The sequence below is a fragment of the Anas platyrhynchos genome, chromosome 2, assembly GCF_047663525.1.
Source record: "Anas platyrhynchos isolate ZD024472 breed Pekin duck chromosome 2, IASCAAS_PekinDuck_T2T, whole genome shotgun sequence".
In the NCBI taxonomy this organism is placed as follows: domain Eukaryota; kingdom Metazoa; phylum Chordata; class Aves; order Anseriformes; family Anatidae; genus Anas; species Anas platyrhynchos.
In genome coordinates this window covers 18,979,253-19,256,163 of record NC_092588.1, presented here as the reverse complement: position 1 = coordinate 19,256,163, position 276,911 = coordinate 18,979,253, and the positions used below count along the sequence as shown (strand labels likewise).

At 36.6% G+C, this 276,911-nt stretch overlaps 1 protein-coding gene and 1 long non-coding RNA gene across 4 annotated transcripts; one reads left to right on the top strand and one right to left on the bottom strand.

Moving 5' to 3' along the window:
• The first annotated feature begins 68,867 nt into the window (after nt 1-68,867).
• Nucleotides 68,868-74,141, top strand: LOC106019064 (uncharacterized). 2 transcript variants are annotated; one of them, XR_001193616.5, is made up of 4 exons: nt 68,868-69,125; nt 71,364-71,439; nt 72,137-72,226; nt 73,675-74,141. It is a non-coding gene; the product is annotated as an uncharacterized lncRNA (long non-coding RNA). The 2 variants fall into 2 exon arrangements; XR_002405012.4 differs by lacking the exon at nt 71,364-71,439 and having other exon boundaries at nt 68,883-69,125.
• Nucleotides 74,142-86,410: 12,269 nt separating this feature from the next.
• Nucleotides 86,411-268,486, bottom strand: ANGPT1 (angiopoietin 1). Of its 2 annotated transcripts, XM_005025877.6 has the most exons (10): nt 267,730-268,486; nt 266,990-267,019; nt 188,185-188,340; nt 184,272-184,393; nt 173,248-173,480; nt 154,985-155,112; nt 149,391-149,492; nt 133,541-133,707; nt 100,182-100,312; nt 86,411-88,263 (listed from the first exon to the last, which is right to left on the bottom strand). In XM_005025877.6, the coding sequence occupies exons 1-10, from the start codon at nt 268,024-268,026 to the stop codon at nt 88,103-88,105; spliced, it is 1,527 nt and encodes a 508-aa protein (XP_005025934.1). In that variant the 5' UTR covers nt 268,027-268,486; the 3' UTR covers nt 86,411-88,102. The 2 variants fall into 2 exon arrangements, with proteins under 2 accessions (XP_005025934.1, XP_005025935.1); XM_005025878.6 differs by lacking the exon at nt 266,990-267,019 and having other exon boundaries at nt 267,730-268,484.
• Between the last annotated feature and the right edge of the window lie 8,425 nt (nt 268,487-276,911).

Sequence of the window (276,911 nt, the reverse complement as noted above, 5' to 3'; positions counted from 1 at the left end):
CATTACCATTATTTTAGCAATGTTAAGTCATTTTGTCTCTGAGTTAGAATACTGGGTTTGGGTATGATAAAATCAGAAGCAGGAATGTATTCAAGTAGATTTATGCAGAAGCAAACAATCAAATTTTAAGAAGCACAGAAGTACCATGGATCCAGTCTGCATCCCAGCAAGTAGATATAGAGCACGAAACACAGGCTTTTCCCAGGAGTACACAGCTGCTGGGTTCTGCTCCATTGTGCAAAGACCACTGCAAACATAGCGTTGAAAGTGTTAGAGAAATACTAAAACCATTTGCCTTCTAGATGCCTGTTCTTCCAAATTAAAATTGCAAACTGGCATTTAAGTCTTGTTTTATGATAACTGGGAATTGGCAAAGCATTGTAAAAAGATATCAGAAGCAGGCCATGTGATCTTGTTGTTATGTAAAGTTAGGGCCCTTCATTATTTTTATCAAATGCTCAAAGTGCCTTTGGTGTTATTTTAAAACTAACTATCTATTCTTATGAATGTTAGATAGCTCACCTGGGAGAGGTACCTACCATTTAGTCTCCAAAAAAGCCTAAACTGGAAGGTCACCCCTCTTCATAGGAACTGTGCTCACCTCTTGGTGTGTTTTGCCCCTAAAGCTAGCATATATGGCTATAAGGTGGCTGTGCTGAAGAAGGTGTTTCTGCACTCAGGAGAGTTTCATAGTGTTAAAGGATGGCATCCTGTTTATCCATTGTTTCAACACTCAGAAAAAGGGATGAATAAGTTGTTGTTTTCCTCAGACTGAGGTCTCTACATATAAGCAGCAGAAAAGTACCCTAATAACCAGGCTATACAACTTGGCTATACAACTTTGCATTTAATGAATTACTTTCAAATGTGAAATGTTCCTTGGAACAGGAATTTAAATGTTGGACTCAAAAGGGAGGTTGGCTTCAAAGTCTGCCTTTATCATGCTCCCAGCCAATCCAAAAGAGTCCAAATCTCCTGATTCTCATGTTAATGCTCCTATATTTAATGTGTATATATAATATATATATATGTTTATATATAATAAATATTTATATATGCACACACAGTACACAAATACATGTATGCATATAAATAAATATAAATAAAAGGGCACAATATCATCAGTGTCATCCTCTCCCTTCACTACATATTCTTAATTTATATGACTGGTACTCAAACATGAATACAGTGGTTAAAATTAGGCAAGCCAGTCTTTTCAGGGTCATGTTCTTAAAAATGTTTCCAAACCTTGCCTTTGTATATTTTCTGTTCATAAACAATACAAAAATATTGTTATGCTTAGAGTATGTCCTCAAACTCACACGTTTTGTAATGAAAGATAAGCACAGATTAGTTTCTACAGGGAAAGTTGCACTGTTTCCACTAGATCCTGTCAAAATAAAGTAAAGCCAAACCACTAAAAAGCACAATGTACTAATCAGATTAGTACAGTGTCAAGCTTTTGGTGTAAAACTACACACAAAATCAGAACAATGTGGTGATAATGTGATAGTGCTGCTGCTGTTACAAGCAGACGTATACTGCTGGTGCCATAAGAACATTCTATACACTGAAGGGCTGCCAATGCAGTCATGACCTTAAAATGTGAAGGTTTCATTAATGTGTTCCTTGAATCTGTAACTCTATCCCTTAGGAATTATCTTTCACTGACTGGAATACTGGCTTTCCATATGTCTGATTTCTCTCATTATTTATTGTAATTTAGCTTACCTTGAAAATAAAGATGAGAAAGTATTCCTGCCATACTCTTCTTAATTATAGTAAGTGGTTATTTGACAACACTATGCCAATAGCAAAGCATTTTGTTACAACACAGATTTTGTCATCTTTGCTAAAACTTTAAAGTGCCAAGATAATTTTTCACCCTTAATCTCCAAATGTCAGGTACTCTGGGTAAAAATCCTATATCCTAAATATATAGGATATATATCCTATATATCCTGGATAAAAATCCTATCAATAAAAATCATAACAGCAATAACTACCTAGTGCCGTGCACTTAGAAATTAAATTGGAACACATAATCAATCATAAAATTATCAGAGTTGGAAGGAACCCACAAGGATCATTGAGTCCAACTCCTGGGTCCCCAAAGGACGACCCCCCACCCAAAAAAAAAAAAAAAAATAAATCATGTTTCTGACAGCATTGTCCAAATGTTTCTTGAACTCTGTCAGGCTTGGTGCTATGACCACTTCCATGGGGTCTGTTTTGTACCTTTTGTACCTTTTGTACCTTTCTTATACCGTGGTGCCCAGAACTGCACACAGTACTCAAGGTGAGGCTGCACCAGCACAGAGTAGAGTAGGACAATCCCTTCCCTCAACTGGCTAGCAATTACATGCTTGGTGCACCTCAGGGTATGGTTCGCCCTCTAAGGCACGCTGCTGGCTTGTATTCAGCTTGCTATCAACCCTAATGCCACTCCCCAGCCCTCCCCCCCCGGATGCCTTTCTGTGGGGCTGCTCTCCAGCATCTTCTTCCCCAGTCTTTATGTATAACCTGGGTTGCCCCTTCCATAATAGAAAGTGTTTTGAAGGTTGAGAATAGAGAGGTATATAATTTGGACTTAAGATCTTTCTCATAATTTCGTTAATTTCCATTGTTCTTATCTTTGTCATGTTCTCTATATCAAGCCTTAGCAAAACAAACAAACAAACAAATAAACAAACAAAAAACAACAGCATAACTAGGAGAAAATATGGAAGGAATATACAATTTATGGAATATATTACTTTTAAAAATCAACCAGCTATAACACCCTGATAATTATCAGAAAGGTTAGCTAGAAATGCAAAATTAAGTTATTTAATCTCAGTTGAGGAACCTGAAAGATGTCTCCTCCCCATTCCAGACACATATCAATACACACTAAGTATATAGACACTTGTGTTCTGTGACTTTAGTTTACCTCTGTTTTTAATTCCACATTCCTAACCATTTTATGGAAATTGCCAGTGTCTTTCAGGTGAATGTGTCAGCTCCTTTGAGAAGGTGCTTATCACTGCCTAACTTGGTGCCATAAAAGGTCTATTCACAGCCATACCAGCTTTTACACTGTTTGACTTTTCATTGCCTTTTCATTTTTGCCTAAAGCTTCTTCTTTGTGTTTGTTTTGCACATATTTTCTTCCAGTGAAAGTGTTTATTCATCTTCAGTTGAAATCATATCTGATATGACTAGACAATACTTCTGGAGACAAATTCTGAACATATTTCTGTTGGAGATAGTTACTGCTGTCTAATTAAGAGATGTACTCATTGATGACTGAAAATGTTAGCTGTAATTTGTTTCTAAGAATGTTACTTTCCTGTTAAATGAAAACTATCTATAAAGTAAATAAATTCATTAGCTTTCACATTATTATTACAATGGACTGGAAGACACATGTCCTGGAAATCATGTTTAAAAGGAAATGTGAAAGATGAAAATGTTCACTGTTTTCTGTCCAGCTGGAATTATCAACTGTCATTTGTGCTAACCACAATGTATTTTGTGGGGAAAAAAAAAAAAGTTTCTGTACAAGATATCTTGGCATACATGGTTGACAATTCAAAGTTCTAAAAAAAAATCTGAAATATTTTATGTACAGGCTAATGAAATAGATTGGAAGGTCAAGCAGAGAAAGCTGAAATGGGTTTCTCCCATTGCACTACTTGACTAAGGGTATTAATGGAGTAAAACCAAGATACAAGACACACAAAGCTTTTGTATATCAAAACATCTCATTCTAATTCCTCTAAAAAAAAAAAATAATAAAAAAAATACACATTGTGCCCATATTACCTTCTGAAAAGGGAGTTAACATTTCAGTCATGAAAGAATCTGTCATTCTAGGATTGGAGGCTCTTTAATCCAGATATGAGAAGGTTCAGGGGGATCTTAAAAATGCCTACATAAAGACCCGATGAGGGGAGTAAAGAATATGGAGCCAGACTCTTCTCAGTGATGTCCAGGACAGAAAATTCCATTTAAACATAACAAAAAGCTTCTGTGTTTTGAAAGTGACCAAATATGAGCAGGTTGTCCAGAGAAGTTGTGAAGTCTTCATTCTTGAAGTTATGCAAAACTGAACTAGACACAGCCCTGACCAACCTGCTTTGACTGATGCTGCTCAAAGCCGGAGTGGCACTGGCCAAGCTCCAGAGGGACCACCAGTCTCAGCTCCATTTGGTGATGCTGGAGGCAAAGTGTCTTTGTAACAACTTGTTAAAATTCAGCTGAGGTAGCCTGTGGTTACAGCTGCATAAGAAAAATCTTTCACAATGAATTTGTGAAATTAAGAATTAAGAATTTCTGTTGCTGTCATGTTACTTGATGTTACTCTTTGTTCTATTTCTGATCATGTATCTTAACATGTATCTTACACTTCTGGTTTTATATTTTTACTGGTAGTAATAAGAAAATTGGTTTATTAAAAGAATTTAAAATCTTAAGAATGATTTAAGAAAGAAAATCACAGAATCACAGAATTTCTAGGTTGGAAGAGATCTCAAGATCATTGAGTCCAACCTCTAACCTAACACTAACAGTCCCCACTAAACCATATCCCTAAGCTCTACATCTAAACGTCTTTTGAAGACTTCCGGGAATGGTGACTCCACCACCTCCCTGGGCAGCCCGTTCCAGTGCCTAACAACCCTTTCAGTAAAGAAGTTCTTCCTAACATCTAACCTAAAATCTTAAAGAGAAAATCTTTTTTAAGTTACAGTCTTGTTTGGTATAAATTTGAGTGTGTGAGGGGTTGGGGATCGGGGCTGCTGAGCATGTTCCACAGTTTACCCACACCACCTAAGAGACCCAGGGGCAGCAGTTTTAAACTGAAAGGGTGGATTCAGGTTGGCTATAAGGAAGAAAATTTTCTCGCTGAGGCACTGGTGCAGGTTGCCCAGAGAAACTGTAGGTTTATATTCCAATATAAATATTTCCTTATTGGAAATATCCAATATTTCATTATTGGAAATATCCAAGGTCAGGTTTTATGGACTTTCACAAAGGTCTGGTGAAAGATGTCCCTGGTCTGGATGATCTCTGTAGGTCTCTTCCAACCCAAACCACCCTGTGAAATTAAAAAAGCTTTTGTTGATGCAAAAGAAGAATTCTTGGAATGTTTCCTTTCCCAAGAACAGCTCAAGACAAGATAATCAGACTGAGAAATCAATCTGTAAGAATTTTTGAGAAATAAATTGAATATAAGCAGTTTAAAGTGAATGTAGCAGTTTATAAAACTGCTACAAACTGTTATTTCATGAAATAAGTATTATTTTAAAAGTCATACAAGGTGGGAAGATTGGAGGATGAAAAGAATGGGATTTGCAGTATAATTTATATTACTGTAATATTTCCTCCTAAAAACAAAACAAAACAAAACAACAACAACAAAAAAAAACAGTTTAAAAGCTAATTTATCACATGAGAATCATATTCATATCTTATATACAAAAGGCCAGAAAGGATTTTCATATCTGAAATGTGATTCATATCATATCAGGCCTTGTTTCCATAGTAAAAATATATTGTATAAGAGACGTCATATAGTTTTTGCTACAGTTCTCTTTACAATATATTCATTTTAGATTCTTTAGAAGAGTGTTACAGAAGGATATTTTAAATTAATAGATGTAGTAGATTGCAAAGAAAATAATGCTGTTAGTTCATACCAGCGTATAGAAAGTGTAGAGAACATCAAATACATTCTAAAAGGAGACCAGCCATGCATGTCCCTCTAACCTCACACTGTCCAGTCCAGAAAAGTGCCTGATTTTTTTTTTTTTTTTAATTCTTGACCATTAACTTTGGATAGTTGCAAAGCATATGCTCCATGCATGTTATTTCTTTCCATGTTATAACTTTAATAAGATAGAGCCTTCCAGAAGATGAGAATGAATACCATACATTATTTAGAACTGTATTTGAAAAATTCCTGTTAGAGTAATACACTACAGAGTATTCCCATTTTTTAGGCCATGTTAGTATGTGCAGGAAATATAACACTTCACTGAGTTCCTTGCTTCTAGTGGTCTATATTAATAGAAGTGATCCTCAGATATTAGTAGAAAAGATCCCTGCATGTGGATATGCAGTCACTCATATCTTTTAATGTTTTCTCAATATTTGATGGTGCAAATTGTACTGGCATTGATCACTAAAAGTAATAGAAAAATATATATCATGAACGATCTTATTGATGGGAGATATGATCTCACATTTCAATTTACATTCTTCCTGCTGATCCTGTTGTCAGACGAGAATCCAGCACCTTGCCTTTACTAATGTTTTCTTTAATTTTAGCTAATGTATGTCACAGCTTGCGTATTGAGTTATATACTGGTTTGCTCTTGTAAGAGCGAGCACTGCTGTTATGCTGTCAACACCAGGTTTAAGAAGGAATTCCTTTGGTGAGTCTGCCTTCAGTGCTATGCCCCTCAAATTTGCAGTTCAGCCCTGCAGAGGGTTGTCTTGCTGGTTCAATGTCTGTACTTAAAGCATGACTTTGATTTCAGTTGTTTTCCTAATGCCTTCCACTTACTGAATTACTGTTTTCTTTATGGAGTGCCTTGGGAGGCCTTTGGAAATGATACATTTTTAATAAACATGTGTCTTGGGAGAGGGAGAGGGAGGTAGGCAGATTCTGTATACAAGTATTTAAACTATTTTGTGTGTGTGTTTGTCTGTGTGTCCTATAGTACCTTTGAAGATACTTCAGAAAATAACATTTTGTATGCTCTTGTTCCATGGCATACGTTTAAAACTAAAACAATAAAGAAATCAACATTTTAGGAAAAGTCCTACTATCTCCTCAAATAATATTACCATACATTTGTTACTGATTTTTCCATAATGATCAAAAATAGTTTCATTGTTGTAAATGAGAATTTACAGTGTATTCTGGACTTATTACAAGAACTGCTAAAGGGAGGTACTGAGATGACCCGAGCCATTTTCTTGAAGCTTTACTACTATTGAGTAACTCGATTATCCCACTTGAGTGCCAATAGAGCTTTTGTGCCAATCCACACCGTGCTATCAAGTTATTTTTCCCTCCCACATCTAATCTACTTTTCAACACCTGTACCAAAGCCAAACTGTCATGATGAGAGTCTAAAGGTTGGAAAGTGAGGGGGGTGAAAATTACTTAAGCATGAGAATATTTGGCACAAAGGTGGTAAGATAGGTCTTTGTGAGAAGCATACCAAAAATGCAGGTCATATAGAAGAGATTGGGACAAATTCTGCTTTCATATACCAACTAAACTGTGCTATAATTGGTAGGTTTCTTTGTGTAAGTGAGAGGAGGACTTGACTGAGAATTTATCTAATAGGTTAAATGTAAACACAGTCCAGTAGAGAACTGCATTTTCCAGACTAATCTGAAGTGCTGCTGGGAGTTAAGATATGTGTCCCTTTCTTATATTAAAGAAAATGAGTAGGAAAAATGTAATCTAATCATTTGCTGATATTTCTTAGAGGTGGGAGTAGGAAGAGGCTTTATGTTTCTTCATCTATTTATTCTACTTTATTTTTCTTCTGAACATGATTCTGTCTTCTCAGAAATACTGCTGTTTTGGATGCAGTCTCACTGAGCCTCTGCCCAGTGCTTAAACCTAATTGAATCTGAACCTTTCCAGATGACTGGGAGGGGAAGTGAAGATTGTTTAAAACTAAAATAATAAATAAATAAATAAACATTTTTTCTGCACTGCTTCTTAAATTAGGATCTGAACTCAGGTCAGATGGCCATCCTACCACACCTCCTGAGAGGACACAGCAAGGAAAGGCTCGTTCTTCTGTCGATGGAGATAGAAGCATTTTATAAGTGGTCTTGACACCAGATTAATTGATCTCTCTCCCTAGGTTTGGAAGAACAGTCAAGTTTGGAAGAAACTGTTTGGAACAGTCAGGTTTGGAAGAAACATCTATTATGGCAGGGTCAGAGAAGGGGTCTCTGGATAGGCTTCTTCCTGCCCCACAGTGGGGCCATCAAAATGGGGCCTCTGCCCATCAGCAGAGGGTTGGCATTTCCTACAAGAAGGATTGCGAGATTAGCTAAAATGGAACAAAACCAATATCTGATGAGTCTTTTTTCAAATGCACAAGATGAGATAGGAGGCACAGAGGATTAATCAAAGCTTCATCATCAGCTAGAACAGACTAACAAAATACGTGTCAAAGCAGAAAAGCCGTTTAATTGCTCAAAGATATAGTGTGGCCTGTAAGTATGAACTGATTTAGCACAGTATCCATTTGCAAAATTGTAGCACTAGTGTGTTTTTGTTGTTGTTGTTCACTGTTTTACTTTGCCAATATTTTAGCTTAGATATATAAAAATGGTTAAATTGGTCTAGAAGGGTATTGTACCCATTTTCTTAAAACTTAAATGCAAAATGTTTGCTAATAGCACAAATGTTTTACAATTATTTACGGCTGACAAATCTAACATGGCTTAGAAAGAGTACTTATATTCTAACTTGCCTTGTAAACTTCATTTTCACTTTCATTTATGCTGCCCATATGAAGATAGGATGATTGAACAGAGACATGTTTTGGCAGGATTTGACCTATGAAAAATATTTATTTATGATGAACAGCCTCTTTTTGATACTCCTTGGTGTATTTATAAGTTTGTTTTTTTTTTCCTTTTTTTTTTTTTCCATACCATTTTTTTTCCCATTTTTTCCATACCTCCACCACTGCTGCCTATTATTATTTACTTGTGGTAGCAGTAACAAGAATCAGAGCTTTCCCTGGGCACTGAAGAAGTGCTATATGGGCTCTCTGTCAGGACAATGAAATGCTGAAAGACGGAGGAGATAGGCACATGAGATTTCTGTGATGTATTCCATTATAATCTGTGTAAAACAGTAAACATGCAGGTGTTAGCTGGATATTTTATGGAGGACACTACATAAGTTCTCATTCTGCTCTGCTTGTAGAAACACTTTCCAAATTTCACTGTATTTCAAAGTTCTATATGTTGTTTTTTTGTGTGTGTGTGCCTTTTCCTTTTTTTCCTTTTTTCCCTTTTTCCTTTTTTTTTTTCCTTTTCCCCTTCACTTCTTTTTTTCTTTTTCTTTTTCTTTTTCTTTTTCTTTTTCTTTTTCTTTTTCTTTTTCTTTTTCTTTTTCTTTTTCTTTTTCTTTTTCTTTTTCTTTTTCTTTTTCTTTTTCTTTTTCTTTTTCTTTTTCTTTTTCTTTTTCTTTCCTGATTAGTGAGCTGGATAAATCACATTCAAGTTCAGAGACAGAGTTCCTGAGAACCGAGGTTGTGCAATTAATTAGAAGTTGAAGAAACTTATCTAGAATATTGATTGATGAGTGAATTCTGGACAGCAGGAGAGATTAATAAAACATTCAGGCTGATAACTAGAACTAACTAATGAATTGAAAGAGACTATTCAAATGTTTAAGTGTACGCATTCTTTCCTACTCCCACCTTCATATCTTTTTAATATATTCGTATTCCTCAGCTAAATTAGTGAATTACAAGAAAGTGTCATTCATATGTACATTTTTATCAACGGTGAATGATATCATTTTACTTTATTTTACTTTTTTTGCTCTTATCCCTTATTGTGTTTCAGTTACACTTAAATCTGTTTAGTGTCTACATAAAGATCATTCTTATCCACTATTTTAGTTGATAACACAAAACATTAAATATATTTTCAATGCTTTCAACATTGTTTTCAAAGTCTAGTTTAGAAGAAGTTCCATCTTCAGAAAGAACATTTAAGCCTCTAAAGAAACAGAACACAACTGCTCTTCTATTCTGATCTCTTTCTATCTTCTCTTCTGCCCACTTCTGCAAACATGAATCTGCAGGCATCTGGAGGAATCTTTCTTTATGTTTCTGTACTGAGTCCCTTTCCATCTGCTTCTGGGGAGTATAATGACTAAATAATTACATCTCAGAATACTTTGACTTCAAATGAATTAGCTTCTATCTCTCATTGATCTCAGCATCTGGGCAAATTTATTAGTGCTAGAGAGCTAATTACCAATGCATTAAAGAATAAAACCTAGAACTCCTAAGTTTTAGTGTTGATTTTGAAATGAAGGTGACTTTGTACTTCTATTTTAATTCAAAGTTATTTTTTTTTGACAGTAAATTACCAAAAGGAGGAACCATGTTTCTTGATCTTACTATAGATCATGAAGATCATATGAGATCAACAAATTGGTGGAAACAATTGGATTTTGAAGATTTAACATATCAAATGTGTTAAAACAATTGAATAATAGAATCATAGAATGTCTCAGGTTGGAAGGGACCTCAAAGATCACCTAGTTCCATCCCCCCTACCAAAGGCAGGGATGCTACCCACTAGATCAGGTTGCTTAGGGCCTCAGCTAACATGGTCTTGAACACCTCCAGGGATGGGGCATCCACAACCTCTCTGGGCAACCTGTTCCACTGCCCCACCACCCTCTGTGTGAGAGAATGAAAACCAGCTCCAGTATCAAGTACTTATATCTCAGCCTGTCATTGAGAGATAATAGCACCAAAATAGAGCAGTACCTTAGCACTACCTGTCAGTGAATACTGTGAGTTGTAGAGCTAAACTAAGATGTATCTGTTTTACATAACATACAGTAACAATGCTTCATATAGAAATAATTAAATTTTCTTTTTATCCTTTTAGGTGACTACACACATTATGCAAACTAGTTTTCATTGTAAATGAAGGTTATTCAATTTTACCTAGGTTCTTTTAGGTGAATTTTTATGTTATGCACCTGCCACCATTTACATGTCAATGTAAATTCTTGGTAAGTTCAGCACTTATAAGCAATTCTGTCTATCTCATAAATAGCTCGTGATGGTAAGATTGTTGTCCACACTTAGGAACGTTCTTAATGCTGGCTCTCTTGTTACTATATACTTAATACATATAATAGCATACTGTTAAGACACAGCTTCTGAAAAAGACACCTAGTGTGCTACCTTATTTTGTGTCTACATTTTTAAAATTTGTATATGGACTGTTTACTCCCTTAAGATGAATCAACTATTGATCTCTGGTTTGGAGCTTATGCTGTCCAAGAGGGACTTGTAACTTTATCCATAATGGGCAAAAGAGAATGAAAAAAGGGGTATGTTTCTCATTTTACATGCATTAGGGGTTGGATGGAAGCACAAGAAGTTGTATAGCATGTAAAGAGTATTGCTCATATCTATAGATTCATACATATGGTATTATTCAGATCCTTTTCATGATGAAAACGGTTCCAAATTTTATTGAATTTCTAAATGAGTTCTCCTCTATCTCTAGATGGTATTGAAATCTCTATCAGAACCAGACCAAGCTTCCCCTTTTTCCCCAATCTAACTCACTTCAAAAGACATTGCCAAGAATGCTTTCTTCCAGAATGCAAATGTGTTCATTCTACTAGGACAGATTTCATTTTTCCTCTTCATGGTACCATTCCACTTTAAGTGTGTTTTTTCCTGATTCACTACTATCAAGCAAAATGACTCTCTTAATTTCACATACAATTTAAACACTATTTTGTTCATGTCTAGATGTGGAGGTCTACTATCATATACAGATTACCAAGTACAACATATTTGGAAAGGCAGTTCACAGAAGTAATCCCTTATCTCTGAAATGCTCTGTTTCCAAGCTAAAAAGGTATAAAATGAGACATTGAGAACTATCTGTCTTTGGGAAGTCTGGTGTTCCCTGAACAGAGAACACACAGTGCACTGTATGTTCTAGGAGGTGCATGCAGGTCCTGACTACTCTGCACAGACCTCTTCCTCCCATCTCAAAAAATAAAAGAGTGCTGGAGAAGGGTCAGAGAAGGATGTCTGAAAGTGTAGAAGAACATCCATACAAAGAATAGCTTTGGTAGATTAGGACTTGTCAAGCTGTGAAAGAGATGACTGAGGGGGTCAAGGAGAGGCCTGTAAAACTGGGAGAAGAAGAGAGAGGAAGTTACTATCTTCTACAGTACAGGATCAAATGAAACTAGCATATGATAGGCTAAAACTTAACAAAATCAGGTATTTTATATATGTCGTGGTTTAACCCGGCCGGCAGCTAAACACCATGCAGCCGTTCGCTCACCCTCCCCTCTCCCTCTCTGGGATGGGGGAGAGAAATGGAAAGTGAAGCCCATGAGTTGACATAAAGACAGTTTAATAAGACAGGAAAATAATAATAACAAAATAATAATAATAATAATAATAATAATGATAATAATACAATGATAACAATAGTACTACCACTAATAATATGTACAAACAAGTGATGCACAATGCAATTGCTCACCACCCGCTGACCGATGCTCAGCCTAACCCCGAGCAGTCCGGTTCCCTCCCCCCGGCTAGCCACCCCTATATATTTTTTAGCATGACGTCAGATGGTATGGAATACCCCTTTGGCTAGTTTGGGTCACCTGTCCTGGGTCTGTCCCCTCCCAGCTCTTACTGCACCCCCAGCCTGTCCATTGGCAGGACAGAGCAAGAAACTGAGATGTCCTTGGCTTAGTATAAGCACTGCTCTGCAACAATTAAAACATCGGGGTGTTATCAGCACTCTTCTCATCCTAAGCCAAAACACAGCATTCCACCAGCTACTAGGAAGAAAATTAATTCTGTTCTAACTGAAACCAGGACAATATACCAAGTCAATTTACAGAACTATTCACCAGAAGTTATCCTCTATATCTTTTACATGGAAAAAAACATGAGGTGTGATCTGCAAAGAGACCCGTCCCCTCCCCCTCGCTCCCCCCAAGGAAGTCTGTACAACAGCTTGCTGGAGACTATGATGGAAAAAAATGAGGCAACATATTTTATGTTCTTTCCCTATTATATTTTTTCAAACTTTTTTTTTTTTTTTTTTTTTTTTTTTTCATTTGCCACTGTCAGGGGTCAGATGTTGGACTAACGGGACATGTTATCTGAACCCTTTTGGCTTTCATGGAACCATGAAACATCTGAATATGTCAGGCACCTCTGGAAACCACCTGGTCAGACCCAGGGCTGAAAGTCTGTGGCTGAAGCTGTAAACTGTGGTGCTTGTTCACAGGTGAATGAATACATACATGTACCTAGGCCCAGGGTATTGGGGCATTTTAAGGTGATTTTACTCCAGTCATTAATTAATTAATTATTAATTAATTTGATGTTTATGATCATCTATAGAGGTGTTTTTCTGAAATAGATCTGATCATGTCTCCCATTTACTGAATATCCTTCCACTGCTGTGGTCTCTGCAGCAATATTGCATAGTTCTTCATTGAGAGCTGTTTTGCTCTAATGCTAGAACAGCAGAGCACCTTTACAAAATCTGGGTTTCAGATAGAGCTTGCATATTGTCGCTTACTGAGACAAGGGATGTTATTATAGATAAAAAATAAAATCAACTCATTAAAGCTTAAAATAGAGATTTATTTTTCTTTCTTTCTTTTTCTTTCTTTCTTTCTTTCTTTCTTTCTTTCTTTCTTTCTTTCTTTCTTTCTTTCTTTCTTTCTGCCTCTATCAATTATATAATTTGGTGAAAATATTACATAAAATTAACTTGTTAGTCTTTTATATCAGCAAGTAAATACTAATGTTACAGGATATATGTCCAATTTTTTTAATCACAGTATTTCTTTTAATACTTTCATTCATCTTCTGGCACTATTTTATCCAATACACATCTATGGGTGATGCCTTCTGCATGGATGTAAGAAAATCTGTTGACATGAGATCTTCATTCCTTGCTAGTGAGATAAACCTCTCTCTGGAAAGCAGTGTGGTTGAAGGTGAAATTCATATTTTTCTTGTTTTTCCACAGGAATTCTCTCTTCTTTACAGAAGGGAGATTTCGCTTGAGATCTTCCAGTTTAATTAAAGATAAGCATGTGCATATGCAGTGGTAAATTAAAATGCCTGGAACAGATTTTAAGTTTAGGTACACTGATATAAATTGACAATATTAAATTTACTAAATCAAACAGTCCCTACATTGTGAAAAATGTACCAGTAACAACAGAACATCTTTTGTCTGTGTCTCTCAGTTTTAAGTGTCATAACAAAATATTATCTAAGTATAGCAAACAAGGCATACCTTTCTACATCTCTTTAAGCAGCTTCACTGATATTCTGAAACCACTCTTTAAAATTGTAGGTAAGTGATTTTTTTTTTCTTTTCTCTACTAACAGTTTTTCTAATCATTGCAGTGACAAGACAGTTATCAAATTCACTATGGTATAAGATCTTTCAAAATGTTTCAAGTTGTTTAATGAACTGACTTGGATTTCCATGAGCATTAAAATGAGAGAAGATGTAAACACCTTTCTGTTCAATCTCCATCAAAACAAAACAAAACAAAACAAAAAATACTTCATGAATAATTCTTTCTGATGAGCTTTGCCAAAACCAGATTGGAAAATGGACGAAAAATTATGTGCTGGGATGTGTAAATCTATGGCAACATTAAGAAACATTGTGTCTAACATCTGAATAGAGGTGAAATACCATTATTTATACACAGTATTAAGGCAATACTACATATCGCGTTTTAGTTCTTGTCACTGGCATAAATTTGAGTTATGTAGAGATGTATATGGTGAACTTGCTGTCAGTTTTGCTTTCCTCCTACTTCAGGATCCTTGTTACTCTCCACTGAAATTTTGATTAGCCTGCTGTCTACTATACACAATCTAGTGCCCTTTCCTGGGCCATTTTTCTTGCAGCCTTCAGTTGTAGTTTCCACAGAAAAGTATTCTACTTTGCTTTTTAAAAATAAATTTAAAACACAGGGTGGGGTTTGCTCTAAAATGATGATAATGTGTTGGTAATTTTTACATTTTCTGCACTACTTAACACAGTTCATTTATGCTGTCAATAGCTCTAGTAGAGAATAACATTAATGCTTTGGACTGCAGGGTTCTGAGCTCCAGTTTTTAAGTTTTAGGGTGTTTCCAGCTTGTAATGGTGTATTGCAAAGAAAAACAATACAGTAAAAATAGATAGCTATTGTAGCCAGCAACAACAAGTAAGTTTCCAATTTTTCTGGACCTAAGCGTCTATTTAATTTTATTCTAGCCAGATGATATGATCCTTCATTCTCCAAATTCTGACAAATGTAAAGAAATATATGAGAATGAGGTCACTGAGATAATGTACATTACCAGTAGAGATGGTCTAATTTGAGAAAAGTCTAAGCCTATGAAGAAAATGTATGCCAAGTCCAGGAGTGAGAAAACATTTTCATTAGCAATAAAAATATAGTCCCACTGTCTATTTGTTATTTCTCCATTGAAAAAATAGGATAGTATCTAATTTTAGTGATAAAAGCACATCTTCATATGGTGTAAATATGTTGGTAAGTCTGATTATTAAAACCAGATGAATATTTAGTCGCGTATTTTGTTCTCTTCAAGTGCTCTGGAATGAAGTGTCTACAGTAATCATTGCCGCAACTCTGAAATGTTCTTTATGTCCCTCCCATTTCAAGCCTTGGATAAATTTAGTGTCCAGAAAAGCAAGTAAAAATCAGCTCTGTCTCGTATTTAGTGCCCATGCAGGTGTCATGCAACCTTTATCTCAGTGTCTATCCAACTTTGGCTTGTATTGACCCACTAGTTAAAAATAACACTAGCAAAGTAAAAGGTGAGTCTGAAATGTTGGCAATAGCTAAAAATTGTGATGATACCATTGTGACATTATATAACTTATCTTTGGATGTCTGGTAAAATTATAAGCTAAATAGACTCTTTGTTTCAGGCTAAATATAAAATGCTTATTGTCCAATACATTCCCTAAGCTGAGCTCACCCCCAGCAGCTGTCTGCTAGCCAGTATTGACTGATAAAGTCCTCCACCTGGATAGGTCAATGCACTGGTTACTAAGAGGCTCCTGGCATTTTCAGGATTTCTTAGTAGAAATCGATTCTTTTGAAATTTGAATAAGATCTTACCAGATAAATATATGTTTCCAGAAGGAACATACAAAACCAATAGTCAGTGAAACAAGAGGTACTGTTTAAAGTAGTCATAGAAATATTCTAATCTGCGTAAGATAATGTACTGTAGGCTACAGATTAAATCATTTGGAAGTAAATGCATCATTCATCCTTCAGTGTGTCTATCATATTACAACCAATAGTGACAGCATGAGATCATGAACCATTAAAAATGCAACTTTAAAATCAAGAATGTGTTTACATTGCTGTAGTTGTGCATCCAGAGTGAAAGCAATGCAGCAACTTGAAGCTATGTAACGTAATTTGTTAAGATCCTCCCAAATCCAGACAGGTAGCCCTGCTGATGACTGTAACAGGAATTCAGATTTACTTTCCTTGACAAGGACTTAGTGACAAGTACTGGGGCAACTGAGGGTTTCAGATGTTGTAGATGTAAACCTTTTGCAAAAGAAAATATTTAGACATCACTCCCAGCCGCTCATGAAAGGCAAGAGGGTTAATGTGCTTTTTTGACTGCTACTAATGCAAATTTAATATCTTTTCTGATTACATATGTCCACAGGAATTTTGAATAGCTCTATCCCACGACATTATTAAGAGGTTGAATAGAGAAATGGCTACAAGAGCAGCCCCTTGTAGTCAGAATTAAAGATCAAACAGAAGAGGAGAAGGAGAGCTCTTAAGCAGGTGAAAGTTAATTCCCAAAAATGTGAACTTGCTTTCCTAACAGGAAATGAAGGTAATGACTCAAAGTCTAAATCTAATTTTAGTTACCTATGGTTGCATTTCAGAAATACTGAGCATCTAAGCAAATTATATCTTGTTTCAAATATGAATTAGATTTGAAACTCCGAGATTTTTCTTACCACCTTAAACAATTTCTTCCAGAATACTTGTGTACCAAATCTACCTCAAAAATAAATAAATAAATAAATAAATACATAAATAAATAAATAACCTTACCTATGTGTATTAGAAAACAAAACAAAACAATAAATAAGAACACACGCACAAGACAAATCTCTAAAAAAAAGACACACTAAAAAGAAAAAGTGAGGTAAATTTTCTTGTTCCAGCAGAACTGACATTGCTTCTGTGGATTAGGTAGTGTCATTTTCTATACCCTCACAGTAGAACCCACTAGAGAATTGGTCACCATCAAAGCTAATGTCATTCTACTCCTTTACAAGCTTTCACTGTGTGAGAGGAAGAGTGGTTCTACCTCATTACAAAGCTTTAGGGTCCCAGCAGCCCTGCTTAATTCTGTGCTCACAAGGAGTGATTTAGATTTGCTTTGAAGTTATAGCAGAACCCCATAATAGGAGACAACCAGCTATCATTACAGATTGGGAAAACAACTTTTATCCTAAAACAAGCCATCTTTCTTGTAATACTACACAAAGATAACAAAACTTTAAGGAAAAAAGCCTCATTTGGATTTTATCGAAGTCATATAAAAGCAGAAGGTGACCTTTCGTTTTTGGCTTTCTTTTCTTCTCCTAGCTCTTCCCTGAAGCCATAGTTTGATGGATCAAATAATTCAACAGCAATAATAACTAGACCACTCATCTGAACTCTTTGACCCATGACACAGCTTCCATTTTGTGAGTGCTGACACAGTTGTCTAAGTCCATCATGTGGTCATGGAAATCAACTGGGTGTTGCTTTCTGTTTTTGTTTCAAATCAGAGGAAAAAGGATTTTTAACTATGTAACTGATAGTAAAGTTTAAGCCAGGGGAAATGCATGGGCTATTTGTTGATACTTCTGAGAGAAATACATGTTGGCTTCATTCCAAAATGAGATTCTCATTTTTATTGGGTGCTTCTTTTCCTTTGGCTTCTTAGCTACATTTTACTAGCAATACAAAATCAAGTGCTGCTTTTATTTTCAGTAGGACTAGGGTTTTACCTCAAGTTCAACTCTCTAAAAAAGAATACTAGCAAACCTTTGGAAAAAAAACAGCTCTGAAATGTCTTGATGGACTATTGTAAGCCTGGCAGGGGAAAAATGAATTTAAGAAAATGAGAGAACATTAAGACAAATTGAAACTTGCATTCATATAATAATATAACCTCACTTCCAGGGTGCTGAATAACCAGGATGCCTGATGTACAATTAGAATGTCAAGTATTTGCTACCTTCTGAAAATCAAGCAGGAAAGATATTTTTGCCATATACTTCACAGGCCTTTCATGCACTACAGCAAAACTAGATACAGACCAGCACTTTAACTCACTGCAATATTTTCAGTACAATATTGAAACACTTCAGTGTATCAGAAGCAAAAATACTGAGCCTCTGAAAGCCAGGGGCCTTTCCATCAGATGAGGTGACAGTAATAAACCCAGGTCTGGCTTTCAACCCTGCCTTAAATAATGAGCAAAATCAAGCAATAGGTCACCTCAAATGCTTTCCAGAACTAAACTGCAGAGATATGCTGTAAATCCGAAAATGTAAAGAATTTCACTGTTTTATTACCATTGACAGTTTATAAAATGAAATAGTATTTGAAATAGCATTGTTATAGTAGTACAATATAGCAGTTTATGGTTGAAAGATTAAAAGCAATATCTTTTCCCCTCATTTTTGACAGTAACACCTATTTCCATTAGGAACAACTCTATGTGGCTATTTTTATCTTTGTTGATAAATTCAAAATCAGCTTCTTTCCTTAACAACTAAACCGTTTTGAATTTCATAACTAGAAAAAAATGCGACTGAGTGAATTTTAAATATGTTCATATAGTTGAATTCCTTTTTTTTTTTTTTTTTTTCTCAGAGAAATGTTATTTTCTCATTAAATCAGTGATACAAGATGAAGCATTACTTACATAAATTAGCTTTTTAAGCATGGCTGAAGGATGCAAATATATACTATGCACATAATAGCGAGGGGAAATCTCAAAGCTAGCCAATCGTCTTAAGTTAAAGAAAAAAACACTCCTTCAAAAACTGTTGTTCAGTGCCCCATCAGAATTTGTTTGATAAGATTTTTTTTTTAATATCATATATTCAAGAAAAGAAATCTTTACTCCACTATAGGAACTAATTCCGCGAAGATACTTCTTTTTTTTTTTTTTTTTTTTTTTTTGAATGATGTCTTTAGGTGTTGCAAACTAGCTAATGGTTGAATTCCATGTGTCAATATCAGTTTTTAAATACCTATGATTTTGTGTGTTTTGACAAACAATGAAAGCAGTATCTGGTGACTTTGCTTAAGAAAACTGAGCTTCTCTGCAAGATAATTTCTGACTTAGTATCATTTTCCATAGAATTTTAGAATATATTTTAAGATAATGTAATTTATGTGGACATTTTGCACTTGATAATCTAAAATATTTTAGGGTAAGACAGACTATAGTGCAATTAACTTAGAGCAAACAACTGGAGTTCTTGTACTCAAGCTTTATTTATATCTTAACAGAAATATATGGCTCCATAGCTTGGCAATGCTAGTAACATGCAGATGGGTAAGAAGAAGAGGTTGCCAAGCCCACTAAGTGAAATATATTTTTTTTGCAGTTGTACCAATGACATTTCATAGTCATTAATAAAGTATAATCAAGGACCATTACAAACTAGAACAGGGAAACACTGTAAGACAAAACCTTAGATAAGTGGCTGAATTAGTAATGTCACATACACACACACAAAAAAAAAAAAAAAAAACAAAAACAAACAAACAAAAATAAACACACACATACACAAAAGCAGAAATTTGGGGGTTACTCTTTTTATATGGTTTCAGTACTATTTCTCACTGATGAAAGATCAATCAAATCAAAAGAAAAAAATGACTTATCAGTAGTAAAAATAATATGTAATGAGCTGTTGCAGTTCAAAGTAAAATTGAAGCTATATAGGAAGATACCACATTCTTTCCTTTCTTCATTATTGTAACCTTAGATGTTTTCTAAAATATTCAAATGTTTACAAATGAATAAATATTTAAATATATATTTTTAATTTCTTTTTGTTTTTACCCACCCTATGTTTTAACTGAGAAAATAGTAGATAAAAATCTGTTTGAATCTTGTTTTCTATGTTATCTTTTTCAATCATATTTTGACTTTTTTTACAGTTTCAAGCCTTATAAGTTTGAAAATTGAACAACATGCACAGTTAGAACCAAAGACAAAAATAAAAATCAAATAACTCTCTACATCTGAGTCAAAAAATCTCATGGTTGTGATCATAAAGAGGAGGTGTCTGAGACAATGTAGTACATACAAATTATGTAAATAAAAATATTTGTCACATCATTTAAAAACTATGTTAATGTGGACTGAGAATATTTCTTAGTCTAAGGTACATTAGAGAATGTAATTTCTATCTAAGGTCACCAAATAGATTTAAAAATATGCAGGTTAATTAAACACACACACACACACACACAAATCTGTGTTTAAAACCATGATATTAACGTACTCTTTTGAGGAATACTTTTATGAAGGATTTTTAAGGGTTTCTTCATTTAAGAGTAATTGCCAACGAAAATGGTTTTGGATTTATCCAGTTAAAAACAAATACTTAACACAGAATATAAAGTTTAGCCAAATAAAGCACAATCAAGAGAACATTGGTATGAAATAAATCTTCTTTTTAATAAAACAACCCTTCAGTTAGGATTTTGGCCCTAATCCTGTCCTCGTTAAGACCAGTGGCAAATATCCCATTGCTTTTACTATAAAAAAGACTATAAAGTGTTTATGACATTCTGGTAATACTAGAAATGAAAGTAATCAACCTAGAATCTCGCTGACTGATAATGAGGAACAGAAATGCACTGAATTTGTCTTATGATGCTCAAAAACATTATCAGTTCTCAGTGAAAAAGAAATATAACTAATTAAGCTTGTCTTTTATGTGCTGAGAGTCCAGTATGTCTCTGGCGGTGACACAGGGAAGGTGAGAGATCTTGGAGATCTTTTGTCCTAGTAAGCACATACTAACTGTTCAGTAACAAATGTAGGCTTCATAATCACTTACTGGGTGATGAGGTGGTGTCCATGACATACAACAGTAGAAGATTTCTTGATTTTTATTGTTCTTTCAAAGTATCTGAAAATGTGTCAAGAGGGCTGGAAAACTTGGGAAGTTAAATCCAGGAGGTTGGAGGCCAGACGAGCTGACAGTCTGTGCTCTTTGTTGCCTGCTGAATAGGAATTAACGCAAGTTCCTGATGGAGGAAGCCCCTTTGTACTTGGCCTTGGAATATGGAGTCTTGAGGACACTATGGGGGGTGTGTAAGCACAACTGAGCTTGCGCTCTGTCTGGCTGCTCTGTTAACAGTTTTTCAGCTGGAAAATTTGGATTGGGTTTAACACCCCACCCCTGAGTTTGCAGAGCAGACTGCAGGTCACATCTGGCTAGTGCTGACCGTAGGCAAACTGAGCTGTGCTCACCTGCGCAGGGCATGCATGGTCTTTGCCTTCCACAACAGCCGATGGTAGCTGAAGCAAATTGAATAATCTTTAACTTTCTAAAAAAAAAAAACAAACAAATGCAAAGAGGAAGACAAGTAACAGAACAGTGTTGTATTTTTTTTTTGTTGTTGTTGTTTTTGCCCTAGACCATGTTATGACTATGGATGACCTTAGCAAAAAAACATGTTGATTCATGTTAGTAAAACCTAACACAAAGACATATTATTGAAGTTGTTTCTTATGAAGAGTAAGAAAGTCTATTTTATCTATTTTAAGATGAATTTATATTCAAACTATTCTGTTAGGAAAAGGAAATATTTTTCCCATTTTTTTTTAAAGTGCTCATGAGTTATTGCTTTGATATAGATGAGAGAAAATCCTTATAATTTTGGACTAAGTTGGGGATGCTCTTGAAATCTACATCTATTATACAGCAAAGTTTGTGAAAATATTTCAGCTTGACCACTTCTCTATGGAATTGACAATGTGTAAATCTACACTTGTAGCCATGGGGTAGAATGTTATAAATGAGCTCTGACAATGCGACTTGAAAACTGAAATGTCTGAGTCTGTACATGAGTCTGTACATGTTGTTTAATCCCAGAGTTTATAGCATTAGTCTTAACTGGTAATAAAAAACTTGTCTAATATCCTTCTTGACTGATCAACTCCTTGTGGTAAAGAACACAGATAGGAGGTTATGCATAAGAATGTCTCAGAATCATCATAAATCAAATGAATAAGTTGGGAAGTAGGTAACCTGAGCTTTTTTACTACCACACTTAATTCTGATTACATTTAATTCAGAAGCTCTACATGCCTATAACAGACATATTAAAAGATATTGTTTTGTTTTGTTTTTTTTTTGTGATCATTGGAATGGAGTGGTTTTATTTTTATAATGGGCAGGTAACTTAACGGAACACATAGAAAAATAAATGGATGGAGTGACTTTTACAAAGAAGCTGCGTAACTACATGTAATGAATTTACTTTAATTCCTTAGCTGAAGTAAATCTCATTACAAAAATCAAATGAGCTGTTTGCTGGATAAGGTGACATAGGTGACAAACAGTACAGCTTTTTAAAAACTGTTGCTAACAAACCTCTAAAACCTCTAAAAATGTCAAATTGATGTTTGCATTGAAATAAAAACAGTATTTTTTAACTTTTTTTTTGTTGTTGTTTATTACTGTATTTTTTTAACGTTAACAAACATTGAAATATAATATTTGTTGTTATCTTGTTACTTTCTGGTTTGCATTCATAGACTTGGGATGTGCCTGTAAGCTTAAGAAGTTGTTAAAACAAGCCACCCCTATCAGAGTTTGATAGTGACTCCTCAAAGTATATTAATCCACTTTGGTAACCACTGCTGCTCCAGCCATATAAAATTCAAAGTTGCTCACATAAGCAAATTAAACAGGTTTTAATTATCCCATGGAAATTACTTTTTTGTCTCTGGCACAATTACTTCTGTACAGTAATGATTTCAGGGTAATGATTTTAGTGTGCCAAAGAGACTTCCAGTAAAGTCTGAGGAAAAGAGGCCACTGAAGTCAATAAGCCCTGAATTAGGGCCTTGGATTTGGTTCATCTCTTATCCCACGGGTAATATAACAGTACTTCAAAAATAAATAAGTGGAAGTTATCTTTTAAATTAGAACAAAGGGTCAAGACAAATCTTTGGTTCTGTGGTAATGAATGTATAAAGTTCACTCAAAGATCTACTGTAGGAATAAAGATTAACAGTTTTCCAATAAAGTCTACTTTGTTTATCATAAGTTATAAGCAAATGTGCGCAGTCATTGTGACCGCCTCCATGTCAACTCTTTTTTTTTTTTGTCTTAGTAGACTAAAATTTCTTGTTCTTATGACGGAGATTTTGCATCTATGGAGGCAAAGGTGAGAAAGTGGCACAAAAAATGCTGATATCTAGAACCCTCTTACATTTTCTTCCTTTTGCTGTTTTTCAGAAAACATTACTGTGTGCTCAAGAGAATATATAAGGCCCTAAGGCTAAAAGTCTGAAAGAAAACAATATGTCACAGTAAATTCAGAAAGTGGTGCAGATCTGGGATCTGTTCAAACTCATGGGATGCTTTGTGGCTTTCAAGAGCACACTGTGAGCCTGTGAGTTAGTTACATGCATTGAGGATGCATAGGGTCATGACTATAGGAGATGGGCAGCATATGAGCCCATTCTTCTATCCTACCTCTTCTCATGGATTTCCCACTCAGAACTCCTGTTTTCTCCTGAACAACTTAAGGCCTGCTAGAAAAACCTGCCATAACGTTGGTAGCCTCAAATTCAAATGTTTAATTCATATGGACATCTTAAAACAATAAGAGGCTTTCAAATTTAATAATTAAATGCAACTGCATTGACTATGTAAAGAAAGAATGCGGATGACTTGCCATCAACACGGGTTCTTAGTATATTAGCGGTCCTAACAATGGAAACAGTGACTTCTGTAGCGAAAGGCCAAAAAAAGTCACTACTTCCTCTTTATACGAAACATTCCTGCAAATTAACATGAGAAGTTACTTGTGTTCAGAGAATGTTTAGAAATACAGTTTTGAAATCATTATCCCAGAGAATCCTTTTGCAAAGAATGAATCTTAAAACCCTTTCAGCTATTCATCTTAGAACCGTCAGTCTTTACTAACTTACAGAGGCCTTGGCCCAATATACGGATGATAGTCATCTGGGGTTAGTGTCTTTAACTGGAGTCCTGAGAATCCTTAACCTGAATATTAAGATGAAAGAAATATATGTGTATTCATTATGACATTAATTCTGAATAGCATTTCCATCTCTCTGATATTCTTTCTCTACTGAGATGATGACTGAGCTCTGGCCTAATAGAATGCTCACTGTAGGTTTTGGATTAAGCACGTCAGAATGGAAAATCAAAAAAAATAATACATATATTTTGGCTAATTTGATCTATTCTGTCCTCGATTTTTTTTTTTTTTTTTAAACTATTTGTGTCCAGATATGACTTTTCTCTGGTGGTTGAACATGCCTTCCAGTATTTCTGTATTATATGGATCTATACATGTAAATTTCACAGAATCATAGAATGGAAGAGGTTGGAAGGTACCTCCGGAGATCATCTAGTCCAACCCCTCTGCCAATCAAGATCACCTAGACCACGTAGTGCAGGATGGTATACAGGAAGGTTTTGGATAGCTCCAGAGAAGGAGACTTCAAAACCTCTCTGTGAAACCTGTTCCAGTGCTCTGTCACCCTCACAGTAAATAAATGCTCTCTCATATTCAGCTGAAACTTCCTGTGCTTCGGTCTGTGCCTGTTGCCTCTCGTCCTGTTGCTGGGCACAACTAAAAAGGGACTGACACCCTACCTTCAGATATTTATATGCATTGATGAGATCTCCCCTCAGTCTTCTCTTTTCCAGGCTAAGCAGGGCCAGTAGTCTCAGCCTGTCCTCATGCAGGTGTTCAAATCCTCTCATCATCTCAGTAGCTGTGCTCTGGAGTTGCTCCTATAGCTCCATGTCCCTCTTGTACTGGGGAGATCAGAACTGGACGCAATGCTCCAGGTGTGTCCTCACCAGGCCTGAGCAGAGGTGGAGGATCACCTCCCTTGGCCTGCTGAAAACACTTCTAAATGCAGCCCAGGATACGGTTGGCCTTCTTGGCCATAAGGGCACACTCCTGGCTCATGGTCAGCCTGCTGTCCACCAGGACTCTCAAGTCCCTTTCTGCAGAGCTGCACTCCAGCAGTTCACCCCCTCGTCTGTACTGGTGTTCAGGGTTATTCCTCCCTAGGTGCAGGACCCTGTACTTGCCTTTGCTGAACTCCATGAGGTTCCTCTCTCCAGCTTGTCGTGGTCTATGGCAGCACAGGCCTCTGGGGTATAAAGCTCTCCTCCTAACTTTGTGTCATCTGCAAACTTGCTGAGGGTGCACTCTGTTCCATCGTCCAGGTCATTGACTGAATAACACTGAATAACCATTGAATAACACCGGACCCAGTACTGACCCCTGGGGAACACCGCTGGCTATCATCCTCCAACTAGATTCCACACCACTAAGCACAACCCTCTGAGCTCTGCCACCCAGCCAATTATCAACCCACCTCACTGTGCATTCATGTATACATATGTATGCGCATATATATATGTATGTATATATGTACCTATATGTATACATATATATGTATACATATGTGCATGTAATATATATGTATATATATTTGTGTATCATTATTGATAATCTCTACTTGACTTAGTTATATAAAAATTGTTCCACAATTCAGTTCTGTTTTCTGTTTAGTTTTCTGAAGAAGAAGCACCAACAATCTAGCTGTCTGAAAATTTACCATGTGGTTTTCGCACACCTCTTGATTTCTTGTTCCCTATATAGCCCATGTTAACCAAAAAAAAAACTATTTAATATTAGCAATATATAATGTAGGAGGAGAATCTGAATCAGAGCAGATCCAAATAAATAACCCCTCAGCCCTAGAGCTTTTGAGTCTGTACCTGCATGGGAAATGAGCTGAAAGTGTTTTCTTTTCTTTTCTCTTTTCTTTTCTTTTCTTTTCTTTTCTTTTCTTTTCTTTTCTTTTCTTTTCTTTTCTTTTCTTTTCTTTTCTTTTCTTTTCTTTTCTTTTCTTTTCTTTTCTTTTCTTTTCTTTTCTTTTCTTTTCTTTGTTTTGTTCTGTTTTCTTATCAGCCATACAAAGTAGAGACTTCTGTCTTGAAAATGGAAGATGAGATGGTAAAATCATTTTCATGTGTCTGCAGCTTTTTACCTTCCTTGTGCTACCACAATTTTGGGGCAGCATTGTTTTTCTCCTATAAAACCAATAAGAAAAGAACATATGGGAAATGTAATACATCTTGGACTTCCTGAGGAAGATCATGGAAACAGCCTGGGGAATTAGAAGATGTACTTGCTACAAACAACACTCTAGAAAATACAGGTAATTGTATATAATAAAATAAAATAAAGTGGATATTTTTTTCTTATCTGTCCATGGTACACCCATGTGAAACAGTAACATACGGGGAGCAACCACTACTTTCACAGCAGAAAAAATCTGCATTCAAATACTTTCTTTAAATATAGAGGTTGTCCTTCTGGGTGAAGATAACACACTGTTGATAAAGAAACAGGAGGAAAATGAATAGTATGATGTTAATAAATCTTCTGATGGGGAAAAATAGGGTATCTCTTTCTGAAAAAGGTAAAATATGTTTCAGAAGCTTAGAATTAAACAGAATAAAATATTGCATTGTACTGTTGTTCTTCCTCTAAAATCTAGAGGCTTTGTTGTGGGACAAACTTCCAGCTGTTAACGGATAGTATGAAAGCTGTACGTCTGACTAGGGATGGAAGGATTAAAAATATGGGTTTTAAGTGATTTATTTATTATTATTATTATTATTATTTTCTCTCTGTCTTTTTTGTTTGGTTTATCTCATTTATTGTCTTTCCTGAAAACATTACTTTTTGTTATGTTTTATTTGTCACCCTCTTAAAAGGTCAGTTGTGTTCTCAGGAAGCACTTCTTCAAGAAGCAATTCCTTTTCAAGAAGCACTTTACTGTGTGGGTGACAGAACACTGGAATAAGCTTCTCAGAGAGGTTATGGAGTCTCCTTCTTGGAGATAATCAGAAGCCATCTAGACATAGTCCTGTGTACCCTGCTCTGGGTGGCCCTGCTTGAGCAGGAGGGACTGGACCAGATGGCCTCCAGAGGTCCCTGCCAACCTTAACTGTTCTGTGATTCTGTGATTTAAGAGCCTGGCCTTCCTCAGCTCTGTATATTGAGGGGCAATAATCGGCTACAGATGGAGGATTCATACTGATGATATAAAGATATGTCCTTGATTTTCCATTTATTTGCTTTTGTATTTTGTGCCTTTTCAGAAAGCTAAAATTTTTTTGTAAATATGAGGATCTCAGCTTTAATTTACAACATAAGCAGTACCGTGGTTCTGTCAAAAAACAAAAGCATGACAGCATATCACAAGCTTTAAAAAAAAATAATCAAATTTAAAAGATCACAGTATGTGTATATATATACATACACATATACACACACAGATATTTACATACACTGAAGTTTGGGGACATGTTTCATTATATTTGAATGCTTGGGCTTGGCAGTACTAGATATGAATCAAATCAAATGGAATCGAATACTTCAGTTGGAAGGCACCTTCAAAAATTATCATGTCCAGCTGCCTGACCAGTTCAGATCTAACCAAAATTTAAAGCTTATTATTAAGGGATTACTAAATGCCTCTTGAACACTGGCAGGTGTGGTACATCAACCTCCTCTCTAGGAAAAACCTGTTCCAGTGTTTGACCACCCTTACGGTAAAGAAACGTATCCTAATATCCAGTCTGAACCTTCCCTGGCTCAGCTCTGTGCTGTTCCTGCACGTCCTGTCATCAGTTCCTAGGGAGCAGAGACTGGCACCTTGCTCTGCTTCCCCTACTCAGGAGGTTGCAGAGAGCAGCGAGGTTGCCTCTTGGGCTCCTCTTCTCCAGGCCAGACAACCCAACTGTCCTCAGCCCCTCCTCATAGGACATGCCTTCCAGCACTTTAATCAGCTTTGTTATACTCCTCTCGATGCATTCAAACTTAACTGTTTTCATACCATGCAGCTCAGAAGTGCACACAATATTCAAGGTGAGGCTGCACCAGTGCTAAATATAGTGGAAGAATCACCTGTTTTGACCTGCTGGCTATTCTTGTCTAGCTTTGCTTCAATTTGTGTGGTTTTCAGGTCCCTTCAGATATCTTAGAAAACATAATATATTACATGTACAAACTGAAAAAAAAAAAAAGTAAGACATTCTGCAGATGTGAAAGGTACTTTAAACATTGCTTTCCAACAATTTAAGATAGAGTTTGTTGGTCAGAGGGTAATAGAAATTCCATTTGTTACTAAGAAAATGCTATTATTCCATTTAATATATCCACAGTTTTCAATCATTTAGAATATGTAATCTTAGGGCACTAAGAGGTCAGAAAACATGCACCATAAGCAAAGTAGTTATTTTGGCTGATACTACCTTAATTTGACAGAGCATACTTTTTGTTTTGTTTTGTTTTGTTTTGTTTTCCCCTGCTCCTTCATTGCAGTGATTCATCTTCTTTGGTGATTAAAAAAAAACGTAACTTACTATTTTTGTTGTACTGAAGATGATTCTATTCTAACAGACAGAGTGTCAAAAGCAAATAGCTTTGGCAGATATGGAAAATACATCACTTGCAAAGAATCCTAAGCAGAGGTGTTGATAAATATGTCAGTATTTGGCCTTCTTTCCAACACCTGTCCAGAGATTAAACAGAATGTAGTTTGTGCTTTGTCACTTACACTACAGTTGAATTGGGCCTTCAAGTGTAACTCAATAACCTTAAAATACACAGTAGATAAACACTAAATACCAGGCTATCAACAATTTTATTCTTAAATGGGTTACAAGACAGGATGCCAATATGACAATCAAGCCATCACTAAGACTGGCTATTTTATTTCCAAAGTAACAACTGGATATAATTAAAAACTATGATTCTCTCTTCTGTCACATCTAGTCATTTTTTAGGTCTCAGTTGAGTAATAGTGCTTCTCGCACCTCATCTTCTAGGTAGCTATTAGAAGTATGCCACTTTCAATTGCCAGATGTTCCTGTCATCAGCCTGACCCTGCAAAAAAAATTGTAAACTGAAAGCTGTCTCTTGTGATTTCTTCTTTTTCCTATGCAGTAGAAATGAGAGAGAGTGATGAGTGTTTTATGGGTCTGAACATATGAAGATTGTCAATTTATGACTACTGTTTTTATTTGAAATTTGCAGCCTGTCCTGGAGTTAGGTGTTGCTGTTAACGTTTCCCAAAACCGTGGGTATCTGTCCAATTTCTGCTCCAGCTCAGACTCTGATAAGAGTCTGTTTGAAGGACTCATGTTTTTCTGAGTGCAGAAACCCAGTCCAGGTGCCTTTGCTCATCACCAGATCTCCTTACATAGTCAGTACAGGTCAGTAAGCACAGTGATACAGAGCACCTGAGTCAGGAGCCCAACCCTCTGATCTTACTGCAAGTCATTGCCTACTTCCCATCTTTCCATTAGAAACTTCTACCAATGAAATTGTGAAGAATGACTGAGGTTAGAATCTAGCACAATCTTTGGTTTAGTTGAGATTTTATAAGGTCAGGAGAAAAAGCACTAGTGACAACTTGAATGTTCATTTATGTTAACAACAGGCTCTCTGTCTCCCTCTCCTTCTTCTGTCTCTATAATCTTCTCTCTTTTAATATATATAGGTAACTGTCATATAAATATATATGTATGTGTGTATAAAAGGACAATTTTCATGGTTCTTTCTGCACATGAACAGTGTTCTTATGCACTTTAAAAATCATCAGAAAACTTCTTTATAACTGTGATGTGAGTGGTCAAATCTCACCTGCATTATTTTAAAATAATGAAATGATTCATTTTGAATATCCTAATTCAATAATATTTTCCAGGGATATGTGCAGCGAACATTTTATTATTTTTATTTTTTTTACTTTTTTTTTTTTTCTTCCCTGGAGGGATTTTTTTCTGATTCTTTTATGCAGTTTGTACCTATTTCTTGTCTAGCACTGAATAAATTAACAGCTTGGTTCATTAGACTCTCTGGCAGTTCAGATCCACTTTCTCCTTACTATGGTCTGCACCTCTCAGACATGCTAATATACCACCCTAATTGGGGTTAGTAGCTTTAGTGTAAATTGCAGTCAATGGAGCTCTAACAGCTGAACATCTGCTCACAGCTTCTTTATGAAATAGCTGTAAAAGATAAACTTTAATTGACTGGAAGCATAAAATAGGTCTGAAAAATATTCACAATAAAAAAGGAGTTATTAAAAAAAATGATTTAATTTGTGCCATAAATACTGGATTTTGGAGTATGATTATAAGAATTCAGCTCATTTTATGAAGTAGCATAGACAAGGACTGAACATTGCCCAGAAATCTGGCTAACCTCCATAACTGTCAGAAATCTTGTGATGTTTTCAGAGGAAATTTTAGGAAAGCAGATATTGCCTGCTTTTAGTTACATAGCTTCTCTCTTATCCATACCACTTAATGTACATATACTGACATGATAGAAAAAACACTTCAACTGAAGTGTATTGCAAACCATTATATGTAATATAACATATTTTACAGACTATAATAGATATACTGGAACAGTATATCTATATACTGTTATACTCTGTATACTAACAGTATACTGTATACAGTATACGGTAACTATACAGTAACAGTATAGTTACTCTATATACTAACAATATATCTATATACTGGAAAAGTGAGTTTTTGTTCCTGAAAAAACAACCAACTAAACAACAACAACAAAAACAAAAAAGAAACTTTTTTTAATGTTTAATATGGAAATTATAGTCAAAACATATGCGTGGTTCTCAAAATAGTAGTACATTATTCTTATTTTCCAGTAAAACATTAAAACATGATGAAAATATTTGTAATCGAGAAGAAGTATTTGACTGAGAAGAAGTATCTTCAAAATATAATAAAATTCTACCAGATAATATGTTTTAGTAGCCTCAGGATTCAACTTGTGATTTTGTGTTTTCTTTTAGCATAGATTCTAAAATTAAATACAAGTTCAAGAGATACTCCATATAGTGATTTTACTGCAACATGCACTTGCATGTCTGGTTTAGCCCAGTAAGTATGATGCCAAAGACAATTATTCCCTTTCTGGAAGACACAGTAATGTGTGTTTTCAGGTTTAAATACTGTTAAAGGTTCACAAAATACAAAAATAAAAATAATATAAAAAAGTAGCAGACCCACTTCGGAAATGCTTTAAAGGAGAGGAGCACAAGAAATTTGACTGGATGCATTACCACTTCTCAGTCCCCAGACTTACGATACATTTGGCACTGGTGAAATCTTCTGCACAAAAGTTGTTATTTGCTGTGTGTGACATTTCTATAGCTAGACATATTAAAAATATCTTCATAAAGAATATAGACAAACTCTGACTGCATTTTCTGTCCTTATTGAATCGGAATTAGTTTTGGAAGAGTCGGCTAGTGTAGAAACCCTTGTAACAAATATGCATAGCTAATGTAAAGACAAAGTGATGTTTTATAGCCTGGCAGTGCATGTTATTCTAGTGGTTATGATTACTAACATTCTCAAAGTCTTGAATACTTCTCACAATGACAGCTTGGAAAGAGTCACTTTAGAAGTATAGAACTGACATCAACATTGAACATAAACATTTCAAAAATATTTACATATACATGTCAGTGCTCATGTCAGTGCTTAAGAAATGAAGAAATCACATATGTTAATAAATATAAAATATCTTTAAAAAGATATTATTTAAACTTGCAAGGGATTTTATATATGCAAGAGCACCTTACCTTCCTTAAATAAAACAGAGCAAGCAAAGTTTTCTGTTTTCTTCTCCCCTGCCCCCCACATTTATTTATTTATTTATTTTATTTTTGTACTGATAGGCAGAAGTTGTCTTGAGCTGGTCTACAAATACTTAAATACGAGTATTGAGTGAGATGCAGAGAATTAGCATCTCATGGAGCACAGTGGGCATGAGAAATCAGTGGCTATTCTATTGTATGTAAGGTTTTATTCTTTTCTTTCCTCACTGTATTACTTATTTACTATCTAATCACTGCCTTCAGGGCACCTAGCATTTTATAACCAAACAAAAGCATGTAGCGTTTCTGGTGAAACAGAAATAAAGATTACTCAAGAATGCAAAGCTGGATGTCACACAAAGAAGACCATGAAACCTGAAAATCAGCCAGCCACATTTCCTGGCATCCATGGTCCTTTTCCCCAGATAAAGATATTTGATAGTTATTTCCAGAATGTAAGTCTTCAGTGCAAAACTGCCTTCAAATCTGCTAAATTTCTACTGCCAATATTACTTTTCTTTTTGTATTGGCTACTGCCAGATTCACAGATTCACAACTTTTTTTTTTTTTTTTTTTTTTCCCCTGCAGATGTGATTTTTCTGACTAGTTTCTGCAGTGAGATTTATTTTTTGGCCACCTGCACACTCATGGCTGTCAATCTGGCTTTTTCTTAGCAAGTTTGCTCTACAGTTGAATAAAGAATTGGTATAGATTTAGCTGAAAATTACATTATTGCTTTCTTTGTAATTTTAAGTGCAACATTATCTACCTCAGTATTTTTATTCAAAAGATTTGAAACGTGATTGCAATTTACAGCAATAAAGTCGTTTGAACATCTCTGGCTCAGATTATCCTCATCTGTTAGAGTGATATTGTGTAGATAAAACTTATGGAAACAGCTGATTTAATGTACACTATTTATAGGTTGCCATTGCTGCCTTTTAATTTTAATCCTGTTCCCTAGTTCTTACTTCATCTGGCTTTTTATTATTACTATTGATGTTTTCTGTGCTTAACCACTTAAATAAAGACCTTAAAAAGAAAATCTGGTTCTCTCAACAAGTCTAAGAATGTTAACATTAAGTATTATTATACCTATATAAAAAAAAAGGAAAGTGCAAGAAATGCATTCAATAATTCACATAACATTTCTATAATTTCACATTACCATTTGCAATAAAACCTGTTCATGCTGTCTACTACTGCTTTCTATTACCAACGGTTCTAGTCACCATCTACATGATACACTAGGAAAATCAGAGCTAAGGAAAGGGAAAATACATTCCCAGCAGTATGCATCCACCTCTCCACCCACAAGTAAGCATATAATTCTCAAAATGTATAAACAGAATTGAAAAAAATCTGTGCTAAGTATGGAAATTCTTCCATATCACAGAACTTCTAGGTTGGAAGAGACCTCAGGATCATCGAGTCCAACCTCTGACCTAACACTAACAGTCCCCACTAAACCATATCCCTAAGCTCTACATCTAAATGTCTTTTAAAGACTTCCAGGGATGGTGACTCCACCACCTCCCTGGGCAGCCTGTTCCAATGTCTAACAACCCTTTCGGTAAAGAAGTTCTTCCTAACATCCAACCTAAAACTCCCCTGGCGCAGCTTAAGCCCATTCCCCCTCGTTCTGTCACCAGGCATGTGGGAGAACAGACCAACCCCCACCTCGCTACAGCCTCCTTTAAGGTATCTGTAGAGAGCAATAAGGTCACCCCTGAGCCTCCTCTTCTCCAGGCTGAACAAGCCCAGCTCCCTCAGCCGCTCCTCGTAGGACTTGTTCTCCAGGCCCCTCACCAGCTTCGTCGCCCTTCTCTGGACCCGCTCAAGCACCTCCATGCCCTTCTTGTAGCGAGGGGCCCAAAACTGAACACAGTACTCGAGGTGCGGCCTCACCAGAGCCGAGTACAGGGGGACGATCACCTCCCTAGCCCTGCTGGTCACAGTGTTTCTGATACAAGCCAGGATGCTGTTGGCCTTCTTGGCCACCTGAGCACACTGCTGGCTCATATTCAGCTGACTGTCCACCATCACTCCCAGGTCCTTCTCTGCCAGGCAGCTCTCCAACCACTCATCTCCCAGCCTGTAGCTCTGCTTGGGGTTATTGCACCCCAGGTGCAGGACCCGGCACTTGGCCTTGTTGAACTTCATGCAGTTGGCCTCAGCCCATCGGTACAGCCTATCCAGATCCTCCTGCAGAGCCTTCCTACCCTCGAGCAGATCGACACACGCACCTAGCTTGGTGTCATCTGCAAACTTACTGAGGGTGCACTCAATGCCCTCGTCCAGATCATCGATGAAGATATTAAAGAGGACCGGCCCCAGCACCGAGCCCTGGGGAATGCCACTAGTGACTGGCCTCCAACTGGACTTGACTCCATTCACCACGACTCTTTGGGCCCAGCTATCCAGCCAGTTTCCAACCCAATGAAGCGTGCGCCAGTTCAAGACAAGAGCAGACAGTTTCTTGAGGAGAATGCTGTGGGAAACGGTGTCAAAAGCCTTGCTGAAGTCAAGGTAGACCACATCCACAGCCTTTCCCTCATCCACCCAGCGTGTCACTTTGTCATAGAAGGAGATCAGGTTCGTCAAGCAGGACCTGCCTTTCATAAACCCATGCTGACTGGGCCTGATCGCTTGCTTGCCCTGCAAGTGCTGCGTGATGTCTTTCAAGAGAATCTGCTCCATGAGCTTCCCTGGCACTGAGGTCAAACTGACAGGCCTGTAGTTTCCCGGGTCAGTCCTCCGGCCCTTCTTGTAGATGGGCGTCACGTTTGCTAGCTGCCAATCAACTGGGACCTCCCCCGATAGCCAGGACTGTTGATAAATGATGGATAGGGGCTTGGCCAGCTCCTCTGCCAGTTCTCTCAGTACTCTTGGGTGGATCCCATCCGGCCCCATCGACTTGTGCATATCCAAGTGCCGTAGCAGGTCACCAACCAGTTCTTCATGGATAGTGAGGGCCACTTCCTGCTCCCCATCCCCTTCCACCAGCTCAGGGTACTGGGTATCCAGAGAACAACCGGTACTGCCGCTAAAGACTGAGGCGAAGAAGGCATTAAGCACCTCCGCCTTGTCCTCATCTCCGGTAAAGGATGGAGATTCTCCTTAGTCCTCCTTTTTGTGTTGATGTATTTATAAAAACATTTTTTGTTATCTTTAACGGCAGTAAACTCCATGATAACTCCATGAGTCTGGAGTAAACTCCAAAGATAACTCCATGAGTCTGAAAAGTGTTGGGAAACCATAGCTCAGGAATGGGAACTACTGCATTAAGTGGAAGGATAGCTCTGAAATCCATAGGGCTGAATTTAGATATTGGTATAATCAACAGCTTTTAGGCTACTCCTTTTTTCTAATGTCTCTGAGAAGGATATTGCTACAGAGGGTGATCAGCAGAAGGCCAGCTGACCACAAGCTGAGTTATTTTATAAATCCAAGGAGCGATCATGTCATATATCATGACCCACTGTAGTGGGTTAACGTGGCAAGGTTTTGGTAGCAGGGGGCCATCGGGGTGGTTTCTGTGAGAAGGATCTAGAAGCTGCCCCATGTTTGGTAAGGGCCCCGTTGCTGACCAGAGCTGAGCCAATAAGCGATGTTGTTTTGCGCCCCTGTGAGAGCATATTTAAGACAGGGAAAAAAATGCTGTGCCTCACAGCAGCTGGGAGAGTGAGAGGAGTGAGGAACAGCCTTGCAGGAGGGGGAGAGGTGCTCCAGGCGCCGGAGCAGAAGTCCCCTGCAGCCTGTGGTGAGGACCATGGTGAAGCAGGATGTCCCCCTGCAGCCCATGGAGTACCACGGTGGAGCAGGGTTCCACGCTGCAGCCCATGGAGGAGACCACGGTGGTGCAGGTGGCCCTGCACCGATGGAGGCTGCCACCTGCGGAAGACCCCTGCCGGAGCAGATTCCGGGCCGGACCTGTATCCCGTGGAGAGGAGACCACGCAGGAGCAGGTGACCTGGCAGGAGCTGCTGCTCGTGGGGGAGCCAGGTTGGAGCAGTTTTCTCCTGAGGAATGGACCCCATGGTACAGACCCATATCTGGAGCAGTTCTGGAAGAGCTGCTGCCTGTGGGAAGTCCACGCTGGATCAGTTCATAAAGGACTGCATCCCGTGGGTGGGACCCCACAGCACGGGGGACGAGAGTGACCGAGAAGGAGCAGCAGAGAAGAAGCGCTGTAGACTGACCATAACCCCCAGTCTGTTTTGCCCATTAGAATAATTACTGCGTGATCTTCTTGTCCTTATCTCAGCCTTTGAGCCCTTTTCATCATATTTTCTCCCCGTTCCTCTTTGAGGAGGGGGAGTGAGAGAGCGGCTGTGGTGGAGTTCGGCTGCCCACTCGAGAGGAACCACACCACCCACTTCCTCCTCTTTCCATATCTCCTCATAGATGCCTTTTTCCCTGTCCTCTGCCCCTGTTGACTTGTTTGCATGCCTGTGATTGAAGAGTAAAATCCCAGTCAGGGAGGCTATAGAACTCTCTTCGAAGCTTTATAGCATTAAAGACCTAGGCCATGAGACAGCATTCCCCAGTGAATACATGCAAACATTAAATTAAATTTTCTTTGTATTGTGTGAGTGGAAATTACCAAAGGGTAAGAAATACCCTGGTGAGTAATGTATTTGGGAGTATTTATTGGAACAGCCATTCTCCTGCCTTAGGTGCTCACATGCTGATGGGCCTGATGATATAGTCGATAGCATTGCTGGTGACCATTTTTGCTGATAAAGTAACAGGATTTGGGGCATTTGTGCTTTCCCTGAGATTAACATTTGTGTATTAGAGCATGAGTGATGGATCCCATGCCACTGGGAGAGTTCACCCAGCCTGTAGTATGCTCCTGGGACCAGGAGCATAGTTTTCCTCCTCTCTCTTGCACATCCCACCCCCACTCTGCCACTGCATGTGAGCAGGGATTGAGCGTTTGCCCTTACATGGTATGGAGGTGGCAGGCCGGGACAAGGGATGTTTATGTAGGTCATGTGACTCCAAAGCTGATACCCAACTCTTCCCTCGCACTCCTGTGATTAGTGGTTTTTTTTTTGTTTGTTTGTTTGTTTTTTTCCCCACACTCTTGCAGTCTTTTACAGGGGGTGTAAAAACACCACAAATGACATAACATTTCTATACATTGCAACATCATGATGTGACCTAGACTCAAATTTTGAGTTCACACTTCATGGCAAAACTTACATCATGTAATGATTTTTCCTGTTTTTATCACAACAGGTCACTATATAACAGATGATTAATTCTGGAATGATACTTGTGGTTATCAAACCAGTCACTAAAGCAGGACAGATATTTCCTAACCTTATGTCTCACTCTAAGGTAGTTTTGAAGAGCAGTTTACACATCTGAAAGGAAGGGAGAGATAGAAATTGCCATTGGCAAACATGAGTTATTCAATATATTTTAAAGGAGTGGGCGGCACCATGAAAATAAAAAAAAAAAAAAAAAGAAAAAAGAAAAGCAGTTTTGCATAGGTCTGTCATAGGAACTATCATTCTCTGTCTGTTACAGTTGTTTAGTTGTTTTCAGAATTATACAAGTGTTGATCCTGAAAATACACTGTGAGAGGTAAAAGTGTCAACAGCTTCTTGTGTTTGGCCCTAGATATCACATGGACTTGCGCTGGTTATTTCTTCACTTCTTCACATACTGATGTTTGCTCATATATAGATGCTCAGCAGGACAGGAACAGAACTCAGATCCCAAAAGGAAAAGGATTGTGACTGTCAACTTCAGAAATATCCCTGCAATGATTTCAGCTTACCTTCCTTCTTACTGAAGTCTGTTGCACTTCTCTTTGTCATGTGTTAGCTGTTAGTAGAGACTAACTAGAGAGACTGTAGAGAGACTGTACAAATCTGAAATGCAGTGAAACAATACAATGGTTCTTGTAGATTGTTAGTGTGAGTAGTGTAACTAGAACTTGTAACTTTATCATATAAACCACACATTTTATTTTATTTTATTTTATTTTATTTTATTTTATTTTATTTTATTTTATTTTATTTTATTTTATTATTTTATTTTATTTTATTTTATTTTATTACTATTGCCATTGTTGTGTTTATTTTTACAATTATCTAAGATCATCTTCATGTTCAAAGGCTCAGTCAGGATTAAGACCATAATGTGGTGAGCAGTGCTAAGGCACAGCATAATCTGTATATATGAGTATTCACATGGTCCTAGTGCCTTTCCTGAAGAACAACCTTTCCACCTGGAACGTCTCCTCTCTAAAAATAAATATACAATTCTAAGTAAAAATAAAGTACTGATTCTTCCAGTATCAAACATTTAAACTTAAAGGTCTCGAAATTTTAAAATTGTATAGTCAACTTTTTAAAAATACTGGGTGTTCACTTTACACATACAAGGCATTTATATACTTTCCCTAACCTACTTTTTTCAAGAACTTTTTTTTTTTTTTAACATTTCAGATTATTTAAAGTCTAACTTATTTTGTTGAATTTATAGATTCTTAGCATGGCAACAGCTAAAGAAAGATTAAAGCTTATTTTTAAGATGTATAGTATGTTTTCCTTCTCTACTTGGCCAAGGGGAGATTTTCAAATGAATATCTGTACTGAAGAAGAATCTATGATAGTGGCTTGATTACTGTACAGTAATCTATAGGTAATCAAAGAATCACAGAATGATTTGGATTGGAAGGGGTCATCTAATTCCAAGACCCTGGTCAGGGACACCTACCACTAGACCAGGTTGCCCAAAGCCCCATCCAGCCTCGTCTTCAACGCTTCCAGGGATGGGGCATCCACAGCTTCTCTGGGCAGCCTGTGCCAGTGCCTCACCACCTTCTGAGTAAAGAATTTCTTCTGAATATCTAATATAAATCTACTCTCTTTTAATTTAAAGCCATTCCCCCTTGTCCTGCCACTACACTCCCTGACAAAGGATCCCTCCCAGCTTTCCTGTAGGACCCCTTTAGGTATTAGAGGGCAACTATAAGGTCTCCCTGGAGCCTTCTCTTTTCCAGGCTGAACAACCTCAATGCCCTCAGCCTGTATTCACAGGAGAGGTGCTCCAGACCCTTGATCATGGCCATCCTCTGGAGTCATTTCAATAAGTCCATGTCATTCTTGTGCTGAGGGCCCCAGAGCTGAATGCAGGGCTTCAGGTGGGGTCTCATGAGAGCAGAGTAGAGGGGGAGAGAATCACCTGCCTCAGCCTGGTGGTCAAGCTTCTTTTGATGTAGACCACAATACAGTTAACTTTGTGGGCTGCAAGTGTATATTGCCAGCTCATGTTGAGCTTCTCAACATCCCCAGGTCCTTCTCCTCAGGGATCTTCTCTCTCCATTCTCTGCCCAGTCTCTATTTGTGCTTGAGATTGCTCCAGCTCAGGTGCAGGACCTTGCACTTGGCCTTGTTGAACTTCATGAGGTTTGAACAGGCCACTCAAGCCTGTCCAGGTCCCTCCAGATAGCATGCTTTCCCTCCAGAATGTTGACTGCACCACACAGCTTGGTGTCATCAGCATACGTGCTGAAGGTGCACTTGATCCCACTGTCCATGTTGCCAATAAAGATGTTAAACAGCACAAGTTCAACGAGTGGTCTGTCAGTGAAATCCACATCTCTCCAATTTAGAGACAAGGATATCATGCAGGAGACAGTGTCAGATGCTTTACACAAGTCCAAGTAGGTGATGTCAGTTGCTCTTCCCTTGGCCACCAGGGCTGTAACTGTATCATAAAAGGCCACCAGATTTGTCAGGCATGATATGCCCTTAGTGAAGCTATGTTGGCTGTCACCAATCACCTCCTTATTTTCCATGTGCCTTAGTAGTTTCCAGAAGGATCTACTCCATGACGTCTCCACGCACAGAGGTGAGACTAACTAGCCTGTAGTTCTCCGGGTCTTCCTTTTTAAAAATGGAGGGTTATGTTTCCCCTCTTCCAGACAGTGGAAACTTCACCACACTGTCACCACTTCTCAAATATGATGGATAGTAGCTTAGCAACTTCACCCACCAATTCCCTCCAGACCAGCAGGTACTTCTAAAGATGTCAGATCCCATGGACTTGTGCACATTCATGTTCCTTAGATGGTCTCAAACCTGATCTTCTCCTGCAGTGGGCAGTTCCTCATTCTCCCAGTCCCTGCCTTTGCCTTCTGGGACTTGGGCTATGCGGCTAGAGCTATAGCCAATGAAGACTGAGGTAAAAAAGTCATGGACTACCTCAGCCTTCTCCATATCCTGTGTGAGCAGATCTACCATTTCCTTCTGGAGAGAGCCCACAGTTTCACTAGACTTCCTTGTGTCACTGATACACCTATAGAAACCTTTCTTATTGCTGTTGACATCCCTGACCAAATTTAATCCTCTTAGGTATATGTTCAGGGTATAACATATTGAAGCAATATTTACAGTGGTTATCACATCAAATTTAAAAGGAGATTTGATATCCTGAGTGTCCTGGTTTCAGTTAGCACAGAATTAATTTTCTTCCTAGTAGCTGGTGGAATGCTGTGTTTTGGCTTAGGATGAGAAGAGTGCTGATAACACCCCGATGCTTTAATTGTTGCAGAGCAGTGCTTATACTAAGCCAAGGACATCTCAGCCTTTTGCTCTGTCCTGCCAACGGGCAGGCTGGGGGTGCAGTAAGAGCTGGGAGGGGACAGACCCAGGACAGGTGACCCAAACTAGCCAAAGGGGTATTCCATACCATCTGACGTCATGCTAAACAATATATAGGGGTGGCTAGCTGGGGGGGAAGGGGCCGGACTGCTCGGGGTTAGGCTGGGCATCGGTCAGCGAGTGGTGAGCAATTGCATTGTGCATCACTTGTTTGTACATACTATTACTTTCGTATTATCACCATTGTATCATTATTATTATTATTGTTATTATTATTTTTGTTATTATTATTTTCCTGTCTTATTAAACTGTCTTTATCTCAACTCACGGGCTTCACTCTCCATTTCTCTCCCCCGTCCCAGAGAGGGAGGGGGGAGGGTGAGCGAACGGCTGCGTGGTGTTTAGCTGCCGGCCGGGTTAAACCACGACAGCCTTTTTGGCGCCCAACGTGGGGCCCGAAAGGTTGAGATAACGGCAGATCTGATCAGAGTGTGTTAAACTAAAATTGGTGTAAGGAGGCGCCCAACGTGGGGCGCATGGAGAGTGAAGTAATAGTATGTACAAACAAGTGATGCACAATGCAATTGCTCACCACCCGCTGACCGATGCCCAGCCTAACCCCGAGCAGTCCGGCCCCCTCCCCCCAGCTAGCCACCCCTATATATTGTTTAGCATGACGTCAGATGGTATGGAATACCCCTTTGGCTAGTTTGGGTCACCTGTCCTGGGTCTGTCCCCTCCCAGCTCTTACTGCACCCCCAGCCTGCCCGTTGGCAGGACAGAGCAAAAGGCTGAGATGTCCTTGGCTTAGTATAAGCACTGCTCTGCAACAATTAAAGCATCGGGGTGTTATCAGCACTCTTCTCATCCTAAGCCAAAACACAGCATTCCACCAGCTACTAGGAAGAAAATTAATTCTGTGCTAACTGAAACCAGGACACTGAGTCTGCAAAGTTTTAGAAAGGGCCATGCTGCCTTGGAAGCATTGTGGTTCAGGACAGGAGCTGATTAGGAATTTTGTGTCACAAATTGAACACAATATTTTGGTGTCACAAACTGAAGAAGAAGCAGCAGATTTCCTATGTGCTCCAACTCACATTTGAAGTTGTATTCTGGCACTTGTCTTCATGTGAAGTAACTCCACAGATGTTACTGCGTTGCAGTTTTCAGTACAGATCTCCATGTATGTAGAGGAACAGACAATTATTGCTAGTGCTCCAGTAAGGTAGAGGCAGCTCTTTACACAGATCAGCTGAAGTTCAAAATGGTACTCAACAAGCAGCATCGTTCCTTTCAGGCAGACTCAGGAGTGACTCAGCTGTAGATACAGTATTAAATATTAATGTTTCTTTAGAATTGCTTTATATTGTAAAATATTGGATCTTCTAGAGCTCTTATTGATAGTATTCAATGATGTTATTTAAATATGGCAAGCTAAATTACTTTGAAGTTAATTTATTTGCAGTTTTCAAAAATATATCAGCTTCCTTTATTATTTTCTCTAAAATTTCATTTTTTTTCCCTTATGTTTGTCTTAGATATGTGGTTTTGATTTATTGCCTTTCCTCTTAAAAATAAAGTATTTCCTTGTTCACATTTAAGTCTCCATTTATCAATAAAATATAAATGTATTCCTGACATTTTTATTTTATTTTTAGTGGGATATAGTTTATAGCTTTTAATTTATTTCTCTTGGTCTTTTTCATCCTACTTAATCAACATAGTTTCATAGTGAATTTCAGTCTTTGTTGTAAGATAGCTTTTAATATGTTTGATTTTCCATATATATTTTTTTGTTTAATTTATTTTTTTGCTTCTCAAGTATTTTATAGGCTCTACACCAATGCTGATATTGTATTTGTTTTGGCTTAGAAGTTTCTAGTAATTTAAAGTCCCACTGGTAGGTCTCTAGGAGTAGACTTGTTTGGGCTTTCATGTCCAAGAGATGTAATCCATACTGCCTTCCTGCAGGCTTACTATCTCACAGATGTATGACAGTTGACAGAACTTCTTTGAAGATTCTCTGAGAAATTTCTTGGATTTGGATGTATGATGTAAGCCTAGTTTTGATTCATGTTTGTCATGTGAACTGAAAGCATTTCTTTTTGCATTCTACTTCCAGTAGTTAAGATAGTTTACCTGAAGTCAACATCCTTTACTTAGTTTGAAGTCAATCTATAAATAAGCTCAGGGTAGCTTGAAAGTTGGCCCAGACTCAGCCTGTGTTTTCAAAAAACACAAGTGAGCAAAGTTCGACATTCAGAGAAATTGACTGAACCTGTGAATCATTTATCTTATTTTCCCAGAATCCAGAAACCTTGTAAAGTCTAGAATTCTAGGATGGTGCTGTACCTGGGTCAGGGAAATCCCAGACAGTAGTACAGTCTGGGAGAGGAACACATTGAACGCAGCCCTGCAGAGAGAGACTTGGGGGTTCTGGTGAATGAGAGGCTCAACATGAGCCAGCTATGTGCGTTTGCAGCCCAGAAGGCCAACTGCATCCTGGACTGCATCTCGAGAGAGGTGATTGTCTTCCTCTACTATACCCTCATGATGCTCCACCTGGAGTGCTGTCTCCAGGTCTGGGGCCCTCAGCACACGAAAGATGTGGACCTGTTAGAGTGAGTCCAGAGGAGGGCCACAGATCAGAAGCCTGGAGCTCCTCTTCTACAAAGAAAGGCTGAGAGAGCTGGTGATGTTCAGCCTGGAGAAGAGAAGACTCCAGGAAGACCTCGTTGCAACCTTTCAGTACTTAAAGGGGTCTTATAAAAAGGATGGAGAAGGACTCTTTACTTAGGTAGATAATAAAGGTACAAGGGAGAATGGTCTTAAACTAAAAGAGGGTAGGTTTAGATTAGACATTAGGAGGAAATTCTTCACGGTAAAAGTGGTGAGGCACTGGAACAGGTTGCCCAGAGAACTTGTGGATGCCCCATCCCTGGAGGTATTCAAGGCCAGGCTGGATGGGGCCATGGCCAGCCTGATCTAATGTGTGGCATCCCTGCCCATGGCAGGGGGATTGGAACTAGGTGATCTTTAAGATCCATTCCAACCCAAGTCATTCTATGATTCTTTGATTTTACATCACTTTCTTTTTTCTTTATGTATTGTATTTTAAAGAACAAAAAGGAGTTGTTAATCATGGTTATGCTCCTGGCCCGGCATGAGACATTTTCCATTGAGTAGCCCAATATGCAAACACTATTTTTATTTTTTTTATCCAGAACTTGCAAATGCAGATGTCATTTATGTTCAGTGTTACATCTTAAGTGTCTTTACAGGTGCATGCATTTGTGTGAAATGGCTGAAACCTACTGTTATTCCCAAACTATTAATTTTAAAATATTTTGGATCCTTATTCTTCATAAGTCTATGAGAACACCAGATGACTACTACATATGAAAAACAATCTTTTAAATTCAATTTTGGATCACTGACCTTTAGCAGTTATTAAATCTTAATCTTGTCAAAATAAAATAATACAAATGTGATATTGAATACTCATTTATTTATTTTACTTTCAATGCATTTCACTTTTAAAATAGAATTTAAATGGAATTTTCCAGTTTTCTTATATCCAGTTTGAAATTTAAAAGGGCTACAATCTTGATGTTCTCAAAAATAATTTTTCTTTCCATATGAATTATAGTGTATGTATTTGGATTGTACCCATTCATCTTAACATTGGTTGAGCAGCACATCTTTTAACAATGACCGAAGTATTTAATACATTATAACAGCATTTTACAAATGAAGTTTTGTAAACTCCAGAATTTACAGGAATTCCTTCTTTCAAATTATGCTTTTATGCAGGATGTGTGAATAGTACTAATATTTTCAGTTTCTTCTGAGAAACCTTTTTGGTAAGTTGTCTGTTCCTTAACTTAGACAACCAGTGGAACAAAATACAATATTTGGTTTATATATATTATAAAATATAGCTTTGGTTTCCTTAAGTGTCAGAAATGATGAACCTACATGGATCCACTTCTGAGAATATATCAGAGATGTTGTATTTTAAGTACTATTTTATCTTTCATCTATCAGACATTCAGAATTGCTGAATGCAGGGGACAAAAATTCACCCACAAAATTTGATACTTTTAAACATCTCTAGTTCTTCTGAGTGGTTAATACTATTCTGAAGAGTTTACCTTATTATATTATCTGATTTTGTGTTTTCTTTTGATTTTTATTCTTATTGTAAACAAGGCTAAAATATTGTCCATTCCTCCTGATACAGTGGAAGAAAATGTAATGGATGTAATGGAAGGTACATAAAACTAAACACATTTGCCTACACACATAACTAGTCTTTTTTTTTTTTTTTTTTTTTACTGTATATTTTCTCTGTTCTTCATGCTAGGATTTTCTCACTTTTCTATCAGAACAATTGACTTAAATGTGTTGAAACAACAAAAAGCTCCATAAATAACATGAGCCATCAGATCGCTATGTGCATTTTGAGTTTAAGCTTTGCTAAAATAAGAGAGATGATCTCCGCTCTCTCTCACCTTTTTCTTCCTGTTGTTTCCCATTAAATGAAATTAAGGTAATTCTCTCATCTCTTTGTAAATAAAGTCCACAGAAAGAAATATTTGGTTACAAACCATGCAGAAGGTATCTCTCTCCCTAGATTTGAATGTGTCATATGATGTCACAGATCAGAAGTGTCTCTCAGAGCTGTGAATCACAGTAGTAGTGAATTAAGAGCTGCCAGGTACTGCTCCCAGGCTCAGCATCAATACCACAGAATTGCTGGAATTGTCTCTGGCACAGCCTTGGCCATGACCAACAAGTTCCAGACACAGTTTAGATCTCAGTACAGTCCAGGAACCATTCCCAGTGGGCAGTTTAAGTACAGCCAACTATGTTTTGAAGGGAAACAGAATTTAGTATGGACATGGCTATTCCATGCCAGCTGGTCCAGAGTACATTTAGTCTACAGAGATAGCTGTTTTAGGAAAATACAGGATGTTTCTAATGAAAACCAGACTCTTTTAACAGTTGTACTTTGTGTTCCTATTATGCAGATATTAATATTTTGCAAATGCTCCTTTCTGTTCTGTGATGTCTGATAACAGGATCAAGCCTGTATTTGTATATGAATGCCAGTTACCTGCAGGTGAGATTTTGCAACACCCACAGGACCAGAAATTTCACTAATCTCATGTTTAGAGCAATAGTTTAACAAGCAATGAGGAGACTGGAGGTATCCACCTTTCTGCACATATAAAGAAGCACAGTAAAACTGTGTTAGCTAATAACTGCACTTCCACCTGTTGAAGATGTGTTTGTAACACAGACTTGCTTATTTTTTGTGTGGACTGTATTACCATGTAATACCACATGAGAGCCAATGTTATTTTACTATATTTACTGTAACAGTTTAAATGGGAACAGACTTTAGGTAATATGAGTTACTCTTTGAAGAATGACATTAGTGATTTTCATTAATTTATAAGGAACAAATGTTACCTGAATGATACTTTGGCCAGATGACCGATTCAATGCCAAAATACTACTGGTGATATTACTGTAGGTCAATATGTCAATGTTAGAAATGAATTTTCAGGAATATTTTGAACATTAATATCATAAATATCACTAATATCATTAATATCATGAATATATATTAAAATTATAACAAATTATTAACTTAAAATTAAATACTGTATTTAATATTACACAGCAATTTTATATTGAATACTGAAATTTAACAGAATTCTGATATTATGACACTGAAGTCACAGAAAACACTGCCACTATAACAAACAAACAAACAAAAAACAACAAACAAAGCCTATCTTAATTTCAGCTCTCATGTAGGAATACACAATTCTTACCGTGAACTAAGTTTATCTGCAGAGTTTTGTACAGCATGTTCATGAATTTGCAGATTTCTCACAGATCACTGCTTGCAATATGTTTTACAATTGTGTAAGTTTTGTTTGTAAAGATTCAGGTACATTATATTACATTGTCATTATATTACATTGTTTGGCATTACCCACAGTTGTCACTGCTCATGTCTCAGATGACATATTTGGAATAGTATTGATGCAAACAATCCATGTAGACAATGCAGGAGACCACCACATATACTTCAGAAATGATTTTAAACATTAAGAATAATGTCTTGTGCAAAGAAAGAAGCGTCTTTATTATATGGACCACAGGATAAAGATTTTCCTGTTTCCCAGGATCCAAACCCAAAAAAAATGCTTAGGAAAGCAGAGAACTGGAGTCAGTGCAAATAATAGAATCACAGAATGGTTCCAGTTGATAGGAACCTTAAAGATCACTTAATTCCATTCCCCCAACCCCCCATGGGCAGAGACACCTACCACTAGACTAGGTTCATCATTCTCCCAGTCTCCACCTTTGTCTTCTGGGACTTAGGCTAGTGGCTACTACTTAGGCTACTTCTAGCCAATGAAGACCAGGGTAAAAAAGTCATGGAGTCCCTCATCCTCCTCCATATCACACGTGATCAGGTCTCCTGATTCCATCTGAAGAGGGCCTGCGGTTTCTTTCATCTTTCATTTGTCAATCAGTTATCTATAGAAGCCTTTCTTTTTGCTCTTGACATCCCTGGACAGATTTAATTCTAATAGGGCTTTAGCTTTTCTAACCTAATTCCTGGATGCTCAGATAATTTCTCTGTGTTCTCTGTTCCTCCCAGTCTACCTGATATAATGATATAGTCCTTTGTGATAAATGGTATAGTCCTTCATGATCTGTGACATGACTGTGATTTATATGATATAAACACTAAACAGATGATGGGTGGTTGCATGTTGTGATTTTTTTTTTTTATCTTTACCTGTCAGACGAACAGGTGAATAAGTTGAAGTTAATTACTTCTTATTTCATGAAAATTAAAGGCAAAATTGACACATTGCTCATAACAACAGCATCAAGGAATTGCCGGAACAACATTAAGTTTACATTACTGTCCAGAATTCATACCACAGCCAAAACTTTTCTAAATGCTGTTTTCTACTTATCATGTAACAGTGATTCATGTACTGTCCTTGCCACCTCTCTCTTTTTTTCTTATTGTCATCAGAAAATCTGCACCTGACAGTGTCAGTGTCATCAGATCAAGCACCAGGGCCACGGCTGCTCATCTGTCACTCTGAGACACTACTGTGATTAGAAGTCTAAAGTAACATTTATACCAAAGGTCACTTCTGCTGCAATAATCATGTTCCTGCCAACTGCTCTCTAAGAAACCAAAAAGAATTACTATTTGACAATGGGTCACATTTCACCTTGTTAGAAAATGAAATCTTCCTGATAAACAGAAACAATTGACCTGGCAGATTGCCAGTGTGTTATCCTTAAGGTAACGGGGAAACAGATATTTGGAAATTTAGTTATAAATGGGTAAGCTGGGACACAAACCACCATAACTCTTTACAGTGCACTTCCTCTGGGCATGTTGAGCTAAGTACCATGGACTAGTTCCAAAGCTGACTGCTGATTTGCTGAACAAGAAGGAGATAAATGAGTAGCTAAATGTTGCTTGCTGGAATACAGATGCTTGCACTGCCAAGATAACAGGTGCCAAGATGACTGAATGGAAACCCAACAGCCAAAAAGGAAAAGGAAAAAATATTTTAAGCTTTTCAACAGAAACAACTAATGTTCTGAAATCTTAAGTGTGACTTTGTAGTGAGAATTCAAACACCTGGAATTCTGCAGAAAAGGCAATCCATGCAGGAGTTAAATTAAAGATGGCTGATCAAGAACTGTTTATTCAGTAGTTTAATCTTATGTCTGTTCACCAAAAGTGGAATGGAATTATTTAGGGACATCAGCAACAATGACTACTTTCACTTCATCTGGCCTACAAGTTACAAAGTTTAACAGATCTGACAATGGACTCTCTGAATGGACTAGCAACTCTTAAATAAAAAATGATATTTACACCAAACTTGTAAATCCTAAACATAGCTGCCTATTCCCTCATTACAGACAACATATTTCTTGATTTCAAAACACAAGATTTAACTTGTTAGTGTGGGCAACATGTCAGAGTATTTGAGCTCAAAAGTAGAAGATAATATTTCATTCTGTTTAACACAAGAGTGCCACTTCTGGATGCTGTTGGCATGTTAATGAGTATTGTTGCCTCCTGTTGTTACTATCTTTTACTACCTTGCCATTTTTGTTTGAGGGATGGACTCGAACTTACTTTAACCTGTCTTTTTTAGCTTCACTGCACCATATGTTCTTGGCTGTTCTGACTTTGTGTTACTCCTGGTATGTGAAGGCAAGTAGCTTATGGTAATTTTATGGCTGTGCAGTACTTATGCTAACTCAAAGTGAATAAAAGTTCATTCATGCATTGCTCCTACAGAACTTTCTTTAGGCATAACTTTGGAGTAAATTCCCATAGGTTCATGTGGAAGTAAAACTACTTCTACAAACTAGTCCATTCTAAATTTCTTCATTTCTAACACTCATATTTGAAATGACAAGAGACTAATTTTAGTCAAAAGGCTCAATTATTGTCTTAAGTAATTTTTAAAAAGTGGAATAAATGCTGGATTTTTTATTTTTATGTTTAATTTTTATTTATTTTATTTTATTTTATTTTTATTTTTATTTTATTTTTATTTTTATTTATTTGCCTAGCTATATTACAAGGGAATCAAAGAAGTTTTAAATGGCAACTTTTTTGAAAACACCCTGAAAAGCAGAAATACAATGAGTTTCGATTGTTGAAAGCTAAATGCTTTTGTGGTCTTTAACACAAGATCGTATTCATAACCCAGAGTTAATTTTACTCTTAAAGAGCTGGAAAGATCCTAAGCACATAGTAAATGTTTCTGTGGAACAGGTCAGGCTACAGGTAATTTCACCCTGTGACAGCACAGAATTCTGAAGCAATCATCTAACTTTACCAGCCAGAAACTAAAGAGGGTTTGAGCAGTGATTATGTGTAGATGATATTTCTATCTTTTAATTTCTTATAATTTAATAATTTGACACTTTTCTGAATTCAACATAAAAAAGAACACTTTCTCCAAATGAAGATATCATAATACATATCCATAACTTTATGGTCATACAAAATTAAAAATTATAAAAATGAGTCTTCTTTTCATAGATACCAGATTTTGTATAGTGTCCTCTTGTTTCATCCTTAGTGGAAATGGCAGGGTGTTTTTTAATGTATCTGGGCTGTAGACCCATTTCTTTTAATTCTTTCCTTAGCAATTTTGCCCAGTATAGCCTAGTCCAAACCTTTCTCTTATACCATATTAAATTTGACCTTTGGTCATTTTTAACCGAGCAATGCATATTTAAGTATTTCAAAAAGCATTGAGATGTCCTAGCTGACTTTGTATTTAACTTCAAGAGTCTTAATGCAATGATTTCTGGGAAAGTGGCTGTAGGGGGCCCTACTTTAGCAGGGGGTTTAGACCAGATGACCTCCCGAGGTGCCTTCTAACCTCAGTCATGCTCTGGCTCTGTGATAGGACCTAGAACTGATCCAAGATTGCTCCTGAGTTCTTTCATGCTCAAATGTTTTCTCATCTGTCATACATTTGTTTGTTTGTTTTGTTTTGTTTTGTTTTGCTTTTGCTTTTGTTTTTTAACTAGTGATAGGTAGTAACTTGTATCAAGCATACATACTGTGTTACTTCCTCTCTGGACTAATCAAAACTCTAGGACACCAGTAAGTCTGCTCTCTAAAAAGTGTGGTGCCTAGAAATGTGAACTGGGAAATAAGAGTCACTCTCTTACACATTGTAGAAGGGATGTAGGTGTAAACAATAACTGTGAGAATTTTTAAATAGGAAAGAGGTGGTTTGTGAAAGAGCCAAATACAATAAATGTTGAGGTACAAATGTCAAGGCACACAATTTATGTAATGGAAAAAGGTATTTGGAAGATATTACAGATGAAGATCTTGTGGGAAAGACATACTTAGTTTTGTCCTCCAAACTTCTCAGAGGAAATCCTGACAAATATTTCAGAAGAAAGTTTTAAGATAGTCTGCAGCTATTCCCCAAAGTCTTATACAAGCCTCACAAGGTTAGGTAAAGAATTAAGTCTTATTCAACTATTGCCAGTTGTCATTTTAGTGTAATTGATTCAGTATGCAAACAGAGCCTGTACCTCATCTTATCAATAGCTGAAGTAACTTCAAGCTGCGTGGGCTTTTATCTCAATCTCACTATCATCTAATAGCTTCTACAACAGCTATCCTTTTCTGCATAACTTTTTTTTTTTTTTTTTTTTTTTTAATAACAGATTACTGAAAAAGATACCATTGAACAGAAAGTAACTTTCTTAAGGCATGTAAATTTTCTACTGTTTGAAAAAGAAAATGAACATATATAGCAGCTGCAATTCATTTGAAAAGGGAAATTCAACGCTCTGTTGCAAAATGCAAGAAAAGGTTGTTTGATACATTTTTATTGTTTACAAATTATTTAATATTTTGTTGCTCTCTTGATATCCTAATATCCTTGAGGAAATTAATAACTTTTATTGCCTGTGCTGCTTATTATGAACCATGTTTCAAAAGAACACAATTTTCAAATGATAAATATAGAAAAATGGTGTATGGCTACAAACATATGCATTTTTATAAGATGTAATAAGTCTAAAATGTCATCTTTATAAATGCAATGAAACTGTCAGTAGACATTTTATGTATTTATGTATTTTTCCTTCTCCCATGATTTGTGATCTAACTGATGGTTGCTGTTTGAAGGGAATTCACATGTATCGTGCGAGATGACTTTGGAATAAGCTTCTACTGTTTTGTTCTTATAAAATCAGACATGAATTTATATACTTGTTTTTTTACTTCTACTACAAAAGAACCCATATCCATTTGTTTTTAGTATTTTATCTAGACTAATCTCAGGGCTTTATGTAAGGGAGCATGAACCTTGAATCGTACAAGGGAACATGAATCGTACTTGTAACACTAAATGTGCTGTGTGTTTTTCTCAATTTAAAATTATTTGGTTTGCCTTTTGTTTGCTTTGGCTTTTGTTTTTAATATATGTCCCCTTCTTTTGTGTAAATCTCAATGTTCTCTCATGACTTGGATGTCACACCTCCAAATAATCATCCCCAGCAGTAAGTAACTATCCTTGTTAGTACATGTTCCAGGTGATCAGAGTGTGATGAACTGATATCCCAAAAGATCACAAGAAAACTCTTACTGACTACAGAAGGACTAAGCATTAGGTAATAGTAGTATTTCTATAGGCAACTGTATTCAGTAACGTGAGGGTCTGTGTCATGGCTGCCTATCCTAAAAATCTGAAATTGCTCAAGAAGAACACATCTGGTGGTCAAGAACCTGGATTACTCCTAGCTGAATCAAAGAATTCCTTGAACACAGAACCCTTGTAAATGTCACTTAATTTTTTATAGCACAGATCAGTGACAAGATGTTATGACTTTACATTTACATCTACAGAAATTTATGGAATTTATGTTCATTTAACATATAGTTAATTGTGGGAACAAGCAGGAATCCAACTAGGATTCAAGTGATCTGGGCTCAGCCCCAGGATATGTCACAAACTACCTCTGTGATATTAAGTGTTTCAATCTTTCTGTGGCTCAGTTCTCTATCTATAAATGTCAGCAATAAAGATATTTCCATCTATTCTCCACGGTCCTTGTTAACTCTGGAATTTTGGGGATATATAGTGATATACTCCTCATTTTACTTAGGTACCTTGTCAAGAATAATGTAGCACAGTTGTACACTGGAGGCTCTATCTATATACTATTGTGCTCTATTATAATAACAATAATATGAATATTTTGTTAGATTTCTTTTGGCTTTCTATTATTGGTTTAAAAGTCATGGAAAAAAAAAGCAAGGAAGAAAGGAAGGAAGGAAGGAAGGAAGGAAGGAATAGGAAAATCATATAAATTTGGCTTGTATCATATAAACAAACCAGGAGAGTATTATTAATATTATTTTCAAGAGTCACAAGATGTTTTCATTCTTGAGTTAAAGAAAAACAGACGTGTAAAACAAGCATTTTTATTTCACAAAAACTCTCTAAACAGTGATTTTCACAGACGAGCAAAGGAATCCTGCATGACATTCTATGTATTAGTCTGCCTGTTTCTATGTGCATAAAATATCTGGAATGGAGCAAGTAGTAAAGAAAACAGGCTGAAGTTTTCCATCTTGTGTAGCTGAACTGACTTCTAAAGAAGCATTCAGAAATTCTGCAAGTCCTTCTAGTCTAAACACAAGGCATCACGGAAAATTTTGGTTACAATTTGTAGAAGATAAGCAGTAAGACATGAAAGATGAGAGAGAAAGAAATAAAAAGCTTTATGATGAAAATTTTGGAAGCTTAACAAAGTGTTTCTTAATGATCATCATCAGAAGTAGAAAAGTCTGCCCAGAGGATCAATAATTTCCATACAAAATTTGCTGTCTGCCAATGCCTGTAATTCCCCAATGTGTGCTTAAATTTGGAAATTTTAGAAATAGGGGTCTAGTAATTGTTCATGCTTTGAATAATGACATTAATGGGTAGTAAAATCTTTATAAAAATCACTTCATCACCTATAAAATACACCAGTGACATAATGTTATAATTTTATATTTTAAATTACAAAATTTGTCAAAAAAAAAATTATATTTTTCAGTTAACATCTGTGTAGCTTGGGTGGGCAGGTGGGGTTCAGTAGTTTTTTTGTTTTTTTTTTTTTTTTTTAAACCAAAAATACTATACATTTGGGTATACTAAATACCAAGAGAAGTAAAGCGAAGTATTAAAGGACTCATTGATAAAGGCAGTTGACATGAGCTAGTCTGTAACTACTCATATTTTAGGAATGTAATGCTGTGCAAAGAGATATATAATGGTATTATATCAGTGAGGTTATAAATTGAGAGTGAAAGTGGTGCATTGCCTTTCCACTGGCTATTTGCACAAGGGCAAATTTCATTAAGTTTAACAGATATATGTGGGCTAGGACCATTGCCCCTTAGTTTCTTATTTTATTTGAACATAAGTAGGTAAAGCTGGAGAGCATCTTGCATCTCAGTGTCTCAGTCACTCTCTAAAGGTGCTCATCTCACCTCCCTTCCTCTTTCCATTGTCCATACAGAAGAGGTTCGTGCCTCTAACTTCTCTGCTTCAGGTACATAGAGTTAAATTTAAGGTAACTAAAATTCCATGTATAAATTTAAAAAAAGGAATATTTTGCAATATATTTCTTTTAGTTTAAATTGAACTCTTTAACTATATAAAGTCAGAATTTACTATTTATAAGCTAAATCCTTGTTTCCTTTAAATTGATATAAAACTGGAGAATGGAAAGTACAAATGACATGACTAGGACTTTTATCAGCAAAATTGAAAAATCAGCTTTTATTTTTTATTTTTCAGAGCCCTGTCATTAGGTGGAAGAAAAGGTAGCCATTTGTCAAAAAAAATAATACTTTTAACAAAATATCTCCAGTCTCTTCTTTGTTTTAATTAAGTGGACAATAGGGAAAAGACTTGTTTTCTTAAATTTCAAAATATCTTTTGAAGTAGTGACTGAAGACAGAGGCAAATTAAAGGGTGTTTCATATTTTTTGACTTTTGGCATTCTTCAGTTAAATGAGGACTTTCAATAACATCAGAAGTTGTGCTAGGGAGTTTGTAAGACCTGTTAAAGTACAAACATTTCCCATATACATGTATTTTAGTAAAAAAAAAACAAACAAAAAACACAAATACTTTAGTATGGAAGAGATGGATATATCCATCTCTGTATGTATGGATGCATAACATTCCCTCTGGAAGAATATCTTAAAATATTTCATTCCATAAAAATATGAGCTGTTTTTTTCAAAAATATTTTTTTGTGGAGCTTCATAAACTCTCCAGCTGCCAAGCAGCAAGGCTCCAACAGAATCAGGCAGCTTTGGAAATATTGACAACTTTAGCCTACAAAATCGGGGCAGATGCACAGATGTGAGCCTGGGAAATTGGGGAGCCCATCTAAAGTCCTTCAAAAGATTAGTGTGATCAGTTAGTGTGCTACTAGCCAGTTCCTGATGCCCTTATTTGCATATTCCAATGAACTGATATATTCCAATTCAAATTCTGACAGATTTCCTTTCAACTGGAAATCTAAGTAGAATTTAGAAGTCAATTTCACTTTTGTCATTCCCTCCCTAGTCAGAAAGACATCATCCTGGATTAAAATATTTTTAAAATAATTATCAGTTTACAAATAAATGTCTTAACAACATGTTTTTATCTACTCATTTTTTTTTCTATACATTAAAATCACATGGTGTAAATATGTTCCCTATTTCTTTTACATTTACATAAATTTATCCATTATCAACTTAGTTTCAGTCAGAAAAAAAAAAAAAAAAAAAACTTTTATAACCTATCACACTCTAGTAGTTACAATGGATGCATTTCTATAATAGAATTTGGAGTCTTAAGAAGCAGAGGTTTATTGTGAAATGTTGGCACACTTGACGCTTTTTTTTTTTTTAATCCTTAATGCTAAGTTCACATAAGCCTTTACTTGACAGTAGCATCTGGAGAGTTTTTATGTTGTTAAGTAGCTAAGATGACTAGTTTTCCACTTCTGGAAAATGTTACTTTCAGGGAGGTAAAGGATTTATAATAAGGGGAAAAAATCTAAGAATTATAGTATGAGCATGACATGTCTGTCTGAGAGTCCTAATTGCCAGACACAGAAATGCTGGCTCACACGCTACATCAAACCAAATGAGGAAATATCATTAAATGTAAGTTTAGAACCCCTATTCCCCATTTAAATGTTGTCTTTTTCAACCAATTTGAAAATGTAAGGATATCATGGACTGTAAGAAGCACTTGCCAGAATAAGAACAGGTGGCTTTAAACTAAACAGAAAAACAAGAATCCAGCTGTCTAACTAAATACGTATGAATTTAACAAATGCTAAAAGAAAGAAGAGATAATTGAAAGGAAAATGCTATTAAAAAATCTGTCTGTTAAATGTTTATTGTCTGGCCCCAGACCTAGGCCCACTCAGACATGCCCTCTGCAGGCTGGGGCACTCAACAGTAAGGTCCTTATCTCTGCTCTCTGGAATGTTTTTGGATATTTTCCAATACTTTTTTTTTTAATACCAAATTTGTAAAAAATCCGGGAAATCTTAAGCCAGCCATATTGAGCAATATATATTTTCATTAAAACATGAAGTGTCTAGCCCAAGGCAAATGGGCAGATAAATGTCTGAATGTAAAGCAATGCTCTGCATTGTAGCAGTATGGGATACCACAAACTAGTTTTCAATGAAACAGCAGTTTCATTGCTGTTGTACAGAATTCCACAAGTAGCTACTTAGGAATATGAAAAAACAAACAGCAAGAAATAGAAGTAAATGCTTTCTATGCATAGCAGACAGAGAGAGAGAGAGACAGAGACACAGAGACAGAGACACAGAGACAGAGACAGAGACAAAGACAGAGAGAATAAGATGAATGCAGTAGTGTAAATTTTTCCACTGTGCAGGTCCATCTGCTGCAGCAGAAATATTCTGTCAGAGCAATGTAGAAATCTTCATAGAAATAGAATCCTGAAATAAATTGACTCTCTCCTTCAAAGTGGGAAAAGTTTTCTTGCCCTCTTTGGCCTTATTTCAGTTACTGAGCTTATTATTCATATAAAACTGACACATAAGACACAGGAGATAGAAGAAACTATCATCTTCCTGAAGGAGGGAATGGAGAGGCCACCTCGGTTACTGAGTACATCTCAAATGGTGTTCTACACTTCCACTTAGACAACTAAAGAGAGCCTTTACAAAGGGGAGCAAAACCAGATGAGGAACCTAAACTTGCGTATCTATATATAGATAAGTGTGTCCACAGTATAACTAAGCATTATAACCTATGGCTTTCCATGGAAATCTAGTCAATGCAATCAGAAGTGCCTAGAGAGGCATTCTGTCAAACAGTCAGTGAGTGACATTCTACTTAGAAAAGTCATCTTTCCCCAGATCTCTGGACTCTGCTCATTCAGTTCACGCTGATGTCCAGCAGTCATCTGTCTCTTGTGACAATGCTTAAACACATGAAGATGACATCTTTTGGTCTTGTAGAGAATCTCCTTTAATATTTAGACCCCACTGGATTTCCTTTATGTTTAGTTCAAAGAGTTACATGTAGCCCTGTAACTAGTGAAACCCTTGTTTGTGGGCTACTGATATGCTCTACACTTAAGACAGAATGAAGGCTGTGGTTTTAACTGTCTAATGTCTAACTGTCTAATCTCTTCTGTTAAGGACTGTTAACTTCTGTTAACTGTCTAATCTCACTGTTTAAGGACTCTCCTGCGGTTGTGACTTAGACAGTGGATAAGCTGATGAGACTGCCTGCAAAAGGCTGGTCATCACTACCCAGATTCTCCACTCCTACCAGATTTATAGCATACTAGTAATAATTGCACACAGTGATTCCACTATGCCTGCCCAGAATACAACCAGGCACAATTTACAACAGTAGTCTTAAATGTTATTAAAAAAAATATATATGGTAAACCAGTTTTCTTCCTCTTCCTCCACAAGTAATTTCAGAAGCTGAAACTGTCTTGAAAAATTCAAATTAGAATTGGACATTAGTCATAAACTTTTTTAGGGTGGAATTGGGTAATTTGAATCACTTGCTTACAGACTAGTTAATAATTTTCACACACTTTTCATTGAAAACAACTGCACAGGCGGGATCAGTAACTCTGCTGTCACGAGTACAATTATAAAATAAACACAAGGGACAAAATGAGAGAGTGAGAAAATGAATTTGCCAGCTGGAAGCCTTAGGAAAATTATATTCCATGACCTCAGGAACTGTTCAGTGCAATTGAACCTTGTCTATCCTTGGCAATATATTCACAATAAATGTAATTGACTGTTCCTCTCTGAACTTTGGGACTATATGGAACTGATCCTGTCTATGAAGATTATACATTCAGTAACGTCTTTGCTTATGTGAGGTCTTTATTACCCTGTGTCTAATGTGTAGGCTGCAATGTGGTTTAGAAATATTGTACATATTTTGTTATCAAAGTTTCAGTTGGTATGGTTATTGTGGTGAAATTCTGTCTCTCCCTCTGCTCTTTCCCCCTGTTCTCTGTTTGTTCTTCCATCTGAATTTTTAATGCACTTACCTTTCAATATATATATAGTCATAGAATAATAGAATATCCCAAGTTGGAAGGAACCCACAAGGATCATTGAATCCAACTTCTGGCTCCATGCAAGACCACCCAAAAATAGTTCTCTTGTTCTTGTTAATTAAATTAAATTAATTAAATTAGTATATTCTGATATTAAATGGATGTTCTTTGCTGTCAGTGGCTTTCATGAAGTGTCGTCCACTAGTCCACTTCCACTGGGGAAAGGTTCCTTTTCCACAGTTATTTTTTATTTTATTTTTTTTATTATTTTTTATTTATTTTTTATTATTATGAAGGTATTTTCAAACAGAAACTAGAAGACAGACAAAAGCAATAATAAAATCTTTCAGCATATAATCCCCTTTCAACCTTTGCAAAATATATACAAAATATTCCCTAAAACAGTCATGAAGATTAAGCCAACAGAGTGTGTTTTCCTTTGAGTAATGGATACTGCTCCATTAACAGGCATACCAAACTAATAGCAATGGATTTGCATAAATAGCAAAATGTTTCTGGAGATGTACACCACCTATATTTTGGGGACGAGAAAGGGTAGCTCAGAGTGTGAGCTAGAACATCCTGGGCCAACCCATTGTAGTGAGTTTATGTGGCAAGGTTTGGGTAGCATCGAGCTACAGGGGTGGCTTCTGTGAGAAGAATCCGGAAGCTACCTTGCAGTAGATAAAGAGCCCACTGCTGGCCAGAGCCAAGCCAATAAACAATGTTGTTTGCACCTCTGTGAGAGCATATTTAAGAAATGGAATAAAAAAATGCTGGGCAACAGCAGCTGGGAGAGAGAGGAGTGAGAACCACCCCTGCAGACCCCAAGGTCAGTGCAGAAGGAGGGCAGGAGGTGCTCCAGGGGTGCAGTAAAAGCTTCCCTGTGGCTTGTAGAGAGGCCCCTGGTGGAGCAGGCTGTCCTCCTGCAACCCATGAGACCCACGTGGAGCAGATTTCCACACTGCCCCAGTGTAGCAGGTGGATGTGGCCTGGAGGAGGCTGTGGCCCATGGAGAGCCACTGCAGGAGCAGGCCCTGGGCCAGAGCTGCAGCCCGTGGAGAGGAGCCCATGCAGGAGCAGGGGTCTGGGGGGAGCTGCCACCCGCTGGGGACCCGTGCTGGGGCAGTTTGCTCCTGGTAGACGGGCCCCATGGTACAGAGCTGTGTAGGAGCAGTTCTTGAAGAGCTGCTGCCTGTGGGAAGCCCACGCAGGCACAGTTCAGGAAGGACGACATCCCATGCAAGGTACCCCACGAGGACCAGGGGAATAGAGTGACTGAGAAGGAGCAGTGGAGACAAAGTGTTATAGCCTGACCACAGCCCCCATTCCTCGTTCCCCTGTGCTGCTTTGAGGGGAGGAGGTGGAAGAGTGTGGATGGGGGGAAGGTGTTTTTGGTTACTTTCCTTTGTTTCTCAGTTCTCTTGCTTGTTAGGAATAGGCAATAAGTTTTACTATTACAGAATCACAGAATCACCTAGGTTGGAAGAGACCCCCAAGATCACCAAGTCCAACCTCTGACCTAACACTAACAAGTCCTCCACTAAACAATACCACTAAGTTCTACATCCAAATGCCTATCTCCCTTCTGAATTTGTTTGATAATCTCTGAATTTGTCATGATAATCGTTGAGTGATCTCCCCATCCTTATCTCAACCCCTGAGTCCTTTGCATTGTGTTTGCTCTCCCTTTTTCTTTGAGGAAGGGGAGTGAGAGAGTGGTTGTAGTGGAGCTTGGCTACTCCCCCGAGTTAAAACCACCACACCCATTGTGGTTGGAGCACTCCTGGAGCTTGTGTCTGAAAGGGGTCCTGTTTAGGTGCTCCAAGGTCACTCAGTGATGCAAACCAGAAAATATTAATAAGTGGGCACAATCAGGAGATTATCTTCAAGTGCAATCATGAGACAGATGCAATTCTAGTTATTGTTTGTGTTTCCCATGATTCAGGATGCCACAATTAATGTGCTGTAGAAGATCTGGCGATAGTGAGCAACACAGCATAGTACTAGAAACCAAGAGGGTGTGCTTTTAGAACAGGGAATATACAGGCTATCTGGAAGCTTCCATGTTGTTGAGGGAGCCAAAAGACACAAATAGCTAACATAGCAGAGCTATCCTAAAAGAGTTTATTTTCATATGGGCCCTCTAACAAAATGTATTTGATGTAAACACACTGCAAAGAAAATATTAATATATAGTACCAAAACGCTCGAACTTGGACATGTTTAAAAAGTCCAATTTTCCAGAAATGTCAGTCACTCCAAAATTTATTAATACTTTTGCAATACTCCATACCCAGAAACTTCTTCCATTTCATAAGTAATACAACCTTTGCTATATTTCACTTTGATGAAAAAGCACATATTTTATTTTGGTGTCCCAGTAGTAACATGAATTTTAATATGTTAATTTACTATCCAAGAAAGAAAATGAGGGGACTGAACCATGCCTCCCATGAAGTAAAATGGAATTAAAACTACAGTCCCATTTAGTTCTGAGTCTATACCACTAACTCTATGGACTTAACTGAATGTCCCAAGCAGGCATCACACAGATGCATGGAATTTTATTTAATTGGTGAGAAGATAAAGTTCACCTCTAGAGACCAATTTAGATAGTGTGTGGGCTGCAAGTCCAAAGCAAATGGTTTTGTGACTGAAAGGTCTGAGGAAGCAAACTGCTCCTGCATCTGCAGCAGCTGCAACTTTCCCAGGACTGATGCTTTCCAGCTTAAGTAAATTGCATTGCTGTAACCAAAATGAGACATACTAAAGGAATGAGTTATCATTGCTGGCTTTGAATCAGAGAAGACAGGATGCAATCCTGAAGCCAGTGGGAGATAGTAGCAAGCATTTATTGCAAACCCTGAAATACAAGAATATTATTACTGTCATAAATCATTTACAATATTTCTCAGCACTTTGTCAGCTAAATATCTACAAAGTAGGTCACACAAAACTACAGCAAACTTAGAATCATCAGCTATCTAGCTAGTATCCCATTCATTTGTTTCTCAAACTTGTTCCCAAGAGCTTATTGAATTTGAGATGTTTATATCCAACCAGTTTGGATTTAATAAAAGAATTTCCCAGAACTTTCAACTTCTATCTTTGTCATGTTAAAATTGCTTTATTTCCCCAAAGTTATTTTCAACTTTATCTGAAAACAAAGTACTAGTCTTAGGATGTTATGGCCTTTGTTGCAGAGCTGGAGATGTCCACAGAATATGTAAGTTTTGTAGAGTTTTTCTGTTCTCTGATGCCCTATTATTAATCGAAATATTAGTATTTGGACTCCTCTCAGCTAAATACAGATATTAATTCACATAAGACACCTGGTGTCCAACTGCTGCTCCAGTAGAGTAGTCCCTCCAGGAGACTACATATAGGAGACTGAAGAGTCTTTTCTGTTATAGTCAAAGTGTGTCAGGGAGAGAAAATATTTTTTTTTTGTTATTCTTGGAATTTTTTTCAAGAATGTGATTTTAAAATATCTCCTGAGAATTAGTCTTTTGTACTGGCTGTAATTTTTTTGTAATCTTTTGTAATTTTTCCATGCTGATGTGTCCTCTTGTAAGGCCAAGCAACCTTTGAGGACTGCAGCCTTGGTAAGGGTATAAGGGTCCACAATGTAACAGCAGGAGGAAAAATTGCTTTTTTTTTTTTTTTTTTAAAAACCTGATCTGCACTGAGGACTAGGACATAGTTTAACTTTTGTTTTGTTTTGTTTTGTTTTGTTTTGTTTTTCATCTTTGTATTAAAATTACCAGCACCTCACTTCTTTAAAATGGCAATCCATGGCAAACTTCTTTAAAAACAGCACACTGCTTCCAGTAATCTGCATGCAGTTTTACATAGCACAGCTATTGAAACATATCAGTATTGGGACTAACTCCAGTTGTTACATCCTTTGGAAGTATGTAAAGACTTTAAGCAAATATATTTTTCATGTGAGGCCAGATCCTAGATGTAAGCTGTCCTTTCATATTAATGTAACTCCAGTGATGTCAATGGAGCTGTTCTGACTCTGACAGCATGCTGAGCCAGCTCCCCCAGATGAGGTTCTTGGTGATAACCTGTGTTCTAGGTTATTTCCAGCTACTGCATTGCATTAGATTTCTAAATTGTTCATTTTAATTGTTTTTATTTTATTTTAGAGCTTTTTAAATTCATAGGCTTTTATAAATCTTACAAAGTTCTAAAAAACTGGAAATATTCTAATATTTCCAGAATGCTTGTACTTGTTGGTTAGTCAGTATCAGTCCTTTGTTTGAGCTGAATTTAACACAGTAGGTGACATACTGGGTCACCGTTTTCTCCATTAGAGCTTTCTCCTGGAATGAAATCAATACATGAATAATCTGGAGAAGAAATTATAAAACAATATGAAGATAATATAACTTAATTACAAATATACATGAACTTTTCTATCAACACTTTAAATGATTCTTATTATATTCTCTTTTCATTTTTGGTAAAGGTACAAGTCAGTTATTTTTAATTTATTCATACAACTTTGTCAATCTGAACTTGAGTGTCCAAAAATTATTTGGCTCTTGTGTTAGTTGAACATCTTGGTCCTAATGATGAGGGTATTCTCAAGACACTTCAAGTCTCCCAGCTGATGTCAGCCAACAGCCACTTAGGTCAGCCAGAAAGCTTTTTAAAGATGTACACAGAAAAAGCAACAATGGGAAAAAAATAACCACAAAGAACATCATGGGCCAGTTAAAGGAAGATTCCCATATGGGAAAGAAAATAAGTTTATAAGTATAAAAATAATTATACTGTCCCTTTTGAGCCCACTTTCATACTAACAAATGTAACAATGAGCCGTTGTTACGCTGAATTAAAAAAAAAAACTTTTTGTCACCAAAGTAGTGGTTCTCTTACCAGCCTGAGCAATTATACCAGTTTATCCAGTGGCTCTATGGCAAGAAAGAGATCATTGAAAACACTTTTTCTTTTACCAGACAGCCTACAACTTTTGCGGCTTTGGTGCTGAGAGAGATATAAAGGGAATGAAAACCAAGAGGCCTTCTTCAGTATGTTGGCTATTGTGTTGCCAAATCAGTCGTCTGTGTACAGTGTTAGTCTCTGTATCACTTGTGGCCTTTCCTTGGCTTCTGCTCAGAGAGTTTAGGAACCGTTTGTTGTTTAATAGAGCCCTCAGAGATTATTCTTGGAGAGAGTTCTTTCTGTAATCTAGAATACATTGACTGAAAATTCTTTTACAAAACCTTGAAGTAGGAACAATTGGATTCTCTCTTCCCCTACTAAATAAACATTGGGAAACAGCAAAAACAAATTTGAGGTCTACACCCCTAAATTTCTGTTTGTCATTCAGCCTGATGGCAATGCAGACTTCTCAAATGAATTGATGTTGTCATCACAAGATGAAGGTTACTCACTGTCTTGCAGAATTAGACAAATGATAGAGAACAAAATTTTGTGTCAAAAATAGTAGCACTGGCAACTTAACAAGAATTCATGTTTGAGACACTGCATGGACATACAGATAAACATGTATGTTTACAATTACTATACATTTGGCTGAGAGTCATACATTAGACAGTTTTACTTTTTGCAATGTAAGATAAAAAAAATGAAATCACTTAAAAATCTTTATTTTTTTTTTTTTTGTTGTTGTGAAAAAGACCCAAACTCTGCTGAAAATTAATTGAGCAGAAAATAAATATTTGTTGATTAGTAAATATGAGTGATTTATTTTGAAAACTTTCAAACAACTGTTTGCCATTTTCAAAATACAAATGCTTAAAAATGAAAAAAATGAAATGTTTTCATAAATTTCTGTGTGAAATTTTCTGCATTTTCCCCTTTTTTGACTGAATTTATTTTCCCAGAATTAACTCCAAATTAATAAATCATTAATAAATCTTTCCAATTGTGTCTTTGTGACAAGCAGATTTAAAATTAAATGCCAACATTAGAAATCCATGTCCATTAAATCCATACCAGAGTCCTTTGGTTTTCTATATTGATGTAGAAGGATAAATGAAGGCAATCTATTGAGACTACTTAATATTTTTATCAATAATTTCATTTTTGAATTCTGACTAATGTTGGTACTTTGGTGAGTTAAAAGCTAGAGAAAGACGTATCTCTGTATGACATAGCTGCAGAGCTGTCTCTGAGTGAATTAGCCTAGCATTAGAAAGTAGCATGGCTGTATCAATTACTCAGTTATGCTAGTCTCCAACTCTCTGTGGCACTACCCTGGGCATATAGATATATTCTAGAGTCCAAAATATTGATTTTTAAAATAATTTTAAAAGAAATGAAATACAGGTACAGTTTAAGTATGCTTTTTAGTGGAGTTCAAAAGCTTTAATTCAGCTGTATTTATGGTCTACCTTAAAGAAAATGTTGTTCTAGCAAATGAGTTTAAACAATAACCTTTGTAATTCAAAAGTTAGTCCTTTAAGTGTGATTAAAGGTATGGTTGTTTCTTTTTTATTTCTTATTTTCATTTTCAAACACTTATATGACCATTGTTAAATATCTCCAAAATGTATTTTGGTCAGAGCTTTCTGTTGTAAATCCAAAAGATACTGTACTATCTAGCTTTGAAAGGACTGTTTGAGTGTGTTATTTATTGTCAGTTTCATTTATACAGCATGAAAATAATATTAACATGCCATAGAATTCTGCAATTTTGCTGATCCATTTCAATTTTCTAAATTGCTCTGCAGGAAATATTAACTTTATTATGTTGACCCAGACTAAATTTGTCCTGAATCATGTATACCATTAAACTGAAGGTACCAGAATGCCACAGAATAATCTGGAAAAAGAAAACTTATTTCCTCATAAATGTCAGTAAAAGCCATTTGAGAGTAACAAAATAAACATGATTTACATATTCTGAGTGCTTAGTAGTTCAAATTGCTCAAAAGACTCCTCAGTTTCTCTGCCTATTTGTGAAAAATTATCCTTAAATTATATTGAAAACAGTGGGAAAATAGGCTTGAATGCCTCCAGAGGCCTTGCAACAGATGGATGCTAGATCAAAAGAATATGAACACTCTATTTCTCACCAGCTAAGACTCTTTCAATTTCAGTGGATCTTATGACTTCTGGGAAGAGCGTTGACTGCATGAACTTCTTGCATTACTGTTGAGGGACTCACAGGATGGGCCCTGGTCCATTATATTTATGAGTGAAGACATAGCCATGAAAATCTAGTGTTTGGTGTCAGGGTAGTGGGAACAGGAGCTTGGAAAACAAGGTAGGTGAAGGAGTGAGGAATCCAAGCGCCCAATGACACTGCAGCTGAAAGCCCAACGGACCTGCTCTGGAAAACAAAGAACCACGAAGCAGGGGGAGCTACTACTTGTGAGAGGAACAGAAAGCTGGACTATTTAAGGAGTGAGGTTCTCTCTTATTCCTGCCTCTGTCTGCGTCCTTGAATCTTGTGGCCTCCAAAAGATAAGGATATGGAATTTGAATGGACAGAGGATATGAAAATTGAGAGGAAGCTTTGGATAAGCTGAGGTATAATTTAAGTTATGGGTTATTTAGTCAACAGCCCCTTTCAATATCCAAGCCAACATCACTGAGAATCTTGATATGGTAACTGCTGTTTGAAATATGCCATCAAAAGCCAGCTCTGAGCACCCACATCCTTGTCATTACTTATCATGCATACTACCTAGAGAAACTTTAACAAGAACACAGTAGTCCTGTTGGTGGCCAATGTTGAATAAACATGATCCTTTGCCAATATAATCAATCCCAGATTTCATACTCCATAGGCCATGCCTCCTTTCAGCATCAGCATTTCCTCTTGTCTCATTGCACTAGTAAACTACTTGCGCCAGTGCAAGCTCATTTTCCTGCAGGACTGTGAGGTGGGACTCCCAGGGGAGTTAAAACCAATGCCTTCTTCATGTAGATGGCAACATAAACCCTGAATTAGAGCATAGGTCTGTGACTTCAGTGTAGTATAAATATATTCTAATGATTTATCATGTATTTGCTTTTCCATTTCACTTAAATAAAGCAGAACATTTGCTAAGCACACTCTGTAAATGTTAATATAAAATCCAGATGTCCATTTTGTCAGCCTACTGCCTTATACTGTATGTTTAAATATTGTAATTTGCTGCTGATTGGTTAGTTATTTCAGGGAACTACTTGTGCATGCAAGAGAGTGTATACTGTATTGCAGCTGCTGCAGTTAGTGGCCAGGTTCAATATACACACAGGTGAATGATTTAGGTTTCGAGAATGAAAAATAACACCAATATGTGTTGGTCTTTCACAGAACTGTGAACATATCAACTTAATATATGCAAATAGGTAATACATGAATATGCTACTGTTATTCTTTAAACAGTCAAATGGGATTTACTTTCATGTTTCAAGAAGTACTGCTGCACTGAGATGAAGCATAATGTTCCCAACTCTTGCCTCTCCTGCCAGCTATCTCCACTCCTGTTGTCACACGTTTGCAACTGCATTAAAGTTTCATCAGGGTGGTGTATATTAAGTTAAATATATCTAAATTATATCATTTTAAGCAAGAGAAAATTTGCCCTATGTCTCTTGTGCTGATGTTAAGTCATTCATTTTTCAAGTAAATTATGTTACTCATTTTTCATGTAATGGTCCAGTTCTGATGACTTTTCCTTGGAGAGGTTAATGTTGTTGACATTTCCAATGACAATTTTCCTGTTGGGTAGAAATGAGTGCTATTTACCATGCAGTTTCCACATGATTCATTCTCAAGAATGAAGCATTGCTCTCAAGGGTTCCAGCTGCACAGTAGCCACCAAGGCCAGTGCCAGTAAGTACAGTTTTTTATCTGAATTGGAGATGCCATCTATGGCAACTTAAAATTAATATTACATGGTAGTTGTGTCAAACATTTGCTATACCATGTTCTGTTCTTGCCTCAAAAACATGACCTTCACCCAGAGCATTCTAAACAAAAGCTAGGTCCTGCAGTCAAATACACCTCCACTGTTATTTGGAAGTGATGCTGGCACAACTTGATCTTAGTCTCAGATAAATTATTTATTCAGCAGTACGCCATATGAGGAAAGTTATGCAATACCTTATATCTTACGATACATTTTTAATGCTCTGCCAAATTTTGATCTTAGATATGTGTGAAAAAACTCATATTGCATCAAGTGAGTTAGTCAAAGCTAATTGCAAGAAATGTCATTAGGCTTTAACACATTGATGTCAAGTAGACTTGCACATGTATATCTAAAGAGAGGAAAGAATTTGCAAATTCAGGGTCAGATTGAATGATTCCCCACTGATTTTTATTTATTTATTTATTTATTTTTCTGGGCTGTTTCACACTGCAGAGTAATTCTGAGGTCAAATGATACATACTTGGTGATAACTATGCAAGGGACAATAAGTCCCTGTTGCAATAAGCTTTTTCAAAAGTAATTAACAATTTTCTGCTTTTGTCATGCAAAACATTTTGCTAAAAGAACTTTGCCAAAGTATTACATAGCTCCAAAACTATATCCACTCCATTTAAGACAACCCTTGATTTAAATCATCACTAGTGAGTACAGATTATTCTTTAAAGAGAGTACTCACTGGTGTAAATGGAGCAGGATTTGTTTATTTTCTTTAGAAATGGATTTTTAACTCTGCTTTAAAAGTAAGTAACTTTTTATAAAAGTATTCTAAAATCTATCTGAAATTGCAGAATCAAGAACGGATGAAGTTGGCAGGGACTCTGGAGCCACCTGGTCCCACCCCTGCTGAAGCAGGGTGCCCAGGACCACAGCCAGGCAGCTTCTGAAGGTCTCCAAGGTGGAAACTCCACAACCTCTCTGAACAACCTGTGCCAGTATATATAACTTAGAAGATAATAACTTGCAAGAACATAATAGATTAATATTAGAAATATTTTTAATAGTTGTTGTTTGTTGTTCCTCCTCCCTCGCCCTCCCAATTCAATTTCAAATTATTTCTATTTCTGATTAACAGCATTAAAAAAAAAAAAAAAAAAAAAAGGATCCCTGACTGTACCTTCAAGATTTTTGGTACATATACATGTGTGGGAGAAAGCTAGTTTTACACATTACTGCAACTTTGAGCTCACCTTGTTATTTGATCAACTTATTGTTCAATAGTAATCGGAAAAGGAAATCAAATGTTGGAAAGGAACAGAATGGAAAACAGGAATCAAAAACACTGTCACTGTGCAATGCTGTGGGGTTCTTACATCTTTAGTTTTGTCTGCATTTATGTTCCCTCCATCGGAAGGAGAATACTATAGCGGAGGAAAGAGAAGGAGAGCAAGAAAAGGAGGGCAAGATTGAAGTTTTGGATCAGTTTTTGTACTGTTCAAAACAAAAAAGGAACTTTTACTGCTAAGCAAAAGATAAAGGAAGGGATATGTAGTCCATTAAAATCAGGAGTGGCGTACAGCAGGGGATGATTTTTCATTGTCTTTCACTTTCCTACAAAAGCTGAAGTGAGTACCTTTAACCTAGAACACCAGAGATACTAAAAATTCAAATGCTGTAAAATGTGCAAACGTTTGGAAAAAATAGTGCGACAAAATGTGTAGGTAGTCATTAAATAAAAGACATTATCTCTTAGTGAAGAGGTTCTGGAGCTGCAAATTAGTGGAGTCAGTGGTTTAACCCTTTTTATTGCACTTCAACTGTTGACCACTCTCTATAGATATTACTGTATAGAAAAACAGAGTAGAGGGGTTTGACCTGGTACACTATTTCCTATGTTTACATTTAAAAAGTGTTGCTCAATTGAAGCCTTTCCCTGTAAATATCACTTGTCTAGGGGAGGGAGCAGTGTGGTAGTCTTCACAGGAAATGATACAAAGTACTGGGCCACCACTGCAGTATCACTCTGGTTTGAAATGCGAATTTAAAAATGTAAAAGAAAGACAACAATAAAATAACACAGAAGGTTTGATAAGATGAACTTATAAATCTCTATTTAAAAGATATTATTTTAAAAAAATAAAACTTTATCATATTTTCAGTCTTTGCAAGGGGATTAAACAGCACATCTGGGATTATTACGTTTGATTTCACTCATAATTCACCAAGCAGGAATGCAAAGTCTGCAGTGCTTGCTGATCTCAGAAAAGATTACATGTTATAAGGACTATCTGTGCAATGTTTTGGTCAGTGCAGCTGGATCCCTCCTTCTGTGCTGACAACACGCAAGCCACCAGTCAGGTACCACCCACAGCCTCTTAGAAAACCTCAGTGGCTGGAGGTCTGACTCAGCACGCTGGGTCCACAGCTGCTACCACTTGAGTGGAAATCCATCTGGGATTTAAATTGTCAAGGGCTTCCATCTCTCTGTTTCTCTTTCCCAGCAGTGGCTGTAGGTTTCTGTCCCTTGATGACATGATCTTCAGAGGCTTCTCCGGCTCTATCAGGATGATGCAAAACAATGCCATACCTCTTCTGGGGTGGTGCATGTGAGTGATGCATCTGCTTAATATGGGACTGCTGCCAGCCTGCTGGGTAGGTAGAGTCTTTGGTTACCTGCCTTTGGTTATCTGGTTACCTACACACTTTAACAAATACCTCTGAGAAATTGAGACACATTTGCAAAAACAACAGTTACACAGATTTTCCAATGATAGTGATCGCAGTACTGCATGGCAGAATGCAGTATGATTCTGAGACGCTAAAGGCTTAATACAATTACATTTTCTTTGTATATTATCACTTAACTTTTCCAGGTATCAGTGAACAAGTCTTTTCAGATTCCAAGATAACAGTATTAGTTACTGTTATTGACATGATAAACTATTAGCAAAAATTGTTCTCTCAATTTTGATTAAAAAGTAGTGGTAGATGAACAGAACTCTCATCCCTTCATTGGTTATGATCTCAGTATAAATTCAGCCTATTGACTCCAATTAGGGGTTTGAGATTTCTTGGGAACAGATGACATATTTATAACTCAATATGTTTGTCTCATCCATCTGTTCTCTCTTGGCAGGTTGTAAAATATTAGGGCACATATTGCCTTGTCTTTCTGTGTGCTGAACAGAATGGGGTGGGAACGGTTTCCTGCTCTAATTGGTATTTAGGTTTTTCCATTGTGTGAAACCTACATAATAGTAATTCACGTATGGCTTTTCAACCTTCTATAAACATATTTATTTCCATCCTCATCAAGACTCACCTCATCAGTAGAGAAAGACCACAAGCACTTTTGCAGATTAGAGCAGTATCAGACATGAAGTATTGGAACCTCTAAAAACTGGCAGTTTCCAAAACCATGCAGTTTTAAAGATGCATGGTAGTTCAGAACCTGATTGGTCATGAAATACATTTAGTGATAATGACTTCCTCAAGTAAGTCAATTAATGGATAAAGAAATTGTTAAATTTGCACAGATAGTTCTAATCACAAACTCAATCACTACAGGAATAGCCCTCAGAACAAAAAATGTATCTTTTTTTTCATCAAACTTGTTTCATAGTGTAATATATGTCACTTTTAACTGCTATAGCTAATGTAGGCCCATTAGACCCCACTACTGCATTTACTGTTGTTATTATTTATAATTCTCCATTTATGAAGTTTATTTTACCAACTGTAGTTATGTGGAAAATACAGGAGGTGTGGACATTCTGAAGTTTAAAAGCAAAGCTGAGGGAATAACAAAGTTGTAGAATATGCTGTAAATGCTGCTCCAGTTGGAAAGACTGAGAAGGCTCACAAAGCACTACAGGTTTTATGGAAATCAAATAAAAGATTAAAATATGTACTAACAGTCCTAGCAAAGATTATTAAGGTGTCAAGGGATGATATTGTTGACAAGGCATCAGGCCAAGCAATATTTGTCCAAAGCCGATAAGGATAGAGGGGTTAGAAATTGGAGGACCTTAAGCAGATATATTTTACATTTTTGATTAGTACAAGCAAGATCTCCAAGGACTGGGCCATGGTTAGCATAACCCCTTTATCGAAAAAGCAGCCCATGGATTTACTTAGAAATTATATGTCAGTGGCTTTAGCCTCATACGGGACAAAACTGTTTCAAGAGATCAAATAGAGATACCCTTGGAAAAATTGACAGCCTGAGAACAGCCACGTTCTCAGGAAGTGGAGATCATGCCTTAGCTGGTTGGAATTCTTGGTGGATATTATTACTGCAGAGGTGCAGGGTGATTTGCTAGAGTAGCAAAAATAAATAAATAATTTTCACTGTGGTTATTCAGGTATTTTGATTATATAAACATCTTGGATTTTTAAATCGATTTGGAAGACTTATTTTCTTCAAGAAAAGGTAAAACCACTAAATTAAATTAGAAGTGTTTCTTAGATTCTTAGGATTTCTAAATCACTACCAGGCTTAAGCCCTGCATTTAGGATTCATAGAATTGTGGAGGATTGAACACTGTGAAAAATAAATAAATAAAAGTGAAGAAGACTGTGAAGAATTTTTTTTCCCCTTGCAGTATTAAAACAAAGAACATTGCAAAAGTAACAGGAAGCAAAAAGAAAAAGTACTTTAAAACATTTTAGAGTTTCTCTAAACTGTATCCTGTCACCTGCAAGATCAAGCAGAGCAGCAGGAGGATAGTACAGTTCAGCTGAGTAAATGGAGGAGCATTAGTTTGGTTAACTTATTTTGTAAACATGAACAATGTTAAGTACAAGTTAAGAAAAGCTTACCAATGCTTTTGGGTAAGTAGGTTGGACATTAGAATCACCTGGAGATTAATGGTTTTGTTTTGGTTTTAGCGCATCCCCTGCTGATCTACTGGGATCAAGTGATTTCTTGCTTCCTTGTTAACTGCTGGTGGTGAAATATATTCAGGTATTTTCTTGGAGAAGTGAGTTATTAGATGATCACACAGGGAGGAGCTGTTGTAAGAGAGTAATGAGGTTATGGCTTCAAGAGTAACTTCTTCAGTAACAGTAAGCCTTGCAACTTGGATGATGGTTGAGATTTCATTATCACTACAAAATAGGTTAGACAGAAGAGTTAGCAAAATGAAAAAAATTTATATGAAAACTTTTCAATAGAACTTAAGAAAAGAGCTTTAACCATCTAATCAGATCAAATCATTTTATGAGTGACATAGCATCACAATAAATTGAAGTAATAACAGGATCTTCAAATGAACATATTCCAAATTACCCTAAAAAGTTCAAAAGGTCTTCAGGGAGGGAAAATGCTGGAGATTGTCATTCAAGGAGTGACAAATACATGTAACAGGAAGGTTTTAACCTGCAAATTCTAGTATTTCAGATTTGAAATGGCCAAATATAAAAAGCAATAGTATCTAGTATATTTATGTTATACTTTCACAGTGAAGTGTTTACTTATGACAGAAAATTAGGGTGGATATTTTCAGTTAAAGAAAATAGAATCTCACTTTTCCTTTAAATATATATGTAAAATTGTGCTATAAAACACAAGAGAAGGGAAGATTTAAGAGGACAAATAATTTTACTTCTTTAACTGCAATAAGGAGATCTACTTCTTGATTAATCCCTTCCCTCTCTCCCAGTTTTTTCAGGTTTCTTTGAAATAAATGTCTCTTACACATCTCTTGTCCAAATGGGTACTGGTCAATCATGAAAAATCAAGGGACTGAGAGGTGAGGATCATTAAGGATCATTTCTTCTCTCTTCTTTATGGCACAGACTGTGTTCAGTGTATGCCAGTTATAGCAAACTTGAACAGCGTGTTTTTGGCAAAGGCATTGGCTAAATGCAACAACTGTTGTTGAAGTTTTCCTGTTCAGCATTGTGTTTAATCTCCGTCACTGTGAAATCTTAGCAAGGTCCACTGTGTCTAGGGAAGCCACAATATCTAGGGGTGCACTCATATGTTCAAGAGCTATTTTGCTAAGTTTTAGAACTGAAATTGTGACTGCTAATGATTCTTATTTTTGTGATTGAGTCATTGAAATGTTCCCCAGATTTTTGATTTAACACTAAACATCTTTTTTTTGGCCTTGGATATATTGAAACAGTTAAGCTTGTGGATGTTAGTCCAGATGGAATTGAAACCAGATTTTTGAGGCAAGGAGTCTAAAGTAACAAATTATTGACATATTTAATTACTTCCACCACAGTATAAAATATTGGACAAATAAGTAATATAAATTCACAGCTTAGCTAGCTTTTGGAACAAAGGGAGGCCATGAATACTTTATGGTCAAACATGATATCTAATCACTCAACTAGCAGTACTTTGCTTAAAACTGCAGATGTAACTTTTTTTATTTTATTTTTAGATTAAATTTTATATTACAGTGTTGGTTGTTTTGTGTGTTTTTTTTTTTTTAAATATTATTTTTCTTTTGATGATCAAAATTTGGATGATTTCTTTTGTTATATGAATTATCTCTTATTACAGTCTGACATCTATTGTTATGGGGTGGAAATCTACAGAAAACTTGGCTTAAGTTATGCTGCTGTAATGGCTTAATTGTTATTTAGAACAGAAAATGGCAATGTTGGTAGATCAAAGTCTTCTCAAAACTAAAATGAATTCCTCGGATACTCCAGAGGTTTGTATCCACATTGGATCATATTATCTACAATTCTTACAATAATCATTTTATGTCTGTCTATAAACATAGAGCAGATGCAGGTTTCCCCTTTTCTTAATGCCCTTATGTATCCAACATCAGGAGGGGCTGGCTTAGTCAGTTTGCATAACTTTCTGCATCTAGCAGATAGCATACTGCTTTTTTAACCCATTCAAGAGCTGGTCTTTTGTTTGGTAAAAGCTGGTGAGAAATTCAGTGCATTGTCCAGACAATACAGAACACCAGAACTTTGTTCTGCAGAGTGGATCTCCTTTTTCCTTTGAATTAAGGGACGGTATGTTATGGCATAACTCTTTCCCTAGTTACGACAAATTTCATTTCCATGTGGGCTGCTCAATTAAAGGTGTGTTTGGAATCAGGTTTAGAGGCAATAGCCAAAGGGGATGTGCAGCAAGAAAGGCTTGTTGCACCAGCTAGAACTGGGAGAGGATTCCTGCTACTTTTTTTTTAAATTATTATTATTTTTTTTTAATTTTATTTTTTTCCAGGCTATCTTCTTAAGAGCTGCAGGATGCAGAATAGGAAATTGACTACATTTTTGTGGCTTACACAAATTGTAATTGCTCTCAAATCATGCGTTATTTTTGAAGAGGCTCAAGGAAAACAGTGTTTCTCCTTTGTGTGTTAATGAAGAAGATACACAACCAAAAACATTTTTACATAAAATTCTGTATTTGGTACTTGATCACAGTAAGGAATATTTCCTCTGCTTGGTTTATCACCTGTAGCTTTATGTGACTATGTCTCCAGCAGATTTGTCTCAGTTATGCATGAGCTACAGAGGTACAGAAATAAGAATGCACTTGAAAGTCTTTATCATGCCCTTATGTTAGTTAACTTATGGAGGGAAGAGGCAGGAAATGCAATTTTTCCCACATTTTTCTTCAGAAAGCCAATAATTGTCTCCCATTTATATTTAATTGTTGATTTCCTTAGTGAAATTGGAGGTGGAAACTCAATAAAAAGAAGTTTTCAACCATAACACTAATATATGTGAATCTTTTGTTGGAAACCCAAATACTTCATTCTGAGGTTTTAAGTGAAACCACAAATAGTTCTAAAAAGAAATCCCTCTGCCCTGAATATTTCTGCTTAATGGCAAATCTTCGGTGGAAATCCTTGTTCAGGATAAATAAAATAGCATTTAGTTTTTTTGGTTGTTCCATTTTCTAGTTTATTTTTTTTTTATTTTTTTGGTTGTTCCATTTTCTGAAGCAGCTCATATCACATAATTTACTTTAAAAAAAAAAACAAATGGGAACTTTATGAACAAAATCTAGAATATGTGTCAGATATTTATACAAAATAATTTATATGGTAGTATATTTAATGATATCATAGAAATTTCATAGGCAGTTGGTCAAGCCCTATGCAGTATGAAAATATACATTGCCGCAAAATAAATACTTTTTAGAAAGCTAATCAGTGAAATTTATTAACATTCCAAATATTAAACACCATTCAAACTAAACAAAAATTCAGGTACCATAACTCAGAATAAAGGATGAGAAGGAATATTCTTAAAAACTTGGTACAAAGCTACACTTGTACACACACAAAAATCTGGGTTCTGCACCATACTCTTCTTCACATAAATTAATTACTACAGTGACAAATTACTAACAATGGAGAAAAAAAAAGGCATATAATAAAATACAGCCATAGAAAATGAAACAGAATTTTGCAGATATGAGTTCTGACACTCAGGAATCAAAGGAAAGTAATTGTTTCATTTTATTTGAGAGATTTTATTTATCTATTTATTTATTAAGGATTCAAGACAAAAATTACATTTATTCAGCTAGGGGATGAACAGCTAGGGAAAGCTGTTAAAAATAATTGCAACTAGAGTTATTTTGCACTGTCTCCTGAGAGATAGCTTAGATATACTGCCACATATATTTTCTGTACACAGAGACATGCATGGGAAATACGTTTGCATGTATGAGACTGCTGCCTGAATATGGTATTAGTTATTGTAGGCCACCCACTACAACACCACATTGAAGTAACTCTTCACCACCAGCAATGATTCAGTTAACCTTTGATTAAACATAGGAATTTAAACTATGAAAAGGTCTGAAACCTGACACAGTCCTTTGACACCATGGTGTCTGTCATTAAAGATAACCCTGCATTAGGTACTGATTTCTGAAAATAGAATTAAACTACCTTGGTTTTCAGTCTTAACCCTCCACATTACCAAAGTAACCCTGCTGTGTTAGGAGTCTTCCTGAATTACTGGTTCTCCTTTTAAGCCTGTGTGGGAAGCACAGGGGCCAGTGAGCACAAACCGGGAAACCAGTCACCAGCAAATGAAATGACTGCCTGGGTCAAAGTGATCAGTGGACCACAGAAGAAGGAAAAATAATAACAATAATAAAAAAAAAAAAGACATCAAAATAGACAGGCAGACATTACTTTGCTTTTTTTTTTTTTTTTTTTTTTTTTTTCCCTTCCTCATCAGATCATCACCAACAGGCAGCACCACCTCTGCCTAATCTTCTCACTGTGGAGATTGTGTTCTGTCTTGTGTTCCTGGTAGGTAAGGCCTCTTTGCGAGCTTTGTACGTTTTTATTCCGTTTTAACCACTACATTTTGTTCCCTTCTTTCTCTACGCTGTTTATCCAAGTTGCTGAGAAACCTCAGTGGGAGTCTCCTGATATTTCCTCAACCTGCTGTTCTTTTCCTCTGTGCTTTGTTTTAAACACTGGCAAGCAGTGACATGGTTTCATTTTGCAGTGGTTATGTCTCACCTGGATATACAAAAGAAAATAGAGATGTCAGAGAAGCACAACTCAGAAGCAGGTTTCCACTGGAAAGTAACGTGGGGGGGATCCAAAGTTCATTGCCTATGAAATAAGAGAAAGTCTTTGGATTTACACCATTTTTGAGAAATTGCCCATTATTTTTTTGAGTAGGTCATTTGCTACAACTGAGCTGGAATAAACTGGATCTTGGCTGGGAATAGCCCAGCGACTGAATGTGCTGCAGAGACAGCTTTCACACCCCTAATCACCAGCAACACCGTCGAGGAGCATCACCCCATGACAAAACTGATTTTGGAAGTACAGTAATCATCTGGTCTGAGCAAAGCAAAAACTGGCCGACTGCAGATGAGTTCTCTAAACATGAGAACTGACCAGACTCTACAGGGGACAACACCCTCCCTAGCTTTCTCCAAGTCATGCCTATGAACCTGGATGCTGGAATTCCCACCAGCCTTTCAGCCTTTCCAAGCCATTGGCAAATAGTTACTAACTTTTAGAAAGAAAGACCTTCTTTTACCCCAGCAGAAGGCCATTGTCAGCCCATACTTTTTTGACAGTGCACACAGGAGTTTCATATCCTTCAACTACTCATAATAAACAACAAAAAAAAAAAGCTTTTTTTTTTTTTGTCCATGATGTATGGGCACAGGCCCCATAAAGTCTTCAAGTGGCACCTACTTCACTTTGTTCCAAGTGGCTGTAATGCAGCTGCAGTTTCCTCAAATTAAAGCCCATCTTGCATGTCTCTCTGTAGCTGAATTTCTAGTTCTTCTTTGCAGGTATCATGTGAAGAAACAGCCCAAAATTAGCAGAATGATTAGTTTCAATGGGACTGTTGAAAGTTTCTTTCTGAAGGGAGCTGTTTCTGGATCGTGCCCACATTAGCTTTTACACATGCATTTACAATAGGAAAAAAAGTAATAATAAATAAAAAAGACAATCTAAAGAAGCTTCAGTTTAAAGCTGAATGTAACAAGGAAAGACGGCAGGGGTTGACATGACTCCCTCAGGGATATCGCCTTTATGGAAGGAGGAAGGTGCAATCTTACCCTTGTCAGTGAAGCTTATTTCACAGGACTGAAAAGGGCATTGCATTTTGGCAGGGTCTTGCTGGCTGAGTATTAGTGATGTTTATTGTGTAATCATCGTTTCTGATAACAATGTGCAGAGCACTAAATGGAGATAAATACTTTGGGATGCATTGAGTAACCTGATATTTCCTTGTGGAATACCAAGTTTATCCCATCAATGACACTAATCTCATAATTCACTTACTGAGCACTAAAGATTTCTTTTACAAATTAGATCTGTTTGATAATCCACTCAACGTTTTGACATACTTAGTATGTTGTTGTTCATACTCCTTCCTGGATAACAGTTTAATATGGTGATTTGTAGATGACAGCAGGGGAGTCAGAAGGACGGATACTTGAGCTGAGTTTCCCCACGTCAGTTCCACGTCAGTTCCATGCAGGAACCTGGTGAACATCAAAAGCCTAGTTTTCCTTGCCTTGCAATTTTTTGTAAAACCCTCATTGAGTGTTATTTCTGACAAACAGTGCAGAAAGAAATAATACCAATTAGCCTTTCTTGACTATATTTTAGTGGAAAAAAAATATTATTTTAATTACATTTTGTTCTGGGTTAAAAACCCCAAATTCAGAATCCATTTTGATAGACACTGAACCTGAACCAAAGTGCTAGGAGATAAGGACATCAAGAGACAGTGTTAAAACCTGTGTTTTAAGCGTATGGCCTTAGTATGGATAGGGTATGAATAATTTAGTCTCTGTTGAAGTAGCTTCTTGGCTGTCAATGCAGCCACAAATGTTAGTTCCCTAAAATGGGTTTACATTGACTTAATTACCTAAATTCCCCTGCCCGTGGTAGGAATTTAGACACTAATCCCACAATTATAGATCTCCAGCTAACTTCTGCCTGAACTGCACCCAAAGTTTTCATTCTGTGAATGGCCCAGAGAGCAGGCTTGTTGTACATTAGGCCATTCATTTTCTCTTATTCATTAGGTGTGACATGCACTGAAAGTGCTGGTTCCCAGATACACTCTTAAAAGGGTAGACAGCTGGCAAATTTCCCATTTAAGAAATCTGTAGCAGTTTTGGTCTCTCTACACCAATGTAGCATTAGGATTTTTTATAAGGCAACAATCTGACACAGAGAACTATGTCCTCAAAACATTTCAGTGTCTAACTTGTCTAAAGGGGAAATGTCTAAACAGACAAAAGCATGTAAAATCATTCTGCTGATTTGGACCCCTTTAGATTAGTGATCCTGAAAACGGTTGTTTGAGTTAGTGCGGGATGTGGAGGCTGAACTCCTTCATGGCAAGAGATTCTTCTGACCAGAAGATGAAAAGTGGAAAGAAGGATAGTAGTCTCGTTTTCACCCTGGGGCCCCAAGCTTCCAGATTGCATGCAGAGCTGACAAGAAGTCCCATGGCCCAGCTACCGGGAAAAATGGTTCTTCAGCCATAAAGCCTCCATTCAAAACAACACTCCTTTTGGCACATGCTTCATAAGCCTGTTTTAGAGACAAGATGCTCAGACTGAAACCTGCACTGTGCATGTAACAGCACTGGGTCCTCCCTGCTGTACAACAGGAACTGTGCAAACCTGGATGTGGAGCTGGAGCAGCTCCTGAGCAGCCACGAGCACATTGGTTTTCATACGTGGTGCTTGTGGCCTGCTGATGAAGTGGCTTCCAGTTTTGTTTCATCTGTGCTCTTTTTGTCCTTTCAGAGCTGCAAAATTCACGCTTTTGAAACTCAAAGTGGACAAAAGGGTGCAAACAACTGGACTTCTCCGGCTTTCTAAGTATTGATTTACTTCTGGTTTCTGTAAGAAAATGACATGGAGTCCTAATATCTAAGGTTATCTGTGGCCTTCTGACCTGTGAATGGTAACCTCAGTGCGACTCTGGTTCGAACACTAGAAAGTGAAAGGTCAGAGAAACAAGATAGTTTATGTAGGGTAACAGGATTAGCAGTTTGGGCTGCTCTGGAGAAATTAATTTGAACCATCTTATGGCAAATATTACTCAGGTGCACTTAACAGAAAAAAAGGATTGTTGAACTCTTGAAAAGACAGTGGTCTTGTATTGCTAAGTATGATTCCAGAGTAAATAAAAGTACAAAATGAACTGATGATTTGGAGAGTTAAAACATAATATTATAAGGATATATTTTAATTTCCTGATGACTATCCCTCAAAAGTCAAAAGCCCTATTGCCATGTGATTTTTGTACCGTACAATAAAACCAGTGTGCGAAAGAGTAATTAAAGACCTTCAGCCCATTATGCATAAGTTGGAAAAATTTAGGCTGGAAGAACAAACTGAAATCTTGCATTTAAAACTCCTTTTTGTCTTGAAGACCATTTTAATATGGTTATGAAATATAATTTAATTCCATTCTTGAAGTATGGTTTTCATTTTATTTTTCAGCTTCTTTAGGCTTCCTGATGTGTGCTCCATATACTTATATATGGTAGAGTCAGATTTTGGTAAACACAAGGCTTTTTACAACGGTTTTGTGTGATCCTCTTTTTTCCATTACCTGTATTTTTGCTCTGTAAATATCACTACTTTCTTTAGGGAACTTTTGCACTGCTACAAAACCAATGTACTTTTAACCCATTTGGGATAAACTGAAAGCAGTGGGAGTTCAGTACTTTTAAAACCAAAAGCATATACCTGAATATATACTTAAGTTTAAACATCCATGCTGGATGTCCTAACCATTTTTGTTATTATTACTATATATTTTTTTTTCTTTTTCAGATCTTTCTTTACATGTTTACTTGATTCTAACAATGAAATTAACTTTGGAAAACCTTCCTTCTGAACCATAGATGGCAGCAGACAGCAGAAACTTCAGAAATAAGGGCTCCTCTGCATTTATGAGTACACTGTGCTGGCAAGATAGCTTGCTTTGTTGTAGGATGGGTTCTCTATCACTCTCTCCCCACACTCCAAGGCTATTTTAAGTATATCTTTTAACATTTAGGTTATACTTCATTGTATTAAGAATAAACGCTTTTATTTATTTTATTTTTTTTTTCTTTTCTTTGTGCTTACATGTGCAAAATATTAACCTGAATATGTTAGCATTTCCATATAACTCTCCTTTGATTTCCTGCCCTGTCCATTGACTTGCAGCAGTATCATTTAATCTACTTTAGGCAGTTTTGCTGATCTGGGCTGTGGGCTGTGGGGATTCTCAAAGTATCCTGAAAGAAAATCTGGGAAATGCTGGTGTTGTGGATTTCCACAAGTCTCACAATGGAAAAGATATAGTGACAAGCTCCTGACTAAGCTTCTGTTAATAAACCTATAGCCCCAGTCACAGAGATAAATTTTCCATCTTTTCATTTTATCCTGTTGGGAACTCAAAAATACTTGTACTTACAAGGCTATTTTTAATACACAAAGTCCAACGTATTTATTATTGTCTTTTCCCATGGCCTTTAAAACTTCAAACAAACTCCAGAGCTTTAGTAACACACTTCAAGCGAGTGAGCGTATTGGTCTTCTGCAAGTGAAACTAGACATCTACGTGCTTATGTGTCTATCTCCTCTTGTGGAAAACCCAGCATTTAGTGCAATAGCCTTTGGATAGTTAGGCTGTACTTAAAAAATTGTGACATTTACCTTGTATCATCTTCGGCTTGTGACCAGGCAGTCTAAAAGGCAGCACCTCCACTCCACAGGGGCTGCTTTACTGCACAGCCTGCGGTTGTGCAGAGGCAGCACCTTGTGGAAAAGTGCTGCCACTCGGCCATGCTCTTCTCCAGTCTTGGGACAGGAACCTTTTCTAAGTGAAGTGGGTAAGAGGAAAACTGAGGGGCTGGAGGACTCCCCACTGGAGATACAGATAGCTCTGATGTGCCTTCCAGCCAGAAAAAAATTGGGCAGCTGCTAGTCATTGGGAAGTGGTTGGAAAGGATTTACAGGACTAAGGATCTATGCCCATATGGGTCCAAGGAGTTCATTGATATTGATATTGATATCGATATTGATATTGATATTGATATTTCATAGAATCATAGAATCATAGAATATCCTGAGTTGGAAGGGACCCTTAAGGATCATCAAGTCCAACTCTTGACACTGCACAGGTCTACCCAAAAGTTCAGACCATGTGACTAAGTGCACAGTCCAATCTCTTCTTAAATTCAGTCAGGCTCGGTGCAGTGACCACTTCCCTGGGGAGCCTGTTCCAGTGTGCAACCACCCTCTCTGTGAAGAACCCCCTCCTGATGTCAAGCCTAAATTTCCCCTGCCTCAGCTTAACCCCGTTCCCGCGGGTCCTGTCACTGGTGTTAATGGAGAAAAGGTCTCCTGCCTCTCGACACCCCCTTACGAGGAAGTTGTAGACTGCGATGAGGTCTCCCCTCAGCCTCCTCTTCTCCAGGCTGAACAGGCCCAGTGCCCTCAGCCGTTCCTCGTACGTCTTCCCCTCCAGGCCTTTCACCATCTTCGTAGCCCTCCTCTGGACACTCTCCAACAGTTTCATGTCCTTTTTATACTGTGGTGCCCAGAACTGCACACAGTACTTGAGGTGAGGCCTCACCAGCGCAGAGTAGAGCGGGACAATCACCTCCCTCGACCTACTAGCGATGCCGTGCTTGATGCACCCCAGGACACGGTTGGCCCTCCTGGCTGCCAGGGCACACTGCTGGCTCATATTCAACTTGCTGTCTACCACGACCCCCAGATCCCTCTCTTCTAGGCTGCTCTCCAGCGTCTCATTGCCCAGTCTGTACGTGCAGCCAGGGTTTCCCCGTCCCAGGTGCAGGACCCGGCACTTGCTCTTATTGAACTTCATGCGGTTGGCGATCGCCCAGCTCTCCAACCTATCCAGATCCCTCTGCAAGGCCTTTCCACCCTCATTCGAGTCCACAACTCCTCCAAGTTTGGTGTCATCAGCAAACTTGCTCAAAATACCTTCTATTCCTACATCCAGATCGTTTATAAAAATATTGAAAAGTACCGGCCCTAAAATGGAGCCTTGAGGGACCCCACTGGTGACCGCCCGCCAGCCTGACGCAGCCATTTGTCTATGTCTATGTTTATTTATTTTTATTTTTATTTATTTTTCACTAGAGAGACAGATTCCCTGAAAGGACTGAAAGAAACCATTCAGAAAGGACAGCAATGGTGACTTGCTGTGTGAAACTTGCTATGCATGAAGGCAGAGCAGAATTCTGGAGACAAGAACTACTGCATGAGTCCAGATGAAGAATTTTGTTCTTTCTTCAGAACAAAAGCATGAAATGAAATTTTCAAAGAGAGTTTAAATAATCATATGTGGTGGATAAAAGATGAACTCTAAAGCAGAAGCTTTGAAATGAATAAACAAATAAATAAATAAATACAAATTAAAGGTTTGCTTCAAAAGAACAACAAGTAAAACATATATCCAGGAGTTCAGTTCCATTATTCAGAAGAAAATAAACCAGTGGTTCAACACTGTAGCTGAATGAGATCAGGTCTGAGTCTTAGTTTCCTTAGTTTCCTTGAGAGCAGACAATGATTCTAAATATAAGCATGAGAGGGCTGCAAAAGGATGAAGATCCACATCTTTTAGTGGAAGAATAAATATTATCCAAACCTGATTTATCTACTGGTGGATTCTTGTCTCATGCTAAAAGCATGAGCTGTTTCTCAGACAGCATATTAGCAAAAATTCCTGCAAGAATGCGTTGCTTTTTAAGTCTTGCTTTAGACTTTACCACATGTCAATATATCTCCATTGCACTGTAAATATTAAATAACAACAAGAAATTAAATTGCCACACTGTTCCTTTTAGGCTTTAGAAAATTAATTGGATATTAATTCTCCTCTAATAATTTATTTATTCTTTTTTTTTTTTTTTCTAGCTCCCAGAGGCAGAGACACCCTATAGTTTAGTCAGGTGTCATATACATTGGCATTATTATTCATGATTTTTCAACCAGAGAAAAATGCATGTGACAATGTTTGGGAAGTTATTCTGCATGAAAATACATTTTTTTGTCATCACATGTACTGCTATTTTTTAATGCTATTGTACTTTTACTATAATACTCATGATATAGGGTATGTCTGTTTTTCTTTTCTTTCCTGTTTTTTTTTTTTTTTTTTTTTTTTTTTTTTATCCTGCCATACCTTTCCATCCTTTTTTTTTTTTTCTTTTCCTTGAACTACCTAGAATAAAATATTACACTCATTAATTTATTTCATGTTTGCTTGACATTCATCTTCCTACAGATTCCCCTTTCTAATTTTACCTCATTTTCCTCCTTTTCCTGTGCATTCATCTTTGTTATTTCTCCATATTCTTTCTGTCAAACTGACTTCCTTCTTTTGCTGGCCTTGCACTCAGCTTCCTAATTCCCTTTCTATTCTTTGCTGTATAACCACTTTTTCACTCTTCAGTTCTTTCTTACCTGTCTTTGCACCAAGAATCTCCAATTTCCTTTTTCTTGCTTCAGAGTGTCTTCCTTCCTTTTTCTACCAGGCTGAATGAAGCAGATGCCTATGAGTTATTTTCTCTTCTGGGAACTTATTTGGGCTTCTAGAGGTGTGACCTGGCAAAGCATCCACTTTCTGTTTCAGTAGAAAGAATCATAGAATCATAGTGTTTCTCTCCCTGTCTGGAGGTTCCTCGACCAGGGTGCACTAGAGATTACATTAGTTTCCTCTGTTTTCATGTGTGTCTGTTTTCCCCTCCACAGTCTTGCAGAGAAAATGAGTGTCAAGAAGGGCTTCTATTCCATGGGTTTGGCAGGGACTGACTTTGTGAACCCCATAGTTCATGTTCTGGTTGTGACTCAGTGCATCCACAGGTCCTTTGTTTTTGGCTGAATATGGCACTTCCATTCCTGTGACTAAAATGAGGCAAAGGGACACTACCAAAACACAGGACTAGGTCTTCATGTGGCTTTTTTTTTTTTTTTGGTCATATTTACAGTGCATATCCATTTTTTAATTGAAGACACTGATTTGAAAAAAAATCACAGGCTATTTTTATAGTAATAACATTTGTTCTTGACAGAAATTTTAGACAGTGGAAGAATAAAGGCTCTCATTTCACTAGAATTTAGACACAGGTGTTATTTCCTTATCAGTCCTTAAAATTCACACAAGAGAAAACAGTGTTTTTCTAAAGAAAACTTTCCACTTCTAAAGTATTTGCTAGGGAGCTATCTTGACATAAACATAAGCAGCAAATAAAGCAGCATAACCCTCCCAAAGTTTCACATTGATTTGTTCCCTGTGCAAAAATGTAAAAAGCACACACAAACAAACATACAAAACACAAACAAACAACAACAACAAAAAAAACAAACAGCAAAGAATGCAGAAACAAATGAGACCCATAGATTCTGGCCGTTATGGGGAACCAGCAAAATCAGGTTTTGGATGCTCCAGAGGAGAAGGGACTCTTTACACTGTGTCACCAGTGTGGCAGGAGCCAGAGGAAATGCAGAGCTGCTATGTCCCATGATTAATACCTTCCCTTCCAACTCTTCTTTGTATTTCCCTTCTGTTCAGAACAGTACTATATCCCACTCTTTTTGGTTCTTACTCCCATATACTCCATGTGCTCTCTCTTTATCTCGCCTTACTCTCTTTATCTTGCCAATCTAGAACATTAAGTTTTTGCTGTGATTGCTGCTTCAGGTTTGTTCTTCCCAAAGAGTGCTGTGGCAATCCTAAGTGAGGTTGTTGATGGCATGGTCAGAGGGTGGTTTGAGATACTGGTTCTACAGAGAAATGATGCTGTTATAATAGCTGGAAGTTTTTTTTAAGGAACTGTGTCTTGTGAACCTTTTGTACAGATGACTATAAATGTACATTATTTGCTTACTTAATAGGCAAGTGCTGGATGCTAAGAAGCTTAGAAAACTGCATTTAAACTACATCTCCAGCCTTAGAGGATATTAAAAAATAAGGGTCTATATATGATGAAAACACACACTGATTTTTTAAAATTGTGTGTATTCTTTTTTTTTAAAAAAAAAAGAAAAAAAAAAAAAAAGAAGAAGAAATTTAACTGTGAAGGGTAAACAGTGAAATTAACTTTACTATTGGCCGTTGACTAATCTTTCAGTCTCTTCCAAGGCAAGTCCCATTTTATATGATAAAATTCAGAAAGACCATTTTTTTTTACTGATTGTAACTCTTCAATTCATGCAGTTCATGCATGTTCAACTCAAGGAGCAAAATGTGTTTTAAGAAAGTATTTCCCCAGGTTTTCAGATAGATTAGTCTGAATGAATGCAATAAACAAGTCCATTTATTAAAAAGTACCTGTGAAAATGGGGAAAAACTCACTACAAAGAGACATTAAAACTGAACCTCTGTAGTTTTAAAAGGCATACAAAAGGAGGAGGAAGTATTTGTAGTGAAGAAAACAATGGAAATTTGTCATTGTCATGCAACGTGATTGAAAAGATGATAAAAGAATATGTTAAAAGGCAAGAGAAATAGGCATACAGTTCTATTTGCATCTTTGCTAATGGAATTCAAGAAATATTTTCTTTTATAGACTATTGAATAGTTGTATGACATGAACTTAAGATGAGAAATACAGTTCCTTTATTTTAATCAAAGAATTTGAATAAAAAGACTGAAATACATATTTGAAAGGTTAGAAATACTGATTTCTGCACAAACTCTAATATGACTCCCTCCTTAGGCCTTAACTAAATTTATTAATATCTCTTAGAGGGAGAGATAGTGGCTGGTAAAATGTTGTCATCCTGTTACAGAAAGGCATTCTCAGAGGAAATCAAATCACGGAGTCTGCAATTTTAAAAAACGTTTTATTATAAAGGACAGGAAACCAAATCCACATTTTTTTTTTCCTTCAAACACAGATAAATAAACAGTAAATATGCTTTTGATTTTAAATGTGCATTGCCTTTTGCAATAGGATTTGCAAAATGGCATTTCTAACTTGGAGACTTGCAAAAAATATAACTTTTGAGAACACAGTAGAAGACGGACCACAGTTTTTGCACATAAATGAAGAGCATTTCAAAAAACTGCTGGAAAAGAAGACAAAACAGCTCTGTGAAGAAATTGCTGAGCAAGGAGTAGTTTGGTAACATATTCAGCAGAAAACAAAAAAAATTAACCCTTATGCAAGATTATTTCAAATATATATATAAATATGTACAAATACACACACACACACACACACAAAAAACCAAGATCTTCCCACTTAAAACTAAACAAACATCAAGTTGTAAAAAAACAGAGAGCCCTGTGGGCTTTGTGATTTTTAAGGAGGGATGCTTGAAAAATCCAAACAGTTTTTTAAATCTATTTCTTAAAAACAAAAATTAAAAATAAAATAAAATTTTTAAAAAAGGAAAATAAAGCAGTTACTTTGTTACTCTGTTAAAATCTTCTTTTAAAAAAAGATTCAGATCTTCATCATGCCTTATTTCAGGAACAGTTTAATGAATAAAATAAACCAACAAGCAGACAAACAACAAAATTATTACATTCAGGTTTTACATGTGATCTTTGTCCCAGTTTTATCAATGACAACGTTACTTTTAATTTCAGTGGGAGCAGGGCGAGGCTTTTCCTTTTATGTATTAGCAGAAGTAGAATGACCGCTAGATACTTTCCTTAATGTACTTTATTAATACGATTAATCATGAGGGACTATAATTGAAAAAGAGTTCTCTCTATAACTTCATTTCATGGGCCAACCAACTACTTTGTTGGTTGTTTTGATAGGAACTTTATCCTTACCAACAGCCGCATTGTGCATCTTGCCACACATTTCTGCAATATTTTAATATATCAGAATTACGTGTTATGACAGTGGAAACCTGTAAGCAGTCTTTTAAAGTTCCTTTAATATTTATACCCTTTTGTGGATTAGAACCCTTTGAGTAGGGTCAGGGCTACATGTACAAATTAAACAACCATTACAGGAAATATAAACATACTATTTACAGTTCACAATTCTTTATTTTCTATACAGTTCTGCTGAGTATTTTTAATAGTTGTAGCCTAAGCACTGTGTAGACCTGGCATGCTTCTGATATTCACAAAAATGTAATAATAAAGTGAAGAAACAAAAATTTAATAAAAAGTAAAATAATGAATGATAAATTGCGCACATGCAATGATACTGTAAAATGAATTAATTGATTTAAGCTATGCATTTATGTCATTTTTATATATCCTAACAGTTTGCCTTTCTGTGTTCTTTTGATGGAAATATTCCATGCAAAATCCCATATTTTCTTTAGGATAATATTTCACATTCTTTAAACCTTCCATCAATTTTCCTATGTGACATTCAGACTGCCTTTAATGAAAAAAAGGAAAAAGCTCAAAACACATCTAAGTTTGTTATCACACTATAAATCCTAGCTCAGGGATTATGCCAATTACCTCATTTACTTCCACAGAGCAACTGAAGAATTTATGCTTTTTACACTTACCATTCTTCATAATTTGACTCAGTTTATTTTTGAGAAATATGTCCTTCCAATATTTAATAAAAATAATTATTAACACAAATGATTTGATTCTGGGACATAAATTCATCATAACATAAATCCATCTGCCCATTCAAATTCAGTTCATTTAAGAAAAACAGTAATTGGAGTGGTCATCTTCAGTGCTTTAAAATGAGTTTTAAAAAAGGTGTCTTTATAATCCTTTTTTTTTATGTGTATAATGATTGTATTTCACTGCTGAAAAACTTTTCCTCAATGTACCATGGATGATATGTTTCCTATATTGGAATTCTGATGGTGTTGTAGAATAATCTGGTATATTTTCCATTTTTTAATAAAACATAAAAAAATAAAATAAAACAATAATCCACTGAGAAACACCAGATTTGGTCAGAATAACTGGATCCAGTTGTTCCTCTCTGGAAAATCATTGCAGCCACCTTCTTTGAAACCAAGACTCCCCATGTCAGCAAGACATGGGGTGACTGGTGGGGAGTTTTTGCAGGCTATGGAGTGATAATGAAGTGACTTTGCATCATCCCTACATGTTGTTTCCAAGAAGCCCTTCACCTTTTACCTTCAGACTGTGATACCAGTGCTGTCAAGAACAGTGGCATTCTGATTTTTTTCTTGGATCCACCACTGAATGCCTTTAAAAGTCCAAGGGTCGAATCATCATGGTGGTGGAACGCAAAGAGTAGCTGGGGCCTTTGAAGTAGTGCCACTTGATGCCATTGAGCTTTCCATGGTTTTGCCCAGCCATATAGAACATCCCATTGAGATTGGAGGGGCCACAAGCATCAAACCACCAGCCTGAAACCATTAAGGATAAACAATTAAACTGCAAATGCACTTACCATTTTTATTTTGTTTTATAAGTTTAGCTGATTAGCAACTTCTGACATTCAGAAGCTCATAAACACTTCTGGAATGTGGTGATGATGAATATTGCTTTCCTATTTCTATTATTTATTTATTTATTATTCTGTATTCAGCTGTGCTGGAGAATACACTGATTATTGACAGATCTGGAAAAGTATTTAACTCCTTCAGTTTGTATACACTGCATGTGAAGCAAGAATAGGAACAATAAAGGCAAATAAACTGCTTTGTGTGCTTAGACAATATTATAGATCACCCAGTTCATGTAAACATATCATAATAAGACTATAACTCATAAGTAATTTGCATAATTTCTGCTTGTTTGGTTATTTAGAACACAAGCATGATTTGATTTAATTTAATTTACCAGTATTTTTTCTGTTGCTTTAACTGTGATTGTTCTGCTGATCAGACAGTTTACTTTTGCTTTTAGGTTAGATATTCTTAGAAAGCATAAGCTGCAAGTACATTTGTGCTATGCTCTTACAATAATTACAATATTACAGTAACGCATCATCAGTATTCAGAGTGGTGTACAAGGAGATAGACTTTGTCTTTAAAACATAGATAAGACATTTTTAAGACTAAGATAAATTTTAAAACCAGACTCTGCAAATGAATGAAAGGACTAAATGCTGAAGACAAAGACAACACTATCGGACATCGATCTTCAGTCAGAATACCTATGTGCATGGATAGATGGTTTAAATGTTTACATGAGTGTGTATGTATTTAGGTGACAATATAGCCAACTTCAATCAAGGTAAATTCACTCCATGTACACTTTGGGTCAGAAAAGTCACACTCAATCCCAAATCTTCCCACCATTTTGGATGTAAAAACCTATATTAAATCTTGAGCTTCCTAAACCATATCTTGAAATGTGCTAAACAGAAACACTAAGAAAAAAATATTACAAATATTATTGATTGGTGTCTTAGGTAAGCTTAGAAAGTGCTGTCTTTTCCAGACACCCTACTCTGCCTGTTTTTTTCCCAGTCAGAGGTGCTTCCTACTCAATGACCCTTGATCTCCAGGTTCAGCCTCGTATATTTTATTCTACTGGAAAGACAGGACTAGAAATATCTTCCCCAGATGTTTTTTCTTCTAGACTGTTGTTCCTTCAGCTGCACTGTGAGACTCTTCTGAAAAGTGAAATGATGCAGATTTAGGGAAAACAAAACAAAATAAAAAACAAACAAACAAAAAACTTTCTTTTTGAGGACAAACCATCAATCTGGTTTACAGAATGCCTCCATGAACTGTTGTGTTAGCATAACTGAAGGTGAGAAGCTTTATCCCAACTGAGGAGTTGGGATAAAAAAGAAATGCAACAGCTCGGGAACTTTTAAACTGGAGGTTTCTGTCAAAGAAAATGCATGTAGAGCCATACCTCTACCTATGTGAGTGCTCTATTAGCATAGCACTGAAAATAATCCAGAAATCAAATACTTGTGAATATTACTAACAATTACAGAGGTTTTGCTACCATTGGTTATGACTGTATGCAGTGAATTCAAACTTGCTATAAGCACACCTTTGGTGTACAGCTGTGGTTGCAAATTGTATGCAAAAAAAAATTCATCTTGGCTTTAGACTTCTATAGTAGATGTATTTATGTCTTTAACTCATGGAGAAAATGGAACCAGTGGTGAAAACAGTGTGATTCTTCATATCTATTTTAACTATTTGCTTTAAGATGAGATTAATCAGTAACTTCTTGATTACATCCCCAAGATCTCCAATAATAAAAATAAAAAAATAAACTAGTTAACTGTGATGAAGACACTTACAGGTAGTGAGCAAATTCCACTCAAACCTCTTGTGTGCATTAGAATAGAAGAGCCCTGGGCTCTGCTTGCAGCACCTTTGTAGTATGATTTTAATCTCAGGCCTCCAAGAGTTACAGAGGTTATCAAACATAACAAAACAACAACAACAACAAAATAACATCAAAAATAAGGCAACTTTTCTTTCAGTTCCTGTTTCTTTTTTGTTTGTTTGTTTTGTTTTTCTGTTTTGTTTTGGTTTTCAGTATGAAAATCTGAAACATTTTCATGTTAAGGTGAATTTTAGATTGTAATAGGAGTTTGAATATTAAGGAAAACCCCAAACAATTTGAAACTTGGCAACATTGAGATTACAGAACACAAGCTGACAAAGATAAACTAGGTGATGTGCTGACTCCATTGAAGTTAGTGGGAGTTTTGATGTATATCTTGATGGGAAAAGAATTTTTCTCTTCCAGACCTTACAGGGTATCTATTTAATATAATGTAAAGATGCTTAGTTCATATTGAGAGAGGCAGAATGAATCCCCAGACTGCAAAGAGCTAATATTCCCAATGACAAGAATATATTAGCCTTGATGATGAGAAGCTCTATTTGTCAGAAAGATTTCTGCAGTTCTTTCTTTACAGTAAGACCTATAGTCTTTGTGAATCTTCAGCATAGGTCTTATGTATCCTTCCATGTAATACTGTTTTACTGAACATTTGCCTTTATGTTTTAAGGAAAATAATGTCATAAAGATTACATGGTGGCTGTTACTTTTAGTGGTTAAATGTTACTTTCTTTTAAAAAGTAATTTCAGACTGCGTATCATAGCATTGTAATCTGTCCAGGACCCCCTTTTCAGGCACCACCAGTAAAGGCAAACAATGGCTGTCTAACAAGTGGCTACTAAACTCTGCAGGTGTCACTGCGGACTGAAATGTATAATTGTAATTTTCAGTGCAGTTCCCCCTCTAACTTTTGCAAATGGAATTAACATGTTAGAAGCTCCTTTTAGACAATGTGCATTGGCATAGTGAATCCTCCGATTTCCTCATATCCAGCCTTTTATCTATCTGTAATGAAGACTGTTCTATATATTTATCTATTCTATATATTTATCTATCTATAATGAAGACTATTATATATATTTTAAGCTATATCCTACTACTATTGATATGATATTGACAGTGATTAGCCTATAAATCCAGTGCTTTTACTCTGTCCTTTGCATTCAAATCCATGTAACTTATATTTCTTAGCCTTGTAAAGTAATTTCTTAGATTTTGGATAATACTTTTTAAAGTATTACATAAAATGTCTTTTTTTTTAGAACTAACACTTCATAATGAAATCTTGAGGGAAGGATCTATGCCAGATATATTCTGGCAAACTTCTATTTTGATACAATTGACCTCTCTTTGATTACAATGATATACCTAAGGGGGTAATAAGCAAAGAAAGAGAAAGCTGTACAGCTGATGTTTTACTGTAACCAGAATACAATCTTGTAGAAACTTAAGACAAATTTAAACAGAGAAAATCTAATCCTTATTTTTCAAAGCTGGAACACAGATGCAGCTGGGTTCTGTTTATGGTGCTGGGATGAAGACATGGCAAGCTGTGCTAGTTACCAATTCATTCATCTTAAAGGAATAGTAACAGACACATAAACGGACATTTAGGTAAAAGGTATCCAGTGGTGCCCAACAAAATCTATGTTAAACAATGGAATGAGCTGAAGATGCACAATATTTAAAAACTGTTCTGTGAGGACCTACTCAAATCTCTTTTAAATAATTACTTTTTTTTTTTTTTTTTTCCAAAATCTTTTTAATGAGCATCTTTTCTTTTGGCCTACTATACTGTTCTTGTTAATGAAACTGTACAATTTTTAAAGAAGAAATTTCCTAATACTACTTTATGATGTTGGGTTTACTTTCTCCTATCTTTCAGCTTTTTCACATTTTTGTGTTATTTTTTTTTCTCTTACTTTTTTCTCTGGATAGCCGGGCCCAAAGAGTCATGGTGAATGGAGTCAAATCCAGTTAGAGGCAAGTCACTAGCGGCGTTCCCCAGGACTTGGTACTGGGGCCAGTCCTCTTTAATATCTTTGTCGATGATCTGGATGAGGGGATCGAGTGCACCCTCAGTAAGTTTGCAGACGACACCAAGTTAGGTGCGTGTGTCGATCTGCTCGAGGGTAGGAAGGCTCTGCAGGAGGATCTGGATAGGCTGCACCGATGGGCTGAGGCCAACTGTATGAAGTTCAACAAGGCCAAGTGCCGGGTCCTGCACCTCGGGCACAACAACCCCAAGCAGTGTTACAGGATGGGATGTGAGTGGTTAGAAAGCAGCCTGGCAGAGAACGATCTGGGAGTATTGGTTGATAGTCAGCTGAATATAAGCCAGCAGTGTGCTCAGGTGACCAAGAAGGCCAACAGCATCCTGGCTTGTATAAGAAGCAGTGTGGCCAGCAGGGCTAGGGAAGTGATTGTCCCCCTGTACTCAGCTCTGGTGAGGCTGCACCTCGAGTACTGTGTTCAGTTTTGGGCCCCTCGCTACAAGAAGGACATGAAGGTGCTCGAAAGAGTCCAGTGAAGGGCAACAAAGCTGGTGAGGGGTCTGGAGAACAAGTCTTACAAGGAGCAGCTGAGGGAGTTGGGATTGTTCAACCTGGAGGCTCAGGGGTGACCTTATTGCTCTCTGTAGGTACATTAAAGGAGGCTGTAGCGAGGTGGGGATTGGTCTATTCTCCCACATGCGTGGTGACAGGACAAGGGGGAATGGGCTAAAGTTGCACCAGGGAAGGTTTAGGTTGGATATTAGGAAGAACTTTACTGAAAGTGTTGTTAGGCACTGGAATGGGCTGCCCAGGGAAGTGGTAGAGTCACCATCCCTGGCGGTGTTTAAAAGACGTTTAGACGTTGAGCTTAGTGATATGGTTTAGTGGAGGACTTGCTAGTGCTAGGTCAGAAGTTGGGGTTGGTAATTTTGGAGGTGTCTTCCAACCTAGACAATTCCGTGATTTTGTGATACTTTGTGTGTGTGTGTGTGTGTGTGTGTCTGTAACCATATACATGTATATAGTTACTTTTCTCCTTACTCTCATGTAGTGCTCTAAAAGCTATTCATTCCCCATGAGGCCCCAGATTATCATAAAAATGTCTCAACACCAAATCAACATGTTTGGATACATGTAAAGGAATTGTTTTTCCAGAAGCATCACTTTCAGATATTTGTATGCATTAAAGGAAAGAGGAAAAGAACCAGCACCTTTCTTGGTAGCTATGAGGTAACATAAAACTGAAGTACCTGAAAGAGATACCTGCAATACTGGACACTGCAGAAAACACTAAACAAAGCAGTTCCAGGGCTGTAAGACAGTCTGACCCAAGAAACGCTCTCAATAAGTAAATATTTTCTGAAGTTCAGGAGATTTCCTCCCATGAAAAATCTTGTTTATTTTTTTCACTATAAGGTAATGGCTTTCCCAAGTAAGCATCAAGAACCCTCTGAATAGCAGTAAGATTTTAACCTCAGATATAACTTTTGGCAATAATTTCTGTGGGATATTTGAATCATGCATGTGAATCATGAAGGGTGGATATTGTGAGAAATATAGAAGAAAGTTTTTAAAGTGACTAATGCAGAGATAAAGAAGAGGCTTTCATGAAATGATTAAGAGAGTTTGTGCTCAGAAACACAGGTAGTTTCTTCAAGTCATCACCATCTGGCCTTCAGTTGCTTATTTGAACTGAGGAGAGCACTACAGTCTTTTGAGGTTAGCCCACTTCTAATAATTTGTTTGTATAGTACAGGCAATGCTATCATCTCTGTTTGCAATAAAAATCCTTAGGTCATAAAATGTATTGTCTAAACAGAAAGTAATTTAGATAATGCATTGCTTGTTTGAAAGTCAACTATACAAATAAACATGAATCACCCTTGTAGACAGTTGATCTTCTGGAACAGTTAAAACACACTGACACTTTGTGGAATCCTATGCTTTGCTCTTTAATTATAATTACTCTTGCTATTACCACTGAGAAGTTATTAAAATTCATGTCAGCTCTTTCCATTAAATAAATTTATTTTGAATAGTTCATTTTAAACAAGCTATCACCAGAGCAGCCTCACAGGCCTGCTCTTACTGTATCTTTGGTTGAATATGAAAGTACATTGAGATAATTTCCACAAATTCTTGCAAAAAAAACCCCTACCTAATAAATGTGCATTGCTCAAATGAGTGATGTTATTACTAGAAAATTATAATGGAAATCTTTTGGAAAGGTTTTCTGAAGTTACAAATATAATCTTCACATGGCAGAATCTTCATTGTCGAAAGTACCAATGTAAAAAGGGTTTTAGTATGCCAATGCTAACAGCTTTTGGCTTTGGCTTGTTGTATAAATTGTAGTTAAACATGTATGCATGTAAAATTATTTTTTAGTAACCTAGTGCTCATCAATCAAAAATGCACTGTAAATCTTGCTTGAATTGCAAGCTTACTAATGATCACTTAGCTTTGATGACAGGCTATTAGTTGTCTTTACATGTTAAAGGAATAGGTGCACAGTTGATGACAGACCCTTTCTTTACACATTGGTCTCTCCTCTCCCTCATGATTACAATGAATGTTTCCAAATACAGTAAGATCCAAACACAGTCTGTTCAATCATATCCAAAGTTTGAATTGTACATTTGTATGCCTTTATGGGACAAATGCATTCTAAGAAAAGCCAGTATCTGTCTCTAGGCCTTTGGGTTTGTTCATAAAATTTAGTGCATTTGGCAATAAAGCTAATAAGAAAAATTTCTAATACAAAAATATTTGAATGGTGTTCACTGATTGAAAGACAATTTATTTTATGAAAGTTTTTAATGTTTCTGAGCTTCTAATTCCTTTAGAGGAATTAGATGGTAATGCTTAGGCTATGTCTGAAAACTTCTTGGCTAGAAAACTGGATCCTGTTTTGTATGACACCTTAAGCTCTACGTGGAGCAACTTGACAGGGACCAAAAAAGTTAATGTAAAAGGAAAGGTTTAGGTTTGTTTAATCCAGAATACAAAAGACATAAAGGAAATGCTAACAATCTCAAATCCATAAGAAGTCTGCTTGAAAAAAAAAAAAAAAAAAAAAAAAAAAAAAGCATTTATTCTAAAGAAAGAAAAGCTATGGTTTATTCTTTCCAGTAATGTAGGACAGGACAAGACCAAGACAGAACAAACTTAAGTTGTCACAGATTTAGTTAAGACATCAAGAAAAGCTTTTTTATACTAAGGGTAACCAAGCTCAGTAACATATTGTATTGCAAGAATGAATCTTTATCATTAGAAATAATGAGTAGAGTAGAGTAGAGTAGAGTAGAGTAGAGTAGAGTAGAGTAGAGTAGAGTAGAGTAGAATAGAATAGAATAGAATAGAATAGAATAGAATTGAATTGAATTAGAATAGAATAGAATAGAATAGAATTGAATTAGAATAGAATAGCTAGGGAAGATTCTATCTTGGAGAGGAACTAAAAGAACTCTGGAGGTTTTTCTGGGCCTGTTTTTTATTGTTTGATAGAGTTATTGTTTATTGTTTGATTGGTTAGCCTAAGATTTAGCAGCACTTGATACTCTGAGGATTAAATAAGATTTTAACTGTCAGGACATAGGATGTTAAGTCACTAGCTTTTCACATCACATAGACAATATAGTCCTTTTATAATTCTAATAAATCACAAGCTAAAAATAACATGAAACTTACAGACTGATGAGCATGTTCTGATCTTCTAAATGTATAGACTAATATTTAAGTCAGTCACTGGTTGGTCATCTCCTTTATTACTATTGTCCATACTTAACCTTTATAAACGAAGGTTATAAACCTTTATATACAGTGATGCTTTTCTTAACCTTTATAACCTTTATATACAGTGATGATTTTCTTAAAAGTGCTCAGTAGCATTTCATTATCTAATGAAATACATCTAACATTTTTAACATAAATCAATCCAATTCCAGTCACTTATTATCTACATGGTGGCAATATTTTTCTATCTACAAACTGTTAGGTAATATAAATTATACTCTATGAAAGTTGTTGGAACATCTTCATGAAAACAACAGTATACAAAACCTAAAAATTGGTGCTTTTCTTTGTAAGTGGGCATGATTTCTGGGGTTCAGGTCAAAAACTTTCAAGTGTACTGAGGTACTACTTTCAAAGTTTTTGTTTCAAAAAATATGTAACAGAAATGGTGGGTTTTTCTGATTAGACTATATGTGGATAGAGTACTACATTTAGCCAAGAACTTCCCTACAAGACAGGAGAAGAGTCCTCTATATTGCTCTTGACGGAGGTTCATAAAATTTGCCACTTGGAGAAAAAAAAAATGCAGTGAAACAACAAGCAATAAATGCACCACTGTTTGGGATTTTCATTGAACATCATTTTACCAAACAGAGGAGAAATCCACTGAGGATTGCTAAATACATGGGAAATGTGTCTGACTCAGGAAGCCTCTGATATGCAAAATGTTGAGACTGGGAAAATACTCAGGGGAATTATCATCTATTTGTATTGTTCTTACGCCCATCCTGAGGCATCTGCTGTTGACTGCTGTCAGAGAAAGGAGACTGCAGACAGATGGACCTCTGTTCCCAGTCAATTAAAAAAAAAATAATAAAAAAAAATCTTTCAGTGATTCTATGCTGTTTCAATCTTAGCTAGGCATCTAGAAAGTCTCCCCAGCACTTTGGCAAGCTATTTTATTTCAGGCATCATGAGTTTAGCAATGTTGTCACATAACCATCAAAAGCAATGTTAATGCCTGTGTAAATGTCTCTCAAATGCAAAACAAAGCAAATTGCATTAAGACTTTTACTATGGGCCAAGTTACTGTAAGTCATTTTGTGGTGCCTGTAGATGATAGCACAAACAATTTCTGGGACTCAGTTGACAGGTGGTATCCTGGCAGGATGCTCTGACATGGCCTGCTGCCCACAGATCTTATCCAGAGATTCTAAGTGCTCTTCTATTGGCAATCTGTCTGAAGTACCTTGGACATCTACTCAGTGCTTCATTCTGATGAGAGTTTGTTACATTTTAACTGATGTATCTCTCAAAACGTAGTATGTATGCTCATTGGGGTACTCTTCTATTCATAACATTTGATATTATATGGAAATAAAAGCTTTTGTTCAGTTTATAGGCTTGAGATGTTACACCAGTCCCCGATGGTTATTTTCACAAAAGAAAAAGTGACACTATTTAACAAACTTTAAGTTTAAATGAAGAAATTATGTGAATAAATATGCCTTGTCTCCACTTAAATTAAACCGAGGTTGCTGAGTTGAAATTTTCCATGTTTTCCACAAAAAGTAACTAAAATATTTAACTACCACAAAAAGGTCACAGGATATAAAAATCCAGCTCAGGCATATACATTTGGAAACTATTCCCTAAAATCAACATTAAGATAGAGTCAGCTAGCAGAATATGGTTCTCAAAAGGACAAGGAGCTCACACACAAAATTCTGTTGATGCTACTCTTCCACTATTTAATTTTTTTTCTGAGGGAGAGGAAGGATGGAAAGGAGGAGTGAGAGAATATTTTTGATACAGAACAAATAAAACTGACAACTAGTAAGATCACAGAGAGAAATGTGTGTTTTCCTTACATTTTTATTTTCAGCCTTGACTATAACCATATCACAGTCTTGAGCTTCAGCTTATCTCAGCCTTTTTTCCTGACATAAATATATTCAGTTCACCTCATAGAGATAACGGGATCATCCGAACTGTCAAGATAGCAAGGAACCTGCCTTTAGATTTCATATCATTTATCATTAAAGTGCTGTCTGTGATGCTGCCAAAACTAACAGAGAGTCTGATATCTTCTGAAAAAAAAAAAAAAAAAGAAGAAAAAAAAAAGAGTTTTCCCAAAAACCTCTTTTGGATTGCTACTTTTCTTAATCAGTCTTTTTCTGTGGCACAAAACTGACATCTATTTGTTAAACAAATGTTTTGGTATTTAATTCAATTTCTGCTACTTCTCAAGGAATGAAAAGGTCTATTTCATGAAGCAATGCATAAGGTGTTTTTGAGGAGAAATCTAGCAGGGAGATCAATTTACATTTTTTTATGGCAATTTGCATGATTGAGGTATTTCTCAAAGTACTACAACTTAGTGTAACACAGCTGCTTCAGTCACCTTTCTCTGAAGCCTAGCTGCATCTCCTTTTACACATCAACTATGTGTTCTATTTGTGATTTCCTCACCCTTTGGTAATTCACCCCCCCTTCCACTTTATTCCTTTCATTTGCTACCAGTACATTCCAATATGTGGTTTTCCTGTTGATTTACAGGACTACTGCAGCAAAATATATGTGAAACTTGTGAAATGGTTGTTTAACAGCAGACTGACCTTAGCAGGGCAATGACCTGCCACAGAAGTCAGGGTAAGAAAATAAACAAAACCCTCAGCTCCCAGAATTAGATGTCTGGGAGTGGAGGTGTTTCCAGGCAGCTCAGATACATGAATGAGTCTGCACTTCACCACAGACACAACTCACATTTAGGAGATTTTCACTGGACTGTGACCTGCCCTAGAAGTGAAATACACTACTTTAGCATGATCTTTGAGGGGAAAGATCATCAGTTGTTAATTAAAATAAACTCTTAATTCCCATTGTTTGCCCCAGAACTAGTCAGATACCTTTGTTATACAAATGGGAAGGTATCATCTGATCACCTGTCTTCTAGAAAGTTTCCCACAGAAACTTCCATTAAATTGAAGTTTTCCATTTAATAAGATTTTAGTAGAGGAAGTCAGGAAAGTTTGAGAAGCAGGCTCCTTAAGGATTCTCCCAGCTGGGCAACTTCCAATTAGCAAAAAGAATGAGGATGTAGGCTGTGTGTTTGATGCAAATTTCCACTGACAGAAACACATCTTCTGTCAGCAGATAATAGCCTTAAGAGGCTCATATATGCCTGAATGTGGCCTGAGCTGGATGCAGTCACAGTGCCAGTAACCACAAATAATATCAGTTTAAAAGTCTGATCCAAAACACTGAATAACTTTTTATGCTATAGGTTTTTTTTTTTTTTTTTTTTTTTTTTTTTTTTTTTTTTTCCTTCCCAGGCATGTTAGAAATCACTGAGGGAGATTCTCAAAAGATCGGATGTGAAGATAAGGGCCTTTCTTGGTCATACATTCTAAGAACCAAAGAATCCTAATACAAGCTTTCTGCTCTAGTGTGACATGATAGAGATAAAAATGAGCTTGCCTCTTCATGGACTCAGAATAAGCAACGTTTGCAAAAGTTCTCACTCTTGTGCAGACCTTTAGGTATCTGTCTGGGGAGATAATGGATATTCCCCCTCCACAATGGAGGGAAATGATATTAATCATATTCACTACACTTGCTTGCAGTTAGTTTGATTTTGTACTTAAACCCATCCTAGTGTAACTTCTCTGTGCTGTTTTAAAAGTTCTAGAACAGCTAGGTGTCACAATTTAAACAGGGGGCTGTAGGTCTACTCTTTCACAGGTGAGTAAATTAGCCATTACATTAACTAATTAAATAGCTTGTATAAGACAAACAGAAAGCTTAATCACTGTAATTATTTTAATAATAGCATCACCCCCTAAGTGAACTTAAGGAACTTTTAAACTTTACCTTCTAATAATCTATTTACATGTCCTTTCTTCTTTTTCTGGGTGAGTCCTTTCCCAGTTCTCATAAGGATCTTCCCCCTTTCTTCATCTCTTAGTTTATTCTCTCTTACTTGACCTTTCTTGACTCAACAATAACACTAACCTTTCCCTCTTGAAATTGCTGCAACAGTTTCAGTGCAGAAGTATACTGACTGCATCTCTGAATAAACCCTTCCCTGCTGATAGGAACCTGGGGGTATTGGCACTACCACAACATACATAAAGAAAAGAGTAGGAGTAATAATAATAAAATGAATTTTCACACAATACTTACACATCCATGAATTCAACTTTATCCATGATTGCTTAAGGAAAACAGAGCAGATTCCTAACAATATACTACATGTTTTCAGAGTTGTACTCACCTCCAGTTAACATGAGAGCACATTTACACATGCAGTTGTCATTGTCAGCATCTTTTGTACTGAATTCAGCGCCATGTAGTATCAGGCTACTCTGTTTTCCAGCTGTTCCACTGTGACCTTTTAAATAAAGCCTGAAACAGCAAGAAAAAACAATCAGTGTCACCGAAAGGAACAATAAAAGATCGAGATCTCTTTCCACATGAGGTTTGCCTTGTATTAAGTACATTCAGAAACTTCAGAAATGTCTTGTGTTTTGGCTCAATCTCTTTGTTGTTTCAGGTGTAAAATGAGAAAATTTAGGGTTTTTCAATGTGTCTGTAGTAGGACATAGTCCCTGAGCTGGAGCAGAACTGAGTAATCCACACTGGAAAATGCAAGAAAGTGTAAGGAGTCAGAGACACAAAAGAGAATGAGAGGTGCCCAGAGATGTGGAACACATTGACATAATAATTGAGTATTTGAATAGCTGATCCCTTTACTATGTCACAAAACAGCACTTACAGTTAATGGCAGCCATGTTATTAATCCCTGGTCTTGAAAGAGGATTTCAGCACTTTCAGAATCTTTAATTCAACCAGTTACAGGACAAGCCAGCAACCCAGTTCTGCCAAAGCTGTCTCTGAGTGATGAATGGAGAATAACTAAGAGTCCAAGCCACAGAAGTCTTCATGATTTGCAATGCTAAATATTCCTTTCTGTAAGGGGTCTTGTCAACTAGCTGAAACCACAACCACGACTTAGGAACCTAATCCCAGCTCCAGGAAGTAACAAGAGCATTTGTGTTGTTCAGTGCTTTTCAGTCCAAAGTCAAATGTGCCAGCTGCAGGGATGTTGAGTGGAGCACCTCCGTCTCACCAGAGGAACAATAGGGGACCTGGGCCCGTCTGACCTTAGTGCACAGTTGCAGGGACGTACACAAGGAAATGCTGAAGAGAGAAATACGAGGTTGCATACAGTGGTTTTCCATGCCTCTGCAAAACCACTTCTGGGAGTCAGACATCCCCAGGAGAATGACACTTGCAGCAAAAACTAATTTATGCACCTAGCTACCTAAATTAGACATCTGACCACTGTATTCCTATTTTTTCACAAAATAGTTCTGAAAGAGAAGGGCATTTTTTGTCATAATAGCTTCACATGCAGGAAGGAGGAGACAGGATCTCAGTGTCTACTGGAGAAATAGGAAGCCATAATGCCTACATCCCAGGAACAAGCTCTAGTCATTGGGTCAAGAGAGGAGGGGAATAAGCATCCCACACCTATCTCACTGAAAATTTACAGGCAAGAATACGTCAGCCACAGGGGAAACTAAAAACATGATTTGATATCTAGTGGAATAGACCATTCCACTGAAAAGAAGGTGAGAAACATCTGTTCTGCTTCTTCTAGGGTTATGGAAGAGGTGTGAGTATGTATCTTGAATATCTAATGTAAAATACAAAAGGATCCATGGGAGAAGAAGTAGGGCTTAAGAATATGAAATGGGAGAGATGCCTCTTTCTTTCTGGGATTTAGAACTGGGAGTGCTGTCCTATACAATGCCTTCCCAGCTTCTCCATCAAACTCAGTGAAAAATGGTTGTGAGTCAGTGATTTTCGTGGCTGCCTCTTAGATTGTTCTTCAACTTAATCCAGTGACTTTGGATGAATAAAAAAGAGCAAATATCTTTACCAGAGTGCCATTCTTCCATTTGTTTAGATGGAAGATAATTTGCTGCAAAGTGGTCACATTGTCAACAGCAGAGGTAGGCAGCATCTCTAACCCACTCTCTTACACATGAGTAGTTAAGATAAGGGCAGCTTTCTGAGATGGGGAGGATAGTATGTTCCCTAGACTGATTTATATAAAACCCAGTCCTCCCACAGAACTTTGGGTATGGAGCCCTCCTTCTGAAAGGGAGGAGAAGGGGCATACAGCTACCATATGGAAGCATTCCTTAATCAAGTGCATAGATACTGATTTTGTTGTCTTGCACACGTCTGTGGATTCTAGATACAAATACAGCCAATGTTATTAAACTTGCCATGGAGCCGTTACAGAAAAGCCTCTTCTCAGTACCTCAGTGATGTTGTGTAGGAGATAGATGCTGAGTTACTGATCCATTTCAAGATGTGAAAGTGCAGATCTAATGTTTGGGGCTCTAGAAAGTCTAAAATTCACACTTTCAAACTGATTTAAACTTCATCTAATTTTCAATTAAATTCTTCCTTCTCGATCTTTAAAAATGGAAACAATAGCAGCTACACATGCTATTCATGAATATATTAAAATAAAAATGTATTAAGAGAACCATGAGAGCTATCCTTCCAAAGTAGTTATACCAGCTACCTCCATTTGATTTTAAATGGTATTTGTCACCTGATCTGAGCCTGATGATCACATAACTTTGGATTTAATCCTTAAAGTCAATTTCATATGTAGATAAGTAAATACATGCATACACATATAAAAAATCTTGGATTATATATAAAAGCTTTTGATAGCCAAATACTTTTGGATAACACAGAAATGGATAAGGCAAGATGTAAGCCACAATAAAACATCATGAAGTCTGTCAGAAGCTTAACAAGGAATGACCAAGGAGCAGAAATCCAGCAAGATCATTGCATTACTCTATTGTCCAGTCACAGTGTCAATTACCATAATTACCATGTTACTCTATCAAAGGATGCTTGCTTTAGACAAGATTACACTAAATCTGGCTCTGATCATTGTCATTTCTTTGTTCCACACAAAGTAAAGGCTGGAATTAATCACTGGAGTTTTGCCTTGTTTTGCAAGCTGTGCCTAATTTTTTGCAGAACAAAATAAACTTCCCTGAGGTTGTGTTGATAGAAAAATTACTTTGTCACATGATATCTACAATCTGATTTTGAACTGCCATACATCCTCACTATATCAGCAACACCAAAGCTCACAGAAGTCTCATAAAGTCAATACAGAAAGCAATAGCTGTTTACTTAAATCAGAAAGACAATGCTAGCCAGACCTGATTTTATTAACAATCAACACTATAAAACCCACTTAGTCTAATAAAAAATATTCTTATACTGTAAGAAAACAATAAAGAAATGAGCAATGTGTGATGGTGTGCAATGTTTTCCCCAAAGGGGTAGGGCATTAGGATTATTTACAAGCTCATACTCTTGCAATGATATTTTACAAACATTCCACTCAGCACAGATTTAGATCTTGCCAGTAATGTTTGAATTTCCCTCAACACCACTTGTCTGGTAGGTCTCCAGTGACTTTACAAGGATAGAGCTTAGGATAGCTCTAAACCTGAAACAAGCAACTGTAGTAGGCTTACCATACTGCAGCAGTGAAGAAGTGAGCCATGTTTTAAAGCAGGAATTCTCTTGCTAGGGCAGCTCTCCCTGAACAGGCATTGCCAAAAGTTAGGAAATAAGTAAATAAATACTGTAAAGTTGACACTACTTTGGGCCAAAATCAGGCCTGAAGTAAAAAATAAAACTGAGACTGAAGCAGTCATTTCTTTTCTTTCTGAACTTCTATTCAAGCCAGATGGATCAGAACCAACCTGATGTGAGATATCAAGTCTGCACACCACTGTCCTGCACTAGTGACTGATGAACCTTGTAGCTCTTGGCAGCAGTAGCTAACCTTAATATTTAGGCTTAGGTAAGTTTTTATTATTCTCAGAATAAAATTGGTAGGATTGGACCTTTAAAGTAAACTCTGAATAACTATAAGGACAGAATTGCCCTGCCTTAGAAAAGACAGAAATTCATGGTGGAGTTCTTCTTGGTTGCTCCTGAAGAAATGGGAAAGGAAGTTAAAACAAAACAAAACAAAACAAAACAAAACAAAACAAACAAACAAACAAAAACACTAATTCTAGACAAAAGCCAAGGAGCTACATTTCCATCATTCCCACTTGCTAACAGCTGGGAAGTTCTGAAGATCTGGGACAGCAGTAGAAATGCTACTCAGATTTACAGTTTTGGTGGGAAAAACAAATTCATGCTCAAATAAACTCAAAGTCTACCTTATCTGTGTACAGTGGAATTGAAATAGCAACAAATAAGCATTAGAGAATAAATCATGAGTTAACAGAAGTAAGAGAAATATTGCATGTGTATATTAAGTTTTGAGGCCATCTGATATCATTATGAAATTCTAAGATCACTATGAGGAATGCAGAAGCTGATAGCATTAATTTAGAGAACTTTCTTAGTTGATGTACTACAGGAAAGACAGCATATTAAAAAAAAAAAAAAAAAAAAAAAAGCAACTGTTACCTCTTATCTAACATGAGTGTTAGAAATTCCCTCTGCATTTTTTCCATGTGATTATTGTTGCAATGACAGATAGGATCTATATAAACAGATGGTGAGGAAGAACTCTCAAGCATATTTTGCTTTTTGCTTTTCACCATTCCTACTGCATGACACAACTCCACTATCTGTTAGTCCCTTAAAACCAAGGCAAAGTATATTGTGTGGAAAGAAAAGTTCTAAAAATGTCACACAAACATCTGTAGGGAAGCCTGAAAAGACAATTCAAATTTGCATTTTGAGTAAGTTTCCCTTTTGATCACCTTGATAATCTGGAATTCTTCTTTCAAACATAACAAGCTTAGCTGTGTTCACACCGTGTTTGATGAATTTAACAGATGAACCTGGAATAAGTCCAAATAAAGTTCAAAAACAGTTCTATATTTCTGGAACCTGCAATCATAAAGATTGCATCGTAGATAATGAGACATTAGAAGAACTAAAAAACAAGTGCAATCAAAAATTCTTGTGAAAACTTTGTGTGCTAAATTTTAATTAAAAATAAAGGAGATGGTTTCTTCTTTTGTATTGTATTTGCTTATAGAGCACCTAACATCAGATTTTTATTTATTTATTTTTTATTGGAACTAGTGAGAGCTTCCAGTCTAGGACTCCGAGAATTTAGGTATGATCTATTTCTTTCTGTAATGTCTGTGTCTTTAGATATCACTCAGTCCTTCATTTAAAGCAGTCTCTCAATGATGGAGTTAAGATGTCTGCAAGTCTCATCCAGCTTTTTTGGTGATTAATGCATACTTTGGAAATCAACAAAAAATACATTAGCTCACTGCAAACATTAGTAGTCATCATTAGGAGATGTGGAATACCACCTCAACTACCCCAGTGTTCATGGTCATTTTTATGAGTTAACATAAGCTCCAAATTCATAACTGCCATTTCCATTGTCATAGCAATAAAGATTTGGGCACAAATCATGATTGCAATTTACAAACACCAGTAATGGCCTATGTTTCTTAACACAGAAAAATAGAGAAAAACAAGATTCTCGAAGTAGGGTTTAAAAGATACAATATGATGAATGAGAAGGACATATCAAAAGCTTGCCTTTGGGAAATCTGCAGAGAGATGCCTCTGAATTCCCACAACCCTTTTGTCTCTCATTTAGTCTCAACAGATTAAAATGTTTCTCTCTGTCACCTGCTCATTCCACATGACTGGCAGGAAGGAATCCTGAATAACAATCCCTCCTCAAGGGAGGTGTTGTTAATTTTGATGGTAAGGGTCTTTGAACAGAATGGATATATGGGGATTGGAATCCTAAGCCTGTTTCCTGTTCTGAGCCTTCTCCTTACTGGATTTTTTTTTTTTTTCCCCAGTTTCAATAGGAGCAGAAGGTACCTAAATCTCAGCCCTGCCCTTAAACTGTTGGTTACTCCTGGAGTGTGGGAATATGTCTACACATGTTAATGTAAAAGTTCACATTGTACTCTGCATTAGCTGTGTGAAAGGCATGTTTGTTTTTACAACGCAAAAGACTATCATTATTTTGTCCTCTAGGTTTGAAGTGCCTGAGGCTGAAGCATTATTTAACTAATAACTAACTTGCATGTGATTCACGCTTGCTTAGGTATAAAAATAAAGGTAATTAAGAAGCAAAATAGATGGCTTAAATCTGCTATCCAGTAACGAGCTCATTTTGAGGTTTAACAACTCATTCTGTCAAGTAGTGGGCTTTGATATATATGTAATATAGAGCAAGATTATTTCCTAAAAATGCTTATTTTCTTACACTAGTTAACTAGTTTCTTACACTAGTTAACTTAGGCCAGAATGATCAGTGTGAAGTAGACATCTAAAATTTAGATAGTTTCAGTCTGATGAAGTGAAACCCATTACTAAAGACCCTTACTTAGATTAAGTAGAGCTTTATGAATTGCTATATTATTCAACTGAACTCCATTTGTGATATGTAGGCAATAAAGTCCCTTTATGAACCAAAGCCCATTGGCCTGCAAACATTTAGGAGGACCCATTAAGAGATTATTCTCAGGTCACTCTTTTATTTCTAGACATTAACAGTAATAATATTAAGTAAAAATAAATAAATAAATAAATCAGAAACAGAGAGTAGCTTTCTTTTAAGTTCATATTTCTGGTCAAAAATGCTTTGATTATTAGGAATCACGTATAATTTATCTATTGAATAAAACATAACAACTACTAAAGTAATATTAATTATTGTTGGCTCTTCGTAATTTTTCTCAATAAGCCTTTTCCTGAATACATTAGAAAACTGCATGAACCCTCAGTAACAGTTGCCCCTGAATAAGAAAAGTACCTTTATAATAAAGACGTATTCCAAATATTTAATGATAGATAATATACTGTAAAGAGGAGACAAAATCTAAATAATCATTCCAAAGAAAATCTGCTGTGGCTGAGAATCCTGTTAAAGATGAAGCTGAAGCTAACATGTTAACTCTCTGGGAGGCTTAATTCTGGTATTCAACTTTTTCAATATTGAATTTTCTCACTAACGGATAAAGAGAAACATCCCTTTGCACACATTTCTCAATTCAGTGGAAACATGGGCTCCTTGTTGGAGATGGAGCATGAATCACTTGTGGTTATTGGGTAGTGTCCTGAGAGACTGAATTGGGTTGCAAAGTGCAAGGCATTATTGTCAGTGCTTCTGCCCTTCAGATTGCAGTTAGATTGACTGGGTACCTATATGAATGCTTATAAGGGAAGAAGAAAATAAACTTTATTCCTAAGTATAGCCTACATTTTCAGAGAAAAATGTATAACAAGTTTTGTTAGGGCAGTGACTACTCTCTTTATGAAAGCAAAACTAACACAAAACCTAATGTTTCATCATATATTATAATTGTTTAACTATCAAGAACATAACAGCAAATGAGATCATTAGATGATCATTAGAATTAAATTAAAAGCCACTCTCAACTAAAGAAAATTACATGGGAGAAATTAAAACAGCAAGATAGGGTTCATTCACCACTACTCTCACAATCTTTTGAGGTGTTTCTAACCCATTTATATGAGTTGATAACTTTATTGATGCCCATTCCAGAATGACTGATGTAAAAGTATCAACAATATGAAGAACAGAACTGTCACAGCTGATGTCTGTCTGCAGAAAAACAACATTATTAACTGTAAAAGCACAGCAATTCTAAAGTCTTCCTACTCCTAAATTTAGACCAAACTGAGCAACAGTGCATGTAGTAAATTCATAATTTATTTAACTTTATTGCACTCCTAATAGAATTTGTAACTCTGCAAACAGTTGACACAGTGGTTCTGCAAACTGTCAAAAACCTGAATAATGGAGTAAGTAGCTCTGACAACTTGAACAGATTTTTAATTTGGCACTGAATATTCTTGCTGCCAGCACATGAAAATAATTTCCTCCCACAATTCCTTAAGAAAAGTGTAAAACAAGATGACCTCTGTATTCCTCCTCTGCTGCTCTGTAGCAATGACTCAATGTTTTAATTATTAAGTTTGACATTACTGCAACTCCTTGCCCATTCCCCTGTTGAGACAAGTGAAATGTGCCAGCCGTTCATAACATAAAAAATATTAATTCAATATATCCGGAGTAAGAACATATATCTTCCAGTTTTAAAGATAAAATGGTGAAATAAAATACAGAAGTAAATGTATTTGAACAGTTTTCCTTTATAATTGCCTCAGTACAGCCTATGGGACATCAAACACCATGTGGTAAGTAGACCCTTCTTGGGATGGCGCACTATTAACAGAAATCCTTGCTGTCTCTCTGAAGAGCTTGCGCTAATTTTAGGTTGTGTTTGAGCCATGCACACCTGACAGGTCAAAGGAGAGAAACCTGATAAAGAGGAGGCTTCTGATGATGCAGGCTGACATGTGTCAGCTAATAACTAAGCCATGAGAAAAACAGAGCTACACATTACACCAAACTAAGTTGGTGTAACATTACTAAGAGCCTAGTAACCTTCCCTGATGTACTGGATGTGAATTTATAGAAATAACAAATTTGTCTTTCCTATATTAAATTTCTTTAGTAACTGACTCAAGTACTATATTCTCTGGGACCAGGTAGAGTAAGCAGGGATAAAAAGATATCCAAAAAGATATCCAGACTTACTGCTACACAATTTTTTCCTACCACAAGGCGAGCGGCCTGCCATACTGCTTTATGCAGACAAATGGTGCTTTGTCACAGCTTACAAAAAACGTCTAAAAATATGTTTATTCTGGATAGTGAACAAGCAAACATATGCTTCTACTACTTGAAATACTTGCTACAGAAGCCACAGAAACAGTCTCTGCAGCAGTGTGAGCTAAGTTTGCAGCTGATGTCAGTAACATGGTGGTGATGGAGAGGAAACATACGGCAACACTCATTTTTGCTGCTAACAGGGACGGAAACATATTTAAAGGCTACCATGACAATGATGTGTTGAACAGAACTAATTCCCTCTACTCTAATCTCTCACCAAACACAGTGCAGAAGAGAGACTTTAAAACAATACTACCATTTTCTGTTAAAACTGTTTTTCATCACAATACTTATTAAAACAAAATCATCCACCATATTTCTTTTTTCCATGGAAATCTGAAACTAAACTTTCCAGTTATTAGAATTGTTACCTTCTTACTAATGAAAAGTTTAAATCTTGCTATTGTACCACCACCTAATTAAATGCTAAGATTTTCTGCTGCTACAGAAACTACCACTTTCATCATGACTCATCACTTTATAATGTATACTGTGTTCATGTAGAAAGTATAGGGACAATTTTCATTTTTAAACTTGAAGTAATTCAATGTGATCAATGTTTCAGACAAACATGTAAACAGTAAACATATTAGTATATGTTTACTATACTAATTTGTTATATATTACTATATAAATATATTACTATACAATTTGTTATATATGTATACAAATTGTTATGTTAGCATTATAGATAAATGAACTTCTTAAAAAATAAAATTCAAAGACAGAGGTTCTAACTGAACATTTGCTGAGGAGTCAAGCATAGCCAAGTTTAGAGAAATTTGTTTAATTTAAAATGTAAAAATATTTTTCACCCAATTTAACTATACTCCCTGGGTTTGGCTGAAGCCAACAACAAAAATGCCAAAACTGATTCTCAAGGGGATTTTTCAGCACAAAAATAAAGGGAACCTCCACAGAAACTCATATTTGAAAAGTTTTTAAGGTTTAGATAAGTAATCAGACATTCTGCTGCTTACCTTTACTGAATTGCTGAAACTTGCAATGTTTGTTTATTTTTATTTTAATGTTTACCATCCATTGAAGCTTTGGGCTCATTGGAAATTGTAAAGCTTTGGTATAACTGAGCATTAGTTTGAAATTTTATTTAGCTCTGAATTGATTAATCCTGCTTGAAAATGCATTTACAAAGACCCACAAAACTCTAGGAAAATTTAAATTTAATAATTCCTCCAAAATATGCTCGGAGTTCTAAACATCTCCTAAATATAGTCTGTTGAAATTCATGTGGGTATTTAATAATAGTGGATTTCATAAATCTATGCTTTCATTGTACTGAGGGTGATGTTAATTACCCACTGCCATCCACATGGGTTGTATATTATCCTAATTAGCTGTTTTAGATAAAATATAATGGAAAACTTCATGTATCAGCATGCTTTAAGTGTTAAATTTACTCTGATGACTACTGTAGAGATACTAGCATCTTGTTACCCTGAAGTGTCATTGAAAAATATCATTTACAGACCACAATAAAATACTTATCACATTGTTTACTTAATTGAAAAAAAAAAAAAAATAATCATAAGTCACTGAAAAAGTTACAAATTTCGTAGATAGACTTATCTCAAAGAATTAAATAAATCTTAATGAGATAGGTTTATGCTCAACAATTAATGTGTGCAAGTAGTATATAATAAATGCAGTTTTGTTTCTTCTGGCTGTTGTTTGTTTTTTACTTTGTAAAGAGTGTGCTTAAAATTACGAAACTATGGTTTTGATATAAGAAGGTTAAGTACCACAAGTCCATCTCTACAACTGAATTATTCTAATTCAATCTTTTCTATGTTTCATGCCATTCATGCCAATTAGGAGAGAAAAACTGTGTCAATGACATTTAAATGTGGCATTTTTTCTCCATTTGCAGTGAAGCAAAAGAAAATATAGCTACGTACTTTTTCTCCTCATTATTTGCCTGAAGCTACGATATCAGTAAAACCTATTTAAGAATGCTTGCTTATTAATTTATGAATTAATCTATTAATTCATAAATATCCTTTTACAAAATACACTTTAAAGTCCTAAAGGCCTACTGTTTAAAAGAAAAAAAAAAGAAAAAAAAAAAAAAAGGCATTATAGCATTATCTGTGTACTCAGCAATTACACATTCTCTTTATATACTGGAATAACAACCTACTGTGCTTATTACAAGAAAACTCAGGTTTATTCAGATGAAAGTCTTTTGTGATTAGAAAGTCATTGTCACTGTATTAGATGAGTTTTATATAATGGCTAATTCTCAAGGTTCCAAAAATTATATATATATTTATGTATATAATTGTATATATATTTATGTATATATGCATATACTACTACATATAACATGTACAAACTAACAAAAAATAAAAGTAACTTCCTAAATGTAGACAGTTCTTTATTTTACTGCACTTTCACTTTTTCTTTAACTGTGGAGGTTCAATCAAATGTTTGTACAGCTTTGCCTGCCTTAGTCTGCCTGAAACAAGTAACTGTCCTAAGGGTCTGGACTATTTTTCAGAACAGAAATTGATATTTTAAATAATAATGTCCCTTTTCTTAAATATTAGTCTATCTCTTTCAAGTTCCACATTTGTGATAACATCGCAGGTCACAAATCAAGCATTGAGATAACTAATTAACATTTATGTGGGCCTGCCCTGCAGGAGAAACAGAGATCAGGAGTAGTATACAGTATGAACTATTTTGTTTGCAATGAAAGCAAGCGGTAAGAATAAGATAGAGAATAGAATATTAAAAATAAAAGAGAAAACAAAGACTAGTACTGAGACAATGTATTCAGAATCCAGAGACTTTACATAAAACAAAATAGGACAATATCCTTGAAATAACTTGTGCTAAAAAATGCCATTGATTTGGTCTGTCTCCTATAAGGAGACCACCTCCTGTGAAACATTTACACTTTTACACAGTGAAAATAAAATGCTGTCACTCTGATCAAGAATCATGCCTGATATTCCTTCAAGTTGTGCATATGGGCTAAGGATGCTGGCTAAAAAAACAATGAGAGGAACACTACCTCATAGAATTACTGAGCTGAAATATCAAAACCGAAATTTTGTTTTTCTCAAAAAGTTTCTTTTTTTTTTTTTTTCTTAAATTGAATGTTGAATAAAGTGTAATCTCTAATCACCTTAAGAAATTATTTAAATACTGAATTGGAAATATCATCTAGATTGAATAAACTTTTTCTATACATTTCACAGAATCACACAATCACCTAGGTTGGAAGAGACCCCTAAGATCACCGAGTCCAACCTCTGACCTAACACTAACAAGTCCTCCACTAAACCATATCACTAAGCTCTATATCTAAATGTCTTTTAAACACCTCCAGGGATGGTGACTCTACCACTTCCCTGGGCAGCCCATTCCAGTGCCTAACAACACTTTCAGTAAAGAAGTTCTTCCTAAGATCCAACCTAAAACCTCCCCTGGTGCAACTTTAGCCCATTCCCCCTCGTCCTGTCACCATGCATGTGGGAGAATAGACCAATCCCCACCTCACTACAGCCTCCTTTAATGTACCTACAGAGAGCAATAAGGTCACCCCTGAGCCTCCAGGTTGAACAATCCCAACTCCCTCGGCTGCTCCTTGTAAGACTTGTTCTCCAGACCCCTCACCAGCTTTGTTGCCCTTCACTGGACTCTTTCGAGCACCTTCATGTCCTTCTTGTAGCGAGGGGCCCAAAACTGAACACAGTACTCGAGGTGCGGCCTCACCAGAGCTGAGTACAGGGGGACGATCACCTCCCTGGCCCTGCTGGCCACACTGCTTCTTATACAAGCTAGGATGCTGTTGGCCTTCTTGGTCACCTGAGCACACTGCTGGCTTATATTCAGCTGACTATCAACCAGTACTCCCAGATCGTTCTCTGCCAGGCTGCTTTCTAACCACTCATCTCCCAGCCTGTAGCTCTGCCTGGGGTTGTTGCGCCCCAGGTGCAGGACCCGGCACTTGGCCTTGTTGAACTTCATACAGTTGGCCTCAGCCCATCGGTGCAGCCTATCCAGATCCTCCTGCAGAGCCTTCCTACCCTCGAGCAGATCGACACACGCACCTAACTTGGTGTCGTCTGCAAACTTACTGAGGGTGCACTTGATCCCCTCATCCAGATCATCGACAAAGATATTAAAGAGGACTGGCCCCAGTACCAAGTCCTGGGGAACGCCGCTAGTGACTGGCCTCCAACTGGATTTGACTCCATTTACCACGACTCTTTGGGCCTGGCTATCCAGCCAGTTTTTAACGCACCAAATCGTACGCCAGTCGAAGCCATGAGCAGACAGTTTCTTCAGAAGAATGTTGTGGGAAATGGTGTCAAAAGCCTTACTGAAGTCAAGGTAGACCACATCCGCAGCCTTTTCCTCGTCCACCCAGCATGTCACTTTGTCATAGAAGGAGATCAGGTTCATCAAGCAGGATCTGCCTTTCATAAACTCATGATGACTGGGCCTGATTGCCTGCTTGCCCTGCAAGTGTCACATGATGACACTCAAAATAATCTGCTCCATGAGCTTCCCTGGCACTGTGGTCAAACGAACACGCCTATAGTTTCCCGGGTCTACCTTCTGGCCCTTCTTGAAGATGGGCGTCACGTTTGCTAACCGCCAGCTGACTGGGACCTCCCCTGATAGCCAGAACTGCTGATAAATGATGGAAAGTGGCTTAGCCAGCTCTTCCACCAGTTCTCTCAGTACCCTTGGGTGGATCTCATTGACTTGCATACATCTATGTGCTGCAGTAGGTCGCCAACCATTTCCTTGTGGATTGGGAGGGCCACATTCTGCTCCTTATCCCCTTCCACCAGATCAGGGTACATTACCACAGTCACAATAGCTAATTGAAATTGTGGGAGGCATCTTTAAAATACTTACACTATATTTTTTCTTTGTGAAGAGCTTTACTGTACAGAAAATAATCATTATTGACAGAAATGGTAATAGTCTACGATTAATTTTTCATCAATTTTGTTTGGATTATTTATACTTTGAAATTATTCTGTGCTAGCAGTGAAATCTTACATTTGTGCTCCTTTGGGCATTTACAGATTTTGTTTTTGAATTTTTTCCAGTGTTAATGACCCTCTCAAATCATACTTCAGCATTGCTATAATGTGTCTGGAAAGGAATGAGTTTGTAGCTGCCAACAGACTAAAATTTAAAGAAATAAGGAATAACACATTAAAATAAATATTTTGGGTTCTGCGTGAGATTTTCAAGATTTATGATGGGATTCATGTCAAGGGATATGTCCTTCCCACTGGGTGAATCTCAGAGGAAAATACAAATCTGTTTTTCTGGAACGTTATTTTCAGATAAATTGTTCATTAAGATTTCCATTCACTTACCTATGTTTGTTCAGTCCTGATGAAGAAGTCAGTTGACAGTTTATGAATTTCTACTAATTAGATTAATGGGGTTAATTTGGTAGCTGAGGAAAATGACATTAGCAAACAGTAAAGGATATTGAAGAATTGCTTTGTGGAAATGACAGGAAATGTAATTATTTCCAAGTATGGAAATAATATAAAGTTGTACTGAGGACAACATAATTGTCATTATCTCCTTCTTATCATAGTATATATTTTTTTTTATTTATTTATTTTTGCGTGCACACTAAAGAGTGTGCAACAGTAATGAAGCAAGAATGATTTGACCTTCAGTGACAAGTGACAGCTCTGGTGGCCCTGACTCAGCAAAGTACTTAGTATACGCTTAAAAAAAAAAAAAAAAAAAAAAAAGTGTTTAAATGCATCACTGAATCAGAGCCTCAGTCCACTTTGGAAAAAAAATAATAATAAAAAAAAATAATAATAAAGAGGAGGGAAAAGAGAAGAAAAAAGGCAAAGAGGAAGAGAGGAAGAAAGGCCTCCCTTACTCATATAGGATTATTTACATTGCAAGTATGACACTGAGTTTTGTTGTTTTTGTTTTTTTTTTTAATTTAAAGATTATGAGATAGAAAACAGGATGTAGAATGAAAATACATACCGAAGCATGTCCCTCCCCCAAACTGAATAATTTGCAACAGCTCTTGCTTGATCTGTTTATTCTTTATTGGCTCTGCCCTACAACATGCTATGCTCATTCTCTGGCCTTCTCCATTATCATACAAAGGTTGTACTTTCATTTTGATGGTAAGTACATAAGAAAAGGTAACATTTTAAAAGTGACTGATACAGAGTGTCTCTGTGCAATGTTTATAGTTATTTGAAAAATAAATATTAGCTTCACTGTTTGCTTGGTTTTCTGAATGCAAAATTTAGTTTAAAAAATGCCAAAATGAGTTATGTGGCACTAAGACCTCTGTAGAAAAATATAAACAGACTGTTAAAACATATTTCAACTCCCTTGGCGTCATTTGTGGCTGATAAACAGTCATATATGAGTGAAAGGTTCACTGACTGTCACCCATTTATGATCCAAGTTTTTTGCTGGTGCCACACTGACCAGGCTAACAGTGATCTGCATGTCTTACATTTTTTTGTTGGTTTCGTTTTTTCCCTAAAAACACAGGTCATGACCTCCTAAGAGCTGAGATTCAGAATAACGTTTCTCTCATTCAGATGTCATTGAGGTACATAGGGTTTTACTTCAATGCAACCAAATTACAACACTAATAAAACAAAATAGAATACAAAGGGTGCGTATGTGTTCAGGTCAAGTGTTATGAGCTGTTCCTGCACTAATTTAAAACTGACACATCAGCCTCTAGCATCTGATGAAACAGAAGACTGGTTTCTCTGTGGCACAAGACACATTTTTTTTTTTCTAGTTAGACTTCCAATGTTATTGAGTACCTTTTTCCTTTGAGATTATGAAGAAAATTTATTTTAACTTTGCAGACCAATCAACCAACAACAACCACAACAAAAAAAGTGCAGTGCGTCAGATACCAGAATAGTTCTGTACTCTGATGTTCCAATTTGATCTATTTGTAGGTTTATGTGAAGTTGTAGCTCTGCAGACATGGTGTATGCCTTCAGTTTTTGCTCTAACTCATCAACTGCACTGATGCTGTGGAACAAATACTGTATAATAAAACTTTTTATTACCTTCACTTCAGAGAGAGACACAGCAAAATCAGCTATGATTTTATTCAGTAGGAAAAACAAAGTAAAACAAAACAACAAACTCTTTACGACTGTTTTAGCTACTGACTCCGGAAAAAGCTGGGATGATCCCTTTCTCTAATTCTCTTCAAGCCTCATAGATACACTCTGCTTTTTAACTCCTGAAAAAAACAAATTCACAGAAAATAACACACTATTTTGCTGAAAATACAATAAATCAGGGCAGAAAGTTCACAGATTCAGGGTTGATAATGATAGGAAAAAAAAAAAAAAAAAAGAACCTAGAGTTGGTAGGCTGTGCAGTTGCTAACATACATTGGAGAATTTAACAATGAACATACTAGATTAAATAAGGGTCACTATAAGAATTCCTACATGTTTTTTTGCAGGCAGATGAAAGCTTAGTCTGTTGGGTCTCTGAGCAGACATGAGCTCATTCTGCCCACACTCCATCCTGGCTGGAAGCTCTAGTGTTGTAATAAGCACGACACTGAGCCCACTCAAGGGCAGGATATATTAGCTTGGGCTTGGTGCCACATAGACAGGTCTGTCCAGCTTCTGTTTAGCTCAGAGAGTGGGCAGAGAGAACCAACCCCTATGCAGGCACAGAAAATGAACATCACTCTGTTAGAAGCTCTACAGAGATTTCCTCCAGTCCATGCCATTCTTTGCTTCCACATTGTGGAGATTTTAAGTTTGAACTTTCAGCTAATGAAAGGTGAAATTAATCTCATGCCTGTCAGGGTGGGGTCCCATTTAGTAAACCAGAAAAATGTGGATGTTTCAGAAAGCTTTCCGAATTATTACTTTTTTTATCTGGAGATATTGTCAATAAAGCTAAATAAATTATTCATAATCTTGTCAAAAACTTTGGAGTCAAGTTCACTTTTATAGAAAACTTGGTCATCCACAGGAAGATACTGTCTAATCCTTTAAAGACACATCTCATTGGATGTATCCACATTCCATTTTTTTTTTGGCCTTGCATTTGGAAAAGTCAGTTTCTTCAGGTTTAACTAGAGTTATGACAAGAACAATGTACAGGTTAAATCGTTTGACCTGGACCTGTATCTGCATCTTGAAAATGCTTTCCATGCCATTATGTAATGCTAGGAAGAATGATACGATCATGGAATCTGCATTAAAGAAACCTAAATTTTACTGAGATACTTTTCTCATCACAGAATATCAGAATCACAGAATCACCTAGGTTTGAAGAGACCTCCAAGATCACCAAGTCCAACCTCTGACTTAACACTAACAAGTCCTCCACTAAACCATATCCCTAAGCTCTACATCTAAACGTCTTTTAAAGACCTTCAGAGATGGTGACTCAACCACTTCCCTGGGCAGCCTATTCCAATGCCAAACAACCCTTTCAGTAAAGAAGTTCTTCCAGATGTCATTTTACTTCTGAATTTTACTTTTACAGTCATTTAATGTTTGTGCCCTTGAACTCAAAGATTCATTATGTTGTAATGTTAAATCATCAGTGTACCAGTGATTTACAACCAGTAATGAAAAAGTCTAAATGCTAAAGTGTGATACTGTTTCCATCTATACCTTTGAACATGTCCTTCTTACACTTGGCACACAAATTTTTACTATGGTAATCAACATTTTGATGGTCACTATAAATATTATAGAATTTTAACACTTCTGGCATTATGCAAGACCTAAGTAAATTTACAGAAGGAAAAAGTAGCAGCAAGAATTCTCAAGTGCTGATTAAGAAAACAATTGTAACATTTAAAAGCATTTTTGTGCTATTTAATTTGTTATTAGAAACAGAACCAATTGAAGACATTACTTATGTCCCTGTGATGGACAGCATGAATTTAAATGCCATCTAATCTTGAAGATGTCTGTATATCCTACACAGCCTACTTTTGATATAAAAAAATTCCTCATAGGAACAAATACAGTGACAAATATGCAGAAATATCTCAGCTTCACAAGGTTCTTTTATTCAGGAACTGTTTCATGTCAAAGCCCGACTGAGAAAAAGAAATTACTTTGACTTGATGTTTCTAGTTTCTACAATATGCTAAATTCTACTCTAATACAAATATTCATAGGTTGAAGATCTTTGTAAATGTTTCATCAGAAGAGGATTAAAGACACACAGAGCCCCTTTTGCCATTGTTATTGGATAAGTGGGAGCTGTTACCTTGATGATAATGAAGTCCATTGGCACTAGGCTTTTATAAACATTGCTAAAATGCTTGTTTTACACTCATGCTTAATACAAACATATATGGATGGCATAAAGAAACAGAGGCTTAAAAAGGAGAAACACTGTACAAAAATAATTATTACTCATCAAGATAATCCTATCAAAATGACAATATTTTACATTGGAAAACAGAAAAAAAAAAAGCCATTAGCTTATAAAAACCCATTCAGCTTTCTCCTCAGTGCCCCTCTTCATGCTTTGCGTGTCCCTGGTAGCTGCAATATAGATGGTGAAATCCCCACTGAATTACAATATGTAAGTTGAACAAGTAAGATCACTACTGAGTTTACATATGTGTTTTTCTGCAAACATTTACATACATTAAAGACTTCTCACAGATTTGTGTGCATATGTGGCAGCCCTCAGTGTGGTTTCACTACAGTGTTCTTGCTTTCCATTATATTACTTTCAAATACAAGTCTAATATTTTTTTAATATATATATATTTTTTTTTCTGTACAGATAAATACCAGTAGTAGAGCCACCAGTAGTCTTTCTGCTCAACCTTTCATATAACAATTTACTGTTCCAAGTTGATACTCCACACATAACAGTTGTGGTTTCTATTCACTCAGCAAGAGAAGGGTTTTAAACCACAAAGATTCCCTCACAACGGTGATGTAACCAGCAACGTGTCCTACTGCAAAAAAAAAAAAAAATTGTTCAAGATTCGCTGAGTCTTGGAGTATAAGCAGAGTATATAAGCAAGTATAAGCAGAGTTGTTTGTACAGCGTCCAGAGTTTAGGGATACTCCTCTCTGTTTCATACCATATTTGCATCGTTTATCAAAGACTAGTAATTCAAAGTACAACATAGCCTGTGTAGCAGGGAGCACAATCTTGTACTTCCCTCTCCCACCTCATTGACAAGTGATATCTCACCAAGTACCTACCATCTGCTGAGCAGTGAATTCCTTCCTGAGTACTATCAGAGATTCAATGAAGAGCCTTTCCCCTTCAGTACGTATTGCTGCATTCTCTTGGGAAACAGTAACTGTGCTCTGGATTCTCTCTAGTAAATGAAGGGCTTAGCCCATTTTTATTTTTATTATTTTTTTTTTTTTTCTGAGTAAGACAGGACATTGTCTGCTACTTCCAGGCCATGGGCTGTGAATCATCAGTGGATATAAATGCCTTGCTATTTTCAGAATTTACTAATGGTTACTCTAGGCAGTTCTCTGCTCCACATGTTGCCTGATTTGGCTTTCAGTCTAAGGAGCTTATCTCTTCCTAGGCATGCAAAGAGAATTGAGTGTCCCAGTTAGGGTCCTGCAGTCTGTTCTTAGAGCCCAACAACTTTAATATTAGATATATAGATATTAGAAATAAAGATTTCATCTTATCCACCTGTAAGAAACCATGTCTGATTTGTGTATAAGTACTTAAATTCACTAAATCTAGGATGATGTTTAAGTCTAGTAGATTGTTACAAACTCCTTCTTTTTTTCTTGCCTTAAGTAATCAGTAGCTTGAATTTATGTGCTTATTTTATTGTAGATAAGCTTTTTGGGAAAATAAGGTACTTTTGTTCTTACTCGTGTTATTTATTTATTTATTTTTTAAAATGCGTGTAAATGCGTGTAGGAAAATATGTATGAATATATGAAGAAGAGTTAATTCACTTTTGGTGAAATAAGTATATCAATCTGGAGAAGGTAATTGGAAATTAACCAGTTGAGAAAAAACAAACAAACAAACAAACAAAAAACCACAAACAAACAAACAAACAAAAAAACAAAAAAAAAAAACAAGACTGAAGACAGCAGTAATTAGAGGCAGCTTGAAAGTTCTAATAATGAAAATTGACTAATAAATATTTATGTTCTGTTGATGGATAAGTGGATACACAGAAATGTTTTGGTCAGTTATGTTACATATACTCTGGGTAACTCACACTGAAGGCTTTAGTTTCGTCCGGAAAAGCAGGCTTGTTGTCAAACAGTGTATACCTTGTTAAACCAGTGAAATACTTTCCTAAAGTCTCAAGGAAAGAATCTCTCAGAGTTTATGGGATACCTTTTCTTTATGACATATCCTAGATATTGATGCATTATAGAGTTCCAGAGCTATCTGTGACCAAAGCAAGGCATGGAATGAAATATTAGGGGCGTTTAATGGTGTATTTTTACAGATACAGTCTGTAAAATACAAACTTATATTTTCAGAATTGTATACAGAACTGTATATAGTTGTATACATAATTTAATTTCTGTATGAAAATTGTACTATTTTCAGGCTGACCTTATGTATATGAATGCTCGTTTGGTGTTCCAAAAAAAAAAAAAAAAAAGGAGTATTTTGCAATTTTCTGAAATGCAAAAAAATAAAAAATATTGTGATTGATTGATTTTGAAAGTTGAGGAAGTCTGTGCTCTTCAAAGTATATTACTGTAACTGAATGTACAGATAGATATTCTTTATCAAAAGGGCCTGAAGACTAATACCAGCCTTCATTTGACTTGGGATTAGAATCATGCAATCATTCAGATCATCCAGTTCTAACCCCCCTGTCATATGCAAGGATGCTACCCACTAGATCAGGTTGCCCAGGGCCTTGTCCAACCTGGACTTGAGCACCTCCAGGGATGGGGCATGCACAGGTTCTCTGGGCAACATGTTCCAATGCCTCACCATCCTCTGAGTGCAGAATTTCTTCCTAACATCTATTCTAACTCTCCCATCTTTTAGTTTAAAACCATTCCTCCTGTCCTATCATTATCTGCCCGTGTAAAAAGTTGCTCTCTATCATTTTTACGAGCTCCCTTTAAGTATTGAAAGACTGCAATGAGACTCCCCAGAGACTTGTCTTCTTCAGGTTGAACATGGCCCACTCTCTCAGCCTTTCTTCATAGGAGAGGTGTTCGAGCCCTCTTTTCATCTTCATGGCCCTTATCTGGACCTGTTCCAACAGCCACATCCTTCTGGTGCTGGAGGACCCAGACCTGGATGCAGCACTCCAGGTGAAGCCTAACAAGGGCAGAGTAGAGGAGGACAATCACTTCCCTCCATCTGCTGGCCACTCCTCATCACTGGGAATGTAGCCCTTTTGGGCTGCATGCATGCACTGATGGCTTGTGTCAAACTTTTTGTCCACCAGAACCCTCAAGACGTTCTCTGCAGGGCTGCTCTCAATGAATTCTCCCAGTCTGTCCTCATGTCTGGGATTGCCCCAACCCAGGTGCAGCACCTTGCATTTAGCCTTGTTGAACCTCATTAGGCTTACCTGGGCCCAATACTTAAGCTTGCCCAGGTCCCTTTGAATGGCATCCATTTCTTCTGTTGTATCAGCTGCACCACTCAGTGTCATCTGCAGACTTGCTGAGGGTGCACTCGATCCCACTGTCTTTGTCACTGATAAAGATACTAAACAGCACTAGTCCCAAGACAGAGCCCTGAGGGATACCACTCATCATTGGCCTACACCTTAACATAGAAGCATTGATCACATCTCTCTGCCTTCAAGCCTATTATGGCAGGGTCATGGCTTCATGGCTGCAGCCCATGCTTTATCTTCTCTCAAACACAGCAGATAGGCACTAAATGGTGCAGATCTGCCTGTTACATAGTTTCAGGGTGATAATAAAGAATAATGCACCACTTCACAGACGGCCTATTTTGCTAAAATGAATCTGTCTTCTTTGTTCTTGGAGAGAATACAGGGGGCAAAATTCTTTGGTGATGGCAAATGCCCCCTCCTCCCCACCTAGTAACACACCAAAATGGGTGTGGGGCACGGGGGGAAGAAGTACACTACTGCCTTACCTACCATTCAACAGAGCCTTCTTCGCTTGCCCTCATGAGCTTCATCCCTCTTCTATTTATTTTCTTCATTCTTTCTTACTATTCAATTGCCTTTCACTATTCAATCATTCCTTTACAGTATTCACTGTACATGCATTCTCATTATATTCCTCCTTAACACAGAAGACCTCTCTCCATTCCTGTCCCAGGATAGTCAGGGCCGTGGCACAGTGAACTACAAATGAGCTTTATAAAGTTAGAGGTGGGAAATGATTGACTGTGGATAGATTGCATACATGAAGATTTATGAGGATGAAGTTACATTTTATTATTCACAAAATCCTCAAGAATATTTGCATCAACTTTCAGTTAGTCAAAGAAAATATATCCTTTCTGCTTACATTTGGAGATAGTGCATAGACTGTCAGTGAGTTTTAGTCACTGATATCATATAGCAATGATATGACACTGGCCTTTTTCCAGAAAGACTGATGGTTAATGGGCATCAGATTGAATCTCCACATTTGCAGTATTTCAACCTTACAGAATATCATTGGACTGAGAGTGTTCTTAAATAGAAAAATGATATTTCAGCCAGATATTTATATATACATAGAGATATTAAATCTTTGTTCCATATTATCTATTTTATACCATGGCTTGGTGAAAAAATGTTAAATATATTTTAAAATTATGTAAAGTATGTATACCACAGATATCATTCTGACTGTTGATAGAATTTTTGCATGGGTATTTCCTCTGAAGCAAACTTGAAAATTGAATTTTAAGCTTCCAGAGAAGCATGAATTACTATGGGTTCAAATTTTTATACCATGTCTATTTTTTTTGAGTAGATTTCTTATTTTCATATCAGGCTGGGGACTGGGCACAGAATTTGTGTTTATTTTCTTGCTTTGCTACAGATTTCATATGTGTCCTCCACTGTACTTTTTCTTCTCTAACTGAGAATGGGGCCTTTGAAAGTTTACTGTGATACTAGCAAAGAAGCTAAGAAGATGGCTCAGAAAAACTTCCAAGACAGGCTGATCCCCTGTTTTACTTAAATTACTGGAATTACTTAAATTAAAAAAGAAGAAAATTTTGCTTATGCTAAATGAATCACTGAAAAACCTGGGTAATAGCAAAGAACAACAATATTTAAAAGTGAAGTTTTGTACACTGAGGAGAGTAACACTAGCTTGTTAATATCCTGCTTGTGAGACAGCAATAGATTGCAGAATGTTTTTTAGAATAAATAAACATAAAACCAGGTGTCGCCATTAAAATCATGCTTTAAAAATAATATCTCCTTTTACCTATTGCAGCAATTTAATTGGTAGAATTTAAAAGGCTGTGCAAAAAAAAATGTTTTTTCTCCACTGTCCTGGTTTCAGTTAACTGCCGGCCAGGTTAAACCACGACATCCACTTTACTAAGAGAAAAGTGTGATATATTTTTTTTTTGTACCAAGTTCCAGCATTTGTTCAACAATGGTGATTAAATAAATCATTAAGTTCCATCTTAAACGAACAAACAAAATCAATATTCAAAAACTAACAATACATCAAGGCCTCTGGCTCCAGGCTACCTACCTAGGTTGCTTAAGAAATCAGACAGAGGTTATACTATTGCTGAAACTAAGTATACAAACTCTTAAAAAAGCAAGAGCTAAAAAGTCCACTAAAAACTCTCTGCGACCAGCTCCCATAAAGTTTAAAGATCACTAGTTTACATTGAACACCTGATCTGGTTTCCCAAATCAAAAACTGGAGAGAGACAGTATTTTGTGGAGTTTGGAAACTTTGCTACATAAATAAGTATGAAGCACAAGACCACATCAGTGGTTTGAAATTATTTGAAATCCAGTTTGCAACAAATTCTACCAACTGCTCGCCTTTGAGGACCCCGTAGATCTACATCTTCCCTACATAACTGATATTCCCCTGTCAACTTGCCTCTTGTTTATTATTGACACCTTAAGTCAATGGTCTCTGTTCATCCTGAGTTCTCACTTGTCTTCACCAAACTCAAAGTCCTGTCCACGTAGCAACATTGACTTTTCATTTAATCATATTCCTCCACGAATAAGACCAGATGTAATCAGTCTTTGCAGTGATGGAATCTTTTTTAAATAACAGAATGACTAAATACTAGAATACATTGTGATAGGGTATATTGGAAGGGTATATTTAATCTCTTTAAGGATTCTGAGGTACAAACAGTCTGGCCAATTTAATGTTTTATTTCTCCCAGTCTTCATACCATGCCTTGCTCCCCCATGCTGCTCCTGCAACATGAGTAGCAAAACCAGATGTGTGTGCAGCCTGATTTTCAGAATCACAGAATCACAGAACTGTAGGGGTTGGAAGGGACCTCAAAAGATCATTGGGTCCAACCCCCCTGCCAAAGCACGTTCCTCAGAGCAGGCTGCCCAGGTAGGCGTCCAGACAGGCCTTGAATATCTCCAGAGAAGGAGACTCCACAACCTCCGTAGGCAGCCTGTTCCAGTGCTCCGTCACCCTCACCGTGAAGAAGTTCTTTTGCATGTCAGTGCAGAACTTCCTGTGCTTTAACTTGCAGCCATTGCCCCTTGTCCTATCCCCACAAACCACTGAGAAGAGGTTGGCTACATCCTTCTGTCCCCCACCCCTCAGATATTTATATACACTGAGGAGATCCCCTCTCAGTCTTCTCCAGGCTGAACAGACCCAGGTTTCTCAGCCTTTCCTCATAAGGAAGATGCTCCAGGCCCCGTATCATCTTTGTGGCCCTCTGCTGGACTCTTTTCAGGAGATCCCTGTCTTTCTTGTACTGGGGAGCCCAGAACTGGACACAGTACTCCAGGTGAGGCCTGACCAGGGCAGAGTAGAGGGGGAGGATCACCTCCCTTGACCTGCTGGCCACGCTCCTTTTAATGCACGCCAGGATCCCATTAGCCCTCTTGGCCACAAGGGCACACTGCTGGCTCATGGTCAACCTGTTGTCCATCAGGACCCCCAGGTCCTTCTCCTCAGAGCTCCTCTCCAGCAGGTCGTCCCCCAGCCTGTACTGATATTTCAGGTTGTTCCTTCCCAGGTGCCAGATTCTACACTTGCTCTTATTAAATCTCATTTGGTTTCTTCCTGTCCACCTCTCCAGCCGGTCCAGGCCTCGCTGAATGGCAGCACAGCCTTCTGGAATGTCAGCCACTCCTCCCAGCTTTGTGTCATCGGCATACTTCCTGAGGGCAGACACTATTCCCTCATCAAGGTCATCGATGAAGATATTGAACAAGACCGGAACCAGCACCGACCCCTGGGGAACACTGCTAGTCAGAGGCCTCCAGCCGATCACCACCATCTGAGCTTGGCCAGTCAGCCAGTTCTCAACCCACCTTGCCGTCCACTCATCTATCCCACACTTTCTCAGCTTTGCTAGTAGGATATCATGGGAGACAGCATCAAAAGCCTTGCTAAAGTCAAGGTAGATTAAATCCACCGCTCTCCCCCCATCTACCCAGCTGGTGATGCCATCATAGAAGGCAACGAGGTTGGTCGAGCATGACTTCCCCTTGGTGAATCCGTGCTGACTACTCCTCATAACCTTCTTCTCGTCCAATTGCTTGGAGATGGCATCCAGAACAAGCTGCTCCAATACCTTTCCAGGGACAGAGGTGAGACTGACTGGCCTGTAGTTTCCCGGATCCTCCTTCCTGCCCTTCTTGAAGACCGGAGTGACATTTTCTATCCTCCAGTCTTCAGGCACCTCACCTGTTCTCCAGGACCTTTCAAAGATGACAGAGAGCAGTGCGGCAATCACATCTGCCAGCTCCCTTAGCACACATGGATGCATCCCATCGGGACCCATGGATTTGTGTGCATTGAGCCCACTCAGACACTCCCGAACCACTCCCACGTCCACCAGGGGAAGCCCTCCATTTCCCAGACTCTTTGTCCTATTGCCAGGGGCGAGGAGCCCGGGGGGAGTGTCCTTGAAGCAAAGGCTGAAGCAAACAAAGCATTCAGTATCTCTGTCTTCTCAGCATCTCCTGTGACCAGGACACCCCCCCCCATTCAGCAAGGGACCCACATTATCCCTAGTCTTCCTCTTGCTGTTTATATACTAGAAAAAACTCTTATCCTTTATCTCTTTTGCAAACCTCATCTCTAGGTGGGCTTTAGCCTTTCTCGTCATGTCCCTGCAGGCCCTGACAACACATCTATACTCTTCCCAAGAGGACAGGCCCTTTTTCCACATTTCATAGACCTTCCTCTTCCTTTTGATCTTATTGATGAGCTCCTTGATCATCCACACGGGTTTCCTGCCCCCCTTCCCTGATTTCCTGTTCTTTGGGATGCACCAATCCTGAGCATGGAGGAAGTGCTGCTTAAATGTAGCCCAGCTCTCACAAGCACCCTTGCCTTCTAGCAACCTATCCCATGAGATACTCCCAAGCAGGTCCCAGAAGAGGTCAAAGTTGGGTCTTCCAAAGTCCAGGGTAGCAATCCTGCTTTTAGCCTTACTTCCTTTGCCTAGTTCCATCTGGAACTCCACCATCTCATGGTCACTGCAGCCCAAGATGCCCCCAGCCTTCACATCCCTAACAAGGCCATCCCTGTTGGTAAAAACGAGGTCCAGGACAACCCCCTGCCTTGTCGGCTCCTCCACCACCTGCATCAGAAAATTGTCCTCAACGCATTGTAGGAACCATTTGGACTGCTCGTGCCTGGCCGAGTTGCTTACCCAGCAGGTGTCTGGGTAATTGAAGTCCCCCACGAGGACCAGTGCTCATGATTGTGAGGCTACTAGTAGCTGCTCGTAGAAGGCCTCATCGACTTCCTCCGCCTGATCTGGAGACCTATAGTAGGCCCCTACCACCATGTCTCCCATACCAGCCCACCCCTTAATTCTTACCCACAAGCTCTCCACTTGTCCTTCACCCTCCCCCAGCTGGAGCTGGGTACACTCTAATTGCTCCCTCACATAAAAGGCAACCCCACCCCCTCACTTCCCCAGCCTGTCTTTCCTAAAGAGGACATAGCCCTCCATGACTGCATTCCAGTCATGTGAGCTGTCCTACCACATCTCAGTGATCACAACGAGATCGTGACCCCGTGACTGAACACAGATCTCGAGCTCATCCTGTTTATTTCCCATGCTCTGTGCATTGGTGTACAGGCACTTTAGGGAAGCAGCAGGTGCAGCTTGTATTACCCTTGGGGGAATACAAGAAGAAGATACTGGACAGGGGATTGGGAACGCTACCTTCTCTGAGGAGCCCTCAGACAATCCTATGGGAGAGCTCACAAGTTCTTCCCTGTCTTCAACAGTGACAGTAGTGATGACTTCCCACAGCCCTTCTCTGTCACCTTTAGCTCCCCTCCCTTCCCCCATCAAACCTAGTTTAAAGCCCTGGTAATCAGCCCAGAGAGCTTGCTCCCCAACACACTTGCGCCCCACTTGCTCAGTTGGTGTCTGTCCATAGCCCACATACCCGGCTGCTCAAAGAACGGCCCAAGATCAAAACATCCAAATGGTCCAGACACCACCTCCCTCAGCCAGTCATTTACCTGTCCTGTTCTGCTCCTTCTATCTGCATCCCAGTCACCCAGCAGGAGGACAGAGGAGAACACTACCTGCACCCCAGTCCCCTCAACAACCTCCCCAGGGATGCAAAGTCCTTTTTAATATTCTTCATTTTTCTAATAGCAGCTTCCCAGTATTCAACCTGAATGACTATGAGAGGATAGTAGTCCTCTGGTTTAACGAGTCATGGCAGAGCCTTCCTAACATCTCTGACATGTGCCCCAGGAAGACAACACACTTCTCTGGATAGGTTATGTGGGTGGCAGATAGGAGCCTCAGTGCCCCTCAGTAAGGAGTCCCCAATCAACAGGACTATCCGCTCTTTTTTTTTTTTTTTTTTTTTTTTTTTGTCGGGGGCAGATGTCTCTTTCTGCTCTGAGTTGAGACAAGGGTCCAGCCCCTTGTCTCTTGCGGACAGTCTAGCCCTCTGTTCTGCATGTGTTCAATGGGGGCAGCCTCTACCCCTAGTCGGGACATAGGAGAGGGCTGCCAAGCAACAGCAGGGGCAGGGAGACCCCTCCTATCTGTCACCCTCAGAGACTCCCTCAGGCTGCCAATTTCTCACTGCAGCCCAGCCACCTGCTCGAGGAGTCCCTGAAGCAGGGCACACCTGCACCTGTGACAGTGCTCTCTTCCCTCATGGCCCAGATGGGCCTCCAGATTCCGGAGTTCCCCGCAGTCATCTGTCTGGACTGCCACCTCCCCCCTCAGGGGATCCACCTGGGTCCCCACGTGAGCCCAGAGGGGCAGCATCTCCTCTGTTTAGGTTGCCACCTTGGACCGACTGCTGCAATGGGTGCCCACCATGGTGAGGTCTAGGTTCTCCTCCCTGTCCCACTCGAACTGCCCCGTGCAAACTGCCTGCACTAACTGCCAAGCCGGTCCTGTTAGCGCGTCCTGTTTGCGGTGCTACAAAACCCAACATCAAACATGCTGTTCAAAACCCAACATCAGCAAATCTTCTTTCATTGACTAATGTGTAGGATTATAAAGTGTGGTGCCCAAAATTCCAGCACATTCTTACTTTCCCTGGTTAATTTTGGAGCGTCTGAGGACACAGGTCAGCATATAGCTCCTAAAAGCAGCTAACAACATTGACAGAGTATCAAGAGTGCACAATTTAGGTTCTACATAGGAAAAGAGGAGAAGCCATGTGGATTCTGAGAATCTCTTCTAACTTAATTTTTTATAGTTCCATGAATACATCTTTTGACTTAAATTAAGAAACACTGTACTAAATGGGAGCTTGTAAGATTGGACTCATCTTACTCTATGGAGATTTTACCTGACACAGGACAAGACTTGCAGAGATGTTCAGATAGAGTTTTCACCTTGTTTACAGACTGCCCTGTAAATCTTTTTGTGTAAATAAGAAGCCTAAGGATGTTCTAAAGGAAATCAATCACTTTGATACTTCCAGGCTATTGAAGCTTTCATGTGAGGTGCAACATCGGTTTTCCCGTTTCAGTTATTTATCATCATGCATTTGCTGTTTCAGTGTACACATTCTTATCTCAACTTTCTTCTTTGCAGTCATCATCTGGGATAAATAGATTTTATTCTGCAATCCCAGAAACCCTTTTGGAGCTGTCTCATTTTGAAAAAGAAACAAGTATATTTTTAATATACATGTGTTCAGCATTACTTTTTTTAATCATAGATTCTTTAGGCTAATAAAAAGTAGTAAAGAGAATACAAACAGCCTGGAGAAAAAACAGAACCCTCTGAAATCACCAATTGGGAGTAATCCAGAATGAATCGAACTTTGCAAAACATTGGGATTGGATTTTGGAAAAACAGCATGAAAATGATTATTCATATTTTCTTAGACATCTTTTAGCAGTTTTTTTTTTTCTTTCCCAATCATTTTCTAACTTACTCTATTCAGATGCTAGAACTAGAACCTTTATAATATTTTTTTGTGTCTTCCAAATGTATAGGTACTGCTATAGCATGCACAAAAAATGTTCAACTTTTTGAGCTTTTCCTTTCTTTTCAATAACTTTCCTCTGTTTCAGATTTCCTTGATCTACTGCCCAGACCAGATTGGAAATTTGTCTCTTTACTGGTTATTACTTCGTTAGCCTGTATTATTTGAAATTAATATAGAGTGCAGCTGGTCTACAATTACTTACTTTTGCAAACAGCGTTGAAGAAGCAATATTTAATGTGGGTCACCAGCAGAAAATCCTAATAGCTTCCAAAATAAAAGAGCATCTAATTTGTTTGGAAGAATAATTCCAAATTATCAGTCAGTGAAGTTTTGAAAAGGTATGCTGTTCTGTGTTTGAGGTATTGAAAGCAAACATGGCAAACGCCTGACTACTGACAACTGTGAAAGAAAGGCACTGCATGCAGAAGGTTGTGAACTGTGCTTTACAACTTCAGAGGGATTATTTAAATTCATAATGGCAGCTCCTCTGATAAAGGGAAAACAGTATCCTCTGAAGAGTGGCCAGCTGTTGAGGGCTCAATAATCAGGCTTTTATTTGGCTTCCCTTCTGGAGTTGCTTTTATCAAAGATAGTGATGCTGGCAAACAAAATAAAGTGCTGTTATGTCATAGATACATTTTTGTAATAATTTCTGGAAGAGCCCAATATAACTTTGTTTTGCAAAATGTCTGTTAGACATATATCTGTCTGGGTATAGGCCTAGTACATTTGTCAAGCATAAAAATTAATTTAGATTTGCATGTGTCTTCCAAATCCATATTTCCAGAACTGTCAGCCTGTTTCTTGCTTGTTTTCTTCAAATATTCAGATATGTATGAGTAAAAAGTATCAATGATTTCATCTGAAACTGCAAGGGCCAACAGAGATGGACAGAGACTTTTGACATCTTCATGTTTCCCTCTCTGTTTATTCCAGAATGGAATTGATTCCCTGTTCCCTGGACTGAGGATCTTCATTACTACCTTAAGGAGGCCATGCAGACAGCTTGAGCCAAGTACATTCTGGCCTTTAATTGGATTATGAAGCAGAACAGGAACCAGAACTGCAGTCACTGTTCTCAAGATAAATTCCTACTGAATTTTGTGTATATGTGACTTGAACAGGGGTAGCAGAATTCAGCCTTGTTTCCTAATCTTATATTTCTTTTGAGGCTTGCACACACATTCTGATTTAATTTCTGCACTTTTGAAATACACCCCTTTTGGTTTTTCTTGTTGAGGAAGAAGAAATCTTGTGGATCAGTTTTCACAATTGTTTCCACATTCAGAAAATATGGTTTATACTACCAAAAGATGTCCCTTTCTTCTAATGAAGGAGGGTTTATTTTCCTTTCTTGAATACCTCCCTGTTCTTATAGACATATTGGAGACCTACAGTTATTCAGGATGATTTTCCAGGGCTATGCTGATATCCATCAACATGTTAAATCTAATCTATTTAAGAAATCTACAAGAGTCTGTCTCAACAGCCATGATGGAGAAACAAATTCTATGCCCAAGTCCTTTAAGGGCCTTTTGGCCCTTAAGGCACAGATGAGAAAGGACGTATGAAGAAAGGTTACCTATTGGGCTAAGGCTTGCTATTTGACCTTGAAATTAACTGGCTCACAATATCCTTGTCTGTATGGTTTGGCTTACCGAAAAACCTAACATGGACTTGCTCACAGTGTATACTGAGAAAGTCACTGTCCCCTGGGGTCCCCCAGTTGTGTTTAGTAATTGCCTGGATATGTACTGTTTAGATCAGGCTAAAACTATTCCAGGAAAAGGAGAAGTGATTAAATATACATAGGCATATAAATATACATAGTACATCCTTTCTTAAGCCCATGTCCTGGTCCTGGTTTGTTGTTAGCACCTGAGGCAGACTCAGGTCACAGTACACAGCAGAGTTCCCAGGCTGTTGGAGGGAAAACAACACAGCTCCTCTCCAAAACTTCTTGCCTTTTCTTCTACTCTAGGCACTTCACATGTACTTATGATAGGCAGACATCCCTTAGGCATTTCCAAGTTGGTCTACTGTATTACCACAAGTGCAGCACAGAATTTTAAAAGAAAAGAAATACATTGCCATGAATAAACCCAGATGAGTCATGAATAGAAGAAATACTCCCTTAACATATGTGTAAAAATAAGTTAAATTTTCTATACCGTTCTGATCCCTAAATCATCCATGTTTAGTCCATCAGCCCTGTTTAGTCCAGAATAAATGTGAGAAAAAAATATGCTATTTTTTTAATGAATTCAACCATTTTAATTTACAGTCCTGGCAACTTCTCTGATTTTCACCATATTTTTTAAAGCTATGTGTAATTCTGTCCTTTGACACTTTTCCTTACTTGACAAGTGTTTCTCCCTTCTTTTCCTCTTATTTTTGAACATCTTCTTCAAATGTATAAGACACACATAATCCAGTTTTATACCGTTTACACTTCTTTATAGCCTTTGTTTTGAGAGATGTCCTATACTTGTTTTTACTCTTTGCTTAAGAGTGTGTGAGAATGATTGGTTCCTCCTCCACTTTCCTGAATCAGCAGAACCACTGAATCCTTCCTGAAACCTTAATCATTGCTTCCAGCAGCCTGTGTACCTTCATTATTGCAGAAGCTCTTCAGAGGTTCTTGGTGTTTGAAGAGAATGTCTTCAGGGTTCACAGTGCACACCACTGTACACAATCAGCTCTGAGCACCCATGTTCTTTAAGTCAGGGGGTAAGCAGGGAGTTGACAGGATATGTCTTATTCCAAAGAACCCAAAAACATCGAAAATGAGCCAGATAAATCACATCCTTAAAGTTCCCATTTCTCACCATGGAATTCAAAATTCAAGATGACTAGATCAGATGCAATTTTGTTTAAATAGCTTTAGATGCATCTCTAACTGAACCTGTTGTCTCATATGCTTCATTTGAATAGATTTGAGGCTCAGAATTCCAGTTTGTCTCCAGTAGTGCTTCTGCTTGACACACACTACCCAGAATATTTACATTTGTACTCTCTCAGAAGCAAACTAACTCATACCACTTCTCATATTTTCTTCTTAGAGTACCATACAGTCCATACAACCCTGAGCCATGTATTATGCAGTTCCAATTACAGAACAGTCCTTTGTGTGCCACGGGACAGCCTTTGCATTACATAGGAGCAAAGTTCATACAAGCTGCTTCTAAGCATAGCCTATGCTCTTACACACCATGCAGTAATATTGTATGACAAACTCAATAGGACAGAGATTCTATTTTGTGTCCCACCTGGGTAGATTCTTGTCAGCAGAAAGAGCCAATTGCTCTCACTTCCATTTCCGGAGGCTGTGCAAGGAGTGTGCAATAAGCATTTCTGAGAATGTTACTTGAATTTAAAAATCTGAGTATCAACCCAATTTCACACGTTGTGACTTGAATGTTTAGTTTTACAATGTATAGGTTTCTCTCTTAAGTCTTATTATAACTAAATGTGCTGCAATAATTTAAGATGGTTTCTTTTTGTGTTTCATTTTTCTTCTCCAAGGTCATATTTTTGTTCACAGGAAGTGGTGATAGAAAAAAATAACCACTTAGGCCATCCATATCAATTTTTTCACCAAGTTTTGTTGTTGTTTTTTTTTTTTCTTTTAATAATCAGACTCTGTTTCCTACTTTTTTCACCCTACTTTTTTCCTTAAAAAATGTTCTAAGAAAAAACATATTATTAGAAGAAATTTTAACTTCACACGACATTTTCAAACTATAATAAATGTTATGCTGTTACTAAGTCAAGACATTTGGTTCTGTGTTTTGTCTCCTCTAAGTAAAATCCAGCATTCTGTTTTTATTTTTCTTTTGCACTAAATTTTGGGTTGGAAATACCAGATATTCTAACAGCATTTTTTGGTATTTTTTTTTTTCCTATCTCCATTGTTTCACTCAACATTTCTGACGCAGAAATCTTTCAAGTTGTAATGAAGAATCCGTTTTTTTTTTTTTTTTTTTTCTAGTTAGTAAGTTACCTGGTACTCTCAGAATGTTTTAAAAGTTATACATTTTTTCAGCAGTTCTTCCAGTTAGTGTAATTAATTGTTCTCAAATGTGCCAGTTTAGTCTAACCTTCCAACTCTGAAAAATCAGATTTCAATTTTTTTTTAGCATCTTTTCCACTTTAGATGAAAATTATATTATGATCCTTTTACCAGGCAAACAATGAACAACATTTATCACTCAGCAGAGTCAAAAGAATTTTAGGAGATACTTACCTGTAATTCTGCTTTTCATTTCCTATGTGAAATCTGTCATACTGTGAATATGCCCGGTTTCCTTCCCAGTCCATTAATTCAATTCTTAGAGAATATTGCCTCTGACTCGTCATTGCAAAGATAAATTCATTCCCTAGCCAATGTTCACCTGATGGGCTACCAAAACCCTATAAAAAATGGCAAAATAAATAGATAGAATTAGTGCAATAGGTAGATTCTTTATATAATAATAAAATCATTATTGCATTTTTCCCTTGCATTCTAATTACTGGTCACATAGCACAGAAAGCTATGTGACCAGTAATTAGAACGCAAAGGTAAAAATGCAATAATGCACAGTCTGACAACCTCTAAAATGTATCAGTAAATACTTACCATGTAGGAGAAGAGTTGTGCAATTCAACTGATATTTTTAAAGGCAGTTGAGATTTTCAATTGAAAATTACAATTACAAGATATTAATAGTATGATGCAACATCCTTAAATGGCAATATTGAACAGTCAGCTTCTATAATACATTTCATATGATGTTAATATGACTAATTAGCATTGAGACACTTAAACCAAAACATAATTCTGCTATACACTATAAAAGGTTTAAAAGAGACTAATCTAGATTATACCCTGAATTCAAATTAGCTGTGATGGACAAGTCATGCTTTAATATCTGAAAAATAAATTAATGTACCTCTGCTATGACAGTCTGTCACAACTGAAGGAAGGAGGATTTTGGTTTAAAATCCTTTTCTGTATATAAGACCTGTTGGACAGGACACGGCCAGTGAAATATCCCCTGTTATAATATGTATTTCTCTCATTCTTAATCTGTTACGGGTTATATTGTCTAGGATTTTGTCTACTATAAAGCTTATTTTTCCTCATCCTGCTGAGGTGGCATAAGATATCTGTATGTGTTATTTCATGTTAAGATCTTTAACTTAAGGAATTAAGAATATTTGTATACACTATCCAAAGCACAGGAAACCATACTGTAACTTTATTTTCTAAGAACAAAAAATAAGCAGTAGTACAAAATTTAAGTTACTTAATTCTTCTCACATTTCATATATTCAGATGGTCTTATTTCCAGTTAAGCAAGCTATCCACTTTTCAAACATGGAAAAATCAAGTGTGACCATTTTTCAAACTGCATTCTTAGACTGATATTTTTGTGCATCTTCCAGGTTTAAAGTTGTATAAATTTTAATTAATATTTTACCATATTAAATTTAAAGTTTCTATTAATGTAATGAATTTCATTTACTATTAATATATATATATTATATTTATATATTTAATATATAATATGTAATACATGTATGTAATATTAAAATTACTGTTCTTTATAAACTATTACTTTAGTCATACCTGGGAACTGCTAGCTTCATTCTTTTGTCCTCAGTAGATATTAAAATTGCAATCTATTTCTGTGAAGATCTACTTCAACATGACTACTTCATGCTTATTCATATTTCTCAAGTTAGGATAAAGGAGAACTGGAAATTTGCTGGTTTGCCTATACTGATATCCCAATAATGTTTGTAGAAGACCCTTGTGAAAATTTCTTCATCGTATGAAAAGAAAGATTGGGTTATGTTCCTGTCTTTGACACAATTCACCCTCTGTTGCTAGGCTGTGACTTCCAGATATACGAAAGAAACAACAGAAAAGAACAGTAAAACATTTCTACTTTTGGAGACTAGACTGGATCCAATCTCAAGTATTTTCCCTCATCATTCACAATGGTACATTTCTCTCTGCAATAACAATTGACATTTTCTCCCACTTTCAAATCACAAATTAAACCATGTAATCTGTCATTAATTGATTCATTGCAATTTTCAAGAACAAATGTGAACATTTTCAGAAAGCATTTATTTTTTAAATGAGGGCAATATGAAAAGACTTCTTTTGGACTAGAAGTTATGGAAATATGTCTGTAAGAAACATTCAAAAGAAATCAACATCATGTAAGATGTTTTAGTCACTCCTAATGTGAGATGGAAACACTGAAAATATGGTCCTCTCTCTTTTGCTGTCCTCTCTCTTTCACTGTCCAGGCTCCAGCCTCAGCTAGTTGGGGCATATGAGGATGAAATCCTGCCTTCCTAGTAGGTGTGCTGCCCCTGTTTGAAGGTGCATCATAGCTAAGACTTTAGTCAAGCAAAGCACAGGTATCCTAGCTGCAAACTACTAAAGAAAATGAATTTGAAAACCTTGGACTGTGATGAGTTTCAGAGAAGACTCAAGCTGAAATATAGAAGGATACTATTATTTGGCATTTCCTTTCCTGCACATTCTTTAATTATGTCCTTATTTCTAATTGATAATTTCCTATTTAAGCCACTGTAAAATTGATTGTAGTTAATCCTGTCAAAATCTTGCTCTGACCATATCAGTCTCTCAGTGTGAGCCCTGCTCTTCAAGCAGGGCTCCTCAAGCTCCCCTGCTCCATAATGCTGTGTCTGTATCTCTAACCTACTGCTTTGATTGTATTTGCATGCATATTTGACTTTGTAAATACTTCCCTAAAATACAACGGCTCATTCCTCACCAGCATAAACCCTAAATGCAGCTAAATAGCTTTCAACATTTTATACTTTTTCCTTTTGTCCTTTTATAGAATCATAGAAAGGTTTGAGTTGGAAGGGACCTTAAGGATTATCTCATTCCAACCATGCTGGAACACCTCCCACATTTCATCTCCTTGCCTTATCTCTCTGCCCGGTGGCTCTCACACATGGTCATTCCTTTTCCAGAAACTTTGGCAGTGCCACACCAGAGCAACCAGTGGTTGATCTCTTATCAACATCTTTTGCCCGTGGCCACTGCCACTTGTCACAGAGGAACATGCTTTGCTGTGACTACCGTGGCAAGCAGACACTTTCCCCCCCTAAAATCCAGAAGTCAGAAGTTGGTTTATCATTGGAGCGTAGGTGTTTAAATGCCAGCTAAAATATATTTCTTTAATATCTGTATGGTTTCTTATTCGCAAAAGATATATTATTCCTATCAGCTCTCTCCCTTTAAAAGAAGATTTTCAGGAAATCCTTTCTCCCATTTTCCCAGTGCCAGCAAGCAGAGAGATCTCCCCTTTGAACTGTGGCTTTATTGAACTATATGTGTCTTATCTTATTTAGATTACAGCCTATTCAGGATGTAATACATGTGGCTTTTTAACATTATGTGTTCCCATATGTGTTCTATATAAACTCCAGACACCGTATATAATTATTCTGAAATAAAAATAATTTTTCTTCTTCACATGTACACTTTCTTCTCCCTTTTCTCACATGTTATTACACTAAGATGAAAATCTGTCACTAAGTGGTTTGCTCCCCTGACCAGAGGAAATGGAGTTGCAGCAAAAGAGAACAGAAGGAATATAAAAAGAAATATAAAAAAAAATATATGGGGAAAGTCACTACATAAGATACATTAGAAAGAGCTATATTATTGAAACTCAGTAGAAATTACTAGACTAAAAATATTCCTGTTTCATTTGCACTGCTGAATCCAACGAGTAATAGTTTTGCTTTACTGAAGACCAGCATTATTGAAACCAATTTTCATTAAAAACAAACAAACAAACAAAAAAACCTGTATTTTATTTCTTTGTCACGAGCAACTTCTTTTTAATTAAACTCCTTGCTGCTGCGAAACCAAGGAAGTAAGTGGAATACAAAAAGTAACTCTGAAGGACTAAGAATGGGCAGTATATTTTATTAAACACCTGATATGTCTGGAAAAGCAAACAAACAAACACGTATTCAGAGCTTTCTTAGGTCTAAATCAGACAGGATTAGTACATTTATGCAAAGCAAAGAGTTGAAAACAATAAAATTTCATTATGCCAAACTCAGCTGTTTACATCTTGCCTGCAATTTACTGCCCCTGTTTCAGATGTGAAGAAAGACTTGCATGGTCGCTGTAGTTACCAGATATTTGGGCTTACTTCAAAACTACACCACTTTTCTATTTTATATTTTACTTAGACTGCCACTGGTAAAAGAACACTACTACTTTACCTACTTTTGTGTGCAAAGGAAAATGGCATATTCTTCTCAAACAAACAAACAAAAAAAAAAACAAAAAGCATGAATTAATTTTTAATTTCTATTCCCAACCCCAAGGGTGGCATAGAAAATGGTAGTAAAAAAAAAACAGATCATGCCAAACTCTTGATTTTTCTTCAGTGTCCTTAACCTTCAAATGCAGCTCAGAATTTTATCTTCAAATACTTTTTTTTTTTTTCTTCAGCCAGAAAACTTAAGGAAACAAGCTAATGAAATTGTGAAGCCCACCTGACTGCTACTTTTGCACAATGCCTTTTGAACACTTTTGAGAATGGGATAGACAAACAAACATTCACAAACATGACGTTTAGCAAAGTTTCAGGAGAACTGCTGCCTGGGACGAGTAGCCCCAGGGAGAAAGGCTACCAACTACCAGCTAGTTCCAACTACCTCTATCAGCAGACACAGACTCACCAGCCAAGCTCAGATGCTTAGCACATATTGCCTCTGAGGGATCTTTAGACATCTGGGAGAAATTTGAGGGACATAAAAGGGGAACTCAAGCTATTGCCACAGAAAATCTTAGAAAGTAACAGATAAGGAGATTATTAATAAAGTGAATGGCACTTCTATGCGGTAAACAGAACAAAAAAATCCACAGAAAAGAAGACCTCATTAGTCTTACTGTTCATGATGCAATTCAGTAATCATTCAGTACTGAAAATCAAATAATGAAAGCCAAGCATTTTAGTTAACAGAACAGATATGCCCATACTGTTGCTCAACTCTGTGGGGCGTCAAGTGATAAGATGACTTCAGCCTTGCCTAAAACCATGTTTGTTAATTTCTATGGACTAGAAGTTTCATTTTGAGAGTAGCTTTGGGCATAGTGTTTTATCTTAAAAGTTAAAATTAGAAGCTACATATTCCTGACCCAAACCAGTCACCTGTCATTAAATACCTTTCTTTTTTTCCTATTAGATATCGACTCTGTCAACATACTTGTCTTTTTTTTATTACTTTTTTTTTTTTTTTAAATTTTTATTTATTCATATGGCTATAACAGATACTTCATGTTAAAAGCTTTGCACTTAAACTCAGGGAAGCGCATGAGGTGATCCAAGTTATCCTCAGCTATCAATCTACTAGGAGAAGGAACATCTGTATTTTGTGAATGTGTTTATAGTTAACTACATTTTATGTCCCTTTAAAACCCAGAGGGCTTTAAGTACTGTTCCAAAACTGCATTCTAAGTGACTAAGAGACACTATTTTGTCATTAGCTTTCTATATTTCGTCCATTATATGTTTCCAAGTACAGGGATTTACTCCTTAAGCTTTATATTTTATTCCAAAAAACTAATTTTGCTTTTCCATTAAAATCTGCAAAAGGTTTTGGGATGACTGGCAAACCAGACACTTTAAGTTCCCAAAAGAGTGGTTATCATAATAGGGAAAAGCCAGAAATTTCCAGAAGTTTTCAAAGCTGTCATACATTTTCCTCATTAACACTCTATGGAAGCTGGGAGACTGGTTGCATTCACTAATATGCTTTCTTAACTGCCCACCACTAGCCACAGGCAGGATACACAAATATCTACGGTGTATCTATATACACTGACCTAGCATAAATTATTTTCTTGTTTCATTTTATTTTTCACAAACTGGAAACATTTATATTTTTGCTGCTGATGAAAAACTGCATTATGCCTGTATTTTGGCCAAGTTTGATAAAAATAAATTGTTAAAAAGATGTAAAAGATCAAAATAAGTCAATGTTTTGTTTTTGCTTTTGTTTTTGTTTTAAAAAAGGAATAATCTGGTAATGCTTTGTACTACATTTAGAATAGATTGTTCTTGTAGACATGATACTTTCTTTGGTCTGAAAACACAACTTGTTTTCAGACCAAAGAAAGCAGAAATTATACATATTATTATACATATATGTACTAGGATGAAGCAAAGGTTCTTTACACCTACAGCTATATAGTAAATTGTTAAATTGTGTATATTCAGACACAATGCCCAATTGTTATGATAAAAAATTAAAAAGAAAAAAAAAATATTTTCCTGTTATATACATTAATGCATTTAGCACCCAGAATCATAGAGAATAGTACCATATTTTATAATATTTACTCTAGATGACATCCGGGTTCAATATCAGCTCATTTCCAATTGCACAATCATTAACAGAGACAAAAGTACTAAAGCAGTCATGAGTACAAAGAAGCTGAATTCAGTACTGGTTTAAAAAATGACCTGAAGAATTTACAGAGTTGATACTTATTCAAAAATAATAAGTAGGGTGCAAAAGAGTTTTATTAGGTTTGGCAAAAGCTGTGGGGGTATTCTGCTTGAATCATGTTACTTCAAGTTCATTAAACAATTATCTCTCTTACTTTATTTATTTTGTCTGATAATGTTCATAGGAAGCTTTGACTTTTTATAGACAAAACAAAATTGAAACCAGACACAGTCAATATATTCTATGGGTTCATCTCCTGTCAGACAATTCACTGAATAAAGCAGATAATAATTCAGTGTTTTAAAGCAGCAGTGTCTTCCAGAAGACATAAAGTGTATTCAGCTCCTTTTGCCTCAGCTGAGAATGTGGAATGGATTTTGTTTAAGAAGATAAATTCTAAATCATTCAGTTTATTTCTCCATTTCCATCATGTCAAATTATTCATTGTATATATATATTTAAATATAGAAATAACTTTAATTTTCCTCAAAGAATGAATGAGTTAAAGAATGTTAACTTTAAAAATTTAGTAAAATATTTATAATTATTTATATGAAATAGCCATAAATATTTGGTGGAAAGTTTTAAAAATATGTTTGGAAGCTAGAGGTACCTTCTGAGAAGACTAAAACAAAACTTAAGTTACTTTCAATTTAAATACAGAAACGAATGTCTCCACCAGTGTTCCAAGTTTGAAAAGTGCCTCTCGCAATCTTGTTCATGTCCTGCAGCAGTTCAGGTTGCAGCACTTCATTCTAAACCAAACGTTTCAGTAGACATACACAGAAGTTAAATTCACTTCTTCCTTTCCCTTTCAAACACACACAGTATCAGCAGTGTGTGTTTCCCATGAAACACACTTCCCAGCCTGCCCCATGAAGAAGAATCCCAGCATCAGAGCTCAGGTTTGAAGTGCAAACAAGTGGTACCTCTGGCTTGGCAATGTGCCCCAGACAACTAATTTTCCTCCAGTGATCCATATCAAACACCCAATCTGGCCCAGCCAGATTGCGCATCACTGAGGCACTAATAACTGAATGACACTAGAAAATGACTGACACCAGAGTTAAATAATTATAGCGCTAATATGACATGAATCCCAAGGTGAAGGACTGCTCTGGTGAGTCCCAAAGGGAACTGATAAGGCTGGAGATGCACCTCCCTGAAGAGAAAGCTGTGCCGTGATGAAAGCACACAACTGTCATTTGGAGACCAGCAGAGCAGATACCTAATGATCTCTGCTAAAACTCTGCTGAATCTTCAAATCGCTAATTAAAAGCAAACATGCAGACAAAAACCTCTCAAAATCTCACCTGGATGTTGTACAATAGCATGTCCATTTTTGGTAAGAAAAAAAAAAATCTTAATCTTAATGATGATATTCTAGGAAAGGTTGTTACCATGATTATGCTTAGAAATTAAGATAAATAATTGTTTAATTAAGTTGAAACATTGCATACAATTTATTAAAAGTCTTACATGTAAGGAATAACCTGCATGGTTCTATTAACAGACTGGAAGACTACATGGGCCTTATCAACATACCCTGATGGTGTAAAAGCACTGAAGGCAGAGTAAGCAAAAGTTCCAACACCACTCTTGAAACTGGTATTAATATTTGGTAATATTTGCATAGTAAAGACTGCTCAGTGTAACACAGTAACACAACTGTACTACTGTTAAAATAACACTTTATTTATTTATTTATTTATTTTTAATTTTGCCATCCAAAAATATTAAAAAATGTAAAGATGAGACCTTCTTTGGTAACAGCTCCATTGCCCAGTCTAGTGATCCAAAACTCTCTGGAACAAATATGATTTCATTCTTGCTCCCTTAGATGTAGTAGAAATGCACACTGTAGCTTAAGCCTTCGTCAGAACCCGATTACTTTCATGAACATGTTTTCATAAAAGTGAATAGTCTCTCATCATTTTGCTATCATGTCTGTCTCCACTGGACATGCTTTAGACTCAGCAGAAGCAGAGAACATGCTGGCTCTTTCTATAACACTGATGAAAGTAATAATCATCTGAGTAATAGTTTAAGTCAGAAGTGACTTTTTAATAAAGTAGGGTGACATGTAATTCTTTATCAAAGAGTTGTGGGTCTCCATGAAAGGCGTTACTCACAGAATATCTTAATGCACATTCCAGTCACTAAAAATCATTTCCTTATATTCAAATTACTTTGTAAATATTTCAAAGAAACAAATGACTTCCATGCCATATATCCCAGTCTCTTGAAGTAAATGGCTTTTTCAGATGCAGACAATTTGTAACTCATGACTTTGAAATGTACTATCATAAGGCATGTACTTGTGCCTATGTCACAGTTATTTGTATCTGAAGTGTGCCTTTTTTATCCCCTTGCACTCCTAATTCTCATGAGATTATCCATTTAACATAATAATTCTACTCCTCTCCCTCTCCCCCTTGCCTCCCATCTTGTTTGTTTCCATTACAGAAGCAGCACGCCTTCTGTCTTTTCTGAGGACATGTTTTCCCGAGCTCTTGCCTTTCTCACAGGTCCATCCTTTCCTCCATTTTTCAGGAAGAACCATGCTGATATTGCAATGTATTTTATATAATTCTTTACTTCCAGGGAAAAAAGTGAATTGGTTTCTGCAGAAAAAAATAAAGTAAAGTATAGGATGTGTCTCCAATACTACAGAGAGGTATATAGATAGACAGATGGATGGAGCACGGGTAGTTCTCTGAAGTCTCTCCTGCTTTCAGGAAACCTTTTATGTTCTTGTCCTAATCCCATATCATCTTCAAAATGCTTCATGTTCTATGATCCAGCAATTCTTCTCTTCACACCTGTTTCACTCAGCCACAGAAGGAAAGAGAAACTGTTCTGATGTGTGCTCTGAAGTCCCTACTGAAGCAACAAGTCCCTGCCTTGTTGCTGAGATGAAGAATAGAATAATTTGTACTTAGAGCAAAAATTTCTCACCTCTGAAAACAAGGCAAACTTATGCAAACTGCCAGTTGAGAATGGCCCATTACTCCTAACTACTTAGGCATAATTTAGGGAATTAAGTCAGACCAAAACTCCAATAAAAAATTAACATTGTGGATTTTGTGTCAAAAGTCTGTGTTCACACTTAGGCTATAGCTCTGTTCAGTGTGCTAGCACAGATATGGTAAAGGAGTTGAAGAAGGAGAAACTGAATCAAATGCAAGTAGGACCACCATCCTCTTAATCCCTTCTGTGCAAAACAGGGAACCACAGGCCTTCTTGGCAGAAAGACATAGGATATTATAATATCCTGTTAGCTAGTTATCAAGAGCAGCTGCATATCTTTGCCCTTGGTGTGATCCTTCATAGTCAGATGATTTTGGGGTAACAACAGTGGAGATGAAAATTTCTTCTAATACGAGAGCAGTCAAAGATCACACTTTTCAGGTGATGTATGCATGTTATGGTTTTGTTGCTTGGCTTATGCTTCCTTAAGTTAATGTCTGTGACCAAAAAAAAAAAGAAAAAAAAAAAAAGAAAATAAAAGATTGACTTGAATGTAGCTCAAGCCAAATCAATGAAGATGTTTTACATCTTACTGTTGTAAAACCACAGGCACGTTGGTAGCTAGGAATCTCTAGCTATTACATGTATCATTACAGATAGGTGAAGTTAGTCTCAGTAGCCATTGTTGTATTTGACATCCTGTGAAGCCAGTGAGCTACATTATATGCTTGCAATAGAACATACTATTTAGCTCACAGTAATTGCTTTTCTTTACCCTAAAGGGAAAACATTAGCATCAATTAAGATTCAAAAAATGTGCTTTCAACAAAATCATCTAATATGGAATAGTCACAGACAGAGCAGTGTAACCATCTCCAGAGCTGTTATTTGGTAGTATGTGAGCTCTGTTTCAAAGAACATGGGAATACAGAAACGTGTCAGTAAAATTAGACTACTGTATGAGTGGTGTAAAGATTTTGTGGCCATATCAAATCATAACAGCTTAATTACTGATAACCCACAAGAAGATGTATAATTTAGAATAACTAAATTTAATGAAACTGAGGACTACAAAATATATTTTTTCCATAACATGAGCATTCAAATTTATCTTTTTTATTTTTTTGTCAAGAACATTCTACTCAGCCAAACCATATGGTTTATATATTTTTTGTTTTAAAAATAAACACATCTACATCTGAAGTTGTTCTCCACAAAAATAATGGAACAAGAATCATAAAGCATACACAAACAATTTAAAAATGTGCCTTGTGCATTGCTTCACTTGAAAGAGAAAGTGATGAACATAATAATCTAATATGACAGGAAGGGGGCAGAGCTCTGTCTGTATTTTTTTTTTTTCACTGTTTCTTGTATTTGGGGAAAAAAGGAATCTGCGTAATCTGCGTACTCTTTGTAAATGGACAAAATTGCAACAGAGAAATATTCATCGTCAATTAATGTTCCAGAAGGGAACAGTACAACAGCTTGAGGTTTTGCCTCTTGGCTCAGGTCAAACACAGTGTTAATTGTGGTGAGGACTTATTTTTAGAAAGAAAAAAAAAATCAAGTTAATATTGCTACTGAGGCAATATGTAACAAAACAAAAGTCAGAATTCGGAGATAATTTGAAAGGTGGGCAGAAACAATTGTACCAAAAGTGAACATAGGAATAGCTGGAGACCACAAAAGGAGTTAGGAGACCACCTTCTAAAACAGGAGCTAGACACTTTGAAAATAAAAATTAAATGTAAGTGATGTCTGGAAGTTTTCAAAATGAACATGGCAGACAGAAGTAAAATCTTTGTTGGAGCAGTAGCTCTTGCTATGAATACTTCAGGCAGACTCAGAAGCCTAAATACACAGCTTACATTCAGACTTGCAAGGACTGGTGAATAACTTAACCATTAACTGGACTGCTGCCAGACAGACAGTCTCCAAGAAATTGGGAGAGACTTATCTTTGAGCTAGAACTTACTCACAGAAATGATGTGTAGTAACCATATCAAAAAGGTTTGCATTTTCATTTTCATCATGCCAAGAAGAAAATTAAAGATGTACTTACAATGTATAGAGGAGTTCAGATGTCTTTTAGGTAAGCATAAGACATGGTTCACAAGACTTGCTACACCAGTTATAGTTCACTGAGGCTCTGACGAAAGTCAGATTATTCCAGATAACATAATCCAAATGCCCACTAAAGCTGCATTGAGAAATATTTCCTGAGAAAGTTCTGATAACCACCTCTATGGTCCAGCTCTCATTAGGCCATGAAAAAGTCAAAATTATCCTGCTCTGGCATCTTACCACATAGGTACTATGCAGCTAAAGATCAATCTGACCCAGCATCTTTAAGAAGAAAAAAAGAAGAAATCCCAACACAAATGGAATGTAGATGTGCTTTTCAGGCACACACAGATGCTAGTGATGACTTTTAAGATAAATTGGCAGAACATTTGTTTTAAGCACTGAACTGGTGTTGGACTCAGATACTAATCAGGAACATGAGGTTAAGGGAGTGTGAAATTTACTGCTGTGGTTCATTCTTGCCTCAAAAAACTGAAAGAAAACCAGCTGCTGGTCACAAAGATAGGGGGTAGTTACCATAAAGCTTAGAAATGCAGCTGTGGATCTAATATACACTTGTGATCCCAATCTAGATCATGACATTATGAACGATTAAGAAAGTGATAGCTTTCTTTCATTAGAGAAAGGAAATGGCAATACTGTAGCAATAAAGGCATGCAGTACAGTTAAATACTGACATGCATGGGAAAAAAAAAAAAAAAGGCAAGGAAAAGGATTGCTGTGAGCTGGCCAAGGCATGCAATTTCAAATACCTACTGAGAGTCTTTACTCAATGACAGAAAGAAAGAAAATATTTTAAAGGTCTGAGGAAGACCCCAGCTGACTTGGCTCCCTAGAACCCCCCCTAGGAAACTGATAGTGAATGTTTAGATATTGAGCATGGAATAATTTCTGTGAGATTCATGGAAATTTTTAAACTAGGCATGCTGAAAGGCTAGAGAATAGGGAATCCAATATCCATCACCCAATTTGGCAAAAATGGAGACAATGACTGGGAAAGGTATAGTTATCCAAGAACTGAAAATCTGGAATTTGAGCAAGGAGTCTCAATAGCCAAGTTAGCACATGACCTAATACTTTGTTTGGATGTGATTATTGCTAATGACCGCCTAATAAAAGCCAGGAAACTGCCTTAGAAATTCAGCCTGTAGAAACCCCCTTTATAAAAGTGGCTCAGGTAAGCAACTTTTTTTTATTTTATTTATTTATTTATTTATTTTTAAAACATTCTCTTTCCAGAAGTCATAACTCTAATTCCCACTTCAAACAAGGAAGTATGAAAAATGGTAGAAAACTGCTTCAGGGTGATATTAGCTGCTGTTGTTAAAGGAATTACTTGATGCTCAACTTTAAATGTTTTTCATAAGAAACAAATAGTAACATGGAAAATCCACTGCAAATACTGGTAAGAAAAGGACAGGAGGAGGAACTCAAAGGTTTTCCTCTGAATTTCTTCAAATTTGTATATCTGAATATTTAAAAGTGAAATTGTTGAAGAGAATTTGTAGTCAGAAATGAGTTCTTAGGAGTGAATGCAAGAATTATACTGCATGGCACATGACTGAGGCCAAACATGAACAATACTGGTAAGCACTTTTGCCACTGAGAAAGAAAATGGCATCGCTAGTCTTGTATAGCAGAATAGAAGTGAATAAGAGATTTTTTATTCATCAGCTACTGTTTTAGGTACCAAAGAACGATTGCTTTTATTTTCCAGAGTAAGATTGGACACCTGTAGCAATGGAGCCAAAAGAAAAAGAAGAAAATGTCAATGCCACTATTATTGCAGTATCACTGACTTTCTGCTTATTCAAGTATGGATTGAGCTGTGTATTTCCTAATTTTGAAATATTTATAGCTACTTTATCTCTCTATCAATGTTTCCTGTGTTGGTGTCTGGAAAATTGAACAGAAACTCAGGTAATTCTATGTACACTGAGTGCACCAGCATGAAACTGAATAAAAGACAATGATCGTCTCAAAGACTGTCTGCAGGGTGAATTGGTGCTGGGTAATTCCTGTAACCCAGCAGTGCTGTCATTCACCTTTGCAGACATTATGCCATGTTGCTGAGAGAAGCTGTGTATGCCCCATCCTCGGAGGTGTTCAAGACCAGGTTGGATGCTGCCCTGGGTAACCTGATCTAGTGGGTGGCATCCCTGACCATGTCAGGGGGGTTGGAACTAGATGATCTTTAAGGTCCCTTCCAACTCAAGCCATTCTGTGATTCATTCTATGATACACCCTTTCTGAGTTACCTGCTATAAGGATCTCAGTTTCTAGTCAGAGAAAATGTGCAATGGCCTCCTAAAACCGGACAAGCCAGTAACTTCTAAGGGTACTTGCAGTACTGCAGTCTGGTGGCCTGAGTCCCAGCTCAAAAGCTATCAGTCAGTACCTGTTTTTAACTGAAAATTTCCCACAGTTTTCAAGATTCTTTTCCAATAAGAACCAAATGCACTTAAAGTAAAAGAACCCCCAGAGGCTTATTATTGTTGTTATTATGTTGTTATGATATTGTTTATTTCAGTTAGATTAGAGGCCCTAGTGAACTACTAGCAAAACAAGAATGTTTTAGCAAATCTGGAAAGCAATGTCTGAACTTGTTTGAAGAAACATAGCATCTCCTACCCTACTACCTCGCTTCCTTTGGAAGAAAGAGCAGGTAGATATGTCAAGAAGGAGCTATGATGTGATCTAATAAAACCTGGACACACTTTCTGAACAATGAGGAAATTATTACATCAGTGATGTTCTTGAAGCTCATAGTCCATCATATTTCAGTAATCTGCAGAGTTTCCACTGTCCTCCATCATCCAACATTTGTTTGTATAAAATATTCACAGCTAGGGACCTCAATTAGTTACTTTAGTAGAACGGTTCAGAAAGCAGAGACAAACCTATGTCCCAACTTATCTTATTACTCCTAGGATAATTATCAGTAAAAGTCCAAAACAGATCCTTTTTTGTTTGGTATAAACAAAGTATCTCTTATAAGAAAGACTATGGTATCTGTAAGGAAAAGCAAAATTAATTCAGACTGCATGAACCAGACAAAAACTTCATAACTGTTAACAGGTTCATACCATTGCAAAGGAAACTTTTAAATAGAAGAGCTGTTATTTTTAAGTGGTCTAAGAAAATTCTCAGGAGAAAATACCAGAGTAAATCTCAAATAACTAATGTAGTGTCTATAAGTTAAAACAACAGATATGTAGAGAGCAAGTTTGTTTGCATATACAAATTCTAATTTCCTTGTAAGTAAAACTAAGATAATCTTAAAATTTCTGGTTCCCCAAATAAATTATGTTTTAAAATTTATTTGACTCCAAACCAAAATAGAGTAGAATAGTTTTCAAATTTTCTGCTAACTTAAAACTCCAAACAGAATCTGATTTTTCATTCTTTATGAATTCTAAAAAATTGTGTTCAATTTTGAAAATAAATTCAAAAATATTTGTCATTTCAATATTATTTTTACTTCACATATATTATGAAATAGATTGCATCGTCTAACTTTCCATAGTAGGAGAGATCTGATGTCAACAACCCAAATGGCTAATTCTATCCCTGTAGCTTATATTTTCCAGTGATATACAAATATTGAAAACAAAGGATCCATAGAATCCAAAAGGACATTTTGGTGTTAAATAATCTGATTTTTTTTTCTGAAATAATAAGTTCCATAAAAGAACTTTTTCCCATATAAATTATTACTGATGTAAGATTGTTTTCTTATTAAAACATTCTAAATTCTATTTTCATATGGTGTTTTTTGAAAAACATTGGAAAAAAGATTTTCCTATTCCAAGCTGATAGCATAGTTCCGAAAATTTCATTGGGAATGTCACTGTAATATAAGCCAGTCTGTGGGGACTCAAAGAAAAAGAGAAGCTCCATCAAGAAGTGTGATCAGGGAGCAAATGAAAAGTTCAGAAGTTGTTTAGACTGGAGTAAAATTTTTTTGAGTTTGCAATGGGAAAATAGCCAGATAAAGTCATGGCATCTGTAATTTGGTAAGTTATTTATTTTCTTTTAATCCTATCTGAAGTATCAACATTTCCAGTACATTGGCTTGATTGGCAGAGGTGTTGTATGGCTTGGGATAGACCCCAGTAAAAGTAAAACTCTTCATTCCTATCTAAGATGCTCCAAGTTCTGAAGGAGCTCCCCTTAGTCAAAAATATCTATGCATTAGGAACATCATCACATCCTCATTACACCTTACCATCAAAGCACTTCAAAACTTCAGAAGGGCAGACAATGATATTCTTTACATGCCTGAGCATGACCTCATTTTAAACTCAGTAACTGATCTGACAGAAAGCCTACGTCATGGGAAATAATACCAAACTAATTGAGTAAAAATAATATCATGACTTTAAAAAAGTAACAGACTTGAAAAAGGTAGCTCATAAAAGACTACATCAGACCATTATAGACAGACCTATCAGCATAAGACAGTACTAATTGACAGTACTATTTGAAATGTAACTAACTGTACAGCTATTCCATATTTTTCACCTTACCATTTTGTATTCCTTCCAGCCTTTTTGGAAATCCAAACTCCCATCTTCTCGGTGCTGTATAACTGTCCATCCTCCTCCAGCTATTTCCATATTGCAAAAGACCTGTGCAGTAATAAAAAAAAAGAAGTGATACTTGCTTTGGAATTCTGTCATTTTAGAGGGGCGAAAATGTGAATAATGGCATTAAGGAAGTCTATTTTCCTATGGATTCATGCCTCATTCTCACAACCCTCATTAGAACATTCTGAGCTCTTATGTTCAGAGTAATTCTCCCTGTAAAGTTTCCTATTCGTTCAGCATATTGCACAAGAATATTTCCCCATCACCTCCCCCAGCATCCTCAGTTTTCCTCTTCACATTCCTTTTATGTTCCTTCTGTACTTTTTCTGCAGTTCCCCTGAAACTGCTGACTTCTTCCAAACAGAGGTGTGTTTTTCAGTGATAATAATGTTCCCTATAGTTATATCACATTCTAAGAAAGAAGCTTTAGGAATTCTTACAGGAAATACCAATTCAAGGAGTCAAAAATGTAGCAAAGATGAGATTATTCTGGTTTGATTTGCATTGTAATGTGTCAGTGTGTCAGGCAGTGTCTGAAAACACAGATAATTGATCTCACTCTAACCTGTTTTGTGGATGACAGAGAACATAGGAACAGACTCAAGTACAGAGGTCTTATCACATTAACACCTATGCTGAACCTCTAAGATCATATCCTGCCATCATTGCACTGATAAAATTCTAACTTTGATATTGAAAGTCTGTGTATTAAGGGTAATTTAACAGTTTAACAATTTTGCTGAAGCTTGATGTTAGAATATTGTGTCAATTGAAATCCATTAACAATCTTAAATATTAAAAACAAATATTATTATTTTTATTATTTTTCCACTAATTACATTATCTTTTTTTAAATTATACAAGATAAATTATGAAAAATTATGAACACTGCTTAGCCATTCACTTTTCTTGGTGTGTGGCAAATGATAGTACTCATTAGTATAGGACACTTGATTTTAAGACCCAACTAAGTCTCTCAGTGCTATTCATTGAAGCAAATTTTCATTCCCAGGTATTCATCCATCACATAATGGCACTGCAGCTATCCTAAATTTCATTTGACTGTGCACTTGTATTGTTATATTCACCTTTTTAAGAAAGATGTTAATATGTAAGAGGGTCGAAGAGGTGTCATCTACCTGCTTAGCTTCTGGCATTCCCATCAACAAGGCAACACTGGACAGTAACTTAAAGCTTTAAGTTGCTTTGCCAAATTGAAGGTTAGTATCCAATACAGTTAAATAAAAAATCTTCCTTAGACAGCCATATTCCACCCTCAGGCAAAACAATTTGAAGTATTTCCTAGTCATAAGCATTGTCATAGTAATCCTGTGCAAGTGCTTTTGTTTTAATTTTCTCTAGGCATGCCAAATGAAGTCCCAGTGTAGGTATAAGAAGGAAACAGAATATTGAACAGTGCAAGCATGTGAACTTGATTTAGAGAAACCACAAAAAAAAAAAAAAAAAAAAAAAAAAAAAACCACAAAAAACACAAAGGACTGCTTGACAAACTTCTTGGCCCTATTCCTCATTCAGGGAAGACACTGTGAGTCAAAACATTTATCTACAGGATTTATTTTTTATTAGACTGATTTATAGCGAGAATTTCTAAATGATGGATTCACTTTCCTTATAAGTCATTTCAAGCTGCTATGAATCCTCTGCCAATTTTTAAAGCATTAAATCTTCATCTGTATTAAGACTACTTATTTCAAAGATAGGAAAAAAAAAAAAAAGTGTAAGTCTTTTTCTATTCAAAAATATAACAAAATACCTATTAAAATACTCTGGTACTTTTTAAATAATATAGCAGATTAAAAGAGAAAACTGTATAGTGAAAGAAAGATTTACAGCAGCACGTAATTCACTAGCTTTCATTGTGTGGTCTGGCACTTTACATGGTGGTAGACGCAAACACCTGCCATATTAGCAGGAGTGCCAAGCTCCTTATAGATGTTTGCTGCTTATAGTTCTAGGCAACAAGTGTCCTGGACTGGCTTCTGTCCCAGACAAGGTCAGAGCACTCAACCATTAAACAACTTTCTAACATGTTCTGATGTTTAATCCTCTACTAAAAAAGAAAAGGAGGAAGAAAAATGATTTAGAATTTTTATTCATCTGTAGATTCTGAGTTTATCATCGATTAAAGAACACAATTTAGATTAAAATGTATCCAAAGCAGTGCACTACTGTCTTCCTTAAATGCATGGGTAAAAATACCCAAGCTATTGAAAGGCATATTAAGGCATATTAGATATGTGATTATTAGTACATATGGGATTATTAGTACATATGGGATTATTAGTACATATTTACATATGTACATATAGTACATATTTAAACTTTATGGATTAAATTATTATAAACGTTACAATAACCATTTAAAGATCAGAACAATTCTAAAGTAGACAAAAGGAGAGAGATTACCTCATATTGTACTTTAAGTGCTTGCACACTAGTCTGCATTGTTGGCCTGTAGCAACAAGCTCAAGATCAGCCATTTGTGATTCAGGGAATGTCTTTACTATGCAGATACCAAGGATGTTGGCAAGCATGCCAGAACCAGTCTCCACAGTGTATGTGGTCTGCATGTAGTTAACGGGCTAAAATTCTGGCAGATACACTCAGAGAAGTCATCAATGTGAAGCTGGTAGGCAGTCCACAGGCAGAAAGCAGGGCAGAAGAGGTTGAAGACTGAGTTCATGCCAACACAGAATTTTTGCAGAGTTGTAAGGATACAGCTATAAACACCCCACTACTAACATGACATTTTCAGTGCAGTTCACACAGAAATTAGTAGAAGTCATCCTTTTTATAACTTTGGAGGATGTTAGAGCAAGTAGCAAGAAAGTCCAATACCATGGGAAAATGTTATCAGCACTCCTAGAGCTGTCCCCTTGGCTTCCTTCAGCTCCCTAAACAGTGACAATTTCACCCTCACTGCCCCTCCCCTTCTCATCAGCCACTGTTTCCCCAGTAGCTGACCTCAGCTTTACGGGACACTGAGAGGACTCTTATTGCCTTTGCTGTCACTGTGACCCAAAGACAATCATCTGTCAAACACCATGAGGCATTGCACGCACACACACACAGACTCCAAAGTCAGCCATTCAATTAGCTTAGTACTTTAAAGCAATCTTTTTTTCTTTTTTTTTTTTTTCTTTTCCCCCTTTTTCTCTTCCCTTCTAAATAATGATAATAATAATAATGGAATATTATTAAGGTCCTTTTAAAAAAAATGATTCACTTATTTTTGATGCAGGGTTTGAAGACACTTTAAGCTAATAAACCGCTGAAGCTGAAGACATGAAAGAAAAATTGCAAGTTACATTTTTATGCATATAAAAATGAGGGATATAAATGGTAAGGAAGGTAATAAAGAGCAAAAAAATAGAACTGACAGTAACATTTATATAGAGGATGAAAGGATATTTTCTACTGAATGTCAAGATGCTAGTAAGTATCCCTTAGGAAATATAAAATGAAGGTCTGTTTTTGCAACACGAAATACAAAATTACTATAAATGAGATAGTTAACAGTGGTTGTGAGTATTACAGAAGGCAAGAATATATTAGGCCTCTTAAGACATGTCAGAACTGTACATTGCATTGTGATACTCCAGGTAACTAAGCCTGCTTTAAACATGTGAGTATGTCTCCACAGAATACCTATCGGGATATTAGTTTGGGTCCTGAAGTAATCTAACTGTGTCAGTATGGTGCTACCTCTGGGCTAATTAGTCCTGGCACAGTGCTGCACTGATGTGATTTTTAAGCTATCTCAGCTGGAATTAGTTCAGCTATCTCTGCACAGCACTACCTTGCAGAGTGCTAATACAACCTTAATGTCTGAAAAAACATCTGTTAAAGCAATCAGACTCCTCACTTGACTAACAGGAACATGCTCAGGATCAGCTCTTGCTGTGTTATCACTAGGGCAAGACAGAAACAGGTGCTAGCAGAAACCCCTCAACATACTCACACACATTCCCACATTTTCTTGCTAAAAACGGGAAACCTCCAGGAAAAAAATAATTCAATGATACTAGCTGATTTGGGCTGCCTGTATTGATTGATAACAGTGTCTGCAAATGGTGATATAGCAGAAACACAGAGTAGCTTCCATAGTGCCATTGTCTTTGTGTTACCAGTGGAGGATGTTTAGGGTAAATATACCAGGAGCATCAGTGTTGTAGTGCTTTCAGGTAACCGCTGTTTTTCCATGCAGTCCAACTTCTGGAGGTTGTCTGTGAACTTTAATAAGGCTAAGAAAATTCGATGCTAATCTGTATATACAATTCCAACTTTGATGTAACATCTTTGTTTTGAGTTGCACAGATTCTACAGAACTACTTTTATTCTTCTTCACCTGTTCAGTAATGTTTAAGAGTGTCTCCATATTTCATGTCATGTTTATTGTCTATTCATATTAATCAGAGCTGTATTGACCTTTGCTCATAGTAATCTCCCATCCTAATTAAACTCATGGTTTAATGAATCCTAATTCATTAGTAAACTATAATGACTTGACATTCACAGGCTTCCAAAGGCCTATAATAAAACCAAATTCACTTTAGAAATACATTTTAAATATCTTAGTATAATTATAAAATGCCTATAGAGAGTAATATTGGTAATATTCGTTACTGCCTTGTTCTGTTTGCAGGGTTCCTTCCCTCCTGTCTGGCCCACTTGCAGGACACTACTGTATTTTTCTCTTGGAGGTAAAGAGCTCATGGCCTTGTTGGTGGTTACTCCAAGTAGTGCTCTGCCAGAAGGACAAGCTGGAATTTCTCCATGTGTAAATTAGGTTTAGGCTACTCTTCCAGCTTCCTAGCCTCAACTGGCTCATACACCTTAGCCCCAAAAGCATTCTTAAAAAAAAAAAAGTCTTCTTTCATTTTTATTTTCTTCAAATATTTTGTTTTCATCAAAAAAAAAATCCCAAGGATCTTTTAAGAGAAGGACAAGAAAACGTGTTTCATCATTGCAAACATGGCTAATATTTAGCTTTTTTGTGTTCTCTGCAGCCAAATATCTATTTCCTACAAGAAAAGTACGATTTATATCTATATTTAAACCTACTCATTCTGCTATTTCTTTCTCTGCTACCAGATCATCTCCCTATAAGCTTCCTCATTACAGCATGTTGTAATAGAAGTTAATATCAAAGAAGAAAATAATAATTTTATGATAGAAGATAATAATCTTCTGTATGTTATTGCAGACTTATTTGTGGCCATAGTCTGAATCAACTAAACTTGCTGAGTGGGAGGAAGTGAGTCGGTTGTTGAGTGTATGTCAGAATTTAGGAAGGATTATCTGTCAGGGAGAAAGAAGAATGTCTGGAATACTACAGTTTATCCTCTGCTTTATTCTATTGTATTTTTTCAAGCTGGAATACAACACAGGTTATTTATATCAGTGCAATAGTTTGAAGAATGAGAACTTCTGTAAAGGTACCAAATGTTTTTTTTAAGGCCTGGGCAACATGACATTAACAAATAAGAAAATAAAACAAGTATTTTCCTTACCTTTTTAGGATCTGACACATTGTTAATATAAATAGTGTAGACCCCACTTTTGTTAAAACCAGATTGGTATACATCTGCACAGTCTCTGAAAGGCTTTTCTTCCTCCTTTTTTGCATTCTTAAGTAAAACTGCAAAAGAGAAAAATATGAGAACATAAGTTACAACAGCAATCTTAAGCATTTCTGTATCAAAGAGACTCACTTTTGCACATTGCATTCCTTTTAAACTTGCACAGTAATGACTATACTGTGGTCCTTCTACAGTCAATGTATTTGTTAAATTCTGTTAAAGAACTACTATGAAACTTTCAGACAGATGGCAGAGGAGGCACCAGCAGAAGTCTGTCACAATGCAAATAGCTAAACAGAGCATCCTGTCTACAGAGAGATGAACACAGTGGATTCCTTCTGAGTGCAAAGGTCTGTGGAGCTGCAAGTGTTGTGCCTGACTAAAGCTTTATCTGGGAGTTTGCCAAAGAACGCCCCAGCAACAGCATGTGGAGGTGGACAAGCATGTTCAGTGCTGTGATCTGAGACAGACTTCACCTGAGACAGCAACACAGAACCACAGAAGGAGAGAGCCTATGCTCTTTCTTCATGAAGTACTGCCTTTTGAGCAGCCCAGAGGTTGCGTTATTTGATTATCTGATTATCTTTTTTTTTTTTTTTTCAGAGAATTATTTCATTATGTTGATGTCTGCAATATACAAATTGCTAGGTACAACTTATTGGGAAAAAAAAAAAAAAAATCAGCGCTACTGAAGTCCATCACATTTAGTCTTTTTATGGCCCAGAGCAGGAAAACAATTAATATTAGAACACCAGTGCAGATCTTGATCCTACGTGTTGCAGACCACATATATAGTCTAGGCTGAGAAATCAAGAGGGCAAGTTGTTTGAGGATCCTGATCTTGAGCAGACAGGAGATACCCTGTAGAAAGAGTAACATCTGAGAGTGCTCCCTTCACTTTCACAAACAAAAGTAGCCTGACCCCACACGATACAGAAAGGATATGACTTCATTCCAACAACACATACTTTAAGCACATCAGTATTCCCATGGAAATCCATCAGTCTACTCAGATTCTTAAAGTTAAACATGTCCTTAAGTGTTGTGCAGGGCTCAGGCCAGCACTTCATTAATCCTACAATAAGGAAACAACATTTAAGTCCTACACACACACTCATTGTCTGGTGAAAACCTTTTTTTTTTTTTTTTTTTTGGCTTGAAAATGTGAGTTATAGATACAAAAGGGACTACGCCTTATTCACTCTCAATGAAGTGGCCCATACTGAAAATTTGGCGCTTAATGATAATGGTGTGCAAAAGAGCAACAGCCTTGCACAGCATGTGGGACCATCTGGGCCATAAGCTGGTATGCAGCAATGCCAAAGCTTTGCAGCTTGATATACTATCTCACCTTTGAACACTTCAAAGCAAAATATTAGCATGGAAAATTACTGCAAGATGAATTGACATTAATATCATTACACAGATGGGGAAATTGAGGAAAAGGTTATATGTTTTGCTTCAGTGGTTTTGTGAAAAGGCAAAAATGGAAAAACAATGAGAAATCCATTCTTGAACTGTAAGATTACCCTGTTCTCCAGGTACAGAAAAACAAAAGGCTTTTACTATGCATATGCTGTTTATTGTTTTTATCCAACACTGTCAATAAAAATAAAAACAGATTCACATACTAAAGTGAATTTTAATTAGAAAATCAACTTCTTTGAGACTTGGCTATATTTGTAAAAAAAAAGTTAGTGCTGGCTATGCAGTAGGTGACACTCTTCCCTGTGACATGGCATTGAATGAGGTCCTCAGCAAGGCAAACAACAGTGAACTCTCGATGGCGCTATTTTTTAGATAAGACATAAAACTGAGGCCTTCATGATTTGTGTTAATTAAAGATTTCACAGTACTTTTCTGTAAGCAGATGGCATTAGCATTAGTGGCCAAAGTCCAGCTTGAATAATTACTTGGGGCTGGAGCCAAAGCCTCGAGGAGTTAAAGCAAAGCCTCTCACTAATTTCAAGGCACTTTAAATTAAATCCATTCCTTCTAGCCTGAAATTCTCTAATACTGTTGTTTCAACTGCAGACATGAATTTCTCTTGTCTAAAAATGTATTTAGTTGTGCAGGGGCAGAGTCTTCATTTCCTTCAGTCTTAAAAGTACTTACATTTTAATATCTGTAATATACGTAGAAAGACCATGTTACCTCTTTTTTACCTCATTTTACCATTACATACACATTGCAAAAAAATTGGAAATAACTACTTAAGAGTCACTCAGGGATACTGAAATTTGAAATTGTTTTTTGTTTTTGTTTTGTTTTTTTAATTGAAAGTTAGACAAAAAAATCATGATTATCTCCCAAAGTTAGTATCAACTGACTTTTAAATCAGGTAAGATTTTAATTTCAGATGAATTAGAAGTAGATTTGAAAAATGATATTCTAAGGAGATTCGTATCTAGATAACATATGTAGAAACACAACTTTTTATTTTGCTTAGAGACTAGAAATAAATAAAAAAGTAAATAAATAAATAAATAAATAAGCCTGCTGTTTTAATCAGAGAGGAAAGTGACAAGGACAGATAAATGCCCTGTATATGCCCAGATCCTTCTGTCCTCCCAGTATCAGCCAGCTGAAATACCTGATGTATTTCACACAGCAGTTGTAGTAATTTCCCAATAATCTTCTTTTGCAGCAGTGGGTGAACCAGTGTAGCCAGGAGAAGATGACTTTCTATGGGTGCCTGTCATCCCTCCCTCAAAAGTTGGTGACCTTACTGGAAGGAAAGCTCAGTCCCTTGTGAAGCTGCTGCTGCATTGTTACAGATTGTAGCACAGTATATTTAGCATGATCAGCATAAAGTTCAGTTTTCCTTAATATATCAGACTATAATTTGCAAGAACAACCCAAAGTTATCAGAAAATTAATACCCAGGAATGTTACTGGTAATGTTCTTCCATAGTAGAATATGTTTTTTCTAAGGTTTGATATTGTTTTTCTAACTTAATATTCCATACAGTTTCCAGTCAGTTTCCAAACCACTTCTCCCTATCATTCAGGACTTTTTTTTTTTTTTTTTTTTTGACATTATGACATTACATAGACCTTGAATCCATTATACATCAAGTGAAGTTCCTGAATGTTGCACTGGCTGACATATGGCAAATGTGTAAATAAACATTAAAGGAGTAGTAAGACTAAGTAAGTAGTAAGTAGGAAGCTGTTTTAAAACAAAACATGTAGCCATCAAATGTCTTTGTACTGCTTAAACATCTTAATTGACTTTCCAGTTTTCTAATATTAGTTTAGCTTTTTTCAGATACAATGCTTACACCAAAGTTTTATGTATCTGAAGAAAAAGATAAGTCTATGTCAAGCACAATAATATCACCATTTTTTAAACCTGAATGCTTAGCCAAAATCTGGAGCCCTGGAGGACTTTTTTGTTTGCCTTTTCCGGATGAATAAACTGGAGATGAAGTAAGTCATGCTCCTTTAAAGCAATGATGCCTATATGTAGAAACCTGCTTCCCTGAACATAAGAAGAATTAACAAGAGAAATACATTTCTTCCCTTGCACATTCAAAAGACTTCTGCTTAATTTTTAGTCCAATAGTTTTCTTCCAGGCTACACTAACTATGTTTCACTACCTGCTGAATTATTTATTTCAGTTATCAGTCCTTTGGTTGCAATTGCTTTTCTCTAAGGCCCTGGATGATGAATCAAGCCCAGGCAATACAGCAGGTACCATCTGTAAATGCCCAGAGCTCTACCAGATGACTGCTCCCATGTAGGTTCACGAGCCCTGGCAGCGTGGCTGCTCTGTGGCATAACAGAAGAACAGGAACCCAAATTGATGGGGTTTGTGCTAACCCAGGAGCTGTGAACTGCCAGGGCTGAGCAGATTTTTTGCTACTTTTACTAAATAGGCATTAAAATTCGGTAGGAAGCTGGGGTTGGCACCTGAGGCTGAAGCCTCTTCATTTCTCTTGGAAAGGCTTACTGAAGCTTGCAAGTGAGAGAGAGTGCTGTGACACACAACGCCCTCTTCCCAAAATGATAGCCAGAGAAGTCCCATCACTGGTTGTTAGCTCTGATTTCATGCCTGATAATAAGTAACCAACTAACTGGTAAGAGCAACTAGCTCCTGAATTATTTAGTAATCTAAAGTCATCCACTAGGAGCATGAAACATTTTTTTTTTTCTAGCTATATGAAAATTATCTAATCTGATCTCTACCAGAAAAAAGTATTTCAAAATTATTATTTTTTTAATTTCTGATTATTGTTAAGAAAATGAAGTTGATATCTCACCATTTTCAAGTCTGTCAGATATTTAATGAAAGAACATTGTGGTTTGTCTGTAAGAAATAAGGAATATCACACTGCAGTTTATTATGTTGACTGAATCAATAAAAACATGCTCATATTACTAAATTGTTTAAAGACTGAAGTGCCATATTTGTGAAATCAGTTGAGTCTTATGTCCTCTAGCGATACTGCCAGTAAATGAAAGGCAGCTGTTGTTTTTTTTTTCATTATGGTGACTTAGAGAGATATGCAGAGATTTCTGTAGTGTCTTAGTTAATTATTATATGTTAATAATTTTAATGTTTTATTTACATAAATCTAATTTTCTTATAGGACTCAATAGTCACTATACATACCAAAAGACACTTTAAAAAAAATAAAATTCTTGTGCTTTTGAAGCTTAGAAAGAGAAGTCTTTCTCCAACATCTTATTGGCACGTATAACTAATCCAAATTCTAGCTGCTGTATCAGAAGTATCTGAGGTGAAAATTTCTGTCCCCAGATGAAGAGCTTCTAAAAATGAAAAAAGGTGTGTTTGTAAACTGATGTCTTTTTACCTACAGCTGCAGCATTCCAGATCAGGGTCATTCAAGGACTACAAAATGGCAGTTTCTGTCTGTAACCAGACTGCAGACCAAGTTTGCCTTAATCTTGTCATGGTTCCAGACATGTGGTGAGGAATGCTACACTTCTGTAAGATATCCCATATCTCTGACCTCTTTTCCAGCCATTTGGGTGCAGCTGCTCTGTACCACCACAGTTCTAGTTACAATGGCAAATAATGCCTGGCTTGCAAAGCATCAAATCAGGAGCAGTTTGCTAATGCTATCAAAAGGATGTCAGTCAAATATCCCCAGTGTGGAAGCCTGCAACATGGCCCACACATGTATATATGTTCCCAGAGTTAGCAGCAGGAGCCACAAACAGGGCTGACAGAGAAAGGGTGAAGATAATTTTTGTTTTGAGGAGGAAAAATATGGACAGTTAAAGTCACTCAGTTTTTGCTGATTTACAGCCAGAGGTATAGTGTAGTCTGTTGTTTCATTGGCCTAGTCTATCATACACCATCCTCTGCTTGAGAACAAACATTAAACTGCAACCTAATCACTGGTAGTGATGTCCAACTATCCTCTGAAACAGACAACCCTGTGATAATACAGCTTACAGTTCTTCAGTCTATTGCAAATGTTCCATGCACCAGAGGGAAATGCATGAAGCTGGAGGTGCTTAAACTCAGATTTGCTCTTCAGGTGTTGCCTACAAACTAAAATGAGAGCATGCTTGTGTCCCTGTCAAAAAGGATTTGAAAAGTGCATTTTCTAGTCTAGTCTATTCAGATACATAACATATACTATGTTTTATCCTCCTAAAACTATTTCTGGATTGTTAAAGCTGCTGATGTTACCCTATCTGGACAATGTGAAAAAAAAAAAAAATAATATATATATATATATTAGAAAACTTAGGTTCCTCTTCTCCTAAATTAAAAATACTGCAGTTATTTATATAGATAGAACATCAGGAGTTTATATTTCTTTTTATGCATTCAGCTAGCTAAGTAAAAGTTTAAAAGCAAATTTACACGTACAAAGTACCCAGTATAAATTATTATAGAGAAAGACATACTACAACCATCTGCTACAAAACTTACTCAAAGGTCTATATTGTACCATATTAACACAAGTCTGAGTATCATCATCATAAAAAAAAATAATAATAATAATTAATAAGTTTCTTCTGGTTGTCTGGGAGTCCAGCAGTCTTTTCCAACAAGTCATCTTGTGTGCATGCTTGTGTGCACACATCTGTTTATTGGGGAGTTGGGAGAAAGTTTAGGACTGGAGTTTGGATATATACGTTCCTTCCAGTGAAATATTCATTCATTCACCAAAGTGCTTTTCAAAGTAATATTTCTTTGTGAGATTGCTCTGAATCTGGAAAAAGAGTTGGCCAAAGGAATATTGGAGAAAAAAAAAAAAAAAGTTCATGTTGACATACTGGAATAAAGTATTTCTGTTCTGGGAACTAGACTATACAGATTTTCATGACTAAGGGAAGAAAAAAATCACATTCCACTGCTTGAAGCTCTTTCTTTTTAATTTGCGTCCACCCTAAAGCTATTGCTACAAAATCAAGTTTATAGATTATAAATTTGTGGATTATATATAGTTTATAAAACTGTTCTGTCCAGGCTCCTAATAATGGCAGATGAGTTGTGAGAGTTGCTGTGCTAGCATTGTAGATCCAACCTACCCATTACCCTGTCTCCAGCAAGAGGCCCTAAAAGTCATGGAGCTTCCTCACCAGCCTGCCCCCAGGCCTGGCCAGCCCAGCCAGCTCTGTTTCTTTCAGCAGAAGAGAACTCAACAAGGGAGCCTTTGCACATTGTTCCCATGTGCACAGAGGACATCACTGAGCTCCACCATCTCTTGGATTCTTCCAGGGATCTGTGGATTTTGTTGCGGTGACATCCATGGTGCCCCTTTCCAGTTCCTTCCCTGGATATTTTTGATCTTTTAACCCTGTGGCCTTCTGTTTTCTTATTATAATTACCTTTTAATTACCTGCAATACCTATTACATACCCTTATAATTACCCATTTTCTCCTTATTTTCAATTTCCTTTAGGTCTTTCCCTCTCCAGGAAGGCCTTAAGGTTTTGCAAGGGCTAATCCAACACCTAGCCCAAAAAGGAGACTTCAGTAAGAATAGATGACTGGGAAAGAGGATAAAAGCAGGAAAGCATTTCCAGGAATTACAGCATAGGATCATCCTCTGGCAGATATAATATCTCTATATTTAATGAACTTCAGATGAATTTTCTTCCATGAATTTCAACACCTATCATTTCTATATTTTCCTTCATTCTTCTTACTGCCTGAAGCAGCTCTAATATACTTATTGGACTCCATATCCTTCATCATCTTTTTTTTTTTTTCAGCTTTTTTTTTTTTTTTTTGAGACATAGGGTCCAACAGTTTACACAGCATTTTATCACATTACGAAATATACAGTAGTACATTTTTTTTTCTGATTTCCTTTCTGTTTCTTCTTAGTAACTTACACAATACTATTTTCATTTCAACCATTAACAGGCAAGAAGCACATCCTGTGTTTTTCACTCAAGATTTACTCGGGAGTTTACCTTGAATTTACATGGCTATTTAAGCTGGGAGAAAGCAGAACTATAGAACTCCTTCCTCAGGCTCACACGTCTGCTGAATAATTAGGTTGGGAAATGCTGGTCTTAGTGTAAGTTTTCAGAGTTTATGACAGTATAAGTAAACATCTTCTTTTATGTCTAAAGGAGATTATTACCCAGAATCAAAAAGCAGGATGTCATTTAAAGATGTGGTGTTGCTCTTCCTGTGCTGTTGGTTGTAGACTGTCTCCATAGCCATGGAGTGAATCAACTTAGACAAGATCTGGCAGAATGTTTGTTTTTTGTTTGTTTGTTTATTTGTTGTGGTGGCGTCGGGGTTTCCAGAAAATCCAGGGGGGTTGTTTGTTTGATTGTGTTCACAGAATCATCTAAGTTGGAATAGACCTCCAAGACCACCTAGTATAACCTCTGACCTAACACTAACAAGTCCTCCACTAAACCATATCACTAAGCTTTACATCTAAATGTATTTTAAAGACCTCCAGAGATGGTGACTCAACCACTTCCCTGGGCAGCCCATTCCAATGCCTAACAACCCTTTCGGTAAAGAGTGTTGTATTATTTTATTTTATTATTTTATTTTATTTTATTTTATTTTATTTTATTTTATTTTAAAACAGGCATATAATTCCGTTGGAAAAGCTCAATTAATTTGACTTATCCTGTGAGCCTACAATCACTAAATTGGAAGGATAAGTGGAAGTATTTTGTTTCCGAGGAGCAACAACAAAAGTAAAAATAGCCTTCTTGCCACCAGTCCCTAGCACCTCATACATACCACTTATTGCATGTGGGAGGTGCAAATGATTGCATGAACCTCTTTTAATACAACAGAGCAAAACTACCAGGCCATGCTGAAATGCATCAAGCAGGGCTAAGTAGATTCTGCCAGCATAGGAACTAGTGCAGTCTCAGATTCATTAGGAATGCTAAGGTTCATTATATACAAGAATTTCAGATCCACTTCTTTTGGGGGGGATGGGGGGAGGGCAAAGAGAAAAGGTGTAGCAAATTAGTTGCATCACATTAACATTTACAGAAAAGTTTTAGCAACTAATGGAATATTATATTTCTCTTTTTCCCCCCTCTAAGAGTCTGAAGTAAGAAAGGCAAATAATAGCAGCGCAAGAGCACTCAAGCTATCCAAGTACTTATTAAATAAATCACTTAAAGCAGAATTTCCCTCCTGTAGTGCTGCAGGAATTGACTAAGTCTTGGAAAATTATGTTAACATAGTGAGCTTTCACCCTCTCCTGGGCATAATTATTTACTACCTAATAAATTATCAACAGTTATCAAGTTTGTTTCCCAATAAATCCAGCCTTAGTGACTGGTAACAACAATAATACTTCGATTCACTGTGCATTTGAAAGGCATCGCTTAGGAATACCATAAAGTGGTCCTCATTAGTGAGCTGAAATAGAATGCCTTATGGCCCATTTACAAAGAGATAAAGACGCTTAATTATCCAGCTGCAATATAGTTCCTTAATAGTTTCTGCTTGAGACAGCAATTTTGTGAGTATCCAGCCATTCACTGAGAGATGAGAACTAAAGAAGTCTTACACAAACTGCTACAAGAGAGATTAAGCCACTGGCTTTGTTTAATATCTCTAGTGTCCATATTTCTTTAATTGATTTATATTTTTCCACACAGGCACCCTAATGTGCATTTAGTGTTTCCAGCTGAATCATGGTATTCTTAAAAAGAAATTTTTCATTAACAAGCCATTTGGTTGACACCAGCAGTGTTGTTGGCTGGTTCACATACGCTGATATCCCCTCTAGTATCTTTTGTGTAAGTGAGTAATACAATTTTCATGAAGACGAGTGAAGGGGGATTTAGGGACTGAGATATGCAGTAGGAATGAGAGTAGGTAAGTGATTTCAATATTAGCAATCAAAAACTGAAATGCAAAAACATATACACAAAGTGTTTTTTTTTTTTCAGCAGTAATAAATACTGATTTCTTACTGTCACCATCAGCAACCTAATAGGGATGAAATACAGGAATCCCAAATCTGTTTTGAAGAGTTCAAATATTTTCCCACTGGCAGAAATTTTAAATGATGTATATTTAAATTAACTTATTTAAATATTGTATCTCTGATAAACCACTGTCTGACTTGATTGTTACTTTACCATATTTTATTACATAGTGTAAATTGAAAATAAAGTTATGCTTGCCTGAACAATATATAAAAAATTAAATTAAATTAAATTAAAATAAATAAATAAAATAAAAACTAATAAATAAAATAAAACAAAACATTATGACTTCGAATATAATTGTTTTTTTAGTTTTAGAAAACAGCAATTATAAAATTAATTTGTCCCAATGTAGACACTGATCATATACATAGCAGCACTTCTTTAAAGGCAATAGAGAGAAAAAGGCACTTTCAGTTGCAATTCACCTCAACCTAAGACAATACATTTGAAAAAAAAGTCCTTTGCTGACTCTAGAGGAAGTCTAGACCAGATCTCTACATCTACACTGTTAATGTTAGGTGAGTCAGGGGAAACTGATTCCTTAAAACTATTAAGCTTTCTGGGCATCTGAAAAATGTGTATGAACACAGAAAGTCTCCAAGGGGAACAGGAAGTCTGTAACACATGAAAAACAAAAACAAAAACAAAAAAACACTGCTGATGTGTATGTTTAACGGAACACTTACACAACTGTACAAAGGCAACCCAGCCTCCAGCTGCAGCACTGCAGCGCTTCTATCATGTACTCAGCTAGATTCAGCTACAGCAAGGTTAAGGGGGACACCTCTTCCATGCCACTAAGTGAAAAATTAAGACTCAGTATTTCTCCACAGATTTCACAATACATATTTCACAAATAGAGGCAATTCAAAAAGTGGCATGCATCTATAATAGTGACAAGAGCTTTGTGAATTATGGGCAGAAATTTTTTCTTATAATAATCTTCTTCTATTTTTAGAGTAGAATAGAACAGTTCAGTTAGAAAGGATCTTCAGAGATCATGCAGTCCAACTGCCTGATCACTTCAGGGCTAACTAAAAGTTAAAGCATATCAACGAAGGCATCTCCAAAAGACTCTTAAACACTGACAGGCATGGGGCCACTCTAGGAAGCCTGTCCCAGTGTTTGAGTACCCTCACAGTAAAAATATTTTTCTCTACTTCCAGTCTGAACCTCCCCTAGTGCAGCTTTGTGCTGTTCCATTGCGTCCTGTCATCAATTACCAGGTCTGGCACCTTCCTCTCCACTTCCCCTCCTCAGGAAGTTGTAGAAGCTAAATGTATTTCTGCTATTGCTTTCAGATGTCTTTAAAACATACTATCACTTGCCCATAGAATTTCTAATGCAGGAAGAAGTAGAGGGAAACTGAGCAGATGCATATTTCTGTATTCTTGGACAAACATATCGTCAACCTTAGCTGTAGCTATCTGTCTTGTCACCTTTGAGAAACAAGGTAGGGCTTAATGACAAAATTAGGTAACTGTGTTCAGATTCAGGTGTGGCTGCTCCAACTTTGTCAAGCCTGTTTAACTGTGTTTTTAATTCATAAAGTCATAGAATCATAGAATGGTTTGGGTTGGAAGGGACCTTTAAGATCATCTAGTTCCAACCACCCTGCCGTGGGCAGGGACACTTCCCACAAGACCAGTTTGCTCAAAGCCCCATCCAACCTGGCCTTGAACACTTCCAGGGATGGGACATTCACAGCTCTTCATTGGCAACCTGTGCCCGTGCCTAGTTCTTTCCTATATCTAATCTAAATCTACCCTCTTTTCGTTTAAAGCCATTCCCCCTTGGCCTGCCATTCCAATCCCTGACATAGAGTCCCTGACAAAGAGTGCAGGAAAGGCACTAGAAGGCCGTTATAAGGTCTCCCCAGAGCCTTCTCTTCTCCAGGCTGAATAATGCCAACAATCTCAGCCCATAGGAGGCTCCAGACCCCTCATCATCCTTGTGGCCCTCCTCTAGACTCATTTTAATACTTCTGTGTCCTAGTGCTGGGGGCCACAGAGCTGAATGCAGGGCTCCAGGTGGGGTCTCACAAGAGCAGAGTAGAGGGGAGAATTACCTCCCTCACCCTGCTTCTATTGATGCAGCCCAAGATATGATTGGCTTTCTGTGCTGCAGATACATTATTAATTACTATTAAGGAAAAATAAAATAAAATGATTCAAAATTCACAGTGTCATATTTTTTTTTATTGCATTGTGGTATGTTATAATACCCTGGTAATACAAAATTTAAACTATCTGAAGTGACTGATATGCCATATTCAAGGTTCCTGCCTGGTGAGTTATGCTGCATCATGCTGGAAAATAAAAACAAACAAACAAAACCAACAATGTTAAGGATGAAGTACAAAAAGCAGGCAAGTGCTTAAGGAATGAAAAGAGATTGCTAGAGAAATGGTTACCTCAGAATATATCTCAAATGAATACCAGTATTATTTTCTCTGTGCACATAAAACAAAGAACTTTACATGTAATTTTCTACACTATCATCTAATGTGTTAAATAGTCTAGTTATTGTATTCCAATATATAAATGAATCAGTATAATACAGAAAATTTGCTTTGCTGAACACAGTTCAAATATTAAGATTTAAAATATTCTTTCAGAACACCTGAATCTGTAATTCTATCTTGGGATTCTGACTAGGATTTTTTTTCCCTCTCTCTCTGTTTTTAAAATACTGGCTTGTATTATATAAAATGTCTTTGAAGTCTTGCTAATGAAGTAGACCAGCATCTCTGCTGGGGTAATTTTCCTAATGTCAATGGAGTTTCCCCTGTGTCTGTAACCTTCAGGTCATTCCTTTGATGTTCTCATTGTATTCTCACTCTGTTCATTTCAGCATAAATTTTAACATTATAACAACCATATTCTAAGAAATGGAATAGACTACTTACAGTATAATGTCTTGAGTAAATTAATTGCTATGTTTTTTTAAAGTATGTATTCTATGAATACATTTTTTGAACATATGTAGAATTTTCTAAAATATGAAAGCTACCCATAACCCAGGAGATTTGAACCTTTTTAGAAATGTCAGACTTACTAACAAAGTTATTTACTTCATGAACTCAACAGGCACTTCTGGGGAGGTAAATTCCTAGCATATATGTGTATTATTCTGAGAACTAAGCTTAGCTTCTTGTTTGCATTCAGGAGGAAGCTAATGCTTCATTTCTCTCCTACTAGGAGGTCACAAAACCAGACATTCATGACAAAAATTTTTGTATTGTTCCATTACTCTGCTGAAGTATACAAGTTTAAACCAAACATTTTTAACAAGCTATGTTATTATGCAATCTGACAGACAATGCAAAACAACCTGTGAGAAGGACAGTAAGTGTATGATTAAATATATTTCCCCACTGAAATTTTAAATTTCCTTATGCTGTGGGTAGGAGCACTGGGGCAACTCTCTTAAGTTATGCAAATGCATATTAACCCAGTGGACATGCTATATCAAGTTTCTTCTACTGGACAAAAAAAAAAAAAAAAAAAAAAAAAGTATTTGAAAATACACGTGACTTTAGCCTGAGTGCATTTTGTGACCCTTGGCTTTAAACATAATTTCCCACTGGACCAATGAAATTTCTGAATCACTTAGTTTGAACTTGTGTATGATTCTTTGATGATGATCTTATCTGTTGCTTAAAACAATTTGTAGTGCATTCCTTGCAATTTTTTGAGTCATATTTTTATGACTGTCTAAGCAGCACTATATACACTTTTCACAAGTAATTTTTCTGATGTGGAAGCTTAGAAAGTCTGTCATGTACTATTTACTTTTACTATTATTTGATGATGACAGCAATGTGCCAAAGTCAATAGAAATTTTATTTTTCATATTTTGAAGTACTTCATGTAATACTAGTTATTAGTGAGGGAAACGTCAATTTGATTGGAGTTCTTAAAATTCTAGACCTTTACATGCAATCCCAAACATAGTATTTTCATCCAGAGAACTGCACAATCTCAGAATGAATAGAAACAAGGAGGTTATTGATGAGCAAATGTTTAGTTTACCCATTCATGTTTACAAGACTAAAATGGTTTATGCATTTTCAGACAAATAATCCTCAAAGCAGTATGAGGAATGAACAGTTTTAAGAAAATAATCACAAAAATTTAGATGACTTTTGAATAGAATGTAGTCTTTATACTACTCTTGTTATCTTCTATAGGTAAAGAACTTCTGCAACCTTGGAGGTTGACATTATATCTGTGGTTATTAATTAAGCCTTCAACTCAACATTTCTATTTCTTTATTCCTCTGCTGTGGAGAAGTAAATATTTCAGGCATTTGTCTATATTTTAATTTGCAGATTGCTTAATTTCTAAAATGTTTAGTTTTCTAACATACCAAACAATTGTTTCAATGGGAAGGCTAGTGTCTGAAAATGCATCTTTTTTTAAGAAATTCTATTTTAGAAATTTATTGACAGCCTGTCAAGATTGTTGTCCCTGCCTAAAAAGTACATAAACAATGTGACATATCTGTTTAGCCATAGACACATGGCAAAATGGAGAGAAGTGAGTGCCCATGGTATGCTGAATATGTTTGACGCTCTGTAGGCTTTGTGACTTTTAAGAGTTTCTATTTTTATGGATTGCACGCAACTGAAATACTAGAATCACTCACAATAGAAGAGAGGTGGGTGATATTTTGGAAACTGAACTCACAAAAAATTCATGTTTGACAGGTGGCCACTATCTCAAAATCAGTCTGTTCCAAAACTGACACTGAAAGTAGGATCCGGATTTTGTCTTTTGGTCAATCTACATTTTTAAATTTTATCCTCTGTCTTTTAATTATGTTTTTAATTATTATTATTATTTTTCTCTCTTCCTCATTTGCCTTTATGTACTTCAGAAATCCTCCTAACATTTTTCTAGCCATGGTTGATGTACCAAAGTAGATTATACTGTAGGGTTGTCATCCAGCAGTAGGGACTATGTTTCAGCTTCTCAGAGTTTAAAACTAAACTAAAGCAGTTTCTGGTCAGCCTTGTATCTCCACACTGGTAAGCTAAATTCATCACAGACTTCTAGCAGGTAGAATTCTAAAAGTGTTTCTACTTATTTAAATTAATATAAAAATAGATCTTATGATACAATGATGTCATTACTGGAATAAATTTATCTCACATTTTGTAATGAAAAAACAATGATTATCACCAGCTCGATTTCAAAAGTCATTCGGCTCTATCATTATTTAATAATAATAATTAAAAAGAAAATCAGTTCCATGTATTGGGAAAGTCTGAATACTATGACTTATGCAAAGGAGAACATAATTTTGTTGTCTGTGACTTTTATCTAGGGTGAGATTTTTAGGTGTCTTGATACTGATAATGGGTTTTAAAGTATATACACATACAAGTAAAATATACAGACCTCCACTTTTATGGTTGAAAATCCAGCAAAGGTACTTAAAGGCATTCACAAAATACTGCTGGGTTTAGCCACATTTTGCAATTCCTCTCAGCTCCTGTTTTCATCCTTGGTAAGTTACCCATCTTTGACAATCTGTCATTTTAGACTTGATGCCTTGCTTAGGCCACAATTCCTTTCAAAGATGAGTGTCGCCAATTAAAAACCTGAAGATTTTAACGCTTTAACAAAAGCCCATCTTTCATGGGTTCCTCTGCTTTTTAATAATTCAAAAATGTTCATCAGTCACAATGATGTCTAGAAACCAACAGTTTAAGTATTATCTTTTATCAATGGAAAATCTCAGTGTTATTGGCTGTCTCTCTTTTCTCTAGCATTAGTTATTTTGTATGTTTACATAACAGCATCCTACATACTTTCTTTCTCATCCAATAGTTCTGTTTTTTACGTCTCTCTCTCCTCATAAGGAAATCGTTCCAGGTCTCTAATTATTTCCATTATCCTATTCTTTTCTGGACAATTTCCATTTCTGCTATATCCCTTATGAAATTAAATGACCAATATTTAACACAATGTAAGACAGAAGTGGTGTCACTGATTTATGTATCACATTTTGCTATCCTCTATCTCCCAATAAATACCGATTCTTACAGAATATTTGATGTGTTGAACATTAGAGCACATGTAAAGACTTGTGCAAGATTAAACTTCATATTTTTTCTGAGAATCCAGAGTAGCTTCAGTTGCATTTCCCACGCAGATTCTTCCATTCTCAACATATACTTGCTGGTAGTAATTTTTATTACAATGCTTTATTATTTTGCCTTCATTGTCCTGTACTCCAAGATAATATTATTTGAACTTAGGCTGCCTGATTTCTTCTTCAGCTGTGGATGGGCTTGCCAAAAATATTGGTTAGCTTGACTTAGGTAGGAAGTGGAAACTTTTCTGCAATTATTTCTCTTTAAATTTTATCATAAAAGTATCCAATGAAAATTCTGACCATGGTAATTCACAAATTGTAATGGAGTCCAAAATCAAGAGTTCGAATTAGGCAAATAAAATTATATTTAGGCATTTACCCTGCTAAGTATTTTGACTTCCACTGTTCCTCAGAAATAAAAACACTAATGACAATTCAGGTTTTCAACCACTTGAATTTGGAGCCAGAAACACAATTTTAAAACTTTAAAACTTCTGAAATCCTCATTCAAAATCTTTATAAGAAGTAGCTGAGGAAACTAATTTTAGGAAAAATGTTTATTTTTATTTTTTTATATATATATTTTTTCATTTGAATCAAATTCCAAATAATTGGAAAATCTTTTTCTAGCTTTAAAAAGAACTCGCAGTATATCTCTGTATGAATAATATATCTTTCATACTGATATTAATTTTAAAATACTCCTGAGCTCTATTAGAACACCCTGAACAGAACATTGCCAGGTTTCTTTGCCAAAAGACCGCAAAACATAATAAAGGATTTGCATTGCATCACTGTGTTTCTCTACTGATATGAGAACAGCCCTACTATGAAGGATTTTATTTACTTCAGAATGCTGGGGAACTGTATAATAGAATAAGCAGAAGGGAATATTTAGAAAAAACATCAGGAGAAAAAAAAGGAGAAAAAAAAAAATGGAAAAAAAAAAAAAAAAACACAACAACGTAGTCTATCAACATGGGTCCATACATGAAACACTTCCAAAGGACGGAGATGTAATCCCCGTCACTGGAACTCTTCAGATTTAAGCCACACAAGTTGCATGGGAATATACAGTAGGGAGCAAACCCACACTGACTTTAGCTAAATAGTGTGAATGATAAAATATGTCCTTATGTCTTTTAAAACAAATAATGAATAACAATGCAGGTGAAAAGTATTATTATATTTTTAAAATTTTAAAATCATTAATAGCACTTAGAGCTCTAACATTACAATGAGCAAATGTGCTTCATGGAGTGCTTGGTAAGGTTTTACATAGACCTCTGTCATCCACACTCCCTGAATGACTGGCATAACTTATATGTTTATGGTTTCTCTCCATGTTTATTCTGTATCTTCTGTTAGAAGGGTTTTGATGGCTTCTTCCCAGATGTATCTCATTTTTTTTCCTTGACTTTCTTTTCTATTTTTAACCCACTACATGGCATATCAGGCACAGCATTTAATACCCTTTTAGCTGTTAATCTTAGCCTTTCCTCTTATATTCTCCCTTACACCTCTTCTTCTCTCTATTCTATTTAACTTTGTTAACTTTGCCCTGTTGTTTTTTGTTTTTTTTTTTTTTTTTTTTCTTTTGTAGGTATTGAATTGTTTTTTGTTTTCTGTTTGTTTGTTTGTTTGTTCAGTGTCCTGTTTCCATCCCTCACAGTAATCTCCATTCATCATTTATCCCCTTTTTCCATTTCCTTTAGTCCTGATGAACGGAATGTCTTTCCTGAGACAATAAGAAATGTCTTTTTCATTTGAAAACTAAAATCCTACATGAATTTATTTCTCAGTGTCTATAAGAAATGTGTTTACTAACAAAAGGAGACTTGAGGAGAATTGTCCTAGATGACTCGTCAACCCATTCTTTCAAAAGATGTTATTTCTAACATGTGTTTTTAGTGTGCCTTACATACTCAGAAACAAACCAACAAAATCAAGCAAGGCAGAAGGAAGAAATATGATCCCTTATTTTAAAAAAAAAAAACACACTAATTCAATAGAACAAATTTATTTTTTGAATGGCTACAGCATCATATATGCCTGCATCCGAGTACACAAAGTTCAAAACACATATACATGTATAGAATTTTAGGTTACTTTCCTTCATTTAGCACCCTTTTCTCTTAAGTGACTATAAAGGAAGTTTAGAGTAAATTAGATATAGAAACCTATGAATTTAATACCCATAGTTGGTCAGATTACTCCCAGCAGGAGGCAGATGCTCAGAGGAACAAATCAGTATTGCTAATGTGAAGCCAATGCAATTGTGGCTAACATCAGCTAAGGCCATGGTATACTCAATGATATTAAATTTAGAAAAACAAATATGAATGTTAGCAAAAGGGTTGGCCTCAGCACTGTCTGAATCTTATTTGATTTGTGGATTCTCGTCAGATTTGTGCATTCTCAGTTATAATCATAGAATCATAGAAGTATTTTGGTTGCAGAAGACCCATACAATGATCAAGGCTAGCCATCATATAACACTACCAAGCACACCAATAAAAATGTGCCTAAATGGCACAACCACACGTCTCTTAAGTACCTCCATGTCCTTTCCTTTTTGGAATAAGCTCATTTAGTTCTACCATTCTAAAAATACGGCCCTAGAGAAGAAATTTTCTAGTATGTGTAATGCTTTATAATTCAGCTTTCTTACCTCCTTCCTTGGAACAGAGGGTGATTAGCGTATGAACGGTATCCATCAGTTCAATCTGCTGCTTCTGCAGGACACTGTTATTTGTTGTTGCCTTGTTCAACTGTTTCTCTAGTTCCTGGATTATGTAGCTTTGTCGAGTGACCAAATTTTGTAGATTCTCTTTTTCCTCCTTCAAAGTATCCAGCTCCTCTTTATGCCTTTCCTCCATTTCTAAAATTTTGTGCTCAAGTAAACTAAAATGAAATAAAACAATTAGCCAATATTATTTCATGCCAACATATTTATTAATACAGAAAACAATGATACTTTATTTTCACCATAGAATTCAGTACATAAATTATTCATTCTAAAAATGTCACTTCTACTAATTCAGCCCATTGACTTTCTCCATCAAGCAGCCAAATATTACTGATCTCTAAATTTAAGATGTTTGCATACACTAGTACTTAGAACAATGCGCATGGAGTTATACTCATCCAAGTGCATGAGCATATGACCAGTAACACATTTGTATATAACAAGTTCATGTAGAAAAGCCAAAATTGGGCAAAGGAAGGAGAAGAACAGGGCATTGAAGAAGACATTAATGGTATTATGGATGGGTCAATAACGTAAAAGATAAATAAAAACATAAACTAAGGAACAGTTTGTGAAGGGCCTTACAACTGAATGGAAGAAGGTAAGTGTTAGGAACTGTGGAATGCCATCAAAGCATATGGAACCCACAATAAAATTACCATTTGATAGGCTGTGTGAAACTGGGAAATGATGGTATAGCATGTGAGTGGGATCTGTTTTCACATTTCATAGATAAAATCTGTCAACTGTGAACAATAATTTTTTTCAGGCCAGTGCTTTGACATTGTTGTGGTGAATTGGGTTTACATGGCAAGGTTTGGATAGCCAGAGGACTGTAGGGTTGGCCTCTGTGGGCCAAGCCAGTGAGTGATGCTGGTCAGGCCTCTGGGAGAGCAGATTTAAGAAAGGGGGGAAACAAACAAACAAGCAAGCAAGCAAACAAGAAAAAAAAAAAAAAAAAAAAAAAAAACGACAAAAACAAACAAACAAACAAACAAACAAAAAAAAACACTGCTGTGGAACATCCGCTAGGAGAGTGAGGAGCGAGAAGCAGCCCTGCAGCCCCCAAGGTCAGTGCAGCAGGAGGGCAGGAGGTGCTCCAGGCACGAAGCAGCAGGTCCCATGCAGCCTGTAGAGAGGCCCCTGGTGGAGCAGGCTGTACCCCTGCAGCCCATGGGTCCCACATGGAGCAGATCTCCACGCTGCAGCCCCCCCATGGGTGGAGGAGCCCCCGGTGGAGCAGGTGGACGTGGCCTGGAGGAGGCTGCGGCCCATGGAGAGCCCCTGCAGGAGCAGGCCCCGGGCCGGAGCTGCAGCCCGTGGAGAGGAGCCCACGCAGGAGCAGGAGGTCTGGGGGGAGTTGCCACCCATGGGGGACCCGTGCTGGAGCAGTTTGCTCCTGGGGGATGGACCCCGTGGGACAGAGCCATGTGGGAGCAGCGCTTGAAGAGCTGCTGCCTGTGGGCAGCCCCCACAAGCTCAGCTCAGGAAGGACGGCATCCCGTGGGACGGACCCCATGGGAAGCAGGGGCAGAGAGGGCCTGTGAAGGAGTGGCAGAGGCAAAGTGCTAGAGACTTGCCTCATCCCCTATTCCCCTGCTCAGGGGGAAGGAGACAGAATCGTGTGAATGAGGAGGTGTTTTTAATTTGATTTTAGTTTCTCACTGCTCTACTCAGTTCTCAATAAGTAATACGTAATAGGTAATAAGTTACATTAATCTCCCTTACACTGAGTTGGTTTTGCCCATGATGGTAACTCCCGAGTGATCTCTCTGTCCTTATCTCAACCCACAAGCTTTTTTCATCCTATTTTCGCCTTCTGAGGAGGGGGAGTGAAAGAACAGCATGGTGGTGCTTAGCTGCCCATCAATATTAAACAACCACAGGTGGGAGCTTAGCAGAAAGATTTTAATAATATTAGGTAAAGAAATAAATTCATCCCCTCTGCTACTTTCTTCTATAAGTAATTCTACTGTACGTGCCAAAAGAGGTGTTTCTCATGCCCGTAAACCAACCGGTGATTACAAACTTCCCAACAAACCACTTCCTGTCCAAGTTAGTCTTAGATTTTATTTATTTGCACTCTCCCCTACCTCTTTTTTTTTTTTTTACTTCTGGATAATAGATCAGTGGCAAATTGCCTGCATAATTTCAGGTCATTTAACCTAACTGAAGAATGTAATAAAATCCATATGGAGTTGTTTCTATTAGATATCACAAAGCCTTAATATGAGCTGTTACAAAAGATAACAATGCAAAGATTAAATTCAGGCCCTGGATTTGCAGTACAAGCTAGAGTAATATTATATATATATATATATATATATATATATATATATATATATATATATTTAATTAAGGAAACTAAGCAGCAAATCTCTCTCTGAAATGTTATAAATGTGGGACTTACATTACTTTCATAGATACTGAAGAAAATATACTTTGCAAGATCAACATACCTCGTTCTGTGAAAATCACAAGTATCTGAGAAAGAGGGAAGAAAAAATGAAAGGATGGGAATGGGAAACACTTTTTCTTGTGGTCAGCTTCATTCCCAAATGCAAGGGGAATCATGATATTTCATTCAAAAGGCTCATTACATAGTAACAAAAGCATAACAAGATTCAGTGGGCTGGAATTTGATGATAGAAGGTCCCAATATAAAACAAAGTTGAGATATTAAAAGCAAAGATAATAAATTACTTTAACACTTTATCAGACCTGTGGCTAATTTTTTCATCACTTAAACTCTAACATTAAACACAGTGCCTTTATATTCTGGATCTTTTGTGTGTGTATGTGTGTGTGTAAGTCTTTGAGCTTTGTTAGACTAATTAGTGCAGTTAGCAGGAATGGATGAAAATGTTCTGATGGAATTGTTTTTAGTCATAAAAAAATGTTCAACAAAATAAAAAGTTCAATGTGAATTTTATAATTTCAGCATTTTTATGCTGATATATTTTATTTTTTTAGCATTTTCATGGCAAATATATATATATATATATTTTTTTCTGATACACTATAAGTTATACTAATCAACTTTGAATAGGAACAAGGTGGACCCTGGGCACAGTCTGTGATAGAATGGGTGCTAGATGTGGCCACAGCACAGTGTGACATCCTACTTATTTAATATCCTTTTATGACAATGTTATCCATCTAGTGGACAAAGGGAAAGCAGTGGATGTGAGTTTTTTGGACTTCAGTAAAGCTTTTGATACTGTCTCTCACAGTATCCTGGACAAACTCTCCAGCATACAGCTAGATATATACACAATATGATGGGTGAGCAACTGAATGGCAGGGCTCAAAGAGTTGTAGTAAATGGGGTAATAGGGTAATAGTAAATCAGGCTTCTGGACATGCACTAACGGTGTTCCCCAAGGCTCAATTTTAGGACCAGTTCTCTTCAAAGTTTTTATCAATGACCTGGACACAGGAGTTGAGTGTAAACTAAGTTTGTAAATTACACTAAATTAGGTGGAGCCATTGAGTCTCTTGAGGATAGAAAAGCCTTACAGAGAGATCTTGATAGATTAGAGCACTAGACAACCACCAACCATATTAAATTTATTAAGAACATAAGAACAAGTGCTGGATTCTGCACCTGGGATGCTGTAATCTTGGATGTCTGTACAGACTGGAGGACAAGTCTCTGTGATGGAATCTGAGAGTTTTGGCTGATGGTAGGCTCAATATGAGTCAACAATGTGCTCTGGTGTCTGAACGGGACAACAGTATTAAGTGCATCGAGCACAATATAGCTAACCAGTCAAAAGAAATGACTGCCCCACTACACTCAATGTTGGTTTAGCCTCACCTAAAATACTGTGTGCAGTGTGGGGCTCCACATTATAAGAAGAATATAAAACTATTAGCATGTGTACAAAGGAGAGCACCAAAGACTGAAAGGTCTGGAAGGCATGATCAATTTGCTTGTCCAAATTGAAATTATTTCTATATCTGGATGATTTAATGTATAAAACTGTCTTTGACAGCCACAATATGCACATTGTGTTATTTGTTTCCCACCATAGCCTTCTTAAGACCACAGTAAGTGAACCCATGGTGATGACAGTCTTATTTGTAGCAACACTGGCCATGTCAAGTAAGAAGGAAGAAGCTGACAATGTTTAGAGCTTCCCTGTTTGGTGTCTACAGAGACAGACAGCAAGCAGATGTTTTACAGCTTTAGCAATAATACATCCTAATATTTATGAGTGGTGTGTCAACAACATGTGGTGGAAAGATGGGAGTGTCACAGCACTTGGTTCCTTTACAGTTTTCTATGTAGATTAAAAGTCTTGTTATTATAAACTGCAAAACTAAGCTATTTTAAGGAATGCATACGCATTTGTGCAATGATCTTTTCATATCCACAAATCTACAGCAGATAAGAGTAAGTCCTGAGGATAGGACCACTCCCTATATTCCTGGGAGAAATCTGTAACAACTGCATTTCATTTTGTTTTACTAAGAATCAGTGAGAAACCTTTGCTCAAAGCTCTAATGAACAAAAGCAAAAACTTCACATAGATTGGAGACGTTTGTACTGGCCTGTTCCAAAAGGAAGAAATCCTTAAACAGCATGAGAAAAGCTGTTCTTATAGCCTTTGACTATAATGTGGCCAGAATTCTTCATACGTATTATTGTTACATAAACACATATTGTAGCTCATTTAAATAATAAGAAGTTCTAGAAAACTAATTGATACATTTTTAACATGATGAAATCAACTACAGGGATGTTTAGATTTTTTAAATGGTTGTCAGACTACTCTATTTTCTCTGTCTTCTTTCCACATTGAATAATTTCTAACAGCCAAATAACACAAAGAATTAACTTTGCTGATTGATTTTATCAAAATTTTAAAGAGGCATTATGAAGGCAGATTCAAAGTGAAAATATTTCTACTAGTTTTCATTAACGACTGTTGCTGACATAAAAAACTTACAGAAAGCCAAAAGAAGGCTATACCAATTAATCAATCTGTAAACATTGACTGAAATTGTTGTACAACATTCTTTGATAATACTTTCCAGTAAAATGGCATGGACGGTAGTGATTGTCTCTTTTACTGCAAATTTACTGCATAATTTTCCTATGGGTTTGAAAGCATTACAGACATAGACAGATGAAGCAGTCATGGGAACTACAATACAATACAAATAAATCACCATTTACTAGAAGAATCGTACACACACAGAAATACATGTACAGTATTATAATGCAGCCTTCAATTTATGGGGGGCAAAATCAGGCATGTGGGGAACAGAATGAAGTTATGAAAAACAAATGTTATTAATATGGCTAAATATTATACTATCCATTGGACAATGACTCCTTCCTTGGAGTTATTAACTAGAATACATTTAAATACAATGAATCAACAACAAATACCTTTAATTTTCCTTGAAAGTAACCACGTGCCACTAGCTTGTTCAGGCTGGGAATATATTTTCAACAAATGATATCATAGAATCATTAAGGTTGGAAAAGACCTCCAAGATCATCTGGTCCAACCATCACCCTACCACCAATGTCGCCCACTAAACCATGTCTCTAAGCACCATGTTCAACCTTTCCTTAAACACCGCCAGGGATGGTAACTCCACCACCTCCCTGGGCAACCCCTTCCAATGCCTGACTGCTCCTTCTGAGAAGAAATGTCTCTTAATTTCTAACCTACACTTCCCCTGGCATAATTTGAGGCTGTTCCCTCTAGTCCTATCACTAGTTATCTGTGAGAAGAGGCTGACCCCCAGCTCCTCACACCTTCCTTCCAGGCATGCATTGTAGAGAGCAATAAAGTCTCCCCTGAGCCTCCTCTTCTTCACACTAAACAACCCCAGTTCCATCAGCCACTCCTCACAGGACTTGTGTTCCAGGCCCCTCAACAGCTTTGTAGCCTTTCTCTGGAAATGCTCCAGGACCTCAATGTCCTTCTTTAGTGAGGGGCCCAAAATTAAACACAGAACTTGAGGTGTGGCCTCAGCAGAGCCGAGTACAGTGGGACAATCACCTCCTTGGTCCTGCTGGCTACACTATTCCTAATACAAGCCAGGATGCCTTTGGCCTTCTTGGCCACCTGGGCACACCGCCAGCTCATGTTTGGGTGAGCATCAATCAACACCCCCCAATCCTTTTCCACTGCACAGCTTTCCAGCTGCTCTGCCCCAGGCCTGTAGGCCTGAGGTTGTTAGCCTTATAGGGTTGTTAACCCCCCATAGGGGTTGTTACCCCTATGTTGCCTGTATTAGGATATAAGCCAGTGGGATGCTTTGGTGCAACTATGCTGTGTACACCTGATACAGATAAAGCCCTCTGATAACACTGAAGAAAGCAGAAAGCTAGTACAGAAGTCAAAGAATAACTTCCAGTGAAAACTACTATCATTTTGAAAGGTGATGAAGTAGAGCATGTAGAAAGCAATCTCATAGCTCTCAGGGGAGGAAGGAAGTCTGGTTTAGACAATCTGCCTTATAAGGTACATAGTTTATTCACTAATCCATTCCAGACCATGGCAGTTTAAGATATTTTTTTTAATCTTTGTTTTCAGAGACTTCAGTTTAGACATGTGGGAACAGGATATAGACCAGATCTTAGAGATGGACATCTTTTGCATTAAAATAATCTTTTAAGAAATCTGGACTTATAAGAAATACAGACAAAACCATTTACTTTGTTGAGCTCTTCAATAAATAAAGACAAGGAACGTCACATTAGAAAAATTTCTTTGGCTGTACATACATGTTTTTCTTGAATTAAGTATGTATGGGAAGATAAACAGGTAGAGAACTTAAACACATTTGACTACAAGAATGATAATTTTCTCATTAGGATAGCTGCTTTGTAGTTGCTTTTATATGAGTGATTTTTTCCTTGTACTGTTATGTATTGACTTGGTACTTAAGTAGGTAGTCTTATTGGTTTAAGGACATTTGGAAAAAGAAAAAAAAAAAAGTATCCCCATATTTCTAAAGGCCAGTGAAATATTTGGTTACTGAGACTCACTTTTTGTGATTGAAATCACAAAAGCAAAATGGAAAAAATTGATTTATCTTTTTCAGTATATGCAACATTTGCAAATAAAACTCATATCCTCATCTTTTACACAGTAAAATGGTAATTCATCATTCTTTAGTACACACCTTAGGAAACAATTGTTCTTTTACTGACCATTAGTCTAGTTTGATTTTCTGCAAATTCAAGTTAAAACTTATGTTTAAATTTCACTTCTACTTCTTATTGCTGGAAGATCCAGAACTCATTTGACTGAATAAAAAGGAGAAATATAATGTAACAGAAAAGTTTTCACACTTGCATATTGACATAAGTGGCACACAGTAAGTTAAATGCATCTGGGTACACTGAAAAAAGAAAAAGAAAAAGAAAAAGAAAAAGAAAAAGAAAAAGAAAAAGAAAAAGAAAAAGAAAAAGAAAAAGAAAAAGAAAAAGAAAAAGAAAAAGAAAAAGAAAAAGAAAAAGAAAAAGAAAAAGAAAAAGAAAAAGAAAAAGAAAAAGAAAAAGAAAAAGAAAAAGAAAAAGAAAAAGAAAAAGAAAAAGAAAAAGAAAAAGAAAAAGAAAAAGAAACTCAAGCACTTAAGCAGAGAAATCTTTCAAGAAAAAAATTAAAATAGCTTTTAAAAAGCTCTTGTGGGAGAAAAAATGGCAGTGTAAAACACCACCATTTATATTACAGTGGGTGGGAACCCACAAGAATAAATTATTTATGGCATGAGAGCATTCAATAGAAACAAGATACTGGGGCAAATGTTACTCATGCTATGAAATATCTTTCACTTCAGGGGGATAAAAAGAAAAAAAATCGCCACTCTTCCCAGCAGAGGCAGGAAGCAAAGCATTTAAGGCCAAGAATAAATATATTTCTAGACCGTAGAACATGCATTGGTCCCCTGTTGATAAGCAGTGCTCATTTTATTTCAGGATACTATACAAATTACTGTAGTATATCAACAATCAGTTATTATAATATCTTACATTTCTTTCATCCAAACTCCATTTCTTTGAAAGTGATTAGGATCTTTATTTTATATGGAGGGAATTTTAGCACAAAAATAGAAATGATCTGCCCAAAGTACACAATCTGTTTTGATTACTTTTTGGATTATAACAGTTCCTGCACTCATTCCCACCTGCTGAAAAGAAAGGCTCTTTGCAAAACGTTTATAGTCCATATAGGCAACATGGATAAAAGGAGTTCTCTAATTTATTAATTTGAAAATGATGTTATACAGAGGGATTTTTATACATATATAATTTTGTATATCAATTTTATCCATTTAAACTGCAGACAACTACTGAACACCACCATCAGGCAATCTTTAAACGATGTTTACATTTAAGCAAGCTAAAATCATTGGCATATTCATTAACCTATTACCTCCTGTGATCTTAAAGATTTGTCCCACAGTGAAATTGACATACGCATAGTTGATTACAGGATCCTTACAAGACCAAGATTACACAGTTTTTTGTTAGGACTAGATAATGATACATTAAAATATGAATCATCAGCTGCTTTAATCATGACAACGTCCTCTCCCTAATTTTATCAGTCCCAAGGGCACAGATAGCAATGAAACCTGGAAGGTCTTTGCTAGGTTCTTCCTTCATTATAATGAAACACATATACTTATAAGAGAAACAACTGGATGTTGCTCTTTAACATACCCCCTCTCCTTTTCCTCCTAAATACCAAGCTAGACCATACTATCATGACACAGATCATTTCATCAAAATGTCAGTCAAGTCAAAGGTCAATTTAAGTCAAACTTAGTTGTTTACTGACATGGCTTTACACCCTGACACATTGCTAAGATAAATAAATTCAGATTAAGTACACAAAGCCTCACATAAATGACTCAGTCTCTTGATGAGTCAATAAAATTTTGATGCTAAATAGATTACAACAGCTAAAAATACAATCATTTACTTAAAAACAAATTTTGCGTCAATTCAAAATTGAAATAAAAAAAAAGAAAGAAAAAGAGAAACAAACAAAGAAACCACCCACAAACATTTAGGGGAATTATTTAATCTTACCCCTGTTTTATAAGCTGTAAACTGCCAGTTTTCATAACCAGTAGCGCTAACTGTATATTATTTTGCCAGCTTTTCAGCTAAACACATTTCTTTATAATGACATATTCTATTTGTCATTACTATGTGGTTCTTTGCTTTTTTTTTTTTTTTTCTTAGCAGCTTCATGGTACTGTTAGTCTGCTTCACATATAACCCAGGGCAAAGTCATTCCACCTCAGTCATTGCTGATTCACGTTCAGCAGCAACATTTTTGGCAAACCATCTGATCTCAATTTAACAAATCCACTACACCCTGTGCATGTATAGGCTGCTTCAGTATCTACCTCACATATAAAGTCATTTGCTCTATTTTAGTGTCAATCATAGCATACACAGGAAATGGGAACCTTAGTTCTGGTCAGATTTACACCACAGTTACTCTTTCTAGAAGAGAGCCTCCCTGCTTAAACATGGCTGTTACAGAGACAGCAATAATGTCAGCAGGTTTCTAGACAGGCAGCCACGAAAGCAGATGGCTTTATGCCACTGTATTGGGTGTCTGTGTCCAAGATTTGGACATGGGGCTTGAGGGTAGAAGTCTGATGGAGCCTGTGTAGGAAGAGGCCAGGACTGCCCTTGAGGCTGGGGCTGTCCTACATGTATGCCAAATACAGCCAGCACCAGCCATTTCCACAGCAGGGCACAGATGAGCCCAGCAGTGATGCTGGTGGTTCCTCTGTGACAACATATTAGAAAGGGCAAAACCACCACATGGCAGTGAGGAGAAAATGTGGAACAAACAGCCTTGCAAAAAGCATGGTCAGTGAAGAAGGAGGGGAAGAGGTGCTCCAGGTGCCAGAGCAGAAGTTCCCCTGCAGCCTGCAGAGAGTGGTGGAGGGGGCTGTCCCCCTGCAGTCCATGGAGGACACCACACTTGAGCAATCTCATCCTGAAGGACAGCAGTCCAAGGGAAGGACCCCTGTGGGAGCCAGGGAAAAGCATCACGAGGAAGGAACATCAGAGAAATTCTGACAGACCATCTCCCTGTGCACACCCTGTTCTGAGATACCAGGCTGCAATTGCAAGGATTTCAGGCATTAACAGAGAGGTGCCCAAACTTGGACTTTATACTGGTTCAGCCAGTTCCTTGTGGCACTACTTGTTTGGATGGTTTGGGTGTGCTGTCAGTGCATCAGCTGCTATGCACCCCAATTTAGGAGCTAAACTAAGCCTCTGTCAATGTATGAAGATAGCCTCACAAATGAATCCAGGGCCTTTGCGGGATTCATACAAATACTCTAACACAGAAAGGGAAACTTCACAGCTTGGTAAGTTATGTGCTGCTGAAGAGTTGGTGTACTGTATTTTTTTTTCCTCTCTTTTCAATTTCAGCATAAATCCAACGTGTTTATTGTTCACTTATTTTTTAAATAAAGTATGGCTCCAAGTATGTGATACAGAATGAAATGTTATTCTAAAGAGAGAGATTCCTCTTGGATCTTTGCGTTCATTAAATTTAGATTCTGAAGATTTTCAGCTTTGCATAGATTTTCAAATTAGTTGATGATCTCAAAATTTATTCTAGTCTGCTTAAAAACATGCATACAAGTTATCCTTATGTTTTTGAGTAGCAGAAGCTACAGTCATATGATTGAGCTGTCATGAAACAAATTGAGATATGAACTTACAGTGCAAACAAAAAAGCAGCAAAAATCAACTTGCGTTTGTCATAAGGAGCTAGTGTAAGTTCACACCCTAGCTCTTTTAACCATTGCATAAATATTACGTGTACTTACCATATTTGCTTCTTCTACTCCATTGGTTGCTTGAAACAAAGTATGCACAGACCACTTTATGATGAACAGAGAAAGAATTTAAGAGATCAGCTAGTCATTCTTACCTGTTCTTCTCATGAATTTTCAGAATTTCATGCGTCTGTTGTAGCAGCTGTTTTTCTAGCTTGTATGTTGACAGTGAATTTTCTAGTAGCTGAATTTCAAGTCTGGATGTTTGATTTAGCACCTTAGGGATAAATTAGAAACATTAATGTTTATATTGTCTTGGTTGTGTTTCTATAGCAACATAAACATTAATGTAGTCATTTCACTCTGATTTGATGATTTATCAGAAATGACCTTAATTTCTAAATCCTTTTTTAACATCAGCAGCTCAACTGGTGCAAATTAACTCAATCAAGCTACACTGATATGCAACAGCTGATAGTCTGGCACCCTGTTTGTTATAGAAAAATACTAGGCTAGCAGAAGAAGGAAAGGTGACTGCCAAATAAGCTTCATTTCACTGGGAAGAACAAGAGGCATGCTTCAAACATGCATTCCTATAAAGTATGCTTAAACCAGAAGAGTGTAAGAGCACTTGGATTCAAGCCAAAGTGTTGAATCTGCTGTTTTATAGATGGAGTTCCTACTTTAGCTTTCCCCTGAGATCTCTCTTGTGTAGTGTTGGCAGAAGTCTGGTGTCTGCTTATGTTATCACTACTTGCCCTCTTACACACATTTTTAAGAAAATGAAGGCTGTGATCTTAAACATTACTTTATGCAATTGTCTTTCACCTTAGGGTTGGTCTGTATTAATAGCGCACGTTTTAGTAGGTACATCAATCCAAAAGAAGATTTTCAACCAGATGAAAAGGAATAGATGCTAACTAAGTAGCTGAGAAGTGAAAAAAAAAAAAAAATCATTAATTAATGATGGTTGATTTTGTTGGTATATTATCTTTCATTATATTAAGTCTGGACAAGTATGTATAAAAAATTTTCATAGGTATGTGTACTAACAGCAGCTGATGTTCAGTTCCAGAAGTGATGACATGATTCCTCTTTAATGGAACCTATCAGACCTTTCTGGAAAGGCCAAGTATCAGTCTCATCATAGGATTATAGAGTATATAAGATTTTCTCATGCATGCCTAATAGGAATTTACATTGCAGAACATGAAGAGAAAAAAAAAAGGGTTCTCAATCTACATAGTGTCTTAATTTTGTCTGAAACTCTTGATGCTCACAGAGCAACTAGAATTGTCCTTTTTATAAAATACAGTGATTGAAAAAAATTGGAATTGATCAGTATGCAGCTCTTTTGTTTGAGATGGATACATTTGGAAGTGCCAGGAGGCATCACCACAGTTTCAGAGGGACCTGGCAGGAATTGATGGTTTACTACAAAGGTTGGCAAGGGTTAAAGGTGACAGGAAGGCACCTATAGATTTCCTAAGAGTACACATCTGTGGAGCAGCCTACAAGACTTCAGTGCAGTTTCAGGTGTAAAAGAAAATCTAAGGGGAAACAGTGGGATTTGGGATAGATAAGGATTTGGGAGGGGTCAGTGAGATTTAAGGAGCAGTAGGCTCTGTATCTCGAGTCCATCAGTCTCTTTTTTCTGGTATGAGTATTACATATTACAGGCAGTAATACTATAAGTATTACAAGTACTACAAGTGCTGAAAGTACTACATATTACAGGCAAGAGATCATGGCCTGTCTTTCTCAATCTTATATCCTGCGGACCTTCACATCTCTGCCAACATACTGTGTTTATGTGACAGCACAGGGGCTGCAGGGGTGGCTTCTGTGAAGAGTCCAGGAGCTAGCTGCTCCATGTTGAACATAGCTAGTTCCATGTTATTCCAAAAGGAGCCCACCACTAGCCAGAACTGAGCCAATGAGTGATGCTGGTTATGACTCTCTAATAACATATTTATGAAAGGTTAAAAATATTGTACAAGAGTAGCTGGGAAAGTGGAGTGAAAGAACTAACCCTGAAGACACCAAGTTCAGTAAAGAAGGAAGGGGAGTAGGTACTACAGGCACTGGAGCAGAGATTCTCTTGCAGTCCATGGAGAGTATAATGATAACACAGGTTGTCCCTCTGCAGCCCATGTAGGACTATGCTGGAGCAGTTATTCATGCTGTAGCCTCTGAAGGAGCCCGTGCCACAACAGGTGGAAGCTGCAGGAAGCTGCAGCCAATGGACAGCCAACGCAGCAGCAGACTCCCAGTGAGAACTGCAGCCCATAGAGAGGAGCCCATGTTGGGGCAGGAGGTCTGGCAGGAACTGATGCCTGTGGGGAACCTGTGCTAGAGCAGTTCACTCTTACTTTCTTCCCCTGTCCTGCTGAGGGAGACGAGTGGCTTAGTGGTCCCTTGACAACCAGCCAACATCATAACCCACCACAGCCATGCAACTGTCTACTCCCATCATTGCCAAAAGGAGCAATTCACCTTCTGGAGTCACCTTTACCACTCTTTTCTGATTGCCAGTAGAGCCAGGGACTACAAGGACTTTCTCATGCTGCTGAGAGAGTCAAGGTAGGAGATGCTGTCACTGAGTTGGAAGTCAGAGCCAGGACTGCAGCAAGGTGGATATCCACTGGTAATTTAAGCATCCTTTAAATTCTTCAGTTATAAGTATATATTATATAGAGAGTATAGATACACACATAAGAAGGCAGAAGTTGCTAGCATGGTTCCTCTACCATGAAGTTATTCCTCAATGGGAAAGTGAGACATCGACAATGCAAGTTACCTACTTGGATGAGGGAACAGCAAATGAGTACTCAACATGTATAACAATGTAGGTCTTTGGGAATATAAAAAAAGTTCCTACACCTCACTCACCTCACTTTTTTTTTACTTTTTTTTTTTTTTCCTGTTGAATTTAGATGCATTTGTTGTATTGATTTAGATATTCTGTTTAAATACTTTTCCTAACATTCTCATAAGTCAATAGGCCGTCTTTTCAAATTTGTGGTAATTAAAGCTTAACATGTTACTTTAGTTGGTCTACTAACCAAGATGAAGGAAAAAAAGGAACTTGCATAAGGCAGTGTAGCAACAGCTTGTACCTATCATTCCTAGCTAGAGATAATTAAAGCATCTGTCTTTCATAATTGCTGAAGTTTTTCAGTGTGCTGTAATGCAGTTACATAATAACATGGTAATGATATTGTAAACGTGAGTAAAAACATTATTATCTCTCAAGAAGTACACATGCTACTGAAACAAACCAAATATATGCAATGCATTAATTCTTGCACTTTAAATGAACAGTGAATGCATTTCAGCTGGTAACACACCACATTTTAGGAAGATCAAGAGGAACTCGTCAAAAACTGGGAAAAAAGTATGCATCTTAAACTGATAGAAGTAGTCAAAAAGCTGTACATATCATTGCAATGAGCCCAATATGAAATTGTACTCTGCAACATAGCAGTGATATGCTTGTCATTTGAACCAAATAAGTGATTTTGGTGCTAGGAATCATATGAAGATAGCTCTTTAAATTCATGCAATATCATACAATTTCAGAGTAATAATAGATATAGAGTGCTTTATAAAGAACTTGTCCCTCTCCACAGTGTAAAAGCTACTAATTTACATTACATTTCAGCTGGAAACATCTTGTAGAAAGTAAAGAAACTTCATAATAATAATAGAGGCAAATAATAATGAAGAAGAAAGGCTCTATTTTAGCCTGAAACTCATTATTTAACTTGACACTTGTATCATTCACAGTTGGTAACTGAGATAGTTATTTAAGTCAAATGATTTAGTTTCCTGGCCTGTCCAGCCTGCCTTACACACACAGAGCTAAATATGCCAACCAAATGAAATCAAAGACAGACACACATATGTGTCAGTCATCACTGCTGTTTGTACCAATAAACAGAGAGTGTGTATGTTTCTTGGAGCCCTGTGTTGAAAAGTTTTGTTTGGTGATTTATTAGAAAAGAAGGAGGATGGTGAAAGTTCTCTGCAATTAACAGCTTTTAGGAAACTTCTTCGGGAACATACCTGGGTTTCAACATCCGTGAGTTTTCTTGTCTGCTCTGCTGTCTGGCTGAGGAGGCTGGTCCCTATCTCGAGCATAGTGGCAGTGTGGTTCTGCACAGCATTCTGCTGCAGCTGTACCATCTCCGATTTCATGTTTTCCACAATGTAGTTCTCAAGCTGTAAAAGAGAAAGGGTTGTAGCTGTGGTATTTTTACCTGTTCAGGCCTTCTGGTGACATAAAGATGAATAGCTGGCATTCTTGCCAAAGGCAAAAATTTCAACATTTTCAGGGGGAGTTCTGCTGACCCTGTGACCAGGACACGGACCTGACTATTTGCGTAGCCCGTTCCAGTCTCTGAGTCCTCATGTTTTCCCAAGTATCACAGCCTGCTGGCTTGAGCTGTACCAGATCCTGCCTCCCTCCATGTATGTCAAAATCGTAACAAGTATTTCTGTATTTCCTTACTAGAAGAGATCTTACCTACCTTTCCTCACAGTCATTCAGCAACATGATTTGTTACTGGGTTAGATTCTCACATACTGTTCCACAGGGAAAGCAGCTTAGTGTAGCTATGTCCTCAAAATTGTAAAAAAATAAAGACAGTGTCATGGGAATAAGAGAAGGAAGGGAAGTTGTTGAGCAAAAGACATAGAAAGCTACTTTGTTCCTTTGCTTGTATTGTCTAAATACTGTTTGGCTTACTTTTACATTCAGTTGAAAAGAATCTGAATTAGGAATCTCTAAATAAACTAAGCACCCTCAAGGAAGGGACAATTTTTGCTTATGTTTGCTTTAGTTAACATAGGCAGAGTAATTTCCTTCTAGATAGTTAGGCCCTGGCTCTGCCATAAAAGATTATAAATCCATGACTACTCTACATTATGATGAGATTGTTTCTTACACATATAAGTGTTGTTATGAACAACGAAATCTTGCTTGATGTGCTCAAAAAGTACTAACACAGAGAAAAGTGGCTTGGGACATTGGCTGCGATACATTCCACTGAAATCAGCAAAGGTCATCCAATTTACACCCAATGAAGATTTGGTCCTATGTTTCATTTTGTGGCTGATCATGTGTTTTTATTGTTAGCTGATTCCAGACTTAAGCAACCGCTTTTTACCTAATAATTTTAATCACATTGGACTTGCTTCTGCAGCAGTAAGCATGTTTTGTTATGAAAGGTAAGCTGCATGGCTAAATAGTAAGAACCAGATGGAGTTGATTTAAAGACTGAAGAAAGCAGGAGTCAGATATACAGTGTGTGATTAATAGGAAGGGCTACTTTCATCTTATCTATAAGCATTCCTGTGCTGATGGGTAACTACTGTAGATGTTCTGATGAGCCACATCAGCTGAGATTACAAGAGATTTCTTACAAATTTGATCATTACTGTGCACCTCTTATTAGTTTTAAAAACATTTTTACAGAAGAAGAGCACTGCCACAGTGTAAGATATTTTCTGAATGACTAAATTATTTTTCGGTTTTGTTTGTTTCTTTGTGTGTGTTGTATTTTCTTTTCTTTTTTTTTTTTTTTTTTTTTTAGGCCCATTTTTGGAGAAGCACTTAATGAAGTGCTTAACACACATGATGGTGAAAAACAAAGTAGAAGTCCTACAGTTTCAGACCACAAAAATGTTTGCTTGAATTCTCAGGTGACCACTCTGGGCTAGAAACCTCCAGAGTGTTTTAATTGGTGGGGACAAGTTATTGTTGAATATCCTGATAAGTATTTAAATGAGAGTTAGCAGCCAAAGAAAACTCTAGGTTCTGCAAAACAAAGTCTGCAGTGGATGTCTCCATTTTTCCACTTCCAGTGTAAGTTCACTGCTTTGTTGTAATTTATTACTGAGATGTTACAGAAATTCAGCTAGTTCAAGGGAGATATTACAAATCTATCATATATCTTTTATCTTCAGAAATATTCTGCCTGTATCTCTCTTTTACATCAGATATTGTATTTTCTCAGATAGTGTATTTTCTTTGTTTCTTGGTGGTTTTATAACCAGTAACTTTATTTCTACATTATTGCTTGGTTGCAAATAATCCCTGTGGAAGAACCCCAGAAAACTGGATGGTTGCTCTTCTCCACACTCTGATTCAGATACTGGAACACCTGAACACGAAGTTCAAATTTCTCTCACAGCATTCAGCTCCTGATAAAACAGATGGCCTTCAAGTTCCGCCCATGATGAAATACCAACACATCATAAATTTCCTTATATCTGTTGTCTTTTTTGTTCTTTTTTTTTTTTTTTTTTTCTGTTTCACATAGGACCATAGCACATAAGTGTTGTGGCTGTGCAGTGCATAATTTGTTAGTCTGTAGCTTTCTGAAACTGCCTCACTTACTGTATGTGGGCTGTGTGATGCATGTGTGATATGGATGTCTGGGAAAACCCATGCAAAAATATAGTGGCTATACTTATTAAACATCAGAAATCAGAAAATTTCACACATCAATAAAAAGAAATGGGTAAATAGATTTAAATGTAAAAAGACAAAACATATTTATAATTCTAACTAAATACTTTGCTTGTTACTTTGCCAAAAATGCAGAAAGATTTACATTTGAAGTATATCACTGCATCTGTGTGGAGCTGCAGCAAGTTTTGCCTAGCAGGAACACAGGCAGAGATTGAGGCATATTGTAGTCTAGCACATTCCCCATGGTTTCCAGTCTTGGGCAATTGCCCTTGGTTACTCACCCCTAAAACACCCTGTGGTTTAATCTGAAACTGTCTCATTATAACAACAAAACTGATTTTCCTGTTACAGAATTACTCATTAAATGCTTTTGTAAATATTTGGTGTTCAGTAAACTGCCACAATAGTTTCTGTGAGCACATCTTAGGAGTACCAGGAGCTGTTCAGTCAGTCAGGGGAGAGTGGAAGGAAGACTAAAGTAATGTAGAGGTTCTGTTACATTAATTCCCTTTCCTTTCTTTGACCAATTATTTTAGTTTGCTTGGTAGTTTTATTCATTGCAATACTGGCCTTGCTAAAATCAATGACAAAATTCCCAAAGATGCAAAGATTCCACCTATTATTTTTATTGCAGGAAACCAGCATTTACTAGGTTCATTATGGCAAAGCACACAGTTTTATCTGAGCCTTGCCTCATTCAGAGGCTTTGTATTGAGTTTACTGAACCTTAGACTGAGCTTTCTTTGTGATTAGTTAACAAGGATATCATCCATTTAACAGGTGATTAAAAGATCCTTGAATGCTGGCTTCACAGAAAGTAAGTCACACACAGAAACCCATTCACAGGAGTAAATCTAAAATTGCTTAGGGTCTTAAGTCTTCTTGAAAATCTATTCATCCTAATAATTAAGTTAAATCAGTTTGTCCAGATATTCTGCATTAAATAGTAAATATATCTTTTCAGATTAATCTTTGTACATTTGTTTTTTTTTCTAATCCTTATACTACTCATACTTATTTCAGTTACTTTTTGCAAAAGTGAAACAGAATGCTTTTTCTGCATTCTTTACCCCCCATCTCACCCTTCCCACTGTATGGCTTTCTATTGTGCATTGATGTCCCTGTTATTAATTCGGCTGCATCTGCTTTCAGTAAGACTCATAACATTGTACAGGAGTTTTCAGTAATGAAGAATTACTGGTGGGATGCATAATAACGTTATAACATTCTCAGAAATAAAACTGTCAGAAGGTTCAGTGTTATTGTTTAATAAACATTCCAGAGGATTATGCATTAAAAGTATCTAGCTTTTTCTGGACAATGTTTATTGAATAATCTTCATAGAAACCACCCAAACACTAACAGAACTATTAAAATGGAAACTGCAAGTTAGTGCCTAAGTAAATGATAATGGTTTGTGGCAGATGGCTTATAAATAAAACAAGAGGTTTTTCTTTTACTTTGATCAAATACTGTTGGTCCCATGTAATTGTATCATAAGGTCTGCTATGATATCCAGATGACATTAAGCTTTCATACAATGCATTTGCACGAGAATGCAAGTTAAAGTAACAATAGACTGCTTTCCCTCTCTGACTATGAATCATATATAGCACAGCATTTGTAACAGTAGAAAGACAAGAGACCAGTGACTTTTTATAAGATGCTTTGTTGTCTTGCTTTACATACCAGAAGATGTACAATAATACTGTGCTAGCAAACAATGAAAGCTCATTTCTTCTTTCTCAGTTTGTCTGTCTGAGGGGGGATCATACCTCATACCAACAAAGTGCCTCAGGGAGTCAGGTTTAAAACCAGCATTTGCAGTAATATCGATAATTGTATTTTATAAATACACAAACAGCCTTAGTGGGAATAAGCTGGAAAAAAATCAAATATATGGAATACCATAGAATTTCTTTGAATTTTGCAGCAGCCAAAGGGGCTAGGAAGAAGTTTATCACTGAGAAAAATAATCCTATTTTTGTGGCTTGACCACAGGACACCTATTTACCATAGGATAATTCAGTTGGAAGGGACCTACAATGACCATTTGGTCCCACTGCCTCACCTCTTCAGGGTTAGGCAAAAGTTGAAGCATATTAATCATAAAATGGTTTGGGTTGGAAAGGACCTTAAAGATCTTCTAGTTCCAACACCCCTTCCATGGGCCAACACACCTCCCACTAGGCCAAGTTGCTCAAAGCCCCACCCAACCTGGCCTTGAGCACTTCCAGGGATGGGGCATATACAGCTCGTTACTGGGCAACCTGTGCCAGTGCCTCACCACCCTCAGAACAAAGAATTTCTTCCTTATATCTAAACTATATCTACCCTCTTTTAGTTTAAATCTATCCCCCCTTGTCTTTTCACTACACTCCCTGACAAAGAGTCCCTCCTCACCTTTTCTGTAGTCTCCACCTTTTCTGGAGTCCCCACCTTTCCCTTTAGGCAATTGGAGGCTGCTGTAAAGACTTCTCAGAGCCTTCTCTTCTCCAGGATGAATAACCCCAATTCCCTCTGCCTGTCTTTGTAGGAGGTGCTCCAGCCCTCTGATCATCCTCGTGGTTCACCTCTGGACTCACTCCAACAGGTCCACATCCTTCTTCCGCTGAGGGCCCCAGAACTGAACACAGTGCTCTAAGTGGGGTCTCATGAGAGCAAAGTAGAGAAGAAGAATTACCTCCCTCAGCCAGCTGGCCACGCTGCCTTTGAAGCAGCCCAAGATAGAGTTGGCTTTCTGGGCTGCAAGTGCATATTGCCAAGTCATGTTGTTTCTTCTGAACCAACACCCCCAGGTCCTTCTCATCAGGGCTGCTTTCAATCAACAAATCGCCCAGCCTGTATTCATATTTGGGATTGCCCTGGCCCCCGTACAGGACTTTGCACTTGGCTTTGTTGAACCACATGTTATTCTCATGGGCCCATCTCTCAAACATGTCAAGCTCCTGCTGGATGGCATTCCTTCCTTCCAGCACATCAGCCATGCTGTTCAGCTTGTTGTCATCCACAATCTTGCTGAGGGTGCACTTGATCCCATTCTTCATGTTGCTGACAAGGTGTTAAACAGCACCCATCCCAATACCAACCACTGAGGAACACTACTCATTACTGATCTCCATTTGGATATTGAGCTTTTAACCACAACTCTTTGAAATGCAGCCATCCAGCCCATTCCTTTACCACCAAATGGTCTATGCATCAAATCCATGTCTCTCCAGTTGGAGACAAGGATGTCATGCTGGATAGTGTTAAATGCTTTGCACAAGTACAGGTAGATAACATCAGTTGCTCTGTACCTATCCACCAAAGTCGTAACCTTTTGTAGAGGGCCACCAGATTTGTCAGGCATGATTTGCCCTTAGTGAAGCCATGTTGGCTTTCACCAGTCATTCATTTTGCATGTACCTTAGCATAGTTTCCAGGAGCATCTGCTCCATGATCCCTCCAGGCACAGAGGTGAGACTGACTAGCCTGTAGTTCCCCGGGTCTTCCTGTTTTTCTTTTTTAAATATGGGTGTGATGTTTCCCCTCTTCCAGTTAGTGGAAACTTCACTAGACTGCCACCACTTCTCACATATGATGGACAGGGGTTTTGGAACTTCATCCACAAGTTCCCTCAGAACCCACAGATGTAACTCATCAGGTCCCATGGACCTGTGCACCTTTGGGTACCTTAGCTGGTCTCAGACTTGACCTTCTCCTACAGTGGGAGTTTCTTCATTCTCCTAGTCCCTGCTTTTGCCTTCTGGAGCCCAGGCTATGTGGCTAAAGCGCTTGCTGGTGAAGACTGAGGCAAAAAAGTCATGGAGTACTTCAGCCTTCTCCATACCCTGGATGACCAGGTCCCCCATTTAATTCTGGAGAGGGCCCACAGAGCAAATGAACCATTGGTAAGCCAAAGTGAAAACTTCAGATGGCTGATATGCAAACTGGACTCACAGAAGAGACTGTTGTAGTATCTGGTATATGAAGCTTTCACAAAGAAATCATAGTTTATCAATTATACTTTAATATAATATCTGTGGGTTTCAATTCTAAAAGAAGCCCCAGGGGTAACCCAGCAACTCAAAATTAGCTGAACAAATATTTAAGAGGAGAATTGGCTGTAGAAAGTATGTTTAATCATTTTTTTTTTAATACAATATACTCAAACTTCTAGCCTTAAGGCAGAAAAAAAAAAGTTTTAATTTTTAAAACATTCCTTAATGACAGTCGTTTATTTGCATATTTATTCAATATTTTGTACTTGCGTTTCTTAACTTCTTACTTTCTGTAACATTGTGACTCATAATTTTGATTTATTACTTATATATTTTTTTATTTTAACCCTAAATCACAATGATTTATTTTTATGAATTCTATTCTAGCAGAGAAACAATGACTTGCAGAGTATATATATACTCCAAACCTCTTCATGCTAAAATGAAAATATGTGTTTCTGAAGGGAAATGTTCATACCATTATTTTTCCCAATCCTAGTCTTCTAAACACTTCAAAGATACTTTGCCTTTGTGAAGGCTGAACCATTGGCATTTCATGTTTACTATCTGGCTATAAAGCATAATTAAAAGAGATTTACAATAAAACTGCCATCAGGAAAAATTAGTGTATGATAATGCATGTTTAATTTATAGCCTGCATAAGATTTATATAGATTAACCGTGAATATATCTTCATATGTACGGCAGCACACCACTACAAATAACCACTACTTGTTTCTTTTAGTATGTGACCAGTGAAACCACAGCTGCATTCTTGGCACATAGAGGCCAAACAGTTCCATTCAGCTGAGTGATATGTTCTGTAATCCAGGTGACTTCCTCTATCCTGATACTTGTCCTCATGGTGGTTGAACTTGGTTTCACAGCAACCTTCACTTGTAACCTTTAGTTAAATAAAAGTTTATTATGAACGTAGAATAATCCTTCAGCTACGTAAATGTATACATACATAATGTTTTCCTTTCAGAAGAAACAAAAGGAAACCAGGACTAGACATTTTTGTCAGAAGAAATCAGGCATAACAAAAGTAAAAAAATATTTCAAAACACATGAAGTAACCTCTCTCCTGCATCCAGCATCAGTGAATTGTCGGCAGGAATTTTGTCTCTGGATCTGAATGTTGGATTTCAAGAAAGATATATATTATCTTGGGATAGTCTTAGGAAGATGAAAAACATCTATAACTCCAGAAGAATGAAACAATTAGGAATGCTTAGCTTAATAAAAAAACTAATAGGAAAGTAAATGACTACAAGGACATAAGGATGCAAAGAGAAAGAGAATCATCTGTTTTCCATATCCATGAAGCTGCAGTAAGTGAAGTGTATCTTTTGCAGTTAGGAGAAAACTTTTCTAAGAGTATAGGTGTAGTGGGTTTACGTGTCAAGGTTTTGGAAGCAGGGGGCCATAGGGGTGACTTCTGTGAGAAGAATCTAGAAGCTGCCCCATGGGCTGCACTAAGGGGGGGGGAAGGGGGGGGAGCAGTAAGGGCCCCACTGCTGACCAGAGCTGAGCCAATAAGTGATGTTGTTTTGCACCTCCGTGAGAGCATAATTAAGTCAGGGAAAAAAATGCTGCACCACACAGCAGCTGGGAGAGTGAGAGGAGTGAGGAACAGCCCTGCAGACGCCAAGGTCAGTGAGGAAGGAGGGGGAGAGGTGCTCCAGGTTCTGGGGCAGAAATCCCCTGTGGCCTGTGGTGAGGACCATGGTGAAGCAGGATGTCCTCCTGCAGCCCATGGAGTACCACGGTGGAGCAGGGTTCCACGCTGCAGCCCATGGAGGAGATCATGGGAGCAGGTGACCCTGCACTGGCAGAGACTGTGGCCTGTGGAAGACCCCTGCCAGAGCAGATTCTGGGCTGGACCTGTAGCCCGTGGAGAGAAGACCACACAGGAGCAGGTGACCTGGCAGGAGCTGCTGCCTGTGCGGGATCCAGGTTGGAGCAGTTTGCTCTTGAGGGATGGACCCCATGGTACGGACCCATATCTGGAGCAGTTCCTGAAGAGCTGCTGCCTGTGGGAAGCCCACGCTGGATCAGTTCAGCAAATACTGCATCTCGTGGGAGGGACCCCACAGCACAGGGGATGAGAGTGATTGAGAAGGAGCAGTGGAGAAGAAGCGCTGTAGACTGACCATAACCCCCATTCCCCCATTCCCCTGCGCTGCTCAGGGGAGGAGGTGGAAGAGGCTGGATGTTGGGGGGGGGAGGAGGGGAAGGTTTCCATCCTCTGTTTCTTGCTTCTCTAGCTTGTTAGTAATAGACAATAAATCTTACTATCTCCTTATGCTGAGTCTGTTTTGCCCATCACAATAATTACTGCGTGATCTCCCTGTCCTTATCTCAAACCTTGAGCCCTTTTCATTCTATTTTCTCCCTGTTCCTCTTTGAGGAGGGGGAGTGAGAGAGTGGTTGTGGTGGAGGTTTGCTGCCCGAGTAAAACCACCACAATAGGTAATAAAATACTAATTGGAATTATTCTGGAAAACTGTGGGAACTCCATCACTGGAGTTTTACTTTAAAAATAATGCTTTAGGTAAAGAATAGGCAGACTAAGTGGTATTTTATGGTTCTTCCTTATTTTTCATTCTTCTAATTATTATTATTATTATTATTATACTTCAGACCTATGCTTACAGACATAATATATGGGAGCAAACACTATAATAAAATCTTAACTGGAATGGGAAGAAGTTTGGAAAACTCATCTCTTAATAAAATTTTTAGAAGGAAGTCAATAAAAAAGAGGATTAAAATTATTTATTAAAAACAAAAAATTAAAAAAATATACTAAAATAAAATTATCTAAATAAGAGGGACTGTTCTGTGCAGACCAAATCAACAAAATCAGGGAAGTCACTGAGGATGTTTTCTGAATGCATGTTTTCTGCACCTCAATAGGAATGCAGTCTGCAGACCCATCTGAGAAAATATTGTGTGAACCATACTTGAATGTAGATACTTGAATGTGGATACTTGAATGCTCCAGTGGTGGCTTGGCATCTCAGTACCATGTTCTGTTACACAGGGAAGTACATAAAATGTAATAGGTAATAATAGATAATGATGGTGGAAAAATGCTTTATATTGTATAGTATCCCACTGGAATCCTGGGAAACTGGAAGCAAAAGTATTTTTATTAAGCACTGTACTTAATATGAATAGAAATAGTTCTTGGTATAGTAGTCAAGACATACAGGGAACACAAAGTTCTTTGTTTCAGGGCACCAGAAGACTGCACTGGTTAGACTTACTTGGTAGTATAATATTTAATATATGGATAATTTATGGAAGCAAGAAGGTTGAGTTTCACTTCCTCATGAAGTATCTGGCATATAGAAGACAGTGTATTGACTTAGGCCAAGTATTGGTTTTACTGGCCTGGTAATTCTATCTGAGCTTTGTACTAAGGTATCTTCAAGAAATCTTTCCATTTTTTTTTCAGTTTTATTAAAAATAAAATAAAATAAAATTCTAAAAGCTCTCCTTCTTTCAAATAAAAAAAAAAACTAAAATCAATATAAATTGAATTTATTTGTCATTTCAAATGTGATTAATTTCAGTTATTACAAAAGCAAACACTTTTTCAATTTCAGTAACTTATATATGAATATTAGATTTCTTAGTTTTTTAATCTTAAAACTGAATAAGGCCAATAAGCAGCATAACTGCGAATCATATCAAATATTATTAAATGGGAAATTAAAAGGAAGCTACTTATAGCAAGCAAATTAGAACGGTATTTTTCCTACTGATTAATAATATTTCTGGTTCAAAGAATTATCCAGTTTGATGTTAACCTTTACAAATCTTATACAGGGTCAACCATATTTTTCTTTCCTGATCTAACTTTACAAGCCACTTAATTCTATAAACTAAAATCATTTATGATTATAGAGTTGGCTGCAAACATGACCTATGCCCAATACACACTAGAGGGGAAGGTATAGTTGTAGAAAAGTAATGTCTGCCTTCTTGCCCTAAACAAATAAATGAACCTCTGGGGGAAATTCTTAAAAAATATTTTTCTATCAAACTGTGAAACTAATTAATTTTCTTTGGCGAAGATACGTTTGGTTAGGAGTAATTTTCAGAATGACTAATTTTGTAACAAATTTTGTGTAGCAGAACATTTAGACAACTTCTGGTTCATTCCTGTAGAAGGACATATGGCTTACAGTCAAAATTAGCTTCACCAAAGTATCTCCTTACTACATGATATAACGTTCTTAAAAAATGTGGTCTCCAACTGCATAAATGGTTCTGGTTGCTATAATGCACTGCCAGCTTATAGCTAAACTTTCAGTGAACTTGCGAAGCTGTAGTATCATTTGGAGTCTATATATAATTTTTTATTTGTGTTATAGGAGGTAGTATAATGTTTTAATATTGTATTACTAATTTATTTTTAATTCTGCTTGGTTTCTTACACTCATCACTATGACATCTGAGCATATTGTTGGTATTCTGTGTATGAAACACTTTTCCAAGAATGGTTGTGAGATTAAGACTCAACTGCATAACGTTCTAGTCTGCACAAGGTTTTTAGTTCCGTAGTGGCTGATATAAATATCATAGAATGGGAATCTCTTTATTCATGAGAAGGCCTTCAGCTCATACATCCTCTCCGATGAAGAAATCACAAATCCATTTTATTCCATTTGTCTATCTTTCCTGTGTAGTTGTAGCTTCCTTGGAGATTACCCTTCTTCTGTCTTTCATCAGTGTGTGATATATGGTCTCAAAGTCAGCTGAAACCCCTAGACATAGTATCATGATGATGCCAAAAATCTACAGACATAATTTTGTATCTTTATTGATTTTGCAAAAATGAATGGGAAGTTTAGATTCACTAAAACCACCTTGAAAGTACTGTAATTTCTGTTCATATGGGGCTACAAGAATGCAAGGGCCATCAGACACCTTGCCTACTGTTCCAGGAAACTACTAAGATAGAAAGGTCCATAAAATATGCACTCCCTGTGTCCCACCAGCCTTAAAGCTCTTGGAAAAACTTGTGATCTGTGTACTATGTACTCACATCTCTGTGTATAATTCTACCAAAAATTATCTAGCGGTGAGGAAGAATGAAAGCAATCTCAAATCATTTGCTAATAACAGAGTTTTCAAAAGTTTCAGTATTACTGGAAAGGTAAAGCTTACTCGGGTAAGGTTTTGCCTTGTCCAAAAAAACAGGAAGAGCTGCACAATTTTTGTGCAGCTAACTTTAGCTCAAAACACAGGGAAAACTGGAATCTACACATCTACAGTCACAGTGTGGTTCATGGTCTGCTATGGTCTGCTTGAGTGCAGTGTGCTGCCATCAATTTGCGACTCTCAGTGACACCTTTGATGAGCTAAGAGCAGCTGAGCACCCATGTTGTTTGTAAGCAGATGACATTCCCCTTCTCAGCATTTATTAGTGGTTTTTTTTTTTTTTTTTTTGAGTCCTATCCACACTACACAGAATGAGAACCTTTTAATCAAGAGTCCTGTTCTTTTCTGTTTCTTTCCCTTGCCTAATGATGGGAAGTGTTAGTTTATATTGCTTTAAGTTTTGTGATCCCATATTGAAGACTGATATTTTTGCCTAATGGTACATAATATAGAGCTAAGCCTACACTTGCTGTAAAATCTTTTCCCCCATAAACCAGAGAGGTAGAAACCTTAATTCTGCTGAACTACTTTAGCCTATCAGCAATTAATATCTAGGCAAGGGTTTATGTATTCTCACATGCAGTATTTATGTGCATAGATTTACATGAGTGTATACATAATAACTGCCTTAAATTATGGGTTATAAACATAGGTAGACAGCAATATTCATTTGTGTCCTATAAAGTTTGGCTATATTTATGGTATTTAACTTTTATTACTATAATCTGGACACAAGTGTTTTAATGATAGATGTTCTGGATACATGACAATGTTTACCTTAGTTTTACTACAGACATTAAAAATGATATTGATACATCTCTGCTGGAATCACTTTGTAATTTTAAGGCACAAATAAATGAAATCTCTAGAAATATCTATAGCAATAAACAAGAACTTCAGTTTCCCACGGCACTATACAAAAGTTAACCACTAGTACAAACTCTAACACCTTTTCTTTCCTTTCATGAAATTCTATATATACCCAGTAATCTCTAAGTGCCTCCAGACATACCTATAATTCTCAGTGTTATAATGAATGTATAACTAGGCTTAGTGGGGAGGTGGCCCTGCCAAAATCTGCTCAGCCCCAGAAAACTGGATTCCTTCCTGTGCTGATGGAACTGATTGCTTGAATATGTGGCAAACAGTGAGTTAACATAACTAAATAAACTTATTGCCAAATACTCCCTTCCAATTATTAGAATCAGAAACATGCATAAAAATGTTAGATCAAAACTGTCACATATTTAGTTTATACGTGCATATATTTACATATATACACATACATGTATGCATGTATAAAATAAAGAAGAGTGCATTCCACTAAATAGATTATAAAATGCCTGTTTTAGAAGCATCAGTGGAAAGATCTGAACTTCACAAAAACATATAATGAAATATCAGGTAGTCAAATTAGCTTGCAGAAAAGACTATGAAACTTAATAAGATAAAATTGCCTTGGTTTATCTGAATTAGCATAGTTCAAGAAAGGAGTTCTTGTATGGTTTTAATAATTGTATAGAAAGATAAGACCTTTCTTATAGGAAATAAGTGAGCAGCCAAAGCATATGTAACTATTTCTAGTCTGTCTCTTCATTAAATTCCTCTTGGGATTTTGAAAGGGAACAGTCACAGGTTTCCCTTAAGTGAGAGTGTTAATACAATCTCCTTCCCCAGCAGTTGTTGGAATAAGATTCAGGATATGATTATGGGGATCAATTCCTTGCCCTGCATTTAATTCATGAATGCTACAGTGCCTGAGTGGGAAATGCAAAACTTCAGGTTTCTCTAGAGAGTTCAAATAGCAGGAAAAAAGATTCCCATTAGCTGCAAATGGAATGTTCATATATGCAATGATAAGGAGTAGAATCAGTTTGTTCAGTACTTAGCACCAACCACAAACTCAGTAGTAGCTACAAGAAAACTAGGTTGACAATCTCTTATCTTATTGTAGTTCTGTAGCATTAAAAACATGGTCCAAACATACTTGAATTTAAGGAAAATATACAAATTTAAATGTTTTGGAGACATTCCTGTTCCTGCACTTAAGTCACTGAAAGGAAGTGATGGAGAAATATTTCCTCTTAAAGCCTGGCTTCAAGAGCAACATTCCCCTGCCCCACCCCCACATTATTTTTTTTTTAATTTCCCCCCACCCCCACCCCAGGACTTAGCAAGACTGTGCCCTTCTACTTCAATTTATCAATTTTTCATAATCACAGCTCTTCCTGGAAGTCAATGTTATCAAAAAGTCTTCCTCTGTAAGTCATGAAATCATGAACTGAAGTGGGGAAACTTTCAGCTTTTGGTTTCCTATCTGCTAATTGATTGTCTGTAGTTTCTCTGGCTGATGAACACTTCCCATTGCTGTTAGTTGATAAAGACAGACAAATTAATTCATAGATAAACAATTAATTATGTATGTACATAAGCACACGTGCAGAACAACAGAGGTAGTAGACTACAGAGGAAGAGGGGCATGTATTAAAAATGGGTAGCTAGACAAAGGGAAGGACAATTTGCATACAGCAATATATCTGGTTTTACAAGGAAAGACAGAAGCCATCAGACATTATTCTCAAATGTTATTCCAAATATAAACAAATTACAAACAATTAGACCCAAATGGCTTAGGATTCATGCATGCTCAATACAGGTTCAAAGAAAGCTATACTAAAAGAGAAGTTTAATGTTTTTTAAAATGAGATCCTGGCTACTTTCTCCTAGTAAGAAACTGGATGCCTGTGATGTATGCTTTAGAGATATGTATCAAATATGAATATTGTCCCAGTGATCAGGACTAAGCTCCCAGGCATACTGGCACCTGTCACTGCTCCTGCATTCCCAGCAAGGCGGCAATGTTGGCTGTCAGACTCGTGCTCTCACTGAGTAAGTTGCTACTTTTGCTAGTAAATTTCAACACAATGTCCATGTGCCTGAAGTGATAATGATCACAGTCATTTCCTATTTGTAATCCAGGAACATGTACTGGCCCTTGCCCTGATGGAGCTTCACAGTTCACAAATGCAAAGTGACAGTCCTTTTGACATGATTAATGTAGTGAAAACAGACCAGTGAGTCAAAGATGAGACATGCCAGTTATTTTAAGTCCATCCTTCACTTAGATCTTGTATGAATTCTTAGCATTTATCATTAGCTTTGTTTTCTCAATCTATTTCTACAATGCTTTCAATTTTATAATAAATCCCAAGTAGACCTTGTGTAACAATAAGACTAATGTTTTCTTGCCAAGGAAAACCTCATTCAGAAGGATGGTTTTGTAATAACTCAGAACAATTTACAATATAATCAAAAATACATTGAGTAAACCAACATATCACAATAACAGGACTATTAAATAAAAGGAAAATATCTCAAGCCCTTAAAAAATGCTGTAACTTTTCAGAATCAGAGATGACCAGAGCTCAAAATCAAATACAGATATTCCTAAACTTTCAAGTATTTGGATTCAGGATTTTAGTTCAATCTCATTTTCATAATGACAACCATGTGGTACTGTTCTTCTCTCTCATGGGTAAGGAAAAATATCTGTTGCACTGATTTTGTAGCTGCAGTATATAAATGCAAACATTTAGGTCATTAGCTTAACCACATGTGCAGAACATACAGGAATTAGGATAACATTTCTCATGACTATAGCTATTCGATCTAAAGAAGAATTGACAACAATAATGCTCATATCTATCACACTTTGTACTGTAATAGTAGAGAACAAAGTGCTCATGAATCCCGAGGAAAGTTTGGCAGCTGTTTCACTGAGTTGTAGGTCACAATCACACTAATAGCTACACATTCTGCCCATTAGCTGGCAATAACATTCATGCCCTGTAGTCAGAACATTATAGCATGGCAATTTCTTCAGTACTGAAAACAGATGAAAAACCATGTCAAGCCCTAAAAGAATGCTGTGATTGTCACTCTAATCATACTTATATCTGTTGCTCCCAGAGGACCCAAGAAAACTGTACTAGTTACTGCAAAGCACATCAGACTACCCCCCAAACTGCAAGTCCTTGTGCCCAGGCCACAGAAAACTGAGGTACAAGCCACATAAAAATCAGGCATAAATGTTACAGGATAGAGGTTCTCTTTTGCAAAACACATTTTCTTTAATCCCTGGTATTGGTGCTGATTGAAACAGCATCAATCTAACTCTATGCCATGCCTCAGGGCCCGATTGTGTAGGGGACAAGAGTACTGGAGCCAACAGATCTGTACAGGAGACCTGTGGAAGGAGGCCAGGAAATCCCTGATTCCCCCTTGCATCTCTGTATCATCTGGATATAATTCTTTCAGTTCAGGTAGCGCTGTGGTTTTATTTCCATGAAATATTTTCAAGTAATGTGGGTTAGGACACATGGATTTATCTCTGGAAAAAAAAAAAAAAAAAAAAATCAAAACAAAAACAAACAAACAAACAAACAAACAAAAAACCATATGATTCTCTACTGGGATGAGACAGGAAGGTTAGATAAAGTCTGAAATCCTGACATATTAAAGTCAATGGACGTTTTGCAGTTACCCTCAATTTGGCCAGGATTTCACCCCTGAGACTTCACTTTTCTTTTTGACTTTCAGCTCTATAACAGGTCAAATATCTTTCCAAAGCCAATAAGAATGCTATTATTTTAATATTAATTAGCTGTCTGCAATTCTAATCTGCTCTGAAACTAAACAACAGGATTTGTCATTTCACCATAAATCTATTAACATGCTATCCATGATTATTTTCTTGCGAAAAGAATGCTCTTAACATTCGTGTAAATGTGCACATAGGGATTATTAACCATTACTACATTTGGACTAAAGTACTAGCTTCTAGACATGAAAAGAAAGCTAAAACATAAGTGCTTCTGTTCTACTTGAAATAAATTACCATGCTACCACAAATTCCCAGCAGGGAAAGGGAAAGAAAGACATAAATTTCAGCACAAGGTGTAGAGTGTTTAATGTTTTTTGTGTGATAGCAGTGGGACAGTTCATTTTGTCAATGTGGTGACAAAGAAGCAGGAAAACAGGACTTTTCTCCTTTCTTTGCCAATGGGCTGCTAGGCCTATCAAAAATGCTATTCTTTAAAAGGCAGAATACAGGAAAGATTATGTAAAATGAGCAAAAGCTGTGGAGTTCCAGTTGAGAGCTGAACTTCCTGAAAGGTCGGGGTGTTTGGGGTTTGTTTGATGCTTATCTTTTTGTCTCTCTGCAGTTCCAGCAAGGGCTCTTTCCCTGCTGGGCAGCGGCAGTAGCTCTGCTCTCACAGTGCCCCAAAGAAGGAACCATTCAAAGCAGACCACCATGACAGCAGGTCATGACAAGAAAGCATCCTCTTCCTCATAATCCACAAACCTGTTGGAACTAGAGGCTCATCTAGAAAACTTCAGTAGCTTCACTGAACTGAACAGCTTCTTCCATGTAGGACTTCTACTTGCCAAAGAAAACAAGATAACTACAAAACTATACTCTAGTTGAAGGTTCCTTCTCCAAACTGACAGAGTGTTTAGAAAATGTGATTCTTCCTCCTTGCATTTGTGCTCTTACCAACATCTGTGTTAATAAAAGTTACTGTGAGGTTACCTTTTAATCCGCCATGGTTGCACAGCTTTGTACTGACAGCAGAGGAGCCATCTTACTTTCATCAGTAAAAGCAGATTTTTGCAAGTAGAAATTCCTCTAGCTATTTTCCCTTTAGTTTTCCTTTTGGACATCACAAGACAGTAAAAGAAAAATAGTCAAGCTTTTTCCCTTGTCCCAGCTTCCAGAAACTCAATGCAGATGAGGGATGCACTCAGCTCTACTTGAATGCAATATATTCATAATCTTGCTTCTATTTTTGTAAGGTGAAAGGGATGTGGGTTCTGGATCACTGGTGGTTGGAGCTGATTATTCTTGAGACAGCTCACAACAAAAGTTCAGTCTATTCCCCACTTTCCTGATGGTGACAATGTACTAGCCTATCTGACAGCTGATTCTGTAATATTTAAGAAGTAGCTTCTGTTCCCATCCTGCCAGAAAAGATTGTGTTGAACAGCTGAGTCAATGAATTTATCAGGTGAAAAGGAAGCTAACACTGATAACTCATCTGCTGCTAAAATTAAGAGTGTGAGTCCCTGTTTAATAGTGGCAGCTATAAAACACGTTGAAATATAAGGAGCAGCCAAAGATCAAGTGACATTTGAACTTGTGACTTTCTGGTTTATGTGAACCTTCCTTGGAGGCTGTTAGATTGTCTGACAAAAAGTTTCTGATACACCTGTGAAATAAGAAACTGAAACATGGGCTGTCCTAGTAGCGTTCCTTCAGGTGGCAGCTCTAATTTCCTTTTGTAAATATAAGGAAAGTGCTAGGTTTCTGAAGGTAAGCTGTCTGAACTATCAAAATTGCAAAGCTGCAATTGCAAGTCATGGAAGTGCTGATAGAAAAAGTTCCCTACCATTTGTTTCTTACTCCTGCCTATGCTGCTTTGTAAACAAATGTCCTCATAAACTGTCAAAATGCTAGCTATTGATCTTTGTGAGTCCCTTCCAACTCAGGATATTCTGTATGATTCAAACATAAGACCATCCTTGTTTGCCCTTTCATTACCGAGATGCTTCAGTCAGACAGTGGCATTTAAAAGAACGAAGTGACCAGAGACAAATGTTTAAAACAGCTCAGTGTTTGTATGGACTTGCTTCATCTCTACGCTCAAGAAAGGTGGAGAGCTTGGTGCAGACTGTACTGTAGAAGCAGCACAAAGAATGCTCAAATCTTTCACTGCCATGGGTCTTCATAATCCCCATCTTTTAACACATGCTTCATAGAGCCAGAGTAGTAAGAAGGATTTTTAATATAAACTGGCTTTCTGAATACTGAAATGTTAATCAGATTGGTATTTCATTTTACTTCTTTTATACTTAAAGCTTATTCTACTCTTCTGTGAAGTGTAAAGCTTTTATTGAAAAATGAATGAGATGAATGAAAATAAATAAATATGGTATATAATTAGCTTTAGTGGAGTTAAAAATTGCAGTTGCATACTATAGGATATCACCCTGAATTGTCAAGGATGATCAAGAATTGTCTAGATGATCAAACAGTTTTATTCAATCTGTAATTTCAAGGATACTGAGTATAACTGCCCTTTGGTACATCAGCAAAATGATTGCTTAGTTCTTTTTAAATATCAGATTAATATTTAAAATAATTTAATATAAAATTAATATAATATGATATAAAATATAAATATGAATATAAATAAAATATTTAATATAAAAGGTTAGAATTAATAATTTTAATTAATTTTTATTATTTGATTAACAGATGATGGATTTGCTTTAAAGATGACCTTTAATTGATGTAATCCTTCCAGAATATCATTCCAGAATAATCTTATATAAAATAAGATATAAACATAGAATGATACTTATTTACTGTCTCTTACATGGATGATTTAAAAATAAAACATCATTGGTTCTGCACAGAAAATTGTGTGAGGGAGATATAATGAAAGTCAAAATGCAGGTCAATGTTTCTGATAGAAGCAATGTATCACAATTAAAAGTATAAGAACATCAGAATTGCTGGAAAAAAAAATCACAACGAATACACTTCAGCATATTTATATTAATTTACAAAAACAGATTAAATCAATTATTTAATCTGTTTCCCTAATTTTGTTTAATGCTGTGTTAACTTTTCAAATTTAGTGCACCTTTGATACCATTAAAGGACAAGTTAGTTAGCTCATTAAATTAAATTTCAATTCATATATTTTTTCCAAGAAAAATAAAATAATCCAAATATTTCAATCCAGACAAATCAAATGTGATTTTCAGTTAGGGAAACAGAACATTCTGTAAGAATTTAAATCCACAGAGTGACTTGGAATATTTTTAGAAGAAAATCCCAATTTAAAGTCAACCTTATATTTGGTCCTTTCTTACTTACACTCTTTCCAAATAATACCAACAGCAATATGTAAATGAGTGATGGTAGAAAGTCCTTTCTTCCCTTTTCATGGTGTCATTTTGTGTCTGTTCAATGACCACTCACTTAACCATGCCAAGGAAGGGTTATATATTAAGCCAGGAAGACAACAGCAGACTACCTGCAAACCTAACACTTGCCATATCCAGTTAACTTGTGTGTACAAATACATTAATATATAATTTATGATGGCTGTTCTTTGAAAAAAGAGGTGGGACTTCTCACTTCCAACCTTTATAAGTGCATATAAACTAATATTATGGAGTACAGGTATGTGTGTGCTGCTGCAAGTGTGTGTGTACATGGCTGAAACTGTCAGCATCTGTTACTATACGGTTCCTCCTGTGGAGATCCCAGTACAGAATCAGGTCATATGAACTGAACCAAAGGCAACAAATTATTTCATTAAACCTCCCTGAAATCGGGTAAGAAAAAAAAAAATCCTTCATCCATTATTGATGTAAGCTCACCATGAGCTGTTTGTGATGGGATCTCCTTACCATTAATAATTTTCTGATTCATGAAGCTAAATTGTAGACATCTTCTTTTTCCTTCTCAGTTAACTTCATAAAAGGTCATGATCTCATTAAAAACAATAGCAAAACTCTATCAATTTAATCAAGTAGATGTTTTTTTGTTGTTGTTTGTTTGTTTTTGTTTTTCCTCTTTTTTTTTTTCCCTGTTAGTGGTTGGTGATATCCCCTTTTATTGTTAACAGATTTTTTTTGACTATAGGAATAGATGTCATCTACCTGTTATAGAGACCCTCAGCTTACTTAAAACCATCTCCTTGAAGACTTATACTTGAAAAATCTTAGCAGCTGTTTAGAACGAAAGCCTATTTTAGCTAAATTTTCACAGCTGAATTTTACTGGACTTCTTCTGCCACTATAACTCAGTACTAACTATGTTATCGTCAGATGCAGAAATATTGTGTCACCGTAGTACAAAGAATTAACTACACAGGAAATGGTACTGCAAAGGGCTTGATATTCAGCAAAGCCTGAGACCACCACAGGCCTTGTTTTAAACATGGAGTGTTTCCAAAATTGCTGGATTGATTCATGGGCACACACACATATGTACATAATCTAGGGGACGAGGAGCAGAGAGTTCCAAAGTCTGATGGATCCAACCTCTGGGCTTCATCCTCCATGCCCCTTTCTTTTCAAAATTGTCTCCAGTTTGCTTAGTACTCTCTAGCTTTTCCCTTTTTCACATCTTCAGTTTTTCCCCATTTTCTTTATCCACTCAGAAAACAGGAAGTTAAAGTTTAAAGCCTTACTTTGATCTGAGATGTCATAACATAAACAGATGCAAATACTTCTTTGGTGACCACAAATCTGTCTGTAAATCTCCTGTTGAATCAGAGCTAAAAATAATTATGATCTGTGTTATTTGGCGTAATTCATCTCTTCACTTTTATACCCTGGGAAAACAGAAAAATATTCCTAACTTTAAGGAATTTGTCATATTAAGATGTGTCATGGCTAGTTCATTATATACCTCAGTGCTATGGGGTAGCAAGGGGGATTCTAAACTCTGTTTTAAAGTATTTAGAAAGGGTAGAATTTTGTTCTCTTTGTTTGCTTTTGCTCAACAAGGAAAGAGTATGAGTCACTATGATAAAGTTTGCCAGGATTAACCTACTCAATTCACCTCTTTTACAAGGATATTCCTTTAGGTTTCAGAGATGAGGGTACAGCTTAACTAATTTGTTTCACTATTTCCTTCATCCTGGGATCTGTATCAATTCGACATTAATACTATCCTTTCACTAGTACATCCCAATGGGCAATGGCAGCAGGAGCTATATGATTAATGGTTTTAAAAATAATTGTTGAAATCCTAAACTACTATTAAAGTAGCCAGCCTAAAATAAGTATACATATACGTATATATTACTGTGCAGCAAGATACCTCATAAAATGTGTTGCCAATTGCACAGATTTAACTGTGCCAAACTAAACTGTATACATAATGTTGACTATAGAACATAGACCTTGCCTTTCTATCGCTTGTATTAGTCAAGTTCCAGAAGGTTCACCATCTTGTACATAAAAGATATTCCTCTACTGTATAAAAGCTCTTCAGTGTGCCACAAGATTGTATATCTCATATAAATAAGAAAGCGTAGGAGCATTTTTTGAAATGATTTGTGACAAGAATCCCAGAAATGCTAAAGTTCGGATCTACAAGGAGAGCTTTGGGCCAAAGATAAGTACCTAAATTCTTCATACACTGAAAATGGGTCATTATGGTCTTAAGAATGGAGTATGTTGTCACAAACACAGTGAGCAGAAGTTCACTCAAGCCAACTGGCAGGGACTCCTGTACTGTTGAAATCATGTGGCTTTCTGGGATTAGGCTCAAAATACACTGCTAGATATTTCCTCCTGGATTAGCCATCAGTTACTTAGGTACAGCAAACTGATTATTTCTGGCTTTTATTTTCTTTAAAACATTATCACATGAGAGAGTAGAAAAAGTGACTTCTCTTTCCTTCTCAGTCTAAGGCTTGTTGAGCCTCCAAATTCTCTTGCAGCAGAGAGTTTTCCCCACTAACTATAGACTAGAATGGGTCAAATGTGTTCTCTCCCCCTTGATGATGCAGAACCACCATGTCATGGCAATCTCAAGGTTCTTGACACTAAAATGAAAATACCCGCATAGGATTGTGGATGTCATGTCATAGTGATATGAAAGTCAAGTGTCCAAGTGTTCATTTCTTTCCCCAAAACTGTTCACAAATTTTGCAAAAATCATTGAATAAATATACAACTCAGCTTCTTCACCCATCAATTAAAAAGTTAAATTATAGAGAGGATGCCACTATGTTTCATGCTGAGTTCAAGATTACAAGTAAGAATTAGCTAATCTCTGGAGACAGTTTTGGAATGTATTGCTGAAAATATGCTGGTCTGAAAGTTCTCAGTCTGGATGAACTTGTACCAGGTCTCTTACAAATTTGTGAAATGCTTGAATTTAAGTATCTCCATTCCACTGAAATTCTATTATAGACATCAGATTTCTCTGGATGTCTATTATAGACATCTGGATTTCTCTGGTTTAGGGCCATACTCTGTTTCTGTACCTAAAAGCGACAGATTTCTTATCTGAGCACAATTCAAAGTGTGAAGACATTCAGAAAAATACTTCACAAATTTTCAACATAAATAAACTTTTGGCTTGGAATGCTCTCGTTCAAGGATTTCTCACATCCCACATATGCAATAATTGCAAAGCATTCATCTCTGGCAAGTATATCTTCCAAAGTAATCAAAATAGAAAGCTACACATACAAGCAGGACATCGCTCTTGATATATATATATATATATAATTATTTATTTATTTTTTAGAGACAAAGCTAGCTATCTTTACAAAAAATAAAAGTTTAACAGGATTTTGACCTAGGTGGATTTCATTAAACTGTCTACCTATTACAGAGATGTTCAGACACAACAACCTGAGACAGAAATGCTTACCAAAACCACTTAATATTAAGCCATGGACATATTCAACGCTAGAAGTGATTCAGCACCCACTTTTATGAAAATATTTTATCTATATAAAAGAGGCATTGAAGGGAATAACAAGACACAGCCAATACAAGCAGGTTTCAAATGAACTGTTTTTTATCAGTCATCATTTAAATGAAATAGATCTTCTTTGCTATTCTTTTTCCAAATAATGAAGTTTCTTATGTGGTGTCCACTTGAAAGTGGTATTATCAGCTTATCATTTCTTACATGGCTTATGACTGTGGAAACAAAACTGACATCAGAGTCTGGATTCCACATCAAAACCATTTCATTTTGTTTCAGACAATACTTTTTTTTTTCCAAATTTTGTTGGTCACTGTGTAAGAGGGCTATTGTTTCCTGTGATTCAGATAAAGAACATGGGAAATAAAAATATCAGGCTGTCAGATTTCAAGAATGCAATTAAAGATTTCACCTTCAGCAGTGACAGCAGGATTACTGTGGAACATGCTCATCTAAGCAGGTCTTTGAAGCATGGCTGATATGTTTTGGTGGAACAAGAACAAATCATCAAGCAACACATAAGAATCACTGAGCTCTTTGAATATTCTGTCAAGAATGAGGGACAGAATTGATAAACTGTGGAGGTGCAGATTTCAAAAAGCTCCACCTCCTTCTAACAAATACATACTTTTCATAGATTAGTTTTGCTTAACCTATAAGCAACTGCTGATTTTTACTTTCTAGAAGGCAACAAATATGGGTCCAAAAATCTATGAAGGATCAAATCAGTTTTGATAATTCACATTTTTCTTGTTCTTGTTCTTCTTTTTCTTCTTCTTTTTGTTGTTGTTCTTCTTATTTTTCTTCTTCTTCTTTTCTTCTTCTTCTTATTTTAGTATTTATATTTTTAATTATTATGTTTTGTTTTGTTTTGTTGTTTTTTTTTTATTTCTGTGTAACTTATATATGACAGAGAATCACCAGTCATTAAATCAACTCTGGAAAATTCCATTCAATTTCCTCTACCTTTCCTTTTCTCCCTCCCCATTCCCCTTGTTTTTCTCACTCCCTTCTCCCTTTCCCCTTCCCTTCATAATATAAAACATATTAGACACTAGATAATAGTATCTAAATACTTCTCCTTTCTTTCCTTCCAGATGAAGATACTCCCAGGACTACCAACTTCATTCAGTTCATTCGTTCAGTCATGACACAGCTCACTACATCAGAGAATGATGTAAATGTATTGGTTGGTCTATTTTAGTACAAGTACAAAACAAAACAAAAGATTCAGACAAAATATTTGATAGGCTGTAGGGAAAAAAAAAAAAAAAGTTGAAAATTCAGAGCTGGCATGATCAAATCAGATCCCTCAATCTGACTCCAAATGTATAAATAAGAAATTGCAAATGTATCACTCATTACCCTATTCTTTACTGTCAGCATCTTTCACGTAAAAGTGAAATTATATACTAGCTTCTTAACCTGTTTTTCCTTGTGGACTTCAGAGTATTCATCTTACTCATTTATTCATTCCTTTATGAAGGAATATCAGAAATACAGTACATTTCTGTCTTCTCTCACCAAAATTTCAGGTTGCCCAGGACTTTTAAATGATAAGGGATGCTATACAACACTGTTACTTGGCCTTTTAGGGATTTAGGGACATTTACAACCCTGTCCTCAGGCTACAAATACAAATAGACTTACTCATCACTTGGTGCTTTTATCTACAACAGATCCCAGAGCAGCTCAGGCACTTCAGTGAATCTGGCTTTGGCAGAGTTTTGGGTTAAGTGTGATTCAGTGTATGACATTCAAGATATCTTCAACAATTTATTTGAAAGAGGGCAAAGGATTTGACAAGGTGATGTGGGGGTTGTTTTTCCTCTGCTCTTGGATGCCAAAAACTTACAATGATTGAATTTTCAAGATAAATACTGATGTAGAATTTGCACACAAAAAAAGAGGTGTCCAAAATCTTTGATTCCTTAACTATTTTTCAGTCCCTTTGATGAAACTAATTCTACATAGCTCGTGTTATATACAGCATAGAATTTCTATTCCTGCCACATTTCCTTTATTTTCTTTCCTTATCATATTATATTTAAAGCTTTTATTTTCTCTGTAGCTAATTATATATCCTATGTCTATGTGTTTAAGGAAAAACAACTTAGTAATATCTTTCAGCACCGCTTCATGTCTGTTTTGCATGGGGATCTCCTGTCTTAGCAAAAATAGTTTATTTCTTTACAAAGCAGCTTAATTTAAAGCTGTGAAAACAAGAAGGAGATTGTATTTAATGGATGAATAAATTAAGTTGGGAAGCTTTTACTGAAATGAGTAGCCACAGAATATATTGTCATTCCTGTATCTGCCTCCTGTGATCATTTGGATTAGGTGTTTGCTATATAAATTAATTACTTTAAAAAATAACTATTTTCCCATCTGTGCATAGAGGTCTACAGTGCAAATAACATTACAAGCAATTGAAATTATATAGTTAATACCATATGTCACGTAAATAATTCCTACTGAGGTTAGCAGAAACGCTGTAGTTGTATGGAAAGAGGTTAATATATGAACCCTGAATTATGGTGTAAGGGAAAAAACAATTACAATGGAAGAATGCAACTACAAGCCTGATTCTGCTTCCTTTCAATCATTTGGATTTTTATGACTTCTAACTAGCTTGTGTCCCTAAAATTTTAATTGGAAGAACTAGAGGGGCAGTTTAATGCAGAGGAATAAAACATGACCTTCAAAAGCATGCCACAGATGAATAAGAATCTTTTAAAACATCTTATTTCAGTGTTCAACCTTAGTTTCTTAACTTTTTTTTTTTTTTTTGTGCAAATCAATGTTTTATTCTTCTAAACAACACTTATATTCAAATTCTGATTAAACATGCCTTGCAAGTTTCATGCTTGTTGCATTGTTGCATAGGATTAGAGACTGGCTCAACAACATATCTTCCATCATCTGCTCAAGTAAAAAGATCCAATGAGGAGACCTGAGGATAATTTTGTGAAACAAGTTGGCATTTCAGTAACATTTCCTATTGCTTCATTGCCTTGGGAAAAAAAAAAAAAAAAAAAAAAAAAAAGTGATTGAAAGGAGAAGATAAATAAGAAAACATATGGTGAAACTTCAGCACTAGCAATAATTAAAATATTTTCTGAAAAAAATAAGAAAAACAAGAACATAAAGACATAAAAGTTACATTTATGCCAAAGGTTTATCTTGTCCTAAATCTACATGTAAATGTCCTATTCTGACAATGGTTAGTAGTAGAAGCCCTATAAGATTGGAGTCTGTAAAAGTTCTCCAAGATATCCACAGCTTAGAACTTGAGGTAAGTTTATATGTAGAAAATCGTACTTTAGAGTTACCATTGGACCCAACCCTCATGCATTTATCCTTAAAAACAAACAAACAAACAAACAACAACAAAACAAAACAAAACAAAAAGAAACACCCAATTTAAATGTTCGGCTTCCACAACATCCTGTGGCAATGAGTTCCATAATTTTATTATACATCATGAGAAAAACTACTTCCTTTTGTTTGATTGTCCCTAAGGGAAAGAGGAGCAACTGAAAAGGAACTGTATTAAAGGCGCTGTATTTACTCATTAATGGTAAATTACACGAGAAGAGACACTTGCAGAGCAAGTAATGGTTCTGACCACGACTTTGCAGCAAGGAGGGTGAGAGGGTTGTTATAGTACAACCCCTGTTATAGTCTGAAGACTGAGCTGAATTTTTGCAATGGAGGGAAAGCAGAGAAGTCTGTGCTTGTAACGTGTCTTATGGTTTCTCCTCTTGTCAATATCCTCTTTTCATTTCTGGATATCTGTGTACCACAAACCAATGCCAGATGTTTATCCACATGTATTCAGTGAGAAATTTAAGTCACTGAAAAAAAAGATGTATCTCATGTACTTTCCACTGAAGAGCCCCAGCCTGATATTGAAATACATGAACAGGAAATTATATGGATCCTAGACACAGACCAGAATACAGCCTGTGGTGTAGCAAGCAGCATGCTTTCATACACTGTGGTTTGTCCTTTTTGAAGTGGTCATGTAATGAGCTGAAAATATCCACAAGTTTAAATAGTAAACATGCATGTAAGACTTCTGGTAGTGAATTTCTTCTCTGAAGAGTGTGAGTTGCTAAATGGACAGCTACTGCCTGACACCCTTACACCTTCCCTTTCTAGAAACAAAACCCAAACAATAATGGTTCTCCTCAAACTTATTCCAACATTTCTATTTAACAAATACAAAACAAATGTGCTGTACTTACTTTTTCAATGCCTGAATGATTAAATCTTCACACTATAAAACTACTAACCACAGAATTTTAAAATAGGCATTACTTAATTAGTTAAGTGTTTTCAGACAGAAAACAGGTCTTCATAGCCAAAGTCGAAGGAATTCAGGCAGTGGTGGTACTTTGAAATGTAAACTATATTCTGTAAGCCTTGATTTTCTATAAAAATAATTGTCCTTCATCAAACTAGTGCCTTTATGGGGCAGATTCTCAAGGCTTTTCCTAAGCTTGGAAGGGAAGACTAGAGTACACTGTATCAGGTAGAAAATTCTGGTTTTACAGCTTTTGCCTGCCTGTAAAGATTCTTTTAAGTAATAGATAAAATATGAGTACTGGAAGTAATTGATGGAGAAAGAGAGATAGAAATATTGCTCCGAGTTTCCAATCAATTGCTGTTGCTTAGACTCATTCTAGGAACCTGAGGGCCTGGAAAGCATAAAATAATAGGAAGTAATTGCAGTTGAAAATCTCTGGTGTTTAGGAATGCACATTAGGCAGTTTCACATTATCATTCTTTTATTTTTTTTTTCATTACTTCATGTAGTTCAAATCAGCTCTGTATTCCAGTATCCTAGCTTCTGTAGAAACATGTTTTACTAGAAAAACCTTCTTCTAAATAACTGTCAGGGAGTAAATGAAGAGGAAGGAAAAGAAGACAGACTTGTTACATGGACTTGTTATCATATCCATGTTTGTTTATTAGTAGTATTTGACAAACAGTGGTATAATGATAGCAACAATTTATGTAAACTACTTGTCAAATCACAGAAAAATTTTCCATAGTCTTGACAGCTGAAAGGAATCCACAGAAGATGTTTGTAAGGAACTTAAATATAGTTCAGTATACTAGAACACCAAGAAGTAAGGGATGATAAAAGTTTCTCAACTGAAGTTTCTTGCTCCTAATTCTACAATTCTATACAGTCTTTCTACAAACTGTTATCATGCAATCTTTCTATGTACAAATATCCCCTCTTTGGGGATAATGCTTTGGGAATTAATTACTATACATGAAAGTAAACAAAACAAGCAAATAAACCAAATGTCTCCTACTAATTCAAAAAGATAATTCACTAATATGACTGACCATAAGACAAGGTCTCATGAAAGATAACAATCTCACACCAAACATGACTATGGTTCTCAAATCTGAATAAAAAAATACAAGTTTGGTCCTTGCAGAGACAAGGAGGTATTTTCTACTTAGAAAAAAAAAAAAAAAAAAAGTGATCATAGAATCATAGCATTATGAACTATCAAGTTGGAAAAGACCCATGAGGATCACTGAGTACAACTCGTAACTCCATGCAGGGCAACGTAAGAGTTAAAGCATATGCCTAAGAGAATTGTCTAAATATGTCTTAAACATAAAAAAAAAAAAGAAGCCCCCAAGAAAGTGAAGGAAATCTTATTTCAGTTGAGAAAATTTGTAAGGCTAATTCTTGTATTTAAAAGCGGAGGAAATGATTTTGAAAGCAAAGGATAAAAGCCTGTACTTCGTAGAAGACTTCAAGAGCACAGTGCTGCAAAGACTTGCATAACCATTGCACAGTAAGTATTCAAAGGATAAGCTCCTGAAGGACCCCTGTAATATAAAGTTCTCAGGGATTTCCAGTGGAGGCCCCCTCCAGTTGGTATTGCTTCAGGTGGATAAAGACTTATTCCATGAATGACTTATACCATCTTTTTCAAAGCTGAGAGCAAGTCACACAGACACATGGAGAAAGCCCCAACCTACACATCCTTAAAACACACAGATTAGTGTAACTTCTTTTCAATTCACTTACATAAAAAACAAACAAACAAACAAACAAACAACAAAAAAAAACACTCGTATGACTGTATTATCTGTTTTGAATACTGTGACCTTATTTATCTGTGACCTTAATCTGATTTAAAGTAATTTTAAAGTAATATTAAGGTAACTGTACAGCAGAAGTCTTTTTAGGAGGTGTGGAAAATTTACAAACTCGGGAAATGGGACACCTTCAACTGCCCTATCTCTATAGTATTTCCTCTGCAGTATTCAAAAAAAATAATAGAGGACATCTAAGCTTCATAAGCCAATGGCAAGTTCCCATTAGAGTTAAGAGCATGTATCCTAGATGTCTTAGCATGCAGCAGGATGTCGGGATATATGCTTGAACTCTAAAAAGAAAACACTTTGGTGGTCAAAAGAAACACTTAACAGGATCTGTGCAAAGAGCACAGATCTAGATACTGTTCAGACCATCTGTCCTATGCTGATGTCTGTAAAGGCAGTATAGCTGACCTACATTGTACTTCACAGACCCCTTCTCTGCACACTGTTTGTATGATGTTTCTGAACTCCTAATATATCCATCCATACAGCTCAAGTTCCTGGAGCTGGACAGTACACATGGTTCATTTGTTTCCCTTGGCCATTTTGGATGTCCTATCAAGTAATAACTGAGCTGGGGTGATTACAGCTGTTTTTGGCTTGCTTTGCTAACCCTTTTATCATTTTAAATAGATGTGATTTTAACTAGCTTCTAATTTAAGCTGTTTGAAAATATGGTCATGTGGTGTTAAGTTTGACATGGGCTGCCTATGTCAATAGCAGTTACTGTGTGACAGTGTTTGGCACACTGATCCTTGAAAGGAAACTAGAAAATAGCTTTTGATTATCTGAAATAAGCAGGCATGATGGAAACAGTCATTTTATAGTGCCAAGCTGAATAGACACAGAACAAATTAGAAACTCCTGTGGTCTAAACCTTACTGTGCCACTGTCTCCATTTGGCATCTCCATGCTCTAGTTTCCTTTAGGAGACTGGGAATATCTCATGTTTACATCTGAAGAAAATAAATCCTTGTCTCTAAGTGTTCCCAATAGGTCTTTTTTATTCAACTTACTTATTTGGGACTGGGAATAATTTTGTTAAAACCAGCAACAATTAAGTAAGTATCAAGTAGAACCATTAAAAAAAAAAAATAATAATAATAATAATTATAGAAGACCAGCTCAATGTACTGAAGCTCTCCGAACTCAACAAATAAAGAAAACAAAAAATATTTTTAGATTAATCACGTCTTGAAAAAAAAAAAAAATCAAACCACAGCCTAGGGTATTTGGTCATTTGCAAAGATACATGTATTCTAAAACCAGTCATAGAGCGTGTTTCAACTTAAGGCAATTACATTTTTGTAACTACTGAAGGATGGCAAATAAAATAAACTTTTAGGCATATTTCTTATTCAGAAATAATTGTTTGTCTGTTGTTTGGTCCTTGTGTTTTACATAACATTTAAACTTAGTTTTTGTTGAAAATGCAAATTGGTAGTTGAAATGAATCAAAAGAGGTGTGTTTGTTGTTGTTTTTGTTTTGTTTTTCTTTGTTTTGTCTTCCCTATACTCTCTAGTATAATTAAGTCAGAAAAAAAAAAAAGTTCTGTGTATTTGCCAATTTCTGAGTAAATGCAGTAGGCTGCAGCTGGTATACTTTAGCTTAAACTCAATGCTATTGGTACGCACGAAGTACATTGCTGCAGTGTGTCCACATAAGTATGGAGATACTCGGTTCAACATACAGATAAATTTACCTGTACATATAAACTGAAACATTTGCCTTAACCACAGTTATCTGAGCAAAGGCAATGACAGTCTTGAGGATCTATGTACATTTTAACCACCAAATACTACTTTGGTCCCAGTACCAAAGTAGTCTGAGAATAGAAGGCTGAAGTATTCTGTAGTATCTACTTGGATTTAAGTGCTTAAACACCACCCAGGTTGCATTCAGAGTGTTTAAATCCTGTTATAGGTCTGCCTGAAATATTTGAATTTGAATTTCTGAAATATTTGAATATTTGAATTTCTTTGTAGATGCTTGTTTGACAGATGATTGCAAAACTTTGTGTAAACTAGCTAAAAAAACAAACAAACAAAAAAAAAACACAGTCAAATAAACAAAACAACCAACCAACACGAACTACAACAGGTTGCTGGTTCCATTAAAAATTCATTTTCAAAATGTACAAAGCATGTAAAGCTACAGGTAGTAACTGAAGCCTGAAAATAACCACACCCAGTTTCATATTTTGTTAACAACATCAGGAATGCTGTTTACTTCCCTGTGCATTATATATGTTACACAGCATCAGCATTTGGAGGAAAGCAATTTAACACACAAGAGATATCACAAAATTCAAAATATATTTACATATGCATATATTAATAACATCATGCAACAAGTATGCATCATACTAAGCCTATTTTCCATTTTACATCATATATGGCAATGGCTGCAAGCTAGAGCACAGGAAGTTCTGCACTGACATGCGAAAGAACTTCTTCACAGTGAGGGTGACGAGACATTGGAACAAGCTGCCTAGAGAGGTTGTGGAGTCTCCTTCTCTGGAGACAATTCAAGGCCTGTCTGGACGCCTACCTGGGCAGCCTGCTCTGAGGAATGTGCTTTGGCAGAAGGGTTGGACCTGACGATCTTTCGAGGTCCCTTCCAACCCCTATAGTTCTGTGATTCTGTGATTCTGTGATATATCATTTACATATACATATAATATGTCCACATATACAATACTTTCTACAATTACTATGAGCAGTGACTTGTCACTTAGCTATTTGTTTTCTGAGGTTTTAAAGGAAACATATTATTGTGCTTTCCTAGCAAAGTTGATAAAAATGCACTGAAATAAAAATGATTATACCACAATTCACAATTATACCACATTGTGAAGAATGTAGGGACATTGTCAGAGTATGTACAGATACAACAAGGAAGGCCAAGGACCATTTAGAATTAAATCTGGCAAGATATTTCAAGGGCATTGAACTGGGTCTGGCTGGAATGTTAACTTTCCCTGCAGTAGCCCATACAGTACTGTGCTCTGCACTTGTAGCTGGAACAGCAGTGTTATCACACCAGTGTTGTGTCTACTGCTGAGCAGTGCTGGCACAGCATCGGGACAGCATTCAGACTCTCTAACCCTCCTAGGGGGTGGGCAAAAAGTGAGAAGAGAAACATCACCAGGGCAGCTGACCTAAACCAACTAAAGGGATATTCCATACCATGTGATGTCACACTCAGCAATAAAAGGTGGAAACAGGAAGAAGAGGGGAGGGGTGGGCTCTTATAAAAATGTTGGTCTTCCTCCCGAACACTGGATGCGTGTGTTGAGGCCCTGCTTCAAGGACCTGGTCAATTATCGCTCATTGTGGGAAGTAAAGAGTAATTTCTTGCCTCTTCACTTCATAGCCTTCATTTGCTTTATTTGTTCATTTTCCTCCCCCCTTTTTTTCCTTTCCCCCTCCCTTTTCCCCTTTCCTTTTTTTTTTTTTTTTTTTTTTTTTTTTCCTTTAGTTAGGTTGTTTAGTTCAGAATGATCTTTCTTTAATTATTATTATTATTATCATTTCCCTTTAATTAAATTATCCTTATCTCAACCCGTGAGTTGTTCTTTGCTTTACTTCTTCCCCTCCTCATCTAAGGAGGGGGAGTGAGAGAGCGGTTGAGGTGTTTAGCTGCCCAGCACGGTAAAACCACCACAGACATCAAGAAGGGCTTCTTCAAATACGTCAACAGCAAAAAGAAGACTAGGGAAAATGTGTGCCTGTTGCTCAATAGGGTGAGTGCCTTAGTAATGTAGGATACAGAGAAGGCACTTATTGAATTCTTTCTTTGCTTCAGTCTCCACTGCTAAGACCAGCAGTCGCAGACCCGAGAGACAAGAGGGGAAGTTTGGAGAAAGGACTTTCCCTTTGTTGAGGAGGATCATGTTAGAGATTGTGTAGAAACCTGACACCCACAAATCCATGGGTTCCAATGAGATGTACCCACAAAGGCTGAGGGAGATGGCCAATATTATTGCTAGGCCACTCTTCATCATCTTTGAAAGGTCATAGAAATTAGGAGAGGTGCCTGAGAACTGAAAGCAAGCCAGTGTCACTCCAGTCTTCAAAAAGAGCAAGAAGGAGGACCAAGGAAACTACAGGCCAGTCAGCCTCTCCTCCATCCCTGGAAAGGTGATGGAACAGTTCATCCTCCCGTTTGGATGCCTACCTGGGCAGCCTGCTCTAAGGAACCTGCTTTGGCAGGGGGGTTGGACCCGATGATTTTTCGAGGTCCCTTCCAACCCTTTCTATTCTGTGATTCTGTGATTCTCTGATAAACATTTGAAGGGAGATTATCAAGAGGATGGGGCAAAACTCTTTTCAGTTGTGCCCAGTGACAGAGCAAGAGACAACAGGCACAAGCTGAAACACAGGAAGTTCCATTTGAATATGAGAAAATGGTTCTTTACTGTGAGAGTAACAGCACTGGAACAGTATGCCCAGAGAGGCTGTAAAGGCTCCCTCTTTGGAGATAGTCAAAACCCACTTGTATGCCATCCTGTGCATCGTGCTCTAGGTGACACTGCTTGAGAGAGGGTTTGGATTACCTCAACCATTCCATGATTATATCTTTATAAATCTAACCATCCCCAAATGTGTGTTGTTCTTTTTTTGGAAAGTGGAAGCATATGATTTTATTTATTTATTTAACAAAATTTGCTTTCATATTACATTTATTAAACAGTTTCAGTCAAGCTATACTCTGTTATTTAAATAAAAGTGTATCAAAACCTCCTTTTATTTGTTTAGACCTAAATGGTCTAAACAAATAAACAAATAAGATCTACTCTTATGCCACCAGCTTAGCAACTTCAAACTATGACCCATTCTTTTCACATTTTAACTTCTTTTTAATATATATATATATGCAACACCTTTTGGCAGTAAGAAAACACTATTATTCTCATTTTGCGGAGGAGAAAAACAAATCCTTACACCTCTGGTTCATATAGTAAGTCAGTTAAATAGATGCATCCTACCTGGTAAATGGACCCTTTCTGGTTTATCATATGCAGCTAAGACAGGTCCATCTCTTCAGACCATAGAGATGACAGCAGTAAGTTAATGGTCCAGTATTGATGAGGGTACACTACTAATGTGCCAATCTGAATATGATCCCTACATAGAAAGCAGGTAATATTAGCACAACAGCTGACAGAGAAGTCTGGCTGGTGCACTGGGTTGATGAAATATGTTCTTTCACCACTCGTCAGTTCTATAAAATCAATTCAATTAAAAAAAAAAATAATCTGGATGCATTACACTGTTATACAAGCATAACTATAATAGGCTTAAACAACTGGACTCCAAACTCCCAAATGGCACTGACTTATCTCACATTTTTCTATAAGATTCAGACTATCTCGACAACTAAAAATAAATGTTGTTAAAATAATGCTGGAATTAAAATAGAAGAAACAAACACAGAGACATAGGAAATGAGTATTTGAGCATGAGGGAGACTCATATCTTCATACTACAAATATGTTGCAGAGAGATGGACAGTCAGAAATAAAAGATAGGTTAACTAAAACAGACAACCCAAGACATTTCTAATCCCTACATGAGTCAACAATGCTTGACTGAGTTTTGCTCCTAGTCTGCACAGTGTAACACAGATCCTGGAGTGTTGAAACTCCATGATATAAAAAAAGAGTTCATAAACTTAACAAAGTCGATCTATTAAAGAAATGTTAAATGCATTTCTGTAACACTTTAAATGTTGTAACAAGCTAAACACTAAAAATATGATCCACTAAATATCTTTTGGTATTAGATTCATGACAATTTACACACTTATGTTTGATAAATATGTATAGAAAATTACAGAAATGTCAGACCTATTTTATCTATTTGATTGAACTTAAATGGTAAGCACAGTAAGATTTATAACAACAACAACAAAAGTTGTTCTGGCCACTTAAAAAGACAAATACTAACCTCTGAGACTTAGAAAAACTCTGATTAACATAACAAATCATTAAAAGGTGGGATAACACAGAGTTGGTTTTAAAACATTTTCTGAAGCTCAGAAGAAACAAATGCATATTAATGTATATATAAATTTCTATAAAATATATATATGAATAAAGATCACCAGCTACATGTATTTTTTAAATACCCTGAGCACTTTAAATATGCACCACTTTTACTCCTTCAGTATCTGAGGAAGATATATTGTTAACTTCTAATTTGTCTGACTGTATCAGCATTGGCAAGAAGTGTTGCAGGTCAGCAGTTTTGGCATCAGAGCTCATTCATGGTTTGCTGAGCCTTTCAGCATTTGCTCAGACAAAATTCCCTGCTAGTGCTGATGCATCCGTGTCTGAAGGAGGTTTGGTACACAAACTGCGAAATGTAGAAATGTTAACTAAGAAAAACATGCCTGAAGATGAAGATACCTGTTTTCATTTGAACTGTCCTTTGAGGTGTGTGGGGGGGGTACTGCTGTAAAACCCTACTGGAGGAACAGGAGCCGTGGACCTCTAGGAGGTCCCCAGCATCCTGAGGAAGTGCATCTGTAGTACGATGTGCTAGTGTGCAGCACACAATTCTCTCCAGTGACTTTCACTCTGAGTGAGAAGAAAAAGTTTGGGTCATGTTACTGACTCTCAACTGTAAATATAGTGTCCACAGTGGAGGGCCACAGTGCTTCATTCGTGCTGCTGTGATAGGCAAAGGATGGGAAGGGGAATGCCTTCTGACCCCTGAACTGCATGCATATGCAGAAATTGCGAGGGTCAAATCCTTACAAAAATTCTGCTCTCAATGGAATGTAAATAAGAAATATCACACACTCTCTGCACTGCTCTTCCTGAATAACGTGTCTGGTCCCCTATGGACCATACACAGACAGCAAAACTATCATTAATTAATCAAACAAACAAAGAAACAAAGAAACATAAAATGGATGTCTCAGGTAGTCCAGACAAGGAGTAAGACACCTGAAGACACCTGAGCACCCTACAGAGTAGGATTATTGCAAGTGCACTTGTCAAAATGGGGAGCAGTCTGAGGCTGGGGGTGAGATTTACAATGAAAAAATAAATTGTCCTCTGCAATTCCCCCGAGAAAGGGGAACTTGAGGTGAAACAGCAAGGTGTAGATAAAGATCCATGTATCGTGAAAATTCCTCCCCTTCTGTGGAAGATATAAAATGCCATCCTGGCAGAGCTATCCTGGGGTCAGAGAGCTGAGGTTTCCCAGTCAAATACATCTGTCTAACATCCAAGCCAGTTACTAAGGCCGAGCACTGAGCAGATGTTGGTTCCCTGTAGCGCAATCCTTCATCCTTTGCTCAGCCATGACACCCTTTTTACTTTCACTGGCAATTCTGCTAAGGTAAATATATAAGGTCAGTTCTGAAAGCAATAAATAGCCAGGCACTCTAGACACTCTGAATCACTATGGCATTCAATTTAGTGCATCCAGATGACATAGCAACGTTCCATAGGGTGGCCAAATGGTGACCGTTTTTGGCTGAAATGCTAATAGCTATCTTAAAGTGATCTTTACTTGTTTCCATAGCAATATGCCACTGAAGAAAAGATGGGTTGACAAGTAGAAATATGCAAATTTATTATTCAGTTCACTGATGTTGTTTTGCATATTCTTTCATTCAGTCCATTTAATGTTGCCTCTGTGCAGCCACTGGAGCATGTGGAAAGGTAAACATTGAAGTCTTTATTCTTCTGGTAGCTGACAGCTTCTCTCCTTGGGGAAAGAAAAAAAAGTCTTTTTTTTTTTTTTTTTCTCCTCTTGTCAAATAACAATACAGGTTGCATTAGTCACGGCAAGTATGGAAATCTGCCAGGAAAAGAAAGTAAGTAGTACCCCTGTAGAAACCTAATAAAAATGTTCATTAGGCTTTTGGATATGACCCTTAACTACCAGCAAAAGCTTAATGAAATTGGCAAAACAAGAAAAGCAAAGTCTTGCTTTGCTTTTCATCTTTCAAATGACCCACAAACCTTGTTAAAATGTAGTGGCAAATATAGACTCTGCCAAAGTTCTTTGGCAACATGTCACAAAAATCTGAGAGAGAACAGGTTTGCATAGAAGCAACAAGCTTGCTGGTAAGGCTACCTGCTGTCAACATCTCTCACACTACAAACAGAAAAGTTCTCATTGACTTATTTCCTTAATGAGTTATCCTATTGAATTTATTTAATCCAGAGTCCATGGGATCAGAACCTGCAGTTCTTTATTTAGATTAAATACAGAAAAAAAAATAATGGAGGGTGATGGCACCTGAGTAAGGAGAACAGAACTGGATTTTCTTCAGCAAGATTTGTATGATAATGACAAGGAAATTTTTTTTTTCTTGTTTGTTTTTTTTGTTTGTTTGTTTTATAAGAACACTGCTATATAGCACTTACTATTATATTGTGAGACTTAGTGTTCATAAACTATAATTAAGGGCAGATTTTACCCCAAATTAAACCAAACAAAAATACCAGAACTTAATTCTCCACTTCCTGCTAGCTCTTTACGGCTGAGAGATGACAGGATCAGGATTTCAACTTAAATTTTCTTCTAAAAATTGCAATCTAACTCAAGAAAGTACAGTAAGCTATGGGATTGTACAGGAATTATTTGTTACGGAGAAGTTCTGTCTGACTGTTCTTCTCTGATCTTAACATCTATTAATTTTTGAAAACTTTAGTATTTTGCTGTCTGGATGCAAGCCAAAAAAAAAAAAAGTCCTACCCTACTTTTTATATTGTCCTCACATGCCATTATGCCATTTAATATTTAGAATATAAGAAAGAAAAAGAAAAAAGGAAAGGGAAAAAAAAAAAGGAAAAGGAAAAAAGAAAAAGAAAAAGAAAAAGAAAAAGAAAAAGAAAAAGAAAAAGAAAAAGAAAAAGAAAAAGAAAAAGAAAAAGAAAAAGAAAAAGAAAAAGAAAAAGAAAAAGAAAAAGAAAAAGAAAAAGAAAAAGAAAAAGAAAGAGAAAAAGAAAAAGAAAGAGAAAGAGAAAGAGAAAGAGAAAAAGAAAAAGAAAAAGAAAAAGAAAAAGAAAAAGAAAAAGAAAAAGAAAAAGAAAAAGAAAAAGAAAAAGAAAAAGAAAAAGAAAAAGAAAAAGAAAAAGAATACACCTAGACATACTGAGGCAACAGGGTGAAGGAAGGGTGAATTGATGCATTTGTACTAGTGTAGGCTTTTAAAAGTCTGCAGAGCTCATTTTTCTTTAGATAATCTTTAGAACTCCATCATGCAATTAAAGTCAACCAGAATACTAGTGAGAATATGTTTTTTAGGACTGAACTTTCAGGTTATACAAAGTAATCTGATTTTCCCTGGAACTCCATGTTTGTACAGGCCTTTATTCATTGTGTGTCCTGCTCTGTTTATGGACCATGACTACAGAATTTTAATGAGCCCCATGCAGAGCCCTTTTCAGAGCCAACTTCGCAAAGATGCTTGTCATACTGAGAAATTGTTTGTGTGCCACTGCTTTACTGTTTTGTGCACAAGTTTAAGTCTATCTTGATTTCACTCCATACATTTCCTTGATCTTACTGTATACAGCTGATAAATTGTCCATTCCTGAAGAAGCCCATCTTGGTGGTTGTTCACTCTCAAGTGCCCTCTCTGTTTTCCTTCCCTGCCAAAATTTCAAATGACCTTCAAAATTTGCCAAACTATACAGTTCAGAGACAGCACTGGAGTTTGAACATTTCTGTCCAGGTTTAAGAGTGAAGTCCTAAACCATAATAAATATCTAGCTGTAAAATTCAATCCAAGATCAGCCAGAAGACATTGGAAATGTCTGAGTAAAGACTGAAAAATGGGACCATCAGTCACTGACTACTTCAGAGACAAGTGAGAGGTGCTAAGTAGCTTAATAGCTTGACTGTTTATGTTTTCCTTTAGATAATATATGGTAATACATGGTTAAATATGGGGCAGTATGGTGCTAAAAATAATTGTTGAGTACAAAATGCCCTTCTTGCCTTTTCACTCTAGTGATAAGTTTACTGCCCACTTAATCGTTTGACTCTGAAAGCTGCAGGGACAGAGGACGAGACCATGGATGGACACAAAAGAACGGGAATATGACACAGCTCAATTAAGTGCTGTCACTTAGGTGTCTAATCTATCACGCTGGGGAGTTAGTTCAGTGACTGACCATGTCTCCCATGTCTTCTCAGGTGGTCCTCTCAGGGCACAATAAATCCACATGACATTTCTATGGTGTGCAGACCATAAAGTATAAAATATTAAGAGTCCTATTCTCATTACAGAGGCGTGCATTGTGGAATCCTTAAGATATGACCAAAGCACCAGGATAAAATCATCTGCTGATAAACATTACACACCTAATTAAAAAAGAAGAAAGCATACACTTGATTTTGCTCCAGATTCAGCTTTAACTTTGTACAAATATTCTGGTATTTTTCTAACTTTCTTGTTCCCCGAATTTCCTGCTCAGACTTGAAATGGAAGTGCCAGACTGTTCTCCTCTTCCCGAGGGATTTTCAGAGCAGTTCTGAGGAAAAGAACAGTCATGTTTTCAAAGTTGGTGCTGATGTTCAACTATAAATCATAGACCATCAGAGATTCTTAACAGTAAGCTGTACTGCCAAAATCCATAAGAACAATCATCAAAGGCAAAAAAACCCTTTGTAATCAACCGAGGGAAATAGGGTCATGATGCCTGCATAAGATTTGCATGAGAAATTCCATAAACTTCCATTACTTTCTTTGAACAAGAACATTTGTTAATTGGAATGGTATATTTTATCATTGGTAAATCGTGTCAAAATTTACACAGTATGGATGAATAAAGGGGAAAATTGTCTCCTAGTAAGTAATTTTACAAAAGTATAAATTAATCTATTTTACTCTAATTTTCTTTAAAAGTTTTAATGTTGTTTTATCTGTACTGAATATACTTTCAGTTCATAAATATTGGTGCTATTTCTAAAGTACATTCTGTCATTTATTTGATTCATACATGGCTAAAAGTATCAAAGAAAATTAAGCTAGCTTCACATTGGTATAAAAAAGTCATCATCCGCTGGAAAGCACCCTGTGGTTTGCAAATCCCTGAGGTTGATAATCCTCAGTTAGGTAAGCAAAAGAAAAGAGTGGATTTACAAATTATTATTCAGTTATATAGTTGCTCAGCTCAGCTTATTACCAGTTAATATTAAATATACATTACAGTCATTCTTTAGCTATTTGGAAAGCAGATGGCTCCTATCAACAGAGTTAAAAATAAAGATCGTCCTCAGAAACATCTGGTAGTGACAATTGTCAGAAACAGCGCCTAGCTACAAAATTCAAGTACATCTGTGGACTTTGAGAGTTTCTGTCCACAAGTTTATGACCAAAAAGTACCAAGGGAAAGATCCAGCTATAAAATTTGATCATTTCACTCCAAATTCTTCTTTCAAGGTGTTTGCCCATATTGTGACCAAGCATTTTGTTTTTCTCAGCTTTCTCATTATCTATCACAGCTAAATACCAAAGTAGAGATAAATCTGTCATTTCATGTTTTCTTTTGTTACTGGAATTAAAATGTGTAACTTGGGGTTTTTATCCTGTTACCTTTTAGCAATTGAACTACATAAAAGCAGTTTGTCAGGTTCCTGAGACTGATCTCACTGAGTTTTTCAGCCATCTCTCTCACTGCAACTTCACTAAACTTTTCTGATGAGAAGGGAATACTATCATTTAGCTTGTTCATATGTTGATTCATCTCTAATTCTTTTTATGGTGAGGGGTACCATCAAAATGCTATCTAAGTATTTAAGAGTTTTAGTGTTCTCCTACTTTAGAAATTTTTATTTCTAAAAGGACAGTCCAGTTTAACCCTAAAATATGTCAGTCTGACCACACATGAGTATAGTCATCTCTTCCCAAAGGGTATTTCCAGTTTAACCGCTGGAATTCCTGCTGAATCATAGTCTCACAGAATCACGGAATGAGTGGGGTTGGAAGAGATGCATTTAGTCCAACCCCTCTGCTGAGCACGATCACCTATAGCATGTTGTGCAAGATGGCATCCAGCTGGGTTTTGAATATCTCCAGAGAAAGAGCCTCTCTGAGCAAACTGTTCCAGTGCTCTGTTACCCTCACAGTAAATAAGTACCTTGTCATATTCAGCTGGAACCCCCTGTGCATCGATTTGTGCCTGTTGCCACTCGTCCTGTTGGTGGGCACAACTGAAAAGAGACCAGCTCCATCTTCTTGACACCTTCCTCTCAGGTATTTATACACATTAATGAAGTCCCCCCTCAGTCTCTACCTTGGAAGTTTATTTTTCAAAAAAAATGAATGAAGGTGGGGGCTTGCTGATAGGGGTTGATCTGGAAATTTTCTTGCTTTAAAACAGCTCTTGAAAAAATGATTTCCAGCATAACGCTACAGGTCTTCCAGGAAAGTGGAGCGCTAATGAGGAGCTCTAGAGCAGAGATTTCCATTACAATTATGATTTTTCCTACAATTCACAGTAAGAGCATCATTTTTGTCTTGAAGATGCTATGGAAGAAAAAATTCTAGGGACACAGACATTTGAATCACATTCATCACACTGTTGCTGCTGAGATTTTAGAGTGCTTCCCAATATGGAATTAGAAATTTTCATGTTTGTGATAAATCTATGCAGAAAACAAGACATGTCAGACACGTATAGTCTCCATTAATAATATTTGGTAAACTCATCTGTTTATGGATTTAATTTACAGATATCATTGAAATATTATGAATTCTTATTTTAAAAGAATCCTGAGAGTTTAAGAGGTATGTTAATTTTCAGTGTTTGTTTTTATTTGTATATTTTTCTTCTTGTTCACCAGTAAATGCTGGTTGCATTTCCACACTTCTTTTCCTTTTTTTTTTTTTTTTCCTGAAAATGTGATTAAGTAGCCAGATAATTTTGTTTCTATGTGACAGAAAATAAATAAATAAATAAGTAAAAATAAATCCATTGTATGGTAATTCCAAGAAATGAGTCTTTAGGAAAGAAAACAAACAAACAACAACAACAACAACAAAGAAATTACAGCTAGACTAAAACAGATAACACTGGAAACTGCAGTCCTCTTTATCAAATTCTTGTCCTTTAGTCATGAATCAATACTATGAAATAAAAGAACTCTCCTTTAAATTGGGGTTAGAATTTCCTAACATATTAATGAGTAAGTTTACTTTTCACTTATCTGAAGTGTAGTGTCAATTGGATTTAAACCACTTGAATAATTTGCATCATTTATTAAAAAAAAAAAAAAAAAAAACAAGCACAGAACCTCTATGCTCATTTTAATCCTATCTGACTTTTATACTAACAATAACAATTAGCTGCTGTGATAATTATAAAAATGTATTAAATTTCACAGATTTTGGAGCAGAACAATAATTCCATAACCGGTCAACAGGAGAGTTAGAAAATGGACTAACCTTGCCCTGTGAGAGACCATTTGGACATCTCATTTATATTTCTCATTTGTTCTCTATTAATTTTTTATCTTTTTGTCTCTCTTATCCAGTGTTACATGCATTAATTAAGGCAACTATCAGAACACAGTAGAACCCTCTGTCTGTTGTGCTAACCACTTCACACTTGCAAGCTACGCAGCCCATCCAAAAAAGTCTTTTAAGACATGCAGATTCTTTTCACTTTCCCTGTGAGTGTAAATGCAACCCTTGCTGTGTGTTTTTCAGTACAGTTTTTCCATATTCAGCAAATACACGAGGTCCCACTCAGCTCTGCTCTGGGGTAACTGTGGAAGGGATTGGAAGTCCTACCAGCTTCTGTTTTAGATGTTCACATTGTTTTTTTTATTTTTATTTTATTTTTAATTTTTTAATCTCAGCGGAGCATACCTCAGGTCTTAGCTCTGGTGGTCTTGTGGTTAATGCTGCTGTCTAGAGGTTCATGATATTTGAATTCCATTTTCTTTACCACAGATTTCCTGTGCCCTTGAGAATGTTACTTAATCTATTATTTCCTCAACACCACAGAAAAAAATGATGATTTTTTTTTCTTCCTGAAAAAGGGTGTAGTGAGGATAGTTCTCCTCCCTTTCAGGGGAGAATTTACAGAACCATGTCATTTAGTACCATGGCATTAATACTATTGTACAAAATTTTGTACCATTTTTTGGTACAATATCATTGAAAAAGTTGGGATATTCATTGTAACAAAAAATCAACCGCAAAACACAGGAAGAACAATTTTGTCTATTTATAAAGGAGGTGAAATGATTGACTGTATAAATTATTTTGATGTAGATATCCCATTTCATATTGAATTTTTGTGTATGAGTTTTAAAAAACTCTGTATATTTCCTTCACAATAGAATAAACTCCAAATAAAATTACAACACAATTGCAACTGTATGTATGCAATATCTGTGTAAAGTTAAAATAAATCTGTATGTACCTTTCAGCCAATGAATTCAATGACTTCAGTGGTGAAATGCTTAAGTCAACTTTACTGCACACCGCTTCATCAAAACCTGCCATGTTTTGTACCTAAAAAACAACCTAGCACAGTGGAAGATCTCATTTTGTGACATGCAAATTATGGCTAGATGGGTACATTCTGTGGGTACATTCTCCAGTCCATCTAGCCCCCCTAACTGGTAGACTGGTAGCAGTTTGACTTAGATGAAAATAAATTAAATATATTAAATAAATTAAATAAATATTAAATAAATTAAAATAGTCAGAGCCTTGATCTTAAAGCATTAGATCTTTGGACAAACAAAAAATGCAACATTGATTTCAGATTTTTGCTTCAAGATTTTCATTAGGGACTGAACTGACCAAGCACTGGGTATTTGTGACCAAGAACTTTATTGGACTCAAAGGGGCTGCTTGAACAGAGCCAAACTACCAGTGGCTGGCTGAGGCTGGTGATGTGTCCCCAACCACTTCCTAAAGCTGAATATTTGTAAAACATGTATAACTCCCAACACTTGTTCGTTTACATTAGGAACATATTTTGATATTTAAGATTATTGACAGTATGCTTCAGAAGTTTAAATACTAAAGAAGAAATGGAAAATAAAATAGATAGTATGAAGTTTGCAGAGTGGTGCAACAAGGCCTCACCCAGTTCAGATGTCTTCTACTCTTCTCTGACCCCTACCTTATGCTTTCCTCCCATGCCAGCATGGCTGCCCAAGGAGATGTGCGGCAGTAATGGGTACCAAGTGCCTCAACTTAGCCTGGCCTCCCACAGCACTCTGGTAGCAGTACTAAACTCGAGAGGGCTGGACAGGTGGACTGAGGGGCAGGTGAAAAATTGGCTGGCCTACTTCTGCTGAAGTATAGCTGATGGATGTCTATAAGTGCTGCTCCTCTGGGGTCAGTGCTAGGGCCAATACTATTATACAAGTAGTAAATATGAACCAAATATATCCTTAAAACAATACTTGCATGTTGCACCAAGCTGGAGGGGACAGCTGATGTGCAGGGGAAAGAGGGGGCAAAGCTACCTTTCAGAGGAGCATCAGCAGGTTGGAGAAATTGACTGATGGAAACCTAATAAAATTCAAGAGTGGGTGCATATGCACTCCAGTGGGACAGCTCGGTGTCTTACAAGAGGATGGGGGAGCATTGAGCACTCCACTCACTGTGGAGCATTTTTGCAGAGGCAGACCTGGCAGTCCTGTTGGAGCAGAGCAGGCTGAGAGGCTTCCTCCCTCTTTGGTGTATACTTGTAAAAGGCCCTGAACTATCTGGCACTCACAAGACCACACTGGGAGCCCTGCATCCTTTCCTTGGGTCCCCAGTGAAGAAAGATACTGACAAACTGGAGTAGCAGTCTTCACACAGATCCATGGAACCAGAGAAAAGACTATGTATCCTATGATTTAGAGCCAAGTAATTCAACTCTTATATATTAGTACTTCTGAATATTTTTTTTTTTTTTTCCACAGTTTGGCCACGTCCTCCAATATTTAGAAGGGTAGTGTGCTATGATTTCTAATACACTTTTAGGTGCCTATTTAATGCATTGTGTATACCTATAGCATATACTTACATATGCTCAAGGGAGATAAAAAAGGAGAAACAAAAGGAAAACAAAGCAAACTAGTAAAAAATACAGAGAAAAAGAAAGGAAGAAAAGAAGGAGAAAAAGAAATAACAGGATGGATCCATTTCCTGGTAAATATCCAGGCTAAGATATTATATGCTATCTTAATATGAATAGGTTTATCTTTCTTCTCCAAGGTAATTAGCTCTCTTAAACAAAAAAAAAAACAACAATAAAATACTTTCAATACATCCCCTTCAAAGAAGGATGATATTTCCTTCAGAAATTTCTACTTCTAGATCAGATATTCATTCTCATGTTCTTAAACCACAAATGGTATGTAATTAAATATGCTTTTCAATATGTTATCAGAGTAAATTGATTAACTCCACTGTTAAGTGATGCAAACCTGTATGTAAAGTTTCCATTCTCTGTAATGTTTTCATTTCTTCTATTGAGTGAATAACGTGGCTGTGTTACTTAATTCTTGTTTGGGGGGCTCTATTGTCTTGAAACAAATGAACTGTATCATTGCACAGCTATGAAATAAAAACATTTAACCCGTGGATTTTTAATTGAAGTAGTCGATTAATAGGCTCTTGTTTTTTCTTAACAGCACAGTAATTCCTTTTGCTAATGCAGTATAAACTGTAACAATTGTATAGAAATATTGTGGAATGATTTTAATGAAGTGCATACAGGCTCATAATATATGAAAACTTTTCCTGATACTGTTTTAAGTTTTTTAATTGTCATTGCTTGTTTAAGCAAAACTCAAAATTTGTATTTATTGTATGCTAAAGAACATTGCCTGATATAGAAATCTGATTGTTTGGAATTCAAAACAAAAACGCTGTACTTTCCAATGTCTTGGTCAAAGATGTCACAAACACAATCAGTGGGAATTCTTACAATAATCTATATTTTAAATAGATGATTTCTTATTCATCCACACAAAGCTATCTTGTATTTTCAATGAGACTGAAAATGAAGTTTTCAACGGAAGGGAAAGTTGAAAGTTGACAGAACAGAAAGTACTTGGGATTTTTTTTAAGGAAAAAAGAAAGTTAGTGACAAATGGTATAATCCAGAGGCAGGTAGCAATAGCCATTCCATTTATGTGTATTTCCAAAGGAAAATGTTTACCCCTAAACAAACTTGGAGTTTTGGACCCAGTGTAACTTAACTAGATATACTAGACGCATAAGATATAATCAAAAATTGTCAGACATACTCCCTGGAAAAGTTATATCATATGATCTGTAAACTATATTTCATGTCCACAGATGTAAGATTCACTATATTATCAGCAACATATTTCCATTTGTTTCATGCAGAGGCTCATGCAAAGTGTGTCCTTGCATATCTTGACTATTTAAGACTTTATTATCTGAAAACACTGAGTATCTCTGTTCAAAAACCCATTCTCTTCAACATGCCTGAATCAATCATATCGGCAGCTGATACAAACCAAACATTAATGGCTTTTCAAAGTCTTGGCCACCACGCGTTCTTACAGTCAACAGTCACCAAACAATGGTGTAAAGAAGTATCTGTAATTATTGACATTTCATACTTGATGTTTGTTGTTGTTGTTGATTTTTTTTTCTCTTTTGTATATCATATTGTAGAGATAAACCTGGTTACTAATCAGCAGCACTAATTTTGGATTAAGCAGAAACCCTTCAATTGATTCTGAACTCCTCCATGCCTGTGACACAAAGTAAAATATCTAAAAATATCTTACGTATCTAAGCAATCATGACTACAAACACTTTTACTTTAAATCAGATGTTGCTACTGTCAATTACATTAGACTGAAGATTAACATTCTAGACTCATGAGCAAATGCAGCCAAAGCAGATTATTTTTCTGAGAAACACAGAAAACTGAGCAGGAGTATATATATTTGCTGTGTTCTGCTGCTTGCCTGCTGGGTGTTGTGGGCTGGGGCAGCCTCTAAGGGTGAAGACATAAGTATAGGGAGTTGAAATGACATAGGAACTCTGTAGCTCACTTTGTAGCTCTGGCTACAAAATGAGCTCTTTCCACTTGACGCTGAAAACTGAAATTTCAAGAATGATGATCAGCTCTTTGACAAGTTACAGGAATACCACATGCAAGGTAACTAAAGAAAGGCTATGCAAAAGATGACATCTACATTTTGGCTTATTGGTCTTCTAATTCTATTGTTCAGTGCTGAAGAATGCATTGTTTGTATTATCACTTATCACCATTATATCCTATTTCCACATTATGTTTCAATGCTTATTATTGATTTCTCTTAATGACATTGTCTGTACTGGACTTGATACTGTTTTATCCTAAGGATTTCACACATCATTTAATAGTGTAATAAATTTGGAATAAATTACATTTGTATAACTTTTACAGTTTATATATTTTTCCATTAACTTTTTTTTTTTTCTAAATGATGTTGATTCTAATGCGTAAGTTACCCTGCATAAACATTTTTTTTAATATTCCCATCTCCCAAGTAATAAGTGTAAAGCTTCTCAGTGATACATTTTTGACATACCCAAGGTGTGTCAAAAGGTGACTTTTCTTGGGTGTAACAGGTATCTGTGACTCAACTATAAATTACATGTATATATATCTTGAATTAAAATCAGAGATGAAAGGATAACTTTACAAGAAAGTTGGTAACATTAAGTGACAGCTGCATTGGAACCTTTCACTTGTCCTTGGAGTTTTATGTTATTGGCAGAAAGTACCACAACACTTGCATGGCTAGTTAGTTGACAAAGCCTAACCACTGCTCACATTCAGGTTCAGCTTCTTGCTTCTTTGAAACAAATTTTGTGTATGATATGAATTGGAAAATCAAGTATTTCAAAAATGTAAATATCCTGCAATACTTAAGCAGTTATAATTTCATGACAACTGCAGTAAGTACACAAAGCCTTTTTTTTTTTTTTTTTTTTTTTATGGTTATGTTTAGGACATGGTAAAGTGCTAAATGTGCAAGCAATTATGAACTTGGCACAGTAGCAGTATTTATTTTAAGCTCTACTTGTTCTGCTTTGGTGGAGGATGTTTACTTAACCAGACTCTATTAAACATGCTGAAGACTTTGTACTCTAAAACATTTTTAATTGATGAAACACAGAAGCAATCAATCATCACAAATGGTAAAGAAAGTCAGACATGCTCAGGCAAACAGAATAAGACCTGTAGGTGTCTTTTTATCTTGCAAGGAGAAAAAAAAAAAAAAAAAAAAAAAAAAAGAACGTTTGCTGCTGAATTAAGTGTTTGTGAATAGAGAAGACCTGATAGTGATGGAGACTGAAGTCTTCTATTTATTTACAAGTAGGGCATAGTGCTGGGAACTCTTGCATGCTTTCTTGCTTTTCCTATTCAACCTCTGACCTACTGGACCTGATGAGCTTATCCTCTCTTGTGACAGGAAAAATCCATGCTGAGTATACAACCTGTGGGTATAACTTACCCAAATAGTACTGAACAGGGACGCTTTTCATGCACCATTTGTAAACATATGAAAGCCATTTCACTGCCTCAAATTCCTGCTCCAGGAAGCAAATTCAATATAACTCTGTGCAGTAGTAGATGGGATGCATATCTCCAGCCACCTTACTCTCAGACTGATTCTGTTTTGAGCTTCCAGATGTTAATTTCTATATTATTATTCTCATAAATATGTAAGTTTAAAAGCAATAAATTAGCAGAATACAATGCTGAAGTTGTTTCAGAGCATAGCATTTGCTTTGAAAAGGGGATTTATGACAGTTAGTTCTCAACAAAAAGCTTAAATTTAAAGCACTTGCTCAGATTAAACTTCTCATTTCAGTGTGAAATTTTCCTGAAGAAGAATGGCAGGGCTACATCCAAATGTATAAAAACATTAAATGCATTACTTAAATCATACAGATAACAGGGAAGCATTCCAAAGTAATATAGATATGAGTTTTACAATTGCAAAGTTAAAAGTATGTTATTAATTATGTGTTAATTTTATTGATATACATGTATATATATATAAATTTTATTTTTCTATATAGACCACAAACTGAAACATAGAAAGCGTGCATATACTTTAACACTTGCATGAATGCATACATACATTCATATTAAATTCCACAAGAGCTTCCATTTGAACAAATATTATGTTTCTCACTATTCCTCTTATATATGATTCCAAATATTTATATAAATTAAAATGTTATTTAATACCATTCGTAGAAAATTAGAATGCTCTCTGATGTTAAACTCTCCTAAATTCTTCTTAAATTATTGATATTTGTTTAACAAAAGAGGATTAATTTTTTGCCTTTTGTTCTGATGAGTGTGATTACAAATCTTGTTAAAGGTATATTTGATGGATTTTATTTCTGTCTTTTGTCAAAGTGAAAAAACGAGTTCCTATTTTTGAGATCTTGATCTGTAAAAATGAAGGATAATAACATGTTTTGTCTCTACTTCAATTTAGAGTTTAAAGACTTTAGAAATGGGTCACAGTTTCCTCAGATGCAACCAGTAGTTAATATACAGGATGGATGTATATTGTTTAGAAATATGTAGCTTCACTGAAGCTAGTTCAGTTGAAATCATAATCTGAACAGTATTGCTTTCTTGTGCCTTGGTCAGAAACAATGCGCCAGAGAGTGAGGTAGTTAACTCTTTGGTATTGTTAACAAATTAATTTTTGAAATAAACGGACCTTGTTCTCACAAACAAGGAGGGGGTGATGGGAAACATGGAGTTCAATGGCAGTTTTGGCTGCAGTGAATATGAAATGGCGGAGTTAAGATCTTTGGGGCAGCAAGGAGGGCACACAGCAAGCTTTCTATCACGGACTTCAGGAGAGCAGACTGTGCGCTCCTCAGGGATCTGCTTGATAGAGTACTATGGGACAAAGCAGTGGTGGGAAGAGAGGCCCAAGAAAGATGGTAAATATCCAAGCCTCTGACCTCCTCCAAGCTCAGAAGCACATCCCAACAGAGCAGTCAGGCAAAAATGCCAGGAGGCCTGCATGGATAAACAAGATGCTCCTGGACAAACCCAAAACAAAAAAAGGAAGCCTACAGAGAGTGGAAGCAAGGACAGGTTGCCTGGGAGGAAAATAGGGAAATCATCCAAGCAGCCAGGGATCAGGTTAAGAAAGGTAAAGCCCTGATTTAAATCTGGCCAGGGACATCAAGGATGGTCACACTCAAAGAGTTCTGGTCAATAGGTGGCATTCTGCAGGGGTCACTATTGACATGCTGGAAGGAAGGAATGCCATCCAGAGGGTCCTTGACATGTTTGAGAGGTGGGCCTGTGAGAACCACATGCGGTTCAACAAGGACAAGTGCAAAGTCCTGCACCTCAATCAGGGCAATCCCAAACATGATACAGACTGGGTGATTTGTGGATTGAAAGCAACCCTGATGAGAAGGACCTGGGGATGTCGGTGCAGGAGAAACTCAACATGACTTGGCAATACGCACTTGCAGTCCAGAAAACCAACCATATCCCAGGCTGCTTCAAAAGCAGTGTGGCCAGCAGGTCCAGGAAGGCAATTCTTCCCCTCTACTCTGCTCTCATGAGACTCTACCTGGAGTTCTGCATTGAGGTCTGGGGCCCCAGCACAAGAAGGATTTAGACCTGTTGGAAGGAGTCCAGGAGAGAGCCGCGAAGTTGATCAGAGGGTTGGAGCACTTCTCCTGTGAAGACAGGCTGAGGGAGTTGAGGTTGTTCATTCCGGAGAAAGAGGAGGCTCTGGGGAGAGCCTCCTTTATAGCAGCCTTTCAGTACCTAAAGAGGGCTTACAGGAAAGGTAGGAGGGACTCTTTGTCAGGGAGTGTAGTGACAGGACAAGGGTGAATAGTTTTAAACCAGAAGAGGGTAGATATAGATTAGATATAAGGAAGAAATTCTTTACTCAGAGGGTAGTGAAGCATTGCAACAGTTTGCAACAGAGAGATTGTGGATGCCCCATTCCTGGAAGTGTTGAAGGCCAGGTTGGATGGTGCTTTGAGCAGCCTGGTGTAGTGGGAGGTGTCCCTGCCTATGGCAGTGGTGCTAGAACTAAATGATCATTACATGTCCCTTCAAAGACAACCCATTTTATGATTCTGTAAACTAATACTATGTCTGTGTTCTCCAAATGTTAGCCTATATAAAATTTTGTGGCATACCTCAGCTAAGAAGTAAACTTAACCCAGTACATTACTGATTATTTCATAACTAATACATAAGTATTAATCTTAAACTTTGGTGTTTATATTATTTTATAAATATAAAATTCTTCTTTTTGGCCTGAAATCACTACCCAGACACAGCCCAGACCTGACTGCATCATCTGGTACTTTAGTGCTTTAGTGGGTATGTGAGGAGACAGCACCAAGAATGAATCTGCTCCTTCAACAAATGCACCCAGGGTACACGAACACACTTCCCACTGCAAGCTAGTTATAATTATTTGTGAATGTTACCTGAAATAAAACATATTTTTCAACAGCGTTCATGACTCTCCATAAACATCTGCAATACACGTGGATTAGCTTATGAATGTCAAAAAAAGGAAAAAGAAATTTCAAGGGAGGTTTATAATGGAAAATATTTTCACTCCTTAAGTGACAGGTCATGACTAATGCCCTGTGAATTAATATGTGCCAATCTGTGTGACCTACAATGTTATATTCTCCCATTATGCCATTTTAAATGTGTTTCCTGAGGTTAAATCCTGCAAGACCATTACAAAATAAATTATAAAAGGCAGTGGTTTTGTATAAGGACAAGATGTGTTTTTTGTTGTATTTGTTTGTTGTTGTTGTTTGTTTATTTTTGTATAAATATAAGCCACTTAAGAAAAGGGATGTTCATTTAATATCTAAATTAAGAAAGATTCTGCTCTATTATTTACACTTAAACATGAAGTATAAGACCTCAGTTATCTTTTCAAGCAGGAAAGCATTCAGTCCCCAACTTTCTGTCCAATAACTTACCAACACACAAGACAAACTGAGTAAGATTCTTAAACAGGTCTTCTTAAAACACTGGAATAATTTAAGGAATGCATAGTTTTGAATAGTAAATTATGAGAGATGTTATTGCAGTTTAGAAATATTTTTTTTATTATTATTAATTAGACATATGTATTTCCCTAGTAAGGAGAAACACAGAACAATAAGAATATTTTTAAATTAAGAAAGATCTTAAGAGTGTCACTTGTTCTTTCATTTGATCCTAGGCGCAATCCTGGATCCATGACAGTCACTAGCTTTAGTTGTTGTATTCTTTAAATACACTCTATATGTTAATCTATATTTTAAAATGTCCTAAAATCACATGAGGGATTTTAAAACTAAAAACTAATGTTTATTGGCACTTCTGTTTAAGAGATGCTTGTAATGAGTCTTAAGTGTATTCTGAACATTAGACTTTAATGCTTCTGGCACAAAATTATGTAATAAACATGATACATTCTGATTTATCTGAAACACTTCATTTAGCTGTTAATAATATCCTTTCTTTTGTAAAAATTGTTACTTCTATGTTTCCTTTTCTTATCCATCTTAGTAACTGCATACTGTGACATGCAATTGTGGAGGTTTCTATAGAACAGAAAGTACTTGAAAAAGGGAAACCAGACATGGACTGTGTTGCTTGCTTTGACAGCCAGAAAGTTTAGGATAGAAACTCAACAATGTCACAACTTTTCTTTTTCTCTATTTTTTTTTTTTTTGATTGGTCATATAAAGTCTCTGAATTGGTTTCTGTGTTTCTCCGTGTAGTTTGTTTTCAGACACGGTTTTAGCTGCTTCCCTTCTCACTGATGTTTAATCATATATTTGATAAAGTTAAATTTGAGGTCTAAATTTTTTTCAAAAAATGCATTTCTATTGCATTGTCAAATACCAAATATTATTTCAGGTAACAAAAGTTAACTGAAAATTAAGCAAATTGCTTAGCAGAGACCCAATCCTATTGCAGCGCATGCTTTGAACTCACAACCCCTCACTGGTCGCAGAGCTATCCCTACTTCACAGAGGATGGACTGAGAGACAGGCTGTGGCTTTTCTTTCAATTCTGGATTTGGAGAGAGAGCAGCAAAGTGGAATGATGACCAATTTTCTCCTAAATAATAGGTGGCAGGGCCAATTCTTTTTGGGAGGCCCCATGTGATGGGGCAGTGACAGGAAGTCAGGACATGTGGTTTTATACAAACAGCCGCTGCCTGACTCAAGAGAGAAGACTGGTAGTCTCAAGAGAGATTCTTGGAAGACTCAAAAGAGTCCAACAGAGTGGATTAAACAGGACAAAACTTATCCTATTTTGTTGTTGTTGCTGTTCTTATTAGATCATGCACTGGAAGCTTTGGAAAATTCAATACCTGATGAAACAGCAACAAATTTCAGAGATAAAAAAGACTGTTTTCAGAAGCTCCTCAGGCAAGAAATAAAGGAAATGTTGGGAAAACAAGCAAACAAAAAAACTTTTCCTAAACCATTCTTAACCCAGATACTGCACAATAAAGAAACCAGTATAGTTCATACTCAAGAACATGAGCAACCACATGAGCAACCTGGTCTAGTGGAAGGTGTCCCTTCCCATGGCAAGGAGGATGGAACTAGATGATCTTTAAGGTCCTTCCAACCCAAACAATTCTATGATTCTATGATTCTGTGAAATATTAAGGTATGGTGAGCACTGGAATGTTTGGAAGCTATTTCACTGAACGTGAAAAGTGAACTTGAATTATGGCATTATCACTAGTAGTGAATTTCTCACACATAAAATTCTGATAATCCAAAATGCAGAGGAAGGATAACATTCTACATCTGTATCCAGAGACTAGAGATGTATTTTATTTCTTTACACAGAAAAAAAAATACTGGTAATAACAATAACCCAAACCAGTAAGTATCCACATTACTGGAACACTAACAACCTTGTCACTTTTGTTCTGGAATTCTTTTTCATTTTGGTTTATGTCTGTAAATTACACAAACCACATTCCAGATTTAAAAATCAGCAAGCCTCATAATCATTACAAAGAGACACATGTTCAACTTGCCAAAAATGTCTGTTTATTTCTGAATGAACATCTAATTTGTTTTAGCTGAAATCAGTTGCCAAGCTCCAGCTGATTTTTGGGGAAGTAGAATTATGATTGTTGCAGAATTCCAACATAAACACATACTCACATACTATACACGCATCTGTATATACCCTTATATGAAAATAACTTTGGGGTCAAAAAAAATCATGGAAGTGTCTTGATTTCTAGAGCAAGTCTGGAACAAGAGCTGAAAACAAACTTCTGGAGCCATCACAAGTTACCTCAAATGTTCTTCTTCCACATATCAGTGTTTCCAAGAGCATAACCTGCAGAAATTGCAGTGGTCCCCCAGGTTAACACACACAACACTCCTAAACTGTTTCTCCTTAATTCCAAATTAGTGTTATAAGAATTGTTATAGGCATGTTTCATGAATTGGGCTCAAATGCAAGGTGCAATGCAAACCTTATTTCCAGGAAACATTTGTCACTTCCATTTTCAGGCTCTGGTGTAGCTCAACACAAAGACATCCTTTACAGGCTCCTTGTTCTGCAAAGAGCAACTGAATGGATTCACAAGGACCTGTGACCCAGAAAGTCCTGAGACTGCCAGCTGCAAAGGTCTGGACTCCTAGGTCCTCCAAGGTTAGCAAGCTCTTGGCTCAAATTCAGCCTGGACAGACATGAAGCTAGGAGTTTTGAAGCTCGTGGGAGCCATAACATCCAAGTTCCAAGGTTTCAGGGTCAGTTTTGACTCCTAGGCACTCCAGTTCCTCTGCACCCTGGGATCTCAGGGAATCCAAGACCTGAGGCACAAAGCCAGCTCAGACTGGCTGTCTCTGAGCCAGGATTGCATTTCCTTTCACAGATAATTACAAATAATAATTCCTGATCAAACTGAAACTATATTGGAATCTTCTTGAAACTACCTGAGCAACAGAATAAAAACTGGAAAGTAATCTATAACAAATGATCAAAGGAAAAGAAAATAGTTATAATAAATAAAAAGAGTACAAAGAAGAAAGAAACAAGTCAACTAGGTGATGACAAAGTAGAAAATTATAGATAATCTCAGGTAGATATTTAGGTATGGTCCTAAAACTGAATATTTTTTTGTTTCTGTTTTAATAATTATTTCTATGGAAACTGAGGGGGGGAGGGGGGGAGTAGAGGGTGAGGGTGGGAAGGGCAGATGGTTATTTAACGTGAGGTTATAGAAGGGGAATCTACCATCATTGAAAAATAATCTCCAAGCGCTTTGACAAAGGCAAGATGTTCCAAAAATCCCCAATTAAAACCCTAATGCAATTTTTACATTACATTAAATGTAAGAAATATATATATTTATACATTTATCAGTTTAGTAGAGTAGCCACAACATATTTTCATTCAAATGGGGACTGAACAAGTCCCCATTTCACCTCCTTAAACATGGAGGTGAAATCCAATATTTTACTTTTATGTTGAAACCAAAATCTGGCTTAAAGCATCCCTGAGATAGTTTTGATATCCCCATAGTTTTGAGTTCTCACACTCTTGATTAAAAAATAAAATAAAAAAACATGATTTTTGTACTATCCTTTACACATCCTACTTGGAGATAGCATAATGAACTGGACATAGCTTTGATTTGACTCCATACAGCTGCTGTCATATTTCTTATTGTTAAGAAGAGAAAATAAAAGAATAGAATAGTTCAGTTGGAAGGACCCTGCAAAGATCATCAAGTCCAACTGCCTGACCACTTCAGGGCTAACCAAAAGTTAAACCATGTTCATGAGGACATTGTTCAAATGTCTCTTGAGCACTGACAGGCATGGGACATAACCATATGTCTAGAAATTCTGTCCCAGTGTTTGACCACCTTCGCAGTAGAATTTTTTTCCTCATGTCCAGTCTCGACCTCCCCTGGTTCAGCTTTGTGCTGTTCCCCCATATCCTGTCATCATTTACTAAGGACCTCTCAGTTACACAGGCACCTCTCTCTCCACTTCCCCTCCCCAAGAAGCTGAACAATGTGGTTGCCTCTTGGCCTCCTCTTACCAGACTAGACAAACCAGTCATCATCAGCCTCTCCCCATAGGACATCCCTTCCAGCCCTTTTACCAGCTTTGTTTTCCACCTCTGGATGCATTAAAGTACCTTAACTATCATTTTTTTTTTTTTTTTTTATATTGTGGAGCCCAGAACTTCACACAATACTCATGGATAGACTGCAGCAATGCTAAACACAGTGGGATAATCACCTCTTTTGATTGGCTGGCTACGTTGTATTTAATGCATACCAAAATGTGGTTTGTCCACTTGGCTGCCAGTGTATACTGCTGACTCATGTTGAGCTTTTTTTTATATGGAGGATCTGTGAAAGAAGAAAGATCGTCCAAATAGCTGTTTTACCTCAGTAGTACTTTTAGTTGGTAAACTAATAAAATTAGGAGATAATTGAAGAAGTATAAGAATGGTGAACAAAGAGAATGTGCTTTTTCATATATCCTACACAGCTGTCATTTTTTCCACATAGGTAATGCAATGAAAGTAATTCACCTTGAATTCTCTAACTCTCCAATATTTTAGTAGATAACAATGATAAAAATAGTGATACCAGTACAATGTTAATGATTTGTTAAAGAAATGACAAAAGACATGAGGCATTTGGTTGAACTAAAAGGAAAATGTGAAGTGTTAATATTAGTTAAAGTTTTCTAGACAAATAAGATCATGCAGACAGGAATAATTAGTCTAATTCTAAACATCCGCAATCAGCTTAATATCAGCAAGTAAATAAAAGTGCTAACTAGAAGCATGGAGGACTGCACTGAAAGAGAATTTATTTTTTTGTTTGTTTGTTTGCTAAGTATTTTCCTTGTTAAAAAATAAATAAATAAATAAAATAAAAGCACGTTTTTCTCTATAAAAAGATCCATGCTTCCTATCTTTAAACTCTTGTTTCCTGTTCACAATATATCTTCCAGTTGATCTTCCAGTTGTTCCGAATTTTCAGCAGTGCTACTCTGCTCTGTGTGTGTTCATGTCTTACTGCTATATAACCTCCTGATAGATGAGGCCAACTGCATCGTGGGCTGCGTCAACAGAGGCATGACCTGTTGAGGTCAAGGGATGTGATTGTCCCCTTCTACTCTGCCCTTGTGAGCACTTCGAGTGCTGCATCCAGGTCTGAAGCCCCCAGAACAAGAAAGTTGTGGATCTGTTAAGGCAGGTCCAGAGGAGGGCCAGGAAGATGCTCAGAGGGCTGGAGCACCTCTCCTATGAAGAAAGGCTGAGAGAGCTGGAGCTGTTCAGCCTACAGAAGAGAAGGCTCCATGGTGACCTCATTGTGGCCCTTCCGTACTTAAAGGGGACTTACAAAAAAGATGGTGAGCGACTCTTGCTCAGTCAGATAATGACAGCACAAGGGAGAAAATTTTTAAACTAGAGGAGAGATTTAGATTAGAGATTAGGAGGACATTCTTCACTCAGAGAGATGAGGCACTGGACCAGGTTGCCCAGAGAGGTTGTGGATGCCCCATCCCTGAAGGTGTTCAAGACCATGTTAGATGAGGCCCTGAGCAACCTGATCTAGTGGGTGGCATCCCTGCCTATGGGAGGGTGGTTGGAACTAGATGATCTTTAAGGTCCCTTCCAACACAAGCCATTGTATGATTCTATGATTCTGTGTGATGAATAGGAAAATCAAGATTTAAATGACTTCATTAATTTCTCCAAATCTGATAGATGAACAATAGCACTTAATCACAGGAGAAAACTACACTAAACTAAAATTGTGTTACTAAGAGCTAGAACTTGTTCTCAGATAAATAGAGGTCAGTATTAGTATGATGGATAAAAATACCTGAATTACAAATAAAATTCTTAGTGCTTACAACAGAGCTATTATATGGCTCAATTTTTACTATAACCAGGAAAAACAAAAACGAAACAAAAAATGATGACAACAACAACAAAAAACTACACATATTTTCTGAAAGAATTGTTTAACTGCAAAGACATCCATATTATTTCTAATGACATTAACATTGTGCCAACTTTCAAACATATTCGCCTGTGTTGGAGAGATTCCTTTTCACATTTGTAACACAACTAAAGTTATTTCTGAAGTCAGTATATTCATATTCCATGGCAGTAAATAGTAAACAAAATATGATAAAATGATTCTTCCCAAATATATAGTCTTTTATTTGAAATTGCAAATGTTTAGAGTCTCATTCAATATTCTTCTGCTTGAGCACTCATGAATTCCTGGATGTGACATAATCCTTTCTTCATTTGACTACCAAATGGTACGCACAATTAACACAGTGTAGGTATTTCTGGATCACAATTGGAACGTGAAAAGGTTTATACATATATGAAAAATTTTCTTATACTAAATGATGCTAAATTATTCCTCAGCCTCCTTGGTGTTGAAATAAGAGGAAACTATCACATTTGCAGACCCTGCCTAGCATGGTGAGTCTCTGAAAGAAAAGTTGGCCTCAACAGAATTTAGACTACCATCATACAAAAGCTCCTCTGCAGTAACTATCAGAATCTCCTGTGCGAGTAATGATTATTAGTTCAGACAATATTCACAACCACAGACTCAATTCTCACCATAATCCCTAATACCAGGCAACATAAATATCTTTGAATGCCTTCATAAGGCATATTCTAGCTGTCTTCATATAAGTCCTTATGGGTATTGTCCAAAGAAAGAGCCATGCAGCTAGCTATGAATATCTTGCACAACAAATACAAAACATAAGTAGAAGCAAAATGGAAAACAAACATGCATTGAAGTTAGTGGCAATTTAAATCAAGAATCTGCTTGAAGCCATATTTTTCAGACATTATAACATTGTTACTTGGAATTTTCTTATCTTTCCTTCTTCCTACAGAAATTTCAATGTGCTTCTTACTCAGCATTTGTATAGTGTCTGTTCTGCTGATGTTTCTTACATATTTATGAACTTATTGTTTGAGTTTATGTGTTTTTAATAGTTAATTTCTTTACATGCTATGTGATAGAGATAACAGCAGCTTGACATAACAAGCTGGCTTTTCCAAACTAGAAGACACTGGGAAAAAACTGTAAATCAAACAAAAGTATGCTATTCTAAATATTTACATGAACATAGCTTTCAAAGACCTACAGTAGAAACCACATGGAAACATATGAAGAGACAACTAAAATTGTATACAGTATAGTATATGTGTTAAATTTGGAAATATGCACATAGTAGTTGTATAGAAAAGCTCAATACTGTCCTTTATGTGTCTGAAAACTACATAATCTGTAGACAAATATGCAGCAACATCAGTTTTACTCATAAAATACCGATTAGATACCCATATTGTCGTAGTTATTTGTTCTACAGTGAATGATGTTTTGCTTGGGAACCAAAAGAAAAAATCTCTGTGAAGCAACACAAGAAGAACATTGAGGAATTTGGCCCAAAGCTCTGCCTAGAGACAAATCCCTTTTGAAAATATTAATATTTTGTAACCATTATACAACAATTTCATCTCTGCTATTATTCCATTACCTCTGCTAGAGCTCTACTACCACAAACTTGATCCAAATTGGATCCTTTTGGTAACTTTAACAGTGAAAATTAATCTTACTCATCAGTTCAAGTTTTGCTTTCAGCTTGCCAGTGTAAAATGTGGAAGCAACTCTATTGATGGGATATATACTGGAAAGAGGCAACATCCCATCAAACCCTGCAGCTGACCAGTGCCTGGACCTGTCCTTCAACTCCACTGCAGATCTCCAGGACAGCCTGGGACATGCAAGTGCATGGCCTACTGCAGTCAAAGAAAATGTATCTCAAAAGTAAATAGACCAAGGTATCAGCAGAACATACACGTATGTATGAATTAACTTTACCTTAGGTACATACATGTATACAACAGATTCATTCACAAATTCCAGGCTAGTAGAGAGTTCAGAGGTCCTGATAAATGTCTGCTTTTGCCCTTATAAATATTAGAAGACAATATATATATATATATATATATATATATAAATAAATAAATAAATAAATAAACAATGGAAAACTCCATAATTTACATGCTGCATAACAATGTGGAACTCTGTTGCCTTTCTTGACTTATCAATCTCAAGGCTACCCTACATGCTATCTTACAGGTCTAATCTTCAAAAGAAGATTAAATTGATTTTGAAGCTCCTAAGAGATGAGCATAGAAATTTGTGTGCTCTGATTGCTAGCCATGTTTGAAAATTTAACCTACATGCGGATTTTCAACAACACTAAACATCCACCTATCCTCCTGAAGCCAAGGCTAGCTATTACAGCCCCTTTTGAGATCAGATTTTACATTTTTCACCTCACATACATGTTCAGAATGCACATGATGCTCTTAAAATAGTTCTAAATGTCAAAGAACACATATTAAAAGGAAAACAAATTATAAAGTGCTTCAAAACTACAGTAAAACTGTGTGATTTTCCTATTGGTGATTAAACAAAGAGATGTAATGTACATTCTTTATGTCAAATAATACTGGGTCTATACATTTCATCAATCATTTGGATAAGTTCTTAGTATGATTCATGTAAGGCAGCACATGTTCTATATTTTACCTGTCATCACATTTAACCCCAATGGGGGAGTGATATTGTTGCTAATAAATTATATAGGACATTTTAAGGCACTTTCAGCAATTTTCAGATTTTACTTTCCATGTTAAAAACTTAGGAGTTAATGCTGTTAGATAGGTTTTCATATCTTTTGGGAAGACTAATGGGAAGCAACGGACTGTAACACAGCATTTTATTTTATTTTTTTTTTTTTTCAGTTCAGGAAAGGTTTTTACTTGCTAAGATGAGGAAATGACGCTCTTCATTTGGCAGACAGAAATTGATGTAAAATGGTACATCAATTACCATTTTGTAATTGATGTAAAATGGCTTTTACATGGATGGTGCTGAGGATAAACTGCGCCACAGTGCTACCCCTTTGCATTTCAGGTCATAGAATTATAGAATCTATCATAGACCTAGTGACAAGACATTGTTTCTTAAGAAAGAAAAAAAAAAGAAAAAAAAAAAAAAAGAGAAAAGAAAAAAAAAAAGAGAAGGAAAAAAAAAAGAAAGAAAAGGTCTTTTTGAAAATTGAATGAGAAAATTAATTGGTGTGTGTGAACACAATAGTTCTGGCTGGCCTGGTTTTCATTCCAGTGAGGTGGGTGAATTTGTCAAAGCAGGTCATAGCAAACGAGGCATGAAAAACTAGGAGCCAGCTATACAGGAAGTCTTCCATATAACAGCAGTAGCTACCCACCAGCATTTTTATATTAGCGTAATGGATAAGAAGTCTGAGGATATTATACGCCCAAATAATAAAAAATAAATAAAAAATAAGTTTGAGCACCCCAAAAATTTGTTTTGGTTTGCACAAGAGCTAACTAAACTCATGGTTTCACTGCTCAGAGCAGCACCTCTGGATGAAAAGCCTGTTTTCTATGTTTATACAACTTGGTTTAAATTGTGGTTCAATGTGTTTAATGTGTTTTCTTTTTGTTATTTGAAAAGCTGCAACTCTCAGCAATGTCACCTCTAGGTTGGCACCCTGAGACACAGGTTTTAAAAAATAAATGGCTTTTTTTTTTTTTTTTTTTTTTTGAGAATGAGGTATTGGTGACCACGAGCATCCAGATGCCTTGCTGATTTATATCAAAACCATTCTACTCACTTAGTTTTATTGTAGGCTATACTTGGATTTCTCAAGTATCAGGAATGCCTTTTGTGCATTTTGGATTTTCCAGTGGATAATGAAAACAAAATGAATGCCATCACCAAAACTTCTGCGTGTTGTGAAGCTTTTTTTTTTTTTTTCACTGATGTAAAACATGTTGAGTACAGGTTATAGAAGTATGAACATTTGTTGCCAGTATTTAAGAAATGAATGCAAGACTTTAAAGAAAACATTGAGTCTCTGTCAATAATAAAGACAGTTATAATAGATATATGCACTGAACATATGTCATGAACACCACTTCTTTCATAACGCCAGAAACGAAATCAGCAGTATTTGAAATGAGGTTCTGACTGCACTGAAATTGCTTGAAGTTCTGTCTTTGACATCACTATAGCTCAAATTTCATTGTATATGCTTTATATATACATTAGAAAACATAAGTAAACTGTTGTTCATAATTTGAAACATAATCATTGTAACAATTTCTAATCAAGTTTGTCAGTAACTTGGTAAACTTTGTTCCAAGCAAAAAGTCCTTGAAATATTTATTGTAACTGCATTTTACCTGTGTTAACAACCTATGTGTTCCTGCTCCATTGCATGTTTTGTTTAATCCACATTATTCAGTTGTGATGAATAGTGAAGGACAAGTGTTTTTTTTTTTTTTTTTTTTTTTTTTAATCTGTTATATGAAATTAAAATAACTATCAAAAACCTTCACTACTTGCTTAGAGATAGGAATACAACACAACTTTCAAATTTAAGGATTGGGCATACTCTTTTATTATGTATACAAAAGAAATCCCAGAGGAAGATGTTAACCGTCAAATTTTGTTTGTAATGTACATTTCTAATAAATCATTTTGCAAAAAAAGCACAATATGAAAGAATCACAGATATCTGCATTTCATCATTTGTTAGCAAAAATAATAGAAGCAGAAAAACATAAGAAATTTAAAAATTCAAGGAAGAAGAGAGTGAATTAATGGGGAGGAACACTCCACCACTCAGGTGGTTCTTCTCATTTTTAACAATTTATCTTATCACCTGCACAGTAAGCTTTTTTGTCATCAAGTTGCAGCATAGAAACACAAAAGTAAAACGTACTTGGGCTTGGTGACTGGCATACAGTATTAATAGGCATCATCATCAGAGGATGCCAGAAGGATGACAAATAAATCAGCCGAGACAAGCAGGCTCCACAGAGTTCAGAAGAAAAGAGCCCCTGGCTTTCTGATCATCTCTGATAGGTATCCAGATAGGTATTTCATGTATGTTACTACACATGAATCAATGCACTATTACCATACCTTCGATATGGATCTACTTGTTTGTTCCACTACAGAATTATAGGAACTTTCTCTTAAGCATTTTTTTTTGTCCTTTAGCATGAGCTAAATTAGCCAGCTAAAATATTTGTCTTAATTAAACCAAAAACCAGGGCAGTAGAAGAAAAGTTACAAACAGTTCTCTTTGAACTCACATGTCTCTAGTTCAGTGGGAACAGTTTGCATAATCTTTTCTATATCAACAACATTCCACATGCATATTCTCTCTATCTTTTTCACACACACACGCACACACACACACACACACACACACACACACAAAGGAACTGCAGAAGCAACTGTTCCCAGATAAACAGGACGACACCAATACAGTGTATCCCTTTTCTAACATTTTAGCTGTGCCTGGACATAGACACTTAGGCTTCTCCTTCATACCCCAAGATAATACTGGAACTTAAGTCTGTGTTAAAGCAGTCACTTTGTAGCAGTCTGCTGATACTCTATCAGAAGGAAAATGTTTTCCAGTGATATTTCCTTCAGTTTGCGAAAAAGGTCTCCTTTTTTTTTTTTTTTTTTTTTTTTTAATAAAAAGAAGATTAATTTATATATAAATACATAGATAAAAACAAGTCAGATGACATTACTCAGTCAAGAATTCTAACCTTTTGTCTGAAAACTACAAAATTTTGATTTGGATATATTGCCTAACACATTGCTACCTTTACGTGAAGTTTCAAGTCTTCCAATTAAAAGGTTTCTAGCTAGACTACCTCTGCCATCAAGCAATTCTGTCCCAGAAATATCTCAAAGAAATGCCTAAATAATCTGATGAAAATAAGGATTTCACTATTATAAAACATAAACTGATATATTTCCTGTCTGGCTTCAGCATACGAAACCTTAAAAACTCAAATGGCCCCTGAAAATACAGGCCACATAGAAATCAAAACTAGGTTTAAATTCAAATAGTCTTCCAGATCAGTTTCAGGCTTTCCTTTCCAACAGAAATCTTACTTCGTTTTTAGTGTTTGGGGGACTGGAAAGACCAGTGCAGAAAAAAATCTTACAGGCAAAGTTGCAGTTGTATTCTTTTTGATATGAACAAAAATGGAAATGCTCAAAATATCATTATTAAATTGTTCTCATGGCATGTGCATCCCACTTTCAGGCCTGGGTAATGCTGAGAGAAGACTATGCACATAATAGAGCCTGTACACACAATCTTGTCCTCAAATGAGCAACAAAAAAATTGTTTTTGAAGTTTGTCTGCTTCTCATGGGCTGTGCTTGAGACTTCTTTCAGCTGCAGCAGATTGACATTGGCATTGTTCCACTGATACCATTGACACTATTTCTGATTTACAGTGTTGTTCCAGGTCTTTCTAAAAGTGGTCTTTTTGTGTTACAAAATGTCACTGCATATGGCATTAGCTGGTATCCTTCTAGGCATGTGAAGGGAAGAAGTGGCTAGGAATAGAGACTGTACTATCAACCCTGTCCTTGATGTGGTACCCCACAAATTTATGCTGACACAATGCAGGGATTGTAGAGCATATTGTGAGGCTCTACACCATCTGTTTTCTGCCTCTGCTCTTCTATAAATAACAGATTTCAGTCTCCATGGGTGCCAGGCTAGCATTTTGCAACATACCCCTCCAGCCCTTTAAAATTCCTCCTGGCCCTCTGGGAATTTCCTGTTCTGCCAAGAAATTTTGTCTGAACAGAACTGAGGTTTGTCCCTTATCGTTAAGAAATCCCTTTACATAAAGGCAGAGATGTGTTGAAGTACTTGGCTTCAGAGAGCTTGCACCAAGAAGTGGACCCAGAACCTCTGCTGCCCCTGGGAGCTCTGTGGGGAGGAAGGGGAAAGGAATTAGCTTCAGCTGGGTGGACCTGAGGTTGGGAAATGCCCTTTCCTGGACAGGAATTGAACTCACACTTTACCACTGAGCATCAGGCCAAGCTACTCAGGAACTCATTAACATCACACTCTGGGTAAGAGTCAAGAGACCATTTTTTTGAAGTTTGTAGTCCTCTTGAGGCTATTTAATGATAATGGCTTGATTTTGGGGAATGTGTTGAAAACCTCCTTTGGGTTTATGTTCCCATAGGATATTGTTTTTTCTAGTCATATTTTTTGGTAAGGGGCTCATGGTAGCAACACCTGGAAAACACATGATAGCAATACCAGACTAAGCCAAATGGAAGAAAAAACAAAATTAATATCTACTCTGTTAGAAAAATCACCAAGCAATTATGACTTAGGATGTGGAGCTGTCTCACAATATAAAGCTTGTATTGCATTATGAGTAATATTCTAAAAATAATCTTGCTGCAGCTTGCTTATAACCTTTCAGAATGATTTTACTATGGAAGTGAAAACATGACACCATTTAGAACCACACTAACCTAACTAACATTGAGGGCAGTCATCCTGAAAATTACGAAGAATACAAATGGAAAATTTACCCTAAAACACATTTCCAGTATTCCATCATAGTGAGTTACAGCCCAGAGAAAAAGAACCAATGCTAATTCTAGTGTCAATGAACCAAAAAATGTCAATGGTAATTTCAGGAGATTTCTGTGATCTTGGTAGTGAAATAATGAATGAAAATATTGAAGTAGTCTTTAAAAATGCATGAAAAAGGAAAAGATGTAACACTTTGGTTCATATTTTACACATCAAGAGTCCATGGCATATCTTCATGCCCAAAATAGTGTGACAATTTCAGTCTTGCTCAATTCTGCTTCTAGGAAATACCTCATGGGGTCAGTGTCCAAATAACTAAATGTTTCCAAGATGTGTAGGAGTACTAAGTTTTTTTTTTTTTTTTTTTTTTTTTGGTTTTTTAATACTGGCTCAAGAAGTATTTTTGTTTTTGTTTCTACAATTCATAGTTTTTTTTTGCAGGGAGCACTGTGAGGCGATATGGTAGAAGGTAACAAATGGTGGTTTTTTTTGGTTTGTTGGTTTAGCATTAAAGAAATATAATCAAGCATCCTAGCTCTAAGAACCCAAATTACAGACAAATCTTTGTTATTTCTGTCTGTGTTAAATTTTGTAATTCTTTTTAGTGTTGGTCCATCCATTGCACTTCAAAAGTCAATATGTAAATACATTGCACAAAAAATTGATTCTTATTAATATTAGTATTAACAAAAAAGTTTATTAATTCCCTGTATAAATAACTAGTTTACTTTAATAATGATTTTAAGACTTATCAGTGGCCTGTACAGCATGTTCTGTAATGTGCATGTCATCTTTCACTGACAAAAAAAGATATCTAAGGTCATACGATCCTCTGTGTGAACTGTGCAGGAACTATAATTCCTCTTTTTGATGCATTGAATTATGGTGACATTGTTCGCTATAGGAAGGCTACTCTAGGAAGTCTCTGGAATGTCCATCTTCATCTACTTATTCAAAAGCATAAAACACGTGTGCTGGTGTAGAGTAACAGAGCAATTCCCACTCAGTTCTACCTTCTGTTGAAGTCCAGCATTACTAAACATAACTAAATGTTTGTGATAACACTCCCCAACAGTGAAATTGTATAAATTTATTTAATGGGGTAAAAAACTTTTTGTGGAAAGAGTACCATCAACTCTAAACGTGCTTTCAGGATTAAGTCTTTAGAGCTTGCCCAAATCTATAGTTGACATGTCTGGGCAAATGTTTTTCTAGTATTTCTGGACTCTAGCTCATACAAACTCTCTGAGGTACTTGCTTGATGTTAGTAAATTGTTTTCTTCACCTAGTGATCAAATACATGCATCAAATGCAAACATCACCTCTGAAGCTGTCATTGATGGTAGTAAAAGAATTGTCATGAGAGTAACATGTTGGTGACCATACGCACTGCCACAAATGGCATTCTGCTTCTACTGAGCATTTCAGCCTGGGACAGTTAGCATTTCAGATATCTTAATAACCAGCAAAACTTGGAGACTTCACAGTTTCCTTGTTAAAAATTGCTGCTGAACCCTTGCCATCTCTTTTTGTTCTTGTATTCTTAAGTTTAAAAGGATATACTTTCTAGTATTAAAAAAAAAAAAGTTTTATTTAAAATAGAATCTTCCACATATATAACGATTTATTTCTTAATCTAACTGTATTACTCCTGAAATATATAGTATCTGATATAATATTATTATATAGTATTAGTACTCGTATACAGTATTATGATCTTTATAAGGTCATGCAGCCAGTACATAGTTTACAGCTACATTGCTTCAGGGCATTTTACTAAACATGCTGTACACCAGGGCAATTTTTCAGACTTTTCCATCACTTCAGGACAAGTATTGTGTATGTTTTATTGACATGTTTTTGTTTTATTTTGTTTTGTTTTTTTACCTTAGGCAGCACTGAAATTTATGGATTACAACGGCAACCTTCACTCTTTCTGTCAGTCTTCTAAAGAATCCCTCTATCAATTTTAAATATGCAGGCTTCTTGTTCTAAGTGTCACCAACTCCCATCTCTTCTATATCCCTCACAATCTTTTGGAGAGTTGACTCCTGCCATCTTTCTGTCACTGATACCAGATGGTCCAGGCACTTTACGCTTTCCCTGGTATGATAGTCAATGCTTACAAGTTCATTTTCCATTCTTTGGGAGTCACCTGTGCCATAAATATTTTATGGAATTCAAAGCCACAAAAAAGCAATTGAAAAAACTGTTCATATTTCATTTGCAGATTACCTGACCCACAAACTCATCACATATATTTTATGTGATTTATCCAAGCACTGTATTTTGTCTTTAGAGAGGACTACATATATAGGCAATGAGATGCAAGTATTTCGCTAGTGAGAGGCAGAGATTTAACTAATGCACTGGCTTCATACTGGTGGAGTGTGAAACAAAGCTAGCTTTCTCAGCAAGACTCAGTTTCTGAGGGTCTGAAATCAATTCATTCAACAGAATACCTCTTGGGTGCAAGCAGAGTCATGTGATAGAGCTTTGTACAGTGAATGGCACAGTGCTTCATCAAGCAGATCAAACTATAAAAATTACCTTTTACCAATGATTATTGAATTTATTTTGCTGTAATCATCCTTCACCTTAAATGCTACTGTCTCGTGCTTGGCAAAGCCATCTTGTGCTGTATTACTTCCTATATAAGAAGATAAATGATGCATAGAAGTCCTGTACCTGTAACTGCATAGAAGTCCTGTACCTGTAACAGGTAAAAATAATTCTTAAGGAAAATTACGTGAAGCCAGGGGCCAACATAGTTGAGTTATACTAATGTCATGGAGGTAAATGATGTCAGAGGAATATACAGAAGGACATTTAAGACATGAGCTGGAATTCTTGGAAAAGCCAAGAGATTGAACTGGGTCGTTCAAGAAAAATGTGAAGAGAAACAACCTTAATCATCACCTCTGAAGTTAACAGGCTAAAGTGATAAAGAATTGTGCAGTCTGTATCTCCTCCTTACAAAAATAGTAACACAAAACCTTTCTAACAGATCATTGGTGGCCTTTCCCATTAACAGGATAGAAGTGATGCAGGAAAGATAGGCGGCCCTTGACTGTTAATCTCTACTATTGTAAGTCACACACAGATTGAAGTATGAAGTCTTAGCCAAGGAACAAAGGGAAATAGTTCATTCAGGAAGAGATTAAGTCATTTCTTTGAGCAATTCTCGCTTTAAGCAGATCCTCAGCATTCCAGGCACAGCACCAAAGGCATCATGGTTTGGGGGCTGCCCATTACTGTGTTGACTTGCTGATGTGGCCTAGAAGGCCACAGGAATTTCCTGATGAATTAAGACTGTAGAGGGTAAATATTTAACTATGACGCATATAAATATACTCAGTACTTAATGGCAGTGATCCTAAATCCTCACTTTGGTTACTTTCATCTACATATGAATGGCCAATTTTCAAATGTTCTAGCAGTCTTCCTTTTTTTTTTTTTTTTTTTTTTTTTTTGGTGTTGGAGGAGACTTCAGAGGATCAGGTGTTATATAAAATGTTTCAACAAGATTTCAGAATTATCAGACCATCCCTAAATAGATTTTCCATAGAAAATATTATTTTTTGAGAAGATAATTATCTGAAAGTCCTTGTCCTCCTGCAGACAAATACATGACTCAGAACAGAAAAAAGCATGTGAATAACCATATTATTCACCCTCTCTGTTACCCACGTACTGAGATGATGAGAGAATTTTTTAAAAGGGGAGTCTATTTAATACCGTTCTCCTTCCTACAAAAGACTTTTGCATGAAAACTGAAACTCCCAGATGGTTATTGCTAAATCTGTTTGAAACTGAATGTAAGAAAGTGAAAATCAGCACATTTAAGTAGAGCTATAGGTGAAATCCAAGCTGAAAATTCATTCAATACAATGCTCAGAAAAATTACAAGATCAACATTTCAAACATTATTTTCCCCTAAATCTGCATTGTGCAAGACCATATTTGCAGACAAGATTCAGAAAGAAAAATAAACTTTTATAAACATCATCTGACAACTTTAAAACATCCATAAATAATATGAACCAAAGGGCAGGCAAGTCTATAATTACCACACAGATAGACGTAAAATCTTCTTTGGAGGTTGTATTAGGGCTCATGTTTTGATTTGTGTGCATATTTAATATGTGTTCTGAGGATTTTGAATGTATAAAAGGTCAAATGTTAAACTATATCTCAAAATAGTAAATTTATGCATTGAGAATTTATTTATTTATTTTTAACCCACAGTCAGGATGTAAGAACAGAATTTTGAAGGCTGGAATTTTTTTTAAGAATGGCTGAAAGTTTGTTGTAACATTTAAAATAGGGGGCAGGTGCACCCAAATGATGCTAGTTCTTTTGTCTGTAAAACCTCCAGGAGGTGGAAACTAAAAGCCTGGCTTCCAAAATGATGTGATCCCTAAGGCAGAAGTTTCATAACATAGGTACTATCTTTCAAGAAATCCTCTTGCATACAGATAGCCTTTAAAGGAAATTTAGTTGTAAATGTAGGCAGGATCAGTCTGGTATTATTGTCCTGCAACAGAAATAGCTTTTAGATTCAAAAATGATTAGCACCAATTTGATCATTTGTGCTGAAGTGTGAAAGGAACTGTGTTGTCAAAAAGAGATAAATTACCTTTTAAGATCATCTGCTCCAACTCTTCAGTTCTCCCATACCTCTATAGTCTTGCCTTCATTTCCTGGCAGGGATACTTAGAGTTTATCCTATCTTTAGGGTAATCTCTCAAGCCCATCCACCTCCTTGGTCTAGAGAGAGGGGAAAGCATGCCAGAACCCAAAGCCTTGGGAAGAACAGGTTCTGCTAACTGGAACAAGTGGATCTTGGTTCAACTTGTTCTGCAGACTGGAACAAATGGATTTTGGTTGTCCCCACACATTCTTATTGCAGAAGGAAAGCCTGGTACATGATTTGCAACAAAACAACTAGACAAAACGTGCCAAATGGCAAGAAGTTATTCTGATAAATAAAAATTCCCAGAAGATGTGAGGAAAAATTAGAACTGTATAGTTATGCTAAGTCCTATTAAAGAAGCAGATGCCATGCACCACTTTGATTTGTAAAGGCAAAAAGCACAACTAGGTTTGTCTTGCAGTGAACACGTAAGGACAGAAACATATATGGGATGGGCAGTACTTGGATCCAATATTTTTTCCAGAATATGTGAAAATTCTTGCTTCATATACAATCTCAAAAGGACAAGGTCAAATGCACACATAACTTACAAGCAGCATAGTATGAGGACTCATTCACACAGAATTAATTCATGAATAATACGCAAGGTTTTATCTTGCTATCAATCCTTCTATTATTTGTGTGTGTGTGATGTGTGTGTGTGTGTGTTGTTTTGTTTGTTTGTTTGTTTTGAACCTACAGGTCAATTCCAGGTGGTATCCGAAGTAGGTATTTAGCCCAAACTATAAATGTTCCCCACCATATAAAAAGTAATGTTTTCCTCTTTAAGACAAACAAATTATGGTTGTGAAGGTTGTTTTAAAACAAAACCTCCAACAGCAGATAAATGTGTATAAAATGTAGAAATGGATTTAAACGACGATACTTAGAAAAGGATTTTTGTGTACCTTATCACCACTCACTCCAAAAATCAAATGCATGCATATGTATATATGCATGTATGCACAGACTCAGGCACCAGGGAGAGGTGTCCAAGGCAAAGAACTTCTTCAGATGCTTGCACAATTTGGGATCAGGACTTTTTACTGATAGAGCTTCAACACAGATTTTCTAACTACAAGTAAAATTGCATCCACACTTTCAAGCTTATTTCTCTCTTGTTTGAGAAGGGAATAGTAACAGATCATATGACTGACTGTGTGCTACCATATGGCGGACCTTTAAAATATCTTACTAAAGACATATGTATTCCACTATAAAACTATCATAGTTCTAATTGTTCCCTCTTTTCTTAGTAGATTTTTCTCTTTTTTTTTCTTCTTTTTTCCTTTCCTTTCCTTTCCTTTCCTTTCCTTTCCTTTCCTTTCCTTTCCTTTCCTTTCCTTTCCTTTCCTTTCCTTTCCTTTCCTTTCCTTTCCTTTCCTTTCCTTTCCTTTCCTTTCCTTTCCTTTCCTTTCCTTTCCTTTCCTTTCCTTTCCTTTCCGCTGCTAGAAGCAAGTTAAGGAAATATAAGAAACTTTATTCATGTAGCTACAATGTCTAATAGAATGCTGATTTCCTATATGACTTCCTCAGAGGGATTCTAAAATTATTTCAACTCATTTTTCTTTGGTTTGATTTGTTTTAATCCCAAAAGAAAATAAATTTTTAAATGCATGGTAATATAACTTGGGCATCTTTCCAGCTGACCCGATATCTGTCATGCTTTGACTGTCTATGCCCATATGTTTGTACAATATTTAGCAGAGCCCCACTATTAGGTCATATTTAGACAAGAAAGTTGTACTAGTTTAACTTGAATCAGTTTTAAAAAGGGTTAATTAAACTGGTGCAAGTCCCTGGGCAGGCTTCTTATCCCAATGTAGGAGTGACTTAAATTATTTCAGATTAACCTGATTCTCAACTAAGGTAATGAACAGCAAAGCTTGATCTTTCTGCACAAACTTTAATGAGAATGTAGTGTAGACGTGCAGCAATTTATGGCATTTCTAAGTTACCCTTCTGACTGAATATTCACCACAGTGGTGTTTCATAATGCTGTCTAAAATATGCACATGCGGTTACACAAGAATAACCCTGTGTTAAAGTACAGCTTGCTTCATAAGAAAAAGAACTCTTCCTATGAAATATGATACTATTTCAATTTCCTTTTCCTGATCAAACTTCAACACTTTAACGAGAGGAAATCCTTATGCTACTGGGAAGACTTTTACACGAGAGCTGTTTATTCAAGACACTTGGGTTGCTGGTGCTGAAGGTGAGGTTCACAGCACAGCTAAAACCATGACAGTGGTTCTAGAAGGTCCTCACTTATTAGTTCTTCCTTGTTTGCCACTCACAGCAAAGAACTAATCTGCATTGTAAGTTGAAATGGATACAAACAGGTTGCCAATTATCTTCACCATTCAGGATTTGTCTGCAATAAATCACACAGGCAAGCCCAGTTTTGATAATGACAAGTTTATTCAAAATTTCTGGTAGCAATAGGTCTGAAAAACTATCCGTTCCTCAGTAGTCTGCCTCAAAATCTGTGCAAGACTGAACCGAAGTCCTATATTCACCTTAAATGAAACAGGATGGAACTGTAGCTGCTGCAGTGTGTTTAAGAATACTGTAAGAATGAGAATATTTCCCACAATTAGCAGAACATAGCTAATACAGAGTAAAATATAGCTGTCTCAGCTATAAACTGTTTACTCAACTGTAATTTGAAAAATATACTCAATATTACACATATTCACTGCATTTGCCTACTTTTAACTACTTTAGTTACACATTTTAAAATAGATTTCCTTTCAAAAGAGTTTCTGATTTCACATCACTTTCTCTAAACACATTTCACTAAATATTATTACCATACATAAACTGCTAATAGCATAAAATGCCTTCCACCAGAATGACTCCAAAAGCAGCACAAAAATATATATATTAAGCCTCCCAACAGCCTTGTGAAATTGAGTAGTACTACAATATCTGTGTTAGAAAAGGGAAACAGAAATACTTAAAGTTTATGATTTCCTTGCAGCCACAAGGGAAGTCTATGCTACAGCTATGTACAGGGAGTAAGGCTTAAATCTATCCCACTTAACTGAAGTATTTAAATCAGGAAGTGAGCTGTTCAGGATTTCCCTGGAGTCCATGAAGAGAAGCAGGGACTTCCACGGGATGGTTCAGATGGCTGTCTCTTCCTCTGGGCCTGCTACTGTCTCTTGACGCAGAGCTGAGAGATTCCCTGCAGCAAAGAAAAACCTATCTTGGTTATCTCTGGACTTTGGCCAGAAGTTTGGGTGGAATAATCCAGGCCTAGAATACCCAGCCCTACACTTTTCCCACATGGGCCTTTTTTCCAAGGCACCCAGCACTTTGAAGTAGAGACAGCTTCCAAACCACAGAAGAGAATGGGAACAATGAGTTCTCAGCACCCTTGAAATTACACGCCATTTACTTTACATCAGCTTCATTTAGGAAAGCTCTCAGTGTTCCAAATGAGATCTCCCACTGGGCATGTTGGTTGCACAGTTCTGATGACTAATAAATGTAATATTTTATTGTTACCAGAAAGTTCCTAATTACAGCAGTCATCACTGAAAATAAACACAATCAGGTTCTACTGCACATTGTGATAAAGCCTTCTGCCCAAGCATGGGAAATATTTTTTATGTCATTTGCTACCAAATGTGGCAACATATGCCACTGGCCTTCAGTATACTTCTCTGATTCTTCTACCTCTTAAAAAAAAATGACAGTAAAGTGACGCTTTCAGGCATTTCCATGTTTGACATCTTGCCTCTTTCTCAGAACGTCCCAAGGACTTCAGCAGTTTCATGAAAAAGCTTTTGAAATGCAGGCATATTATCAGTCATGAGACCTTTTTGGAGGTAAATAGGCAATTTTATTTTTAGACTCAGATGTGAATTTTCTTAGAGCCAGATTGTTTCAATACATTTATACTTGCTCGTTAAGGTTAGTTTTGACATAAACTTATTCATTGAGTAGTACATACTATTTAAGTATCCCATTTTTTGAACCCTCCATTTGCTCTACAGCTTGTCTGTGGGAAGTGACACTTTAAATTTCATTAGGATGAGGCTTTGCTTTGGATCTGAGAATTCATTGACTTCAAGGCAAAAAGGAGCACCTAGAACAATTAAGAGCCTCTGAGTCTAGACAAGAAATACAAATTCAAGCTGAACCCCAGGTAGGTTAGTGGCCAGTTTTGGATAATGATTTCTCAATGTTTCCTGTTAGTCATGGCCTACCTTGAAAAATTAAAGATTTAGTGGAAAGCTATTTCTTCTGTAGTCCTGTTAGTAATGTTTATACAAGATGAATAGCAGATTTCAAATCTAATGGTCTGATTTATTTGTGGAAATTAACAGGAGCTCATCATGGATCTCTTTTGATTACACTTAATATCCAAATATTATGTAGACGTCAAGGTCACATGTCAAGTTCACATTACAAAATGCCCGATTAAGCATATCCACTAATAAAATTGATTGTTTACTGTTTCTTGCTGTAGTTTAACTGGGCAATATTGTTTTGTTTTGTTTTGTTTTGTTTTGTTTTGTTTTGTTTTGTTTTGTTTTCAACGTGACAAAAATTTGCACTGCTCATTATCGCCACTTCCATATCTATATTAATTTAGATTATTCCCATGTGTTGAGGAATTTTTGAAACAGCAAGGAGGCCATGACTTGCTGCAGCTGAGCAAACCAAGCTACCAGGATGACTACAAGGAGTTGCCATAACGATGTTCCCTTATCGCCTGATTGAAGAATTAAAAATATTGTTGCAAGCAGGTGGCACTTCCTTCAAGGACAAGATCTACGTGACTGCTAATCACAAGGGGGTTGTTTTCTTGCAGGTGGGGTTGTTTTCTTGCAGTTGTTTGTCTGAGTGCTCTCGACCGATAATCTTGTGTGAGACATTATCTGCCCCTGCTAAATTGCTATAAGAGTCAGGCTATTTGGGTAATAAAAGCAGAGCATGATCTAACTATATTGGTGAGTGTCATGTCTTCGGTCGGTCTTCCAGCAACACCCATAGCTTATTATGACAGCTTTTTAGACCTTGGCCACTTTGGGCCAAGCTCTGCTCCAATTTATCCCATCTTCACATCAAGAGTGTCTTATATGCAATCTTCCCAACCAAATTAAATTCCAAAGCAAAATTCAGCCACTCCTCATACATGAGCCTGCTGTGCTAGGCCCTGCTGGCAAAGACAACAGAGGGCAGCAGACTCTCAATGGAGCCACAGAACACACTGAGAGTACACCAATCTTTCCAGAAGCTGGTTTCTTCCATGCAGTAACTGGTACCCCTCAAAACCTTATAGGTATTTGAAACCCGAGTGAGTGTTAGTTCTGAAAAATGCGAGTCAACAGAGAGCACTGAGGGTGCCATGGACAATAAACTTTAAAGTAGATTATGAGATAGATACAGACAGCCCAGAAAAACTGCACGTCAATTCTTTCTTTAATGACAGAATCCAAATCTTCATTTTGTACTTCTTCCCTTATATCTGGTGACAGCACAGACAATTTAAAGGGCAAGAGAAGCTGAAAGATTCTTTAAAGCTGAAGATTATTTATTTTGATTAAGTATTGTAATGTCAACAATATTTGCAGAGAGAATCAAAAAGAAATCTAAGTTTGGATACTGGTGTATCAGAATAATTGTGGTTTACTTTCAACTCAAGGTTGTATGCCTGTGTTAGCTCCTTGTAGTATAAGATTAAGCATTCATTTGAAACATTTATGATATTCTGTTTAGGTAAGGATCAGAAAAAGGAATGAGTGGATCATGTAAAGCTCACTTTCTATGGCAATAGCAATTATTATCATTATTTTGACTAAGTATATGAAACACCCATCTATATAGCTATAGTACATGTATACTGAGTTCATCGATACCATAAGTTCACCAAGCTAAGAGAAAGTTCCAGAGCAAGACATGATGATAACATTTCGTGTAACTGCTCTTTGGCAATACTTAGACACTGCAATTAAATACCAAACAGTATCATGTGTGCCAGTCAGTTGCTGCAAGAAAGAAAATGTGATGAACTGTTTGTTTTGATCTATTAGTATAAACATATTGCAGAAATGAAACTCAAGCTTAAACAATGGGGAAAGTTATCCGGTATTAAAATAAACAGTTCTTGGAAAATCTCTAAAAATGTTTACCGAGTCATCTTCTTCCGAGCAGTTTCTGCACAGAGCATTTTGCTGTGTCCCTGGTTTGCCAGCCAATCCCGGTTACACTGACTGCAGATATGCAAATGCTAATGGACAAGGCTGGAACTTAATTGCCTGTAATCAGCTCCCCAAGGAAGTGCACTTTTATCTAGAATCAAGCTAGTAGGTCATCAAAGAAGCACTTTTGGTTTTGAGGGTGAGAGTCTATTAAAAAAATAAAAATAAATAAAAAAATAAACAAAAAAACAACAAAAAAAAACTTATTAACTTATTTTGCTTCTATAAATCTGCTAGTTTGCTAGTTAGGTGTACTAGAAAACCATTTAAAGTTAAAATGCTATTCAGTTTATTAAACAAATTATGCTTTCATAATTTTTTTAACTAAATACTGAAGGCTAGCATTTGTGTAAAGAAAATAATTCACTCTGCCATACAATGCTTATATACAATTTTAATGAAAGTTGTATATATTATGTAGCATAATTATGGCATAATGCACATTGTTCTTTTATGTAAGTCAGAATATATCTCATATTCTGAAATACAAACACTGTTTCTTACTATAACTATTCACTTCCAGTCACAGACCTATAACTACTAACTAATCTTTATTTTGTTTACAGCAGGTACATTTTAGGGTACTAATTAGTGTAACACTAATTACATCTGATATTAAAAGTTTTTTGGGGGGCAGTAAATACAGACTATAAAAATGAGATGCAAGATAGCTACATAATGTATTCATTTACACTTAAGCATTATGCTTTTTTTGAAAGGAAGTGAGTTATGGCTGAGATGCTTTGTAATGGTAACAACAACAAAGCATATGCAGTATTCAGAGATGCTATAATGGAGCTGCATCAGACTCATTTGTTCAGAGTGAGGCATACTCCATCACACAGAGAAACAGGTCCTTTCATTAAAGGGCAAGCTGATGCTTAGGGATATATGCACAAGCCTAGCTTCACATAACACCCTGGGAGCAGAGGTCTGGGGGCTGGGAGGGAAGGAGGAGGGGTGGTTTTGCCCACAACCCATTTTACAATCACTGCGAAAGAAAACAGTCCTCAAATACAAAACCATTTCACTGAGCTTCCTACCTGTTCAATCACTTCCCTCCAAAGTGTGAGAGGACTAACCCTAACTCAGGCATACACACTCCAGAGACTCATTTTTCTTCTCGTTCAGTTCAGAGTGAAACAGTGATCTTAGTTCAGTCTCTAGTGGACAAACACAGAATAAGTGAAGTCTCATAAGCATGATTCAGCAGGCAATTTGTTCAAGCAAAATCATGTGCACACATAAACACAGATAACAATTTTCCTCTCTCGGTGCTTGCCTCAGCCTCCCAAGATACAGTAAAATAATTTCTTAAGAAATGCTTTCCTCTACAAAAGACATCCCCTCATTTCCAGACTTATATTCCCCAAAGCAGACCCAGATATTAAATAATGAGAAAAGTAGTCTGAAAAAAAATAATAATGCTTCGTTATATTTTGTTTTATAGTCACATGTTTACTGGATAAAGTCATTTCTTTCTAGAGCCAGATATGCAAAGAGCACAATTAATTTACCAAGAGATCAGCAAATTCTCTTTAAAGATTTTAGTTGGCTTAGGGGGATGGAAAGGATCGTTTAAGTTTTTTAACATATTTCTATCTTGTATGCTGGACTTTTAATTGAGATAATTAACAATAAATATGCTAATATTATTTTTTAGCCAACCCAGTAGAATATTTATTAGCTTTTCATTGATGTTTGTTCTTAGTATGAACTTTTGTTACAGTTAAATCATATAACCATCAAATGGGTGCATAAAATAATTTTCTTGTGCCATCTTACATGACTAGTTGCATCACCAGTTGCTCAATATGCTAAGTTTTGCCAGGTCAAAATGTCAGAATAAGAATAGGAATATTACAAGTAATAAGACACAAAGGCTGTTTATATATTTATTTTTACTTGTCAACTATCCCAAGGCATTTCCATTACTAAGGCATAGACACGATCCTTCAGGGTATGTAATTTTACTCAAGTGAATAATCCTGTTAAGGTGAATGGAGTTGCTCACACAAGTAAAGCTATTTAAATATTTAAGTCTTTTCTGGCCCAAACTTCATTTCATATACAAAATACTGGAAAGTTCATTAGAAAATTAGCACAAATTCTTAAAAAGAATTGTTTCTGTTAACTTACTGCAACACCTTCCACACCATTTTTCCCTTCCTATGAAAGAATACACAAACAAATTAAAACAGGCTGTTTCAAGTCCAGTGTACTCTACACATTTTAAAAGTTTTACTGTGATGATTTAGAAGTGTGAATGCATATATGTTGTTTTACTTTTTTTTTTTTTTTTTGATTGTTTATTTGTTTGTTTGTTTCTTTCCTTCCATCAATTAACTGGGTGAAATAATCACGAGATTTACGTCTGGAGGAGCAGTGATATTCTTAACACAGATCCTATGAATGTTGATTTTTTTAAATGTACACTTTTGCTGTCAGAGCAGCAGGTATCCTGCATGACATCTGCTCTGAATCTGTGAACTGTAAGTAGAGTTTATAAGACTACTTAGTAAGTTTTGTCCTAAGAGTCTCTGGTATATTTTTGTATACACTGGCTCACAAAACATAGATGGTCTCTGGAGATAAAGCTTTAAGAAATTACATCTTTCAGTAATGTGAAGAAAATTCTGCTCCTGACAGCAATACCACTAGAAAGGTAAACTCTGGCTGTGAGATTTCTCCCCTACTCAGCCATGAATGAGTTAAATCCTTATTAAACTCTTTTCTTATAGAAACTCATGAAAACTATGAACAGCATAAGTATCATCACAAAAAAAAAAAAAAAAAAAAAATATATATATATATATATATATATATATATATATATATATATATCCATTCAGCTAGAACTGAAAAAAAGAAACACTTACTTTTTGTAGCCACTGTGTGTAATTTTCCATCACATGTTCCAGATGCTGCAGTTTCTGGGAAGAGAAATCCTGTTCCACGTGAGGAGCATCTCTCTGAAGAGCATTTGTGTTGTACTGGTCTGTCGTGCTTTCACGACAGTTCCCGTCCTGTTCTGGCAGGATGAAAGTATAGGTGCACTGCCCATGCTGAATCCGGTTAAATCTTCTCCCACTGGCTTCTGGACCCCGACGCTGAGTATTACAGCCTATGTGAGCAAGAAGTGCTGCCAGGAAAGCAAAGGAAAGGAAAACTGACATGTTACTATTACTTTCCTTTCCTACTCTTAGAAAAACTTTTTCTTCCTTTCTTTATTTTTTTTTTCTTAATTTCCCGTAAAGTCTCTGGAAAAAAAGGAGTGGAGAAGCGCACTTTAATAATCAAGCTTGGATAAATAGTTGTTTCTTTTTTTCAAAAAAATCACTGTAAGAATAGTTTCCTTAGTTAAAATTGGGATTATTTATTGCATAGTAGTTAAGATTTATTGTTTCCTCTCTGTTACAGTCCAGCATGTAGCCTGCTTTAGTCAGCTGCATATGCATATCCCAGTCTCTTTCCCCTACACTATCTGCAGCAGAACTGCTATTTTCTCTCAGACTTCAGTGAGTTTTATTAAGGTTGCACATTCAAGCCAAGCTGGAAGCAAGCAGCCTTTCACAAGATGACTTGACAGGAATGCGTGTATGAGTGCGCCCCTATGCTAAGGATGGCTGATGGCTCAGTACAGAGGGATCGTCTTACAAACTGGCTGGATGCATGACCTCAATCATGCATGGCGTTCCAGCCCCTATTGCATACAACTGCTAAGGGCTTTTGACGAATTTACGTAAGTTTAATAAGTAAGGCAGTCCACCTTAATACACTTCATATGTTCACACTGACCTATTAAAATGTAGATAAAGTGTAGAAGTTTGTTGTAATTCCTCTGTAAATATACAAAGCACTGAAATTAAAAATACTTTCAGTTCTGTGCTGCTCACAAGCCATTAAAGAATTGTAAGTCAGGAGAATGACACTTATGGGAAAAAAAAGTTACTTTTAACCCTCACATATTTTAGCTGCATTTTAAAGAAAATTGTGTTTCTTTAGCAGAATTTACAGAGAGCATTTTACAAGATAGAATGAAATTAAGGCTGCCAAGTAGTAATGGGAAATGGCACTTCAGAAGGATTATTATTTTCTGTGTTTGGCTTCAAAAATAAAGTAACTAAGTATTAAACATCGAGTTATGGAGGCTGAGCTATTCCAGGTTGTCTGCTGTACCCCTATGTAATTATCACATGCAACACACTTTTACTGACTTGAAAGTCTGAATAGGTTCTGCAGAGATCCCTCATTATATTTAGAAACTTAGAAAAGTTCTCAGGGGCAACTTCATCAAAAAAGATAGTTTCTTAAACAGTTACCACAATCTCATACAAAAATTATGTCTGTGGTGTTTTCTATAGCCAAATCCAGAATGCACAGACTAGAAAAAGAACCAGAATATTCCTAAACTTCAGAGACATTTTGATCTATTTTGAACATTTTGGTTTTTTTTTCTAGTATTTGCTATTGCTATATAAGTAGCCAACACCTATGCAGGACACTTTTCATAATTTTTCTGATGAAAGTAGAATGCCTAGAATGTCTTATAAATAGGAAACACACATTAAACAAACAAACAAAAAAAAAAAAAAAAAGAGAGAGAGACAAAAGAAAAATAATAGTAAAAAATAATAGTAAGTTTTTTTACCTGTAAGGAAACCTACCTGCTATGAAGTGCAAGCACTTTCAGTGCTTATTCAGTTGTCACCTTTATCACAACTCCAAATTCATGCTGAAGTAACTGCCTGGAATATTTAACCAGGCATCTGTCCTGCTCCTGAGAAAGCTATTCCTACTCAAACCTGGGGGTGGAAGCTTTTCATCTCATATCTGGAAAGAAAACACTGCTTTTGAACCACTAAGAAATATCTCCTATAATAATGTAGAGACATCAAAATGTCTTAGTTTGCCTTAAAATATCTGTGAGACCAATATAAAGAGAGAGAAAAAAAAAATACAGAAAGCAAAGGTCAAAACACCAGTGCTACTGTAGGTTTTCACATAATCAGAATATCCTTCCATCTGCGAACTGTTCAACCCACTTTCATGCTTTTTCTGCCTCTGAAAACCAAGTTTGCACACCTTGCTTTCTTGCTTTCACATAGCATTTCTCACATTTCTTCCGACTTAGTTCTGCTGTGGCTTATTACACTTTCTGTGCAATTATTTTGAAATGTAATTGCAAGATATTTGCTCACATAAGATCAGAGAGCTTTAGTCAGGCAGAAAAACTGTGGGATCATACATGAAGATGAAGAGTTAGCATAAATACAGTTATTCCCTATAAGAAACAGCAAAAATACCATACTACAAATGTGGTAACAACACATATATTTTTAAAAGTGAAAAGAGGACTTTATGGAAGGGTCTCAAAGCACATAAAAGAGAAAAAGCAAAGGTGGGTTTACAAAAGGCTTCCTAGATTTTAGTTCACATTTTAAAATGCTACTACTTACACAAGTGCCACATTCACTTTCTGCCGGGTATTTGGGAAACAGACTTATTCACATGAAAACATGGGAAAGTCAGATTGTAAATGTACACCTGCTCTTTTCCTGATGAGAAAAGCTCTCAGAACATCAGGAGCACTGCTCCTGGAGCAGTGCTACTGGATGGTCCCATCCCACTGGCTTGAGGCAATTTCTTCTTCCCACTCTGTCTCTTCTCCTGAGGGCCAGCACCCACAAGGACTTTCAAGTACATATGTATAAAGCATCTCTAGCATTTTCTCTTTTGTCTCCTGATTAGTTTCCTGCCCCAGCACCTGCCTCTTATGCCCAGATTCAGTCTCAGCCCCAAGCCCCACATTGATGGACCACAGGGGACACGAGGCAGAGCTATGCAGAAGCTGGAGACTCTGATCAATACACTGCACAGAAATACTCCTTAGTAGAGAAAGACAAGACCCCTCACTAAATTGTGACCACATCTGTGTTGTGGAGTAGTGCATCTGAAACATCTTCTGACCAAAGGGGAGGCAGAGAATCAGACTCGTGAATCATGCCAGGATGCACATGAAACTTTGCAAGGACTCAGAGTGATGGCTGAAATGGCAGCATCTCTGTTGGCTACAGTGAAACTCTGCAAGCTCTGGGGCTGCTCCTATTGGTACCAGAGCTAGCCACTGGGGTCCCTAGATGCACAGATATAGAGGCTCCCAGTCCTGTGAAAAGGGGAGCACCATGGTCAGCTTGCTGCTCCATCAAAGATAGAAACATCAAATGACTTTTTGGGGAGGGACTTTTTATCAGGGAATGTAGTGATAGAACAAGGTAGAATAAGGATAGAATAAGGTCTTTAAACTAAAAGTGGATAGGTTTAGAATAAATGTTAGGGAGAAATTCTTTATTTTGAGGGTGGTGAGGCACCAGAACAGGCTGCCCCATCCTTGGAAGCGTTGAAGGCTAGGTTGGATGGGGCTTTGAGCAACCTAATATAGAAGGCAGTGTCCCTGCCCATGGCATGGGCATTGGAATTAGATGATCTTTAAGGTCTCTTCCAACTCAAACCATCCTATGAATCTATGATTCTATGACTTTTTAGACAATAATATTGAATCAGCCAGGTGAAGATCGGTTTACACTCCTCCCTGACACATTCATGGTCCCATGCATGCACAATAAAAATACAAGAATAAAAGTTCAACAACATATACAGGAAAAAAATCTTATTTCCGGGTTTACAGACTCTTAATTCAACAGTGTAATTTTCTAAGGAACTCCATTTTGCTTAAGGAAAATGGGGTTCAGAAATAAGTTTCTGAATATAATAACTTTTATATAATATAATAATAACTTTCTGTTCTGTTTTTTTTGTTGTTGTTGTTGTTGTTTTTTTTTTTTTTTTTTTTCTGTTCTGTTCTATCCTATCCTATCCCGTTCTAATTAAATTCCTTATTCCTACTGAAGTATTTACTTTTTTCTTTCCAAAACCAAAACATAATAAAAACAACAGTAATCTCTCTTGCTGCAAGAGTTTCAATGGTGTGTTGTCTTCTACCTCATGTGATAAGTAAAACGTTTATTATCACAGTCCCACATGATCTATGTGACCTGTCCCAGCTTTTTAAAAACAGAAAATTCCATGAAGTGAGGAAAAATAATGTTCTCACAATTCAGTCAAAGTCACTGTAGGTATTTCTTCATGATGTTGCATTACATAGTATAGATATAATACAAGTGGTTTGTCCAGAATTGCACAGAAAATCAGTGGCTCAGCCAGAAACAGTATAGGAACATGGATATGTTTAAAATACTTTATTTTCCTAAGACCACTTCCTCCAACACAATGACTAGCTTTGTATTCCCTGAACTCTTATTTTTGTATAACAGGGAAGGGATGGATCCAGAGGCTTCCTTCCCAGGCCATGCAAAGTCTCATACACATAGTTTATTTAGCAGCTATATAAACTTCTGTAGCTGACTATGTAATCAATATTACAAGGCAAAAGAAATAGAAATTCAACATGCAGGTAAAGGTTACATTCACATGATATCAGTTCCTATCTATCTAATATTAAAATAATTTTATTTATTTATTTATTTATTTATTTATTTTGTCACAGAATCATATGCATACTCAAAGTTCAGATACAAATTCTAGGAAACCAAAATCTATTTCTGTTTCTTTACATTTCTGCTGCAATACATGTTATTGCTGAAGATGAGTTGCAATAAAGTTGCATCATGGGCACTGTAACTGAAATTACTTCAACTCCACTTCCTCAGTGTATAAGAGAAGTCACTGCAGAATGGCCTCTAACAGGTATAAGTAGCAGGCTTTTATTTCTACATAAACCATTGCTATATTGTAGGACACATTTATGCGTATGTGTTTTTTAAACACACACGTGTTTATTTAAGCATGTGTTTTTTGTTTGTTTGTTTGTTTGTTTTTTTCTTACTAGAATGCATTCCAAAGAACCTCATTCTACATATATAACTAGAATTTTAAGTCCCATACGTTTAACTGGTTACCTACTAATGTACCTCCAGTAACTTCGGTGGAGTTGGTCTCAAGTTACCATTGTGTTGAGACCAGAACAAGACATACAAGATTTGCTTCTCTTCTCTCATGCCTGTACAGAGCTGTCATGGTATTGAGAGCAGCTGAAGGAGAAAGCCATGCAATCACACTTTCTCCTGCTACCTGTATGCTTTCTTTTCATACTCTCCTGGGAACAAGCTAGTAGTCATCTCAGATAAATTGATCCTCAGGACTAAAGTTTGTATATTTACATGTACATACTGAAGGTATGACCCCATGTAGTGCAGCCTGCCAGAACCTTCCATCAAAGCACTACAGTAATGGGTGCTGAGTCACACTGCAGCCCAGAATTTTATTTCTCCTAGTATTTGATTTCACACCTGGACACAAGTAAACAGCTGGGAAGATTAACAGCATGCCAAAAAACATCAGCTCTTAAAAGAGCATGGTGGTTTACCACAGAAACGTCTGGACTACTGGTTATGCCCTATGACCTGTCTGAATTTTGTCTCACACAGAGGGTGTGAGGCTTCTCAGGGCCAAAGCTTTATTGGACTCTTTCCAAATCTGATGGCAGTGAAGAGAGCTAGGTGTTTCCTGAAAACTTATTTTCATGCTGTTGGAAACATGGGAAAAACAAGTTGTTCGTATATTTGTAACAAATCTTTGAGATTACACATGTAAGCATGTAGACCAATTCAGATAAATTTGTTGTCACTCACTGAGGGGGTGAAGAAACACCCCCAGCATCCTCTAGTTATAGGTCTTGGATAAATTCAATCATTATTTTTTACATTTTCAGCATACTTAAGGCATTTTCAAAAATCAGCTTCCAGCCCTATCAAGCAGGAGTGATTCACATTAACCGAAGACACTGGAGATGACCTTGCTGTTTGAAAAATAATAAAACAGATGAAAATACATAAAACAACTGTGGAGAATGTCAACACCAGTGACCTTCCACTGTAAATCCTAGGGAAAAAAATAATTAAAAAAATCTGCTTTATACCACAGATATTTTGTATGACTACAAGTCATTTAGCCCTATCATATGTATTTGTGTTTTCACGCACATGTGCACGTTTGTGCCCACATAACATGAGAGTAAATAAAGTGCTTGCACCACAGACAGGGGAAACAGGACGTTCAGGCCTTAGTTTTCACATACAGTTAAACACTGGGTAAAACATCCAAACAAAAACACTTCTGTTGCAAATTAAATTGAAAACACAATTATTTGGAAATGATTTACCAACAGTATTGTTTGGTTGAACATTTTTGCTATTCAGTGGACTATTCCCAGGTTCTATTCCTCACCAGGGAAAAGTGCAGGAGAGAAACAGCAACCCATTGGTACATTACCTTCATTTTCTGAATTAATTTATTTTGTAGCCCCAAGTGCTGTGCAATGTGTGTATCTGTTCTTGAGGCCACAACGGCAGGAACCATGATTGTATGATTGCCTGGGAAAGGAAAAATTAGAACCCCACAGTCAAATGTAAATGCAGAAAGTCATCCTGAAAACTGACAAAAACAAGCAAATGCCTAGCAACAAACTGAAGTTTCTTCAGACTCTGTAGGGTAGCAACTTAAGATATCTCTTTAGGGGTTAAGTGCTGCAAAGCTACAGCCTTACTACCTAATGGAATCCAAAATCCAGATTCAGGTGCTCTAACAACCTCTTTATGATAAATATTGGATTGATAATGGTTAGAGACACAAAAGTCAACTTGTTGATAGCAGAATCCTTTATGTAGTCCGTAGGGATAACATGAGATGTACAGATCATTCCTAAGTAACATGCTCCAGAGGGCTTGTTTTTTCTGTCCTCATCAGAAAGTCTTTTCTTCATAGGCTCCTCTGTAGCTTAACTCTTAGCTTAGCTCAGAATCTCATTTATTTTGATCAGATATATTCAAAGCAAAGCATGAATGATCCTTCTTGGATCATTCCCTGGAAGTCTTCAAAAGACGTTTAGATGTAGAGCTTAGGGATATGGTTTAGTGGGGACTGTTAGTGTTAGGTTAGAGGTTGGACTCGATGATCTTGAGGTCTCTTCCAACCTAGAAATTCTGTGATTGATTCTTATTTCTGCTGTTGGTTCAAACTTGTTAAGTATATTCTTCATCAACCTGAATGACACACTTAACATCCAACTGTGAAAGTCAATTTTAGCTTCTTTTTGAGCTAATTAAAATTTAGAATGTAAGATATTCTCTTTCATTTTCTCCACACAGGGAAGGACATGAATTCAGGCCAGTTCTCAACATTTATGTCTTTCAAGAACAAAAGTATGTAGCTAAATTATATGTAATATATAACTTTTATGAGGTGGCTGGTACAGTCCTATTTCCATAGAGGTAGGTATTTTTTTTCTAATTAAGACTGATTTTTTTAGCAAAGTGTTTTTTTTTTTTCATAGAGTAGATTTAGCTAAAATAATTATCATAAAATAAACTTTATCGGAAATAATGTGGTAGAGACTAAGAACGTAATCTTTTCCTCTTGCATTTCTATGGTGATCTAATCAACAATCTACCTTTTGAAAAATACATGTAAATCAAAAAGACTGGGAAAAATGGCCAGGAAAAGCTGTAATTTATACATCAACATACAAGGAATAAAAAAGCTACATAGAATGCACTGATTCTCCATTTTACATGCTTTTGTAAGGAATCTGGCATTATTGCTCTTCTACAGCAAACACAAAACACCTGCTTTCAGTCAAAAGGATGAAACCTATCCTTTAACTGTTACAAGTTAATAGTTATGTGGGGGAAATACCTAGCTTTTGATTTAACTCTAAATTGGTAAAATGTGGGATTAAGAATAGCTTCTTTTATTTGTGTTCACCATCAAAATCACAGCTTATTTGCTTTAAATGGCTGTTAAAAGGAAAATGTGACACAGGCAAGAGTGTATTTGAAATGTATTTTATCCCAAATGAGAAATTAGAGCCCTAAGAAGGAGTAACTTCTATATTGCTGCTTTTTGGAATTCTCATCCTCTGTATTTTTCCTGAAAGGACTCCATGAATATTTTCAACATACATTCAACTGAGCTTGACTCATTGGCCAGAGTTTGACTTTAAGAGGAACAGGAGCAGACATCATTAAATGCAGCAGTCCAGTCTTCTATCATCTGGGATCCTTCTCCTGGAACTTGTTCTGGATGGGTAAGATACAGTTATTTTTGTCATTGACCAATACCAAGAGTTGTAAGTAAGCAATATAGCCTGGAAGACACAGAATCCCCAGCTGAATGGAATCACTTTAACAAAATGCAGTATGTAGAACAAAACAAAACAAGAAAAACTGGCACAGTCTTCTGGGACATAGGGAAAGACAACACAAAATTATATTTTAATTCATTCTAAGGGAAAAATAAGCTTACCGTGACTGGGTGAATATATGAGAGGCCTGATGGAGGCCAGCTTTTGAAAAAAAAAAAATAAAAAAAAAATAATCTTACTTGTTTTCTCTGAAAGAGTGTCTGCTGAGTCATATTTTATAAATGTCTATGAACATATATAACTACATGTATTTTCAAGAATTAAGTCAAATACTAACTGTATACTTCAATATACTGGCATATTGGACTTCAGTGTACCTTAAATCTCACAGTCTCTGGGAAGGAGGCAGCTTCCATATACACAGTCTATTTATTAATTCATTTCCAGAAGCTCACAGATATGTTTTGGGTTACAGATATAGTGGAGAGAAAGGCAGGAATCAGCCACCATGGATTTGAGGTATCAGAGGTAAGTAAACAGTAGTGTAGACATTGACAGGGAGAGGCATAGAGAGACAGTCTGGAATTGAGAATTACAACTATTTCTTATTTAAGAAGTTTGTTTATAAATAAAACATCTCTTATATTTTTATAGTGTATTTTGGTGTATTTTGCACTCTGCACCTATTATTTATTTTTGAAAACAGCTTCTGGTTTCACATTCCATGGGTACAAAGGTTGGGTTTGACTTTCTGTGCTTCATTCTGTCAGTGTCCCCTAATACCACAATTTGTGGTTAACTAATTAGAAACCTCAACCAACTAGTCAAAAGTATTTTCAG

Bases quoted from the DNA above. Each gene is read 5' to 3' on its own strand.
- ANGPT1 (XM_005025877.6), bottom strand. From the start codon at position 268,026: ATGTCAGTTTTCCTTTCCTTTGCTTTCCTGGCAGCACTTCTTGCTCAC. The intron at 173,481-184,271 runs GTAAGAATGACT...ATTTCATTTTAG, and splicing joins AAAATTCATGAGAAGAACAG to TTTACTTGAGCACAAAATTT. The intron at 149,493-154,984 runs GTAAGGAAAATA...ATTACTGCACAG, and splicing joins ATGTGTCAGATCCTAAAAAG to GTCTTTTGCAATATGGAAAT.